The sequence below is a fragment of the Taudactylus pleione genome, unplaced genomic scaffold (genome assembly GCF_031769625.1).
Source record: "Taudactylus pleione unplaced genomic scaffold, aTauple2 ptg000181l, whole genome shotgun sequence".
Lineage (NCBI taxonomy): Eukaryota > Metazoa > Chordata > Amphibia > Anura > Myobatrachidae > Taudactylus > Taudactylus pleione.
The window spans coordinates 9,785,846-10,074,203 of record NW_028284583.1 but is presented as its reverse complement, the minus strand read 5'-3'; the positions used below and the strand labels follow the sequence as shown (position 1 = coordinate 10,074,203).

The 288,358-nt window shown below is 43.9% G+C and overlaps 3 protein-coding genes and 2 pseudogenes across 6 annotated transcripts; 2 read left to right on the top strand and 3 right to left on the bottom strand.

The window, feature by feature from the left end:
* Nucleotides 1-54,451: 54,451 nt before the first annotated feature.
* Nucleotides 54,452-85,375, bottom strand: BLVRA (biliverdin reductase A). The gene is made up of 7 exons (XM_088476074.1): nt 85,301-85,375; nt 63,897-64,024; nt 61,127-61,246; nt 59,013-59,110; nt 56,535-56,642; nt 56,171-56,342; nt 54,452-54,707 (listed from the first exon to the last, which is right to left on the bottom strand). The coding sequence occupies exons 2-7, from the start codon at nt 64,013-64,015 to the stop codon at nt 54,452-54,454; spliced, it is 873 nt and encodes a 290-aa protein (XP_088332200.1). The 5' UTR covers nt 64,016-64,024; nt 85,301-85,375.
* LOC148519843 (kinesin-like protein KIF19 pseudogene) lies at nt 79,903-81,209 on the bottom strand (annotated as a pseudogene).
* Nucleotides 85,376-85,514: 139 nt separating the features above from the next.
* Nucleotides 85,515-218,147, top strand: COA1 (cytochrome c oxidase assembly factor 1). Of its 3 annotated transcripts, none has more exons than XM_088476071.1 (6): nt 85,515-85,608; nt 90,430-90,511; nt 203,684-203,782; nt 208,333-208,484; nt 215,895-215,971; nt 217,912-218,147. In XM_088476071.1, the coding sequence occupies exons 3-6, from the start codon at nt 203,689-203,691 to the stop codon at nt 218,027-218,029; spliced, it is 441 nt and encodes a 146-aa protein (XP_088332197.1). In that variant the 5' UTR covers nt 85,515-85,608; nt 90,430-90,511; nt 203,684-203,688; the 3' UTR covers nt 218,030-218,147. The 3 variants fall into 3 exon arrangements, with proteins under 3 accessions (XP_088332197.1, XP_088332198.1, XP_088332199.1); XM_088476072.1 differs by having other exon boundaries at nt 85,525-85,621; XM_088476073.1 differs by lacking the exons at nt 85,515-85,608; nt 90,430-90,511 and adding an exon at nt 171,272-171,351.
* On the top strand, nt 168,642-170,875 carry LOC148519841 (uncharacterized; annotated as a pseudogene). Its single transcript, XR_015878903.1, has 2 exons — nt 168,642-169,543; nt 170,744-170,875. The product of XR_015878903.1 is annotated as an uncharacterized LOC148519841 (transcript).
* Nucleotides 218,148-243,242: 25,095 nt separating the features above from the next.
* Nucleotides 243,243-280,034, bottom strand: STK17A (serine/threonine kinase 17a). Its single transcript, XM_088476054.1, has 8 exons — nt 279,890-280,034; nt 279,201-279,406; nt 265,562-265,774; nt 252,419-252,563; nt 249,847-249,973; nt 249,660-249,708; nt 249,323-249,502; nt 243,243-247,629 (listed from the first exon to the last, which is right to left on the bottom strand). The coding sequence occupies exons 1-8, from the start codon at nt 279,998-280,000 to the stop codon at nt 247,284-247,286; spliced, it is 1,377 nt and encodes a 458-aa protein (XP_088332180.1). The 5' UTR covers nt 280,001-280,034; the 3' UTR covers nt 243,243-247,283.
* Nucleotides 280,035-288,358: the final 8,324 nt, after the last annotated feature.

Below are 288,358 nucleotides of genomic sequence, written 5' to 3'. Positions count from 1 at the left end.
TTATGTATATTTTTAAGTATTTATTAATGTACTAAACTTTGTTCCCATGGGCATATCTATAATGGGTACAGGGTGTGCGGAGCACACGGGTCCCTGGGTCCCGGGGGGCCCACACTGCACACCCTGCACCCATATTTTCTAATACTTATCTCTCCAAAGTCGCACGTCGGCTGGAGAGGCGGTACACAAACCACCTGGAAAATGGCCACCACAGCCATTTTCCAGGCGTTCTGCGCATGCGTGGTAGGGAAATCGCCAGGAAAATGGCTGCCGCGCCATTTTCCCGGTGTCCTGCACATGTGCAGTAGACTCCTGGCGCAGACTAGTGCACAGAGTCTACTGAACCTGTCAGTGCGTTGCGGCCACTGGAGAGAGAGAAGTGTCGCGACCCTGTCTTATTTTCACCCTTTGCCTGTAGACTTACTCCTACCAACTGTCTCATGGATCTGTGTGTGTAATCTGCCTGGGAGATCTGCTCTGATCATGCTGGCTGCAGCACATTTCTGTGTGCATTCCTTTCCACAGTGATTATTCACCTGGACCCTCCTCTGTCTGTGAACACTGCTAGCCTTGACTGGAATCGCAGGAGTAGTTCTGACTCAGTACTGCAGAGATGATTGCTTCCTCTGCATGTTGTGCCCTCCACCACTCAGAGTGCTACTACCAGACCACCTGTCCGTATCCACCAATTCCTGCGAGACCCAGTGTATAAACACTCTCCTCTGATAGCATTCTGGGCCTGAACATATCGCTACTTCCCGTGGTGTATAGTTCGTGCTGTATCTGTCTGCAAGTGCATCCTGAAATCCTGCTGGTTCCTAGACCAGTTCATCCGGTATCCTGCTAACAGCTCTACCTGGCGCATCCTGCAATCCTGCTGGTTCCTAGACTAGTTCATCTGGAAGTCCTGCTTACAGCAATACCTGGCAATCCAGAAATCCTGCTACAGCAATACCTGGCAAATCCAGAAGTCCTGCTTACAGCAATACCTGGCAATCCAGAAATCCTGCTACAGCAATACCTGGCAAATCCAGAAGTCCTGCTTACAGCAATACCTGGCAATCCAGAAATCCTGCTACAGCAATACCTGGCAAATCCAGAAGTCCTGCTTACAGCAATACCTGGAGCATCCAGAAATCCTGCTACAGCAATACCTGGCAAATCCAGAAGTCCTGCTTACAGCAATACCTGGAGCATCCAGAAACCCTGCTAGTTCCCAGGCCAGTGCAACTCGTGTTTCAGCATCAGCTATAAGTGAGTTCCTGCGCCCCTGACCTTAGACTTGTGCTCCGCTGCCTGCCCTACTCCTGGTCCTGGTTGGTCCCTGGCTCCCTGCAAACCTGCATCGTGTTACTCTGCCTTGCTTCATGCTGTGGATCAACTCCTGCTCCCTCTACCTACCCAGTCCTCCCTGAACCTTAAATTCCCAAACCTACCTATTCCTTCCTGAACCTGTTATTCCCAATTACCCAATCCAGCCTGCTCCTGACTTCCAGCCTTTGTCACAGCATTTCCGGATTACCCTGTTTAGCCCTAGTCTCAGCATTACCTGATTTCCCTTCAGCCATTGTCACATTATTCCAGTCCAGAGTCAAGTTCCAAGCCCGTTCCGTTTCCAGCCCGGATTCTGCACGTTCCGGTCCTAATCCGGATTCTGTTCAATTTCCGTCACTCCAGTCCGGAGTCAAAGCCCAGGTTCTTCAGTTCAATCCACGTCACTCCAGTATGGAGTCAAAGCCCAAGTTCTTCAGTTCAATCCACGTCACTCCAGTCCGGAGTCAAAGCCCAAGTTCTTCAGTTCACCAGTTCAACTCAACAAGTCTTCCTGCCGGTCCCAGTCCGGTTCCTCTGAGTTTGCTACTAGTTCCCAGTTCCTGTCATTTATCATCAAAGGCAATTCTCACTGCCACATAAGTCTTGCAATAGAGCTATCTACCTTATCTGTGATTCCTGTCATGCCGCTCTCCGCTGAATCCAGTTCATCACCTGAGTCAGGTAACTCTCTGACACCAAACGTGACAAGAAGGAGCCCCGGACGGTGAGTGAACACAGGCCTCCTCCTCTCTTAATACTTCCCTGTTTGTACCCCAATACATTGCAATTGCAACACTTTCATGTGTATTCATTCCTCAGAAACAGTCATATCTTTACTGAAAAAGTCTGCTACACATGATCCAAGTTTTGAGGACTCTAAAGAAGAGGAAGAGATGGTGAGTCGCCAATTGATGCCTGTGTCCCCACATGTGCAGGATGGCCAGGAAAAACTACTGATGCCACCCCTGCAGCACCACCGACACCGGGAGGAGATGCAGCTGCTGGGATTCTGGAGGGCATGGCAGCATTTGCCAGGTGGAGTTCATGGCCACACAAATTCAGCAGAACACCCAAATGAACAAACATTTAAGGCAAATTAATCATACATTAGCAAGTATTATTTCCAATTACCAGAGGTTGTCAACAGCCATAGAGGTACAAACTACTGTCATTATTCGGTTGCAAGAATCCCAAACCTTTGCATTTATTAGAACAATTAGCACAATTAAATGCCACATACACTCTGCTTGAGGCACATACTAATGCTATATGTGAGTTAAATAATTATTAGAGATGTGCGCCGACCCCTTGTTTTGGTTTTGGATCTGGATCTCCTCTGGTTTTGGATCTGGATTGGTTTTGCCAAAACCTCACCTCCGTGTTTTGTTTTCGTGTTTTGGTTTTGGATCTGGATTGTTTCTTAAAAAATTTAAAAAATCAGATAAAATGGGCCTTTTTTATTCCTACGGTATTAATAACCTCAATAACATTTATTTCCACTCGTTTCCAGTCAATTTTGACCACCTCACAGCTCACAATATTGATTTGTTCATCTAGTTTAGGCCCAAAATTTGCACCAAGATAGCTGGCTGACTAAGCTAAGCTGCAGCAGTGGGCAGCACAAACACATGGCAGTTCAACTTCAAACATGGCACATCAGGAAACACTTTTATTATTCAAGAGAGGCCTGAGGGAGTTGGAGTATGTATGTAGTTGAAGGTAGCGCAGGGACAGGAAGGGGTGATTGGTAGTAAATTTAATTTCATTTTTTGATTCCAAAGAAAATTTATGAGGGAGAAGGGGAGGGGAGGAGGTATTTACAAAAAAATGTGATAACAGTACATTTACATCGAATCCTCGAGCATGGCTGCTGCTGCTGGGAGTTGATTTTTTTCATCCCAGAAGGGACCAGGAAGAGTGCTTTCCAAAAACAAATAAACAATTGACTTAAATAATGCTTTCCAAATCTTCTATAAAGGCATTTCCCAACCTGTACAGGGACATAAACAAAAACAGTTGGTTAGTGGCCTTCAAACTGCCGTTGTTCCCACTGTCCACTTAACCATATGAGATATTGTGAACAAGCGGAACAGAGCAGCAAATGCAACATTTCAGACTTAAGGTTTAAGTATTACGGTGTGTCTTGGGAATTCTTTCTTGAGCACCATGCCTGCTTGCTGGGAGTCGATTTTTTTCAACCCAGCAGGGGACCAGGAAGCGTATTTTCCAAAAATAAATAAACAATTAACTTAAATAATCCTTTGCAAACCTTCTGTTCCGTAATGGAATTTCCCAACCTGTACAGGGACATTAAAAAAACAGAGTTAGTTAGTGGCCTTCAAATTGCCATTGTTCCCACTGTCCACTTCTTAGATATGTGAATGTTAGAATGTAGAAGGCCAAAAATTTGGTGGACCACACATGGCTGATTGATCAACCATTGCAACTGGATTAGTGTCATAAGGAAGAGGAGGCTGCAAACTGGGTTTCATGTTATGAGTTGGCCATATGGGGTATGTTGCTGTTAAGGGATCAGGCTGGTTATCATGAGTGGACACATTATTATAGCTGTTGTTATATTGGGTTGCCATCTCCTGAAGGGTGTTTACCATCAGACAGAGACTACCTACCTATCAGCTCAGGCATAGACACTTCCTGAGGAACAGAGCTCTGTTCTCTGGAGGGAAGCCAAATAGGTGGGAGCCCCTGTTCCAACATCTGAAGCTCTTATCTCTCCACATCATCTATTATAGAAGAAAAAAAATGTCATCGGGGACATCTAGCTCCTCTTTCTGTACCCTGCTCACGCTTTTTGGACAGGAGGTCCAGGATGGATGGTTTGGAAGAAGAAGGCCTAGCAACAGATGGGGATGATCATTATGAAGACCTGGTCCCCTCAGTGGGTGTAGTCTGGTAGGTATTGGTTGGCATGCAGGCAGTGGAATAACAAAGGCCTCCATGTTGTCTGTGCTTACTATTCTGTATTTCAGTTTGTGATTCAGCTAGGAATAAAGTCGGCTACAGAACACAGTGACAGAATCACTGGATGCCTTAGTGCATTCAGGCCAAATATGATCCATGAATTCCCAGACAGATTCCAGACAGATGAATCCTTTGCTAGTAATAATCTTTGGTAATTCCTGGCAAAGGTGGGTGTTATAGCCAGACACTTTGAAGGCTGTAACTTTGAACTCCTTTATAGAAAACGTGTGAATGAAACCTTTCCACACTGCAGAACATGATGGAAAAATCCCTTAAAGTTCAGCACCTAGAGCATCTTTTTTCATGTTCTCTGAGGCCTCTCCTGACTTCTGTTTACATTTTTGAATAGAACAGTTTTAGAATTTAGGATATCTATAGGTTTGTAAATAAATATAGGTTTTAGTTTTTTAGCGCATATAACTTTATAAGCTGTTAGGATAAAATTTTCTGCTATGTTTAAGATAAAAAAAACAACTTTTTGTCACCCAATAACTTAAAATAAAAAGTTTTCATTGCAATATTCATGCAGCCCCTTGACAGACAGCAGCACAGCACCCCTGCGCAGCTACGCCAATGACAGGTGTGGCTAACTTGCACACGATAAAAATAGTTTATTATTTGGGGCAGCAGCCCCTCGACAGACAGGAGCACAGCACCCCTGCCCACCTACACCGATGACAGTGACAGCCAGGTGTGGCTGACACGCACAAAAAAAAAATTAGAAAAAAAAAGACAATATATTTTCATTTTTTTTCAACTCCAGAACTTGGGCCCAGAGCACAGATTGATCATGACTGGAGTCGGGCAGCACTAGCTTGCAACTTGTGTTGCTGGCTGGATCTTGTGCGGTACTGCGGTTAAGCCTAACATACACGCACACACACACACAGAAAAATATAAAAGACACTTTGATTGATTTTTTTTTTTTTTAGCACAACTGGAGTTATCCAGCACTAGCTTGCAACTTGCGTTGCTGCCTGATTCTTGTGCGGTACTGCGGTTAAGCCTGACACGCACGCACACACAGAAAAATATAAAAGACACTGATTGATTTTTTTTTTAGCACAACTGGAGTCGGGCAGCACTAGCTTGCAACTTGCGTTACTGGCTGGATCATGTGCCGTACTGCGGTTAAGCCTAACATGCGCACACACACAAAAATATACAAGACACTTTCATTGATTTTTTTTTTTGACTATATATTTTTTTTTTATTCCAGAACTTGGGCCCAGGTGGACACAGCACCAGCCCAGATGAATCTACAGTTCTGAATCTGCACCAGCCCAGATGGACACAGCAGATATGAAAAACACCAGCCCAGGACACAGCAGACAGCACAGACAGCCTAGATGGATCAGCAATAGCCCACATAGACACAGCAGACAGCACAGTGACAGCTGTCACAGGCACCAGCCAAGAATGGATCAGCAGTCACCAGCCCAGGACACAGCAGACAGCACCTCTCCCAGCCCTACACTACCCACCCTCCCTGTTCAGTCTCCACAGCCGGAGTGAAATGGCGTCCGCCGCGTGGTCCCTTATATACTACATTGATCATAGAGACGAAAGCTTGTGAACTGCGAGATTTCAGACTCTATCGTTTTGCCTCAGTTTCGAGATCCGAGTCAAGCGGGAAACTCCGAGCCTGCTTGGATCCGACTCGGTTCTGCTAAATTCGGGTGGGTTTGGATCTCTGGAAACCGAACCCGCTCATCTCTAGCAATAATATAGCATCCATAGGTGGTCAAAATGTTGCTAACTTACCAAAAAGCAAACTTTCAACTTCAGTGAGCAGCACACCCCCACATGGCTCTGCACGACCAGCTTCACCAGGCGTGGACTCCGTACATGTTGGGGTCCCAAATGGAGAAAACCCAAGGACCCATACCCAGCATCATTTCTGAAAAGAAAAAGATAATGTGCAATTATTACCTTACATTAAGGTTTAATTTCAGCATACTTACCAGTAAAATGTTTGCTGGTTTCTTTAGTGGTTCTGTGACCAAAATGTTAATTTAACATCACAAACATGAATGTCAGAACAGGAAGGGGGGGGCAAGGGGGCGGCTCGCCCCCTCCAAAAATTTCAAAGGAGTGGTGGCCGCGGACTGTCAGGGCTGTGCAGCTTTATAGTAATAGGCTGCACAGTCCCTGCACTCATGGAGGAAGAGGTGTACTGTACGGTCTTTAAGTTAAAACACTGCACATTACACTTCCTGCTCCATGAGGTGCAGGGGCTGTGCCAGCCCCTGACAGTCTGCGTCCACCACTTAGGTAAGGTGGAAAGGAGAGGAGGGGATGAGAGGTTGGGGACCGGGGTGGTGCCAGAACAATTTTATGTTGCCACTCCAGTATAAAATCGTTCCCCCGCCCCTGATCACAAACAATTGTAAAGCTACACCAAATGTGGTATAGTGACTATGGGGGTCATTCAGACCCAGTCGTTAGCGCCGATACGCTCGGACCGGGTCGATGGCCCCCCACAGAGCATGCGCACGACGGCGCCGGCGTGTGTCTCTGTGTCGGTTAGTGTGAGTGTTTCACTTGCTAACAACCCCACACTTATTTCTCCCCTATTGTTTGTGTTTGTACGTGCTATACTTTGGCACTGTGATCACTCGGGTAGTGGTTTTCCACAGATCCCAGCTCTCATTTAAACATAGCCCCGTGAACATTAATTACATACGTCTAGTCACATCTTTTTATAGTGACCAGATCAGACGGTGCATGGTAGCAGTGTTAATGTCTTATAACATAAGATTGACCAGCGGCTACTCGGGGAAACGCTGATGCGCATTTCGCCTGTGGGCTGCTTCATCAAGGCAGTGCAACCCAAGCCTCATCCCTTCATTATCTGAGAATCAATGTAGGCACTGGCCAGATGGGAATGACCGTGAAGCGGTGGTCAATTTAACAAATTATTGCAATATTTTGGAACCAACTTTCCCTGTATTCAAAGGAGTTGCAGTTTAAAAAGCAAGTGAGTGCCGAGTTTGTATGATATTTTTTATGTAGATGGTGTGGTCACATACCAAGGGCACCCCAGATTGTTGAGTGCCATGGATTAAGCCTGTCATTTATTTAAATTTTGTTGTCACACTTGCTAGGGCACCCTGTTATTCAAATGTAAGACAAACTTTTTTCTTTTTCCAGGTGCTTTTTAACTGATATCCCTGGGTGTGGTCCTGTCTCTTTAAGCCAGGACCCATTTTCATGTTTAAAATGTATGCAAGCTTGAGCCAAAGGTATCAGACCAAGATCATTTATCTGAGAATCAGTGTAAGGACTGGCCAGATGAGAATGACCGTGAAGCGGTGGCCAGCTTAACAAATTATTCCAATATTTTGGAACCAACATTCCCTGTATTCAAAGGAGTTGCAGTTTGAAAAGCAAGTGAGTGCCGAGTTTGTATGATATTTTTTATGTAGATGGTGTGGTCACATACCAAGGGCATCCCAGATTGTTGAGTGCCATGGATTAAGCCTGTCATATACTGTATATACGTATATATATAACAAACCTATCCTTCCACCAACCCAACACCATTTATAAATAATTAATAAATAACCTATGTCTGAAAAATACATTATTTGAAGTGGAATAAAATAAGAAAACCATAAGGGGCTGTGGATATAAACATGGTGATATCTACCATGAGACTGAGACAACATTAATATAACTATGTATAATAATGTTATTAAGATATGAGTAGATATAACTGAATACACTAATCATATTCTGTCCTATAAAATTTATTGATAAGGGAGATTAGAGAATAAGTAATGATAAATAATTATAATATGTTATTGGATTATAAAATTCACAGATGTAAAATGGTTTTGGTATAGTGCACATTAATAGTATTCTGTATCAGATTATTTATAGATGGTGTTGGGTTGGTGGAAGGATAGGTTTGACATTTTCTGTATATATGCATCACTGCATCCCGTCACCCACCACATCGAGCGTGTGAACAGACCCCTACGAGTCTCCATCTGACCGGCAAGTAACCCTAAACTCATCACCAGCGGGTTGAGTCGAGTGACCGGCGGCAGCGATTGACGGCCGGAGACCACATGATCTATGAGAGTGGGGGATCCGGTTAGTCTCGCAGCTACTGGGGAATTAGTACAGGGATACCAAGGAGTGTGTAACACGGCACACACTACCCGGCAGAAAAAGGAGAAACCACCAAACGCACACAAATAACCGACGATATACTGCGGCAAGCGCCTGAAGCTACAAGTGGGTAAATAAACGAACCGGAGGGCACGGGACGCCGCCCCTCCAGAGCGTTACACCCGTACATCCATATATTTTTTCTGGACTGTTTTTTATACAGCTTTCTTTGTTAAAGACTACTTTTTACTGATTCTTTATTGACACCCATTCGATGAAACTGAGATTATAAAACAGACACTGGCTACAGTAAGTAGCATAGTGATCCTTTACCCTTAGGAGCATGACTATCAAAGTATCACCTGAATAGTTTAATTAAGAAATATATACTACTTGTGTGTTAGACTTACCATTTACAGATTCTTACAAGGAACATCAGTTTCTTTCCCAATAGAAGGATTATAGTTCATCATCATACTAAGTATTCTATTTACTCCATTGGACACTCACTAATATATCTAGATAGGGAGACACTAGCGAAGCGTAGACACGTTTTTCCCATATAAAAGAATAATATATATTACAGAGAAAACCTTATTTTTCTGCATATTGTATTAATCTAAATAAAGAACAAGGCTACTCTAGGGGAAATATTCATCACAGAAGGAAAAATAATTGCCTATCATTTCAAGTACTAACTTTGAAACCCCAAGCTTCAAACAGACAGCAGAGCTTTTGCAGATCGCCACAATTATGGCAAATGTTTACTATTGAACTTGCACAATGACAAAAAAAAGTGTATACAGTACTGTCAAAACAGATCATTTCCAGTAATATTTTATCATGAGATATCTGTCAACCTAAGCAATGAGACACAAATTATATTTTCAGAGACAAAGATTAAAGAGGAACGATCGTGAAACAACAGCTGAAATGGTTATTGTTACAAAGATGAATTTTCTAATTGGACATTATTATAAAAAGAATGCAGCATGTTTTCACTTTCCTATCACAGCAACTACAAGAGGACCAAAGTGACACATAACGCCTAGTCAGTTCATGGGCAAATAGCTTTAATCAACAACTGGGAAGGGGTAGCAGGAGAGGAAAGAAGCCACAGTAAATTTATCCTCAATCATTTTTTTTATTTTAGACTAACAAACATTTGTTGTACTGAATATATTTACTGTTAAGATATTCCTGTATTTTAGTATTTGGAATGTATTTTAGTATGTAGAATTTACAGAATAAAAATTTTCTGTGCCCCTTCAAGTTTTGCCATGGTGGGATATACTTATAAAAACAAGGATGTAACAGTCATATACAAAATTGGAATAAAAATAATTATAACCCACAGTCTGATCTAAGCTCCAGCCTAAACCGGTCACCCAATGTCTCTTTTTGCTTAAAAATCAATAATCCATTTAAATGCATTAGTACGTCATTACACATTAGTATGTCCCATCACCCTTTTAACATTTGTTTAGATTAATCCATACATCTCTTACTTTATGGATTTTTTGTACATTTTATTTCTCTGTATATAACTTAATTTGTTTAAAAGCAATTCTGTATTAACCATATTCTGCCAAATATTGGCTGAAGATAGTTCCCTTGACATTCATCTTGGTGTCATGCATTTCCTAGCACACAATAGAGCTACCTGAGGAAACAACTGATTAAATGAGCAATTTGCAGTATCACCGTACCAGAGGTATGTACTTACTTACAGCTTAAGACAAACATCCACTACGGGCAATATCAACCTCATAGCTCTTGTGCCTCATTTGGGAGAGGGGCAGAAGTAGATCTTAGGATGCCAAATACATTGGTCCTCAGCTTGTTTTCCATAAGCATTGTTATCACTTGAGTTATATATGCCATCACCCTGCCGCATAATGCATTGATTAAATGTTATGGAACTTACCGGATTGAGAGCTACTAAAGTAACCAGTCTAACGGGGGTCAGGTTTTCACCAGAGAACCCCTCTGGGGAGTTTTGGTGTTAGCTGCTGTCGAAGCTGGATAATTGGCTGAGACAGAATCAGTTTTAAAATTAGATCGGAGCGACGCCATCTTGCGAATGGCGACAAGACTCCATCTTAGAAATAGGTCACACAGCGCCATTTTGTCAAAACCACATAGTACACAAAACACAACGCTAAATTGCTAATAAATAGCACGGCCAGCTTTTTAACAATCTTCCCCAAACACATACCGACAGTGTTTAACATACATAAAAATTACTTTCCAACACATTAAAATCACCACAAACTTAAATAATGAATAGTGCAAATTAGTGGTGTTTTCCCTGCATTCACATTAACATATACACGTGATGTTAAACAGTGCACAACGCAAAATAGCTAATTATTAGCACGTTCAGCTTTTTAACGATCCCTACACAACCAATACCGACTTAGGGCCTGATTCAGAGCTGCTCGTAAGCGGCCGCTCGTTCGCTCTGAGCGATGTTCGCACATCTGCGCACACGTATGGGTCGTAATGCACATGCGCCATCCAGTCAGTGCGGTCGGAAAACGTGTGTTCGCAAATTTGCGAGTGCCTGCTAATTTGAATGACAGGATGAGGCATTTGTGGGTGGTAACAGGGGAAGGTGCTTGAAAACGGGGAGTGGAGATCCGAACGCAGGCGTGCCAAACGGTCAAAACGGGCATTTTAAGGGTGTGCATAATTAACAAAGCAGCGTCATCGACCACGTCGCTTGGTTGTTTCTTAGCCTGAACTGTTTGCATGATTGCGGTAGTAAAATCCAACCACAAGCACTGCGAGCAGTTCAGACGCCTTTTGATGTACTCGATTAATCTAATAAATAGCGGAGATGATGTATGATGCGAGCGGCCAGGGGGCGTCTTTACAAAATAGCAAGCGCATGTTTTGTTCGCTCGCTCAGACCTAGAGGCGTCAACAGAGCGCAAAGAGCGAGCGCTCAATTTAAATAGCCGGCCCCATTTTTCTGAACGAGCGAGCGCAAATAGCGTCCGGCTCTGAATCAGGCCCTTAGTCCCATACACTCAGAGATACCTATCCAGCTTAGTGCTGCTCGCTAAGTACCCCACAGGCCCCCAGATGCACAACGCTATTTAGTGTCGTTCTCCCTTGCATACATACACTTAAAGCAATAGTTCTGTAGCGCAAAAGGATTATTATTACATGATTCATTCACAATGACAGCGTGTAAAGAAATTACTGTTTTCTGCAACTAAGGTTTAATACATGGTAAGCAGATCGTGTCTGGTGTTGTACTGAACCACTGTACCATCGGTGAGAAGATCGGAACCAGCATCTGCAAACTATGGACTATAGAGAGTTAAAACATTAAAATGTACTCTGTAAATGTTAGCAGCTTAGATTTGCATGCAGCGGGAAAAAGGAGACAAAAGGCTGTCAGAGGCTGACCTATGTCCATTTCAATCAACCTGTTAAATGTCCTGTAACAGAAGCACCCTGACGGAGGACCAATGGAATCATACCAAATATGCCTATTGTGTTGCTTACCCCTGTAAGGGTATATATGTGCGTTCAGACCCCAATCTGGAGTCTTCTTGCTGATGCTGTTGATGGAGGTTTCTTGTTGATGCTGGTAACTGGTCCCAGTGCACGTGCGTATGTATAACTGTACCTTGGGTCTGTATGATTTCTTTGCGCTAAATTGTCTTTAGATCACAGTGTGTAACCTACTGTTTTTATGTTGAATAATAACCTTTGTGTGTTGGAAACACATTTCAAAGTCTGAAGGCATTTATTTACTATGTGACTCATTGCGCTAAATTGCAACAATTCTAGAAGGTATAGGCAGGAGCGTATAGAGGTTTAAATCCAGTATCGTTACTGCTGATACCCCACAGGTCACGACCCCATTGGTAAGATGTGGTTAGTTGGACTGAGCAGGAGACTGGTAAGAGTGCAAGATGGTGACCTGTGCAACTAAACACATCAGGGTGAGACTGAGGCAAGATCCATGGCAAAGTAAGTATTTGGGGCACTGAGTGTATATTTTTAATTTAGCTTTTTTATTTGTTAATTTAACTTAAAAATAAGAATTGCAAACACTTTGGAGCCAGCAACCACTCTTCGTTCATAGACATCATCATTATCTATGCGCACTTGCAGCAGCCCAATCCTGCAAAATACACATCTGAAAACTGGCGAAATTACGTGTACATACAATTCTGTACAGCCTGCAAATCCTTTAAACAGAGGATATCAAAATCCCCCCCCTTCTTCATCTCTTCTTATTCTCCACAGAGCTTCTTTTGTCACACATTTGCCCTCCTCTCACACCACATCATATGGACTGTTGCATAACATAGGATGAATTACCTTATAGCCTTATTATATCATTCACCCCACCATCTTCTGCCATTTGCTTCACTACTTCTCCTATCTCGCCTTCTTCATGATTTATGTGCTGATGGGATTTTGAAACACTGCTGGTCAGGGATTCGCTGCACTAAGAGACAGAATAATCAAAGAGCAAAAAGCCATATAATTGCCAGAAAAGGTAGGGTTTGATTTCATAGTATGGCTTTATTTGCCAGATATAGCTTTTCTATACACTGTATACTACACTACTGCATAATCCATGTCGTAATTAGGCTGTTCCTCTAGTGACTGGCATATGGCCATGCCCCTTCAGTAACATGCCACCACACACACTACTTTATCGGCCCCTACCATTTCATCTCCCTTGTGGGATCTTCATGAACCAATCTCACACTACATGAGCCTTCTGGCAATAAACCCCACCTGTCTCCCAATTAAATCCCTTCTATTTCTCCAATACAGCTCATTACTGATCTACAGTATCTCTGAAGAAATCCACACCTAGTGGATCAAATGCATTGGATATATATATACTGGTTGCCATAACTGCAGACAAACTATTCTACCACCCACAATAAGGTATCAAACTTTTATTTTTTAATTTTTTTAATTTGAGAACATAAATCATACTTGCTGACTTTCTGGCTGCCATGTCGGCTGACTTGTCACAGCAAAGGGCGTGGCATCGGCATAGATAGGCCGTGCGTGGGTATGGCAGAACGATTGCGTCATCGTGCCCTTCCAGTATACAGTGGCAACATTACAGGCATTGTAAAGGGGGGTGGGGCTAGGAGAGGTGTGTGGGCAGCAACGGGGGTTAGGGGAGTGTGGGCAGGTGGCGTCGGGCTCTGGAAGACTTGCATGCTCTTCCGGGTGGCCAGGTGTGCCACACGATTTCAGGAGCCTCCCGGCCAAGAGAGTAGGCAAGTATGGCATAAATGCAATGCAACACCAGCTTAATAAGAGAAACAGACAAACAGCATAGTTTGCATCGCCTAAGAGCTACAGACGTATAAGGCAAATAGAGATTACAAATGCCTGATTTCAGAGTCGCACGTAAAGTGGCTGCATCTCCACTTGCTTCCCATGCTGTGTGTCTCCCTGCCGTAGTGTTATCCCCCTGTCTGATTCAGCCTGGTGCTGGTTTTTGAAAAATAGGGGCAAACCCACACCATTTCCCTCCTTATTATTCCAATAACATCCATGGCTGAGAGGTCTGAGGCTGGTTATAGATTTGGAGAGGACCCCACCAATTGTTTTTTTGTTTTTGTTTTTTTTACCCTTCTAAACACAATTTATGCTAACAAAGTCTGCATAGATCATTGTGATCTGTACAATGCTTCATCCATATAAGGATTGAATCTAGGAATTTTGTCACACTGCCCCCCCCTCCACCATAAATATAAACTCTGTCCTTTCAGAACCCCCCCTCCCCCGATGTCTCTACAGCAGACGGTGCCCCTCCCCCTTCCAATAACACTGCAGCAGCCTGTGTCTTTCCCCCCCCAGTATCTCTGCAGCAGCAGCCTGTGTTTGTATTACTCCTCCCCCCACCACCACTTACCTGGATCTTCACCTTGCTCCACCCAAAGGCAGCGGCGGCAGCAGGCTCCTCACACACTGCTCTTCAGCTGTCATGCCTGCAGTGCAGATAGGGACATTTATTGTACTGGGTGATGCTGGTTCCTCTATGCCTGCGCTCTGCAGGCACCGCACTGGACATCAGTTAAAGATGGGTTGGGGGAGCTCTGGCCGGGGAGTCCCCTGGGAGAGGGGGGCCTGGAAGTACTTGCCCCCTGTGACCACCTTAAACTAGCCCTGGCCTACCCTCTGAAGCCTGACCCCACCATGGCATGCTTCTGACTCATCATAGGTCCCGCTTAGGCACCATCTCAGCACCCCCTCAAATCCAGCACCAGGGGCACGTGCCACACACACACACACCCCACCCCACTAGTTGTAGCCCTGCCTAAACTCACCTGCCACAGTCAGGTCTATTGTTGGTTGGTTTACCATAGTTTTACTTTTGGCTTTTGGTCAATTTTAATACCAACTATTAGTAAATGTGCAACTCCTTTACTTGTCTATGTGAAAATATCGATTGTTGGTCTGATGGTCTAAACTGTTCCAAAGTCCGGGTTTTGGTTGTTTTGCCATCAGTTTGACTTTAGTAAATGGTTGGTTTAGAAAACCGATGACAAAACGACCAATAAGCCTAAATTCACATTTCGTAAACATACCCCTAAGTGTGTGTTGTGGACATGTTGATGCAAATTGCGGCCAAGTTGGCCTGCAAAAATTCAAACCCTGGTGCAAGTTGCAAGCTCATGATGACGATGTTGATGTCCACAGGCCACGTCTGAATGGTTGAAAGCGTCTAAAATACACCCATTAATGCAAATAAAATGAAACTGCGGTGATTTAAAACTACAATTGTAAATGTGTTGAATACTTGTTTTCAACAAAATGTGGAATTTGATTAATATGCTGCTAAAATGTTTTCATAAGTTTACAACTCTCAAGCAAATGTGTATACACATTGGGTATGTGTAATGCTGGTGACACAATTGAGCATGCCTGCTATTGGTGAGTTATTGCTGGGCAGTACTGTAACTGATGTACTTTTAAATGAGCGTTCAGCTACTGCTGGTATAATACTGGGCCTCTACTTAAAATATTGCAACTATTTTTATGACAGAAGTGGTTTCTGACCAATTACAAGGAACACACCCTGGTTGTGGTTATTTAGTAGGAAGTCAGTCTTTAGGGAACCCAAGACCACTCATGGCTATGGTAACTGTCAGATTGTATGTGCAGAAACTGTGATGTCACGGCTCCTGTACAAACTGTTTCACAGTTCCATTATCAGAGCATCAGGAAATTAGAGGATAGGAGTTTTTGAACCTAAAACTTGTAAATAAATTAAAAAAAAAATAACATGTTCTGAATGTATACTGTGCTAATTTATATGCAGATGTGTGCCTATTTGCCATCCAGGGTGTTCAGCAACTTCTTGGTCCTTGGCAATATCCTTGGAAAAATCAGTCTGTGTCTAATTGTGCTGGTTTGCCAAGTCACCTAAGAATTTACTTTGTGAAAAAGAGATTATGTCACTTTGCATTAAAGAGTGGAAGGCTGGAATCGAGACGTAGAACTGGAACTGATATGCACTGGATGCCGGATTGGGCCGAGCATGCTCAATTACCGGCTAAGCTCAGGACAACGGGCTGGGACTGGTTATGCACAGGATTCTGGGCTGGTACTGGCTACACTCAGCATACCGGGCTGGGGCTGATTATGTACAGGACCGGCTATGCTCAATTACCGGGCTGGCACCAGCTATGCTCAGGATACCAGGCTGGTACCGGTTATGCACAAGATGCCGGGCTGGGACAGGCTAATACACTCAGGTAGTACTGCTGGAAGCTGGATGGGACCTACTGGGACTGCAAGCAGAATTGGTGGTAACAGCAGGTGTTGAATCAGGGTCTCTAAATACTGATGAGCAGCAGTGTCTAATATAGATATGGAACTGGGGGATTCAGGATCAGAGCCCAAAGAGATTATCTGAAGGTCTGGAGCCACAGGATACAGGATATAACTGACCTTGTACTGGCAAGTAACCAGTATTCCAGGAAGTCCTTTTATATCTGCTGCAGTGCTGGGATTGGAAAGTAAAGGCACCTAACTGGATCCAACTGTGCCATTGGATGTCCAGCGATCAGCTGACCAAAAGATGGCGGCGCCCAGAAGACGGAGCCGGTGGGACAGTAGCTACGTGACACTTTACTCATAACATGGGCTGATTTGGATTTGGGGGAAGACCCTCCCAAAAAATAACTTTTTTTTCCCATGCAAGGTAAATACTGGTTGTTTTTGCATGTAGCCGGAGGAAACTCAATCATTTATTGTTCGCACCCTATAGAGGTTCAAGCAAAAATGATGAGCAAGATTTTTCCTCCCATAATTACCTTCAAATGTGCACTGTTGGTACCTTGCGCTTCATTCCATTACCAACTATGTATATTTACATTATCCTGCCACAATTAATGAATTAAAAATGCAGAAACAGGAGCGATTTTACAGTAGTCTCACAGTACAATATTACTGATGGTTTCATTCATAGTAAAAAGTAATTTAAGCTAAGATTGTTTGTGAAATGACTCTGTATGCATAGTCCTCAGCCATACAGATTTCATTATCCTGTGTGTCTCATGCCAAGAAAAAGCTTTGTGTGCTAATGTTCTGGCTAGCAATGAATCCAAGTCAAGATTTAAGAGCTCAGAAAACTATAATGGTTAGGAGGCCTTAATCAGTAAAAGCCGCTTTTAGGATTACATCTAATGGTAAGAAGAGCTCAAAATAACAACAGCCTAGTTTGCAGTGAGAAAAGAGAACTGGTGAATGTCAGTAAAATAAGTGAATGCAATTCAGGAAACATTTGTATTTTATAGTTTTTGTTACTCAGTGACAAACACAAAGGAACCCAGAGTCACAGTTGTTATTCTGGATGCGACTAACTCGTAGCATTTTACACACTGTCCAGCTCTTACTAAACAAGAATACTGTAGTACATAATTTAAGGCTGCATTACTGCCTGGAGAGGGAGTGTTTTATAGCTCAACCCTCTCCTCATCCTCAGAGCTCTTGTATGTGTTTTAGAGGGGGATGTGAGAGGAACAAAGTAGTAGCTGCAATCGCAGACATTAAGTATCCATATTTGTCCTCGGGCCTGCACCAGGGATGGACAGGGCCGCCATCAGGGGGGGGGACTTCCAGGACTGGAGTCCCAGGCCTAGACAGAGAGGAAGGCTTGCCCCTAGCTCCTACCGCCCAGGAGCAGATTGGACCCAGGGGCGGATTTGCCACAAGGCAACATAAGCGGCTGCCTAAGACCCCACAAAACTAGACGTCATGTAGTCGGAATCACTGTTCCCAGAGGTGCACAGCGCTCACCGCGTGACGGCATGCGGACCTGCCCTGCACTCAATAGTGTCTGCACTCTGCACTGTAGTCTGCAGTGCATTGAATGGGGGTAGGGTGTGGCTTCCCGGCTCCAGCCAACTCCATGTGGCCCACTGGGGGGCCATGCACCCGCCAGCCGCTAGAATAATGCTGCTGGTTCTGTGTGCGGGGACCCACTCCAGGAGCCCCATCACCTGGACAGTCGGAGGAAAGAGATTAGTGGAGGAGGGTGCTGTCTACAAGGAGAGGTGAGCTGTGCTGGGTGCGTTGCTGTGCTGCAGTTCACCACCAACCTGCTATAGTCCGGGAGGGGCTTGATGTTTCAGAACCCACCTGCTATAGTCCAGGGGGGGAAAGGCTAGTTGATGTTTCAGCACCCACCTGCTATAGTCCAGGAGGGGGGGGTGTTTTCTTGTGCTGTGTGAATGCATAATAAATGACTGTTTGTGTCAGCAAGTGTGTCAGTAAGTGGTGTTAGTGTGTGTCAGTAAGGAGTATTGGTCAGTAAATGGTGTCTGTGTGAGTAAATGGTATTATTATTATTATCATTAGAATATATTTATATTGCGCCACAAGTGTTCCGCAGCGCCTTACAAAGTACATGAACAAATAAGTAACCAGTGACTTACAATACAATACAAAGCAGGACATGGACATGTATAATAATCATTGCTATATTAGCGACCTTTACACCCACATAAGCAGCAGAGTGTTGGTTGCCCTAGTGGGGAGTAAGATAAATTCTTGATTCTTGGAGAGTGTTCTTGATTTGGGCAACTGTTGTGAAGCGGTTTTTCTTCACCAGGGAAATAATTGTTCTGTCATTCACCACAGTTGTTTTCCGTGGTCTTCTGGGTCTTTTGGTGTTGCTGAGCTCGCCAGTGCGTTCTTTCTTTTTAAGAATGTTCCAAACAGTTGATTTGGCCACACCTAGGGCTCTATTTATCAACATTATTTTTACTAAAATAATGTGAAAAAGGGTGTTTTCACACCCTTTTCACATTAATTTAGTATCACCTATAGTTATTACAGGGCAATTGGAGTAGAATTCGTAAATCGCGTTCGCGGGGGGCGGGGCTTAGCGCTGGAGGGGGGGTAGCTGCGGCGAACTGTCGGCACATGCGCGAGCACTTAATCACGGTATTTTTTGCGAAAATACCGTGATAAGGCTCCGAAGGGGATTAGTAGGGACAGAGCTTTATCGCAAGCTCTGTCCCTGCAAGGGATTAGTATTAAATCCCTGTGATATTGCCTGAATTCGCAATGTGAATTCACTCGGTAATATCACACTACAATCTGCATTACCAATGCGGATTGTAGTAAATAGAGCCCCTAATGTTTTTGTTATCTCTCTGATGGGTTTGTTTAGATTTTTCAGCCTAATGATGGCTTGCTTCACTGATAGTGACAGCTCTTTGGATCTCATATTGAGAGTCGACAGCAACTGATTCCAAATGCAAATGTCACACCTAGAATCAACTCCAGACCTTTTACCTGCTTAATTGATAATGAAATAATGAGGGAATAGCCCACACCTGTCCATGAAATAGCTTTTGAGTTGATAGTTCCATTACTTTTGGCCCCTTAAAAAGTGGGAGGCACATATAGAAACCGTTGTAATTCCTACACCGTTCACCTGATTTGGATGTAATTACCCTCACATTAAATCTGAAAGTCTGCAGTTAAAGCACATCTTGTTTGTTTCATTTCAAAACCAAAATATGAAAATTCTGTCAATGTCCCAATATTTATGCACCTGACTGTATGTGTCAATAAGGTGTGCGTGCGTGCAGCTACTGTATGACAGTAGTGTTTGTGTATGGCTATGGGGCAGTGTGTGTGTGAGGCTAAGGGTGCAGTGTGTGGGTGCGGCTATAGGTGCCATGTGTGTGTGTGAGGCTATGGGGGCAGTGTGTGTGTGTGAGGCTATGGGGGCAGTGTGTGTGTGCGGCTATGGGGGCAGTGTGTGCGTGTGGCTATGGGTGCCGCACGTGTGTCTAAAATTGCATTCAGTTGATGGAGTGGGGCCACAAACTGATATCTTGCTGAGGGCCCCATGAGGTCTAAATCTGGCTCTGATTGGACCCTGGGACATCAGGACAGTTTCTGCTGGGTCAGGCCCCGAGTTCCCATCACTGGCTTACCCCTATGCTGGGCCGATTCATAGGCCTGGCGACAGGGGCATGACTATACAGTGCAATAAAGTTTTTTTTCTTTATTGCGGTGCAGTGCATCATGATGTAATGCCACACCGCTGATAGGAGCCACATGATGAAGAGCAGCAGCTGCCAGCTGGATGACAGAATAAGTTAATTGGGGAGACAAAAATGGTGCTGACTGGGGAGACAGAAGGTGTGCTGACTGGGGAGACAGAAGGGGTGCTGGCTGGGGAGACAGAAGGGGTGCTGGCTGGGGAGACACAAGGGGTGCTGGCTGAAGAGACAGAATGGGTGCTGGCTGGGGAGACATAAGTGGGTTGGCTGAAGCTGGAGAAATGCTGCAGGGCTAAAGTTGCAGAAACAGGGGAGGGGCTGCCTATTTTGTCAGTCCAAGGCCCCACAATTTCTGAATGCAGCCCTGGGGATGGACTTTGGAAGCCTGCCATCAACTAATGGCTGGGCTTAAAACATTGAAACTTTTGATGCAATGGTAACTAACCATCACATCAAAAAAAATAGATGCAAAAAACATTGCGATGGTTTGCGCATGCACCAAAAAAAAAACATGTTTGTGCATGCGCAATATCGACCCACGGCCGTTCTTCTGACGCAGATTTACTGGCCTCGGCCGCACAGATGTGGTGGCCAACCTGAGTAGCCTTAGGCTTACTCAAATGGCTGATGCTGCAAACATCACGATCGATGGTTGTGATGCTGATCCAATTGTGTCTTCAGACACAGGCATCGGATCTGAGATGCTGGCTGAAGGTGTCTGTTTCCTTAAACAGCCAATTATACTGCTTATATTCTAGCACCACGTCTGCCAGACAAGAATCTAGGGGTCACAGGGTAAGAAAATCTATACATTTGTTAAACATATTCAATGGAGATTATATATCATTTGTAGAGGACACAAATTAGGGTTTCCATTTCAGATATTTAAGGGTCTATTTATCAATTAATATTTGAGGGATATACCAAGAACTTCCATTGCAAATATTAAGTATCCGTCAGCATTTATGTACAGGTGATCGCAGTAAATATCTGCTGCGGACCCTAGTTTTCACTCGAAAAAGAAACCTATGGGAGCTGCTTTTTTGACGAATTTACCAAGCTTGGTTCCAGGAACTACCGCTATTTCTAAATGGTGCTAATTGTTGTAGCCTATGAGCTACATTCTGGGAAAGGCATTCCTCCCTGGCACTCACCACTTGCACATGCATATGCATAATCAGCAGAGCGCACATGCGCAGAAGTGAATGAGGCTCTCGAAAGAAAATGAAAGGGAATCACATTAGCGATCCCTTCACTTCTTACAAACCGCAGGGACAGGCTCTTTTCGGAAACCCTGTCCCTGCAGGTGTTTCTTCATACATCCCAGCGATAAAGAATTTCTTATTGATGGGAATAGCGGCTATAATAAATTAGAATTAACAGGTCTAGGATAAGCAATAAATATGCTACTTTATTTTTTAATTATAGTTTTCACGTAATACAAAAAATGTCCTTTACGCTGAATGTTGTCAGATGTCACAAAATCAAAGGATGCGACCAACTAATGCACAACATAAAATGACTACTCTTCAATTAATAAGTAAAGGTTTCTGTGTTCTACTCCCACCTAGTGGTGGGAAAAGCAGCACGTTCACATGTTTAACTTTAAACTATTTTACAGATTCAAATATTTATTATGACACATGATTAATATGACAGGAAGAGTAATTACTTTGCTGTTGGTGGAATTGAGCCAACTAATCTCTGGAAAGGCTTGTGTCTTCTATTTGCTTTTCTTAATTCTTGACCTGGCTTACATTTGCTACTTGTCACCTTATTTGTAAGGGAATCAGTAGCAGTGGAAATCCAGACAGGGGATTTAGGTAAGTATCACTAACCCTCCCTTAGTGGTGCCTTACCCTAATCTCCCCCCTAGTGCCTAACCCTAACCCCCCCCTTCCCCGCAGCCTAAACATAAGCCTTCCGGGGGGGGGTACCTAACCCTAACCTCCCCCCGGGGGTTCCTAACCATAACCCACCCTTCCCCTAACCCTCCTGGGGGTGCCTATCCCTAAGCTGTCCATGGCCGCCGCCCGGCTTACCTTCGATCGGTATGTTAGGCGTCAAGCTCCCAGCGTAGGTATAATGACAGGCGTCGGGATTCCAACGCCTGTCATTAGTGCCCTGTCGGGATTTGACAGTGGGGAACCCTGCGGTCGGCATTTCGACCGTCGGCTTCCTGACTGCATCCCATTGTAAGGTGCCACAAAGCTTCACAGCGCCGGGCAGTTAGCAAATGACAGGCTTGCCGACTATTTGGCTGCCTCTTCCAGGAGAGACAGCCAGCTCGGCACAGCTGGGGGGCGTTGCACAGTTTTGACGGTGGGTCGGGGGGTAGACTTTGCGATCGGGTCATTGCGACCCCGCCCCTGGCAACATAATGCCTATAATCTTGGCATTGTGTTGCCGGGGGCAGGGCCACGATGACGCGATTTAGCGCGAATCGCGTCATCAGTCCCCCCGCTGCAGGTATATTTTTTCTATTATATCCGGCGGGCGGGGGGAGGAAAATTTACCGGGACAAATGCCTACTTTTCCGGGAGGTCGGAAGCGGCACCTGATTTTCAGAAGGCTCCCGGCCAAACCGGTAAAGTAGACATGTATGGTAAATGATACACAATATAATTTATACATAAGAATGGAAAGAGTCCATGCCAGGTTGATGATAAAGATGTGAATGTTACACAGAGGGTAGAGAGCGTCCTACTCATAAGAGCATATAATCTAGCAGGAGAGGGGAATGAGGAGAGATGTGTATCAAACCTTTTAAAGAGGACAGGTGCAGAAGTATCCCAAAGCAAACAATTATCTTCTAGCTATCATTTTATAGAATGTACCACAGAAAAAAAGAAGATTCCCTCCAGCACACTGCAGCAATATTAGCAAAAATACTTGAATCCTACATGATAATAGAAATTCAGAGGTATTGGTTGCATACATTTGCAAATATATGATTAAGCGCCGGGCCAGCGTCAAGGCTCCCCTATACCGGCGTCCCTAACATTAAGGGGTTCACGTCCGAGGCGCAGAGCAGCCCAAAAGAACCCAGCCAAGGACCACTCCCAGGGCATCACACGAAAAATGGAAGAAAGGTAATACTGAAGTGTAAAGTATAGATGTGTCAAGATAATCAATAATGCTGGCCATACACGCTACAATTATCGGGGAGATCCGCCTGATATCGGCGGATCGCCCCGATAATTGTAGCGTGTGTGCGGGCGACCGAGGGTTAAATATTGCTCGGTCGGGCATGCTGGATTGTCCAGCATGCCCGTCCGATGCGATATTTACCCGGTAACTGTCGGCCGCATCGGGCAGTGTATGCCCAGCGCGGCCGACAGACAGACATTTCCTGTGTTCCTCCTCCGGGGGCGGAGCGCGGATGTTGGGCTATACACTGTGAGATTTCTCTCACAGTGTATGCCGGCGACATCTGCGGCTGGCAGCCGGCCAGATAACATGTCTGTCGGTCTGACAGACATTTTATCTGGCTGTGTATGCCCAACATTACTGTTAATATAATAAGAAAGAATTAACATTACATAAATAATAAACAAACAAATGGAATGGTGATGAAAAAATATCTACATGAATTAAGTGGTGATGCCCTGAAAAAGGCCGTAGATATTTTTTCATCACCTTTCCATTTGTTGTTTATTATTTATGTAATTTTAATTCTTTCTTATTATATTAACACTTATTGATTATCTTGACACAGCTATTATGATTATGAAAATATGTAAAGTTGTGAATTTTGTCTAACTGTCTTGTATGATAATTTACAGGCAGGTCCATAAATATTGGGACATTGACAGAATTTTCAGATTTTGGCCTCTATTCACCACCACAATAGTTTTGAAATGAAACAAACAAGATGTGCTTTAACTGCAGACTTTCAGATTTAATTTGAGGGTAATTACATCCAAATCGGGTGAACGGTGTAGGAATTACAACAGTTTCAATATGTGCCTCCCACTTTTTAAGGGGCCAAAAGTAATGGGACTATCAACTCAAAAGCTATTTCATGGACAGGTGTGAGCTATTCCCTCGTTATTTCATTATCAATTAAGCAGGTAAAAGGTCTGGAGTTGATTCTAGACGTTACATTTGCATTTGGAATCAGTTGCTGTCGACTCTCAATATGAGATCCAAAGAGCTGTCACTATCAGTGAAGCAAGCCATCATTAGGCTGAAAAATCAAAAACCCATCAGAGAGATAGCAAAAACATTAGGTGTGGCCAAATCAACTGTTTGAAGCATTCTTAAAAAGAAAGAACGCACCGGAGAGCTCAGCAACACCAAAAGACCCGGAAGACCACGGAAAACAACTGTGATGGATGACAAAAGAATTATTTCCCTGGTGGAGAAAAACCCCTTCACAACAGTTGCCCAAATCAGGAACACTCTCCAGGAGGTAGATGTATATGTGTCAAAGTCAACAATCAAGAGAAGACTTCACAAGAGTGAATATAGAGGGTTCACCACAAGATGCAAACCATTGGTGAGCCACAAAAACAGGAAGACCAGATTAGAGTTTGCCAAACAATATCTAAAAAAGCCATTACAGTTCTGGAACAACATCCTATTGACAGATGAGACAAAGATCAACTTGTACCAGAGTGATGGGAAGAGAAGAGAATGAAAGAAACTGCTCATGATCCAAAACATACCACCTCATCAGTGAAGCATGGTGGTGGTAGTGTCATGGCGTGGGCATGTATGGCTGCCAATGGAACTGGTTCCCTTGTATTTATTGATGATGTGACTGCTGACAAAACCAGCAGAATGAATTCTGAAGTGTTTCGGGCAATATTATATGCTCATATTAAGTGAAATGCTTCAGAACTCATTGGACAGCGCTTCACAGTGCAGATGGACAATGACCCGAAGCATACTGCAAAAGCAACCAAAGAGTTTTTTAAGGCTAAAAAGTGGAATGTTATGCAATGGCCAAGTCAATCCCCTGACCTGAATCCGATTGAGCATGTATTTCACTTGATGAAGACAAAACTGAAGGGAAAATGCCCCAAGAACAAGCAGGAACTGAAAACATTTGCAGTAGAGGCCTGGCAGAGCATCACCAGGGATGAAACCCAGTGTCTGGTGATGTCTATGCGTTCCAGACTTCAGGCTGTAATTGCCTGCAAAGGATTTGCAACAAAGTATTAAAAAGTGAAAGTTACATTTAGGATTGTTTAGTTTGTCCCATTACTTTTGGCCCCTTAAAAAGTGGGAGGCACATATAGAAACCATTGTAATTCCTACACCGTTCACCTGATTTGGATGTAATTACCCTCAAATTAAATCTGAAAGTCTGCAGTTAAATCACATCTTGTTTGTTTCATTTCAAAGCCATTTAAGGAATTGACTTATTTAGTGAAATTTGACACAGACATACCTTGGTCCATGAAAAGCATGAGGAAGATATAGCAAGTGTTGAAAGCAGTGGCGTAACTAAGGAGGGTCGAGCATGGCGTGTGCCCTGGGCGCCGTAGGACAGGTGGCACGGGGGGGCGCCGCTGGCAACGGTACCGACCCGGCCTAGTTAGCCAGTGTAGTGTCGTCCGCAGTGAGTGTGGTCAGCACTACACATTTACACAGGATCGGCGCTAGGCTTCCCTGCGCCCAGCGCCATCCTGTGCTGCACAGCCGAGCCCCTTCCCTGGCCCTGAGCGCTTACCGAATGACGCAGGCGGAGGGTGGGAGGCGGGCTCAGGCTGGTGCATTTTTACACACACATTACCGCCAGCGCGGCGGCGATGTGTATGTTAATCAGCAGCCAATGAGAGTCAGACAGACTCTCATTGGCTGGTGCGCCCACTGCAAGAGCCGGGCTGGAGCTCACTCATTAGCTCTGCCTTCCGGCTCCTGCAGTGGGTAATGGGAGAGACATCATGACGTCTCTCCCATAATGCAGAGCGCGCCAGCCCGGGAGGACTGACGTGTGAACAGCGGCAGGGGCAGTAGCCAGAGCTGAGATTCAGGTACGTTTTTTTTCTTTTTTTTACTTGTATTTATCTGCACTGTATCGGAGGGAGGGGTGGGACCTCTACTGGGGGGGACTACTACTGGGGGCACTACTGGGGGGGTGACTACTACTGGGGGCACTGCATCGGGAGGGGGGACCTCTACTGGGGACTAATACTGGGGAGGGAGACTACTACTAGGGCCACAAGGTGCACTGCACTGGGGGGACCACTACTGAGAGCATTACACAGGGAGGACCACTACAGGGGGCACTGTGTAAGGGGCACTGGATAGGGGGGATCACTACTGGGGGCACTATATAAAGGGCACTCCATGGGGGGAGGGGGAGTACTACTGGGGTACTATATAAGGGGGACCACCACTGTGGGCACTGTATAAGTTGAACTAATGGGGGCTGCATAAGGGGGACCACTGCTGGGGGCACTTTATTAGGGGAACTAATGGGGGGCTGCTTAAGGGGGACCACTACTAGGGGCCTGCATAAGAGGGACCACTACTTGGGACATTGCATACTGGGGGTACTATATAAGGGGCACTACTGGGGTTAATGTGCATATGGAAAGGAATGTTCAGAGTGACAAGAAAGGGGTCATGTTGACACGCCCCATTTTTAAATGACCATGCCCCTTGTGGCCACGCCCATTTTAGCAGCATGCGCACATTGGGGGGGGGCTCCATTTTTTTTATTTGCCCTGGGTTCCAAATACCCTAGTTACTCCACTGGTTGAAAGTGTTCGCCATTAACATCCAGGCCAGCTGTTCATATATCCGCGAAGTGAAGGCCAGCTGTTCACCATCCTAGTCAGCAGCGCAGGCCAAAATTCAAATAGGGGAGCCACACCAACTGCCAGTGAGGATGGCAGTTGGTGTGGTTCCCCTGTTTGAATTTTGGACTGTGCTGCAGCCCCACCTCTGCAGCTGCCACTGCTAGTCAGTAGGTATTCCAGCTTCTGACAGTGGTGATGTGTACTGAGGCATTCAATGGGTGGAATTCAATTGTTTTTGCGGTCCGGATCTCCCGTCTAAAGTGACGGGAGATCGTAGGGCCGCTATTCAATTGTGTCAGCTTTTCGCGCCCAAAGTGGTTGGTTTTAGCAGTGTAAATTGGCTAACCCCGACCAAAGTGCTGGGTGCAATCGCGAAAAGTGCAGTTTGGGCGCCCAAACAGGTCACTTTTCGACGATTTCAGCTCGCACCCCTCTGGGGCTGCAAGCTGAAATGGAGCGCTAGCAGCTGATCGCGCTCGACAGGAGCAACAATTGAATAACTGTCAGGCGCGATGGGGGCTGGAAACAATTGAATTCCACCCATTGTGTCTGTGTGTTACGTGCTGAAATGAACCTTTTTTGATTCATTATTCCAGTATGTCTGGACAATAAATACAAAATGTTTAGCTGTGTACCGGTTCATATCAGTAGGTAACACACAGACACGAGGTGGGGCTGTGTTCACTAAATTATGTAAATTATTTAAAAGTTAGATCAACTTTGAGGCAAATAGTGAGTGAAACACCCTGTACAAGCAAATGGAGTAGTATCAGCTGAGGGTAGAACATAGTGAAGAGGTGGTTCTTAATAAATGAAGGGTCCAATTCAATTACATGCGAACTTAGGCCCTGATTCAGAGCCGGACGCTCTGACAGAGCGCTCGCTCTGAATCAGGGCCGTCCTTATCTTTTTTACAGCTCCTCCTGGCCGCTCGCATAGCTGTGGGTGACCACCCACAGCTATAGCGAGCAGCCAAAATGATGGTCGCGATGGTCTTGCGACAGTTTTGCGACGAGACCCTTGCGGTAGGGTCTCGCTGCCGCAAGCCCTGGAGTGCTTTTGGCTCTATCAGAGCCAAAAGCACTCCCAATGACATCACTAGTGACATCACATGGGAACGCCTCCGTCTGGGCAGCCACGCCCCCGGCACGCCCACCAAAGGAGGCGTGCTGTCACTCACCATCGACAGCACGTCCCCTGTGGTGCGAGACCCATAACGATGGCTTGGCCGTCGTTATTCGGGTCTTGCGCATGCGCACGACAGAGCCGCCTCCATCGTGCGCATGCGCACTTGGGCAACATCGACCCGCTTGCGAGCGGGTCTGAATTAGGCCCTTAGATTGCATGTTGACAATGTAGTGTGCCATTGCCAGCATTCAGACCCCGTCCCAATGGCACATTGCTGGCATCATGCTTACATCAGAGATTAATTGAATTGCCCCTAAATGTTGGGGGAGACTCTTTTTAGACAAATAGGGAGGGAGCGCGTGCGGGGCAGCCGGGGAGAAGTATAAGTTGTCAGAATAAGAAGCAGTTATCAGACAGGAGGCGATATCTGTAAACAACTGTATACTCGGAATCGGTACGAAATACCACCGGCCGCATTCGATTCCCGGCAGCGGCAGCCCGACACCGGAACAGATCCCGGCAGCGGCAGTCCAACAGCACTGGAAATCCTGATCATCGTAAGGTAAGTAATGACTAACCTAACCTAACGCCCCTAACCCTTAACCCTCCTTAGGGGTGCCTATCCCTAACCTACCCCCAAGTGCCTAACCCTTATCCCCCCTGTAAGTGCCTAACCCTAACCCACCCCTTCCCCGCTGCCTAAACCTAAGTCCCCCGGGGGGTGCCTAACCCCCGGGGGACTAAACCTAAACCTAAGTCCCCACCGGGTGCGCTAAATCTAACCCTCCCCCCGCGGCTGTCAGCTCGCGGCGCCCGGCATCCCTTTGATCGGGATTCCAGGCGCCGGTCTCCCGGCGTCGGTGAAATGAACGGCGTCTACATCTAGACGCCGGGCATTTCACCCTCTCCAGGATATGACAGTCGGGAAGCCGGCTATCGGTATAATGTCAGCCGGCTTCCCGATTGCATCCCGTATACTCAGGGCCAGTGCTACTATTAGGCAGCTGTCTAGGGCGCCGAGGCCTGGAGGACGCCACCTAACAAAACAATGAAGGATGTCTCTGAAAGAGACATAGTTTTTCTACATGGCGCTAGTGACGGCCGTGGGTCTTACTAGACTTCAAGTCTTCATTTCACCGGGTTTTAATCAGCCAAAGAACATATGTAATTCACTTATGTCCCATATTAAAGGGATGATATGGAAACCTATATTTTGAAGATGTGGGATTACTGTCTGAGAGGTGTTACATGGAGGGGGGGTTGGATCACTGTGTGTTAGGGGTTATATGGGGGAGTGAGATAACTGTGTGTGGTGTGTTGTATGGGGGGGATACGAGATTACTGTCTGTCAAGTGTTATATGGGGGGTATGAGATTATCGTGTTTATGGTAGATATAAGATGGCCAGTTCCAGTCGATGGGCGTGCCGTGGGGCATGGCTGCCCAGACGGAGGCGTTCCCATGGGAACGCCTACTGTGTATGAGGTGTTATATGGGGGTTACAGTATTACGTTACTGTGTGTATAATGTAATTTGGGGCTATGAGGTTACTGTGCATGATGTATTATATGGTAGGGGTATAGTTTTTACTCTACAGTAATACAATTTCTATACTGTTTCCAATAGGCTTATGAAAGCAAGTTTTGTGATTAGTCAGATGCATTTGTTATTATATAACATGAACATGTCTTTTTTATATTTATTTTTAAACATAAGGGTTATTTTCAGAGGCAGATGTAAACAAAATGTGCAGATTTTTCCCAACTGCACCTTGCATATGCGAATCTTTTTATATTGCAATTACTGTCAAAATATTATAGCTATTTTAACAACTTCAATTCTAAAAAGTGTGTATGTGAGAGGCTGGGCAGAGGGTATTGGGGGGAGCAGGGGTGGGGTGGTATTGTGCAGCTTTGCCTAGGGCGCTTAGAAACCTTGCACCAGCCCTGTGTATACCGTTAATCGAAAAAAAGGGCCCGATTCAGACCCGCTCGCTAGGATGCGTTCGCTCGTAGCCAGCCGATTTTCGGATTGTTCGCAAGCATACGCATCGCAGTGCGTGAACCAGTGCGAGAGATCGGGAAGCGTTCTCTCACTGCACATAGACTGCCCAGTAGAGTGAGTGATAGGAGAAGCAGTTTGTGGGTGGTGATAGGGGCTAGCCATTAAAAATGGGGGAGTGAAGGTGCGAATGCAGGTGTGTCTGAGCATCTCAACGCCGTTTCAGAGGCATGCATAATTTAGAGACAGCATCATAGTACGTCACCTGGCTGGCTTTTACGCTGAAGTGCTCGCAGTGCTTGCGATAGGGTATCGTCAGCCACAAGCGCTGCAATCGCATCTGATGGTCGCATACACTTCGTGGAGATGACGTGTGCAAGTGGGCATGGTGGGCATCTGCATACACAAAGCGATCGCATGCCAAAACATAGAGGGTGTGCTAATGCCTTGCCGTGCGATCGGCTGCCTTCCCAAATTTGCATACGCATCGAGCGAACGTACGCATCTAGCGAGCGGGTCTGAATCGAGCCCAGAGATCCTTCACAACTTGGGCCTGATTCAGAAAAGATCGCAACTGCTAATATGCACGCAATCGGATGATTGTTGCGTATGCAACGCAGTGCACAAACCAGCCACTACAACCGGGAGTGGGTTCGCAGTGACTACGCAGACCCATCGCAGAGTTATTGACAGGAGGCGATGGGGGGTGGTCGGCGAAACAGAGGCTTGAACGCCATTGCATGGGCGTGCATAAATTATCTACTGCGATGCCTTACAAAGCTCATTGTGTGCGACGAGGCTAGCAATTCCTGAGTAAGGTCAGAGCTTGTGCAAGTGTGTGCAGCATTGTACTCGATGTTACCTATGGTTTTGCAGTCTTGCTAAGGATTACGGATGTGTGTAAGGTAAAGTGGGTGTCCTTATGTTGTGCTGCGATGGCATAGGGATCGCAGTGGATTAGTATACTATGGCAGTGAGACTGCGTGCGTAATCGTTATTACAATCCCAGCTGCTATCCTTACTGATGGCCACTTGTACGTACTTTACAACAATGTTTTACAAATATTAGAAAAGAACATGTAACACTTATTCCTAAACAAAGAAGGCAGTTTTTTCACATGAACACTGTGGATGTACAGCGTCTCCTTGTGAGAAGCACCATTGCACAGGAAGGCATGACATACTCTGGCACTCTACAAAATAGGGGTTGTGAAGATGACGACAGTATTATGACTGTATAAAGCCTAGTTATAATCAATAGGGCAGTACTAAGCCACTTGCAGCTTTAGTCTATGCAACTTTGTAACAATGACCATCTTATGTAGCGAAAACATTACCCATCCCCATGGAAACTGGACTGCACTATTACTATACACATAACAGGCACTCACAATTTTTAATTGCAGTTTGTTCTAAATGTGGGGAGGGAAACTGCCATTTATATAGTGTAGTACAAATATCATTGGTCTCCTGTGTTCAGGTAGTATTTAACATGAAAGATATGTACAGATGCCTTGTATTAGGTGCCAGAACAGTTGTAGTACTATAAAGATGGTAAAAATCCTCTCTGTGTAAAGATGACGGGTTCACTATGATCTCATTCTTGAGGAATAGATCATGTCTTTAATATGTTGTTGCTTATCTAACACACATCTAGCTTCATGTATTACAGTGTATCTATACCATTCCTGTAGAAATGATTACATTTTAGTGAAAGGAAAGTGCTTTTAAAAAAGTAATCCTTTCTCCCCTCTAGTAATCTTTAAATAATATGATTTACTTGCCTATAGGCACACCCTAGGGATCTTTTGTACAATGGTAAGAATATACAGCTCATGAAATATTGCATAATATGTTATGGAATATAGATCTCATGAAAGTTGAAAGTCAAAGGTTACTGATCTATTCCAGTCCAGCTACTGAACAGGGATACGTGTATTATGCAGCTAAAGGAAATAATGATATTGCGAGACTAGGTGGTAATATAGAACAAGTGGGGTAAAAACAAAAGTGGATAGTGAGGCAGATTGTAATTCAGAACTATGGGCCTGATTCAGAGCCGTTCGCTATTTGCGGTCGTTCGTTTAAAAACAAGGGGTGGCTATTCAAATGATCCGTACGCACATTGCAGTCTGTTCACACCTCTAAGTCTGAACGAGCGAGCAAAACATACGCTCGTTTATTTGTTAAAAACGCCCCCTGGCCGCTCGCACCATACGTCATGTCCGCTATTTATTAGATTAATCGAGTACATCGACCAGCGTATGAACTGCTCGCTATTCTTGTGGTTGGTGTTTGCTACCACAAATTTGCGTGCAGTTCTGGCTATAAAATAACCCAGTGACGTGGTCAATGACGCTGCTGTTTTAAATATACACACCCATAAAACGCCCGTTTTGACCTTTAAGCACGCCTGCGTTCGGATCTCCACTCCCCATTTTCAAGCACCTTCCCCTGTTACCACCCACATACGCCTCATTCTGTCACTCAAAATAGCAGGCACTCGCTATATAGCGTACAAAGGATTTTCGGCCGCACTGACTGGTTCGCGCATGCGTACTAAAAAGCGTACGCATGCGCAGATGTGCAAACATCGCTCGGAACGAGCGTACTGCCGCTAACGAGCGGCTCTGAATGAGGGCCTATGGTCCTGACTCACAGTTGTAAACTATGCCGATGTTTTTGCAGCTGAGCGATTATTGGCCATCTGCACTGCATATGTGTCGAGGCACATTACAATGGGCACTCGCGACTATTTGCAGTGTGATTGACAGTCAGGGAGAGTTTGGTGGAGGCAAGGGGGAGTGGCACTACCGTTTCAGGGGTGTGTCTCACCCTGCGCCTGTGAGCCAGTATGGAAGGAGTAGGCTCCATCGTCTCAATTCCCACGTCCATTCTACAGGACCCGCTCAGGACTGCAACAATAGAATGATCGGCAACCGATGCTGCGTCTTTGTACGCAGATGCATTTAATGTAGATCCTTGTATTTGCAAAATCACAGGTGGGCATCTCCAGCTACACCATTTGCGTATTTTTGCATTGTAGCTTCGTACAAATACGCAGTATTAGCATACAACTCTCATTCAGGCTCTATGACCAGTGGCATAGCCAAAATGCTACAAACGGTGCCTATTAGAGACATGGGGCCTGATTCAGAGCCGGACGCTCTGACCAGAGCGCTCGCTCTGAATCAGGGCCCTCCTCCATGAAAATGGAGCGGCCTCCTGGCCGCTCGTATAGCTGTGGGTGACCACCCACAGCATATGCGAGCGGCCAAAAAGATGGTCGCGATGGTCTTGACCATCGCGACCATCGGACTTGCGACGGAGACCCTGCGGTAGGGTCTCCCTGCAAGTCTATCAGAGCCAAAATCACTCCCACTGACATCACTAGTGATGTCAGTGGGGCCGGCTTCAGATGGTAGGCGTTCCCATGGGAACGCCTCCGTCTGGCAGGCACGCCCCCGGCATGCCCACCAAAGGGGGCGTGCTGTCAATCACCATCGACAGCACGCCCCCTTTGGTGCGAGACCCGGAGCGATGGAAAGCCCGTCGCTCCCCGGGTCTCGCGCATGCGCACGACGGAGCTCCCTCCATCGTGTGCAAGCCCAGTGGGGAACATCGACCCACTTGCGAACGTACTGCCGCTCGCGAGTGGGTCTGAATGACCCCCATGCTCCACATCAAGCCTCCCCTCTCACCGGACAATGTCAGGAGCCCGTCTCATGCTCACATTCACTTTCAAAATTTTAGATTTCGTGGTCTCTACCCATTTTTTCCCTGTCAATACTTATACTTAAAATGCTGTGGTAATTACATAGCACGAAAACAAAGAAAACTACATATAGAAAAAGAGAATTCTACACTGAAAAAGGTAATTTTATCATATTAAAAGGCATTTCAAGAATCACATTTCCATGTGACCAGGAAAAATAAAGCCAAAAGTGAAAACACTATACTCTCTAACAACCTCTTTGAAAAAGCCCCCCCATAAAAGGGGCGAAACGTGTTAGAAGAGGGACATCCCCAGTTGTGAGCACCCTTAATTGTACTAGGACTTACCTGGTGATTAAAGAGATCCAGCACCTATTGGAAATACTACTCCATGTATGGCGATACTACACCTGCCGACTTTTGATTATGGCCCATGTTACAGTCAAAGCCGTTTTACAGCCTGCAGGCAGAGGAACTAAAGACAGCGCTGACGGCAATTAAACTCAGTTCCAACTTTGGCGGGTCCCGTAGAAATAAACTCAGGCCCTGATTCAGAGCCGGACGCTCTGACAGAGCGCTCGCTCTGAATCAGGGCCGTCCCTGCTCCTTTTTGGAGCGGCCTCCTGGCCGTTCGCATAGCTGTGGGTTACCCCCACCGCTATAGCGAGCGGCCAAAATGATGGTCGCGATGGTCAAGACCATCGGGCTTGAGACGAGACCCTGCGGTAGGGTCTCGCTGCCGCAAGCCCAGGAGTGCTTTTGGCTCTTTCAGAGCCAAAAGCACTCTCACTGACATCACTAGTGATGTCAGTGGGGCCGGCCCCAGACGGTAGGCGTTCCCATGGGAACGCCTCCGTCTGGGCAGCCACGCCCCTGGCACGCCCACCAAAGGGGGCGTGCTGTCAATCATCATCGACAGCATGCCCCCTTTGGTGTGAGACCCATAACGACGGCTTGGCCGTCGTTATACGGGTCTCGCGCATGCGCACGACGGAGCCGCCTCCGTTGTGCGCATGCGCACTTGGGCACCATCGACCCACTTGCGAGCACTCAGCGCTCGCGAGCGGGTCTTAATCAGGCCCTCAGTTCCAACTTTGGCGGGACCTTTCATGGGAAGCAGGATTCACGATAGAACTGGGTTAATATTTGGACCATTCCCAGTGAATTTAACTATATATGCCGTATAAGCCTCATATGCACTATTGGCTGTGATTGCATTTTTTTCAATAAAGAGGACCACTTTACATTAATATCGAAGTCTCACGGACATATACTGAGCGAGTCAATACTGGCAAAAGGAACTTATTTCAGCAGTCGAATAGAGGCTGCAAATAATATTGAAAGTGATCAGATGCTGGAATAAGTCACCATTCAGTTAAATAATAAATGTGTTTTATCTATTGTTTTATGTGGAAGTGCAAAATATTGTTTAGAGAGAATTAATTTATATTGTTATTAACAAGCTATATGTAACTAAACAAATGTTTCATTTTAAATATTATTTACTGAGTCTGACTGATATATCTTCTGCCATCTCACAATCTTCATTAGGTAAAGCAACTAATGCAGTTTTGTAACCTATTTTTTATAACCTAACAATGCCAGCGTTCCCTGTAAACAAAATAAAACCTCTGTAAATGGAAACACTGCATACACTACTAGGATCATAGTAGAAGAATGGCACCCTGCAGTCTGTGGAGCTGCCAGGGGTGCTCTACTTCCTAGAGCCAGCTGCCCCGCCCCATATGTGTGACTTCAAGACATCACTGGTTTAGGGGATGGCGCCAGGGCCGCCAAGAGCCCAGGCGGGCCCCGGTAATAGGGGGCATGGCCTAATCTCGGGAGGTGTTGGCACGCCCCCTTGCCGAAAAAAAAATAAGTAAAAAAGATTTGCGCGCCAGGGAGGGGGGCGCTCTGAGCCTCCTCAGCCCGCCGCAAAGCCAGGGGGGGCGCGATCAGTGTGATCGCTCCCCCGCACAGGCATAGGAGACTGCTGTGGCTGCTGCTCAGCAGCCACGAGCAGTCTCCAACTGCAGCTCAGCACACGCTGTGTGCTGGGCTGCTGTGAGGGAGGGGGGGCGGCATCGGACGCGGCCCCCGCCGGGCCCCTCAGGAAGCCTGGGCCCGGGTAATCTGTACCCGCTCCCCTCTCCTCTCGGCGCCCCTGGATGGGGCTAACACAGAGCCCTGTTCCAGTCCTGTGTGTGTGGAAAGTATGTATAAGTATGTGTACGGATGTACTAAAGAGGGTATGTGTGTGTTTGTATATACACTATATCTAATCTGTATAAAAATAAAAAGTACAAATTGGGGTGCTCTATCGTGTATGAATCGTTTTATTTACTTAAAACATGACATAAAAGCATCCAGGTACTTTAGGACATTACCTGTTCATCAAAGCATACCCTTCCACCACAAAACCGTGTCACCAGGTCACTCTTCCCCCTGCCTCAGCCATCTCTATCTTGCCAACTTCTTGCACTCAGGTCCCCTTCTACACACTCATGGTGTCTGTTTCCCCTCTCCCCTAGATTGTAAGCTCCTACTGTCCCTAATGTCTCACAGCCCTCTTCTCAGCACTTCATTGGCGGCCTTCACCTTCAGAGCTGTACTGTGTATGGAGAATTGTGTTGCTATTTGTTACTTGTGCTCTGTTTATATTTTGGTTACTGTATTGTAATTTTCTGTGCACCCTGTACTGTATTTACAGCGCTGCGGACCACTTGTGGCACCCTATAACTAAAATGTAATAATAATACTCATACCATATTAAAAAACTGTGGACTGGGTACCACATGGTAAGATACTGCTCAACATAGACAACACTCCAACTTCTCCAGCTGTCTCCACCACGATCTTCACACCGGACCGCTGACAGATGCCAACAGACGCGGTGTGCTGGCACTGGAACCACGAGCAGGAAGCAAGGAAGACCTGGCAGCATCAGCCACACCCTAACACGTAATCAACTTAGTGAGCTCTCTGACGAAGTGGATTAGGAAACGCGTTAAGTCATGGTCTGACTGACACTCGCTGATGCTGTCAGGCCCTCCTTGCTTCCGGCTCGTGGTTCCAGTTCCCACCGCACCGCGTCTGTCAGTGGTCCGGTGTGAGGATCGTGGTAGAAACGGCTGGAGAGCTGCCGATGTTGTGCATTATCTTACCATGTGGTACCCAGTCCACAATGCTTTTTAATATGGTATGAGTAATGTCCTAAAGTACCAGCATGCTTTTATGTCATGTTTTCAGTAAATAAAACAATTCATGCACGATAGAGCACCCCCATTTGTACATTTTTCATACTGATTTCTACAACCCCGTAACTCCTGGGTACATTACAAAGGGGAGCTGCTGTCCATAATTTTCCCTAGGACCTGAGTGCACCTTTCTGACAGTTGTCAGACTGGGAACTGCTGTTTTGGACGCTGTAAAAAGCTGGTTCTTTTACCTAATAGTGGACAAGCCTGGTGATATAAGCGCACTGGTATTTTATGAGAGGGGGAGTGTATGTATGTGTGTATGTATGAGAGAGGGAGTATGTATGAGAAAGGAAGTGTATGTATGTGTGTATGTATGAGAGAGGGAGTGTATGTATGTATGTATGTATGTATGAGAGAGGGAGTGTATGTATGAGAAAGGAAGTGTATGTATGTGTGTATGTAAGAGAGGGAGTGTATGTATGAGAAAGGAAGTATGTATGTGTGTATGTATGAGAGAGGGAGTGTATGTACAGTATGAGAAAGGAAGTGTATGTATGTGTGTATGTCCATCACGAAGATGCACCTACAGCCAAGATGTACCTACAGCCAACGAACGATCGTTCAGTGCATTGGTTCGTATGTATGAGAAAGGAAGTGTATGTATGTGTGTATGTATGAGACAGGGAGTGTATGTATGAGAAAGGAAGTGTATGTATGTGTGTATGTATGAGAGAGGGAGTGTATGTATGTGTGTATGTATGAGAGGGGGAGTGTATGTATGTGTGTATGAGAGAGGGAGTATGTATGAGAAAGGAAGTGTATGTATGTGTGTATGTATGAGAGAGGGAGTGTATGTATGTATGTATGAGAGAGGGAGTGTATGTATGAGAAAGGAAGTGTATGTATGTGTGTATGTATGTATGAGAGAGGGAGTGTATGTATGTGTGTATGTATGAGAGGGGGAGTGTATGTATGAGTGTATGTATGAGAGGGGGAGTGTATGTATGTGTGTATGTATGAGAAAGGAAGTGTATGTATGTGTGTATGTATGAGAGAGGGAGTGTATGTATGTGTGTATGTATGAGAGGGGGAGTGTATGTATGTGTGTATGAGAGAGGGAGTATGTATGAGAAAGGAAGTGTATGTATGTGTGTATGTATGAGAGAGGGAGTGTATGTATGTATGTATGAGAGAGGGAGTGTATGTATGAGAAAGGAAGTGTATGTATGTGTGTATGTATGTATGAGAGAGGGAGTGTATGTATGTGTGTATGTATGAGAGGGGGAGTGTATGTATGTGTGTATGTATGAGAGGGGGAGTGTATGTATGTGTGTATGAGAGAGGGAGTATGTATGAGAAAGGAAGTGTATGTATGTGTGTATGTATGAGAGAGGGAGTGTATGTATGTATGTATGAGAGAGGGAGTGTATGTATGAGAAAGGAAGTGTATGTATGTGTGTATGTATGTATGAGAGAGGGAGTGTATGTATGTGTGTATGTATGAGAGGGGGAGTGTATGTATGAGTGTATGTATGAGAGGGGGAGTGTATGTATGTGTGTATGTATGAGAAAGGAAGTGTATGTATGTGTGTATGTATGAGAGGGGGAGTGTATGTATGTGTGTATGTATGAGAGAGGGAGTGTATGTATGTATGTATGTATGTATGAGAGAGGGAGTGTATGTATGAGAAAGGAAGTGTATGTATGTGTGTATGTATGAGAGAGGGAGTGTATGTACAGTATGAGAAAGGAAGTGTATGTATGTATGAGACAGGGAGTGTATGTATGAGAAAGGAAGTGTATGTATGAGAAACAGAGTGTGTGTATGTATGTATGTGAGAGTGTGTGTGTGTGTGTGTGTATGTATGTGAGAGGAAGTGTATGTATATATGTGTCTGTATGAGAAAGGCAGTGTATATATGTAGGAGTATGTATCAGAGGAGTGTATGATTTTATGTATGTATGCATGTATGAGAAAGGGACTGTATGGTATGCATGTAGAGGTGGAATGCAAATGGGCTACGCTGGAATCGTGCTGCTGGGGTGTACACCATTCAGAATTTTTTAACTCCCCATATTGGCTAATACTGAGCCAGCAAGGAAGCTGGTAAAGGCACCAGCCTCCAGCTATAGGCATCTTCGTGATGGACAGAGTTGGAAGAGCTACACGAATTAGGTACTACAGGCTACTAAAGTTATCTTATTGGTGCACCGAGGATCTTTATAGGGAAAGTACTTGCATCCTAATAGGTGTAATGCTGGGTACACACGTCACGATAAATTGTACCTACAGCCAACGAACGATCGTTCAGTGCATTGGCTCGTTTGTACACACGATACATCCGTGAATGATGTCTTTCACATACAGAACTGTGCAAAAGTATTAGGCAGGTGTGGAAAAAATGCTGCAAAGTAAAACCGGGTACACATTAGACCAGGGGTGGCCAACCCGCGGCTCTCGAGCCGCATGCGGCTTCTTTGTTTCTAGAATGCGGCTCCCCCCACTTGAACTGGGATCGCTGGTCTCTGAAGCGATCAGAGACTAAAGAAGCCTCTGATCGCTTCAGGGACCAGTGTTCCCAGTGATGCATTGCGCGGGTGATATCATGACATCACTCGCGATGGGAGGAGACTGCCCTGTGTGCATGCTGGCTCTAGTTAGATCCAGTCAGAGCGAGGCAGCGGGAGCCAAAGCCAGCGTTGTCAGGTAAGTACTGGGCTGGGGACACTGTTTAAGGGGCACAAAGACAGGGGTCACTGCTTAAAGGGCACTACTTTAGGGGACACAAATACAGGGGGCACTGCTTAAGGGGCACAACTTTAGGTGGCACAAATACAAGGGGACTTGCATAAAGGCGCACAAATACAAGGGCACTGCATATGGGCCAAAACTACAGGGGGCACTGCATAAGAGGCAAAAATACAGGGGGCACTGCATAAGGGGGCATTGCATAAGGGCCACAACTACTGGGGGCATTGCATAATGGGCACAGCTACAGGGGGCATTGCATATGGGGCACAACTACAGGGGCACAGCATAATGGGCACTGGCTTTCTCAATGTATTTTATGTGGTTCTGGATTTCAATGCGCTTTATGTGGATTTGTATTTTAAATGTATTTTATGTGGATCTGGCTTGTTTCTGTGTATTTTATGTGAACGTGGCTTTTTCAATGTTTTCTATATTGCTCTGGCTTTTTCTTTCACTTCAACAGTGAAAAATATGATATTGGGAAGTTTATGTAAATTGTGTATTTTCAATGTGCTGGTCTCGCCCCCAGTGTGACTAAAAACGGGGATGTGACACAAGGTCATGCTTCTACAAATGTCATGCCAAAGGCGTATGCACAAAATGGGGCGTGGCCTTGTGACAGCTAGACCACGCCCCATTTTTGCGTGCGCGCATGTGATTTGCTCTTCAGCTTGACCACAGATATTTTTGGGCTCTTTGTCTCTGACTGTTTGGCCATCCCTGCACTAGATGAATCGGACAACATATAGTCCACATCGGGCAGCGTGTACCCGCTATGTCACCGACGATGCGCGCTGCCGAATGCAGCATGGCCCCTGATGACGCTCCCAGCATCGGCAAGTGTGTACGCACTTGCTGATGCTGGCACCTGCCGCATGATACATCTTTAAGTGTGTACCCAGCAAAAGAATACTTTAAAAAATAGATGTGTTAATAGTTTATTTTTATCAGTGAACAAAATGCAAAGTGAATGAACAGAAGAGAAATCTAAATCAAATCAATATTTGGTGTGACCACCCTTTGCCTTCAAAACAGCATCAATTCTTCTCCCCTCCTATCAAAGCTGGCTACACCACTGACTATGACAGATTACACATCCAACCAAATGAAGACTCAACATTACACAATATGTCCAAGGAACAAAAAGTACATTTATTTACTGCATTTTGGTGCAGGATTTATGTGTTCTATGGCACATATAATATGAGACATTAATAGTACTAATCTACACGAATACATTAGTGTACAATAATTCAAAATAAGGCATTTTATCAATTAAAATTCAATCAAGTTCTTGGCTAATTTTATTGTGGTAATATCTGAACAGGATTAATAGGCAAATAGAAACAGTAGTCACATAAAAGGCTTTTATATATTGTAATGTTTAACTATTTAATGCATTGTTGTGGCAAGTGTGTAAAATAGTCTATATTGCACTGAAAATACATCCTGAGATATTGGTTGTTAGAAATAACGAACAAGATAATTAGCAGCTCACTTGCTGCTTGTGCACCAACATTTAGAAAGCCAGCGGCTTACAAAGTCTATATTTGTGTGTAAATATAAAGGCAGCTGCTTAATAAAGAAATACTGTTCCTAACCCCAAAACCATCTTTTAAACAGCATTTACCACCATTTCATAATCTTTATCAAATCTGACTAGTTTATCATCAAAATATGGAGTGTCCAACCAAGGAAAGGTGCATTTCTAACATAATAAAAGTGTGATTTCATGATCATGAAATAAAAAAAATGTGAAAAACTGTCAATGCTATAGTTTAAAAGACGCAAAAGGTAGTGAATTATTAATATGTAAATAATATATATCTGTTTCTGTGTAATTTGCTCATTTTATATAAAGCACTGCTAGTGCTTAACCTTTTTCTCACATCAACAATGTTTTATTATTTTATCTGATTAACAGAAGGCAAGCTGAGGAAAGCTTATCCACTGAGCCACAAACACTTCACTGAGAGCATGCTGGGAATCCTCGCCTCATTAGGCCATTACGTGTATTGCTGAAACATTTCCTCAATGCACTTTCATGAACCCTTTAATATACTTGAAAGATTACATTATTCTTTAACATCTGCAAACGCACTACAAGTCAGCATCAAAAGAAAGTGCAGTGCTGCATGAAGTCAGATCCTGAAAGGTAAAGAACCCCAGGCCACTTCACCACTGATATAAACCACTGTGCTTGAAGTGCCAAAGTATCAATTTACATGCACTGAAGTGTGCAGATGATGTAACGTGCTGTGTTTTTTTATGTGCTGCAGAAATTAAAAAGAGAGAGACTGAAGTACAAAAACAGTAGGCATCAGTACTAACGGAGGAAGTAAGCCTTGGCACCAAGATCAGATATAACATATGTGCTTGTTTTGTCATCTGATGGCATAAACTTTAGCGCACTCAAAACAAGGGTCTCAAAACATTCAACATCCATATTAAAAAAAACTGTAGCCGTGTTACAAGAGTTAAAGAACCAGAAAACTCACTCTAAACTATTGTAATCTAGTGCAATTGTTTTAAAGGAACATTCTTATAGAAGTGTGTGTGTGTAGTACAGCTTTAAATAAACTAAAATGTGTCACTATGTCCGAGAGGTGTTTTCTTATTGCTTGCAGAGCTAACAAATTTTTTCTTTGTGATAAACTGCTCCCTGTGGGCAATTTTACATTAGTGTGTACGGCACAAGGACCAAGGTTAATCATGCAACATTCTCTGTAAAGTGCTGAATAATCTGGTTGAACTACTGATGTAGCCAGCCTCATCGTTGCCGCAATGCGCCCGCACACATCGCACCAAAGCCCATCGAAGTCTATGGTGTGCGCATGTATACAAACGCGACAGACATGGGCGCACTAGTCACGCCATCCATGCCGCGTTGCGAGCGCATCGCGGCATAGATGAGCATGGCTACGTCTGTAAAAAGGGGGTGTCCAATTAGTCCCAATATATTTTCGGGGGCGAAAAACGAGGATTTTTCTCAGATGATCCCCATTGTTCGGCAATTTTTTTTTATCCCCCTATCCTATTTGTTCGGCCATAATCATAGGATCCATGGGTACTTGTGTACTTTACGGACTCATTGCAGAGAGATACAAAAAAATGTAAAGGCAACCAGCGCCCCACAAACTGCTGCTTAGTCCACTCTTAGGGGCACCACGCCTCCAAGTCAAATGCACAGAGAAAAATAGAGTGATCCAAAAGCGCGATCTTCTATTAATTGATTCTGTCGAAGTGGAAGGAGAGATATCTCTCCTTCCACTTCGACAGAATCAATTAATAGAAGATCGCGCTTTTGGATCACTCTATTTTTCTCATTGCAGAGAGAACCCAAGTGTCCTACACTCATTATTATTATCAATCATGGTAATGTCTAAATCCCCTTCATGGAAAGGACACTGACGTCATCAGCCAGTGTCATTCCCAGTGTCCAGGGTCCAGCATCATTCCCTACCATCCAAGTGGGCATAGATGGGGAATATAACCTTGTGGCGAGCCACCATGCCCGAAGTGTGGCGAGCGCAGCGAGCCCGCGAGGGGACAACTTTCTTCTTTAGGTGGGGACAACTTTCGGTACTTGTGTACGTAAAGTACACAAGTACCATTTAAAACATTCATTGGGTTCTCTCTGCAATGAGTCCGTAAAGTATTTATTTATTTTATTTATTTAACAGTTTCTTACATAGCGCAGCATATTCCGCTGCGCTTTACAATTGGAAACATTGATAGAACAAAACAGGGTAATAACAGACAGACATAGAGGTAAGAGGGCCCGGCTTGCAAGCTTATAATCTATAGGGAAATAGGCATTGATACACAAGGATAGGTGCTATATATTGCAATTTGGTCCAGCCAGAATGCAGAGTTTCTTGGTGGGCTGCATGATCCAGTCACAGAGGGATGTCAGCAAAATGTCAGGAGTATGTGAAAGAAAGACAATATGTGAGGTTATGTGTGGACTGTGAAAGGGGATGTAATAAGACATGGAAGCTATGAAGGTTATGTGGTCGGCTGTGGAATCTGTTAAGCTTGTCTGAAGAGGTGAGTTTTCAGGGAACGCTTGAAGGATTGAAGAGTAGAGGTAAGTCTTATTGTGTGTGGTAAGGCATTCCATAGAGTGGGTGCAGCTCAAAGAAAGCCCTGTAACCGTAAATGGGAGCAAGTAATGCGCGGGGATGAGAGACGCAGATCTTGTGCTGAGCGGAGAGGTCGGGTTGGGAGATATTTTGAGATGAGTGAAGAGATGTATGTTGGTGTAATTCGGTTAATGGCCTTATGTGTAAGTAACAGTATTTTGTATTGAATACGGTAGAAAACCGGCAACCAATGGAGGGACTGACAGAGCGGGGCAGCAGACTATGAACGTTTGGCAAGGAAGATAAGCCTTGCAGCTGCATTCATAATGGATTGTAATGGCGATAGCCTGTTTTTGGGAAGACCAGTAAGGAGACTATTGCAATAGTCAATGCGGGAAATAATGAGTGCATGGATTAGAGTTTTTGCAGTGTCTTTTGTGAGATATGGTCGAATTTTGTATATGTTTTTTAGATTTATGTAACATGATTTTGAGACAGATTGAATGTGGGGAACAAAGGACAGTTCAGAATCAAGGATGACACCAAGGCAGCAAGCTGGTGGGGTGGGGTGGATTGTTGAGTTATCAACAGTGATAAAGAGATCAGATTGGTAACTGTTATTGGCCGGTGGAAATATAATTAATTCTGTTTTAGAAATATTAAGTTTCAGGTAGCGAGATGACATCCAAGATGAAATGGCAGAAATACATTCAGTGACACGGACCAATACAGATGGTGATAAATCTGGAGAGGATAGGTAGATTTGAGTATCATCTGCATACAGATGGTACTGAAATCCAAAAGAGCGGATTAGTTTGCCAAGAGAGGTGGTATAGATTGAGAATAGCAAAGGACATAAGACAGAGCCTTGCGGTACTCCAACTGATAGAGGTAGCGAAGAGGAGGCAGAATCAGAAAAACAAACAGAAAAAGAGCGATCAGATAGGTAGGAAGAGAACCAAGAAAGAGCTGTGTCCTTAAGACCTAGGGATTGTAATGTTTGTACGAGAAGAGAGTGGTCAACAGTGTCAAAAGCAGCAGAGAGATCTAGAAGAATTAGAAGTGAGTAATGGCCTTTAGCCTTGGCAGTGACCAAATCATTTACTACCTTAGTCAGTGCTGTCTCTGTGGAGTGCTGGGAACGGAAGCCAGACTGAAATGGGTCCAATAAGTTGTGGGTGTTAAGAAAGTGTGTGAGGCGGGTGTAGACAAGTCTCTCCAGTAGCTTGGAGGGGCATGGAAGCTGGGAGATAGGACGGTAATTAGAGAGTGTTCGGGTCAGAATTTTGTTTTTTCAGAATGGGAGTAATCACTGCATGCTTGAACAGTGATGGAAAGATGCCAGTAGAAAGAGAGATTACAAATTTTAGTTAGGGTTGGGATGAGCACAGGAGACAGAGCTTTACTAATTTGTGAGGGTATAGGATCTAGAGGAGAGGTAATAGAGTAGGAGGATGAGAAGAGTGTAAATACTTCATCTTCATTTGTGGGGTCAAATGAAGAGAATGTGCCAGAGGGTTCAGGTAGGGAATTGAGTAGGTCACTAGCTGAGGAAGAGAATAACATTTCATTTCGGATATTATCAATCTTGTCCTTGAAATAGGAAGCAAGATCTTGTGCACAGATAGTAGCAGGTGGCTTGGGTGAGGGCGGGGTAAGAAGCAGTTTAAATGTATTAAAAAGTCGCTTGGGGTTAAAGGCTTGAGCAGAGATAAGAGATTGGAAATATATTTGCTTGGCAGTGTCCAGAGCAGTACGATAAGAGTTGTAGATAGACTTATATGTGAGGAAGTCACTTGGAGTGCGAGACTTTCGCCACTGACGTTCTACTTTACGTGAGAGTTTTTGTAGATACCTTGTTACGTTAGAATGCCACGGTTGACGTCTAAGTCTACGCGGAGTGTGATGGGTAGCTGGAGCTACTTCATCGAGGGCTTTTACTAGAATCTGGTTTAGGTGTGATGCAGCAGTCTCAGGAGAAGTGAGTGCAGAAATTGGTGAGAGTCGTTGCTGTAGAGAGGTAGATAGTTGTTGAAAGTTAATCACATTAATATTTCTGCGGGTTTTAGGAGGTTTGGTTGATTTCACTGACATTGAGGTTGATGTAAAGGAGGAAAGTGTGCAGGTGATAAGATTGTGATCTGAGAGAGGGAAAGGAGCATTAGTGAAATCAGAAACTGAGCATAGTCTGGTAAATATAAGATCAAGGCAGTGGCCCTCCTTATGAGTAGAGGAGTCAGTCCATTGGGAGAGGCCAAGAGAGGAGGTTAGAGAGAGTAGTTTGGAGGCATGAGGAGATTGTGGACTGTCAATGGGGATATTGAAATCACCCATAATGATGGTGGAGATGTCTGAGGATAGGAAGTGAGGGAGCCAGGCTGAAAAATGTTCCAGAAATTGTTGCGGTGGCCCAGGCGGGCGATAGATAGCTGCAACTCGCAGAGAGAAAGGGGTGAAAGTCCTGATAGAATGTACTTCAAATGATGTAAATGTGAGTGAAGGTACCTGTGGGAGAACTGTGAATGTGAAAGATTGGGAGTAATATTCCTACCCCACCTCCTTTACAATTGCTAGGCCTGGAGGTGTGTGAGAAGTGTAGGTTACCATGTGAAAGTGCAGCAGGGGAGACAGTGTCTGATTGTGTTAGCCATGTTTCTGTTATTGCCAGAAGGTTGAGGTTAGTTGAAATAAAGAGGTCATGGATGGATGTTAGTTTGTTGCAGACAGAGCGTGCATTCCATAAGTCACATTTTAGTGACTTGGATGGTGAACGGAGGCATGCAATGTTTATGAGGTTAGCTAGATTTATAGTTCGTTGTGGGTGTGGCATGTGGGTTGGGCCTGGATTTGGAGATATGTCACCAGCTAATAGAAGCAACAGGAGTGAGATATAAATATATTTGTTGGATTTGTCTGAATGTTTGTTATGGCGAGAGATTGTGGATGGTATTGTCAATGTGTATAGATAAGTTAAAAGCTCATATGTGTTTGTAAGAGAATAGGAAAGTAATGAGGCAGCAATATGTACAGAAGGATGAGCTGCAGGGAGAGTAAAGGATGTAGTAGTCTTAGAGATGATTCCATGGAGTGAGATCATTAATAGAAGTTTCTGATAAATGTTTTCAATACATTCAAAAATGTACAACACACAAACTACTGGTAAGGAATGATGTTGTAATTACCTTGTCGTAGATGTTGTTCAATGTTTGTTCAACTGTTTTTTTTAACTGTTATATAATTACACTTTGTGTTCTAACACACTTAGTGCTTATAATACGGCTGCCATCGTCATCCACGGCTGCCTCTATACTGATTCTAAACTTAAAGAAAGTCTGATTGAGACATGCTACCGCTGAGCACAAATGCTAACTAATCAATGCACAAGTACCGATCCATGATAAGTTCATGGACCTATGTGTTTTTGCCAGTGCAGCGGCAAAATTATGGCACTTTTCAGGGATTATTTTTCGGGACAAAATAGGTCTCGAAAAAAAATACACAATAAGTGCCGGCGTCGGGCCTGGTTTTGGGACTAATTGGATAACCCCGGGGATCCATTGGTGCTCTAATAATGTTTGGAGCTAATTGGATACCGCTCCAAGAATAAACGGTAATAATATAATATGGCTGATAACTTAATTTTAGCAGGGTGGCTTGTAAAGGTGAAATTTGGTGCTTTCCACTGAAAAACCTATACAGATGTGTCCTCATCCATCTAGCCTTAATACGCCATGCAGAGCGACTAGCTTGGAGTAAGTGAGCCGCCAGGTCCTGTGCTACTCTGCTAGCATCAGGTGTCTTTTTTCGCCGAAAATCTGTCTAAGTCGCAATGTGATGCAACTAGGAAGCATCAGCAGACTGTGCTGATCAATTTGATATGTGATACTAGTATAACTGTGCGACTGAGTCTGTATATGAACAACGGAACTTGGAATGGAAAAAGCTGCGGCCACTACATTGTATACAGAAACAGAGACTCAATAGCACACAGATATACAAGTGTTGCATATCATATTAATCAGTAGTCTGGTGGTGCGTCCTAGTCACATCGCATCTTAAACGCATCGTCAGCGGAAAAAAAAATGCAAAAAAGACGCCCGGCGCTAGCAGAATATCACAGGACCTGGCATGCAAAGAGGGGCTTTTTAGCGTGACTGCAGCAAAGATGTACAAGGACACATCTGTATTCATGTTTTATTGAGTATCTAGCACCTATAGTGACAGCTGAATCGGTTTGGGAATTTCTAAGACACAAAAATAGGAGAAAGACGATTGGTAAAACTGAAATGATGCTCATAGAAAGCAACTTACTTTACATGCAGTGTATTAACTGCATTCATCCACGAAAATATTTATCATAATAGTATTTCATGGACATAGGTAGCATAATTATGGCATAAGGCATAAGCTGTAGTTGTTTTAAGGGAGTAGTTATAATGTATGAAACTGCATCACTCACTTTTCTGTAATTTTTTACACGGTAGTAGATAACTTTTTGTGGTTTACAAAGTATATGGTGTAGAGAAGAACTAGATTAGACGTTCACAATCCAGCAGCCGTGGCTCTAACACCAGGTAATTGTTTCAATGTCCAAGATGGTTGGTTAGACATTAAACTAAATTAAACAATTCTTACATCACAGGAGTGAATTTACTGATGTTTACAATACATTTTTCTAAATATTTTCTGTGAAGTCAGTTCCCTCTCTATAATGTTAATGGGGAGATTATTTTTTGGCAACAAGGCACTATAAACATTTCTAATGTTCAGAAATGTAAACACGGGTGGGATATTAACATTATTACTAATATTAAAATGTCAATTTCCCAAACCAGGCCACAGGAATAATGTGCCATAATGGACAAACCTGGTCAATCATAAAAAATATGAGATATGGTAAGAACTTACCCTTGTTATCTCTATTTCTACGAAGTCCATAGGGTTCCACAGGATACCTTGGGGTATAGGTGTGACGTCAGTCGCAGGGCACCAAAGAGTTAAGCTTTCAGCCTCCCAGGATGCACTAGGTCCCCCTCCTATACCCCGCCCCCGGGCCAAGGCACCTCAGTTAGTTACCAAGCCATAGGCCGGAGGAGGAGAAGGAAGAGAGAGAACAAAGATCTGGACACATACAAGAATCACATTCTCACCAGAGGGAGACGGAAAACCGGTGACCAGAGCAAAGCCCATCTGCAGCACAGGTGCGACAGGGCGGGAGTCCTGTGGAACCCTATGGACTTCGTAGAAATAGAGATAACAAGGGTAAGTTCTTACCATATCTCATATTTTCTACTTCAGGGTCCATAGGGTATCCACAGGATACCTTGGGGATGTCCCAAAGCAGTATCCTTTAAGGGTGGGGACGCTCCTGTGCAGAAAGGAGAATCCGCCGCCCGAAGGAAGCATCCTGAGAGGCGAAGGTGTCAAACCTGTAATACCTCACGAAGGTATGGACAGAAGACCACGTAGCAGCCTTGCAGATCTGAACTGCCGAGGCACCACGTCGAGCTGCCCACGAAGGACCCACAGACCTAGTGGAATGAGCCTTCAGAGAAGGAGGGACCGGTAGGCCTTCATGAAGATAAGCTTCAGAATAGCCATACGGATCCAGGCTGCCAAAGTTTGCTTTGAAGCAGGCCAACCCTTTTTACGGAAGCCATAGAGGACAAACAAAGCGTCCGACTTCCTAAACGAAGAAGTGCGGTCAACATAAGTCCTTAAGGCCCGCACAACATCCAAAGAGGCCTCACCCACGGAAAGACCCGGTGAGTTAAAGGCCGGAACAACTATTTCCTCGTTAACATGAAACTGGGAAACAACTTTGGGAAGAAACTCGGGCCGAGTGCGGAGCACTGCCCTGTTCCCATAAAAAACCAAGAAAGGGGGTCTACAAGAAAGAGCCCCTAACTCAGAAACACGTCTGGCCGAAGCAATGGCCAGAAGGAAAACAGTCTTAGCTGTTAGCCATTTAAGATCCACTGAGCCCAGTGGTTCAAACGGCGGTCCTTGGAGAGCCCTCAGGACCACAGCCAAATCCCAAGGCGCCACAGGTGGAACAAAGGGCGGCTGAATGCGGAGAACACCCTGCATAAAGGTGCGCACATCCGGGATTGTAGCAATCCTACGGTGAAACCAGACAGATAGGGCCGAAACCTGTACCTTCAAAGAAGCAAGGCGAAGCCCATGATCTAGTCCCGCTTGCAGGAAGGCGAGAATCCGAGACAGACGAAACTCCCGCGGTGCATAACCTCTCGGTCGACACCACTGGAAGAACGTATGCCACACGCGATGGTATATCCTCGCGGAAGACGGTTTCCGAGCTCGTAACATGGTACGCACCACAGAGCTGGAAAACCCCCGGGACCTCAGCATGGCCGTCTCAACAGCCACGCCGTCAAAGACAGCCGAGTCAGGTCCGGGTGAAGGCAAGGACCCTGAGACAGAAGGTCCGGTCGTAGCGGCAACCGCAGAGGAATGTCCACGGACAGACCCTGAAGGTCTGAGAACCAGTGCCGTCTGGGCCACGCGGGAGCTATCAACAGGAGCGTCCCTCCTTCCTGTTTGAATTTCCGGATTACCCGTGGAAGAAGGGAGACCGGAGGGAACAGGTATGCGAACCGGAACGTCCACCGGACGGACAGAGCATCCACCAGAGACGCCCCTTCGTCTCTTGTGCGAGACCCGTACACCGGCAACTTGTTGTTGTGCCGGGACGCCATGAGGTCGATTTCTGGAAGACCCCACCTGTCCACCAGTAGTTGAAAAACGTCCGGGTGCAGGGACCATTCCCCCGGATGAACGTCCTGGCGACTTAGAAAGTCCGCCTCCCAATTGAGCACTCCCGGGATGAAGACCGCTGATATGGCCGGAAGATTGCGCTCCGCCCAAACCAGGATCCGAGAGACCTCTACGAGAGCCGCCCGACTGCGAGTTCCTCCTTGCCTGTTTATGTAGGCCACGGTGGTAGCGTTGTCCGACTGGACCTGCACCGGGCGACCCTGGAGAAACCGCTGTGCCTGCTGGAGAGCATTGAAGACCGCACGGAGTTCCAAGATATTTATTGGAAGCTCCGCTTCTGTCGGCGTCCACCTGCCCTGGAACAAGTGTGGACCCGAAACTGCTCCCCAGCCCCGAAGACTGGCGTCCGTTGTCAACAGGACCCAATTTGGAACCCAGAACGGACGTTCCTTGTTGAGGTGGGTCGTCTGTAACCACCACGTAAGGGACAGGCGAACCTCCTGGGTGAGCACAATCGTCTGGGACTTCAGAGACTGAGTCAGCTTGGACAGGATCAGGTGCTGCAGAGGTCTGGAGTGAAACTGGGCGTATTCCACCATGTCGAACACCGACACCATGGAGCCCAGTAACCTCATCACCGAGTGTAAGGACACCCGGCGGCTGTGCAGGCAACTGCGCACCCTTGACTGTAAAGCAGAGATCTTGTCCTCCGTCACGAAGATCCTTTGCTGTCCCGAGTCCAATAAGGCTCCAAGATGCAGAATCCTCCGAGACGGGATTAGAGTGGACTTCTGCCAGTTGATTAGCCAGCCGTGCCGTTGCAGCAGTGCAATGGTCAGGTCCAAGTGGCGTAACAGGAGCTCTGGAGATCCTGCCACCAATAACAGGTCGTCCAAATACGGCAACATGCGGACTCCCTGCAGCCGCAGAGAAGCCGCCATGACCGCCATCACCTTGGTGAAAACACGTGGTGCTGTTGCCAGGCCAAAAGGTAACGCCCGAAACTGGAAGTGGTCGCTGCGGATTGCAAACCTGAGGAACTGTTGATGGCGCCAAAGAATAGGGACATGCAGGTAAGCGTCCTGTATGTCCAATGACACCAAGTAGTCCCCAGGTTCCAGCGCCAGAATGATGGACCGTAGGGTCTCCATCCGAAACTTCGGGACCCGCAAAGACTTGTTGAGTGCTTTGAGGTTGAGAATCGGACGATATGACCCATTGGGTTTCTGTACCAAAAATAGATTTGAATAGAAACCCTGGCCCCTCTGGGAGAATGGAACCGCCACTATAACTCCAGCCTGGAGCATAGTGTGCAATACCTTCCGCAGCTCCGTAGCCTTGTTCCGGTCTGATGGGAGACCCGTGGTGAAGAAGCGAGCCGGGGGTCTGTGCCGGAAGGAGAGGGCGTATCCGTGGGAAACCACCTCCAGAACCCAAGTGTCTGTCGTAGTGGTCGACCAACACTGGGCGAACTGTAGCAGGCGGCCTCCCACCCTGGGATCCCCCAAAGGGAGGCCCGGACCGTCAGGCCGCAGGCTTGTCATCTGGCTTGGGGGCCGGACGTCTGGTACTCCATGCCTGCTTCCGGGGCTTGACCGATTTCTTAGGGCCAGCCTGTCGAGGAAACGACTGTGGTTTGGGCCTGCCCTGGGCCCTAGATGACCGAAAGGACGATGGTCCCGAACCAGAAGGAGCAGCGGCCGACGGGAGACAAGCAGATTTGGCTGCCGCCAACGTGGCCACAATCTTATCCAGATCCGGACCGAAGAGAACTTCTCCGGTAAACGGCAACGCTTCCAGACCTTTCTTGGAATCTGCGTCCGCCTTCCAGGATCGCAGCCACAAGGTGCGACGAGCAGCTACCGCTGCTGAAGAAATTCTAGACACCAGAGTACTAATGTCTAGAGCCGCCTCGTTGATGTAGGTGGCCGAATCACGGAGATTGCCAATCAACTCCGCCTGTTCGGCCGGACAGTCGGATTCAAAAGAAGCCTCTAATGAATCCGCCCAGCGCTCCATCGCTCTGGCAACCCAGCAAATGGCCATAGCCGGCCGTGCTGCCCCCCCCCTGCAAGGGAATAAGCGGACTTCAGGCAGATTTCTACCTTGCGGTCCGTAGCATCCTTAAGGGAGGACATGGATGGCATCGGCAATGTGGCACTACGGACAAGACGGGTCACGTGAGAATCCACCTGTGGAGGGGATTCCCACTTAGCAAAATAATTATCCGCGAACGGATAAGCCACCGCCAGGCGTCTCTGCGGCTGGTATCTTTTGCCAGGTTGTTTCCACGCCTCCTCTAAATGGTCCACCAACTGACCCGAAAGAGGAAAGACTGTGGCATCGCCCTTCACATCTTTGAAAAAGGCATACTTAGATTTAGCCGCTGGGGGAACTTCGTCCTCAATCACCAAGGCTGTGCGGACCGCCCGAATAAGTCCAGGAATATATACTTTGGACTTAGCATCAGCGTCCTTAGTATGGAGAGGTTCCTGATCGTAAGGATCAAGAATCTCCCCATCATCAGACGTCCCTTCGTCATCCTCATAAGGAGCGGACAGAGACGCCACCGGCCTTTTATGAGGCCGCATCACAGACTCCCCTTGCAACACATCCGACAAGTGCTGTACAGAACTCGTCAGGGAGTTAACCCACGCTGGCTCCTGAGAACCCGGGAGCGGGGAAATAGGGAGACTGTGGGGTACCACCAATTGTCGTGGGAACCCCTGCATGGGTGACGACACCACAGACTGCTGGGACAAACCCCTCGGAGTAAACGCGGGCTGTGGAGCTAACTGGCCCACTAAAGCTGTTAACGCCTGAGCGAAACAAGCCCAGGGCGGCTCCTGTACCGGTGCTGTAACCGTAATAGGCCGCGCCATGGACAAACACTGCCGGCAAAGGCCCTCCGCGCTACCCTCCCCCTCCGCTAACGGTACTTTGCACGTGGTACACTGTAGCCGGAGGGGAAAATCACTTTCAGACATGATGGCACCACGTATGTGACCTCTCTCACCAATTAAGTATTTAAATAGGCGAGAGACCACCCTGCAGCACCGCACCGCAAGGGCTTTAGCAGAAAAACAGGGACAGTAATAAAGCTGACAGTTTAGAGAAGAAAAGTTACAGGCAGCAGCGCTAGCACAGTCACATACAATGCAGAGAAATAACAATTCCTGCACTAACAGCGCTGATCACTCAACTACACAGACACAGGGCCTGGTAGGACACAGCGCTGCATACACAGACCTGAGCCACAGCGGAGGAGAGGTATGCGGGGGGACCCAGACCACGATGCTTCCTTCCAGACTTCCAGCAGCGTTCACCATGCGTTCTGGAGAAGATGGCCGCCGAGGAGCAGAGAGGAGGCTGGCCTGGGGGAGGAGCGCTGCCACAGGACCAGTCGGCAGCATGCAGAGAGGGCTGTGTGCAGCGGGGGAGGCGCCGGCTGTGAGACAGGGAAGGCGCGCTCCCCTGGCATGCATTTAACCCCTGGGACGCCGCAGCGCTACCGCTCTGCTGCGGTCCGCTGTCCCAGGGGGTAGTGGAAGCGCAGGTTGGTCGCCTGGCTCCACGCTGCAGCCAGTCCCCAGGGAGCCCCCTGCCTGGGGACTTAGGACCATGTGATCAGCGGGGACCCACCGCGGGACCCCGCTGCTTACCTCTGTCCCCCTTGAATCCGGCCATGGTCCGGAGCATCTGGGGTCACCGCTAGCTGTGACCCCAGACGCCCACCAGCATCCCCGGATCAGTACCGGCGTTCTGGTACCGGCGGGGTGTAGGGAAGACAGCATGGACGTCAGGACTGACTGTCCATGCTGTTCATCCAGATGTGCAGCCACAGCTGCATGAAGAATAAGCTTCAGGGGCTCTTCTAGCCCCCACTCCAACAGGTGCACCCGACTCCGGCCGGGCACCAAACTAAACTGAGGTGCCTTGGCCCGGGGGCGGGGTATAGGAGGGGGACCTAGTGCATCCTGGGAGGCTGAAAGCTTAACTCTTTGGTGCCCTGCGACTGACGTCACACCTATACCCCAAGGTATCCTGTGGATACCCTATGGACCCTGAAGTAGAAACAACCTAGATGTACAATCTCATTCAGCAGTATGAATCAGTGGCGAAGGATTGCAGCTGCAGCCTCAGTGCTCACAGGATTGCTTTATCATTTCAGCCAGGTGAATGCAGTGCAGGATGCGCCTCTTCTCCGTAGACAGCTCCTCCGTGGATACCTGTCCTAGGAGCTTACGAGCAAAGAGGTTTTGATCCTGCATAAAGGGCCCCACAGATGCACCAGGGGCTGCAGGTAAAACATCTAGGACCCCAGATGTAAACGTAAACTTTACTTTTTTGTCACGCTTAAGGCCTGGGGCCCTTTCTTCAATCCATGTTAGCGGTCTGATGAATACATAAAAGAAAAACATTTTATTATGTTAAATGATTTAATGTGTACAGAATAAGTTCACATTTACTGTATTAGTGCTCTAACACCACAATACTGTGATCAAGTATGATTTTCTACACAAAGGATACATGGGGGATGGGTACGGGATGCCGGTGCTTGGGATCCCCTCGGTCAGATCCCGATGTCGGCATCCCTACAGGGTTAGAATACCAACACTTGTTGGTCAGTATTCTTACCCTCCCCCCTCTCCCTAGCCGTCCCTCCCTGGTGCCTGACCCTAACCTCCCCCACGCTAACCCTCCCCCTACCTCCGCTACTTATTTTTGGGATTCCGGCAGTCAGGATGCCGGTGCCTGGATTCTGACAAGTGATGGGAATCCGGAGCCGGCATTCTTACTGCCGGAATCCCCACGGTCAGGATAATGACTGCATCCTGATGCATGGGACCTGCAGCTTTACATTTATAGCACCATTAATCTTCAAACTATGGAAACTTGGCATTGTGTACTGTATATAAATTAAAATGTGGCACAAATGCTGCTACTACAAATTCCTGTGTGGGGCATTACATTGTTCTCACCACAAATCATCTGATGAATTAGCTTGGATATTTTAGAACATCCTTTATATAAGCCAAATTGTGTGCATAGAATTACATCCATATTGTACTGCAATAATTACACTTTGTATGTAGCCAAGCACAAGCTATATACAGTTTCTAAAGTATCCAACAACAAAAACAAGCTCCTTACAGTGTCATTCAACAGGCTTATAGATCCGAAACAGACCATGTGAGGAAGGAATAATACTCACCTTCGATCAAACCTGTGTGTCAGATATCCCCAGGTCTGATATACACACTACAGTGATAAGCTACATTTACAGACAGAAGCATTTTCCCATCAGGCTAGTCTAATGCTGCATACACACGGTACAACCTGCACAACCAAAGATATCGCTGATAGATTTCCCTACAACTTTCTGTAGTGCAGGTCAAACTATTTTGGGTTTATACACTGATAGGTATCTATGATAGATATCTAGGATAGATATTTCAGTGAAGTTATGTATTTACAGGCAAAGCTTGACAAAATCGTCCAAGTTGGCGTGCATGTACGGGCGACCATAGATATTGCTATCGTTCATGCGGGAACGTGTATCGTTGGTCGATCGTTCACTGCATAAAAATTAACGATATGAACGATTTATCGTTGAACGATATCGTAATCATTCAGGAAAATCGTCCTATGTGTATGCGGCATAAGGCAAAGCCAATTTATACAGGAAATGTCCTGAATGCAGCAACTCTAGATAAGGAGATGCAAGTTACCAAATTGATCTCTTTCCACTTGGTTTCCAGTCCCCTAATGTACCTTAATGATAATTCATGAAAAAGTTGCAGTGGTCTTTTCTAGAAAAGAAAAATAAAATGATTCACCATTAAAATGACCCTGACCTGTTATCTGCAGTGGTGAGGTGTGCAGTGACCTTGGAGTATTGTTCTTCACTATTCTCTTCCAAAGTGGCTGAGGTAACAGTCAAATCTCCAAAAAGGTGAACCAGCCAACTGACTCGGGCGATACCACTGAAAGAAGGAAATCCTGATCGCTGTGGGTCCAGAGCTCCACCTACAGTAAACAGAATATAAAAAAGAAAAGTAAAATACAAAGAAAGTAAGCAATATTCTATTATTATATCCCATTAGCCCAAAAAGATGATTACACTCCATGTCCTTATACATATTAAGATATTCTAGGCTGAGTTTTAAGCACATAAATGTGAGAAGTGTAACGTACGTAGACTACAAAGCAGTTTATTACCAGTAAAATGGAGGACTCCTTCCACCAGCTGCTTCCCATCTACCTCCTTTTTCAGCTGTTTGTATTCCTCTGTGAGAAGCTCAATGTGCTCCACATGTAAGACTTTGCCTGCAAGACATTGCCAATAAAATGGGTGGATGTAATAAGCGTTCAATAGGACAACACACTGCAGACTTGCTGCTTATAGTGCACAGAGAAGTGCAGAGATTCCACGTTCCATTGCAGTACACAGTCAGCCACTCTAAAGGTGCGTACACATGTAACGATTTTTTGAACGATTTAACTATAACGACGTCGATATCATTTAAAAAATCGTTCATTTTTTTGGGGTGAACGATGAACGATAATCGTCCAAGCGTGCTCCCGTTTGTAGTTTGTCCGTTCTGACTGTCCAACATAACGATTTTCTTTCAGAAAATCGTTCATGTTGTACAGAATGAACGATGAACAATAAACGATGTCCATTCATTGTATGCTTGATTAAAACATCTTTCATCGTTCAAGAAAATAGTTGACAAAATCGTTCATTCATTTAGTAACCAACGATTTTTCTAAACGATTTTCGTTCACTTTTTCAAGGGAAAATCTGAACGAAAATTGTTATGTGTGTATGTAGCTTAACATGGAAGAGTACACAGACATTTGACACCTCCAACACTTGAACTAACTTGCACTAAGTGCATCTAGCAGAGTCTGTGATTGGAACAGAGCTTTTACATTCAACCTACGTATTACAAAATGTATCAGATCTTTGTCAGAAACCACAAGAACCTCTTATCTCTCGTTATTATAGAATGTCCATTAGGGAAAACTTGCTAGCAAAAAAAAAAAAAAGACAAATAACGAAAGGAGCAAGTAGCAGCATGTAGTGTAAATAGTAAGCAATATTCTACTAAAGGTGTCTTAATAAGCGGTTAATTAATGAATATATGCAATATGAAGGGCTTTTTAAGGACATTCTGCTTTGCTTGGCGTTCGATTTTAAATTTAATTTAGCCTAAATCTATTTTTTTACAAAATGTCTTTTTAAACCATTGCAGGATCTCTCCATAGCAACCACTGCTCATCACCATAAACCACCAGGTTTAAAGTAGCCACTGGCCACTCCCTAAGTGGACACCTACAACAGTGTGCAAAGGTTTGGGCTCCGCTCGACAAACAGCGTATTTAACTGAACCTCTGTGAAAAGAGGTCATCACAATCTTGGAAGACTACAAACATAACCATGACATAATTCTGCACACTTTAATGCCAATACTTATTTTCTGAATTTAACAGATTATAAAATAAATCAAACAGTGAATGTGGCATGTGCAACAGTCAGTACTTGGTAACTTTGGTTCTGTAAAAAAAAAACAAGCATAAAAACATTACTTGTAGCTCCAGGTAACATGGGTCTATCTATTCTTGCTTTAGGACTTGGTTCCGCACTTACCTGCCGAACACTTCTAGCTCAGAAATAATCTTAAATCTTCTTGCAAGCACTCAGGGTCGATGAGTGAATGTAGCAGGCCGGTGTGAAAGACCATCTCTCCACCCCCAGCCCTTCACTCCCAAGAACCAAAGCAACCCAGACAGTTGTGGGTGGGTGACTGCTGAGGTCATCCCTATTAATGTTTCAATGGATTGAGTAGAAGGAGGTGGAGCACAAACTACCAACTTTAAGCATAAAAGCATCTATCACCAATAAGTGGAACAGGCAACCACAAAGTCTTAAGTATTACCCCTGCATGCTTAGCTTTATTACTCTGTGTGCAGTGAGCCCACAAGCCACTCATAGACTGTTTGCATTGTAAAGCCCAGAGTATACGCTCGGAATGCTTCATATATCCCAACAGATTTTCAATAATATTAAAGTAAGGGGACATGAAGGTTATTCCAAATCCTTAATCTTTCATCCCTGCAAGTTACATCATGGTTCATTTTCAGGTACTGTATGCTTTGGATCTATGGGCCCGATTCAGATGTGGACAGTATTGCACAGCCACAAGGAAGCGGCTGTGCAATACCATCCAGCAAACCTTTACATGCTGCAGGAGGCATTTATAGGGAGCAGACGCCTCCTGACAGCAATTCATTTCCGAGTGCAGCATCTGTAGATGCTGCATTGGATCATAATCATCCCTTTTTGGCACTCCTGGAAAACGGGGGTGACGCCCCCATTTTTACGGAAACGCAGCCCAGGCACATCCAACTCCGCCCACTAAAATCTAACTCAGGCCCTAGGTCTTGTTGAAATAATCAACCTATATTCACCTACAATTTCTTCACTAACTCTGTAACATTAAGTTGAGTGTCTTTCTGAGTTGAATCCATTTTTTTATCTGTTGTATTGTGGATCACTACTGTGGTGTCAGCTAAACCTTTTTGTAGGTAATCAGCAGTGATTTGTGGGTTCTTCTTAGCAATTTTTCTAGGTGTACACAAACTTTCACATTTTCTTTTGACATTTAATATGAGACTATTTCGTGTCCTTACCCTTTTGCTCAGCCAACTGCCACAATTCATGTGCTGCCTGCTCAGATAGAGCCATTGGGTACTCCACAAGGACATGTTTATCAGCCTCAAGGAAACGCCTTTCAAAGGGTGTAAAAGACGAAAACATTGTTCACATTTTGAACCAAAATAGGGGTCATCGGAGAAACACAGAAAATGCTTTTGCTCCTATATAGCATAAATGAACCACATCACCAGCAACACTGTCAGTAATCAACAGGCACAACTTGTGTAATACAATATTATGTATACTTGTTTTTTCCAAAAACTGCTAGCACCATATCAGGCATACTGTATATAACACTCAAACCGAACTTTTAGATATCAACGGTGACCAAATAAAAAAGTTACAGGGGTGATGTAGAACAGCAAAGCATTTAGAGGGCGATTCAATTCAGCACGATATGAATAGCGTCGTAAAGGAGTACCTGGAGCTATTCAAATGTCCCCATCTCGCCCTACAATTAGTCAGGAGATGCCAGTTACAATTCCCTAAGCCAGGTGTTTAGTCGCGGTAACCAGCATTTTCCGAACTAAGTGCCGGCCACGATGCTGTTAGCGCACGCGCTAAGCAGGAAAACAGCATCGCTTCCCTAGTTAGTCGGAGGGTTCAAGCAGAAATTCTCTAGTTTGGAGTTTACAGCACGGTCAATTCAATAGCTCCAGGAACTCCTTCCCGACGTTATTCATATTGCGCTGAATTGAATCGCCCCCCTTAGAATATTATATTTTGACTATATCAACACTTGGGACGCATCTATTTTGGAATGCTGCCATTGTGCACTCTACCAATTCATTTTTCATTATTATTTTTTTTATATCTACCTCTTCCATAAAGAAGGTCTCTTGTTACCATAAAGTTACTGCTACAGGGCCATTTACTACTACACTGCACCAAGGTCTCATCATGCAATAAAAAACATAAATGATCCTGATTGTATGTTATTGAGTTTAGACGCTCACAAGGCTTTCGACACCGTAGCATGGCCCTACTTGTTTCAGGTTCTTGAGGAACAAGACTTCGACCCTTCGTTTATACTTCTAGTCCGTTACTTTTATTCTCTTCCAACCACATCCTTAATAGTTAATGGCTCGCAGGGCTCTCCAATAATTATGAATCGGGGTACACGACAAGGGTGACCCCTTTCACCCTTATTATTTAAATTAGCAATTGACCACCTCTTCAGGAGCTTACAATCCTCTACTCTCTGTAAGGGAATCACGATAGGTGGTACGGAGGTTCAACTCACGCCATTTGCTGACGACGTCTTATTGTATATATCTAATTCTAAAGATTCCCTTATCCACAGTTCTAAATATTTTGAGTGATTTTGGAAACGTCGCAGGTTTTGAAGTAAATGTCTAAATCTGTGGGTCTATGCTTGACGTCAGGAGTGGTCCAACCGTTTTGAGAAGACATATTCCCTTGTCTTGGGCTAAATTTCACAACACATATCTGGGTATCCAATTGCCGAGGTCGCCATCTACACTTTATCGGATAAATATCACCAGGGCCATTTCATCTATCGTGGCGGAGATGGAGGGGTGTTGCAGTCTCCTGTTGTCCTATTTAGGTAGGGCAAGATTAATAAAAATGGTGACCTTGCCACGTTTACTTTATTTTTTGCAGTCATTGCCACTCCTACTAATGCTTTATTTAGGAAATTCCTTTGGGAGGGCAAACGCCCTAGAATAGCCCTCCTAAAACTACAGCAGATGAGGCATAATGGAGGTATCAATCTGTTTTTCGGATTTCTATCTGTGGAAGCAGGTGGGATAATTACTGACCCAGCAAAATAGATGAACTCACCTGAGATCCACAAAACATGACCTGTTAGTGGTAGTTCAGGGAGGAGTTGGTGTAAAGCATATTTAATAAAATAAAAAGTGAGCACAACATATATCAATATTTGACTAACATTTGTTTTCCACTATGCCAGTAACAATGTGGCATAAATTGCTTTTCAAGAGATGGACCTTGTTTGGAAATGGTGAGGCTTTTTGTAGTAGCCAGAATATGCCCTTTAGCCTGCATCACCCCAGTCAGTTGTCCAATCTGAACTACGGTAAGCTAAATGTGCCATAATAATAATTACCTGATACTTTCCTTGTGGTTATGATTATCTGTGCAGATGAGAGCAGCATTAACTTCAGTACTCTGCAGTGCTTCTTCCAAACTGATTTGTTTCACACCATTATGCTGACCAACATCCCTCCTGAGAGACACAAGAACATTATTAGTTTGTGCTACAAGACAAAATGTTATGCTGACCACACACAGGGTGATATTCAGGTGACAATACATTTAGAATTTGGCAGACGTTTGGTACTTAAACTAAGCAGCAGGATCACAAGGTGACTGGTTAATGTGGTTGGGGGAGAGAGAGAGGGAGAGGGATATATATATATATATATATATATATATATATATAAAAGAAGGCAAAACATATACAAATGTATGTATTGGTACTGGACAAGTGGGCTATTTAGGTGTCCGTGCCCTATACCACTAGCAGACACATCCAGATATCATAAGTAAAACGTAGCCGATCATCATTATAAAATGTAGGACATAAATTCATAGGACATTATAAAGCATATACCAATATGTAAGTGATTGATTTGCAACAGCCAGTACTTTCCAGAAAACACTGGCTGATGTAAAACAAACGACGGCATATTAACCTATTTTTCTCCCTTGATAATAGAATTTTCTCTCTCTGTCAGCTGGTTTCTCGTCTATATCACCATAGTGCTTTTAATGGTTTTCTACAGATTTAGTACAGTCTCAGCATGTTATAATGGTGATTCTTTTTCCTGTGATATAACTGCAGGTTTGGCCCCTTAGTTCCTATTTGCTTTCTTTGACCAATTTCAGTAACTATTTAGTTATTTTTGGGAACCCTCCTCAGGAGCCTATGCACCACCCACCAGCAACAATTATATGGGGGTACCATCCATTAACGGTTATTTGGAAGCATAGGGTAAATAACAAAGGAATTATACTTGTAGGTTAAAATTCAAACCTGTATCAGGGAATGTACTGAATCGAGCCCTTTATTGGATGGTCACCAAAACTGTCCAATCAGGTGTCTTATTTAGGACACACTCACCAACCATGGCTCCTACTCAATTAGTTTCGCGTACGCGATAAAGTTTCGCCTGCCAGACTTTTCACCTATATCGCGCATTTTAGCCGCAGAAACTTATCGTAAGCGTACCCGCGATGCACCCTATTCAATTACAAAGGACACGAAAATGGGAGAAGCGAAGTCAGAACAGGCCAAAAGTGATGTCAGAATGGGGGAAATCAGCCAGAACCCCCCAAAAAGATGCCCGATTAGCACTAATAAAATGGTTTGGGGTACTTAAGTTCGCACAATTGCCTCTAATTAGCGTCTTTGCACAAGTGGTGAAGAATAGCATTAAGCTGTTTTTTTAGGAGAAAATAAGTATTCCTATCAAATTTGGGGTACATGAAAATGGGTGCAAGCATATTTAAAAGTCGTTAAAGTGGAGTTATAAGAAACGTAAAAAACGCACCTTCAGCAAACACCTGCAATTAAAAAAACACCTCACCCATACTTGTAGACCCCCAAAAAGTCTATTTCACTAGTTTTTAAGTTTGTACCCCCACTTTGCACTTTTTCGCCCCCATTTTCAAAGTGCTTTTTTGGGGTGTTCCTCACTTTTTTTTTATTTTCTTTTTATGCAGTTATCCTTTGGGGGGCTGTCCCAAGGGTGCTGAGTGGTTTCCCCACCATTGCACCCCAAAATAAAAAAAATGCAATTCTTTTCATAGAGAAATGTTTTTTGCCTATTACATTGCATTGGGTTTTCACATACGCGAAAAGCGGATGGAATTGAATACAGAGATAAGTTTCCGCCTAGCGAATAGTCGCAATCGGTGATACTTTTTCGCAGACTCCAACTTTTTGCAGCTAATTGAATACGGGCCCATGTCACAGTTTGGAATTTCAATTAGCATCTTATAGTCTTAAATGAATAATACTCAGGGTTTTCCAGCGGAATCGGTATGACATACCGCCAGACCTAAGCCCGGCAGATGAAATACCGACGCCGGAAGTCCGGCAGATAAAGATCCTGACAGTGCCTGGTAAGTACCCTAACCCTCCCCTCTCCCCCCTCTAACCCTAACCTCCCCCCTAGTGCCTACCCTTAACCTCCTCCCAGGGGTGCCTAAACCTAACCCTTCTGGGGGGTGCCTAACCCTAACCTTCCCCCCCGGGGCTGCCTGACCCTAGACCCCCTTTCCCCTAGCCTAATCCTAACCCTCCCGGGGAGGTGCATAACCCTAAATCCCCACGGGAGACCCTAAACCTAACCATCCCCCCCGCAGCTAATAGGTCCCGACGCCCAGCTTATCTACGTTCAGTATGCCGGGATTTCAGCGTTAATGATGATAGACATCGGTATTTAGACGCCTATTAGTCCCATGCCGGGATTTCACAGTCGGGAAGCCGGCGGTCGGCATTTCGACCGCCGGCTTCCTGACTACATACCCTTCCAGGATCCTCTCCCATGTTTCTAAATGGTAGTGATTGGTGACTAATTCAATCCTGCAGATTTTAAGTGAACATTTTGTGTTTTGTTGTTCATTTATACTACCAAACAATGTGTTTTCACTAGCTACCACTAAGGGCTATATTCAATTAGCGGCGAGCAGCTCACGAAAGCAATTCTGGCAGTTTCGCGTGACGTGTCTCCGAGCTAATTTCGGCTCGCAGCCCATGGAAGCTAAAATGTGTGCAATGCAAGCTGATAGCAGAAGCTCGCAGCAAACTGAACCGGACCATAACATTTCCATTTGAAGCATGATTTTATACTTTTCCCACAATAACAGACCTAGACACAAAGCCTATAAGTTTCAGACTCTCCGAAGGGCTGCCCTGCAGTGGGTTAAGAAGGTCTCTGATCCTCACAGAACCAGCAATGCCTATTCCCACTACCACCACACCGAACATTCTGCTGCTCTGCAAGACAGTAAGAAGAACAGGTTAGCGGTTAGAGAGGTTATTTCTGATTAAACATTTTATCATTGAAGCAGTCATACATTTTTTAATGAACTCATTTTAAGTACAGTGGGCGTGGGCCCTACTGGATTGCTTTGGTTGATCTGTTTCAGGGCACCGCGTTATAACACATTTTTCTTTTATAACACATTTTAACCCTTCACTGTTTATTATACATGTACTTCAATTTTTTATTTTCATTCTTTATAGGCAGATGTGGCTTCTCTTAACTATCTCTTTTACACTGCACTTTTCTTACTATGGTGGCGCCCTGGTGCGGCTTACCTGGGCTAGTTTGGGGGTGTCCTGCGTTCTGGATTTGAACCCTAGTACGTTACCCTGAAGAGGTTACCTGGATATGATGGGTAGGCCCATATCCTTGGCCTTGATTATGATAAAAACCTCTATTGATTGCATGTATATATTGTCAGTAATTTGGAGTTGTGCACCTGAGATTTGTCTGTTTCTGTGCCTGCAATTAGTCTCATCATATATATTCAGGATGTGCAGTCCAGGAATCTTTACTATATACTTCATTTTAAAGTAAACAACAAAAACAACCCAAACCAGCAAAATACTTTTACAACTCCATTTAAAAGGCCTTTATATTTATATAAGCAATCATTTCGTACCTTATACCTATTTACATATTCTCACTAGGGCAATGGGAAGCGCTCAAATCATAAAATTGAGGAAGAATTAGGCTGCCCTCCTGCATCCCCTCCACTTCCCTAATAAAGTTTGCAACTCGCACAAAGGACCCCACTCTCCCAGCAACCTGACAATTGTCCCCCAACACACACAGAAGGCCACTCAACAGCCTTCCATCTGTCCCTCCACCTGAACATAGAAACCGCCCCTTACCCCACTCACACAAAAGTCTAACCCCAACAGACAATCCTCTGTGTCCCAAACCTACACACAGGACCATTCGATCCAGAGTTCACCCTAACCCACAAAAGTAGCCTCCCCCACAATAGCCAGCCCTCTGTCCCTCAACCAACAAACATGATGCCCCCATAAATCAGCCTGCCCTCTGTCCACTCGACCCACGCAATAGAAGCCCCACCCAAACAACCTGCCTTTTGTCTGTACAATGTACTAGCGCCCCATAATTTCTGAAAGCTGCCCTGCACTTCAGTGATTGGGGGTGGTTTGTGGGAACATGCCAAAACTGTGTGCAATAGTATAGAGTTTAGATATACAGTGTTCTATAAAATCACTTAAGAACTGATGCTCCCAAATGTACTTTGCAGGCCACCTTAAATACAGAACTGATAAGATTTTTGATAATAGATCTGAAACGTCGATTTCAACCTACAGTTTTTCAGATACTGTTTTTATACACTTCAAGACCTGTCTCTCTCTTGCTTTGTATGGAAGTTTCTGTGCTGTGTGTACAACTTACATAGTACTAATTTTGGACTTGTCCAGCAGCTTACCTGGACATTATTGTTTTAGTGTATTGCCCATGCTTTATATAATGTAGATTTAGCGATTATAGAAACGTGAGAAAAGTAACACACTGTCACTCACATATGCAGTTCTTTTGCTTTGTTTGCATTCTCTTAAATCAATTATTCAGCAAATTGAGGGCTGACTAAGGCAATTTGTCTGGTAAAGATAAAGGAACTTTACACCCAGCAACATATGGTCATAAGATGTGCAGTCACTTCTCTACCATCTGGATTCAAAAGCATGAAATATTGTCTGTCCTTTCTGACACAGGGTGTGAGGGGAGAGGGTGGGGATATCCAATTATTATGTGTAATACTAACACTTTGCGATGTGTACCCGGACGCATAGGCGAAACTGGGGAGTGGTCCAGGGCATACTTGCCAACATTCAGCTCCCTCCTTCCGGGAGGGGGCTGAATGTCAGTTTACAGCGGGGGGCGTGGCCGCACGCTAATGTTGTTGCGGGGGCGTGACCAGTGTGGGCCAGGGACGTGGCCACGAGATCACGTCATCGCGGCTCCGCCCCCTCTTCATAATGCCGGTGTAAACGGCATTGTAAAGCGGGGGACGGGGCCACGATGACGCGATTCAGCGAGAATCACGTCACCAGGCCCACCCACTGCGGGGGATTTGCTAGTAGTAACTGCGGGGGGATAAGTGAGGGATGGAGGCTTGCGGGAGCCTTGCCTGCCTTCCCGGGGGGCCGGGAGCGGCACCCGATAATCTGGAGGCTCCTGGCCAAATCGGGAGGGTAGGCAAGCCTGGTCCAGGGGTGCACAGGAACACCCATTAGCCCAGTTTCGCGATTCCAGTATGGTAGTGTTATGCATGTACAGGTGTGTTACAATGGGAGGTAGTGTTCCCGCTAGGCTGTTTTAGCGGGGTGCGGCGCCCTGCCCTCCAGGAGGAGGGCAAGAAGCGCCCTGCCCTAACAGCCTGCGGGAGCCGTTCTCACCCGCGGGACGCAGTGTCCCGCGGGTGGACAAACATGCGGTGACCCGGTCACCGCCGGAGAATAGACACCGGGCGCATGCGCCCGGTGTCTATTCTCCCTTTCTGCAGCGCTTGGGGGCTGCCCGGCATGTCCGTAAGCGCCGGGCACGCCCCCAAGTATGACGAAAAGGGGACGCGTCTTATAGACACGCCCCTTTTTGTAACCACGCCCCCTTTCGGACGCACGAACATTGTCCTCTCTAGCTCCGGCGCCCTGCCTGCCGCCGGAGCTAGAGGGAACACTAGGGAGGGGAGGTCCTACATACTGCAACCCGCAGCCAGGCCACCACCAATACTTGCAGGGACATGACAGACCAGCTACCCCCATCAGCTGTCACTGCACGGTCACCAAATAGATGCCATCCAGCATCCCCGAGAGTGAAGACACCTTTCCAGATTGATGAATATGGGAGTGTACCCCGAGGTCACACCCATTTTTTGGGCTCTGTTTGGTGGCGTTTAGATTGTAAGTCAGGAACAGACGTTACCTTACTTCTTAGGAATATTTCCCTTATAGATCTCATTCAAGGCAGTTTTTATGCACTCTCTACATATGCCACTTTTTATGCAGCTGTATGGAGAAAACAAGAGATATGGTAAGAACTTATCTTTGTTATCTCTACGAGGTCCATAAGGTCCACAGGGTTGATCTTGAGGTATAGCTGGATCTGGATCCACGGGCACCATGCAGTTAGTTAAAGCTTTGCTGCTCCCAGGGTGCACTGGGTCCATCCTCCTCTATACCCCGCCCCAGCCACAGGCACGTCAGTTGGTCAGTAGCCAAGGCCGGAAGAGATTAAAACAGAGAGAAGGAAGAATGGAACACACAAGAACCATACTCACGGAAAGGGAGACGGAAAACCGGTGACCAGCCAAATAGGCCATATGAAGCAAGGTGCAACAGGGCGGGCACCCTGTGGACCCTATGGACCTCGTAGAAACAGATATCCTGAGAACACCCTGGAAAAAGGTGTGGGCATCAGGCAGAGTAGCAATTCTACCCTGGAACCACACAGAAAGTGCAGACACATGAACTTTCAACAAAGCGAGGCGTAAACCTAAGTCCAATCCAGACTGAAGGAACGGCAAAATCCTAGAAACACGAAACGCTTGAGGAACGTAGCTTGTGGACTCACACCATTGAAAATAAGTATGCCACACTCTGTGGTAAATTCTGGCGGAAGCAGGCTTGCGTGCCTGTAGCATTGTGCTGATGACTGAGCTGGAAAAACCCCGGGCTCTTAAGATGGATGTCTCAAGAGCCACGCCGTCAAAGGCAGACGACCCAGATCCGGGTAAAGGCAGGGCCCCTGAGACAACGGGGCCTGATGTTGAGGCAGAAGAAACGGAAGGTCGATGGATAGGCCCCGAAGATAGGAGTACCAGGGACGTCTGGACCAAGCCAGTGCCACCAGCAGAAGCGTGCCATCGTCCTGTTTGAATTTCCGAAGGACCCGAGGCAGCAAGGCTATTGGAGGGAAAAGATACGCCAGCTGAAATGTCCATTTCACTGACAGCGCGTCCACCAGGCTTGCGACGGTGCTCTTGTCCTGAACATAGGCAATTTGCGATTGTGACGAGAGGCCATGAGGTCCACCTCCGGCAGTCCCCACTTGTCCACGAGCAGTTGAAATACATCTGGATGAAGGGACCATTCCCCAGGATGCAAGTCGTTACGGCTGAGGAAGTCCGCTTCCCAGTTGAGAACTCATTTAATGAAGACTCCCGAGATGGCCGGAAGGTGGCACTCCGCCCAAGACAGGATGCGTGACACCTGCGACATTGCTGCTCGACTGCGAATCCCCCCTTGACAGTTGATGTACGCCACTGTGGTGGAGTTGTCGGATTGAACTTGCACTTCCGTGAAGAGCGTGACTGGAAAACTGGAAAGCCCTGTACACGGCCCAAAGTTCCACAATACTGATGGGAAGAACCGCTTCTTCCGCCGTCCAAAGTGAAAATGGACCCGACACTGCCCCCCAACCCCAGAGACTGGCATCCGTCGAGAGCAGGACCCAGTCCGGGATCCAAAAGGGGCGGCCCTTGGTGAGATGAGTTGTCTGAAGCCACCAAGCGATCGACAGGCGCACCTCCAGAGACAACACAAGCATCTGAGTCCTGATTCGGAGTGGTAACCCGTTCCATTTGGATAGAATCAGCTCCTGCAGAGGCCTGGAATGAAACTGGGCATACTCCACCATGTCGAACGTCGACACCATGGACCCCAGAACTCTCATTGCCAAGTGAACAGACACTTGGGGAGTCTTCAGACAACTGCTCACTCATAGTTGTAGGGAGGAAACCTTTTCCGGAGTCAGAAAGATCCTTTGCTGACTAGGGCTCCCAAATGAACTATCCTCGGTGACAGAATGAGGGAGGACTTTTTCCAGTTTATCAGCCACCCGTGCGTTTGGAGACAAGCAATTGTCAGGTGCAGATGTTGCACAAGGACCTCCAGAGAGCCTGGCAGCAATAGGAGGTAGTCCAGATATGGCAGAAGCCGTATACCCTGGCTGCGTAGATAGGCAGCCATGACTGCCATCACTTTGGTGAACACCCTCGGAGCCGTGGAAAGACCAAAGGGTAGATCCTGAAATTGGAAGTGAAGATGTTGTATAGCAAACCTCAGATACTGCTAGTGTGAAGGGGCTATAGGAACATTGAGGTAGGCGTCCTGGATGTCCAGGGAGACCATATAATCCCCCGGTTCCATAGCCAGAATGATGGAATGCAAAGTTTCCATCCTGAAAGAACTTGTTCAACGATTTCAGGTTGCGAATGGGCCGATGAGACCCATTGGGTTTTGAAACCAGAAATAGAGAAGAGTAGTAACCCGTCCCGCGTTGAGAAGGCGGAACGGGAACAACCACCCCTGCTTTCAGCAAGGACTCTACGGCTTCCTGGATCTGCAAGGTCTTGGTCTTGTCTTGGGAAAGACTCGTGCAGAAGAACTGTTGGGGGGGTCTGTACGGGAAGGACAGGGCGTACCCCTGAGAGACCACTTCTTGTACCCAAGCATCCGTGGTGATATTGCACCAGCACTGGGCGAATTGAAGAAGTCGGCCCCCCACTCTGGGATCCCCCAGAGAAAGGCCTGTCCCATCAGGCTGAAAGCTTATCTTCGGGCTTGGAAGCAGGGCGTTTTAGTGCTCCAGGCCTGCTTCTTTGTTTTAGGGGCAGTCTTGGTTGACGACTGCCTCGGGAAGGTTGACCCGTGGACTTACCCCTGAGTCCGAAAGGACCGAAAGGCTGAGGTCCTAGCTTTAGAAGGCACAGCTGCTGATGGCAGAAATGCCGATTTAGACTTTACCAAGGTATCAACAATTTTGTCCAGGTCAGGGCCGAACAAAATTTCCCCATTAAAGGGTAAGGCCCCCAGGCCTTTTTTGGAATCCGCATCCACTCTCCAAGAACGAAGCCACAAAGCCGAAACTCTAGAAGTTAGGAGACTGGCATCCAAAGACTCCTCCCCAATATAGGAAGTGGCATCCCTCATCTGACCAACCAAAGTTCTCTGAACCTCCGGAGCTTCTTCAGGAAGTATATCCTCCAGCACATTGGCCCAGCTCTCAATGGCTTTAGCCACCCAAGAGATGGCCATGGATAGACAGGCCACCGTCCCAGAGAGAGAATATATGGATTTCAAACAAGTCTCCACTTTCCTGCCTGTGGGATCCTTTAGGGATGAAATGGACGGCATTGGCAAGGTAGCACTCTTGATCAAGCGAGTAACGTGACAATCCACCGCAGCCAGTGTTTTTCACTTCTTGCAATGACTAGCAAGAAACGGATAACTACTGCTTAAACGTTTCTGCGGCTGGAACCTTTTATTAGGCGACTGCCAGGCCTCCACCATATGATCAGTCAGTTGGTCAGATAAAGGAAAAACAGCCAAAGTCACTTTTGCCTGTTTAAAATTTGGATATTTGGACTTAGGGGCCGGGGCGTCAGCCTCTATATCAAGAATGGACCGCACCAATGCCGGCACATTAATGGTAGATTTCGTCTCTACTTCCGGAGCAGGGGAATCTGAATCAGAATCCTCATGCAATTCACCCTCATCTGAGTCTGATAAATGCGCAGACTGGGATGACGTAACAGTGCGTTTTGACGCCTTGTGAGGCTTGTCACTACGCTACATGGTTTGAAAACCCGAAGAGGAGGCCGCCAAACTCTGGACAGAATTGGAGAACACATCCACCCACGGTGGGTTAGCTTGTGGTAGACCCTGGAATGGGATGACGGACTGCTGCGTCATCGGGGGAACTGTACATACATAGGGAACCCCGCGTATGGATGAACTATCTGAGGTCCAGAGTTGACTCATTTTGTTGACTTCACGCTCTGAAGAGTCAACAAAATAAAAATAAATAACTCTAAAAATAAGCTTAGGGGCTGCCAAGCAGCCCCCATGCGCTAAGGTGACCCGACTCCGGCCAGGCACCAACTAAAACTGATGTGGCTGGGTATAGAGGATGGACCCAGTGCATCCTGGGAGCAGTAAAGCTTTAACTGCGTGGTGCCCGTGGATCCAGATTCAGCTATACCTCAAGGTCAACCCTGTGGACCCCCTATGGAACCTGAAGTAGAAAGGACTGTTGTAATGATCTTGCAACAGGTGGTCACTTTATCTTCTCCTATGCTTTCCCCTGAGACACACGCTGGCACGCACACATGTAGAACGATGAGTGACTCAACTGTAAAATCCTATGAATGAATACTATATATTGTACTAAATAGCTCATGGCTGACATTACACTGGTTCTATGAGTGCTAGTAACTCCTTATGGTGTTCCCTTGTTTAAAAGTGAAATAAATTAATAAACTGTTCAAATTTAGATGCACAGTATAAATTTGTATAAGTACCAACACCATGAGTCCTTATGTGAAGTTCCTATATGAGTTGTCCCTAAAGAACTTTACATAAAGGGCTCAATGTGTTGTATGGTTCTTATACAAATATGTACATCTAAATTTTAACATTTTATTATTTTATCACTAGAACGAGTTGTTTAACTGAAGAGTATTTTTTGGCCTTGCACTTACTGCATTCATTTATCTAAGGTGTATATAATAATAGTGCACTCTTTATCTGATTCCCCCATACATTGACCACAATGATATCTGCTCCATATATGAAGAGCTCACCTCTGCCTTCCTAGTCAAGCTGAGCTACACAACTTTCAGGTGGGTCCTTCTGCCATGTTACAGACTAGCTCCTGCCTAGAGTTGGCCATCGACCACCGATGGCTTTGCCATCAATGGTGGAGGATCCAATGTTTCACCGCATTCAATGGCACAGAGCCTTGCAATGCTTTTTTTTTTCCTTTATGTGCCGGGACACTGAGGTTAGCTCCGCCCCCAACACGACCATTGAAGCCTTGCCCCCAATCCCTGATTGGCATGCTGCCCGGCCAGTATTAAAACAGGGAAGCCCATTGGTGGTTTAAACCATTGATGGTTCACATCCGATGGTTTCACAGAATCAATGTCAAACACCAATGGTACAATCGATAGTAATCATCAAGGGTTAACCTACTGATGGCCATCCCTACTACTGCCTGCATAGTAAAGGAAGCCCTGTATATGCATGGATCACTCATAGGACCAGGAAATGTAATGAGACACTCACTGGCGGCTTCGCAAATCCAAGCATCTGCGTACAAAGACGCAGCATCGGTTGTAGATCCTTTAATTATGGATCTTCTGAGTGATCCTATAATCGCAAAAAACTTCAGCGGGAACAGAGACGTCAGCCATTTTTCTTGCGTTCAGGATCACAGAACCAGGGTGTGACACGTCCCTGAAAAAGTGAGGACATGCCGACGTTTTTTGCCACCATTTCTCATTAGGTCCCCCATAACTTCCCTGTCTGTCAATCACACTGCGAGTAAACAGTTGATGTGAGCGACTACGGTAATGTACTTTTCCGCATGCACGTATGCGCAGTTTACCAATAAACGCTCAGCTCCATTAATATCAGCATAGCGTACCACTCTGAATCAGGCCCATAATCCCTAGTTGGGCTGTAAACATATCAGGCGTGTCACATTGCCAGCCTACTCCGAGAGGAGGGAGAGACATTTATCGCTGCAGTGTTACACAAATAATGACATTAAATATAGCTATTAGGGCGAAGGGATTTGGCTACAGCTGAGCATTCCTGGACAGAAGAGACAGAGGGCCTGATCCAGAGCCGGACGCTATTTGCGCTCGCTCGTTCAGAAAAAGGGGCCGGATATTTAAATAGAGCGCTCGCTCTTTGCGGTCTGTTGACGCCTCTATGTCTGAACGAGCGATCGAAACATGCGCTCGCTATTTTTTTTAAAGACGCCCCCTGGCCGCTCGCATCCTACGTCATCTCCGCTATTTATTAGATTAATCGAGTACATTTTCCTACCGCAATCATGCGAGCAGTTCAGGCTAAAAGACAACCAAGTGACGTGGTCGATGACGCTGCTTTGTTAATCCTGCGTTCGGATCTCCACTCCCCGTTTTCAAGCACCTTCCCCTGTTACCACCCACAAACGCCTCATTCTGTCACTCAAATTAGCAGGCATTCGCTATTTTGCGAGCACACAATTTCCGACCACAATGACTGGTTCGCGCATGCGTATTACAACCCATCGCTCGGAGCGAACGAGCGGCCGCTTACGAGCGGCTCTGAATCAGGCCCAGAGGCATACCATGTTAGGATGTGAGCAGATTACATCAATCCACTGGGATTCCCTTTCATCAAAAGGGCATAAAACTTTGTATTTGTGCAAGTGCCATCAATTGTCTGCCAAACACATTTCAAAGTATCCCCACCTAGGTGATAATGTCGCTCTATAGTATTATTTTGTATGCATTACAATTTTATGTTTCTGCAAATTTCATGCTTAGTCTTAGCCTCAATTTCAACAAGAATGTCACACACTGACCCGTCCATCATCAGCAGCAAATATCTTTCCTTTGCAAAAATACATTCACGGATAATTGGACTGACCCCATAGTCGTATGTTGGCACTTGTCACTAGGAGCGTAACTAGGTATTTGAAAACCCCAGGGCCGGACGGGCCATCTGGCAAATGCCAGATGGGCCGATCCAGTGCCGGGTCGCCAGCGCACCAGCATGCAGCTGAGCCGCAGCACCCCAGAGACAGCCACGGCGCAGACGCTGTCATTCAAATCTGATGGCAGATGTAAGCGAATCGGAGCTTGCCGACCGGCAGCCGTTGCCGGTCCGCAAGCACTGATTGGCCAGATTTGAATGACAGCGGATCTGTCTGACACTGCCCCGATGCAGCACGTCGTGTGGCTCTCAGTGGAACAGGCACTGGCACTACTGTAGCTCAGAAATGAGCCCGGGGTGAAGCGGAGGAAAAAAAAGCATGGCAGAGGCAGCAGCAGCATGTCCGGGGAGGCGAAGGTGACGGCGGCACTGCGGGGACAGCAAGATGCAGTGAGTGGAGGAAGCAATGCAGGAACAGGGAGCGGAGGAGATCTTCTGTCCAGCACCCCCAGCAGCTGCACTCCCACCCCTCCAGGGGCCGAGGTAAGCTGCCTCCCCTACGAGCAGGGCCACTGGCCTGGGTACCTGCAGGGAAATGAGACTGTCTGCACAGGAAGGTCTTGAAGGGCTCTCCTGGGTGCAGGGTCTAGGGCCCTTCTGGGTGCTGGGTCTAGGGGAGGGTGTCCTCTTGGATGCTGTGTCTAGTGGGCTAGGGGTGCTGCTGGGATAACACAAGCCCACTCCTTTTATGCTGTGACATGTGCCATGCAGTACACAGTGACCCTGTGTTAGATGGGCCCTTAATGTATGCATAATGGTATACATGGGTGCAGTCCAGTGCATGTCATGGCCTCCTCGAATATTATAGTATGGACATCCTATGAAACCTATTACTTTATCACTAACCACTAACTCTAATACCCTAGCACAAATACCCAAACAACCTTAACCCCTGACTATAACAAACCCCTAACCCTAATACTCTAACTTCCTAGCACTAAGCCCTAACTCGAATACCTTAACACACAAACAACCCTTAACCACTAACAACCTACCTTAACCCCCTGACGCTAACCCAAAAAGGGCAGACTAGATGGGCCATATGGTTCTTATCTGCCGTCAAATTCTAGGTTTCTATGACACTAGCAGGGTGAGTGCATCTACCTACAGCATTTGTTTATTGAATGCCTGCACTAACCACAAGCAGAACAAGTGTGGGTTACCATGTAAGAGCACACATGAGGATTAGTTCATTGGTCTTTTGTCTGTCTATCTTCATATTGCACTATATAATTGCTTTCACAGCAAGGAGGATCAGATCTCTGGACATTATAAGCACATTTATAGTCGCATGTTGCATCAATTTACAGGCTCTGGGCCAGATTCACAATTCTGCTTATACGCACGCACCACAGATGGCAATATCAACGGTGCTATTTAAGTGTTTGCAATTGCATTCACATTGGGAACGCAGTCTGACATAAGGACGCCCACTTCCCCTTACTCACATCTGCATACTAGGGCAACATAGCGAAACAATTGGTAACATCGGACCCATAAACACACTTGCACAAAATCTGACCTTACTCAGAAATTGCTAACAGCCACGCACGCTATCAGTGCTATGGCTGCTTATGGCCCCTGTAGCTGCGTTGCAACGCACTGGCATGCCTGCATTCGCCCGACCACCCGCCTGTCACCACCCACAAACGGCACTTCCTGTCAATCACTCTGCTCTGGGTCTGCGTAGCCTCTGTATTCGCAAATCTGTTTGCAATTGCTAGTTCGAGCACAGCGATACATACACATGTGCAGAACTCAACAATCAACTGATTGTGTGCGTCTTGGCAACTGTGATCCAAGATGAATCAGGCCCTCTATATCCACAGCCTGAACCTATATTGGTTAAGCTGTTTTTTCATGAAGATATTCTTTGCTGAACATCAATTTTTTACCAATTAGGTACTTTATGACTCAGGAAGGATCACATCATGGGACTTTTTTATATGTATTCATTACTGGTGTAAATTATATGTATTTATGCCGTCTAACTTTTTAAGCCAAATCTTGATTTTGATCATCTATACTAAAATGGAGAATCTTGCCATTTACAGTACATGTATTATGAGCTAAAATATATTTAATACTATTATCTGGTGAAATAAATATTTACTGTTTTTAAAACAATATTGTTGTGGCTGACAGTTTTTAGGGATCAATACTCGATCTACCCCATGTTGTCCCAACCCACCCCCCTTCAAACCCCTTTTTTCTCTACGAAGAGATAGAAGCGCTGTGAACTCTCACCTTAATATTTTCCCATAATCTAGGAGAGGCACCTAGGCAATTCGAAACTGCAACCCATTTCTTTTATAATCATTGGAATTTGCACTCATAGACAACACAAAACTCTCCATGGCTGCCTGCTGGAGACCTGCAACAAATTCACCTGCTGATGGTAATCAGGGGGAGGACAGAGGCTGCTGGATGGACACAGAGATTAGGGGGGGGAAGGCGGTTGCCGGTGGGACATAGGGGGGACGAGAGTTGCTGGTGGGGTCACATAATGTGTAAGAGGCATTACTATGTGGCATAATGTTATAAGGGGCATTACTGTGTGTGGCATAATGTGTAAAGGGGCATTACTGTGTGACAAAATGTATTGTATAAGGAGTACTACTGTGTGGCATAGCGTGAATGGGCTCAGTGTAGTGTAACGTGACTGAGGGACATCATTTAAATTGGAGGTACTATTGTGTGGTCAAACCCCATCCCAGCAAGGCCACATCTGTTTTTTTTTCAGCGTGCGTGAATACTTCAGTTGTGTATAACAGTTCCAATGCTCTTTATGTACACAGAGCACCAAATAGTGTAGTTATGGCTCTGCTTTGGTGTGCACAGATGTGTTGTCCTCTGCGTTCAGCACCCCTACCCTAAAACATTCCTACAGTGATCCCTATCTAATCCTCTACAACTGCTAAGCTAGGGCTTGGTCAATTGGGAAAATGCTTTCCATTTTCTGTGTGTGTCACCTAAACCAATGTAGTGCCAGCTTTACCTAACAGAGCCAACCAAATGTTTGACTATGGCATATGTATGAATCCCCTGCAGGATAAGCCCTGTACACTTGTATGTTGTTGTAATTAATTATATTTGAAAGAACATATACTAAAAGTGGGAGGAGTCAGGAATAGTAAGGGGGAGGAGTCTATGCCAGGAGCCAGGTGCTGAAGCAAGGGGAGCTTTAAATGCCAGGACCTATTTTTACTCCCAGTCCGGCCCTGGAAGGCCCATAGCAAAACGTTTGTAAGGGCCCTTATGTACCATCCAATGTTGAAAATTTATAACTTTGACAAAGGAGATGGGCCCCCCTCAACTCTGGGCCCCATAGCAGCTGCGCCCCTTGCACCTATGGTAGTTACACCCATCACCGATAAATATTTAAATGACTGTCCTAGAATTTTATATAGGTACTTCTAAAACTTATCTTCCGGTCCACACAGATACTGGTTTATACTCTGCTGGCTTCCTATAAAGATCCTCTATGTCACGTATTCTTCCAGCCTCCAGTCTAATCCAAACATCCCATTTTATTTTCTCTTCAATAGAAATGCTTATGTTTATTTTACATTGACACTTATGAATATTTATTGGATTTTGGTGAGCACTTATGTAAATACAGTGTGTGCGTGGGATGGGTATGAAGTCCAGATAAATTTGAAAGGACGAAACGTGTTGAGGAGATATGCTGTGAAAAAGGCCATCCACTGAGAAAGCCTCCCGGGGAAACGTGCATCTGGGCATCTCAGGGAACCCCTCTGACTTCCAGGGATTACCCTTATCGGCGGACTACCACGAGCAGCCACCTTCAATTACAGGTATCTTCTTCTGGGCACCGATTGCAATAGCGCACCCTGTCTCTGTCCCTGCACTGTACATACATCAGGGCATAGGGGGGATAGCCTATCGCACGGATGTGCCGATCTTCTATACTAATTCTGGTGACTAGGGACTCCCCAGAGTCGCTCACCCGTGGTTCAATATGTCACATACACACACCTCAGGAAGCAACACTGAGTAAAATACACCTTCTCTCCATTTTACTATAATTTTTCTCATATCTTTACTCACCTTGTGTCCCATATTTCTTCATACTCATTTTGCTACAGGCACTCTCATTGTGCAGGACATAGGAGAGAGATTCTGCACTTAATCGCTTCATCAGATCCGCACTGCACATTTCCTGTTCAACAGCAGATGTCTATGTCTTACTTCTATCTCCATGCATAGGAAGATTTCCGCTCACACGGTGTCCAATGCTTATGTATAACACCCTGCAGCAGCCATTTCTCCCAAGCGCAAGTGGAGAGACTCATATCTTTATTCTAACGATCCTGCTGTTTATCACACTTTGCTTTATTGTCAGTAAATTCAATATTCTTTTATGTCAGGACATTATATGCACTTGTTGATGAATATATATATGATCTATACTAAGATACTCATCTGATTTATCAACTATGACAAACCATCTAACTACGATCTATATGGTATTATTGTTTAATTAGATGCTCACACATCAATTTATTTATACATTTATTAGTTAATCACTTACTTAAACCGATCACCTGAACACAACTGTTTATTTTCAAGTGTATGCTCTTAGGACAGCCGAGAAGAATTTTGTTTATAATATGTTATACCTGCTCATAAATTTTACATACCAATACTCCATTGCTTCCCCACATGATGATGTCCCATATATACAAATGATCTGTAGGGACTACACAGTGGGAATCACCCTGAACCTCAGGGGATTAATACAGTAGCAGCCGACGTCTACATTGAAGGGTGTATATTTGTGTATCTGTTCATCCCTTCATTATATATTTCCGCCATTTGTTTGACCACAGTGTCTCAATTAGTGTGTCTGACCCATTAACTTTGGGTAATAGAGATTGGAGACACATTGTTGTCCCTATCTTTTCTCAGTCACCTATCTCTGGACCTATTTTGACCCAGATTATATGTTTTGTCTGTTCTGTTTTGTTCAGTGTTTTAGATATTTGTTTTTATATTTTATCAACATATGAATAAAAGTTACATTTTATTAGTATACTTGTAGTAGGTTGAGTGCCCCACAAAAGAGTACCTCTCTTTCTTTTTTGTTCCTTGTGATATATGCTGTGACAGATGTTATCCTCTACCAGTGGATGATGCGGTGATGCATATCTACAGATAAGCTTTTATATTTTTTTATGATGTACGGGCATTTTGTTTTGTCCTGAGTGTCTAAATAAATCTGTGTGTATAATATTACACTATGGTTTTTCTTTCTTCTCTCTAAATGCATTTATACCATGATTGGTGATATATGATGTAAGATACCTAGTTGGATCAAGAGAGTGGAGACTGAGGATCTATTTGGTTGTTTATGCTGTCAATTAAGTGGGGAATTCCACTTCATAAAAAAGGTACACCTCCACTACACAGAGGGTGATTATACTTGGTGAAGGATACCCTTTTCTATGATACTGCACTAGGAAGCGCTCTCTCTCCACCTTGTGTTTTTTGGGGGGAGGGGGGTGAGAGAGGGAGAGACACACTAATGTACAACGGCACTCCTGGTACAAACGGCAATAGACAGGCAGCGTGTAAAGTCAACGTTTCAAAGCCTTTATTTTTGGCTTTTTCATCATCAGGACTAGTACTTGTACCCTCTCTTTCCTTACATCCACACCCCCGGGACCGAAACCGGCTTTTCCAAAAGCCGACACTCTGGTCTGCTTACAAAACAGACTTCTCCTGGTTTTTTTTAGAACACATAGGCCAAAAACCTAGGACAAATGTACCTGCCATTGACCACTTTACCAGTGCTTCTATCAAAAAAAATAAAAAATTATATATATATTAGTGTGTGTATACACACAGACTTACGATGTAGGGGTGGCACTCCACGGCTTTCAATAAATGTACTATAACACCATCAGGTAGGTATCAACGTTTCCGGTGTGTTTATTTACACCTTTCGCCATCAGGTGAGTGCCGGCAGATGTTGGAGATAGATATATACATCTGCCGGCACTCACCTGATGGCGAAAGGTGTAAATAAAACACACCTGAAACGTTGATACCTACCTGATGGTGTTATAGTACATTGATAGACGTGGAGTGCCGCCCCTACATCGTATGTCTGTGTAAAATATATATATTTACAAACACACACACTTAAGGTCCATATATATTTGGACCCTGACATCATTTTTGTTATTTTAGCTGATTACCAAAAATATAGTCAAGTCGCAGTTGCATAATGAATATGGTTCTATGTAATTATTTTTTTTATAAGTACAGCAGTCCCGCGGTGTGTCTGATAAGGCTCTTGAGGAAGAGTTTCAGCTGCACGTTGATTTGTCTGCCGCCCTCAGGGTCTTGTGGAGGACACATACATGGTTACTCTCCACCTCAAATTCAGTTGGCTGTGTCTTTGGGATAGGGACCACGGGGGACAATTTATGCCGTGAACCTGTGGTGCGGCTCATAACATCACTGTCCCGGGCGCTGTGCGCGTTGTTCTTATGGTTGGGCTCTGGGTGATGAATGTCTTTTTTGTTTCCTCTGCTGCCCTCAGTGGTCTTGGAGAGGACACAGACATGGTTCCTCTCCACCTGTGTCTTGATGTTCTTGGCCTTGCTCCCATAGATCAGTGTGCTGCGAGAGTCTTTATACGCAGTGTCCGTAGGGCTGATGTGTGCGATCATCACCATTCTGGTATTGCCTCTCAGTGCGCCCTTTAACAGGCAGGTCAACTTGCTGTCACGATAGTTGATATGGCTGCCTGGTCTCTCACGTAGCGCCATGATGCAATTTCGAAGGGCGAGAAGGGAGCAGTTGATGTAACCACCTTCTTTCATGGTCTGACTGCTGTTCTTAGTCTGGCTTGCTCGTTCTGATCCTGCCAGGTCTACAATGTACAGCCTGCCTGCGCACACTCCATCATTGCACGTCTGCTTTACGGTGACCTGTAACACTGCATGGGAGCGGGATGAATTCTTATTGGCGGCCGTGGCTGCTTGAGAGCTCCGCTTAATTTCCTTTTTTCAGCAAAGCCATGGCCTCTTCAGGACGGCTAGGGGAGAATTCAGCAATACCTCCTATTTTGGTATTGCCTTAGGGATCTTCTGAGGGCCAAAGACCCAGAGGACGGTCTTAGCAGATCCCTGATAGTTTCATTGTAGATCTCAGCATAATACAATGACACAATGAAGTTCTCTCTCCTTCCAGTCTCTTCAATGGCCTTAAACATGTCCTTCAGGGTGCAAATTACTACTCCGGGCTCGCGATCCTTGCCCATCATAGTAAATGTCTTCTCCGTGCCTGTTGGACCGTAGGCAAATATGACAGCATTGTAGCCGGTAATTATATCACCCACTAAGTTCTTCAGTGTGGAATGATACACGTGCTCCTGGGTAGCTGCTTCATTGAACACTTCGTTAAACATAAATGTTCTTTCTCTTGCCCTTTTTGAGCGCAGGACATCATTAGGATCCTCACCAGGGTCCTGCAATAGCACTGTCTGCTGTCCGAGCTGGTGTGTTATGCATCGGGCGCTGTTCTTAATCTCTGTCCAATTAAATGGACGTATGCGCAGAGCGACAGTCATCTGATTTTCTGTGACATGGTTACTTTTCTTCTTCTTCATGTTATCTCCAGATCCTTAGCTTAGAAAAGAGGGAGATCCATATCTGTGTTGGCACTAGTCCAACAGTATCAGATATAACCCAGGAACCATCCAGCTGCCTGTTAATACCTATCACACCTCACAATTGTGGCGTCATCAGCTGCCTATGACATCACTAGGTGCCCTGTGGCAGAGGGACACTTATGTATTTTAGGCAGGGCAGTTGGGGATTATAGTAAATACAATGTGATGAATACAGGTCAGTAAATCGAAGCACATAATTGGGACTAGCAGAAATATGCAATGTTTGTTACACCGCACATACATCCCAATGCCGTTCGTACAGAGTCATAGGCGAAACTGGGGTTGGTCCGGGGGTGTACAGGACCACCCATTAGCCCTGTTGAGCGATATTCTATGAAGTCAGCCGTGCCACGGGCGTCGTTTCACTGTGCCAGCTTTTCCACAGCGCCGGCAGCATTTCCCCCGTGTGCACCCCCCCCCAGTCCAGCCAGCCCTGCCCTGCCGCCCCTGTCGAAGTCCAACCTTTTTCTGCCCCTGTGCCTCCTTATTTGTGGGAACATGCTAAAACTGTGTGCAATAGTACAGAGGTTAGATATACAGTGTTCTATGAAATCACTTAAGAACTGATGCTCCCAAATGTACTTTGCAGGCCACCTTAAATACAGAACTGATAAGATTTTTGATGATAGATCTGAAACATCGGTTTAAGACTACAGTTTTTCAGATACTGTTTTTATACACTTCAAGACCTGTCTCTCTCTTGCTTTGTATGGAAGTTTCTGTGCTGTGTGTACAACTTACATAGTACTAATTTTGGACTTACGAAATGTTGTTGCTGTTACAGGCTGATACTCACAGCAGCTTACCTGGACATTATTGTTTTAGTGTATTGCCCATGCTTTATATAAAGCAGATTTAGCGATTATAGAAACGTGAGAAAAGTAACACACTGTCACTCACATATGCAGTTCTTTTGCTTTGTTTGCACTCTCTTAAAATCAATTATTCAGCAAATTGAGGGCTGACTAAGCAAATTTGTCTGGTAAAGATAAAGGAACTTGAGTCACACCCAGCAGCAACATATGGTCATAAGATGTGCAGTCACTTCTCTGCCATCTAGATTCAAGAGCATGAAATATTGTCTGTCCTTTGTGACACAGGGTGTGAGGGGAGAGGGTGGGGATATCCAATTATTATGTGTAATGCTGGGTACACACTATGTGATGTGTACCCGGACGCATAGGCGAAACTGGGAGGTGATCCAGGGGTGCACAGGACCACCCATTAGCCCAGTTCCACGATATTCCATGAAGTCAGCAGTGCTCCAGCGCATTTCAAAAATGGCGCCAGCCCTGTGCCAATCACAGCTTGCAAAATGGCAGCCAATCAGGAGTGGCCGCTCCTGATAGCCTGCTGCCGGCGCCATGTTTGAAATGTCTCCGGCGCTGCACCGCTATTTCATGTCGTGCTGGCAGGAGCAGGTACCCAGGCTGCAGACATTGCCTGTTCTCCCAGTGCAGGTGGCGGAAGAGAAAGTGGTGCTAGCATTGCTGGAGACAGCTCATTGTGTGGCTGGGGAGGGAGGAGTATCCATCACTGAGCAGAGCACTGAGGGGCTTGTGCTGTGCCTGTTGCAAAGGAGGAAAATGTGTGAGGTGGTAAAAGTCCCAGAGGGAACCAGTGAGAGAACTGAGGGCTGGCTCCTTATTTTATATAGGTTGTATATTTTCTCACACAAACTCATGGAATAGAGCCTCATCACTCATGCTGCTCTGTCTGGTTGTTTCCAAAGAGGTTCTGCAACAGTCGTCACTGGGCAATATACTGAAATAATCCATAACATCACAGTTAAGGCAAGTCAGACCTCACTCAGGAATTACTAACTTCAGCACACGCTATGAGACCTCAAGCTGGATCATTTATGCACACCCCCTGCAATATCGTTGCAACGCACGCCTGACCACACTGCCCCCCCCCCCCCCCAAACGGCGCTTCAGGTCAATCAATGTGCTTTGGGTCTGCGTAGCCCTCTGTAAACGCATTTCCCATCACAATTGCTAGTTTGTGCACACGCACAATGCCAGAATGCCGGCTAAGGATTTATAACTGGCGTCGAGATACAGACGCCTGTCATAATGCCGACGCCGGAATCCATGTCAACGCGGGACCAAACAAGGTAAGTCAGTGTGCCCGTACTCTTAGCCACGGGGGTTTGGAGGGTTAGGTTAGGGGTTCCCGGGGGGACTTAGGGTTAGAGACCCCCACGGGAGGGTTAGGCACCCCCGGGTGGTGGTTAGGTTTAGGGAAGGGGGGGTTAGGTTTAGGCACCCCTGGGGGGGAGGTTAGACACTAGCGGGGGAGGTTAGAGTTAGGCACCCCTAAAGGAGGATTGGGGGAAGAGGGGAGGGTTAGCGTTACTTACCTCTGCTGTCGGGATTTCCTCCTTTCAGCCTCACGTCGTGATTTGAACCGTTGGCTAAACAATCCCATTCCATATTTGAACGTGCAATTTTTCAATGTTGCTATGTATGTGTATTAATTATTTTTAGATTTTAATTGTTTGTTTCAATTATTTAACCATTGAATGGTATTTTCTAAACAAAGCCTCCTGTTTAGTAATAGAGAGCAAACAGTTTTTTATTTAACTACCAAATATCAATACCAAGCGCAGTAATCATTGTTTCCTATCGTTTGTTTGAGATATATATCTCTAGGGTCTCAACTAGACCTTAATTTCTTGCAGCAGGCATTGACAGTTATCAATATATAGTAACAGCACCGGGAACTGTGCTCAAGTTTGACCTAAATTAGGGCTCTAAAATGTGTTGCTATCCATTTCTGCAAAGGGTTTATCTCTGTCACTAGAAAGGGTGAATATTTTACACCCTTAAATTATGGTCTGGAGTAATGTGTCTGTTACATAAAAGCTATCTAAACCAACACTGTTTAACTATTGCAAACATTCTGATAGATACTTTTTTTTCAGTGTCAATCAATCCTTATGAATCCATTATACATAGCAACTATTTAGTACACAACCATTAACATAATGATGCCCAATAAAGTAAATCAAATGTCATTCTAATACACGGCTAACTAACCATCAGCTACAGTAAGAGAAAATTACTTTAGAAAAACAGATGCAGTAACATGCAGTTATGATGGGATTTAAATGCTAACATTATTGAATTGGTTAGTGGATATAGTGCTGTGGCTAGGGAATGTACTGTAATGCTGTGGCTAGGGGATGTAGTGATATGGGGAGGGGATGTACTAAGTAGCTAGGGAATGCAGTGCTATAGATTAGGTAAAATTCTGTGTATCACAGCATATATCAGAGTGGCACAGCTTAGGGCCATAACTAGGGTGGTGTGACCAGTGCCATAGCACAGGGCACCGCAGGGAAAGGGTGCTGTTACGCCTGTCAGTTTTCCAGGTTATTATCAATCTCACTTGTAGCTTCCTCTTCTATTATCCCCAACATCTCCTGTGCTCCCCTATCTCTTCCCTGGCCCTTCCCCATGGGGCCAGTGCACCTGAAAAAGGGCCATATCTTATGTCCCTATTTAAAAAAAGTGTGGGGGGGGGGGGGCTAATGCTTTATATATGGCAACGGGTACCAAAAAGTCTAGTTACGACTCAGGCACACCTAATGGGGTCCCATCAGAACATATCTAGTAACATAATTTAGAGATGGACGGTTAACATCTAGTAAATTAAACGCATGCATTAAACATGCAAAACTTATGTGACATAAGAGTGCTATGCATACATGCCCGAGACACGCAACAGGTGCTCACTAGATGTATCTCCCGCATCTCCCTCGTTACATTTGCAGTTCCCTGCAACAACCCTACCCTCCTACATGACCCGTTCCACCCGGTACAAAATGCTCTGCTCCTGGACTTCCCACCTATTGTATGATTGCCGTCACCTGTGTTGAACTAGGTAATTGATGAGACAGGTGTTTCACACAGGTGACGGCAATCATACATTAGGTGGGAAGTCCAGGAGCAGAGCATTTTGTACCTAATGGAACGGGTCATGTCGGAGGGTCTGCAACAACCCATGATATGGCTGTCCAGTACCGGGAATAAGATGCAGAGAGCTAGCGCTCAGCCCTCCTCCGCTCGCTGGGAATGGCAGTGACTGGTAGCAGCAGGAGGCAACCACTGTCCAGCAGCTCCAATAGAGACTGACTACGATGAGCGCTCCTGGCGTGTAGTAACCCAGGCAGTCACTATGCTGCGCGCTCCCGCGGGATCTCCGTCCTTACAGCTGCGCGACAGAAACCAGCTCTGATTGGTCGCTGCTTCGTCTTGTCATAGACCAGCGCCGGCCCGCAGGCTGTCACGTGATTTTCACTGCACCGCTCCGAGGCTGGCAGAAGTACGGGGTATGTGTGTCATGTACGTGCATTGGTTCCTTCATCACACGCTGAGCCTGTCACTCTGCCTCCAGCTTACAGAACAAATGTGCCAGGGTTCCCAGTAGTGAGATATGATGTATTTAGTATGTTGTCAGGCGCGAGATATAGACGTATACATGATGCCGCCAGGATCAAATATGGCCGCCTTTCGAGTACACTATATATAAAACTGGCACCTTCAAAGATAAGCTTGGACATTTATACTTATACTAACTGGGCGGGTGGGCATGATGAGGCCGCTTACAAACACCGTTCTTGCTGGTTTCACTACTATGTGGTTTTCGTCTGCTGTAGAACTACAGGTCCCAGTATACAATGTCTATTAAGACTTGTTTCACACTTGTGGAGTCACCGATTGGCTAAGCATGGTGATGTTAGCGAATACAACGCAACACATTACTGCTAATCATGTCTCTTGTATAAACACCAGGGACTGAGGCGTGACTCTTTAATACAATAGACCTATGTGTCATTGAAAGATGTTTTTTTTTCCCAGATCCATCCATCCAGTGTATGTGTGTGTATATGTATATAATATATATATATATATATATATACACATACACACACACACACAGACACACTAGTGCCCCCCCCCCCTTGTCTCTCCTTTCTGTCCTCTCACATCTCTGTCCCCCATCTACATATCTTTATCTCACTTCTATCTCCTTCCCATTCATCCCTCTCCCTCTCTCTCTCTCTCTCTCATCAGTGTCCCCCCTCACGACTTGTCTCACAATTATGTGTCTCCATCTCAACTCTGCCGCTCACATATCTCTTAACCTTTGTCTTGCCTCATCTCTGTCCCCCCATCTGTATATCTCCTCAATTCCTCTCCCCTCTCATCTTTCACTCTCATCTCTATCCCCCATCTGGGTCTCTCTCTCATCCCTGTCCCATTCCCCATGTCTCTCTCATTTCTGTCCCCCATCTGTATATCTCACAGATCTCTCTTCCCGCTTGTCCTCAAGGCGTGAGAGTGGGGTGCAGGACCTCTCTTCTGCTATCCCTAGCAGCCACGGACAGCTGGAGAGAAGGGGGGGGAGGCTACAGAGATTATAATATACTAGTATTGGAACTTGCATATGCTGGGTCACCTTGGTCTGGCTTTGCACGTTACTGCAGCAGAATTTTGTAACAAAAGTGCTCGCTGCCCTTAGTGTAGCAAGCACTTTTTTGTCCGAATCGGCATTCGGCCAGGCGAAGGGTGCGAGATGGGCTGCTGTTGCCGGCGTTGAAACGCAGCAGCATTTCGCACTCTTCACCGACAATTGAATTCCTCCCTAAATCACACAGACAAATTACCCACCTGTACAACTTTTGCAACTAGCAACTCTACAGACCTCTGGTGGCTGGCAAGTACCAGCAGATGTCTACTCGTTCTCCCTCCTATACATTGGAGGCCAGAAGCTACTAATACCCTTTTTCCACCTAAATTCCGGGTCTGACCCGGAGTTGGAACAAAGTTCCTATCTGGATCAGACCCGGAATTTTGCCGGCACCGACTCGGGATATTCCCGAGTCAGCGCCGCTCACACCGCAGTCGGGTCTGCATAGACCCGGCTTTTGCGGAGTGAAACTGGTCGCTTGGAGATGACGTCATCTCCAAGCGCCACTGAAGCCGGACCAATCGGCTGGCTAGCAGCGCACTCCAGGTCATCGTGACCCGGAGTGCGCTGTTCTCACAGCAGGGTTTCACGGGCTACGCCCGTGTTAAACCCTGCTAGTTGCCTGGGTTGGATTGCCGGGTCACTCGACCCGGCGATCCAACTCTCTCCCCTTTTACACCAGGGAGCTGCCCGGGTTAACCCTTCAAAAACCCGGGTTTTAGCTCCGGTGTAAAAGGGGTATAACTGTGGCCGCTGTTTTTCAGTTCAAGGCAGTCACAGTTAGGGGCTTTGTACAGAAACATAATTTGGTGTTAGTGTCTGCTGGCAGGGCTGAATTAACATTGGGCATGTGGATCTGCAGCTCCAAGCCCCCCCATCAAAATAGGCCCACAGGATGTGCTGCTCTGCTGGAGAAAGGAATTATTATTTTCCTATTACAGCTAGGGGCTTTGTACATACCTATCTGCATCTCCACTGTTGTTTGCGGCTTTTGTTGTATCTGTGTATGCTCCTTTTTCATCCTGCTTGTGCACTGTGGGCCTGATTCAGAGCCGGACGCTCTGACCAGTGCGCTCGCTCTGAATCAGCCAAAATCACTCCCACTGACATCACTAGTTATGTCAGTGGGGCCGGACCCAGGCGGTAGGCGTTCCCATGGGAACGCCTCCGTCTGGCAGCCATGCCCCCGGCACGCCCACCAAAAGGGGCGTGCTGTCAGTCACCATCGACAGCATGCCCCCTTTGGTGCGAGACCCGGAGCGACAGCTTGGCTGTCGCTGTCCGGGTCTCGCGCATGCGCACGACGGAGCTCCCTCCGTCGTGCGCATGCGCATTGGGGTAACATATTTGCGAACGTCCTGCGCTCGCGAGCGGGTCTGCATGACCCCCTGTGTCCCGACCTGGCATTGAAGATACAGACTGAGTCGGACACACATGAATGGAGCAATTGCACATGAAACTAGTATATATTTTGTTAGCAAGATATATATTGGATATTTTTAAACAGTACAACAGTAATCGGCTATACTTTTTTATTATTAGTAACTGCAGTTGTTTAGCAATTGTTTAGTAACAATCATTTTGGTGTCTTATATACACTTATGACAGTTACATTTATGACAGTTGCCTGATAATTAAAAATAATTAACTGTAGCAGTAACCTACAAAGTACTGTGAGCTTGCTTGTAAATCCCAGTGCAGCGATAGATGACTGAAACTGCTTCAGCCAGTTGGGTGCCGTGTAAGGAAGGAGGGGCAGAGGAGCTGGTACATCAGCGTAGAGTTATCTGAAAAGATCCCTCTCCTTCGCAAGGTGCAATGTAGATATAATTGGGGCCAGTACGCCATCCTTAAATGGTGTACAGTTATATAGACAAGACGGCAGCCAGGATCGGAACTGAAATGTAACCAGTAGATATCAGTCATATCACTATATATACAATATAATTTTACATAATTAGAGGAATTGATGATAAAATACATAGTTATCTGATGGTAAATGTGCCCCTTGGTTACAGTATTTTATTGAACTCCAGTGTAGATGCTTGAAATGTAAACATGCTTAGGAAAAATCCAGGTTAGAAATTAGTTATTTGAGGAGTAGACAGTGTAGAATGTCGGAGAAGGTGGCATTTGCATGGATCGTGTGTGTATTCACAGTGTAAGGTCCAGTGATGTGTGTAGGGTAATTGCATTATGTGAGTAGAACTGCATGATTATTAGCATTGACTTGAAAGTAATATAAGAATACATTGAGACTTGCTTTAGAGATTGTGTCCTGTCTACAATGGTAGTTAAAATGGATTAGAAGAAATATTAATTTAAAAAATAAACATGCAAAATTGTAACAGGAAAACTTTATTTAAACTCTTCAGTAGCTGATAATGGCTGAACAGTTCACATCGCTCCTGTGCTTCCTGCTCTTACACAACAAGCAGGAGCACTACTAATCAACTCCGTTTTTACACAGATATTTAGAATTGAGCTACACTTCATAAAAGTTCCCGGTAGAGGGTTCCTCCGCACATGCACAGGAGAGAAGAGACTGTTGATGCGGTCTCTTCACTCTGAGCACATCGCAATGGAGCCTCTGTCCCTGCATGTGATATTTAATAAATCTGGGTGGTATAATAACATCCTGTAATGCGATTTTGGGTGCTAATATCGCTTCCACATCACTTTGCAAATGTGATTGATAAATGCGCCCCTAAATCTGTATGCTCATTATAAATGTGCCCCCCTGCAGTGCACCATGGTTTACACGGGATGCAGTCGGAATGCCGACGGTCTAAATGCCAACCGTCTGCATCTCGACTGTCTAATTCCGGCAAGTGTCTAGTGACCGGCGTCGAAATCCCGACGCCTGTCATTAGACCTACACTGGGAGCCCGACACCCGGCTTACCGATCGAAGGCAAGCCGGGTGCAGACAGCCGTGGGGGGGGGAGGGGGGTTAGGTTAGGAGCTCCCAGGGGGACTTTGGGTTAGGCAGCCCCCCCGGAGGTTAGGCTAGGGGAAGGGGGGTTAGGCACCCTCGGGAGAAGGTTAGGATTAGGCACTTAGAGGGGGGTTAGGGTTAGGCACTTGGGGGGGAGGTTATCTTAGTAAATAGAAAAAATATTCACCTGTCGGGATCTTCACTGCCGGGCTTCCGCTGTCGGGATTTGAGCCATGCGGCCGACAGTAAATAATACTGATTCCGTTTACACAAGGTGCCAATTTGCTCCTCTTTACTTTGCAGTGCATTATGGGCCTCATGCAGAATTGGGAGCATAGAACAGTTTACTTGCTAGACTAGTAAACGCAATACATGTATTTACGTGAATGGTAATATTGGATTCATTTAGTATTGATTAAAAAGAATGATCAAAATCCATTTGGATGATGTTTCTCCTGTCCTGCCCATGGGGAAAAACAGAGTGATCAGGGAATTCTGAGGCCTTAACTCAAGTGGGAAAAGCAATAATGTAGTAATTGGATCATTTGTGTGTATCTGCTCACTAAACGCTGCATACTAGACTGGCATTTTTGCTTTGTCATTGTGAGCAGCACCGAATAACCGATTAGCCAGTCTAGTGGGTTCTGTTTAGAAAATTCTAAAATATTGTATTTAATATGTAAATAGTTTTGATTATTTGCATATGAAAGTACTGCTTTTTCACACTCATCTGTGCCCGCAGGTGTCCAGTCTATATGATCGCAACTTCTTAGGGGATCCCCCCATCCTGTGGGCATTCATAACCCGGAGATACCTACTGAACTGTGAGTGTAATTATTTGTACATAATGGGTATTACTCTTGCTCCATTTTTTTCATGGTATAATAATCCAGAGCTCAACACGCTGCGGTCCGCAAGGGGACTAGAGAATACACCCTGATGATGGGGCAGTGCATTACCGAGCTGCTTGCTGGTCCCATGGTGACCTCTGGCCTTTAGTAGGGCCATGTGTCATGTACACTGTATCTTTCTTTTTGTTCACAAAACTGTGTTGGTGCAGATCTTTCCCTGCCCTGGGTGGTGTGTACATATGTATAATCTGTTTGTATAGATATAGTTTTTCTACAATGCGCTTAAGCCATATAGAATATGTATACTGTAGCAGATAAGAATATGAGTCTCTAAGCAGAGAATAAGTAAAGCATAAAGTCATGGTAAAAAAAAACAACACCCCTTTTCACATCTTTGTTTTTGCATATAAAGACATAATTCAAAATCTAGTCCTCACAAATCCTACAATTTGGGAAATCTAATATTATAACAAATGACAGCAATTAATTGACCAGTCATTTTGGTCTACGTTTTTGTAAGTTCAGTGACAAAGGCATTTGTTTATATTCAGCTCTCTGAAGGTCTTCCGTCATCATCTCAGTGAGACCTTGATTATTTTCTTTTTCAGCTATAGGCTTGCTGGTGTGCTTAGGATAATTTGTCTTGTTGCACGATCCGATTTGTAATGAACTGCAGGTGTGGGACAGATGGCCACACTGTTTCCTATAGAATCCTTTGATATGACGGTGGTGGCCTCTGGGATTACAAGACTACCAGGTCCTGTTGCTGCAATACTGCTTCGAATCATCACCATGCTTGACTGCTGGTACAAGGTGTTTGTGGTAGCACATTGTGTTTAGTCTTCACAAAATCATATTTTGGTCTCTTCTGTCCAGAGGTCAAAAAATCTTGTGTTTCATTGATTCTAAACTTTGCGAACCTAAAGCCGGGCACACACTATATGATATATATCGTCCCGATGCGGATCAGAATGATATATTGTACACTTGTAATGGTGTGTAAGCATGACAGATGAGAGTATGCAATGAACGCCACAGTGCAGTCACATGCAGCATGTAGCGACACATTGCGCTGTAGTATACTGGGTCGTGCAGTTTGTACGGAGCGTTACATAGCATTGCACTGTTGCTGGGTCACTCATCGTATAGTGTGTACCCAGCTTTAGGCATTCTGTGGTGTTTGTTTTATGTTTGTATTTATTTTGATTTTGCTTCCATGGAGGCCCTACTTGTCCAGTATTTTCCTGATGGTAGAGTCGTGAACTTTAATATATGCAGTGTAGATCCTAATGTGTAGCTTCCGGGTTCTTTGCAGTTTCTAATAAATGATAATGATCCGTGCTGGGTATCTATGTAGAAATTGTATGATATCTAACATATATTATAGAGCCATATTAGGAGGTCATACATATTTAATATCCAAAATTACTTAAACAGTAAAATACACCGTGTTATCCCTAATCTAAAACTTCTAGAATAAACATGGTATGAAAGGAAGGAAGGGTAGAAGAAAACCATAAATGATACATATATATGAACAGTACAATAAAAGACTTAGAAGGCCCTCTAATGTAAAAAAATTATAACAAATTGAAAGCTAAAAAAGAAAAACAAATCAATCCAAGATGTTGCAATACGTAGCAGTCAATTCTAATTGATACTTTTAAACAGGTTTTTTCAATGTGACCCCACAATGAAGGATTCACTGTAAAAATATAGCAGTCAGCACATAAAGTCATAGAGTGTAGCTTGGGTAATCCTGAAAACATGCAGTGTATGCCAATAAATGGATTATGCAAGCAGGACTTAACTGAATCATTGTTTAATAGGGAAATTCCCAACAGTCAGTACCAAGGACTTGGATATCCAATATGAGTATGCCAGCATGCATATATATAGCCCTTCTTACGGTATAAACCGCTTGGTTAATGTGCCTGCTTCTAATGAAAATAAGGCAAGCGTGCACCACCTGGCGTTAGCCATGTGCTAACTTGTATTACTGCGGTCTTGAAATGTCTGGACCCTCCATCCGAGCGTCCTCGGAATCTGCAATAGAGGTCCTACTGATGGATGGTTGCTAGTCCCCGGCCGGGTGAAAGCACGATGGGAGAGTTAATGCCGCTTAGTTCTTGCCGTGATCAGATGAATAGATGTGGGATCCTTAACGCGTTTCGTCACTACCCACGTGACTTTTTCAAAAGGTGTGATCCCTCAGTGTCCAGGGAGCTTATTTAAGCTCAGGCCAGATTTAATCACAGGTGAAGTTGATAGAGTAATCGTCATTAAAGGTAATCTTAATCAGCCACACTCTCTCTGTTGGACTGCTTGCAATAGTATAAATAAAAAAGAACACTCGCTCATCAACTAGAGTATATTTCCTGCTTGATATACGGATTTCCTTGTATCCTCTGTTAATAAAAAATATATGACTAAATGTAAAAATATAAATCTGAAAAAAAGAACAGGAGGAAATAAAAACAACCATATTATCATATAAATCTAAGAGCATAAATATAATCTAATCTGTTTTAACAATAACAAAAAATAAATAAAAAATAAACTTTAGGTTTATATAGACATTATTTAATATGTATGTAAAGTGATATATACCTAGGCATAATATTATATACATGTACAATAGGCTCATCTTTATCAATGCACAGCGGTATAAATACACTTGAAATAAAGATGATCATAATATGCATAAAGCACTGGATCATATAAAGTGCAAAGAAAAATGCACTATACAACAAATGTTTAGTATTTATATAAGAAATAAAGGAGAATAATAAAATAATAATTCTGTTTAAGACGGTGTCCCATCCAAACATTGGCCAGGCCTGACCCTGCACAGCTTCAAGAGTTGAACAAGTCTAGTGTGATGTGGTTGTGAATGTTAAACAGAACTATGCATATAATCATAGGGATGCAAACGGAATGGGTATGAAACGGAATGGGTTTCGATTCCCGTCAGCGGCAGCCCGACAGGAGCAGAGTTCGAAGCAGCGGAAACCCGACAGCGCTGGAAATCCCGATCGTGGATAGGTAAGTATAGACTAACCTAACCCCCCTAACCCTCCTTAGGGGTGCCTAACCCTAACTTCCCCCCCAAGTGTCTAACCCTAATCACTCCTCTAAGTGCCTAACCGTAACCACCCCCTTCACCGCTGCCTAACCCTAAGTCCCCCCCCGGTAGCCCTAAACCTAACCTCCCCCCCCGCAGCTGTCCGCTCGCGGCGCCCGGCATCACTACGATTGTGATTCCGGCCGCCGGTCTCCCGGCGTCGGGGAAATGCGGGCGTCTACATCTAGACGCCCGGCATTTCACCCTTGCCGGGATAAGACAGTCGGCTTCCCGATGCAAACTGCATACCTTTAAATTGGTCCTATAAACCTTAATGAATAGGTACAATGTTCAGTTGGAACATAGATAACAATGGCATACACATCTATATATAGATGATAAAATAATCATTCTATTTAAGACATGCTGCCTAGGATTTCTAGATTGTCTCCCATCCAGGCACCAGCCTAGTCTGACACTGCTTAGCTTCCAGAGCCAGACAAAGTTAGGGAGGTATAGTGTAAGTGGCTATGAGTGTTATGCAGAGCTATACATATAGCAATAGGGATACAGACTGCATACTTTTGTGTTGTATTTATTCATTAATGGTTGACATTCAAAGGACTAATGTTCAATTGGAACATATATATTATGATATATGTGTATTTAAGAATACAAGTAAAACATAATAATAAAATACAAGTCCAGTATATTCCACAATGACAGTTAGTGTATAGAAAAGGTATATAGTCACAGATTCTCATAAGGGAATGAGGGGTATGGAATAGTAGAAATTAGAGATGAAAAAATTCTAGGGATCGAGTGCATCGGGGCCGAGGGTTCCCAGTTTGTGTATCCAATAATTTTCCCTGATGCATAACTTCCTATTTCTATCCACCCCTCTTGGCGTGGGTTTGACCCATTCTATCCCTGTAAGAGAGAGTGCATGTGGATTCTTTTTATGTTGTTCTAAAAAATGTCTGGAGAGTCCATGCATGGCGTAGCCTTTCAGGATGTGACGCCTATGCTCAAGGAATTTCACCTTTAAACTCCGATTAGTTCTACCTACATACATAAGGATACAATCACAGATAATAACATAAACAACATAAATTTTTTGCAATTAATATAAGATTTAATAGCAAAGGATTCATCACCTTGGGATGATAAGAATGATTGCATTTTATTTTTAATAAAGGAACAAGTGATACAAGAAGAAGAGACACATTTATAGCACCCCTTTGGTTTATTTGTAAGCAATACCAGAGAAGGATTCGCAGAGATGACTTCTCCTCTACTTTTGTCTATGAAAAGGCTAGGAGCCAGCCGATCTTTCAGCGGGTCTGATTTTCTAAATATTACTGTAGATTTATCAGATATAACTGTCTTCAGGGTATTATCGGTCTGAAGATTATGAAAATTCTGATTGATAATGTTTCTCATTTTCTTTGAAGCTATATTGTATTTGGAAATGAAACACGGTTTTCCTTGTATCCTCTATCAAGCAGGAAATATACTCTAGTTGATGAGCGAGTGTTCTTTTTTATTTATATTATTGCAAGCAGTCCAACAGAGAGAATGTGGCTGATTAAGATTACCTTTAATGACAATTAGTCTATCAACTTCACCTGTGATTAAATCTGTCCTGAGCTTAAATAAGCTCCCTGGACACTGAGGGATCACACCTTTTGAAAAAGTCACATGGGTTGTGACGAAACGCGTTAAGGATCCCACATTGGTTCATCTTATCACGGCAAGAACTAAGCGGCATTAACTCTCCCATCGTGCTTTCACCCGGCCAGGGACTAGCAACCATCCATCAGTAGGACCTCTATTGCAGATTCCAAGGACGCTCGGACGTAGGGTCCAGACATTTCAAGACCGCAGTAACGTGAGTGAGCACACGGCTAACGCCAGGTGGTGCACGCTTGCCTTATTTTCATTAGAAGCAGGCACATTTACCAAGCGGTTTATACCGTAAGAAGGACTAATATATATATATATATATATATATATATATACATATATATATATATTATAATATAATTTATATATATACACATAAATGCTGGCGTACTCATATTGGATATCCAGGTCCTTGGTACTGGCTGTTGGAATTTTCCCTATTAAACAACGATTCAGTTAAGTCCTGCTTGCATAATCCATTTTTTGGCATACACTGCATGTTTTCAGGATTACTCGGGCTACACTCTGACTTTATGTACTGACTGCTATATTTCTACAGTGAATCCTTCATTGTGGGGATCACATTGATACTTTTAAACAGAAAGCTTTTTCAGTTAGAATTGACCGCTACGTATTGCAACATCTTGGATTGATTTCTTTTTTAGCTTTCAATTTGCTACAATTTTTTTTACGTTAGAAGGTTTTCTAAAGCTGGCCATACACGCTACAATTATCGGGCCGATCCGCCCGATATCCGCGGAACGCCCCGATAATTGTAGCGTGTGGGGAGGCGACCGAGGGTTAAATATTGCTCGCTCGGGCATGCCGGATTGTCCACCATGCCCATCTGATGCGATATTTAGAGGTAATCTGTCGGCCGCATCGGGCAGTGTATGCCCAGCCGCGGCCGACAGACAGACATTTCCTGTGTTCCTTCCCATGGAAAGAACAGGGAAATATCTTCTCCCCCAGGGGCGGAGCGCAGATGTAGGGGCTTATACACTGTGAGAGAAATTTCAGTGTATGTCGCAGACATCTGCGGCTGGCAGCCGGCCAGATAAAATGTCTGTTGATCTGACAGGCATTTTTATCTGGCCGTGTATGCCCAGCTTAAGTCTTTTTATTTTACTGTTCATATATGTATCATTTATGGTTTTCTTCTACCCTTCCTTCCTTTCATACCATGTTTATTCTATAAGTTTAGATTACGGATAACACTGTGTATTTTACTGTGTAAGTAATTTTGGATATTAAATATGTGTGACCTCCTAATATGGCTCTATAATATATGTTAGATATCATACAATTTCTACATAGATATCCAGCGCGGATCATTATCATTTATTATTATTTGTACCTTTAAACCTGCACAGGAGGTTTTTTCGGATCTGCTGCAGGGTCTCTTGGACCTGACAGGTGTTTACATTGCTCCTTGGATTTAATTTATCTAGTTTCTTTGCAGTTTCTGTGAACATCATATGGATTGGTCTTTGATTTAATTGTTGGGATCCCCACTCCTAGGAATATTGACTTTTGTCTCCTGTGTTCTCCATTTATAAATAATCTTTGTAATCACTGTTCAATGATAGTTCATATTGTTTAGAAGTTTGCCTGTAATCCTTCCCAGACAGTGAGCAGTGACAATGGCTTTTCTGAGATTAGTGCAGATGTTTTTTCTCGTAGACATCATGTTATCTCGTCCTGCTATTATATAGAAGTGATAGCACAAAATTACGATAAATATGTTCCGCTGATTAGAAGGGTCTTGGTTAAATGACCATAAATAATATTGATATCTGTTGTCCGCTATTTGCCAGATGACCTTACATTCATAATAGTTTAGGACATGGTAAGGACAAGATAATTGTTAATTATGTCTCAATATGTAAAGGCACAGATTTGGAAAAGGTGGTGTGAATCCATGGACCACACTCCACCTTTGCTGCACACGTATCCTATGGGAGTGCTCTCCCATAAACATCTGCCCTCGCCCCAAAGATGTTGCTCCACACATTCAAGTTCCTCCACCCCATTGGCCTCTACCAGAGAAGCCACCATACTTCTATCCCTCTCCCCATCTCATCTCCCTTGTGTAGATCATTGTCTTTTGTGTACTTCAATTTTTATTTGAAATTCTCCTGTTTTTGGACTGTTCTTGCGCATATATATATATATATATATATATATATATATATATATATAAATATATATATATATATATATAATTTTTTTTTAATAATGTCTTATATAGTGCATCATATTCTGTTGCGCTTTACAAATGAAGGTAACATCAATAGAACAACACTGGGTAATAAAAGACAGCCATAGGCCCGTATTCAATTTGAGGTGAAAAGTCAGTTGTCGGACTTTTTGCCGTCATTGGAGGTTTTGCCGGCGAAAAAGTATCACGCGCTTCCCCCCGTTTTCAATTTGAAATCGTCGAAAACGGGACCCGGCGAAACTGAAATCAGTGAAAAGTCCTGTAATTTTTGGGGAAATCAGCCTGACACCCGCCCAAAAGATGCTCTGACATGAGGGATCACTCTTGATACCCCAGAATAGCCCTGCTGAAGGTATTTGGGGTTTTTAAACTGTCTCAATCGGAGCTATATATTGTTTTTAAGAAGGTGGTGAAGAATAGCATTTAGGAGGGTTTTTTTGGCAAAATAAGTAGTCCTTTCAAATTTGGGGTACATGAAAATGGGTACTAGCATATTTTAAAGTTGCTAATATGAAGTTTTAAAAAACGTGAAAAATCCACCTGCCGAAACTACTTGCAATAAAAAAAACGTGTGGGGCATACTTGGGGACCTCCCTGGAGTCTATTTCGCTAGTTTTTAAGTTTGTCCCCCAACTTTGGTTTTTTTCGCCCCCAACACGAAAGTACTTTTTTGGGACGTCCTGAAGTCTTATTTTTTTGATGCAGTTATTCTTAGGGGGGCTTTCCCATGGGTGCTGGGTGTTTTTTTTTTTTTTTTTCATTTGTACCCCAAAATCCCAATTCTGCACTTTTTTTCGCCACCTTTGCTAGGTGATACTTTTTCGCTGGGTCTTTTGCTTTGACTTTTCGCCAGTGCGAAAAGTCAGGCAAATTGAATACGGCGACAAGAGGAATCGGTGAGAACGGCTTTTTGCTTCAAATTGAATTCGGCCCATAGAGGTAAGAGGATCCTGCTCGCAAGCTTACAATCTATAGGGAAATAGGCATTGATACACAAGGATAGGTGATACATATTGGTCCAGCCAGACTGCAGAGGTTCTTAGTGGGCTGTCTGATCCAGTCACACAGGAATGTTGGCCTAGGGTTAGGAGGATGTGATGTTATGTGTGGTCTGTAAGAAGGGACGTAATATCTGACTTGTACTGTAACTGTCAGAGCATGCTTGAACATGTACTTGAAGCTGAAGAGGAGCAAGGTGCTTCTACTTAAAAATGTGATGATCCATGGCAGACTCTACTCATAACCAAAATGAATCCTTTACTGGTTTTCACTTTTCCAACCTCTTTCCACTACTGTAACTTTCTTACATTGTGCACTAGGTGGCAGTAGAAATCACTTCTTTGAGTTTCTACCCTTCTAGTTTGGTTGCCATGTACTGTACAACTTCACAGAAGAGTTAAATGGGTTTCTGTATGAATTAACAATGACATGCAGCTTAATTGCACTAGTGTAATTCTATAAACAAAAATTTCATACTGAAGGTTTCACAAGACAATTGAACTTAGTGTAATTAATTGCTAAAAAAAATGTAGACTTTATGTAGAGTTTAGGGTTGTATAACAATATGTTTACATTTAAGTTTATAAACTTAGCAGTATTTCACTGGTTCACAAAGCATGGCTGTCATGACTGGAGAACAGTTTTCACACAACATAGATATTTCAATTATACTTTAATATACTGTACTTAGTTGTTTTTTTTTTAAATCTAGGCCACAGCAGAGATTGGGCGCATGCACTTCTTATGGCCTCATAGTTTCAAAATATTTTCATTTAATATGAAGGAAGTTTAGAATTTAATTAATTTAGATATACAAAGTCAAATATTTGAATAAGTCATGTACATGAGTGGATTTTAATCAGTTTATGCTACACATAAAGCTAAAAGTGCCTCCCTATTTTCTTATCTATAGTAAGAAGTACTTAGGATAGAAGACCCTGACCCATCTTAGGTGGCTAGCCACCCTAAATTTGAATTAGGAAAGCTTGGCCTCAGGGCCTGATTCAGAGCCGCTTGCTATTTGCGAGCGCACACTCTGAATCAGGGCAGGGAGTTTTTTTTTTTTTTTTCCTGTCCGCTCGCTAAGCTGTGGGTGCCCAACCACAGCTAGTGCGAGCGGGCAGGAGATGGTCGTGATTATCGCGACCATCGGCATTGCGTGGAGACGCTAAGGTAGGGTCTCAGCACTCACAATGCCGAGTGGACTTCCAGCTCTAATAGAGCCGGCAGTCCACTACTGACAGTAGGGACGCCCACAAACGGAAGGCGTTCCTTTGGGAACACCTCCTTTTGTTCAGCCACCCCCCCCTACCCGCCTACAAAACAGGGCGAGCTGTCGATCAACATCTACAGCCTTCCCGTTTTGCTGCGAGCTCCGGAGCGAGTGAAGGTCTCACTCGCTACGGGGCTCGGGCCACCTTCGACCCGCTTGCAAGCGGGTCTGAATCAGGCCCTCAGCTTTTTATATTGTACTACCTGTTACCCGTAGCTTCGTCCATGATGAAACAAAGTGCAGGTTATTTCTAGGAGTGTCCACTACAAAACACTGCATTTTTTTATGAAAATCGGTTTAGTAGTCTTTGCGCCAACTTGGAACAAACAGAGAGACACAGCGTTCTTATTATATTAGTATATATAAGCTTATATTATATAGCATTGCAGTACTTGGTTAATATGCTAGTAAAATCAGAAATGGGTAAGACCACTATGGGCAAGATCCAATTCAACGGCAATTGAATAGCGCCGGGAACGAGCTCCCAGAGCTATTCAATTCAGCACGCTGTTATGTCGGCGGATGCCGGTTCTTGCACCTAAACATGGTGTTTAGTCACGAGAACCAGCATTCTCCAACTTAACTGCCTGCTGCGATGCTGTTTCTGCCGCGCTAAGGGCAGAAAACAGCATTGCGCTAGGAATTTTGTCAGATTTCTGCTTGCACCCCAGGAGGGTGCGAGAAATCCTTAGTCTGGCTTAACAGTGCGCTGAATTGAATAGCTCCCAGAGCTCCCTCCCAGAGCTATTCAATTTGCGTTGAATTGAATCGTGACCTATATTTGCTCGGCCACATTTTTACTCTGCATAATTGTTTTGCTGTGTAAACATGTGATGCGTCTCTCATTTTACCTCCTTTATGCTGTGCTAGGTACATGATAGGGCAATTACAGAAGGCCAGGTAAAGCCGGCAACTGGTTCAATATGTTCTTTTGCTGAAGGATTAGATAACCAGAGACTTGATGATCTTGTGATCTTCTAAAGACATCAAGAGGTACTTGTTGAAATGAACATGGTATAGGCCTATCTGTACATTGTTACTTTGTAGAGTACAGAATAACTGTATGTGCTCACTATATGGTTGGCAGGAAAAAAGTTGCCTAAAGTAGGCCTCCAATCAATAATAAATATAAAAGTAAAGTTGCTTTTTTATTTAGAAAAGTAGTACTTGTCTAGCACCCTTTGGTGTGTTATAACAGTATGATGATGTGTCGCGCTGAAGCCATTAGATGGTGCAGATTACACAACATCTCTGAGCAGGATGTGCCATTAGGGGCAGAGGGAACCACTTTCAGATTCTGTAGAGTCTTCTTTTACTGTACCCCAGCATGGTGACACCATTTGCCATTAAGGCCCTAGGTAGAATTTAACTACTATAGGCTTGCTTGAGCTATCACAGGGAAGTATATTGAAATACATTATTTTTTAAAACCATTATTGGTGATGATTTTTTATTTTTTATTTTTTTTAACCCTTCACATGTATACCAGCCAATACCAGAGCAGCATTTGTCACATGCAATGACATATATTTCAACATGTGCATTTACATGTAGGTGGCATTTGAGGAATATCTTTACTATAGGGCAGTGGTCTCCAATGTTAATTGAGGTGTGAGCTACTTTAGAAAAATTCAATCTCCTGAAGAGTACTAAAATTGTAGAAAAAAAATCTGGCTAATAATTGAACAATTGAAGGTAATTTGATGAAAATAAAAAAAAAAAAATGTTTCATTGAAAATAAAAATGCATTAATTATTACAGTGATATTCTTGTAGTATATAAATAAAATTTAAGCACAGACACATTTCACTGTTAATTACCGTCTCCAAGGAGTTACGTGCAGTAGAGGAGCAAAAGATATAGGCAGTGCTGCTGTGTTATTTTTCTAGCAGGGCTGAGTGGGAGTCACTCGCTATTCCATAGCATAGACGCCGTGGGTGGAACTACGGGGAAGCGGCAATCACCTGACATGCTTCGCTGTGGCTCCACGTCAATGATACGGGAGAGAACAGGTCACTTCCTCCTAGTTGACTCGGCAGTACTCAGCTAGGTGAGCTTTCAAATTTAAGACAGCGGGCTACCGGTAGCTCACGAGCTACAGGTTGGAGATCACTGCTATAGGGAATAAGTAGAGATGCAGTCATTTAGTACACACAAGGAGCAGAAATTTATTTATTTTGCACGCTAACACCAGAAGTAATTTCTACTGGCTGGTATCCTGGCTCTAATATTTTCTTTAATTATAGTAATGGCTGCTTCCTTCCTATAGCTTGTTGTAGATTCTCACATCTTTAATTACCGTCATCTACAATGATTATTATCATATGTTTCAATTACACTATTTGGCACTGTTAATTATAATGATGTGAGCTAAAAAAGACGGTAGACTTTTCTATGCCTGAAAACAAAGTAAAATGTTTTCTGAAGTTAAAGTGTTATCTTATAATTACCTGTTATTTATAAAAGGATGAAATGTATTTTTCAGCGCTATAAAGTGCCTATCTACCATCCATGCTGGTAAAAGCTTGTAATTCCGTCTGAAGTAGAATGGATAGTAATGTATTGAAATATTATAAAAGGGTCTATATCAGTCACAGATATTTGGTGGATGTTACCAGAAGTAGCTGGGTGGGGGCAGTTTAATATATTGCAATAATAAAAAATGTTGAATTTCTTACATTGATTTGAGCTTGAAATTAACTATTTTAAATTAACTAATTCAATAATTTTTACAGACTCTTGAGGATATTGCACTCTTGCTGGCCAGACACAAATATAATTGTGCCCAGCTACGCTGAGACACAGCATACGTCTGCACTCTTCAATCACCCTTTCTGCAATATTCCCACCACCCAAACCGCGCCCTACGTTTTAGACATTGGGGGTTCACTGTTACTGTGCCTGGCATAGAAACATAAGCGCAGCGGAAATCTGATTTTGACCATCAGACCTCTGGAGCAGGATAGTGCTGGGTGGCATGTAAAATAAGCCTGGTGGAGCACCCGTGAAATTGATCCTCGGGAAAACACTGTGTTACAATACAAGACCCATTACACCAGCCGCCAGAATCATATTTCAGGAACTTGTGCATATATATAATGCTCATGTATACTTTACATTGAATATTACTAGTACACAGCGCTGGACAACTGCATTTGCAATTGTAATCAGAAACATGGAGCTCTTTGGCACATGGGCGCAGCCAAGTCTGCCTGAGGACAGAAACCTGTATCAACATGCGCAAGTCAATATTACACATTTTACCCAACCAACCATTGGTTACAGTACAGGCTTTCTGTACCTGGTGAATGCTAATCCTAAAAATATACTGTATGAATATGAACATTGATTCACCACAGAAACTCTTACAGCATCTTATTTTTAATAACCCATTACTTACATAGAAAGTTTTCTGGAACAAGCCCTTGTGAAAAGGAAATAAACTGATTAAGTTAAGAGCTCATAAGTTATAGATGCTATTTCAATTAAGAAGACATTCTCTTGATTAGAGCTGAAAGCACAGCTCTCATCAGATATGAGCAATATGTTGACAGAAGTTGTGCTAAAGTCTAGCTGTAGGTGGAGACATCCCACATGAGATGTTCAGAGCACAAGAAAACAACCCATGGCCTGTGAGAGCATTACAAAACCATTTTAGGGCCATATTCAATTTGAGGCAAAAACCCGTTATTTTCGCCTATTGTCTTTTTCCCCATATTCAATTACATTGACTTTTCGCCAGTGCGAAAAATGGGGATAATTTTTCGCCAGCCTCTAGCTGGCGAAAAAAAGTGCAGAACTGGAGTTTTGGGGTGCATGCTTAATAAAAATAGCCAGCTCCCTTGGGAATGCCCCCTAAAAACAATCTGTGTTGAAAAAAATGTAAAAAAATAAAAATAAAATGGGAACACATTCTAAAGTAAATAAATAGATTCCAGAGGGGTTTGGAAGTGTGCAGCAGGTGTTTTCTTCATTGCGGGGAGTAGTGGCAGGTGCATTTTTGAAGAATTTTAAAAATCCTTTTAGGGCCTTACAAATATGCTTGCACCCATTTTCATGTACCTCAAATTTGATGGGCAGAGTTATTTTTACCAAAAAATATTGCTAAATGCTCTTCTGCATCACCTTCTTCAAAGACGCATTTATGCACCTGCCGCGGCTATTTAAAAACCCAAATTCCCTTTTGCATGCAAAACGGGGGTACCCATAGTGATCCCACATGTCTGGACATCTTTAGGGGGGTCCCGAGATGATTTCCCGAAAAATCCTGTTTTTTTGGCTAATCCAAGTTTCATCATTAGCGTTAGCCGCAGGGGGGAAGGGTTAGGTTTAAGGAGTGTAGCGGGCATAGGGTTAGGTTTTGAGGGGGGAGGTTAGGGTTAGGCACCCCTAGGGGGGTAGGTTAGGTTTAGGGTGTGAGAACTTGGGAAGGGGGGGATTGGTTTAGGCAGGGACACATTACTTGCTGATATGAATAGATAAATATATATAATATTGCAAAGCATGAAATAAACATTGAGCTGTATAAATAAAATCATGAACACCACAGAGACCTGTTAGATAGTAACTCATATGTCATCTGCTGACTCAGACTTCTGTTTTTATATCTGTTTATCCCTTAGGGAACACTATGGGCCATTTTATATAAAGCCAAGTAACAGCCTCCTACAAATCTGTACCACTTTTATACTGCAGAACATGGCATGGTGATATATGGAGCAGGGGGAGCGAAGTATATATCACTGTAATGTGACTAAAATGGAAGGGACATTATCAGGCAGGCTCAGGGGGATATATTTACTAAAGCTCCTATTATGGCTATCATTTCTAGAATGAAAAAAATAAATCCTAGCTAAAATCTGGTTGGTTGCTATGGGTAACACCACTACTCTGTTTTAGAAGCTTTAGTAAATCTACCTCTGGGTGTCAGGTATAGTAGTGTTATTTTAGGACAGGATGCTGATCACCAAGGAGGACACTTTTTAATTTTGAAGAGCACGTTTTACTTGTGCGTGCGCCCAGAAAGGGGCATGGTCTGGTGGGGAGGGGTGTGATCTCGTTAAACACGCCCCCATTTCCAACAATCTGGGGGTGTGCCCAGCTTTTCACCATCCCACAGGCCCAATCAAGGCCCATCAGACAACTCCACATGCCCCTGAAGCCACTCCACATGCCCCACAATGCCACTGAAACCACCTCTCATGCCCCTTCAAAGAGTTAGATACCTGCAAGAGAAATGATCGCCAATCAGTGTGTCCCCAGGAAGATGAGCTGGTCCGCAGAGCTGGTATATTTATGAATGCTCTTCTCTGGCATCTATTGCTATCTGGAGACACAGTAGGGACCTGTTCCCCATATGTCCGCAGAGCCTGTTCACTTAGCCACTTCCAGTGCCAACAAATATGAGCTAGTCATCGCCTCGCTATCTGGAGACAGACAGAGGGCTGGTTTTGCCTCGACTGGCAGAGGCAAACCCAGCGCTCCTATCTGTCTGTGATTGGATGCATAATGCAGAAGTATCTGCAGACAAACTTCAGGCAGAGGGGGAGCGTGCTTCGTAAAGCAGCAGGAGCAGGGAGGAACCACATTCATTGGGGTGTTGGGGCTCATTTTGACAGTTTAAAATCGGGCAGGGTGTGATGCCCGCTAAAACAGCCTAGCGGGAACGCTATATATGGAACATACTTGAACATACTGAGGGAGCGCTGAAGGCTGCTTGTTGCGTCTCACCCTCTAACCCTGCAATGATTGATTGGCTAGAGAGGTGTTAGGTACCATGCAGCACTGCAAGACGAAGATGAGGGGCAACCCATAATGTCTGCATTGGTAATACAGGGCATACTCCAGAGCCTGACCTATGAAGACGACAGCTCACCTCCAGACACTACAGGAGGATACCCCTCAGACTATGATATGATGGTTTGTCTGTCAGCCTCCACTGGTTGTTATTGTGTAGATAACAATCCTGGTGTGTGTTGACATGTTAAAACCTGGACTGTAGAAAATGTATGATACACCACATGTTAGAAGGGGATGTAGATATGAGACCGGTGGCCACGATACTGCCGGTCTAAAACCCAACGGGGGGAGCCCGACAAGGGACTTAAGATAGGCGTAGACATACCGACGCCAGAATCCAGGAGGACGACAGCCAGACGAAGGTAAGGCGGATGCACTCAGTGTTAGCTGCGGGGGGGGGGGTTAGGTTTAGGTAGCATAGCAGGGTTAGGGTTAGATTTTTGGGGGGGAGATTAGGGTTAGGCACCCCTAGGGGGAGGGTTAGGACCAGGCACCACTGGGGGAGGAGGAGGGGGGTTAGGTTTAGGCACTAATGGGGAGGGACAGAGTGCGGGGTGGGTTAGGGTTAGACTACAAAAAAGGGAGGGTTAGGGGGAGAAGGGGGGAGGGTAAGTACCAACCACCGGGATGCCGCTGTCTGTATTTTGACAGGAGGCATCCCGACAGCCGGCATTACATACCGATTCCGTTAGAAGGTTCCTGAAATCATCAGCCACTTTTAGTTTAGAGCAATAGACTCTAGGCCTGATTTAGATATGTACGCTAATTCAATAGCATCTGTGATCTGAAAATATGTTAATGCATGCAGCCTACTGGAAATGTATTGAGACGCCCACCAGTGGCTTCGTAGATCCAAGCAACTGCGTACAGACGTGCAGCGATGATCACAGATCATTCAATAATCGACCAATCGAGTAATCTTCTGGGCTCACAGAATGGCCATGGGAACTGAGATGCAGGTGCCAAGTTTTCTGCATATGGAATTGCAGTAGTATGCTGAGACACGCCCCAAAGCCTTTATTTCTGCCACCACTCCCTGTAACCACCCCCAAATGATCCCTGAATGTCAATCATTTTGCTAAGAAATCCTCACTACGAGCGGCATTGCTAAGGTATCTTGGTGTGTGCACAGTATGACAGCGATGCATGTGTAATTGGCCGATAACGCTCATCTATGTACTTATGAGCATTGCTTCCACATCTGAATTAGGCCCTCTGTTCTGATAGCTTTTTCTTTTGGTAGAATGTTTCAGAGAAAATTCCAATCAGTATCCTCCCACAAATATGTTCACTATATTTTTAGCTAGTACAATGAGAGCTGTATATGGAAAAGCTGATCCATGAACAGAATATGTCACACCGAACCAGACTGTTGACATGTTTGCTTTTATACCTTCTGCATTTCAAAGCTTTCATGCGATTGATCACAGTAACAAATGAATAGACGTTAAGCAAATAAAATCTTGTTAATTATAGTCAGTGTATTTTACAGCACAGAGAAATACAAAGCATTAAATGTACACTCTATTGAATTTAAAAAGGGCAGTGACTGAATTCCAAGTATCTTTGTGCAACATGCAAATAACACAAGGCCTGTAAATACCCCCCACGTAAGCATCCCTTGTGTGTATTGTGTTGAACAGTAGCTGATTTAAAATGTGTGCATTAAACCTACTGATCATTTTACCTCTGTCATAAGGGAAGGAGCACCAAGTTTATAAAGAATATGAATGCTAAAGGTGCATACACACGGTCAGATTTGTCAGATGAACGATTTGAACTATGAACGATTTTTGACTGCATTAAAATGAATGGAATCGTCCAAATCTGACTGCAAACACATCAGATGTCAGATATCATTATCTGACCATCGGGAACGCACATCGTTCAGACATGTCAGATATGTCAGATTTTCCTTCAGATATGAACGATTTTTTAAATTGTTATCGTTCAGATCTAAAGAAAAATCTGACCGTGTGTATGCACCATTAGTTTGCCAAAGGCACTTTAGCTAAATTCTCTTAAGGGGCCCATAGATCAGCAATCAATTGGGGCAATTCTGCGTTTTGCAGATGATTGTTTAAAAAAATTGGCAATGTATGGGCTTCACCATTTGCCGATGTTGACGAAAAAGTGATCGGAATTGGTGAATCAGATTGTCCGGCATGTTGGAGTTCACAAACTAATCAGGGATGTAGCTTGCTACTGTACGGTAACAATCAGCTGAATTGTAGACCATTACTAGTATTTTACTAGTAAAATTGGCACTTTCATGTTTCTCAGATCTGCATTTCACTGAAAAAATCAGCAATGTATGGGCGCATATTATTAAATAGGAGAAAACATGCAAAATCATTTTTGGTGATTGCTGCTATATGGGCCCCACTAGAAAAACAAGTTACAATGCTAATTGCAAGATCATCCAACCTTCATCCTTTATTTTTTTAATTACAAAAGAGGAAATTGTTTTACTGTTGTAAATTCTGACTAAAATGTGCCAAAAAAAAGGTGGAGCCGTGACAACGGACCCCATCTGGAAATGTGATCATTAAAGGTGGTAAGCCTAGATGGATGATCAGTTAGGTGTAGTGCTGGATACCCACTAGGTAACCAGTGGGGCCACCAGTTTGTGGATTACAGTAGGTTACATAACAGGTGTCTGTTTAGTTATTTTGTTTGCTCCAATTCGAAGCTTCCGGTTGCCTAGAAACCAGGACAGTGAACACACACCCTATAATATCACCGCCCCCTTTTTATATAATTGTTTTAAACCCTGCGACCAACTATTAAAGCTCTCCCTCATGCATAGAGGCCCCCATGTTTTTAGTGCCACTTGCACTCCAAGGTCTTAATCCAGCTCAGACCTCTGTGGTTCTCTTCCACAATAATATTAAGGTGTGTGAGTGGTAACTATTATCATTTTAGATTAGGAAATGATGCCAAAGAGATATTCCACTGATACAGCCAGACTGTATTACAAGGCTAAAGCTAGGTACACACTTGTACAATTATACGTTTATTGCGATTTTACTTCGAATTTCACATACGTACGGAAGTCCCGATCAAAGTGCCGATTCATGTGTATACATCTTTACAATCTAACTTGCGATCCAGGAAACTCATCTGTCTAAAATATCTCCTTAAAAGACAGAAAGACGACGCTGCTGCTGGAGTATGGGCAGAAGCATCGGACAGAACGGTCACTTTTTGTCTGGTATTGTACAGTCGAATCTGATGAAATTTAAACTGTACATAAAACCTGATCTATTTCGATGCAACCAGTGTTCGATGCAAACAGGATGGAACAGGTCAGAAATTGAAGGAACGGCCCGACAATTGTATAGGTGTGTATCCAGTTTTAAGTCCTAGAAACAGAAAATACAAAATCAATTTGAAAAAACACAGAAATATATTATACTCCTAATTCCTCATTACTGCTCCTTATCCTATGTCTGTACCAAACATCTACTAGTGGATTTCAGGCCTATATGCAGTACTTATTTAGCGTCCTATTTATCAGGTAATATTTGCAGGATAACGCTAGTTTCAGGGGGGACCTGCATATATTAAGTATTCCCTGAATATCCCATGGAGTGGCCACAGCAGATATCTCCATATCTGCCACAGTCCCTCTATTTCCGCCAGCAGCTGCAGCTATGGGTTTCTATGAGTACTGTGAAGCTGTCAGATTTACCAAGCTTGAATTTGGCCCAAGCAGCTAACGCCATCTAATGATTGTGTCGGCCCATTGTAGCCTATAGGCCGCATTTCGCAAAAATGACAGAAAGGGTTCCTCCGCACATGCGTGGTCTGTAGACAGCGCATGCGCAGGAGTCCCAATAGAGGGATGAAGAGACCGCTGGTACGGTTATTTCATTCCGAACACACTGCAGGGACGACCTCCTTTCAGAGCCCATGTCCCTGCATGAGCATATTAATACATCCGAGCGATCTATAATGTGTTAGTGGCAATAATAAATTAAATTAATACATCCGAGCGATCTATAATTTGTTAGCGGCAATAACAAATTTGATTATCGGGTCTGAAACCCGATAATTGATAAATATGCCCCTGACACAAGTTCATGGTTTCCTTTAAGCTGTTCTCAAACTACAGAGCCTGATAGCACACCAATCTCTCATGAATAAAGGTAGTAATATTTTTCTGCCGTTGCACTGTTACTAATTGAGTTATGGATCATTTCCATATTCGTCACTGGACAGACATGTGAGACGGATGTGCTTATTCATAGCTATAAAATTAAATAAGTGAATGAAGGCGTCTTCCCTGCACGCCTATACCCGCATGTTACCATCTGTTTACGTTTATGAATACTAATTTTGTCTTTATTGTAGTACACAACAATAATCTATTGCTTCTAATGCCTACATTTTTAATAGCTGTCCTTTGGATGAGAAACCCTGGCATGCAGGATATACGTTTAAATTGCCAGAAGATCGGATACCAGATATCGATATACCCGGCAAAATGCCGACGCTGCTATCCCGAATGAGACCAGAATACCGGCGTCGGCATCCTGAATGCCGGAATCCTGAACGAAGGATCCAGGTAAGTATTAGAATTTCTCTGGGGATGGGGGGGTTAGGTTTAGGGACCACAGGGAAGATCAGGGTTAGGCTATGGGCTGGGGTCATTGTTAGCCACCCCACCCCAGGGAGGGTTAGCTTTATGGTGCGCGAAGTGGGGTGGGTTAGAGAGAGGGGGAGGGTTTGGGTACTTACCACCCCTGTCGGGATCCTGGACGATCGGGCTTCCGGCGAGTCGGGATTTGAACTGCCGGCATATCATACCGATTCCGCATGCAGTTATGAAAGTGCAATCTTTTACTCATACTGTTTGCTATTTTTGTAAAAAATGTGAGCATTCCTTTTTGTACAGACTAAGGCACACTGGCAAATGGTTTAGTATTCCTGCCACAAATTTGCTGCATTCTGTAGGTGTAAAGCATCCTCGAAGGGACACAATAATGAATGGTAGACCCTGTTTTTCTGTTAAATTTGGAGCTGGTGCTCAGTAAAAATTAAGTCATTCCAAAGCACATCTATAATATGGCTGTTGCACTTACAGGCAGGCGATTCTTTTAACCAGTTAGGAGGGAATACATAGTCCGGACATAAGTCCGGCGGTTCAAATCCCGACAGCGGCTGGCCGACACGGCTGAAAACACTGATCGTCCCCAGGTAAGTATGAAGTAACCTAACCCTCCTTAGAGGTGCCTAACCCTAACCTTCCCCCCCAGTGCCTAAACCTAACCCCCCCCTTCCCCGCCGCCTAAACCTAAATCCCCCGGGGAGGTGCTTAACCCTAAGTCCCCTCCGGCGGGTGCCTAACCCTAACCCTCCCTCCTCCTAGCCTAGCCCTAAACCTAACCCTCCCCCCCCCTGCGGCTGTCCGCAGCGTCGCCCGGCATCACTTCGATCGGGATGCTGGGCTCCGGTCTCCCGGCGTCGGTAAAACGCTGTATTAATTATGCACACCCATAAAACGCCCGTTTTGACCTTTAAGCACGCCTGCGTTCTGATCTCCACTTCCCGTTTTCAAGCACCTTCTCCTGTTACCACCCACATACGCCTCCTCCTGTCACTCAAATTAGCAGGCATTCGCTATTTAGCGAACAAACGATTTTCGACCGCACTGACTGGTTCGCGCATGCGTATTACGATCCGTATGCATGCGCAGTTGGGCAAACAACGCTCGGAACGAACGAGCGGCCGACACGGCTGAAAACACTGATCGTCCCCAGGTAAGTATGAAGTAACCTAACCCTCCTTAGAGGTGCCTAACCCTAACCTTCCCCCCCAGTGCCTAAACCTAACCCCCCCCTTCCCCGCCGCCTAAACCTAAATCCCCCGGGGAGGTGCTTAACCCTAAGTCCCCTCCGGCGGGTGCCTAACCCTAACCCTCCCTCCTCCTAGCCTAGCCCTAACCCTCCCCCCCCCCTGCGGCTGTCCGCAGCGTCGCCCGGCATCACTTCGATCGGGATGCTGGGCTCCGGTCTCCCGGCGTCGGTAAAACGACCGGCGTCTACATCTAGACGCCGGTCATTTCACACTCGCCGGGATATGACAGTCGGGAAGCCCACTGTTGGTATAATGTCAGCCGGCTTCCCGATTGCATACCGTTAGGAGTTAGCACTGGCATTGTCAAGGGGTGGAGTTTAGTGGACACCCCGGTCTTCACAACGGCTACTAGGTGGCATGGAGATTGCTGACATAAGCCCATAGGTTGCAGCCTTGTAACTACCCTCTTAACGTGACTAGATGGGAGCAAAGTAGTGTGCTACTAATAGCATGGTACAGAGGTATACGTTTAATATGCCGGCGGACGGGATCACGGGCGCCGATATACCGAAGACATCAGGATACTGACATCGGCATCCCGACCCCCGCCATCCTGAAAGTAAGTATGCGGGTAAGTATTACACTTAGTCCAGGGTTGAGGAGGTTAGGTTTAGGGACCCCCAGGGGAAGATTAGTGTTAGAGTACAGGGGGAGGGTTAGGGTGCTTACCGCCCCTGTCGGGATTCTGCACCTTCGGGCTTGAAGCCGCCAGCTATTCATACCCAACCCGGTACAGATATATTATCCGACATGGCAAGAGGCCAGGGATACAGGCATTGGTTCAGAATGGTAAACAAGTTGCCATGGTCAGAGGTTCAGGTTCACTAACTAGAAGGAGTCATGGGCACAGGTACTAATTTCAACAAGCAGTAGACATGTACATGAAAATGCTAGGGTAATGGACCTAATGTTCAGGTACGGGTTGTGCACAGAGCAGCAATTTATATCTGTCCCTAAGGGGGAGGTGCCGGCAGACATACAGAACAGAGGAACCAAAGGTGGATGAAGAGGTAAAGCCGTAAATTCCGTACGTCAACGTGGAGCGGTCGGGCATCTGACTGTGACAGTGGCCATACTAACAGCCAGAAGAGTAATTATAATACACAAATATTTAATGTGATTCAATAAATAACCACATTTATAGTGGAAATGCTCAACACCCAACATGTTTTTGTCTCATTAGAGCATTGTTAGGGTCCATTCATTGCTATGCAGTATAATTTATTAATCACTTTGTTAATCATCAAAAGGTTATCTTCACTAAAACAGTTAGAACAGTTAAGGACATTCGAAGCTACACTCACCAAGGACAATATGCATATAATACATTCCAAAGAAGCATAGACATCTTAGTAATGATCATAATGGTGTTCCTCCACAGAATCTGTGAACCCTATTGTTACATAATTTCACACTGCGTTCTCTCTGCAGTACACCAGAGCCCAGACTTAAAGCAAAGCAATCCTCTGGTTCTTGTCTAAATGGTACTTTGGGCCTGATTTAGAGCCGGACGCTATTTGCGGTCGTTCGTTCTGAAAATAGGGGTGGCTATTCAAATGAACCGTTCGCTCTTTGCGGTCTGTTCACGCCTCTATGTCTGAACGAGCGAACAAAACTTGCGGTCGTTTTTTTGGAAACTACGCCCCCTGGCCGCTCGCATCCTACGTCATGTCCACTATTTATTAGATTAATTGAGTACATCGACCAGCGTATGAACTGCTCGCTATTCTTGTGGTTGTTTTTTCCTACCGCAATCATGCGAGCAGTTCTGACTATAAAATAACCCAGTGACGTGGTCAATGACGCTGCTGTATTAATTATGCACACCCATAAAACGCCCGTTTTGACCTTTAAGCACGCCTGCGTTCTGATCTCCACTTCCCGTTTTCAAGCACCTTCTCCTGTTACCACCCACATACGCCTCCTCCTGTCACTCAAATTAGCAGGCATTCGCTATTTAGCGAACAAACGATTTTCGACCGCACTGACTGGTTCGCGCATGCGTATTACGATCCGTATGCATGCGCAGTTGGGCAAACAACGCTCGGAACGAACGAGCGGCCGCTTACGAGCGGCTCTGAATCAGGCCCTTTGTCCCTATCGGAAAAGCAATTAAGCTTGTCCAGCTGGGTTTGCTATACTAGGATATAGATTTGTGATCGGACAGGTTACTTCACTGCGACCTGTTAGTGTTGTCGAAGATATCCAAACACAAGGCTCTTAGCAGTCATCATCTGAATGCATTTTCTGCAATGTCTGGTATTGATCCTGGCCAACTGTCAGTTATATAACACTGCTATTAATAGTTGTTAGGATCTACTGTATGTGCATATGCATTAGCGGACATCTACATTATCTCAGGTGATAACAAATGGGATTGAATAGCCAGCGGTTCAAATCCTGACAGCGTATGCCCCGACAGGATCAAGATCCCGACAGAGACAGGTAAGTACCCTAACCTCCCGTCACCCCCTAACCCTCCCTTAGTGGTGCCTAACCCTAACCTCCCACCCTAGTGCCTAACCCTAAACCTCCCTTAGCGCTCCCTAACGCTCCCGGGGGGGGGGCCTAACTCTAACCTCTCTCTGGGGGTGCCTAACCTTCCCCCCCCCTAGGGGTGCCTAACCCATACCCCCCCAAACCTAAACACGCTACCCCACTAAACTCCCTACCCCCCCCCCCCCCCTCCCCCCCAGCGGCTAATGCTAAGGGCGCCCCGGACTTACCTTTGTTCGGGATGTCGTCCTAGGCGTTCCAGCGTCGGGATTATGATCGGCGTCGGTATTTCGATGCCTATCATAAATCTATAGCTGCCATTCCGCTGTCAGGATTCCGACATCCTAATAGCATCGATCTATATAAGACCAGTCCAGCTGTTTTGGATTCTGGGGTTTGACATATGGTATCTTCCTTGATCTCTTGTTTTGTGTAGTTGGAGTACTTCTGATAATGAGTACTTCTATAATGAGGAAAGTTGTCTAGTTGGGGGTGGTATAATTATGTTGACATTCATTAGGACAACATAAGAATGTTGACATAATCATGGTCTACTTTCTGCTGTTGACATTGCGACATCGTTCACAGACATATCGCTGGCTGACAGGCACCCGATACATTGGGCGATCAAATAATCAGCCAATATATCTGTCGATGTGTACCCATCTTAAGATTGCTTGGCTTCATAACAATCTGATTGCAGGCCTAGCACTGAAACAGGGTCGGCGGCCCGCCAGTTTGACTGCATCAATGTTGCCTAAAAATGTGATAACCAAATTTGTAACCATCACAATGTTTTAATAAAATTCTAAGCAAAAGATATTTTCAACGTTTGGCTTCACTGGGTACTGTATATTTGCTGGCATGCCTCCCTGCGTGCAAGTCTCATTTTGTCTTAAGTGGAGATCAAATTCTGTTTTTACTAGTAGCAAGATTGTTAGGGATAGATCATAGATATGTTTTATCAGTACATACATGGGCTATGTATACTGTATCACAGTTAGACAGAATCAGCCTGTGCAGACAGGGAAAGGAAGTGGTCTGCTTGTGACTCACCGACTGTCATGTCTGAAATATTTTATACCCAGTATCAAAGAAATCTGTTTGTTTGGGCATCTACATTCTCACATAAGTACTTGTTAGCATGGTTCTGACTCTGAAACTATGCTGTGGTTAAACCTTCATTTTAAGCACCATTCTAGAGTTCCTTGGAGACTGTAGACCACAGCTATGAGCTTCGAAATGCAGAGCTTGGTGTCCATAAAGTGCTGTTATTTTTATCAGTAGCATGAAATCTTAACTTGCATTTCTCAACACTGTTGTCCTTTGTTGAAAAAAAATGTTTCTTAACAAAAATAATAAAATGATAGCGATCATGACCAGGGGTTATATTGGGGCGGAACTGCATTTTGTCACTTCTATTTGGAGACGGAATGAGTTCCACCTCCTCCAACCCATCTAACCACGGCACCGCAGGGAGGCTCCATTTGCGGGCGCCCGCTGAGATTTTGTTACCAGCATGTGCCCAGATCCCTCCGCGCAGCCCCAGCCGGAGGCTGGAGCTCACTCCGGCTTCCGGATCCTGCTGTGCGCAGTGCACTATGGTAGAGGCGTCATGACGTCTCTCCCATAGTTCAGACTGAGAAGCAGCCAGGCGGACCAGACGGCAGCAGACGCCGGAGCGGGGCTTAAGGTAAGTATTAGTTTGTTTTGTTTTTGTTGTGTAAGCGCTTCATAATAGGGGACATTACTTCAGGGGGCACTACTACTGGGGGCATTACTCAGGGGGCACTAATACTGGGAGCATTACTCGGGGGGCACTACTACTGGGGGCATTAATCAGGGGGCACAACTACAGGGGGCATTACTCGGGGCACTACTACTGGCGGCATTACTCAGGGTACATTACTATTGGGGGCATTACCAGGGGCACTACTATTGGGGGCATTTCGCAGACTGCACTTATAGGGGCATTACTATTGGTGGCACTACTACAGGGGCACTATTACAGGGGGATTACTAATGGGGGCACTGCATAAGGGACACCACTCCTGTGTGCACTGCATACGGGGATCTCTATAATGGGCACCACTACTGTGGGCTCTGCATAAGGGGCACAACCACTGTGGGCACTGCATAAGGGGCACTACCACTGTGGGCACTGCATTAGGGGCACTACTACTGAGGGCACTGCATAAGGAGCACTACAACTACTGTGGGCTCTGCATAAGGGGCACTACCACTACTGGGGGCACTCCATAAGGGGCACTACCACTACTGGGGGCTCTGCATAAGGGGCACTATCCACTACTGTGGGCACTGCATAAGGGGCACTACCACTACTGTGGACACTGCATAAGGGACACTACCACTACTGTGGGCACTGCATAAGGGACTCTACCACTACTGTGGGCTCTGCATAAGAGGCACTACCTCTACTGTGGGCACTGCATAAGGGGCACTACCACTACTGTGGGCTCTGCATAAGGGGCACTACCACTACTGTGGGCACTGCATAAGGGGCACTACCACTACTGTGGACACTGCATAAGGGACACTACCACTACTGTGGGCACTGCATAAGGGACTCTACCACTACTGTGGGCTCTGCATAAGAGGCACCACTACAGTGGGCATTATGTGTAAGGGGCACCACTACAGTGGGCATTATATGTAAAAGGCACTACTGCTGTGGGCATTGTATAAGGAGAACTACTGTGGGCATTGTGTAAAAGGGACACTACTGTGTGTCAAACATGAATAAGAGACACTACTATGTTGTTTAATGTGAATCAAGAATGTGCTACTGTGTGGCGTAATTTGTATCAGGAATACTATTATGTGACCACACCCCTTTCTTTTGAGACCACGCCACTTTTTTCGGCGCGTGCTGTACCTTTATTGACATTGCACTGAGGGGGAGCAGTGAGTTCCACCACTTCTCTAGAACCACTGATCATGAAAACTGTCAAAAGCATTTAACTTAAATTCATGTAGAAAGAGTCGACTCCGCCAGTGCAGTGATTAAGGCGAGCAAGTGAAGATGACTGAGTGTTTATGATTACTGAGAAATCTTTTATTTTTAACTTGAATTTTATCTTCGACATTTACTTTTTTTTTTTGTTAAGTCATGCTCCTGTATTTTTACTGTAGCATGCATGTTAGAACATCAAGGCGGTGTGTAGCAGGGAAGAGGTGACTGGATTTGGATGAATAAAAGATATTTCTATGAAGTTTAAGGGGTAGGTCTGCATGTGATGTAAGTGTCCTTGATTAAGCAAATCTTCTTTGAGTTTGCAAATCTATCGGATTGGATACATACATGAATCTGAGGCCGCTTTAATCAGCCACCAGCCAGCACTAGAAAAAGATACTATTAAGGCTATGTAAGCACAGTTTAGGCTGGGGAGAGCATTGATACCGTATATGTACACATAAAACAGTGTAAATTATATATTATAGTATAGGATTGTGACATTTGAAAAGACAGCGCAGATGTCTTCTTGCTCTCATAACTTAATTGAGACATAAACTAGGTGCAAATGAGTAGTATTTTCGGAGATAAAAAATAAAAGTTCTAATAAAGTGGGTGGCCGAAAAGTAATAGTAGATAGCACTTTACACTGCCCACATGTGCTTTCCTGCAAAATTAATCGTCTCCTCTAGTTACTTCATTAATAACTTATTTACGCAGCACCAGCATATTCAGCGCACAGCACTTAAGTTTTTTGTTACCTGCCCTTACCCTAGAAAAGGGATGGGGAACCTCCTGCCCGGAAGGCCTTATAAGGCCCTCGGTATCATTTGTTCGGGCCCTCAGAGCTTTTTTCTGCTAGCCTCATTTGGCTAGCAGGGTGCCTAGAATGGCACCCTGTAGCCAGAATATATGCAGCAGTGCTACCTGTCACACCGCTGCCCTTACAGCTCCCCGGAGCATCCTCAGGATCACTGGCGATTGTAGCCCCGCCCCCATGTGATGTCATGCAGAGGGGGGAATGGCCTAAACTAGGCCCGCAAATAATGTTATATACATCAAAATGGCCCTCGGCAGAAAAAAGGTTTTCCACCCCTGCCCTAGAAAGTTCTATTCACAGCATAATCCCTCCTTTGACCAGTTCAGTATGCTCATGCTAGATCCTGCCAGATCTTCCTCCCCTCTTACCAAGTACACTTTCCTTCCTCTGTCCACGCTCCTTCCACCTGCACTAACTCAGATATGAGTGGGCTTTATTAAAAGGGGAACTGCTGTTTGGAACTCTGTGATATGTGTTTTTCTGTTTTCTGAGATTCTCAGTTTGCTTTGTATTTTTTGATGGCTTTGTGGCATTTAAGCTGTGCCTGTGCAATTTCAGCATTTGTAAATGACTTTTGTCATATAGTAAGTAGCTGTATATTGAAGGAAAATTTGCAATTCCAGCTTCCATTATGTGGCAAAAGACCAAAGCTAACCAGAAAACAAAAGGTATATTAATTTAATACAAATATATGCAGTCAGTCTATCTATATATAAAATTAATTGGTCTGTTTGTTCAGTTATGCATTCGGACTCTCCTGCACCGATTGGGATGGAACCAACGCTAGGTGGTCACGTTGGATCCTGGCCAAGTTTTAGGGGGTTATGGTCCTGATCGGACCTCCCGTTGGTGTACGTTGCGCAGTACTTTGACACGGGGAGCCTTTTCTGAGCCTTCCACTGGGTGCATTTGGACAAAAACTTCACAGAGTGGTAACATTGGATTTGAGAGGACATACTAGCAGGTTGAGGTCACTGTCGGACCTCCTGTTGGCGTATGCTGGGCAGAACTTTGACCCAGGGATGCTGGGCAGAACTTTGAGTCAGGGCTGTTTTGGGCCTTCCATTTGACGGATTTGGATGAAAACTTTACAGATGGGTGGCAATTGGTCTGGGATGCCTAATTCAGTAGTTGAGGTCCTGGTTGGACCTCACAGTGGAGTGCGCCAGCCAGAACTTTGACCCAGGGAGCCTATTCTGGGCCATTCACTCAATGGATTTGGGCGACAGCACATAATTTCTGAAGAAAACTTCAGAGTGGTAACATTGGATCCCAGAAGACATACTAGGGAGTTGAGGTCCTGGTTGGACCTCCCATTGGTGTACTCTGGGCAGAACTTTGACTCGGGATGCTGGGCAGAACTTATCCAGGGAGCCTGTTTTGGGCCTTCCACTGGAGGGATTTGGATGAAAAGTTCACAGAGAGGTGGTAATTGGCCTGGGATGCCTATCTTAATAACTTGAAGTACCCGGCGTTGCCCGGGTTTAAATCTTCAGCTAGTTTTTACATAAATTGTAATCAAATGTATAAATAGGATGATGAAAGTTAGCATGTACCATTTAGCAATACTGTTTTTCTGCGTCAGTAATCCACCTGAGTGTATAGATCATTGCATGCAAACACTGTGACCACAAGTTCCTGAAAACTGCATTTACAGGATGTGGCACAATATAACAGTTAAAGTGTTCTAAAAAGAAACTCCGAGAAACCATATACAACCACTGTATCTGAAATATAATTACCATATTATTCATTGTATATGTTAAGTGAACCTGTCATTATAGCACTAAACTGTGACCATATGCCATAAGACGTACTTCCCTATTTACAGTGCATACCTCACGCGGCTCTTTTAGATGTCCCATGATGTTCAACCAGGTTCCACACTGGAAGTAGTCGTCAGTGACAAATATTCTGACACTAGTTGGACAGGTATACACCCCCATGTCTCCTGCGGTTCATTTTCTAGTTCCCAGATTCGCAGCCAGTTTGCTGTGCTGCGGCCTGTTCACAATACTCCCCACCGCTGAGTTCCAGAGCAACTCTGCTCAACAACAAGTTTATTTTAGTCAATGTGAGTAGTTACTCAGTTAGTACAGTGACATTGTATGAAGTGGGCGCCAAAGATGGGCATTGTTGCTGGCTCTGATGGGCATTGAAGGGTCATGTGTGGTGGTTTAATGGTATTTAGGGAAGTCTGAGGGGCATTAAAGGGGCATGTGTGGGGTCCTGATGACATATGGGGAAGTCGAAGGGTATTGAAGGGGCTTGTGTAGTTTACCGGGCATTCACTTTTTTACTCTTTTTTTTTTTCCATTTGGAATCTGTTAGATTGAGACAAGATAGTAATAAAAATGATTATGTAGCACAGTGCTACTTGGCATTGGGCTGGGGTTTTCTCGGTGCTGTGACCAATTGTTTGTCTGGGCTCTCCCTCTAGAGGAGCTGGCTGATGCCCTTTCACAGCCTGTTATAAAACGGGAGAGAGGATTTTGGAGGTTTTTGTTATTTAATATTTTTTCTTTATTGTAAAGTAGGTTAAAACCAGATGTTTAGCATCCAGTTTTATGAAACATTTTGCCCTGAACTTCATGCATGTTAGTATTCCTGAAATCACCAAACATCTCCTATGGTTTGGGTTATCACCCTTCTAATTGCTAGACAGTATATTTGGTAGTAAAGACATCTGTCAATATGTGTGGTGATTTGAAAACCACTAAATAAAGCATATTTATAGAGAATATCCACTGTAGGCTCACAAGTATTATGACCAGTTATTTTCTACACCTGCACTTCTAAAAGCTGATAGTTATGCATTTAACCACAAAACATATGTTTTGTCTATTACTCCCATGCAACTCTTACCTCTCTTCTGCCCAGCTCCCTTTCCTCCTTCTTGCTGTGTGGCGTTTTCCAGCGTTGCTGTCCAGCGTTTTCCCCAACACACCCTCCTTCCCAATTCTTTTCCCTCCATCCACATTCCTGACCACTTTATTGCCTCATGCATTTTATTCTCTATACTGTGTGAGAACATCCACACACCATAATACCCCTTTCACACCGCATTGCTGGGTTGCACCAGAGATTTTGTAAAAGAGCCCATCCTGAGTGCGATCCGGCTGAGACCCCTTTCAGACTGGCGACCCGACCGGCTTATTACCCCTTTCACACTGCCAGCAGTAACCCGAGTTATTTCACGTGAACGCGCAGCAGCCTGGGATATTGATCAGTGTGAAAGGGCCTGGTTGAAATAACCCAGGTCGAGCGACCCGGCATTTCAACCCTGGTTAACGAGCAAGGTTGAACAAGGATTCATCCCGGCTCGTGGTGCAGTGTGAATGGGCAACCCAGGTCGATGCGACCTGGGACCCATTAACAGTATAGGAAGAGCCAGCGCTTGGAGATGATCTTATGCCCTCTCGCCAGTTCTGCACGTGACGGCGGTGACATCATCGACCCGGCAATAAGCCAGGTTGGGCTGCCAATCTGAAAGGGGTTGCATCTGGGATGGACCCATGTACAAAATTCCGGGTGTGACCCGGGCAATACGGTGTGAAAAGGGTATTAACTTCGCAATGCTGTCGCTGCCACCAGAGATGAGTAATTCACCTGCAGATGCCCCCATAAACTTGCCTTAAATGCTCTTGGTTAAGAACTCTGTAATTTCTTAATACGGTCTGCAATGCTTCTTGCCACAGCATCATGCTGTGTACTATTTAGTGCTGCTAATGAATGCAATGGATAGTGAGAGTTGTAGTGTACAGTCATTGCTGTCAAAGCAGGTCGCTCTTCATCCATCGTGGCAACTTTTTGAAAAGCTAAAAAGCCGGCATACGGATACGCTCTTAAAAACATACATTATGCAACATTTGAGGCGCTGGGCTTCTACCAACTCCCCTCCCCTAAAAGAACCCTTGAAATCATTCACACACTGAAGGTACCCACTTAAAGGGTTTTGGGGGACATACCTCCCAACTACTGCAAATTGATACAAATGGGCTGACCAAAGGGTGATGAGACCGTTCCATCAAATTGGGACTTCCCTGCTGAAATTGGGTCATTTGGGACGTATAACTAAAAATGTATTTAAGGAGTCATGAGAAAATAAAAAAAACCTTTCTTGATTAAATATTAGATTTATATTCGATATTATACTAAATTGGAATTACTCTTATTTTGCGCAGTGCCTGTTATCCACTACTAATCAATAAAAGAATATTAATGTAGACATAAAAGAGGAAACCAGGATAAATTAATCTGAATACTAAAGCATTTTAGCTAGTCACATGATTAGGAATGCAGAACACACTTTTTGGAACATTCTGTTTCCAATATGACAATGTCACCTTATTCAGCTTCACATAAACCTCATTCAGCACTTCAAGCGAACACATTCTTTCATCAGCACTTGTTATGTTACTCACTAATGTCCTTTTCCGGTGAATAAGTTTGCACTTCTCATTTAGAAATATCCAGATTTCCAGGAGACGATGTACAAGCATTATCTGAGGCTCTTATCCTCTTTAACAAATAATCTGATATATTTTCTCTCCAGTTAAGATTCATGTCTCACAAGTCCCTCTTAAATGCTGCCGTTAAGTGTTCTAGTGCTTCTGTCGTTCCATTCTTTCTTAGTGAGTTGTATCCGTTCATCTAAGAAGCTGGCAAAAATATTTTGGAATAGTTTGTACTTTGTACATAATACCTGTATCACTATTAAGGTTGATATATCAACATGTTAAACATGTTATTTTACTCGCAGACCAGCATTTTAAGATGTGCTAAAATATCTTTATTACAAATGGATGTCTCGCATTTATCCTTCAGCATATGTCCTCTCGTTGCACAGCTCTATATGTGAAAAAATCATATGGAATAATGGCCCTCATTCAGAGCCGCTCGCTAGCGGCAGTACGCTCATTCCGAGCGATGTTCGCACATCTGCGCATGCGTACGGTTTTTAGTACGCATGCGCGAACCAGCCAGTGCGGCCGAAAATCGTTTGTACGCTATATAGCGAGTGCCTGCTATTTTGAGTGACAGAATGAGGCGTATGTGGGTGGTAACAGGGGAAGGTGCTTGAAAACGGGGGAGTGGAATTCGAACGCAGGCGTGCTTAAAGGTCAAAACGGGTGTTTTAAGGGAGTGCATAATTAATACAGCAGCGTCATTGACCACGTCACTTGGGTTTTTTTATCTCAGAACTGCTCGCAAAATAGCGGTTGAAAAAACCCACCACAAGAATAGCGAGCAGTTCATACGCTGTACGATGTACTCGATTAATCTAATAAATAGCGGACATGACGTATGGTGCGAGCGGCCATGGGGCGTTTATATCAAATAAACGAGCGTATGTTTTGCTCGCTCGTTCAGACTTAGAGGTGTGAACAGACTGCAATTTGCGAACGGATCATTTGAATAGCCACCCCTTGTTTTTGAACGAACGACCGCAAATAGCGAACGGCTCTGAATCAGGCCCAATATGTTGACGAGAGAAAAGGGGTATATGTGTTCTGCGCTCTAAGTGTAAATATGAGCTGCTCAGTATACATTAGATATGACAATAAGAAAGGAGGGGAACTAAGCGCTATTGTGGAAAACACTGACTGGAACAGAAAGGAAAAGTAAACAATAAAAATAAATAAAAATAAAAATATAAAATAAAATTGAAAAATTTAAATGAGTTAAAAACAGGAAAAAATAGAATAGAATGTAATTAGTAAGAAAGAAGAAGAAGAGAGATATGAAAGGGAAAAAAGGGAAGAAGGTAATTAGATGTTTAAAATCCCTTCCGGGGTAAGGTGCAGATGAGCAGTATCGTTTTTAGTGGAAGCCGTCCGTCGAATCTGATTTTCCGGGCTAGCCCTAGCTGACCCTACCTTAGACTTGCTTGTAGTCTCTGAGGTGAATCACTTTAGATTCTTGTGTTTCCGGGTAACTTCGCCGGGTCCGTGCATCCCATATGTATTACCCGCGGCGCTATGTGATGACATCAGATGCCCACTGCCGTACACGATGTTGGCTTCCAGACTTCTCTTAGATACCGCTCTCTGGGCCTGATTCAGAGCCGGACGCTATTTGCGCTCGCTCGTTCAGAAAAAGGGGCCGGCTATTTAAATTGAGCGCTCGCTCTTTGCGGTCTGTTGACGCCTCTATGTCTGAGCGAGCGAACGAAACATGCGCTCGCTATTTTGTAAAGACGCCCCCTGGCCGTTCGCATCATACGTCATCTCCGCTATTTATTAGATTAATCGAGTACATCGAAAGGCGTCTGAACTGCTCGCAGTGCTTGTGGTTGGATTTTCCCACCGCAATCATGCGAACAGTTCAGGCTAAGAGACAACCAAGTGACGTGGCCGATGACGCTGCTTTGTTAATTATGCACACCCTTAAAACGCCCGTTTTGACCGTTTGGCACGCCTGCATTCGGATCTCCACTCCCCGTTTTCAAGCACATTCCCCTGTTACCACCCACAAACGCCTCATCCTGTCACTCAAATTACCAGGCACTCGCTATTTTGCGAACACACGATTTCCGTCCGCACTGACTGGTTGGCGCATTACAACCCATACGCATGCGCAGATGTACTAACATTGCTTGGAGCGAACGAGCGGCCGCTTACGAGCGGCTCTGAATCAGGCCCTCTGTGCCACCAACGCGTTTTCGAACCTTAACAGGTTCTTTATCAAGGATAAGTCTGTTTGTCTTTTGACTGCCTTAAATACACAAACCTTTATTCTCCAACAGGAAGTGATAAAACAGGAAGTCCCCAAAAAAGGCAGTATCCACATTTTTTCTTGAGGCTCCATTTTAAAAGGGAATAATTCCATCAAATTTATTAGAAATAAGCATAAATAAAGAAATAGTAGTAAACTCAGAGATAAAGACAGTAAGAAAAAAAGAGGCTTGAAGATGAAAAATAAAGTAAATAAGTATAAGCGGAAATAGGAAAAAATAATAAAATAAAACAAAAAAAACAACAAAACAAAAATTATAATAAAATAAATAAACAAATCAACAACAAACAGAGTGTTTCTGTCCCTTTGGTGCCTTCCTAGTGAAACCATGTATAAGAGTAAATTATAAAGTGATCATTATAGAAAGGCTTTTAGCTCAATATCTATCTATATTGAGACCATTTGGTTGAAGTGTATCTAAAAGGCAAATCCACTCGCTTTCCTCTTCTTTTTTTTTTTTTTTTTTTTTAGTTTTTTTATGTGGTCGTCTCCTCTCCAGTCTGGAGAGATTTTTTGAATGGCTAAGAATCTCAGGCCTTTTGGGTTCTTCTGATGATGTTCTGCATAATTAGCTGATACACTATGTGTCATTAGACCCTTTTTAATATTGTAAACGTGCTCTGCAATTCTTGTTTTGACCTTTCTTTTAGTTTGACCAATGTATTGCATACCGCATGGAAATTCCAGCAAATAAATTGCTCCTCATAAATAAAACTAAAAAAAGAGGAAACCTAGTGGATTTTCCTTTTAGATACACTTGAACCAAATGGTCTCAATATAGATATTGAGCTAAAAGCCTTTCTATAATGATCATTTTATAATTTACTCTTATACATGGTTTCACTAGGAAGGCACCAAAGGGACAGAAACTCTGTTTATTGTTGATTTGTTTATATATTTTCATTCATTTTATTATAATTTTTGTTTTGTTGTTTTTTTTGTTTTATTTTATTATTTTTTCCTATTTCCGCTTATACTTATTAACTTTATTTTTCATCTTCAAGCCTCTTTTTTTCTTACTGTCTTTATCTCTGAGTTTACTACTATTTCTTTATTTATGCTTATTTTTTATAAATTTGATGGAATTATTCCCTTTTAAAATGGAGCCTCAAGAAAAAATGTGGATACCGCCTTTTTTGGGGACTTCCTGTTTTATCACTTCCTGTTGGAGAATAAAGTTTTGTGTATTTAAGTCAGTCAAAAGACAAATAGACTTATCCTTGATAAAGAACCTGTTAAGGTTAGAAACGCGTTGGAGCACAGAGAACGGTATCTAAGAGAAGTCTGGAAGCCAACATTGTGTACGCAGTGGGCATCTGACGTCATCACATAGCGCCGCGGGTAATACACGTGGGATGCACAGACCCAGCGAAATTACCCGGACACAGAATCTTAAGTGATTCACCTCAGCGACTACAAGCAAGTCTAAGGTATGGTCAGCTAGGGCTAGCCCAGAATATCAGATTCCACAGACTGCTTCCACTAAAAACGATACTGCTCATCTACACCTTATCCCGGAAGGGCTTTTAAACCTCTAATTACCTTCTTCCCTTTTTTCCCTTTCATATCTCTCTTCTTCTTTCTGACTAATTACGTTCTATTCTATTTTTTTCTGTTTTTCTGTTTTTAACTCCTTTATTTAAATTTTTCAATTTTAATTTTTATTTTATATTTTTTTATATATTTATTTTTATTTTTTACTTTTCCTTTCTGTTCCAGTCGGTGCTTTCCACAGTAGTGCTTAGTTCCCCTTGCTATTTGCAAGCGCACGCTCTGAATCAGGGCGGGGAGGATTTTTTTTTTTTCCTGTCCGCTCGCAAAGCGCTAGTGCGAGCGTGCAGGAGATGGTCACGATTATCTTGACCAATGGGCTTGCGAGCAGACCCTGTAGTAGGGTCTCAGGTCTCGCAAGCCCAAGTGGACTTCCTGCTCTAATAAAGCAGGAAGTCCACTACTGACATCACTCGTGATGTCAGTAGGGCCACCCACAAACAGCAGGCGTTCCTTCGGGAACGACTCCGTTTCGTCAGCCACCCCCCCTCCACGCCTACAAAACGGGGCGTGCTGTCGATCAACATCGACAGCCGCCCCGTTTTGTTGCGAGCCCCGGAGTGAGTGATTTCTCACTCGCTACAGTGCTTGCGCACGCCGCGCGTGTGCACTGGCCCACCATCGACCCACTTGCGAGCGGGTCTGAATCAGGCCCTTATTTTAAAAATTTTTATGGATATGGGGAATTAAAAAAGAATTATGTGATCAAATAAAAGCACAAAACTGTATGCTAAATTCTGTTATGCAGGTTACAGCAAACAGAGGTGACTGCATATAATAACATGTTGTTTATTATAAAGGCATAATTATGAGCTTGAAAACAGGAGGGGAAAATAAATTGCGATACCTGTTTAGAAAATTATCACTTTTTGTCCTGTATTCAATTTCCGGGAATGAATGGTTGCGATGTTCTACTGCGCTCCTCCCAGACAATTAAAATTGTAGATTTTCCTGCACAGTTCTTTGAGGTGAAAGATCTGCGATGTTGGTGTCAGGTAGGCGCCAGATAGAAAATCGGAATGCTGGCAATTTGTGGCTGTTGCCACTAATTGAATTGCACCCATAGGGTTTGTACTGGATTCGTTTGAAATGCCCAAACTACATAGGTATATGTAAACTTGCAGCATACATCTGTTCTACTTACAGTGCAACAATGAAGCCTGTTTATTTTATATGTCTTGTGCTGAATTCTTTGCAAATAAATAACCCAACATATGCATGTTACTTAAAATCATGGAATAGACACTTTAGGCCTGGATATCGTTTCTCACAATTCCTAATGTGGGCAATACATCTAGCGGGCGATTCCCAATGCAGATTCGATCTACGAGTTTTCAAGGGATCTGCAAATTACTACATGTTAAAAATTCCTGATTCGCAATTTTTGTGTTGGAATCGGCGAATGAGGAATTGCCCCAATCACCCAGTCATCAGCAGAATGAGGAATTGCCCCAATCACCCAGTCATCAGCAGAATGAGGAATTGCCCCAATCACCCAGTCATCAGCAGAATGAGGAATTGCCCCAATCACCCAGTCATCAGCAGAATGAGGAATTGCCCCAATCACCCAGTCATCAGCAGAATGAGGAATTGCCCCAGCTGTCCCTCAAGTCTGCTGCTTGCGAGACATCCTCAAATCCTATCTCTTCCTCACTGTTCACATTCAGGGGTAATTTTACTAAACTGTGTGTTTTTAGAAGTGGAGATGTTGACTATAGCAATTAGATTCTAGCTATTATAGCTAGATAAATGTTAATATTCCGTCAAAGCGTTGCAGAGTATGTGTGCTCTATATAAATAACTGGTAATAAAAAAAATAACAGAATTATGCTGTTTTTTTACCTAGTTTACACATACAGTAAAACTACCTGTTTTCCTTACTTAAATAAGCATTGTCAGCAAAACCTTACTTGTTTACTAAGATTTAATTCAGCATCTAGTGTTTTTATAGCTTATTTACTGTATGAGCTTCACTTACCTATAATAAGATTAATGAGACTGAGTGCCCAGAAGAATGAAAGTAACCCTTCAGTCTCATTCTCCTGCAGCGCTCTATACTGAACACAACACAAACAACAGTTTATTACACAGAACAAATGTAATATACACTGAATACACTGAATTCAGGTGGTGAAAGTAAACATAAGTTCTCCCTTTGTTGCCTTTTCTTCTCAGCCTGTTTTGGTATAAGATGAACATTTTGCTTTTCCCATCTATGGGCCATATTCAATTAGACACGAAAAGCCGTAATCGGTGAAAAAGTTTTGCCTATTTTCGCTTTTTGCCTGTTTGCCTCTTATCTTATCTCCAAACTCAATTCCAGGACGTTTTTGCCTAAGTGGAAACTCAATGCACTAAAATAGGCTGAAAAGTTTCTCCAACGAATGGCAGGTGGAAATAAGTGCAAAATCTCTATTTTGGGGTGCAAATGTGGGGAAATGATTCAGAACCTCTTGGACACCCCCCAAAAGGACAAATCACCCCCCCAAAAATTACCTCAGAACACCACAAAAAATAATTTTTGGGGCAAAAAAGTTGGGGGACAAGGATAAAAACTAGCAAAATAGGTTTCTTGGGGGGCTGTATGGATGGGGCAGGTGCGTGCAGTAGGTGGATATTTCACATTTTTTAAAAGTGCACTTTGAGACACAAAAATATGCTAGCACCCCAAATTTGAATGGACTATTTATTTTCAGAAAAAAATACTGTTTTCTATCATTCTTCACCACTTACAAATATGCTTCTAGAAAGCATTTAATACAACTTAAGGACACAAAGTACATTTATTAGGGCTAATAGTACACATCTGTAATGATTTTCAGTGTCAGTGCCCCTTATTTTGGGGTATAGACTGATTCACCCATTCTATTCAGTACTTTCCAATTGCCTAAAGGTTCAGTTGCATTATTGGATACATGAATACCCAGAGCTGCAAAGGTTAACATTGTTACCTATAAAACCTTTTTTATGGGATGTGATTCACACACATATATTATATAATGGGAACTACTAATATATATCACATGTCGTGGCAACCCATTAATACTAGGTGTGTTGACCAACTATATACTAACATAATAGTGTTCACTCTAGCTCCGGCGCGAGGCAGGGCGCCGGAGCTAGAGATGGCACGTTCGTGCGCGCGTCCGAGAAGGGGGCGTGATCATTGAAAAGGGGGCGTGTCTATAAGACACGTCCTCTTTTCGTCACTCTTGGGGGCGTGCCCGGCACTTACGGACACGCCGGGCAGCCCTCAAGCCCTGCAGACAGGGAGAATAGATGCCGGGCGCATGCGCCCGGTGTCTATTCTCCGGCGGTGACCGGGTCACCGCACATTTCTTCACCCGCGGGACACTGCGACCTGCGGGTGAAGACAGTTCCCGCAGGCTGTTAGGGCAGGGCGCTTTTTGCCCTCCTTCTGGAGGGCAGGGCGCTTTTTGCCTTCCAGAAAGAGGGCAGGGCGCCGCGCCCCGCTAAAACAGCCCAGCGGGAACGCTATATAATATACCTGCTGTGTGGGATTAAACCGTATAGCTAAGAGACTCAGAACTACAACATATATTTGTATATACTGCATAGCTAAGAAATATTTACTATAAGCATTGCATGGCAATACATAAGGATAAGACATCATAGGCAAACGCAGAGGGGGCTTCCGTCTGCCTGGAAACCCCCCTCCCCAGCCCACACCATGACCACAATAGAAATAGTAATATAATAGAATTTTACTAGTGCTGCATGTTCTTCTCAGTATCACAAATTAAATAATTAGCACCACCTGTGGATCTTTTAACACATATCACCCAGTAATAAATAACCTGTGCACCAACTAGGAGATCTGAAAAACATTCACTGTTAGGGATGTGCTGCTATAGAGCCCAATATGTACATACAGTCAGGTGCATCAATACTGGGACATTGACAGAATTTTCATATTTTGGCCTCTATTCACCACCACAATGGCTTTGAAATGAAACAAACAAGATGTGCTTTAACTGCAGACTTTCTGATTTAATTTGAGGGTAATACTGCAAAAGCAACCAAAGAGTTTTTTAAGGCTAAAAAGTGGAATGTTATGCAATGGCCAAGTCAATCCCCTGACTTGAATCCAATTGAGCATGCATTTCACTTGATGAAGGGAAAATGCCCCAAGAACAAGCAGGAACTGAACTATTTGCAGTAGAGGCCTGGCAGAGCATCACCAGGGATGAAACCCAGCGTCTGGTGATGTCTATGCATCCAGACTTCAGGCTGTAATTGCCTGCAAAGGATTTGCAACGAAGTATTAAAATGTTTGATTTAGATTGTTTAGTTTGTCCCATTACTTTTGGCCCCTTAAAACGTGGGAGGCACATATAGAAACCATTGTAATTCCTACACCGTTCACCTGATTTGGATGTAATTACCCTCGAATTAATCTGAAAGTCTGCAGTTAAAGCACATCTTGTTTGTTTCATTTCAAAGCCATTGTGGTGGTGAATAGAGGCCAAAATATGAAAATGTTGTCAATGTCCCAATATTTATGCACCTGACTGTATATGTCCAGGGCAGTGCTAGGTTATTCTGCTGATCCCCCAGACTCCCAGAATTGCTCTAATACTCTAGAATGGTGCTTACATCTAAAATAAAAACATTCAGCTCAGGCAGGATGGCCCTACTGCCGCGTCTAATGGCTCACTGTGATCCCTGGTCCTCTTTATGCTGGAATTATGACACACAATATACTTTGTATGACTCATATTAAAGCTGGTTAAGTGCTAATTCTACCCTACTTATGGACTGGCCACACACACACACTCTAAAATCTAGCATTTGGAAACCCCCCCCTCTAGAAACCTGTGTTTGCCACTGAACATCTAAGCATAGGAAGAGAAGACATTGTATGTATCAGTTTGGAATACTGGCTATACACATTATTAGTCACTGCATAGCATGATACAATTTGCTACTCCCTTCTCGGAGCTGATGAAGGCATTTAGCTTTAAGAAATAATTATTTGAAACATAAATAACAGAATAAACTATAATAAGTAATGAACCACTGTTCCTAAACACTGATCATATTGAAAGCAAACTTGAGCCTTGTGGAGTAGTGAAGTCGGAGCAGGGTTAAGCCCTGTAAGACGATGAGATTCCAGGACAGGGTTGAGCCCTGCGGCGCGGCTAAAGTTCGGAGCGGGTTTGAGCCCTGTGATGCGGAGAAGATTGTAGCGGGGTAGAGCCCCGTGACGAGGGGAAGATTGTAGCGGGGTTGAGCCCCGTGATGCGGAGTAGATTGTAGCGGGGTAGAGCCCCGTGACGAGGGGAAGATTGTAGCGGGGTTGAGCCCCGTGACGCGGAGAAGATTGTAGCGGGGTTGAGCCCTATGACGTGGAGAAGATTGCAGCGGGGTTGAGCCCGGGGATGCGGAGAAGATTGTAGCGGGGTTGAGCCCCGGGATGCGGAGAAGATTGTAGCAGGGTTGGGCCATGTAGTGTGGCTTGTGTTCGGAGCGGGGTTGAGCCCCGTGATGCAGAGATGACACTGTAATGGTGCAGTTGACAACTGTAACAAGGATGAGTTCAATATCCACAGGAACGGAAAGACAACAGGCAAAGTAAATAGTGTTGCAAAATGGTGAAAGTGCAGTGATGGAGCAATCAGCAATACTTAGGCAATAGGAATGCTGGGTCCTGTAGTGCAGCGGGTGACTGACATCAGAAGTTCATCTGGAATACAACAAAGTCCACAGCAATCCACAGGCACAGCGGCGATCTGGCAGGAGTCCAAGAAAAGACCTGAAAGCAACGTTGCACAGACACTAAGACACAGTTAGTAACAGGCTTTATACTAGAGGTCTATGATCCATAGGAAGTTTCAGAACATGTGACCCAAATGGAATAAGGTTTGAAATAACAAGCAATCTAGGAATCCCACAACCTGACGACACCTTGGAAACATATGATCACTTTAACACTCTATCCCCTGAATGAGAAGCATGCCAGCAAGCAGGATAGCTCCTCCAACGACCACAATGGAACTTTGGCAAAAGTAGTCTATCTTTATGTACTGAACTAGTTGCAGTCCTGACACCAATGTGGGTCCCAGTGCACCCATTAAAACTACTTACTTTTCTTCGTTGTATATATGATTTCTATTTAGTACATCCCGCCTGTTATGCATTCGCCTATTTGCGTTTTCGCCTGTTCTGTAATTGAATAGGGCAAATCGTGTGGACGCGCATGCCGCAAATTCGTGCCCCAAACAGGCGAATGCGGCGGAAAGTACAACAGGCGAAAAGTCTCCGACTTTTCCCGGCTAATTGAATACGGGGCTATGTACTCAAATTTCCCAACTCATAAACTGTACTAAACCCTCCCATAGCTATCCCCCGGAGTATATGTAGTACAGCCAGCACTGCTAAATCGGCATGCTTAAGTGGTGTGAGATGTGAAACACATCGTGCTGTTACATCAATAATGTATGTGTGAAGGCTAAATAAATATGTTTGTAGCTCATATGCGGGTTGCATATATATCGCAGAAATAATGTAACTACAGTTTGCTCTATGGTACAGAGTTTATATTCTTATTTACTGTGCACGATATGGTAAAATAAAAACAATGTTGTCACCGTCTTGGCCACCATATAACACCTATACCTAATACAGCGTTACATGCCACTAGATAACCATTGTAGTCTGATATAGTCCTACATAGCTTCATAGGCCTCAATATAGTCAGAGGCGTCACTGGGTCTGGTGACACCCAAAGCACACTCTGGATACCACACCTGGGTGAAAAGGGGCGTGGACTAAATAAAGGGGCTGTGGCCTCGCGGCTGCTCACGATAATATCACTCCGGTGGAAGCCGAGCATCGCCGGAGATGCTGGGCTGCCCCTGGGGACTGGGCAGTCTGCACTGTCGGCTCCTCTTCTGTGACAGGTGCCGGGTGCTGCAGGAGAATGTCACACTGCAGCACTCGGCTCCTGTCACTTCAGAGGAGCTGGCATTTTGGTGTCACTCCCTCCGACGGTGACACACAGGTGTGGCCTACACCCCCCCGCATGGCGCCACTGAATATAGTGTTAAGTAAGATATAAGCTCATATATTCCTATATTGGCTTCATAGAGTATATGTGGGAATATGAGACTCTATAATACAACCTCATGCTGTACCATATGCCCCAGGGTATTAACCATTCAGCTACACAACAGACTAAAGCAACCATTCAACAATTAGGTTTTATCTGACAAGTAAAGCTGGCCACACACCTAAAGATTATCTGTCCAACCAGCCAACTAGTTGATTGTATTCCTTACCAGATTTTCATTCCAACCAATCAGCAATTTGCTCCCAAACGCTGGAAAATGGACCAAAACTGTTGTTTGAACAAATAGTTTAGATTAAACATTAAACAAACTTGTCTGAACAACCATTTTCATCTGTTTTCTGGCATTTAGGAGCAAATTGCTGATCATCAGTTACTCCCATTCCTTACCAGATTTTCATTCCAACCAATCAACAAGTTGGCTGGTTGGATGTAAGTTGGTCTAGTGTGTGGCCAGCTTTAGGCAGTGTCCGGTTTCTATGGTTTAACCAAAATTGTGCACCTAGATGTAGGGTTTGCAAATGAGTTCTAATTTGAGGAAATCACCATACATGTTTACTATTTCATTATTAGGTTAGTGTACAGTAAACAGACTTCTAAAATCAATTATGCTGAAAATAATATATATTAATTTGCCATACATACAATTGGTATTCATAAATTTGTTTCATATACAGTATGTACATTTGCCACCATAATAATGCTGCAGCACAGTGTCACATCATTACTCTATGCTGCCAGGGAGCATGCTTCTTCTACTAATAACTCTGTAGCTTGGTGCTTGCATCTTTTCCCTTCCTCCCATTATGACACTGCCTCTGTCACCTGTAGCCCTGTTCTCACTAATACTCATGAACGTGTACAGGTGATCAGAACACTCCAATTATCTGACAGGCCATGTTGTGAGCATTCTGATGATCTAATCTGATCTGGCTAATAAGCAGAGCACATATTGTGTTTACTGTGTGGATAATAGACCAGTGGCCGGTATCTGGCCAGACAAGAGCAGGATGTGGTCCACAACAAGCCTGGCTCAGAAAAAGAGAAGTTAAGCACTTAAACAGGCAACTTGTGGTACTATGCAGGAGTCAGAGCACAAGGCTGGAGAGAAGCTGTATTTGTACTAGTATACAGACAAGAATAAGTACCAAAGGAAAAAAAGAGGCTGAAGCTGGTTTGAGGCAAACGGAACATGGACAATGAGGCCATGATAGGATGGTTCCTCCAAGATGGGAACTCAGCTGGAGAATGATTCATATGGATGCTGGGTACACACTGACAGATACAGTATATTGGCCGATCAATTGATCGCCCAATATATCTTGTGTGTGTCGGCCAGTGTGTACTAGCGATATGTCTGTGAACAACGTCATTTTCAGACATATGGTGTCGGCTGTGCTGCACAGCCGATGCCCAATATATCTGCTGCAGAGGCCGCGGGGAGGGGGGTGCGACAAGGCCCCGGGCCAGCTGGACCCACGGCCAGATGACAGATATATCTGCAGACCATGGTTGTCAAACATCATCTGTTAGGTGTGTATCCAGCATTACCGTTTCATCAGTCAGTCTCAGGGGCTTTTGCACTCGCGATTGTGCAGTGGAACTAGAAGCCTGGACTTGTGCTTCCAGTTCTATTATCATGGAATATGTATTATTTAATAAAAAACATATTAATACTGTAGTTGTAAAAAATTGTATTTATATTTTTTTTTAAAAAACTGTTACTTTAGGAAACTGCTTTATTTAAATAATAAATCACTTTTTTACTCCTTCTGTGAAAGATTTGGTTATGGCAGATCAAGAGCTTATCTCTCTATAGTATATAGATTCCTCAATACATTTCACTGATTTTATTGAAAATAAAAATCCCAAGCCACCAGATTGCCTTACATTTGACTGACCATACTGACTTCTTGGACTTGCCCATTTTTATACCCTCATTGGCAGTGTGACTAACTTTATTGCTAAATGTTATATTGGTTACATGTAACGCAGCTCATTAGGAACATAATTAGGCATGACAATGGTATATTATCTAGGGTAACTTCCATTGTACACTTTGCGCTATCCACGAATTTAGTTTGAGTCATCTTCATTGCTTATAATATCTGTAAATCTATGTCATATTTTTCTTGAGGGACAACCACTATGTCTGTATGTCATCATGGAGGCACATGCCACTAACAGAGTGCGCATGGCCACCAATGTCGAGCTGTGACTGGGGGTATCGAGCTGTAGAGACCGTAAGAGGTGTTGCCTGACTGTACTACACTAGGATGCAGAGACCTTAGTGATTTGTGACCCGGTAACTCATGGTGATCTCTGGGGATCCAAGTGCCACTGAAGGCGAAGTAGAAACCAACATCTGTCTTCTCTGTCAGACACTCAGGTAATGATTACAACATATCAGAACTGGGGGAAAACTCACTGTTCACATCTGGGCCACACAGCTCCTCTGCTCCTGATTCGCCAGGATACTGGTGCAGAGTAAAAAATTGCTGCAGGGACAGGAGCCAGTGGGGGACAAACTGAGAGGACAGTACAAATATCTTCAAATCTCTCATACATTATTACTTTCATGTTTTCTTGCTTGTATAATGCTAAATCGTTGCATGTGAAAAACTGGGGCATTTGCCTGTTGTCTGCATCTGTGAACAGTGTGTAAGAGGCTTATTGGAGGATGCAACAGCTGATAAGTGAATCTTTTAAATCTACTGAAAATCCCCATGCTTTTATCTAATGTGCTCAGGGTCCTCTTCATTGCTTTGGAATTCATCTAGTTTGCAGCAATATTTCCTTAAAGTGGAATGTGCTCTGTTTATCTGCACATTATAAGCAGCTACAGACTGCTTTATGTCTTAACACACTATTCTACCTTTCACATTTGTTGTCTCAATATTGTTTAGTTAAAGTCATATATTACAGAGTTAGTATAGCTTCCATGTTCCATTAGCACAACTAGTATAATTGTTATTATTTTAAACACTTGGAAAAGCGGAATATTTCCATACAACCACTAAAACTAGACCCTGAATGTGCCAGCTGGATTTGATTAGGATGTTTTTGGAAAGACCTGCAGCACGGGGTCTCTATAATCATGGCAACAAGACCCTGGACTGATGTTGGTTGATTGTGTTCAACCCCTTTTTTCCTTTGCCTTCCTCTTCCTTTTTTGTTTTGTTCATTTCCTTCTGTCTGTCTTCATGGTCTCTCTTCTGTACTCATTTTACTGGCTGGGCTCGTTACAATCTTCTTTATATCAACAGAGCTGACATCTGTGATACACAGGCCTGATACAAGGAAATGGTATAAAAGTGTCCCCCTATTACTGCTATTGTTTTTAAATCATCTAGTTTTCCCTTTTTGTAACATACTTTGGATAAACCACCAGTCACTTGTAGGGCATCAGAGGCTCCTGAATGAATCATGTTCCAGTACATAGATGTACACATCACAAAACTGATGCGCACTCAGTACTTAGCTGGTTACTTCTAAGTTGCTGCTCTGTTCCAGGAATGTGAAGCCTGGGTTTACATGCTGTATTGGTTACCTGGTTAAAGTTTAGAAATACATACGAGGGTTGTTCAAAAAGTAATGCCTAAATGCTCACAACTCAAATTTTATTATAGATACAGATTTGAAAATTTGCAGTAAAATACTTTGAAGTCTTAGTAACAGAATGACTCTACTCAAAATATTCACCATCTGCCCTCAAGCATTTTCTCCACCTCTCAACCCAAGCTGTGAATGCACTTTGGTTGGTGTGTGACCCAGGAACGTATGGCGTTTTTAACAACCCCTATGTCTTCAATATGTTGACCCCATAGACAGTATTTGAGAGGGCCAAACAGATGAAAGTCAGAAGGGGCCAAATCAGGAGTGTATGGTGGATGTGGCATTATTGCCCACCCCATTTTGGCAATGACCGCAGATGTTGCCATCGAAGTGTGGGGTCTGGCATTGTTGTGGTGTAAGATGACATTTGACAGTGGAATTGTTGACCTTTTTTTGCGGATGGCTTCTTAAGTGTAATAATGTATCGATCACTGTTGATTGGTTTGGTTCCTAGTAATTGATGAGAATAACACCTCGGCAATCCCAGAAGAATGTAGCCATGACTTCGTTAGCGGATCGCTGTGATTTAAACTTTTTTGGCCTAGGTGCACTTGGGTGTTTCCATTGCTTTGATTGGGCCCTTTGTTTCTGGTTCATAAAGGAATACCCAGGTCTCATCTCCTTTAATGACATTTTCCAAAAATATCTCAGGGTTGTATCGATTCCTACCTATCTATACACTCTAAAATTGTCTCTATTATTATCGTTATGAGTTGAACAAGAAATAATTGCTTTCAGACTTTGATTGTGGTTACAAAGCACAAAAAGTTATTATTCACCATAAAAACAGATAGTTACACGCTGTTATCTAAATACAATTAGCGCAACAAATTATACAGACACAAGTTAGTCGTTACATACGCACGCGCTCTGAATCCAGATCCCAGCATCAAAGATGAAACCTCCGTCAACAGCAAAGCAAGAAGACTAGCATCTAGTTTCAGAGAGCCTGCATATATACTCTTACAGAGATAAGCAATACAATAGAACATTTTGGCATGATTCCATTGGTTCTTCTTCCTCGTTCTTCTGTTACAGTAAAGTTCATAGGTCAATTCGTATGGTCACATTCCAGCCTCCAACAGCTCTTTGTGTCCATTTTCCCGCTGCATAACAAATTAGACTGGCTGCATTAGAGGATACATTTTAATGCCTAACTCTCTATGATCCATAACTTGCAGACACATGTTGCGATTTCTTCCCCGATGGAACCGGAAATCTGCAAAGACACAGTGGTTTAGAATGACACCAAACACGGTCTGCTTATCATGCACTAAACTTTAGATATCAAATAACATGTATTTCACAACATTACTGATAATGAATAAAACCTTAAATATTAACCTTAATGCTAGGGAACCTTTTTTATGTTAGTGTGCAGAGTGTAAGTGGAGGACTTTTAACATCTTTCTATTTCGTGGGAATCGCACAACGCTAAATAATAGCATCGCCGTATGTACTTATGTGTGAGATTCGCTTTAATGGCGCTGGGCGGCCAGTCGCAAAATGGCGTCTTGTTGCCATTCGCAAAATGGAGTCGTGCAGATTTAATTTTAAACAGATTCTGTCTCAGCCAAGTATCCGGCTTCAACAGTCCACCCTTCGATAGCAAACAACATGCTATCACACTCTGATTTTACAATTAATTTAATTTAGGCTTACATTATGACATTATTTAAAGTTATATTATGGGATGGCACAAGATGGTTCTTAAATCATCAATAATGTGTCTCTAGGGAGGGACATAAAACTACCCTTACACGCACACCGCGGACCTTGGGAGATCATGGGAAAGATGTGGGGATGCACTAATCCTATAAAGGAAGTCTTGAAGGGGAATAGGGGAATAGGGACTTACATTATTTAAGATGTTTTAAAATAACATTTTAATAACACATTTCATGCGTGTCTAAATCCTATACATCATCTGATGGTACCTTCTATAGTTCAGGGTTGTAATGCAGTCCAACATGTACCTCAGTATTCATATTGTTACTTCTAACCACCATCAAAATTTCATTCTTTCGGTTTACCTCATCTTTACATTTTCCATATTTCAACACAGTAGGAATACACCTGACAAAGAAGCCAATTACTATGATGACAACCAATATGAGGATCAGGAGTTTACCTATACTCGCAACCATTTCCTGGACCCACTCTCCTAGACCGGAGAACCATTTCACTGGGTTCAACCATGAAACCCATTCCTCTACCTTCTCCTCTACTTCAGCCACTGTAGCATTATGGTTCTTCCAGAATTCCCATTTCAGCTGCAGAATTTCATCCTTCTTCCGGTGTATCACCTCCTTGGGGTCACTAGTATTATTTGTAATATATGTGCAACACTTTACACCAAATTGGGTGGCCAAAGTTACGCAATACCCTCCAGTGACAGCTGTTAAATAATTTAACACTAGTCTATGTTGTACAAGTTCTTTCTTGTAAGCTTGAAACTCCCTACCTGTATATCTAAACGGGTCGTCATACATCTTGGTGATATTATCTATTAATTTAGCAAGATCTTGGCTATATCTGAAATTTAGTGTACCCTGAGCGATCCTGGTGGGATCCAATGCTACTAAAACTTGAAAGCCAGTCGTTTCACTAATTAACTGCGTGGCTTTATGTACATCACCAGATATCATATTTCTTTTGTCTCTGTGTTCATACTGTGTGTGAAGATATGGTGATGGTGTGTTTTTATGAATACCAAGCATTTCACCATGTGTAAGGGTCATAAGAGAGAGAGCCACTTGTATGCTTTCCTTCCACATATAAAATATACATCATCGGGGAGAACATAAGGGATAGTAAGCATCAGTAACCCACACATTTCTCTAGCAAGTGATCCTACTTCAGGTTCTCCCATTTGACTCATACAAGTTTCCCGTTGTAATATCTTGGCACAATACCCTTCTGGTACCCTACCAATCATTTCTTTGGTGTTACTTAGTGTATATTTATACCGGAAATGTCTTCCACCCGACCTAATTGTGCATAACAGTTCATAATTCATAGGCTCATGATCAGCTCTTAGTGAGAAGGTCATTGTCTGGTTATTCCCTGTCACCTCCCAACTTCCTGGGTCATTGGAGTTGGTGATGTTCAAACATAAAAGTGATTTATCTACTTGGTACTGGTGGAGTTTGAAATGAGGTGGTGTAGACGTAAGAAATTTCCATCCAATGCATACCCTTTTTGCGATTCGAAAATTTCAGAGACATTAAATGGGAATGGCACTAACCCTACATTATGCTGTCCTTGAGGCACGTTGGAGCACACCCAACAGTCGGTTTGGTTGAAAACTTTGTCCACCATGGTATGATAATCCTCTAAAGGATACCCACCCCAATACTGGTTATACTTAGGATGGCACTACTGGATGCAATTCTCATCAACTGAGGACCCACAAAACTCACACGTATAATAATCTTCAGACGATAGACCTTCACACTGTCTCCGAGTTTCTACAATAGCAGATCTCTTAACAATTTCTGTACTGAGTTTGGTCAGATACTCCCCCGGTTGGTTTACCACTCCTTCTCCCGACTCCACTCCATTGATATCACCATCAGCTCCCCTCTCTGTCCTCTGTCCTCCATCACAGGAACCAGAGATCCCGAAACAACCCAAGATAATGAGAACTCTGGGAGAAAACACAAAGATAACCACAGCAGACCAATCCATTGCTGAAAACAAGGATCTACAAATTTCTTTAGCTCAGGTATCTCACTGTAACCTTTAACCCTCCTGGAACAGGCTTGCAATTGACATGTCTACGTTATTTGCCTCGATTCCGCCTTGTCTCTCCATCGGTTGGTTGACCTTCTTACAGTGAGTGGAATGGACCCAGGTATCTCTCTCCGCCACCTTCAATGAAGTTGTACTCGTCAGCAACACCTGATACGGACCTTCCCACGGGTCTGTCAAACAACCTGAATGCAAGTAATTTCTGATCATAACAAATTCTCCAGGTTCAAAATCATGACAGTTTGTTTCTGGTATATCATGTGACAACAATTTCAGTTTCTGCTGTTTTAACTGTTTACTCATCGTTTATAAGATACCTTACAGTTACCTATTTGTTACTTTTCAAATCTTCCTGCGGATTTATAATCAAATAAGGTTGTCTACCAAACAGTATTTCAAAGGGGGACAGATTGAGAGGGGGTCTAGGAGTTGTCCTGATACTATGAAGGACAAGTGGTAGTGCTTCTGGCCAACCCAGTCCAGTTTCCGCCATGATTTTACTTAATTTATTTTTAATAGTACTGCTCATCCTCTCCACCTTGGCACTGGCTTGCGGTCGGTAGGGGGTGTGAAGTCTACTATTAATACCCATCAACTTTCACATGTTTTAGAAGGCATCACCTGTGAAATGAGTACCCCTATCACTTTCAATAATTCTAGGGATGCCGTATCTGCATACAAACTCCTGAACAATTTTCTTAGCAGTAAACGTAGCAGTATTAGTGGCAGCTGGGTATGTCTCAACCCAATTAGAAAACACATCAGTGCACACTAATATGTACTTGAGATTCCTGCAGGGTGGTAATTGGATGCAATTAATTTGTATTACCTGAAAAGGTCCGTCGGTCGGAGGAATGTGGGATGGTTCGGTAGGGATCATTTTCCCAATGTTTTTCCTCAAGCAGGTCAGACAGGACATTGCTCTCTTTTCCGCTTGAGAAGAAAAACCCGGTGCACACCAGTATGCTCTCACCAATTTGCACATACCTTGCTTTCCCAAGTGAGTCAGACCGTGCGCTGCCTCAGCCAGGATTGGGTAGTACGCCTTGGGAGCCACTGGCTTACCTTGTCCATCTCTCCAGAGTCCAGAGGACTCTTGCCCACATCCCTTGGACTTCCAGACTGCCTTTTCCTGGATGGAACACAAATTTTGCATCTCAATTAATTTCAGCATGTCAATCGTTTGAAACATCATTTGGTTAATTGGCACATTTACTTTTAACCCTGCCGCCCATTTGGCAGCTTCGTCCGCCCTGTTATTGCCCAGTGACACAGGATCATCCTCACATGAATGGGCTTTACACTTAATTACTGCCACTGTCTAAGGCAACTGGATTGCTGTCAGTAGTGCTTTTATATGTCTGGAATGTGCGATTGGTGTGCCTGCTGCTGTCATAAAATTTCTCAGACGCCCCGAAATCATGTACCACCCCGAAGGCGTACCTAGAGTCAGTGTAGATATTAGCAGATTTACCTTCTGCTAATTCACACGCTCTCCTTAATGCCACCAGCTACGCCACTTGGGCTGAATGAGGTGGACCTAAAGGTTTGGCCTCTATGATATCTTCGTCATTTACCACAGCATAATCTGTACATAACTCTCCAGTGTCAGTTTGTCTATGACAACTCTCATCCATGTAAAATGTCACATCTACATTTTCTAAAGGTGTATCCCATATGTCAGGTCTTGCAGTAAATGTCTGATTCAGATATTCCGTACAATCATGTGCATCAATATACATGCAGAACTCACCTTCTGCCAGCGACTCTCCTCTCTCCACCCTTTGTGCATCCTTTTGCACATAAGGTAAATACGTTGCTGGATTTAACGTACTACACCGTTTGATGGTGATGTTTGCAGGTGCTATTAGAGCTAGTTCCCATTTTGTGAATCTAGCTGAGGAGACATGTCTGGTTTGGGCAGAGTTTAGCAAAGCAGATACAGCATGGGGAGTATAGACAATCATATCATGGTCTAATACAACATCCTCACTATTACTGATCAATAGAACAGTAGCTGCTACACTTCTTAAACACGTTGGGAGTGATCTTGCCACAGTGTCCAATTGTGCACTGTAGTATGCTACGGGGCCCACTGGCATCACCATGTGTTTGTGTGAGGACACCTGCTGCACAACCAAATACAAATCAAAAGGTTTTTCGTAATCAGGTATTCCCAATGCAGGTGCTCTTGTCAGACTATCCTTAAGGTTAAGAAAAACCTGCTCTGTTTCCTCTGTGTGTATGAGATTAAGTCCTGTAATGGCAAGGCCAAATTAGAAAAACCCGGGATCCACATGCTGCAGTATCCACACATTCCCAAGAAGGTACGGATTTGCTGTTGGTTCTGCGGCAGTGTTATGATCTGTATGGCTTGCATTCTGTCATTTGTCAGATGTCGTAACCCCTGAATTAGGCAATGTCCCAAGTATTTTACCCTGGTCTGGCATGGCTGTAGTTTGTCATTAGCAACCTTGTGTCCTGTTTGCGAGAGATGAAGCAACAAAAGTTTAGTATAATTTAAACATGACATAAACGAATCATAACATAACAACAAATTGTCCACATATTGTATTAGAACAGATCCATTGGCAGGTTGAAAAGATTGTAAACAGTCGTGTAAGGCCTGGGAGAAGATACTGGGGCTGTCTATGAAGCCCATGGGCAATAGTGTCCATGTGTATTGTACACCCCTGTATGTAAAAGCGAATAGGTACTGACAGTCAGGATGAAGAGGTACAGAGAAGAAAGCAGAACAGAGATCAATGACAGTGAAATGGGTTGCATTGGGTGGGATCTGCATAAGAATGACAGCTGGATTTGGCACTACGGGAAATTGGCTCTCTACTACCTTATTAACCCCTCTAAGGTCTTGTACCAGCCTGTAACCCCTCCCACCACTTTTCTTCACAGGGAAGATGGGACTGTTAGCTACACTTGCTGTACGGACTAAAATTCCCTGCTGTAATAACCGCTCAATTATGGGATAAACCCCTATCTCTACCTCCTGTTTTAATGGGTACTGGGGAATTTTTGCAGCTTGCATACCACTTTTTAGATTTACCATTACGGGAGCTACATTTGCCATTAAGCCAGTGTCCTGTCCATCCTTGGTCCAAAGTGAATCTGGAATTTGGGATAACATTTGATCTACCTGAGATGGATTTTTACGTGAACCGGTAGAGTGATACATTAACCTTTGGGGAGTGTCCAATATATCCCTCACCTCGTGCGCAACTCTCTGGGATATCTAGAAATATACCATCAGGGGTACAATATATGACACATCCCATCTTACATAACAAATCCCTTCCCAGTAGGTTAGTAGGAGCCGCTGCTGCCAGGAGAAAAGAATGCCTGGTATGCAATGGCCCGATAGTAACCTCTGTGGATTTGGTTAAAGGATAATGTTGCACTTTACCCGTTACACCCATTGCTGGTATTGTCTCGCTGGTCACCTGTAACTTAGCTGGAGATTTTATCACTGATCTGGTCTCCCCTGTGTCTACAAGAAAAGTATATTTAGTACCAGCTACATCAACCATCATCACCGGTTCTTCCCTAGTACTTCCCGTTAACCTGACTATCTGTAGACTACAGGCATGACCTGACCCCTAGCGTTGACTCTCACTCTCCAATACAACATTTAAGGCCACAATTGGAGCTGGTGACTGTGGGAAATTTCCTGCATTCTGTGTATATCCCTTATATGGATATACAGGTACTCCCTGGTTGGGGGTCCTACCTTCTTCACCTTACAGTTCCTACTTACATGTCCCACTTGGTTGTAGTTAAAGCACCTTCGTGAGTGGGGTGGGTGAAAAGGTTGCTGTGTGGGTTGAGCGGTAGGGAATTATTGTGGGTGTGGATAGGGATTTTGAGGGTAATATGGTTGTTGTGGATAGTATGGGTTTTGTGACTGTGTGTGATAAGTGGGGAAGGGCTGTGGCTGAACAGTATTTGTGAGGGCGTTTAGCTGTGCAGGTGCAGCTTAACACCACTCGCCAATCCTTAATGGTTGGCTCGTGAGCATTACCCAAATTTTTCAAAAATCTTTGGCATTTTGCTAATTTGTTTTTAGGGTCAGGGAAATCATTCATTATGGAATTTAGCTCAGCTCTTGTCCAAGGATAATGCATTGCTACCTCCCTTGTGGGCACTACACCATTCGCATCCGGGTTCCCATTGGGAACAGTTATTGTGCAGATGGGATGGAGACCGGCCACACTGTTACCTTTGACCTTGTTACCTGGCTGGAGATTTAGCCTATTACTGCTACGTATAGGGTTAACAAATTCATCTACAGGTGCAGTGGAAGTTAACTGTTAACACTTCCTGTACTACCACTGATGAAGATGGGGCCACCACTCGTGCTTGTTGTGATGGAGCATCTAACATGTGTACAGCATGGGAAATGGCAGACGTAACAACAGGTTCATCATCCGCATCAGAAACATTCTCCTTGTGATTACTCGAGAGGGTACAAGTTACATGTTACATTTTTATGAGTTTTTACATTGACTGACTGTACCTACACCCCCATCCGCATAGGGCGGTGGTGGTGCGTGTGATTAGTGTTGATTAGTTTTTCTATAGTGCCATGGCTACATACAAGTTCATCACTGATATCTCTGATGGTCACACGACGGTCTTTCTGAATCATGGCATCGACTTTGTGTCGGTACTCTGCTGTCACTGCATTTGATAGTCTGCCACCACGAGGTTTGTCGCACATGGACGATTCTCCCAATTGAAAAAGCTTCATCCACCTTCTGACATTACTATAGTCATTTGTACGCTCACCATACACTTTTTTCAGTCTTCTGTGGATTTCTGTAGCACTGCAGCCTTCTTTTTCCAGAAATACAATGACTGCTCTTTGTTTCATCTTGGATTCCATGGTATTTCTTGAACTACATAAACAAAACTACATATATAGTTAGCAGACATATTAAACTACAAAGTTTCAAATAAATGTTGCTTATTATTTCAGAGTTATGAGCATTTAGGCATTACTTTTTAGACAAACCTCATATATAGTGTATTTTAGCTTTCAGGTTTAAAGGGTTGTACATAAAATTATATAATCTATATTAATTTGGTTTGTAAGAATTGTATACCGGAGTCCATAGTCTTTTAAGATATGAATCCTGCTCTAATAGTTTCCATATGAAACTATTGTGCATGGTGGTGTGGAAAGTGATGCTTGATCTACCATAATGCTATTATATGAAAAGCATTAAACTCACTTTTGTTATATTAAATGTCAATCAGGTCCCATTCAATTGCAAAGTGCCTCTTTGAAATCCATGTTTGGAATTGTCTTTGGAGGCAACTCTCACTTTGACTGATAGTCTACCTCATTCTTTTTGTTTATGATGGTTATTGTGGTTATAGAAATCTAGGATGATGTAATGGTTTAACCAAGCTAGCTCGTTCTTTGTTAAGTGAAATATCAGCTCTAAAGCCTGTTATGTATGGGTAGCAAATGAAAATGCGTTTTAGAAGTCCAAGTGATACTACAGAGAAGCTGAAATTCATTGAATGGCTGAAGTTCTCCAGGTTGATCCATGTTGGGTGTATTAGTGTTAGAATCTGGAAGAAGTACAGTTCAGCAGCTCCTGGTGAGGTTAGCTCTGGTGGCTTTAATCAGTCTCCTGGCAACCGTCAGACGTGCAGACCAGTAGTCATCCTGCTGGGCTGTGTTCTTGCTGCAGCTGAGTTCCGAGCCTTGCTGGTTTCTGGAACTGTGATGATTAGGGATTTCCCACTGACTCTCCTGGGTGAAGGAGGGGTGTGGCGTAATAATGAGGTGTGACCACGCCCCCTTAAGGAAAAAAAGGAAAAAATACTAAAGTGGTGCTGGGGAGGGGAGCGCTGTGAGCCCCTCAGCCCTGTGCATATCCAGGGGGCGGCATGATCAGGATAATCTCTCCCCGCCCCCCACAGACAGAGGAGCCAGCAAGCAGTCTCCCTTTGCAGCCCAGCACACAGTAGCGTGTGCTGGGCTGCTCAGCTGTCAGGGAGAAAGGAGGATTGGCATCTGACCCAGGCCCCCACCAGACCGCTCTAGCAAGCCCCAGGCCTGGGTAATGAGTACCCACCCCCTCTTGGCGCCCCTGCATACAGGAGGGAATCAGTTGCATGTTTCTTCAGTGGAAAATGTGCAGAAAAGAACATCAGTGACATCTCTCCAGGGCTATGTCATCAGCACTATTAGAAAAGAAAAGCATTGTGTCTCCAGTTGTGGCTTGGTCTGCAGATATACTTTTAAAGAACTGTCACAATACCCTTCCTTTCAGATGAACTAACTCTTTGGAGGGAGGCTGAACGTCATGACCCAGAAACTGTCAGGAGATAAGTCGCATCTGCTGCCTTAAGGTAGTGGGAGCTTAATAAAAGCAAAGTCTTCTAAGTTCGGCAAAGAATACAACAGTCAGTATCAGAAAAGCAGAATTGTTGTGCCTATAATACAGAGGACTCCAAGATGGAACAGAAGTACTTCTAACAATCATACAGGTTGGTCCAGAGCATTGTTCAAGGAAACCTGGAAGATGTCATTAACAGTGCTCCGAAAAAGATACAAAAAAACCCAATGTATCTTTAGTCTGTCAGCCCGCAAAAGTTGCAAGGACTCATGGCCTGATTCAGACCCGCTCGCAAGCGGGTCAATGGTCCCCCACTGCGCACGCCGGAGCCGGCTCCGGCGTGCGCATGCGCGAGCCCCAGCGAGCGGCTGCAGCTCCGTCGCTCCTGGGCTCACTACAAGATGGGGCGGCTGTCGATATTGATTGACAGCTCGCCCCGTTTTGTAGGCAGTTTGGGGGGGGTGGCTGTGGTCACCCACAGCTTAGCGAGCGGCCAGGAGACCGGCTCCAATTAAAAAAAAAAAACGACCCGATTCAGAGCGAGCGCTCTGAAATAGCGCCCGGCTCTGAATCAGGGCCTCAATACAGTATTTACAGGTTGCTAATTAACAAAGTAATCGCAGAAGTCCTTCCATAAGATAATATCCTGGGGTGGGGTGTACCTTTGGTATAATATCCTTGTTAAAAATCATTTTATATTGTCAGTGGAAATAGATGACCAGGTGGTATTTGTGAGACATTTGTGCAAACAAATAAACAAATAAATCAAACAAACTCACTTTTTACAAATGTACTTGAAAAGTGTGATGTACAGTAGCACATGTCTGTTACACAAGTTTATTTTTATTGCTATGCTTATGGCTGTAAGTATGTTCTATGCTGCCCTCCCCTCTAATAAAGCAAATTTGCAACATTATTTATTAGATTTGTTTTCCTAAAATTAGCTCTCAGTACTTGATACCTGTTCATTACTAGCATATTCCTTTTTTTATTACAGCAACTTTCATACCAGTGGGGTAGGAGTGACATTCATTAGTTCTATTAATTTGTTTATTTTACTCCACATACTAGACTGTATTAGTGCTGATCTCACTGGCCTCTTATAGCAAAGTCAATCCTTATATCCTGCCGTTTAGCAAGTTAGATTTGGATCTAAGCATCAATACTATTTATTTATTCATTTTCTGGTTATGTAAAGTATATATTTTCAGATTATTGCTTAATAATATCATTATTAGATCATACTTATTTTCTATGGAGATTTTGCAAAACCTGACTGCAGGGCTCTCTTCCGTAGGCTACCGTTCTTTTTCTCTCTGTAGCATAATCCCCTTTTCTCTTTTCCAATCCCTCCAGTTAATTTTATTAGTTTGCGATAATTTTCACACAACTACAATAGCGTGGGTGGTGACGGGATAGCTATGCTATAAATGAGGTGGATATAATGTCATTGAATGGGTGACAGTAACCTGAAGCTCTAGAAATACTAAAGGTAAACTATGCCCGTGCAGCCCCCCTCCACTGGAATGAGCTCCCTCGCTCGATCAGGCTCTCCCGGACCTTGCAGAGCTTCAAACGTGCACTGAAAACCCACCTGTTCATCAAAGCATACCCTTCCACCACATAACCATGTTACCAGGTCTCTGTCCCTCCCGCCTCAGCCATCTCTACCTTGCTTCCTGCACTCAGGTCCCCCTCTACACACTCACGCCTCATGTCATCTGTCCGTCTCCCCTCTCCCCTAGATTGTAAGCTCCTAGGAGCAGTGTCCTTCTCCCCTATGTCTCACAGCCTTCTTCTCTAGCACTTCTATGACAGCCTTCACCTTCAGAGCTGTACTGTGTATGGAGAATTGTGTTGCTAATTGTTACTTGTGTTCTGTTTATATTTTGGTTACTGTATTGTAATGTAATGTTCTGTGCACCTTTTACTGTATGTACGGCGCTGCGGACCACTTGTGGCGCCCTATAAATAAAATGTAATAATAATAATAAATAATAATAATATGAAAACACTGCTCTCTAAGAGAACTGTAAAATAATGTGCTTAGCATCAGGTTCACCATGTATTAGGCACTATAAAGTAAGAAAGAAATACTGTATTATGTTACAACCAATATACCTAAAGGACACTACGGGAAGCATATCATACACAACATGGATACAACCTGCAGTTCTCACTGATATTGGAAACTATACATGTTGCATCAATAAACCAGTGACTCTCATCAATGGAATCTGAAATTATGGATGGTTACCTGCATGTCATACCTCCTCTCTGGTGGAGGCTACCTGGGCTTTCTGGAGTAAGCTGCATCACTAATTGTTTGTTGATCTGCACGGGCTAATAACTTGCAGTGTAGACAATGGAATGCGTGGGCCAGCAGAGGCGTCTGAGATATGGATGCAGGAAGAGGAGTGGTAAGAAGACTGTATCAGGGAATGAATGGGACATGAGTGTATGAAGGATGAGAAGGAGCTGGGAATTGTCGGGGGATGATGAGGGTAGCTTGTCTATACAAAAAATCAGTCTGCATTTATTAAGTCTATTAGAGATTTTTGCGCAGGAGGAATTAAAATGTTTACAAGTATGTATATAAAATTATGTTTTGTAGTTTAATGTGGGCCTGATTCAGATGTGGACGCTAATGCAATCCCAGCTGTGATTCTGTACGCAGACGCTGTGTGAAAACCTGCTAATGCTACAGCCGCCTGGAAATGGTTTCAGACACCCACCAGTGGTGTCGCAAATACATACAAATATGCAGCGGTGGTTACTTATTCTTCGATAATCGACCATCGAGTATCCTGTGATCATACAGAATAGACGCGGGAACTCAGACGCTGGTACCATGTTTCTTTGTATGGGATCGCAGATGTAGTCAGATCCATGCCCCGAAAACAGTCATGACACGACTGCGTTTTTGCCGCCAACAAAATGGCCCCTGTCTGTCAATCACTAGCGTATAAATCTTCACCACAACCGTAGTCCCTTTTAATCACAATTTAATCACCACGTATGCACATTGCGGCTGAGATGCATGCGCAGTCTACCAATAATCCTTCACCTGTGGAAATATTGGCATTGTGTCCACATCTGAATCAGGCCCCGTGTGCTTAAGTGCTTTACTAGCAGCTCTTTTAGTACTGTAGAAAATAAGTGTTAGTAAAACTCATAGAGCCTGATTCAGGTAGAATCGCAGTTGCTAATACGCACGCAATCGGCCGATTTTTGCATACTAAGCATTCATATGCATCACAGTGTGCATGCACCAAATAGCCACTGAGATCGGGACTGCGATCGCAGAGGCCTCGCAGACCCATTGTAGAGTGATTGACAGGAAGTGCCGTTTGTGGGTACTGATGGGAAGATGGTCGGAGAAATGCAGACGTGCTAGTGAATGAATTAGCCACTGCAATGCCATACGCAGCCTGAGTTGTCATAGCGTGCGCTGAAGTAAGCAATTCCTGAGTAAGGTCTGAGCTTGTTTGAATGTGTGCATGAGGCTGCGATTGTACTGATGGTGTGTAAGAAAAAGTGGGCGTCCCTATGTAGTGCTGCGACGGCATAGCGATCTCACTGGATTAGCATACTATCGCAGTTGAACTGCGTGCGTAATCGCTATTGCATTCGCAGATGCGATCCGTAATTAATTATGCCCATAGTCCATGGATTTAAAAAAAGAAGAAAAAAGTGTGTTTGGGGGACATAATAATGAAAAAGATTGAGAACCCGTTTCTTTAAACAACATATTTGAACATTATTAGAAGTCCAGATTACTCATATGCTGGTGATCTAAATTTCTTATATAGCTGAGCATAATACTTTAAGGAAGTAGCCTAAGTGTTATAATGTGCAGAAGTATTTTAAGATATGTGCCACATCATAATACATGCTACACTGTAATACATGCTACACCATAATACATGCTACACTGTAATACTACACTATAATACATGCTACACTATAATACATGCTACTCCAAAACATATGCTACACCAGAATAGATGCTAGTACGTCTTTTTTGAAAGAAACAAAACAGAGAGGCGGTCATAGTGTAGTAATTAGAAATCGTTCAGTATGTGTCAATACGTAATCTGCCTACTTTGACGAAACTAAGTAAGGCTTATATGTTATCTTTAATGCCACAATCACTTAGGGGATACATTGGATGAGAATTCACCTTAATTGTTTTCAATAAATCTGGAATTAAAGCACAGCACAAAAAACACCAATAGATACCATAGTGTAGTAAATTTGTACATAAATAAAATATTATTGCACATATGACAAATGTTCATCCAATTACTAAAGGATGGAAACCAACCACGTCCAACAACTTACTCAGAGTATGAGCTTCTAGCCGCAAGTAACTTCAGGATGACAGCACACGGAACTAAACAATTATGAGAGACTCTTCACATCCAGAAGGAGGTCAGTGTAGTGATGGGGTATGGTAAACGGAATCGGTATGTAACACCAACGGACCTAAGGCCAGCGGATGAAATCCCGACGCCGGAAGGCCGATAGATGAAGATCCCGACTAGAGTAAGTACCCTAACCCTTGCCCCCCCCTAACCCTAACCCTTGCCCCCCCCTAACCCTAACCCTCTCTTAGTGGTGCCTAACCATATCCTCCCCTAGGGGTGCCTAAACCCAACCCCACCTCCCCGCACCCTAAACCTAACCCTCCCAGGGGTTGGTGCCTAACCCCCCCTGGTGGTGCCTAACCCTCCCAGGGGGTGCCTGACCCTAAGTCCCCCCGGGAGTCCCTAACCCTCGCTCCCCCTCCCCCCCCCCTCCCCACCGCGGCTAAGAGCTTCCGATACCCGGCTTACCTACGTTCCATATGCCGGGCGTCGGGATTTTGGCGTGGGGCTAATGGTAGGCGTCGGTATTTAGACACCTATCATTAGTCCCATGCCGGGATTTCACTGTCGGGATTTCCGTGGTCGGCATTTCCACCGCCGGCTTCCTCATTACATCCCACGGTAAACAATATCATTCATTTGTTTATGCAGTAGTCGCACAAATTATACCTTATTTTTTATCAGAAGACTGATTTTTCAGAAACATTAGTCCCCCTAGTCTTTCTAATATAGCAAATGAAATCTACTCCAAAAAGACAAAAAAGTTTTTTTTTTAATTGATTTTGAAGACAGTGAACTTAAGGCAAATGTGTGAATGTTTTTTTCATAACGAGCACCATTTCCTACTAAAATCTGCACATGAAAACTGAATTTGGCGCTTACAATGTGTAGGAATAAAATGGTATTCCAACAAGGCACACCATTTTAAAAACTAGAAAAATCACTGCATTAAATGAGGGAACCCTTCTTTTTATTTGCCCCCAGATAGGGGGAGATCTGCGCATTAGAAACCCCCATCTCTGTCCCTCTGCAATTGGTGGCTGCTGGAGGATTATCTTCTGGCAGCCACCCAGTGTGAGTTTCTGACTGGTCGCATTGTTTGCTACCATGGCAGGTAATGCAGCCTGGCGACATCACAAGCAGTGCGACTATACCAGGCTAATGGTTAAGTATTAATAGACTGCAGAACACTAAGCATTTGGGTTGTATTGTCTTTCTTTTTTTTTTTTGTAGAAACTAGAGTATTAATGAAATTCAATAAAACAGGTTTAAGTCTTTCTAGAGTGGAGGCCTCTTGTAGTGTGCGAGGAAGCGTATTCCATGGAGCCGACTTACTAAAGTGAGAAATTTAGGCAGCAGGATTTAGACCTACCTCTTCCATACTTCTTCATAGAGACACACTCCATCTTTGATCTATGAAATATAAGAGTGCTAAAAGGTTTTTATTTTCTTCGTTTTCTGTACGGCTTTTTAAAAATAGGAGCCACAATATGTTTCTCACTTTATTGCAGACCTCTTTGCCAGGACAGGCTGCTGTCCGAGATGCTGTCCCAGCGAGGGTTTTGTGTTAAATGCCAATGGACAATCCTTATTGTTGCTGTGTGGGCTGATAAATGCCATTTCCAAGGCCCCACTGTATCCAGTAATAAATAGGCCTTGTAGAATTTTTTATTTTTTTGCCTTCCAAACAGTCCCAAGTTTTGTTTGTATGCTCAGGCAAAAATAATCTACTTGTTTAGTGGTCTCATAACGTTGGCAGTGTCATTTTGCTTATCCATTTAGTGAATTTAGGCATCAGGAAATACAGAACAGAAATTGTGCAGCTCATTACATAAGATAAATCCTTAGCTCTGCTCAGAAAGGTTGATTTCATACCATAATGTCATTGCTTGTGAATGATAAACACAAGACTGTTTTGGCTGGCGTTGTCCATATATAATACTCAGATACATTCTAGTAAATCAAATAACATGTTGTAACAGGCCTTAACTCATTTTACTAATATACTGATATGATTAAGCGATAAAGCCTACAGTATGAACCTGTGATTTTATTTTAGAAACTGAGATAAGATGGATTTGTCGGATAGGTTGTAGTTTACCATGTCAATGTTTCGAATGTCAGCATGTCATCATTCAGGATGCCGACTTGGTTACCATACATACTTGCCTACCCTCCCGATTCGGCCGAGAGTCGCTCCCGGCCCCCCGGAAAGGCAAGCAAGCACCAGCCCCCCCCTCCCCCCTCCCCCCACTCCCCACTGCGGTTACAAGAGAAATCCCCGCAGCGGGGAGGGATGGCCAATGACACGATTCAAGCTGAATTGCATCATTTTGGCCCCACCCCCTGCTACACAATTGACATTGCGGAGCGGGGCCAAAATAACGTGATTGTGTTGCCACGTCCCAGCTCCGCCCACAGATGCCTTGTAAGATGTCTGGCCGCACCCCCCTATGCCGGTGAACTCTCCCTGTTATGCCGATCTGGCTGCTTCCTCCATGAAGGGGCAGCCAGGATGTTGGCAGGCATGTTACAGTATTCACATTTGACATGTTGACAGTGAGGATGTTCTACTATTTTATCCTAACAGCAGCCAAACCTTAACCACAGCTTAACCCTAGCACTAACTACAACCTAACCCTAATGCTTGTATGTTTATGTAGACATGCATAATGTCGACATATTGAACATGTAAGCATTTTGTCAATGTTGACATATTGCATGTTGACATTTGGAACCTGTTGGCTTTATAGTGTAAACATTCTGAATGTTAATATAGTAAATACATACTAGACCAGTGTTTCCCAACCTTGGTCCTCAAGGCACACTAACAGTCCAGGTGACAGTGGTGGTACTAGCCGCCAGTGTCCCCCATGCCTTACAGTATTTTAGAGAAGTGCAGACTGCAGTGAGAGCAGTCCGCACTACACAGTAACAAACTCAGCGGCGGCTTGGTGTTTGTTACAGCAGCCAATGAGAGTCAGACAGACTCTCATTGGCTGCTGAGTCCATGGAGGGAGCCGGTTGGAGCTCACTCATGAGCTCTCTCCGCAGCGGGTGATGGGAGAGATGTCATGACGTCTCTCCCATAGTGCAGAGCAGGCTGGGAGGAGCAGACAGCAGCGGTCGCAGCAGGAAAGGGGAATCAGGTAAGTTGTGTGGTGTTTTTTTTTTGTGTGTAAGGGGCACGAGCACTGCATAGGGGGGCGCTACTGGGGCACTGTATAAGGAGGTGGCCGCTACTAGGGGCACTGTATGGGGGGGCACTGTATAGAGGGGGTGGCCGCTAGTGGGGCACTGTATAGGGGGAACTACTACTGGAGGCAATGCATAGGGGGGGACTACTACTGGGGGCAGTGCATAGGAGGTCTACTACTGGGAGCAATGCACAGGGGGGACCACTACTGGGGGCGCTGCATAGAGGGCCCAAAGCATATTCTTGCACCTGGGTTCATGACTCTCTAGTTCGCCACTGATTAGTGATATCCATGCTTGAGCACAGATGGTCAAATCAGAATAACTGAGGTACTAATTAAGACACTTGTGCAAGTATGGCTATCCTTAAAACCTGGAGTGTTAGTGAGCCTTGAGGGCTGTGGTTGGGAACCACTGCACTAGACCTAGATTTGCTTTACAATCACAGAACCACTCATAACCAATGATTTTTATTTGAGTTCATATTCATTGAGTCCATGGTATTATTAACCACTTACTGTAACTGGCTAATATTTTTTCCAAAAATGTCCCCAATTCAGTCTAATTTTATTGACAAATATGCAGATCTGTTAATAAAATAATATTGAATAAGGGCTAAATAGCTATTATTTAAATATTTGATCAATTAAAATAATCTGCAATTTTTGGAAAAAATTGCTTCATACACGACTGTTGGCTTGGAGAGGGTGGGGGCATGGGAGGGTGGGGCTCGTGATGTGCAGTCAGCAGCCAAAGCTGGTGAGCGATTCTGATAGGACTGTGGCCGGGGAGAGAAGTAAAGCCGCATCTTCCTTGATCCCCCTTGAGCTTGGGCTGCAGGTAGTCTGTTTTCCTACAGCCACCGGTGAGTGATGCGACCATGCCAGGCAAGTGGTTAATACAAGTGACACAACATATACAATGATGCTGGTTTTTTACAAAGAAACATTCAGATTATTCAATGAAATTAAATTACCAACTCTTGCCCAAAAGCCAGAATCTTTACCTGTGATTGCTTTTTTTGGGGGTTGATACTGTTTACTGCTGGATTATGTCAAATTTGCCCTAAAGCTGAGTGATGTGTACCCAGCAGATATGTCAGTCCGACTGGCTAACAAATCGGATCATGGGTACACATCAGAACGAGGTGATGAAGGACTGAACGATACCTTGTTCCATCCTTAATTACCTGCAACGGGGCCACTTGCGATATCTTCTGGTTGGATGTACAACACAGCCGACCAGACAATGTTGCAAGCGGCCGCAGGAGTGCGCATATTGCCCGTACACACTGAGCGATACGGCTGATATGTTATTCCAATTCGGCTGGAAATTACATATCGTGCCGACATAGGGCCAGGTTCAATTAGACACGAAAAGCTGTAATCAGCGAAAAAGTTTTGCTTATTGCCGCTTTTAGCCTGTTCAAACTTCTCTCCGAATTCACTTCCAGGCGGAATTCGCCTAAGTGGAAACTCAAAGCAATGTAATATGCGAAAAAGTTTCTCCAATGAATAGCAGATATTTTTATGATTGCAGGTGCTTGCCGCAGGTACGTTTTTGATGGTTTTTTTTTAAAGTTCACTTTAGAGACATAAAAATATGCTAGCACCCATTTTCAAGTACCCCAAATTTGACTGGAGTACTTGTTTTCACCAAAAAATACTGCGTTTTGCCATTCTTCACCACTTATGCAAAGACGCTAATAAGAAGCAATTTAAAAAATTAAGTACACCAAACACTTTTATTATGGCTATTAGTACACATCTACATTGATTCCCTATGTTAGTGCATCTTTTATTTGGGGTACAGACTGATTTCCCCACTTCTGACAGTACTTTCCGAATGTTCCGCATTCGTCACTTTCTGTTTTCGCCCGATTAGGAATTGAATAGGGCGAAAAGTGGGGACACGTGCGTAAAGTGGATGTGGAAAGCCAGACAAGCTAAACTTTTCCGACTTTTCGCCACTAATTGAATACGGGCCATAGTCTCAGTGTTTACCCAGCTTAATTTATTTACTGTAACATTTTACCTGTGACACCTTTTGTGCATTTAATAAATAAAATTGTGGTACAAAAAGTACTAACTTATCATCATATGTCCACTTGCTACAATGTGGCAGAAAGGTTTGAAGTACTATGACCCCACCAAATACCCTTCACTAAAAGAAGTTTCCCTTTTCTGTACATAAGCTACAGGTTGAGAACCAGACATAACATGATGGGAAACACTAGTAGACATACCAGATAGGAAGTAGATTTGATCTCACTTTTATGGTGCATACACACGGAGCGATCAGACAACGATAACGATATCGCTGTCTGATCGTCCTGCACCCTCCTGGTGTGCTGGATGATCGATATCAATCATCCAGCACACCACCAATTCACCAACGACTATAGTAACCTGGTCGACATGGACCAGGTTTGGCCTGCATGTACAGGCAATGGACGATATCGTTATCGTTCATGCGTGCCTGCACATCGAAGGTCATTGGCCACCGAAAAATGCACGATATGAACTATAACTATATGATCGATATCGTTCATATCGTCCATTTTAATCGTACCGTGTGTACGCACCTTTAACATCTATTTGTGACACCAGTTTTCTGTTTATAAATAATGTGCAAACCCAGCTCTCTACAGCTCGAGTGTGTAAATTTGCTTTCTGTACACTGCAAATCATTCACATATCTACTGCTGTTTTATTTCTGTCAGGAAATGCTTTACATAAACCACAATTCTGCACTTGTCCAAAACTGAGTGCTACAATAAAATTGTAATTTATTCATAAATTTGCTGTAACATATGTAAAATTAATAATTGTATTACACTCTTTTAATGCTGATTTAATTGGAAGTGCTAAGCACTAGAAAGGAATTTTGATGTTTATAGAGTTATAGTGTACCTGATTTGCCTCCATATGGGTATCTCAGCATGTTATAGTGAAATGAGAAGTTGCAACCACATTCAACAGAAGATGCTCTCACAGCAGAACTAGGATGAAATGCAAATGAATCATGACTAGGAGCTGTGGAGTTATACCAAAATTCTCACGTATGGTAAGGTGCAGTGCCTTCAACCATCAAAAGGCACTGCTTTACCAAATAGCTGCCTGTCTGGAGTATGTATATATATATATATATATATATATATATATATAACGCCGGCACTCCACAGTGGCACGACATTTCAAGAATCTACACCACTCCTTATCTACCTTGGTCTATAAAATAATTGACCACATCCCTCCAAACAAGAGGGGCGGGGACAGAGAGAAAAGACTTCTCCAATTAGAAACCTATTGGATCCACAGAATGAACACTGTGTCCCCTTTCGGACTCAACGAACAATTGTCCTTTTCATGCTTTTACTAAAGTAACAGTTGTATTTTTCTACAGTTGAACATCCACAATACACACTGGGTATAATTTACCCTTATATTGTTTTATATGATCATATATGATTATTCTAAGCATTATCCTTTTGTTCTCCATATTCTCATGTTTTTCCTCGTGTTTACGTTGTTTCTCCATCATCCTTTTGTTATTCCTATCCCTTTGTTCCCATTCCCAGTGAAAGTTTTTTGTCTCAACTGGCCCTTATGGGCTTGACCTATATTCTGGATAACATATACCGTGACTACAGTCATTCTACACTGGAAACGCCTTATACCGTCTGATCTTTGAAGCTAAGCAGTGTAGGCCAGGTCAGTACAGGGATGGGAGACCTCCTTGGACTACCTGGTACTGTAACAAGGTAATATCCATGGTTTCAATTTGAGACAGCACATCCACACTCCCTCATTTCTGTTCCTTATATTTTTCCCCATTTGACTTATTCTTTATTCATTTTTCGATTGGTTACCTGTATAGCTCTGCATTGTTGAACTGTACAGCAGCTAGCTTACTTACTCTGTGACCTCACTATCGGCTCTGTTTATGTAGTCACACGGATGTCTCTATTACTGACAGATGTTCAACCTATATACCGATATGTGTTTAGTTATAGTGATACATCCACCATTGAAGAGTTTCAATAGTAATTTAACACGCCAACAAGCATGTATTTAACTAAAGGATTGTTCCAGTATCACTCATCTCCAATGGTTGTTTCGTGGATTGTATCAATAGTGACATTAATCTCTCATCCTGTCTCTCCACAGCTCTTGTTTGTTTACTGAATGAGTTATCTTTTATTCTTTATTTTTTATTTTTTACTTTCATTTATTTGTTTCTATTTTCATGTTTACATATGCAGTATACACTGCACATTTGTCTCGCGTTTCTGCACCAGATTGATTTCACTTATATGTATTATGTATATGTTTATCACATCTTGTCCTGCCCATATTACCTGCATGGCATCTCCGCGCACCTTGGAGCTTTTACCCTATTTTCTGTCATTTTCTATTGCCCATATAGCTTTTACAGCTTAAACATTGTTACCCACCAGATACTATCTTTTCACTTAGCCTGCATTTCATCTTTTTACCCCACGCAGTACTCAGACGCCCCAGGGTTGCCATGGTAACCCGTGGAGACGTCTGACGCAGGCGCGTTACACGATAGTCACGCGACAGCTCCACTAGCCGGGTTGCCACGGCAACCTATATGCAGCGCCTGGAGCTCCAGACGGCCGCGTCATCATGGTAGCGCCGGCCCCGCCCCTATGACGTAGTTTCACGGGGGGCGGCAGATGAGATGGGCACGGACATTATGGGATGTCACTGGGTATTTAGGTAAGATGTGTTGTACTTCACTGCCGTTCTTGATAAAAGTCACACCGACTGAAACGTTGGACGCTGATCTCTTGGAGTCGTGAGTCTCATTTATTTTTCAAGTCCTGAGAGTGCCGCTGTTTTTCCCTATATATATATATATATATATATATATATATATTTACTTCAGGGTCCATAGGGTATCCACAGGATGCCTTGGGGTATAGGTGATGACGTCAGGCACGGACACCACAGAGTTAAATTTTCAGCCTCCCAGGATGCACCAGGGTCCCTCTCCTATACCCCAACCCCAAGCCAAGGCAATTCAGTTTCATGGGTGTCCGGCCAGAGGTCGGATCACATTCACAGTGGGGGCTGTAATAGCCCCAGAAGATTTCTTCAGAGTGCAGCTGTGGCTGCGAAAGATGAGCCTTACAGCATGGACAGTCAGTACTGACGTCCATGCTCTTGTTCCTACACCCCGCCGGTACCAGAACGCCGGTACCGAACCGGGGATGCTGATAGGTAGCTGGGGTCACAGCTAGCGGTGACCCTGGCTACCTGGACTGTGGCCGGATGTACGGGGGGACAAGGTAAGCGGCGGGGTCCCTCGGTGGGCACCCGCCGGTAACACAGTACTTTTTGGTCCCCAGGCAGGGGGCTCCCTGGGGACCGGCTGCACGTGGGGCCAGGTACTGATCCTGCGCCTTCCACTAGACCACCAGGGACAGCAGACCGCAGCATGTGTGGTACAGCGCGGCGTCCCAGGGGTTAATAGCAGGCCAGGGGAGAACGCCTTCCCTGTCTCACAGCCGGTGTCTCCCCCGCTGCAAAGTGCCATTCCACAGCGGTCTGACCGGGCTGTGTCAGCGCTACTCCCCCGGGCCCGCCTCCTCTCTGCGCCTCGGTGGCCATTTTCTCTCTGCATGTGCTGGCGATGGCAAACGCTGCTGGAAGCTGATACAGGTGCCATTGCGGTCCGGGTCCCCCACATACCTCTCCTTCAATTAAGGTCAGTGTATGCAGCACTGTTTCCTACTAGGCTCTGCTCTGTAGTTGATCGCAGTGCTTGTAATGCATGATGTTATCTGCATTGTATGTGACTTAAATGCTACCGCTGTTTGCCTGTACTTTCATTTCTGACTGTCAGCCATTTTCCTATCCCTGTTCTTTTTCTGCTACAGCCCTTGCGGTGCGGTGTTGCGGGGTGTTTATTACCTCACAGTAAACGTGGTTTTTCTGTGTGGGAAGTCACATACGCTCCGTTCACACTCCTCATTTCGGAAAGTGAATGAGGATATCCTCTTCCAGCTATAATGTACTGATATAATGTGCAGTTAGCGGAGGGATATGTAGACGCTGAGGGTTTATGGAGGGCATGTTGTATTATATATCACGCCCCATTTCTGTCACTGTGCCTGCACAAAAAGGGACCACCCTCGGCTGGCTAAGATGCTTACAGCCCTTGTGGGCAACGCTCCCTGTGTTTCCCCATAGGGGTTATCGCAGCGAGTGGTGGTCTCATCACATGCAGGGGTCCCTGGGCAGTTGATGGTACCACAGTGTATCCTGTTTTTCGCCCCCCTCCCCCAGGTCTCGCAGGAGCTTGTGTGGGTGAATTTATTGTCCAAATGGTATAGCACCTGATGGACGTTTTACAGGGGGAGTCACCATTTCAGCCTTCTAAACGGCCTTTCGGGTCTCAGACGGCTAAGGATCATGACGTCTGATGAAGGTGACATTATTGACTTTTTCAGACACGAGCCCCTTAGTGCAGAGGAGGCGTAGTCTGAGTCTAAAGTTTATATACCTGGCCTTATACGGGCAGTCCGTGCGGCTTTGGTTATTACATATCCCCCGTGGCTAAATCCAAATATGCCTTCTTTAAGGATAAGGGTTTTGCCACTGTAATTCCTCTATCTGGTCAGATGGATCATTTAGAGGAGGCGTGGAAAAACCGGGTGAGCGGTTCCAGCCTCAAAAACGGTTGACCTTTTGCATACCCCTTTGTGGATAATTATTTTTCCGAATGGGAGTTACCTTTACGGGTAGATTCACATGTTACACGCCTAGTGAGGAGTGCTACGTTGCCCATGCCCTCCAGGTCCTCCTTGAAGGAGGTTACAGATTGCAAGGTGCAAATATATACAATTATTCCCTTGCTGGAGGGGCGTCCAGGCCGGCTATGGCGTGTGCTGGGGGGCCAGAGCCATGGAGCGCTGGGTAGGTAACTGGATCTCTGCACACTGACTCTCCAGCAGAGCAGGTGGATAGTGGCAAATTCTCAGAGACTTAGCCACGTTCATAATGAGACAGTCTTACATATAGCCTGCTCCTTTCCAGAATCTCCTCGGCAGCAGTAGCGGCTCGGTAGCAGTTCGCCGCTCCCTGTGGTTGCGCTCTTGGAAAGCAGACGCAGATTCCATTTGGAATGCTTTGCCTTTTATGGTACAGGTCCTGTTTGGCCCTCATCTGGACACAATTGTGGCCCCGCAGGCAGCAGCTACGTCTGCGTGTCTGCCATCGGCTACAGTCCCATCGGGGTCTGGGGCTTCGTCTTTTCGGCCCTGTAAGGCCAGGGTAAGTCTAAAATACAGCTTTCCATGACAGTCAGTAGCCAGGAAATCTGCTCAGCCATTAGAACAGGCTTGGAGTACAAGACGTCCTACTCCCAAGTTGGACTATAAGCCTTCAGCCTCACAGGACGGGCCTACTCTTGGGGGACCCCAGAGTTGGAGGCCAGCTTCTCCAGTTCGCCCAGTGCTGGTGTCTGACCACCACGGACACTGGGGTAAGAGAAGTATTTTCTTGAAGGTATGTCCTCTCCTCCCGGTAAAGGCCTCCCAGATGGTTTTTCGTTACAGGTCTTCTGTCAATTCAAGACAAGGCCCTGTAATTTTTGAGGGTGTTACACTCTATGCTCCAGGCAGGAGAAATAGTACCTATTCCGTTGCCCCAAAGGGGAACGGGGTATTACTCCATCCTCTTTCTGGTACAGAAACCCAATGGGTCTTTCCAGGACATCCTCAACCTCGAATCCTTCAACTAATTCTTAAGGGTTCCTCGGTTCAGGAGGGGGACCCTGCATTCCATCATTCAAGGGAGTCTGGGAATTTTGTGGTGTCGTTTGATATATTCAGGATGACTACCTGAATATCCCTATTTTCTTAGCACACCAGTGTTTTCCTCAGGTTTGCAGTGGTCGATAAGCATTTCCAGTTTCTGGCATTGCCCCTTGGTCTGGCCTCCGCGCCTCACGGTTTACCAGGGTCATGGCAGTTATGGCAGCCCACCTGCAGATGCAGGGGGTCCGTTTGTTACCCTGTCCGGGTGACCTCCTGTTGTTACCAGGGTCTCCAGAGATTCTTCAGTGCCATCTGCAACGGACAATATCTGTGTTGCTACGTTATGGCTGACTAATAAACTGGAAATGGTCCTCTCTGATTCCTCACAGAGGATGCTCCATATCTCAACATCTGAGGATCTTTGTGATTGAGGAAAAGATCTCTGCATTACAGGCAAAGGTACGCAGTTGCGTGCAGAGTCGCCGAGTGTCTATTCACTCGGCAATGTGGTTCCTGGGTTCCAGGGTGTCACTGTTCGACATGGTGGAGAGTACCCAGTTTCACTCTGAACCTCAAAAAAAAAAAATTGATCCTCTCCGGATGGGATGGGTTGCCCCATAGGATAAAGTCAGTAGTGCTTTCCCCGGAGGTCTCTCTCTGGCCTGGTGGCTGCGGAAAACTCACCTAAACAAGGGGCACCCCCTTTGGGATTGCGGACAGGGTCCTTCTGACGACGGACGCCAGTATCCGTGGCTGGGAAGCAGTTACGGGTCCACACTTGTTCCAGGGCAGGTGGACACCAGCAGATTATTCGCTTCCCATAAACATCTGAGAACTCTGAGCAGTATTCAAGGTTCTCCAGCATGCAGGACAGGTCCTCCATGGAAATACCGTGCAGGTACAGTCTGACAACGCCATCATGATGGCTTATGTAAACCACCTAGGAGGTTCCCGAAGTCAGGCGACACTAACAGTGGTGTCCCAAATTCTGGCTTGGGTGGAAGGCTTTATCCCTGCCATCATCGGCAGTGTTCATTCAGGAATCCTCGGATGGAAAGCAGGCTTTCTTAGCCGTCAAGATGTGCATTCAGGGAAATTTCCGCTTCATCCGGAGGTGTTCAATCTTCTGGTGAACAAGTGGAGCCTTTCAGAGATGAGACTCTTCTGGTAGACGTGTGTAGGTCCAGTGGACCTTCCAAGATGTGTACCTCGTCCCTCCATTATCCCTTCTTCCTCCAGTAATAGCAAGATGAAGGCACGCTCCTGCTGATAGCTCCAGCGTGGGCCAAACGGCACTATTACTCAGATCTTCGGAGCCTCTCAGTTAACACTCCGAAGCTGTTGCCTCTACGCCTGGACCTGTTGATAGCCAGACCTGGGTTGTCTGTCCTTGATGGTGTGGCGGTGGAGACTGCCCTCTTAAGGTCTAGGGGTTTTCCAGCTCTATAGTTAACAGGGGCTCTGTCCATGCTAAGAGCTCGGAAGCTTTTATCTGCAAGAATTTACCATCAGGTATGGCATACTTTCTTTCAGTTGTGTCGCCCTAGAGGCTATGCTCCTCGGGTATTCCGGATATCCAGAGTGTTGGCTTTCCTACAGGTGGGCTTAGATAACGGTCTTCGCCTTGCTTACCTGAGGGTGCAGGTTTCTGCCCTGTTTAGTATGGTTTCATCGTAGGATTGCTACTCTTCCTGAGGTCCACACCTTTGTGCAAGGTGTACGTTACATTCAGCATCCCTTTGTTCCACCGGTGGCTCCTTGGGATTTGGCTGTGGTCCTTAGGGCTCTCCGAGGACCGCCATTTGATCCACTGGGCTCAGTGGATTTCAAATCACTTACGGCTAGGACTGTATTCCTTCGCACTTGCCCTGGTTTTTTACCTACAGTGGTGTCCAGTTTCCTCATCAATGAGGAAATTATAGTACCGGCCTTTACTTCCCCAGTCCTGTCTGCTGGTGTGGCCTCCTTGGATGTGGTACGGTCTCTATGAATTTAAGTTGACCGTACCAGTCCATTTAGGAAATCAGACTCTCAGTTTTGTCCTTTCTGGTTTCCATAAAAAGGGTTGGCCTGCCACTACGCTAACTTTGGCAGGATGGATTCACAGGTCTTCCTATTCCACTAGGTCTGTGGGTCCTTCGTGGGCAGCTCGACGTGGCGCCTAAGTGGTTCAGCGGTGATTGGCAGCAACGTGGTCATCTGTCCATATTTTTGTAAGGTATGCTTTTGATACCTTCGCCTCTCAGGATGCTTCCTTCGGGCGGCGTATTCTCCTTACAGCACAAGAGCGTCCCCATCCTTAAAGGATACTGCTTTGGGACATCCCCAAGGTATCCTGTGGATACCCTATGGACCCTGAAGTACAAAATATGAGATATGGTAAGACCTTACCCTTGTTATCTCTATTTCTACGAAGTCCATAGGGTTCCACAGGACTCCCGCCCTGTCGCACCTGTACTGCAGATGGGCTTTGATCTGGTCACCGCTTTCTCCGTCTCCTTCTGGTGAGAATGTGATTCTTGTGTGTTCCAGACTTTCTTCTCTCTCTTTGTTCTCCTCCTCTGGCCTATGGCTTGTTACAAAACTGAATTGCCTTGGCTTGGGGGTGGGGTATAGGAGAGGGACCCTGGTGCATCATGGGAGGCTGAAAATTTTACTCTGTGGTGTCCGTGCCTGACGTCATCACCTATACCCCAAGGTATCCTGTGGAACCCTATGGACTTGGTAGAAATAGAGATAACAAGGGTAAGTTCTTAACATATCTCATATTATATATATATTGTATCCTTTATTTGGCACTCCTGTAGTAACCCTTCAGCAACCTGGGCATAGGGATAATGATAGGCATCAGGATTTTGATGCCTATCATTAGTCCCCTGTCGGCATTGCACAGTCGGGAGCCAGCGGTTTGCATTTCGACCGTCGGCTTCCTGACTGCATACCTAAAGGCCCCCATGCACGGTGCAATTCAAAGTTGGTAAGATGTGTTGTACGATTGCCCTTGAAATTTTTACCTTGAAATTTTTCATAAGATGTGGTCAAATGGTGTATGATTGATCGTTTTGTTACACTTCTATGCATTTTATCCTATGATCGTATCACATTGTACTCAAAAGATCGTAGATCTCTCTGCAAAACCATATGATCGGTGATCCAACTAGAGGACGACGGGGACGCGGATCGGGGTCACAGAACACACAAAAAACACATTTTCATATGATTGGTCTGTACAACCCATCGAAACTGTCCATCTCGGGTAAAAAAAAAATCTTACCGTGTATGGGCACCTTAAGATGTATGAGGACACATCTGTAAGCCAGTATTTACCATGCACGACAATAATAAATAAATGTATTTGCACCCCGTGCATTGCAGCATGGTTTGTTCCAGATACAAAGTTACTTGCTTTTCTATTTTTTTTTTTTGCTTTGCTCCCAACTCCGAATCAGACCACTTAAATTTCCTTTTGTGCTTTTAAATATAATTGAATACATTTTAGTATACTGTGTCCAGTGCTCAGTGCTGGGCCTTATTACCGCTCTGCAGTCCGGGACTTTCCCAGGGCTGCAGGGTAATACACACAGGAGCTCATTCAGACCCGCTCGCAAGATGCGATCGCTCGCTGGCAAAAAGGGGCTGGATATTTAAATTAAGCGCTCGCACTGCATCACATAAGGACGCCCACTGTGTTTTAGCGAGCTACAGCAAAGTGCGCTCGCAAATGCCTGAAGACGCCCCCTTGCCACTCGCAACACACGTCATCTCTGGGAAATGTAGGATTAATCGGGACCATCGTGAGCCATCGGAGCTGCTCGCAGCCCTTGGGGTTGCCTTAGCCTGCCGCAAGCACAGCGTTGGCTGAAATACATGCAGGTGACGTGTACAATGACGCTACTTTCCTAATTATGCATGCCCTTTAAACGCCTTTTTGGAGGCCTGACACGCCTGTGTTCGCACATCACCTCCCCCGTTCCCAAGCACCTTCCCCTGTTACCACCCACAAACTGCACTATCTGTCACTCAAAGCAGCGACCTGATAGTGGCTTACGAGCAACCAAAATCAGATAAATCAGATCGCAACGAATGGCTTGCGCACGCGCACTGCGAATTATACACATGCGTAGATTGCCAAAAATCGCGCAGAGCGAGCGAACGCACCTTAGCGAGCGGGTCTGAATCAGGTCCACAGTGTTAAAATATCTTTATTTCTATATACATTGTTACCTGCAGAGCCCTAGCACATTGCAGTGAAACTTATGCCAGTGCCAGGAGCTGACTTCCCAGTCCCCAACCCTCTGCAGTATGCACAGTACATACACGGCTTTGCAGTACAGCTGCTGTGCCATAAACACATTTGGTTACAGTAACATACATTTTTATACGCTGTGGTGCATCGCTTTGTTGGTTAACCTATTCATTGCCACTGGACTCTACCAGGCAGGGATCTTCACTCTCAGGGTCATTATGTGTTGTGATAATGCTTCCAAGTATGTATATCCCATTAAGGATCAATGATCTCTTTATTCCCCTCCTTGTTTCCTCCCCCTATGGAAAATACAATAAGCAGAAATCAAGACAAGTGTAACATAACTATAACTTGTTAAAACCCAATATTTCAGCATATCAGTCTACAGCTATATTTTCATTTTTGTTAAGAATCATACTTTACATATACAAGTAATGGGTTACAGTTTCAGTCTCTTTTTGCCTCATAGAAATAATCAGTTAATCTCATCCGGAAGTAAATGGAATAAACTCAAGAAAAGCAGGCTCATGTTATCATTTTGGTGCTGAGACCTAAAATCTGATTCATGGGCTCCACCTTTTTTGACTCTATCAGTGCCGTTTCAGGCTTTGAGAGCGTGTCTAGACTAGCTTGCTGTTTGCTACATTAGTACTTGCTAACAATATAACGTAATGGATTTTGGGGTGGTTCAAGTAAATTATATCTCTTACAAGTATTGAACAAACAAGACAGCACAGACTGTATTGTACTGTACGGCCTCTACTGTTAATATGAATAGCTGATATTCTACTATTATTGTAGAGATATTCCTAGTACTCACTGTTAGGCTGGTGCACATTGATAATGAACAGCTGACGTCGCCGATTGTTATTCATGTATCAGAGTTTAGTTAGCTTTGTTGATGTCTTATTGGAACTAATAATTTCCATAGACACATCAAGCCTATAAAACACTACCGGGAATGGAACCTTTTTTATCCCTTATTAGACTTCAGTGTAGCTTTTACTTGTTGTTAGTTGTGACATTATGAATGAAGTCTCTTTATATCCTATTGCTTGGAGTATACTTGTAAGTATCACAGAAGTATATGCAAGGGATGTAGTTAGGAAACCGACGGTGGAAATGTCGACCGCTGGCTTCCTGACAAATCCCGACAGGGGTCTAATGATAGGCGTCAAAATCCTGACGAAGGTAAGCCGGGCAGAGGGCGCGGCTTAGGTTAGGGGCTCCTGGGTGGGACTTAGGGTTAGGCACCCCCCGTGAGGGTTAGGGTTAGGCACTAGGGAGGGAGGTCAGGGTTAGGCACCCCTAAAGGAGGGTTAGGGGAGGGGAGGGTTAATTTAATGTATTTTCTAAGAGTTCAGCTCCCTCAGGGACCAATCATAGGGTCTGAAAGATGTATATTGGCTAATGTGAGTACTATGGGGTTGCTGGCCTCTTGGTTCAGATTGCCACATAATCCTTCTTTCTTCCAGGCAGGGCTAGACCAGGTTTTTAGCCTTTCAGAGGCAATTGGCATTGCTGCCAGAGGTGCAGACTTTTATGCAGGGGGTTGTTAGGAATCAGCCTTCCTATATTCCGCTTGTTCCACCATGGGATCTGAATATGGTTTTGGAGGTATTACAGCAAGCTCCATTCAAACTTCTTGCGGCGGTAGAAGTAGTAGAGTTATCTATAACCTCTGCGTGGAGTGTCTCTGAGCTGGCAGCTCTTTCTTGTAAATCTTAATTTTTAATTTTACACCACGATTGAATGGTTTAGCATGGTTTCAGCTAAAGGTGGTTTTGATTATTCATATTGGGAGATTGTTTTGCCAGCATTCGAATTCTGCAGAGTGGAATTTTTCCAATTGTTTCCAGTGTCCCCTAGATAGTACGTAGAGGAAAATAAGATTTTATACTCACCTTAAAATGAATTCCTCTGAGTCCATCTGGGTCTCTCTCCCTGTTGTTAATTTTGTTGTGCATGGTGCACGATTGTGTTCTCCATCAGGCTTTGGAAGAGTAAACACTGCGTTGCAGGTAAAGATGGGAGGATTTAAGAGGGAGGGGAGTTTCAGCCTCAATAGAATTAACTATTTACTCCTCAGCCTTCCCACTTATAGCCGTTTCAGACATACTGAGATTCCTGGGAATTTGGCCTGCCTCAGCCAAATTCCCAGGATGTCACATATGTCTGAAAGGTGTTCCCGGGTAGCTGACCCTCCAATCGACCAGGGAATTTCCCAGGACATAAGTCGCGGGAAATTACCCTGTTTATGTCTGAATGGTGCTACCCTGGAATTTACTCCCGGGCTTCACCAAACAGCTTTTGATTGGCCAGACACGGCTGCCAGTTGATGATGACATCAGCGGCAGCTGGAGAGGGGAGGACAGACGCCACACATGGCGCTACAAGGCTGATTTTGGTGCCAGAACAGCAGCCATACATGCTGCAGAGAGGCCGGCACCACAAGAGTGAATTTGGTGCTGACAGGGGACAGAGTGCAGTACCAGGTGTTCGGAGAGCTGAGGAGTGGAGTGCCAGGTGGCAGGTGTGAACTGGTGGTTGCAGATCATGTCACATTGGAAGGAGGAGGAGGTCCGTGAGCTCTTACATGTGAGGGGAGTGGTGGAAATAAAAGCTTAAATCACAGGCACTGTTAAGGATGCCATGATCTATGGCAACATTTAAAAAATCCTGGCCAGCCGGGATATTGTGAAGACACAGCAGCAAGACCTTAATAAACTAAAGAGCCTAAAGAAGCAATATACAAAGGTTCATGACCACAATCGTAATCACAGTGGTGTGGGAAGGATGGAGTGGCCCTTACATGATTATGCAGTTCCGCTTTTGGGCACACAGCACTGTGCAACCCCATTGCCCTATCTTCATAAAGTGATACTGGCACACTGTCCGCAACAACAACAGGCATGCCTTCAACAACTCCTGAGAGCAGCCAGCAGGTCCTATTTAATGATGACCCAGATGAGGACTCCTCTAACACCATGATCATGGAACCAAGCACTGCCACAGATGTGACCGCTCCATCGCAAAGCCAAGAGTCAGAGTCTGAGCCACAGACCCAGGGAGAAAAGCCCACCCTACGCAGTAACAGTAAGTTCAATTCAATTAACTCTATGAGCCGTATTCAATCTGATTCGCACCCGCGATATTTTTTCGACTCCTGGACTTTGCACCTACTTCGACTATTTTGCATGCGGAGAACTATCTTGCGCCCGCGTATCCCCGTATTCAATTTGAAAGTACACGAAAATGGGACCCAGCGAAACTGAAACAAGCGGAAAGACCTGTCAGATTTGGGGAAAAAAGCCTGACACCCCCCAAAAGATGCTCTGACATGGGGGTTAGCTATGGTTACCCCCGATTTGGCTTGCTGAAGGTATTTGGTGTTTTTAAACGGGCTCAATAGCTGCTAAATAGCGTTTCTGTACAAGTGGTGAAGAATAGTATTCAGGATTTTTTTTTGCAGAAGATAACTTATCCCAGCAAATTTGGGGTACTTGAAAATGGGGGCCAGCATATTTGAAAGTTGCTAAAGTTAAGTTTAAAAAATCCACCTACAGCAAGCACCTGCAATGAAAAAAAACACATGGACCATACTTGGGGCCCCCCCTAGAGTCTAGGTCGCTAGTTTTTAACTTTGTCCTCCAACATTTTTTTTTCGCCCCCAAAATGAAAGTGATTTTTTTGGGGGGTGTTCTAACGTGTTTTTTAAACATTTTTTGACACAGTTTACCTTTGGGGGACTGTCTGAAGGCTGCACGGAGGTTCCCGCAATGTTGCACCCCAAAACCCCAATTCTGCACTTTTTTCCGCCTGATATTCATAAGCGAAACTTTTTCGCCTTTTACATTGCATTGACTTTCCGCCTAGGCGGAAAGTCTTTCAAATTGAATACGGCGATATTTTTCTGCCTGGCAAAATGACATCATTGGCGAAACTTTTTGCCAATTCCGGCTTTTCACTCCAAATTGAATACGGGCCAAAGTTTGCTGCGTTAATCTATGTAATGTTCTATTTCAATTTCTAGTATATTTTCTCTGGTAAAAATAAATTAATATTTTGGCTATTGGGTAAATTAAATCATTACTTTAATGCTTCTATATTATGCAGGTACCAGGGTGTTTGAATTAAACCGTATTGTTTCTGCGTTCAGCTTGTAGTCGAGGATGATCACCGCATGCAACGAGACGTGCTGCTTTTCGAATTTGGCCCATTTATTATTTTGTGTTTCTTGTGTTTTTAAATATTTTTGTCATCTGTTGCTTAATATTTTCTCTCTTGTACTTTCAGTTTTCACAGTGCCAACACGTAAAAAGAATAAGAGCAAAGTAGAGGTTGCTACCAAAGCCATGACAAATATTCTATGTGAACAGCTACGCGACCTAGATTCAGAATGGCAGACACAAGGCCATTGATAAACCCAACGCGAGGTGGTTCAGTTGAATCCTGGCCAGGTTTTAGGGGGCTTCGGTTCCCGGTGGACATCCTGTTGGTGTATGCTGGCCAGAACTTGACCCGGAGAGCCTGATCTGAGCCTTTTGGTGGATGGATTTGGATGAAAACTTCACAGAGTGGTAACATTGGATTCAAGAAAACATACTAGGGGGTTGAGATCTCGGTCGGACCTCCCTTTGGTGTACGCTGGGCTGAACTTTGACTCAGGGAGCCTGTTCTGTGCCTTCCACTTGATGGATTTGGATGAAAACTTCACAAAGGTGTAGCAATTGGTCTGAGATGTCTAATGGAGTGATTGGGGTCTCGGTCGGACCTCACGGCGGAGTGCACCGGGCAGATCTTTGATCCGGGGACCCTGTTCTGGGGCCTTGCGCTGGATGGATTTGGATGACATCACATAATAAAACTTAATGACTTGAAGAATTAAACTCTGGCAACACCAGGTACTTCAGCTAGTATAATTATATACAGTGTGTATAGAAATATGTATTGTGTGTGAATTGTCCAGTGAATAAACAGTTATCGAAATTATCTTATTTCAGGATGTATGTATAAGATATAGCATAAAAACAAAGGGCCTAATTCAGAGCTGGGAATAGCGTAAGAAAGAGCAAGTAACTGTGCATCTTGGTAAAACCATGCTGCACTGCATGTGGGACAGATGCAGGGGCGGATTGGGATGGGAAACCAGCCCGGGAAATTTCTGGAAGCAGCCCTAATGGGGGAGGGCCTGTGTAGGGACGGGATCTTTCCTAATGGGGCCCAACTCTTATGTTGCCCATCCACTAGGCGATTAAACCTAGCGACGGTCGTTATCGCTCCATCGCTTGGTAATCGCCCGCAGATCGGGCAGTAAAATGTTAAAAACAACCAGCGATGCACACGCCAGCTGGTCATTTTTAACATCAGTCATCGCCCGGACATGATGGTCAACCTGATGACCGGCGTCAGGTTGCCATGTTCGGGGATGATTGATCTGCATACACAATGTCTGAACGTTCAGTTTATGCACTTCATCCCGCGCATCGTGTAGTGGATGGGCAGCATAAGTCAGTGGCAGTTGCAGCTTTCCTCTTTTGCATCTTTTGCTGCAGTTGCATCTGAGACTTTATGCTAATGCTGCTCCAAAGCTCTTCCCTAGTGTCCATGTGTCTGAATTTTAAGTACTAAGACGCTCACTGTCAGTGTGTACAGATGCTACAATCGTGCTTTGTGCATCTTTAGATGCCTCCATAGGTCGCACCATTGAAACTTTCACGAGCCCTATGCTGGGTGCAGATCATCCGTCTATGTACGGCCTCCTATGTGAGTTATTCAGCGTCTCTATACACAACCACAATCATCAACAAGCCTGTGTCACTCCAATAACACTCCCATACTACCCTACATCTGTGTCCGATTAGCCAAGCGCTGTAACCGCCCAGGAACGTCCCCCACATTTGTAATACACTTCTCCGTACATGCATCTGAATATGCGCTGCAACTCTGTACGAACACCATTACGATGCATGGGCAGTGCAACTCAGACATATGAGCAGACAAGTATATACTATTATAAATGTTCACAACATGCCTGCATTTTCTTTTACCTTCTACCCCCTATAACCTACGCTCCCTGTCAATCACTCTGTCCATGTCCTTACTGCAGCCTCGGTCGGTAAGTTGGCTTGTCTGCACTACGACTGACGCATGCTCAGTCCAAAACTATTTACTCAGCCGCACAAAACATCAGCATTGTATCCACTTCTGAATCATGCCCTTATTTCCTCAGCAGTTATTCATTTTATGCCCCCGAGCTCCATTATGGTTACGTCCCTGATCAGATCAGTACCCCAGACTGTGAATAATAGGGTTGCCTAATGCCCTCTAATTTTGCCCTCTTATAGCCTCATCTTTTAATTATACACATCACCCTCTAATTACGCTGCAGTGTACACAGTGCTTCCATATTACCCCTTAGTACGACACACAGCACCCTCCATAATACCACTCAGTATACACAACAACCCCATGATATACCTTTCATTATACACAGTGACCTCCACCATAATATCCCTCACTACATACAGTGCCCCATATTACCCCCCAGTACACAGAGCACCTCCATAATAGCCCTCAGTACACACAGTACCCTCATATTACCCCCCAGTACATAGTGGCCCATAGTACCCCCAGTACACAGAACACCTCCATATTAGCCCCCCATTACACTGTGGCCCATATTACCCGCCAGTACAAAGAGCACCTCCATATTATCCCCCAGTACACACAGCACATGCATATTACCCCCCAGTACACACAGCACCTATATATTAACCCCCAGTACACAGTGCCCCCATATTAGCCCCAAGTACACAGAGCACCTCCATATTAGGCCACAGTACACAGAGCACCTCCACATTACCTGCCCCCAGTACACACAGCACAACCATATTATCCCCTCCAGTACACACAGCACCTATATAGTAACCCCCAGTACATAAAATGCCCCCATATTAGCCCCCAGTATACACAGTGCCACTGCCCCATAGCACCTCCATATTAACCCCCAGTACTCACAGCACCCCCATATTAACCCCCAGTACATCCATATTACCCCCCCAGTACACACAGCACCCCATATTAACCCCCAGTACTCAAAGTACATCCATATTACCCCCCCAGTACACACAGAACCCATATATTAACCCCCAGTACACACAGCAACCCATATTAACCCCCAGTACTCACAGCACCTATATATTACCCCCCAGTACACACCGCACCCCATATTAACCCACAGTAAACACAGCACCTATATTAACCCCCAGTACACACAGAACCTATATATTAACCCACAGTACACACAGCACCCCATATTAATCCACAGTGAACACAGCACCTATATATTACCCCCCAGTACACACAGCACCCATATATTTACCCACAGTACACACAGCACCCATATATTAACCCACAGTACACACAGCACCCCCATATTAACCCACAGTGAACACAGCACATCCATATTACCCCCCCAGTACACACAGCACCCATATATTAACCCCCAGTACACACAGCACAACCATATTACACCCTCCAGTACACACAGCCCCTATATATTAACCCCCAGTACATAAAGTGCCTGCATATTAGCTCCCAGTATACACAGTGCCACTGTCCCCATAGTACCTGCTTTTTATTCCTCCTGTACAAAGGGAGCAGTGAGCCAGGGCAGTGTTGTGAGGGGAGGCGGCACATGCAGTGACTCAAACGAGGAGCAGGTCAGCCGGAAGTAGAAGGCTGATATGTGCAGCCCACGTTGAGCCCAGTACTAGGCTGGCTGGTCTCTTGGGAGAGGCCAGCCAATGTGAAGCAATGTCATACAGCCAGCCCTGATATGTGTGCTGCTCTGTGCTGGCATTTGCTTCAGTCTGTGAAGGCACATGCTCACAGCCGTCTACCCGCATGGAGGAGGAGCGGCCAGCGGGTCCCTGAGCACTTCTGCTAAACTCTGTGAATGATAAGCCCCAGGCCCAGGGAGGAAAGATAGGGGGCGGGGCCATGCACTTTGGTCATAGAGGCAGCGGCGCGGCGCTGCGCTGCACAGGCCGGCCCAGACACCAGACTGAGACTGACAGCCCCGGCCCGCTGTCAGTCTGGTGACAGTGGATGCTGACCAGAGAGGAGGTCGGCCCAGCGGGAAGTGGCCCAGTCTCCCGGCGGCCCAATCCGCCCCTGGACAGATGTAACATGTGCAGAGAGAGTTAGATTTGGGAGGGGTGTGTTTTAAATTGACATCTAAATTTCAGTGTAAAAATAAAGCTGTCCAGCATTTGTGGGCTACAATCAGAAGCAGCCAGTATTTACCCTGCATGCAAAATAAATTTATGTATTTGCACCCCCTTGCATTACAACATGGTTTGTCCAGGTGCACAGTTACTTGCTATATCTAATGGTGCATACACACGGTCAGATTTTTCTTCAGATCTGAACGATAACAATTTAAAAAATCGTTCAATCGTTCATATCTGAAGGAAAATCTGACACATCTGTCAGATGACTGATTTGAATGCAGCGCGTTCCCGATGGTCAGATAACGATATCTGGCATCTGATGTGTTTGCAGTCAGACTTGGACGATTCCATTCATTTTAATGCAGTCAAAAATCATTCAAATCGTTCATCTGACAGATCTAACAATCTGACCGTGTGTATGCTCCTTTACTCTGTTTCCAACTCTGAATCTTACCCAAAGTTCCATATACTGCAGTCAGGGACCCTGACTGTTTGTAAGATGATGAGATGAATGTTTGGTTATGTAAGTTTTTAATTATTCATGGCACTGATAGCAAGTCATGTATTTTTAACAAACAATGAAATTACTGATGAGCAATTTCTAGACAGGAAGCCAAAATAGCCTAAGAGACAAATTTCCTGTAAGGGTGATTCAGTTATGAGGCAGCTATGTAATCTCAGTTATCAGGCAGCTATGTAATCTAATAGAATAGATGTTCGTTAAAGCAAACAACTGTTAACATAAAATCACCATGGAGTGTCATTGCTTTGAAAGACGTATAGTAATTGAATTAACTGCATATGCAACTAATAAAAATAAAAAAGTTTAAAATGGACCCCCTCCTTTGCTCCAGCAACATGTAATAACGTTTTATAATTGTATTTTCTTAAAACAATACTGTTTGTGTGGCCCTTACTGATTAGCTTTTAAATGCTTTGTCTTGTTTGCTTTTCGAACTCAAGTGCAAAGCAAGCAATCACATGTAGAATTAATTTCCAGTCTGTTCTGTGGTCCACACCTGTTGGAATCGGTTATTTTGTAGCAGCACATATTTTGTTTGTTTAATGTTGTTTATTCCATTTGATTGTGTTCAATGCATTTTACCACACTTGAGTATAATCATTAATTTCTATGAAAGCCCACTAGGAGTTAACCAGAGCAGTTACATCAGGATTGTACTAAATTTGTACACTTTATCCCGATGGACCATTCCTTTCGTTGGGTTGTGGCAATAAAATAAATTGAAAAGATTAGGCCATTGACGAGAATGAAGCAACCCACCATTCTTAAATTTTCCCTCCATAGATGTTTTATATCGATAGATATTTAGGTAGTATCTACTGACGTAATCAAAGCATGAAGACAAGGGAGTCAATTCACCTAGCGGGCTAATATATTGCAGGATATCTGGCCTGGGAAATCTCGCTTGTTTTAGATCTTAACCCTAGAGGTGTAAGCAAAAACAAGCAAGATTTCACTACTGAAATGGCTGAATATCTGCTCAGCTCCAGATTGCATATCTCACGCTGAATTGAATCAGCAGGTGGAAATCTCCAGTCACTGCCAGACAATGACACCATGACTAGCGCAGGTAAGCCATTCTGACTGAGCGGCTCTGTTATTTCCAGCCAGTTTGGTTCCGTCAATCTGTGGCAGGGCTCCTATCAGAGCAGTTTGCATTATATGTTGTGGTGGCAGTGGGGAGGGAAAGGGGTAATTTGTCTTACAAGACAATTTGCCAATGAATTACTGTAAGAATTCTGTTACATTTCAAATGTAAAAAACTGTTTAATTGAAAATTAGGATGAATTCCCAGGGCTCACCAGAAGAAGACCCCAATGTATTACAAATTAAGAACATTTGCCTTTGGATTACAATAAAGAAATATTTTGAAAAGATTTGATTGGATTGTAAAATGATATTCCAATTATAAATTGGTGAACTCTGGTTTAGGGAGTTTATATTTCAATAAATGTTAACATTTTATTTACTGTTTTCAGTATAATGAAATAATAAGTCACAGCCCAGAGGGGCATGGCTGGTAGTCTGTAAGGGAAGGATGTGTTTGTTTTTTTTGCACCCTCCCCCATCCAGAGAACCTCCAGTGCTAATTGAACAGCCTTGTATTGATTTCAATTGATTGGATGACTCCATGCTTTGGTTTCCCTATTAATTGGGAGAGGCAGCCCAGACTGTCCAACCTGTACTGGTTTCCATTCTAGCAGGGGGATCCCACTCTCATTGCCTCTCTGTTTTAATGGGAACCGACTATGGTTTAACACTAGCTCAACATCATTAGGTAAAGGCTCTTAAAATGAGCACACTATCAGCATTGCACATAAATTATACTTACGCAACATTATATTGCAAATGAGAGGTTATTATTTCTTGGCACCTGCTTTATGTTTTACTACCATGATGTTTTTGCTTTCTCTTGTTCAGAAAAGAAAAAAAAAAAAAAGCAAATTGTGATTACTATGAAGGTGTCAACAGTTGTTGCAATTTATGCTGGATAAGTAAACATCCTTTGTACTCAAGGCTTAATAGCCCTACCTGATCGTCTGGCTTCATCATAACACCACCTCTGCCCAATGTTCTCTGACAGTGTTATGTCTGGGGTGTGGTTAATACATAATCCTTTGCCTTTCTCCCACTCTGTCAGTTGCCATGCTTGTTGATGTCTCCCTTCTGCTCCTTACATAAGTGTCTGCACCTGTCAGGCTTATGTCATCACAAAACAGCATAACTAGCACTAAATGAAAGTGGCCAGCTTTGCACCAACATTTACGTAACTTAAAAATTTAGTCCATTTAAAAAATTGTTTATATGACTTGTTTTATATAAAAAAAAGAAAGTATATCAAATAAAGATTAAAACAAATTGTCTTTGGTGTGTTTTGCCAAAGATAAAAAAAAAACATATTGTATATTTGTGCAGTTTTATAGCTAACAATGAATGTAAACAGTTTATCCCACTTCATAACAACAGCTCCCAAATTTAGCTTACCGCCAGTATGTACTGTATTCATTACATTATATAGATCACTAATTGTAACACAACTCTCCATAATCCATTAATGAATAACATTAACATGCAATGATTTTTTTTCTCTCTACGTGCCTGCCAGTGAGTTTTCAGGCTCCTGATCCCTAGGCTGCTGAAACCACCTTAGGTGCTGCATAGTAGATTTCCCATGGAACGGAATCATTTTTGCTCAGTTGGAGTGGTTCAATAGTGTACCTTTAGCCATGCCCATTAAGTGATAGGTAGATTTTGTATTATATTTTAGAAGGTATAAAATGTATTTAATAGAGGAATCTCAACCACTTTGAAGTTTTCCATTATAGAATATATAAAAGTAAACACATCTCGATAACAAGATCACCCATACAAAAAATGAATTTAATTATTTTAACATACTGAACAATTAACAAGTGTGGCCAGAGACCCGGCCCACGTGGCCAAGATGGCAGTCGCCTTGTGCTGCGGCACCACCTAATCGGGCCAATCTCGGCTATGTGACATTTTATCTATATAATAGCAGCGCTAGGTGCTGATTTCAAACACAGGTGCACACCTGGCACCTTGTATTGAATTGATGTCTGCCGCAGCCCTAGCACACTCCAGTGACTATGACTAGGTAATGATGATTAAAGTCCCGACGTGAAAGAAATTCAGCGAGGTGCCCGGGACCTGTTAAAATGTTGTGCATCACCACATCCTCACCTTAGGTCTGGTGGCTTCAGCGATACACACCTGCTGCAGCCGTGACAGTTGTACCGGACTGCAGGGCTATGAGTGCCGCACGCTGTTGGATTGGGAAAGCCGGCTTCCAGTGCGGTGATGCGGAGAAGGGGACAGCAGCTGAGTGCTGCAGCCTGGACTGAGTCCGACAGAGAACCCCCTTTATGGGATGCAGTCAATATCCCGACCGCGGGGATTCCGGCGCTCCGAATGCCGGCGCCACAATTCTAACACTTGTCAGAATCCCAGTGCCAGCACCCCAACCGCCGGAATCCTAAAGGTAAGTAGCAGGGTTGGGTGGGGAAGATTAGGGTTACGGGTTAGAACTAGGCACTAGGGGGAGGGTTAGAGTTAGGCACTAAGGTGGGAGGGTTAAGTTTAGAGTGAGGGGAGGGGGACTTTAGGGTTAGGCTTCGGGGAGGGAAGGGTAGGGTTAGAATACTGACCGACAAGTGTCTGTATTCTAACCATCAGGATGTTGGTGTTGGGATTCTGATCGCCAGGATCCCGAACACCGGCATCCCGTACCTATTCCACCTTTAGTATTGTGTGCAAGAACAGGATAAAAGTAGGGCCTGCATGCTCTGATTTTGTGATTCTTTTGAACATCAAGAAGGACTGTACTTCTGTAACATCTGTATGCTGTGATTGCCCCAAGCACCCTCAACAAGGGGAATTGTCTTTTTCAAGACATTGAGCAATAAACATCTTGCCTTAGGATGCCGCATCTGCTTGTATCCTGTGACAAATAGAATAACGCAAAACACTTTTCTGTTCTCTGGCTTTTCTGGATTGAACCCATTGTCTCCAAGCTCAAGCACTCTGCCGGCTAACCCTTGCAGACTGGAACCAGTGATAATCAGCTGCCACTACCCAGTGAGGATTGCAACAGCACCCACACATAGCTAGAAGTAAGCGGTTCCAGGTGCCAGTGTAGGAGCCTGGGAGAAGTGGTACCAGGTGCCAGTGTAGGAGCCTGGTGGTGGCAGTGAAGTACCCGTCAACTACGCAGTGGTAGGAGTCAGTAACAAGCAGTTACTGACAGTGAGAGGCAATCTCTAGGAGTGGTGATGTAAGCCATTCAGGTTACTCATGGACGAGTAACCACCCTCTATTCCAAGTCAGTGGACAAATATCTGTGATCGCCTGGCTAAGCAAAGTCATCCTGTCACAACAACCCTTATTGGCTTACTACAATAGTAATCCTGGATAGATGTTTAAAAATGCATTAAAAAAATCCTAAAATGACATAACCGAATGGGAATTTTTTAATAGATTGATACCAATCTTGTTAATTACTGTAGGTTCACTGAAATAAAGGCTTCTGCCTATAATCTTCATGCTGCATACATATGACATTACTCACATAATCAGGCATGTCATTAATTTAATATACAGATAAATTCTAACTAGCAATGTGGAAGGAGCCTGACAACACTACTTTGCTATGGTGAGCCTTGCTCCTACCACTATTTAAACCACAGTCCTTTCTACATGTTCTGCCTTGCCATATGAAAAGCTGGATGTACAGGGTTTTTTCTTCATTTTTAATTTATTTATATAGACCTTTGTAATTTGACCTAAAAAGGGACGTCGAAACAATGGCACAAAGTAGTAAAAGGACTACATTCTATACTTAGGCCGGGTACACATTAGACCATGTGTGTACCTAGCCAACGAACGATGTGACGGATGCCATATTACCGCATGATATGTCGTTCACCAGCCGCCTCCGCAAGCATGGGGTCGTTCATCAAATTGGCAGATTGAGCTACATGTAGGCTCAATTTGTCGATGTGATGAACGACCCCGCGGGAGCTCGCAGGTTCCTTCATAGTTGGTACACACTGGCCGATGTGGACGATATGTTGGCTGAATCTGATGGATCGGGGTGACATATTGTCTAATGTGTACCCACCATTAGACACTGAAGTCATCTCAGGGTCTGACTGAGGGGTTTCATTGAGATTGCTTCATAGTCACTCTTTTTCATTTTACAATCTCATTTCAATCGCCGTACTACTTTTCTTGTTCTGTATGCAAATATCCTAAACTATATTGGATACTACATTCTTGTCCATACTGGTGGGCATATTTGCCTGTGCCTGCATGTTTAGTGCCATTTTGCTAGTGTTAAGTGCAATAATGCAGATTAAATGTAACAAATTGTTCCTAACATTTCCGTAGAAATGTTGGCACATTAATAAATAAGTTTAATGTATATACAGTTCATCCGGAATGTATTCACAGCGCTTCAGTTTTTCCACATTTTGTTATGGTACAGCCTTATTCCAAAATGGAATAAATTCAGTTTTGTCCTCAAAATTCTACACACAATACCCCATAATGACAACGTGTAAAGTTTTTTTGGAGATTTTTACAAATTTAATTAAAAAAAAAAAAGAAATCACATGTATATAAGTATTCGCGGCGTTTGCTCAATACTTTGTTGATGCACCTTTGGTAGCAATTACAGCCTCAAGTATTTTTGAATATAATGCCACAAGCTTGGCACACCTATCTTTGGGCAGTTTCGCCCATTCCTCTTTGCAGCACTTCTCAAGCTCCATCAGGTTGGATGGGAAGTATCGGTGCACAGCCATTTTTAGATGTCTCCAGAGATGTTCAACCGGATTCAAGTCTGGGCTCTGGCTTGGCCACTCAAGGACATTCACAGAGTTGTCCTGAAGCCACTCCTTTGATATCTTGGCTGTGTGCTTAGGGTCGTTGTCTTGCGGAAAGATGAACCGTAGCCCAGTCTCAGGTCTAGAGCGCTCTGGAGCAGGTTTTCATCCAGGATGTCTCTGTACATTGCTGCATTCATCTTTCCCTCTCTCCTGACTAGTCTCCCAGTTCCTGCCGTTGAAAAACATCCCCACAGCATGATGCTGCCACCACCATGCTTCACTGTAGGGATGGTATTGGCCTAGTGATGAACTGTGCCTGGTTTCCTCCAAACAACGCCTGGCATTCATGCCAAAGAGTTCAATCTTTGTCTCATCAGACCAGAGAATTTTGTTTCTCATGGTCTGAGAGTCCTTCAGGTGCATTTTGGCAAACTCCAGGCAAGCTGCATGTGCTTTTTACTAAGGAGTGGCTTCCTTCTGGCCACTCTACCATACAGGCCTGATTGGTGGATTGCTGCAGAGATGGTTGTCCTTCTGGAAGGTTCTCCTCTCTCCACAGAGGAATGCTGTAGCTCTGACAGAGTGACCATCGGGTTCTTGGTCACCTCCCTGACTAGGGCCCTTCTCCCACGATCGCTCAGTTTAGATGGCCGGCCAACTCTAGGAAGAGTCCTGGTGGTTCCAAACTTCTTCCATTTATGGATGATCCTGGAGGCCACTGTGCTCATTGGGACCTACAAAGCAGCAGATATTTTTTTGTACCCTTCCCCAGATTAGAGCCTCGAGACTTCATGCTTGGTTTGTGCTCTGACATGCACTGTTAAGTGTGGGACCTTATATAGACAGGTGTATGCCTTTCAAAATCATGTCCAAACAACTGCATTTACCACAGGCAGACTCCAATTAAGCTGTAGCAACATCTCAAGGATGATCAGTGGAAACAGGATGCACCTGAGCTCAATTTTGAGCTTCATGGCAAAGGATGTGAATACTTATGTACATGTGATTTTTAGTTTTTTTTTTATTATTATTATTTATTAAATTTGCAAAAATCTCAAAAAAAAGTTTTTACACGTTGTTATTATGGGGTATTGTGTGTAGAATTTTGAGGACAAAAATGAATTTATTCCATTTTGGAATAAGACTGTAACATAACAAAATGTGGAAAAAGTGAAGCACTGTGAATACTTTCCGGATGCACTGTACATTAATCCTATTTATAGTGTACAGTAGAAAATATTATTTATGATACTGTACACGCACTACTTCAATGACACTCCCTATGTATTGTAAATACTTGTTGTGTATAAAGGTGGCCAAACACGGTGCGATGCACCGTGTAGGGTGACCGGCGATCCGACGGCAAACGGATCGTGCTGTCACCGCCGCCAATCGTGCGGTCCCCCTCCTTCATCTGAATGGGATCGTACATCGCATCCCAGATCAGATGGTTTTGCAGGAAGACCTGGGGATGCGATGTACAACCCCGCAGGAGCGTGCAGCACGATATCGGGTACGATATCGTGCCCATACACGGCACAATATAGCACCTATATCGTGCTGATCTGTCGGATCGGCACATATATTGTCCCGTGTATGGGGGCCTTAAAGCTTTGTTTTTTTTATTGTCTTCTTCCATGGAGGGACTTTAGATGTCCCTGTCAATTTAGTAATTACATGTCTGTTCTGGTATAAACATAATAAGGAAGAGTGTGTTCTTTGTTACTAAACCTGTTGCATCATTAGTCATCTTCTCTTGTACATAATCACTAAAATAAATCCCATTATAATGTGTTGGGGATTAATAGAACTGTCTGGCACTGTAACCGTGTGACCCTCATTGTTATAAGATATAACCCGTAAAGTTAAAAGCACTCCCTGTATAATTTCCCAGATTCATTCTGCCATTCAGTCTCTTTAATGTATAAAGCACATAAAAGACCGTCCACACAATTATAAAGAAGTATACCTCCATTTATAAAGTAATTTGAAATGTGTTACTGTTAGCAATTACACTGTCTATTAGTGCAGAGGTTCCCAAACTTCTCTATAACAGTCCAGGTTTTAAGGATATGTATGCTTGAGCACAGGTGATTTAAATAGTAGCTCAGTCAATATGATTTAACCGTCTGGACTTAAGCATGGATAGCCTTAAAACCTGGACTGTTATGGCGGAGTTTGGAAAGCTCTGTACTAGTGCATAAAGCTGGGTACTCACTGACAGATATTTTGGCTGATCAATTGATCGGCCAATATATCTGTTGCCTGTCGGCCAGTGTGTACCAGCGATATATCTGTGAACAACGTTGTTCAGTCATTTCGTGTCTGCTGTGCTGCAGAGCCGATGGCAGATATATTTGTCCATCGGGCAGTGTGTACGGGCAATCAGCTGCCTGGAAGATGATGGTCGTTCATTGTATATGAATGACCATCATCTGCAGATACATCTGCAGATCATTCAATCTGCAGATATATCTTTGCAGTGTGTACCCACCTTAAGAGGCTTGTACTTAAGTTATGTAGTTGTTTAGGTGCTGGCGATTTCAATTTACATCCATGAGCCACTTTGACACAATAGTAGTGTGAGCGCTCTCATCCCTATCACTTTGCTACATGCACTTCAATAGAATTGGACAGTAATCCACAACTAATGTTTATCCATAACATAGGTGCAAGTGTGACCATGTTGTGTAGGGAATAAGACAGGTGCTACTTTGAAAGGCTGTGTGCAGGTGAGCCTCAACCCAAATGAAAAGCATATAAAAATTATCTTCTGTATATTTACAGTATGTATCTGACATTTGCACCTTGTATGGCTGAGTACACACTGTGATATGTTGTTCAATCAGCCGACAAATATATTGTACATATCGCATAAGTCCGGCAGTTCAAATCCCGACGCCGGAAGACCAGCACTAGAAGATCCCAACAGTAAGTATTTCTACTATCCCTAACCCTCTAAACCTAACCCCCCCCCCTCCCCGCACCCTAAACCTAACCCTCCCGGGGGGGTGCCTAACCCTATCCCACCCCCCCCTAGTGCCTACCCTAACCTCACCCCGTAAGTGCCTAAACCTAACTCCCCCTCCCTGCACCCTAAACCTAACCCTCCCGGGGGGGCCTAATCCTGAGCTCACCCCGGGGGTGCCTGACCCTAACTCCCCTTCCCCTAGCCTGACCCTAACCCTCCCGGGGGGTGCCAGCCCTAAGTCCCCCCCAGGATCCCGTAACCTAAAATGGGATTTCGACGCCTATCATTAATCCCGTGTCGGGATATGACAGTCGTGAAGCCAGCAGTCGGCATTTCGACTGTCAGCTTCCTAACTACGGTACATACCGGCGGGCATATACAGACAATATGTATGTGAACTATGTCGTTCACAGACATATCGCATTTTTCCTGCAGCACAGCCAATGCTGATATATCTTGCAAAAATATCAGCATATCTGGCTGTGTGTACGGGCAACCCGCCGACCACCCATACACTCGCTGCAGGCACTGACATCTCAATAGGGCGGGCAAATTTAAATACAGTTACATTTGTTAAATTGTGATGTCAGCACAGACACACTGAGTGGCAAATTGGTAAGTGTGTATTGACCTACCAGTTGGCTGCTCAGTCTGCAGATCCCTGGGTCGGCGGATATGTCACCCAGCCAGGTGTGCATCCAGCTTAAGGAGGCTCAGGTGCCAGATGCGCACAAGACTGCATTGACCTTTATACCTACATTTTCTTTATGGCATGGGCAATGCAAATTTGCTCAAATTGCACTACACAGTTCTGTGTAAGTTCTATTCCGCATCAGGCCCAGATAGAAAGAGAATGCATGAGCATATGTAATTCATTTCCAAACACTGTCTGTTTCTGTGTTCCAGCCAGTGGTAAGAGACTGTTCATATGCAGATTTCTGTGGATGTCAGAGTTCCATGTGCTTTCTAATTGCATTGCATTTTGTACCCACTTGTAACAATTGGCTTTAGATATTTAGGGCTTGAGGGCACCAAGCTTAACGAATGGTTGTGCACATGATCAGTAGCTGAAATAAATATTGTTTGTTCCTCAGTTTATGACCATACAGGGGACCTCTTTTAGAGAAACCAACTTCTTTTTCTCCCTAAGATTGTTCCCGTACCCCACCCAGCCCTTGCTCCCAATCCATGGATCCAAAAGATATATTGACCGCCATCTGGTCACAGAGGAGGTGACGGACACAATTACTATCCCCTCCACTGCCACTATACTGTGTCGTGATAATCTATACCTATGAGCACTATGTGCTTACAAATACCTTCACAGCCACATACCTCTACAACCTTAATTGCACTTCTGGTACCTTCATGTTGTTTTCTGGGCCAATTACTGCTGATTCAGAGCTCTGAATGGCACTAGAAAAACTACAGAGAGCGATGTAAAGGCTGTATATGAATCAGAGGACTAAAAGTAACTAGAAGTATATACAGTCAGGTGCATAAATATTGGGACATTGACCGAATTTTCATATTTTGGCCTGTATTCACCACCACAATAGCTTTGAAATGAAACAAACAAGATGTGCTTTAACTGGAGACTTTCAGATTTAATTTGAGGGTAATTACATACAAATCAGGTGAACAGTGTAGGAATTACAACAGTTTCTATATGTGCCTCCCACTTTTTAAGGGGCCAAAAGTAATGGGACTATCAACTCAAAAGCTATTTCATGGACAGATGTGGGCTATTCCCTCATTATTTCATTATCAATTAAGCAGGTAAAAGGTCTGGAGTTGATTCTAGGTGTGACATTTGCATTTGGAATCACTTGCCGTCGACTCTCAATATGAGATCCAAAGAGCTGTCACTATCAGTGAAGCAAGCCATCATTAAGCTGAAAAATCAAAACAAACCCATCAGAGAGATAGCAAAAGCATTAAGTGTGGCCAAATCAACTGTTTGAAACATTCTTAAAAAGAAAGAACGCATCAGAGAGCTCAGCAACACCAAAAGACACGGAAGACCACGGAAAACAACTGTGGTGGATGACAGAAGAATTATTTCCCTGGTGAAGAAAACAGAAAAACAGTTGGCCAAATCAAGAACACTCTCCAGGAGGTAGGTGTATATGTGTCAAAGTCAACAATCAGGAGAAGACTTCACAAGAGTGAATATAGAGGGTTCACCACAAGATGTAAACCATTGGTGAGCCTCAAAAACAGGAAGACCAGATTAGAGTTTGCCAAACAACATCTAAAAAAGCCATTACAGTTCTGGAACAACATCCTATGGACAGATGAAACAAAGATCAACTTGTACCAGAGTGACGGGAAGAGAAGAGTATGGAGAAGGAAAGTAACTGCTCATGATCCAAAACATACCTCATCAGTGAAGCATGGTGGTGGTAGTGTCATGGCGTGGGCATGTATGGCTGCCAATGGAACTGATTCCCTTGTATTTATTGATGATGTGCTGCTGACAAAAGCAGCAGAATGAATTCTGAAGTTTTTCGGGCAATATTATATGCTCATATTCAGTCAAATGCTTCAGAACTCATTGGACGGCGCTTCACAGTGCAGATGAACAATGACCCGAAGCATACTGCAAAAGCAACTAGAGAGTTTTTTAAGGCTAAAAAGTGGAATGTTATGCAATGGCCAAGTCAATCCCCTGACCTGAATCCAATTGAGCATGCATTTCACTTGATGAAGACAAAATTGAAGGGAAAATGCCCCAAGAACAAGCAGGAACTGAAGACATTTGCAGTAGAGGCCTGGCAAAGCATCACCAGGGATGAAACCCAGCGTCTGGTGATGTCTATGCGTTCCAGACTTCAGGCTGTAATTGCCTGCAAAGGATTTGCAACACAGTATTAAAAAGTGAAAGTTAGATTTAGGATTGTTTAGTTTGTCCCATTACTTTTGGCCCCTTAAAAAGTGGGAGGCACATATAGAAACCGTTGTAATTCCTACACCGTTCACCTGATTTGGATGTAATTACTCTCAAATTAAATCTGAAAGTCTGCGGTTAAAGCACATGTTGTTTGTTTAATTTCAAAGCCATTGTGGTGGTGAATAGAGGCCAAAATATGAAAATTCTGTCAATGTCCCAATATTTATGCACCTGACTGTAGTCAGTGCAGCGGTGGCTGTCAAGGTATCTTTCTCTGTGGGCTTTATTTATAAAGGTAGAAAAAAGTCCCATCTTTCATCAAAACCAGGTATTTTCACCAGAGACAGGGCTTCACCTTATCTATCTTTGGGTAGTCCAAGCCAGTGAAGAGATTTGCTGAGCATCTTCGGCCTAAGGTTCCCTATCATCAGTACCTTCTATCTGCTTCTGATTGATTGTATATTGACCCCTCCAGCTGATAGTATAGAAATTATTAGCATCACAGGATTATCCTATAATTTCATACTACTTAACTGACTTTTCTATTTGGACTACTGAAAGAACTAAGATTCAGTTTTATTGATGACCTCATTTTGAGATGTATCCAACTGTACATAGGCATGCTAATACTCTTTTTCTTGCATGTATTTTCCTAAGTATGTTCGATTCATAGACTGGTACACCTCTATAAATAACTATTAAAGGAAAAGAAAAATAGCAGCTTCCTGGTGACAGTTTGAAAATGAAAGAATGATTGGTATCACAGGTGTGAAATGCCCCTTGTTGTTTCCATGTAGTAAGTGACAGAACTGGATTTATTACTAATGCAGACCCCACCTTCGTGACAGTACAGTGCAGTGGTTTTGAAAACTTCTTTATACCCACTGGATAAAACATATAGCAGACTTGCATGCAATACAGGTAAGACATCAAGTAGAACGATGAAACTGTTTCAGTCATGTTGATAAACTTGAGCAATTGTGTTCACTCCACCCTGTTGCAAAATGACTTTCTCAGGTTAATTAAACATGACTAATAATAGTTTGCAACTTATTTGTGATAGTGAGCGTCTAACCATCTTGTGAATCTAGATCTTTACCAGTAATTACAATGGACGTTTCTGTGGTTTCAGTGTAAGGAAAGAAGTTCTCAGGAAAGCTGCTACTAACTGAAATATTTTCAGGGATGTCATCAGAATTGTGGGGCTCAGAAAAGATGAATCATGCAGCGCCCCATCATCCTCCCACCAGCCTCCAACCCATTGGTACAAAGGTGTAGAATGGAACCCTGGCGCCCAGAGCAAGCACATGTTATGATACCTCACCCCCCACACACACACACACACACAGTACTAACATGTGCCTCATGCACTCAGAACTCTCTTTTCCATCAGACCTTCCCACATTATATACACCGATCAGCTATAACATTAAAACCACTAGACTGCTATTGTATAGGTCCCCCTCGTGCTGCCAAAACAGCTCTGACTCATCTAGGCATGGACTCCAGAAGACCTCTGAGGGTTCCCTGTGGTATCTGGCTCCAAGAGGTTAGCAGCAGATACTTTAAGTCTTGTAGGTTACGAGGAAGGGTTTTCATGGCTCAGTCTTGCTTTTCCAGCAGATGCTCAATCGGATTGAGATTTGGGGAATTTGGAGGCCAAGTCAACACCTTGAACTGTCATGTTCCTCAGACAATTAATGAGCATTTTTTGCAGTGTGGCAGGGCTCATTATACTGACCACTTTTGGTAGGTATTAACCACAGCATACCTGGAACACACCACAAGACCTGCAGTTTCAGAGATGCTCTGACCCAGTCAACTTGTCATCACAATTTGGCCCTTGTCAAAGTCACTCAGAGCCTTACGCTTGCCAATTTTTCCTGCTTCCAACACATACATTTCAAGAATTAAGTGTCCACTTAATCTATCCCACCCCTTGACAGTTGCCATTGTAAAAGATTATCAAAGTTATTAACTACACCTGTCAGTGGTTTTAATGTTATGGCTGATTGTATGTGTCTATGTATGTGTGTATATATATATATATATATGTTGCATAAGTGCGGCACTCGGATATAGAAAAAATACAGATACCAAAGCTCATCAACGTTTCAGTTTATAAAGGCAAACTCTTCAGGATATAAAAACAGTACAATCACTCACCGATATAGACACCATCACCATGTGTAGATCGCGGCGTCCTGATTTCACCGTCTGCACCATGCGGCGGTGGCGGATGACGTCATCGGCGCACACCAGTGACACGCACACACACTGTCACCTAGCAACCGTATACAATGTAACAAAGCCATCACAATTGCAATAGATCATTCACAAGTCATAATGATTGCTATATATTAAACAACTCAGCTACATAGTATATAAATAATTATGCCAGTCCGAGACTAGTGACATGCTATTCGTTTTAAATGTGGCAAAAGGACAAACATACAAAAAACACAAACCCAACAGACATGAAAAGAGCCATATTGACATTACACACATCCATAATGTGCTGACATCTAATATGGTATTACAGTCATCATCCTCAAGTATATCCATTAAACTATATATATATATTCGCAATATGATCAAAAAAATGGGATATGGGCCCTCATTCAGAGCCGTACGCTATTTGCGGTCGTTCGTTTAAAAACAAGGGGTGGCTATTCAAATGATCCGTACGCACATTGCAGTCTGTTCACGCCTCTAAGTCTGAACGAGCGAGCAAAACATACGCTCGTTTATTTGTTAAAAACGCCCCCTGGCCGCACGCATCCTACGTCATGTCCGCTATTTATTAGATTAATCGAGTACATCGACCAGCGTATGAACTGCTCGCTATTCTTGTGGTTGGTGTTTGCTACCACAAATTTGCGTGCAGTTCGGGCTATAAAATAACCCAGTGACGTGGTCAATGACGCTGCTGTTTTAAATATACACACCCATAAAACGCCCGTTTTGACCTTTAAGCACGCCTGCGTTCGGATCTCCACTCCCCATTTTCAAGCACCTTCCCCTGTTACCACCCACATACGCCTCATTCTGTCACTCAAAATAGCCGGCACTCGCTATATAGCGTACAAAGGATTTTCGGCCGCACTGACTGGTTCGCGCATGCGTACTAAAAAGCGTACGCATGCGCAGATGTGCAAACATCGCTCGGAACGAGCGTACTGTTGTTAACGTGCGGCTCTGAATGAGGGCCATGGTTCCATATATCGCAATTAATGTGAACAAACATTTTTTTTAAAAACAAGAAAGAAAGAAAAAACGGAAAAAACAAGCAATCACCAGGAGATGAAACAACCAGGAATCCGGAGGGAACTCAGGTCTACCTAGCTACCCTGGTGTCACATGTCACAAAACCTAATCTATGACAAACCAGAATAAGTGATGTCTTCATTAAGACCTTTAGGATGTAAAACACCCAATCTAACAATCCATGCAGCTTCACGTTTGAGCAGAGCCTTACCACGATCACCACCCCGAAGGAAAGGAGGGATGTGATCAATCATTCTATACTTAAGGGTAGCCAATGTATGTTTATGTTCCAAAAAATGTCGGGCTACCGGTTGGTCACTTAGCCCACTGGCTGAGGCAATCCTAATAGAAGAACGATGAACCGCCATCCTCTCTTTGAATTTCCTTTGCGTTTTACCCACATATGATAGGCCACAAGGGCATAAAAGCTGGTATATAATAAAACAGCTGTTACATGTGAGATGATGGCGGATCATAAACTTCCTTCCCATATGGGGATGATTAAATGAATTCCCTGTTATTAAAAAACTACATGTTACACATGAACACCTGAAACAGCCTAATTGTTTAGTGCCCAAATAATGCTGTGGGCCTGTTAGATGTTTAGAATTATAGTGTGTTTTGACCAAGATGTCACGGAGATTGCGTCCCCTAGAGTAGCATGGCATCACATCTATATTAGATAGACCTAATTCTGTATCAGATTTAATCAATGGCCATAGTTGTTTAGAGACCTGATTTGATCTCCGGGGACAAGTTGTTATACTGAGTTACCCAGGGTAGTTTATCTGTCTTATTGTTTTTGGGTTTCCTTACATAGAAGGGAATTTCTGTCCATATCAAGAACTCTCCATTTAGTCTCCTCCAAATGTTATTTAAAATAACCCCTTTCTTGAAATTTTTCAATCATTGCGTCAATTTGACAGATTGACATACTCCTGTCACTATTGGCTCCATGTACCCTGATCATTTGGGAAAACGGTAAACCTAACTTCGAAGTCTTAGGATGACAGCTTTGGTACTGTAGGAGTGTGTTACGGTCAGTATGTTTGGAAAAAAGTGTCATTGTCAACATATTACCATCTCTACCAATTCTAATATCCAAAAAATGTATGTATTCCTTGCTCATATCACATGTAAATTTAACAGGACATGAACTTAGATTGTGAGCATCAATGAAACTCATAAATTTATCCTTTGAACCCTTCCAAAGAATCAAAAGGTCATCTATATATCTCGTATAGAATAATATATCTGTTGCAAACTCAACATTATCAAAGAATAACATGTCTTCAATTGTAAACATGTAAGTATTAACATATGACGGGGCCACCGATGAACCAATCGCACACCCCGTCATTTGCTGATAGAATATTCCATCGAACATGAAATAATTCTTTGTCAAGATCAATTCCAACACTTGCAGATAAATGTCAATATGGCTCAAATCAAACACATCACTTGCTAACAACAATTTTTTAACAGCCAATAAACCATCAACATGAGGAATAACTGTATATAAATTAATGACATCTACAGTGATAAACCACAAATCATCTGGAATAGTCTCAATAACCCTCAATTTATTGAGTAATGTCGTGCTATCCAATAGATAGTGAGGCTGAATCTGAATTAGAGGTTGCAAAATAGAATCGAGCCAAATGGCAGAGGGCTGAAATAATGATCCCCTAGCCGAAATAATCTGTCTGCCTGGGGGAGGTAAAATACCCTTATGAATTTTTGGTAATGTGTAAATAATCGGAACAACCGGAAACTCAGGGAGCAACACTGAGAGCATATCGTCATCAATTAAATTAGCATCTTTAGCATTAATCAATATTTCCCTAAATTCATTCCTAAAAACGGATTTCGGGTCGCCAATTAATCTACAGTAAATATTTTCATCACTTGATTGTCGCTGTATCTCATTCACATAATCAATAGTATCTTGTAAAACGATTCCACGCCCTTGTCCACTGAGCGGATTGTCAGATTTTTATTATTAGACAAAGCTTTGAGAGCTTGTCTTTTAAGAACAGATAAATTAGGGTGGACTGGTGAGTCCTTTGCTATTCACTCTGTTACATCTTTGTCTATTAGCCGCATATAAGTTTTGATCGAGGCATTGTTGGATATAGGATCAAAAGTAAATTTTTTTGCATGAAGGTTTTAAATTATCCGGCATAATGCAGTGTCTCTGTGGAGTGTGCTTATGTTTATTGAAATGTTCTTTAATACCCCTTTTACACCGGAGCTAGAACCCGGGTTTTTGAAGGGTTAACCCGGGCAGCTCCCTGGTGTAAAAGGGGAGAGAGTTGGATCTCAGGGTCGAGTGACCCGGCAATCCAACCCAGGTAACTAGCAGGGTTTAACACGGGCATAGCCCGTGAAACCCTGCTGTGAGAACAGCGCACTTCGGGTCACGATGACCTGGAGTGCGCTGCTAGCCGGCCGATTGGTCCGGCTTCAGTGGCGCTTGGAGATGACGTAATCTCCAAGCGACCACTTTCACTCCGCAAAAGCCGGGTCCATGCAGACCCGACTGCGGTGTGAACGGCGCTGACTCGGGAATATCCCGAGTCGGCGCCGGCAAAATTCCGGGTCTGATCCGGATAGGAACTTTGTTCCAACTCCGGGTCAGACCCGGAATTTAGGTGAAAAAGGGGTATTAGTTTCAAGCGCCTATGTAATTGAAATTTTTCCATCTGCCAATCGAATTGTTTGAAAGGATTAGAGGGCACAAATGATAATCCCTTTTTTAAGCAAACTGGACTCACTGTTAGTGAGTATATGTGACGAAAGGTTGAAAATTACTTCTTCAGGGGGAGTGGACGCTTTCTTCCATGATTTGCGCCTTTGGTTCTGCCCACCCCTTCGAGTACATTTTCTTGTAGCACAAGGTTTCGTGTGCGTATAGTAACCCTTAAAGGATGTGAGGGTTGTCTTCTTGGTACCTGCCTAGATCTTTCAGTATCACTTGCTGTACTGGAGAATTCCTGAGATGATTCTGAGTCATTGTACAAATTGGGGCTATTTTGCCTCCTAAAGAAGGGGCGCCTCCTTTTAAAATCAGAAGGTCCCCCGAAAGCCATCGATAGACTTGATGCCTCTCGTAATCCAGCTCCACATTTCTCAATTTCTCCTTTTTAAATTTAATAAGATCTTTTTTATAAGTACTCAATTGGTTGCTCAATTTATCACACCAATTAGTATATCAGTTTGGAGAACAGGTAAATGGATTTTCTCAAACTTATTTATCAACAATTAAAGAGTTCTTTATTTGATTGATCAATAACCAATAGTAGTAAGTCATATGAGCACTTATTTAAGATACCAATCCACCTCTTACAAAAACTGTGGTCATTACGCCCGATAGTCGGGCAGTTTCTGACCCTAAAACCACGAGGGATCATCTTACTCTTGAAATAATCACTTAGTGAAATACCGTGTAATTTAAAGTCAATCTCCTTTTTCTTTAAGCAGAGCAAATCACGGTATATGGTATCCGTGGACATAGACGCTGCTTGATCATCTAATACTTCTTTATAAACAATGTCATCTGCCTCGGATTCCGATTAGGTGAAAGCGTCACCAATAGGGTTATTAGCTGGATTGAATAAACACTCAGAATCATCATTGAGTGATTCAGCCATGTTACTATTGTCAAAATAAATTTGTTGGTATTTAAATGTGCTTGCATTCACAGTGATGGAAAAAAGTCTCTTTAGAAAAAAGTCTCTTAGAGATGATGAAAAAAAAGTCTCTTAGAAAAATTCCAAATAGTAGAAAAACACAGCTACAGTTCAAATGTCAGCAGTTCATAAATCTTGTGTCACAAAAATTTGAAGGTTTAAACCAGATGGTTATAATCCAACTCCACAATCAGGACAGTCCAGAAAAAGTGCACAGTGCAATCATCATATACAAAAATGAAAAATTTAAAAACAATCACAGGATGGCCATGAAGACATATAAGTCCAGAATCAAAAAGATTTTAGAAGTCAATTAGGTGCCCTGACAAATATATCCTTATAAAAGCACACATATATATACACCCCATCACCATCACCATGTGGTGATCACGGCGTCCATGGTGCAGACGGTGAAATCAAGATGCCGCGATCTACACATGGTGATGGTGATGGGGTATATAGGTGAGTGATTGTACTGTTTTTATATCCTGAAGACAGTTTGCCTTTATAAACTGAAACATTGATGAGCTTTGGTATCTGTATTTTTTCTATATCTGAGTGCCGCACTTATGCAACATATACATGAACTTTCTGTGGAAGCATCGGATTAAGGTAACAACATTTTTTTGTGAGTGCCGGACTGTGGAGCTGATTATATATATATATAGAGAGAGATTATAGAACGTCGCACTGGTTCAAGTCTCAAAGTGTGAAGAAGTCACCCCTGAAGAAGTCCAACTGGATGAAACGTGTTGGAACCCGTTCCTGCCTCTCTCCATATTGCTGACCATTCTGCAGATAAGCACTTTATTACTATATTTATTTTTAAAGCTTTGTTGTTAGTCTTTGTTGTACTCCATATCCCTTTGTATTATATGTTAATAAACCCCATGTTTTGAGAAAAAAAGCATCTCTGAATAGGGTAATTTTTTGCTTATTTGAAGCTGACCTGAATCTACCTGCATACATTCTACTGGGGCCAAAAAGGGATCTTGAAGGAGTGAACAGGATATATGGCATTATATGCAGTTACTCAAGTATTGTTGTGGTACGCAATATACTTAAATCACGCTACTATCTATTTGAAGGAATACTACACTATATTTGTGTTTTCCTCTGGCTCTGGTTGAGCCCTTCCCATTAAAGGTTTTCCGGCTGTTTGGAACTCCTGGTCTACCCCACCACGTGGATTCCCTGTAAAGTACTACAGATAAGCCTAAAAGTTTTCTTATTTGGTACGCACATATTATATCTTGAGCACGTGCACTTCACTTAAAAACTACTACACTATCAAGCGCATGTTTTTTCCAACCCATATATATATATATATATATATATATATATATATATATAAAATTAGTGTGTGTGCATGTTCAAATAAAATAAAGCATTTTCAAAATTGTTTAAGTGCAAAAAGTTTTTTTAGTTAAATGACAGGTACTGATTGTGGTAAGGCTTCCCAATACAAAGCAGTAGCAGGTTTATAGACGATGGTAACCCTATAAAGTGAGAAAAAGTCCAAAAAGATTTAGAAAAGAAAAAGTGCTTACCTGCCATCTTTAGGTAGAGATATAGAGCTTTTAACACAGTATTGCCTCTGTTTGTCCACACTAATTCTAATTGGAAGCACCCAACCAAGGAGAGTGGAATCAAAGTCACAGTTGGAGATGGAGGCAGTGGTAGGTTCAACGATATGGAAGGAGGAGGGGGTCAGAGGAACACATGGGGAGGGATTGGGGCAGAGGTATACACAGGGGCCCGGGCCTCCTCAGGGGCCTGGTGGGGGCCCAAGTCTGACTCCGCCCCCCCTCCCTCACAGCAGCCCAGCACGCAGCGTGTGCTGAGCTGCAGTGGGAGACTGCTCGTGGCTGCTGAGCAGCATCCACAGCAGTCTCCTATATCTGTGGGGGGGGAGCGATCACACTGATCGCGCCCCCTCTGGCTTTACGCCAGGCTGAGGGGGCTCAGAGCTGGGAGCAGGGGTCAGAGGAACCTTTGGGGACGTGGGGGTCATAGGCAATCTTGTGGAAGGATGGGACAGAGGCACATTTGGGGAGGGGGATCAGAAGCACACTTGGGGAGGAAGGAGAGTGACAGGCACACATGGGGAGTAAAGGAACAAAAGCACCCTTGGGGAGGGAGCATAAGAGGCATACTTGGGGAGGGATGGGAACAAAGGCACACGATTCGAAACACTTGGGGAGGAAGGAGAGTGAGAGGCACAAATGGGGAGGGATGGGAACAGAGGCATTCTTGGGGAGAAAGGAGAGTGACAGGTGGGCTTGAGAGGGATGGGAACAGTGGTATACGTAGGAAACTTCTGTGTGCCTCTACTGTGGGAGCAGTATGGCAGACATGGCAGTGATTAAATCTTAAAGCAGGAGAGTTTAGGAATGGAAGCGCAGTTTGGAGATGGCAACACAAATTTTCAGGTGCACAGTCCCGCATCTACTAAGGTGTGGGCAATGGTTAAGAAAGGCTCCGCCCAGGAGCTGAAACACGTTAGAGGTGGGCACACAAATGTACTGAACATGATTCAAAACATTGGATTTACAGTTTTATGGACACCTTTTTGAAATGGATTAAGGCAAATTGATAGTCTCCTAAGAATACAGCTAGCGGGCATACCACAGACCTCTATTGAGGTGATATGGATGTCAGACTGCAAGTGAGAAGTCTGTACACCATCAACAGCAGCCCACACCTTAGTGGATGTGTGATCGTGCAACCGAAGAGTTCCATCAAAGGTGATCTATTACCTCTCATTGACTCTGTACTATATTTGCCTTTCCAACATAGAGCAGAAGCTGCTCACATTTCCCACTTATTAATGGTGGTAGAATTATCTACAGCTGGTGTGAGGGGATGTACAGATGTGTCATCATACAGCTAGCCTTCTTGCGCATTAAACAGCCCTTCTAGTTGCGCCAAGCCGTGGCGTGACTTGGTACTGCAGAGCATCTTTTCCTGCAACTTTTTTCTGTTGAATGTGTATTATATGCACAATGATGCGAATAGGACGCACAAGCAGCTTCTGTTGATTAAAATGGTATCAGGCATGCCTATATTCTGTGTGCAACTGTGGGTGTACATGCTACATTACAGTGCCACAGTCGCTGACAATGTAATGTAGCATTTTGCATGCAGATACACCCACAGTTGCACACAGAATATAGCCATGCCAGATACCATTTTAATCAACAGAAGCTGCTTGTGTGTCCTATTCGCATATAATACACATTTGAAAGGAAAAAGTGCTCACGCGTTATGTGTAGCATGACTTATAGCACACAGAGGATAGATGTATGTGGACACATCTGTAGTCATAATCCCGGCATGCGCCGGAATCCTGGCGCCGGCATCCCGATTGTGAGTAGTGGGGTTAGGGGGAGGGTTAGAGTTGGGCACTAGGGGGGTGGGTTAGGTTTAGGCTGCAGGGAAAGAGGTTAGGTTTAAGGTGCAGGGAGGGAGGGGTAGGGGTAGAGTTAGGAAACCTAAGAACAGATGTGGGTATGCTAATCCTGTCAGGATGCCGGAGTCGAGATTTTGACCGCCGGGATCCTGTACCCAACCTGGTGTGAAAGCTTTGTGTAATATAAGGGCGCATTTACCAATGAGTTTTATCACCAAAACGAGTGATAAATGTCACTGTGTATGATAAATGGTGCTCCAGCCAATCAGCTCCCAACTGTCAACTGTTAGAAAAAGGACAGGTGGGAGCTGATTGGCTGGAGCACCATTATCATACACAGTGACATTTATCACTCATTTTGGTGATAAAACTCGTTACTAAATGGGGGCCATACTCTTTTTATCTAGAACATTGTACCCTGATAGAGACAACTATTACAACTTGGAAAGGAGATGTTATCACTGCCAGATGAGCTCATACTGTATGTTAGGATATAAAATCCATTCCAAGTTTAATACACTTCTTAGGGGGATTACAACCACTATTTCAACAACCAGCGTGTCACCTTCCTTCCGATTTTAAAAATGTTGTAATAAAGATTTATACCAAAGCTAATTATTATAAGGATATATTATGCTAAAACCTGATATCATTATTTTGATTCCCTTTTTTTTAAGTGGCCACTTTTTCTCCTTTTTTTATATATTATCAGTTATTGTGTCTAATAGCATTTAATTACTCATATACACCTGTGGTAATATATTGCTTTGTAATACATTGTTGCATATTAGATGTGATATTAAATATAGATCTTTTTAATCTATTTTAGAAGAGTGCTCAGCTCTCTTCGGCCATATATATTCACTAGGCATATTTATTAGTGCAGATCCCTTTAGTTTGTTGTGTTTATTGTTGAATAGTGGGGGGATTTTTATAAACAGTCCCCCTGGGATTTTTTGCAGCTATTTATTACAGAGATATTACATGTTTTATTTTTATTACATATTGCTATTCAGTCCCTGGTTCTTTTTTGGATTTTTATACTATAGAGAATGTAGGGCCTGATTAAGTAGTGTACGCATTATCGGGAATCTGCACGTGCGCAGGACCCATTCTGCGAGTGTACAGAATGAATCCTGCTAAGACTCACGCAAGCCCTTGCATGCCTCTGCCTAATTGACAGGCAGAGGCATTTAAGGAGTGGTGCAGGGTCAGCAGGAGTTCCCGGAAATGGGGCGTGTCACCCCGTTTTCTGGGAGTGGCCAGCCCAGGGACTGTGTGGACGTACGCAGTCTGCTGGGCTTGCAATCCAGCCAGCCTGAGTAAGCTGAGGCTTACTTAGCTGGCCAGCCGTCCGGCGCCATCCACCATCGGGACCACCGATGGTCGCGACCTCCGTTGCAGTGCTGGGATTGCAAATGCAGCAGGGGGTGTCATGCACCTCCTGCTGCATTTGCATTATTGCAAGGATCGCAATTGCAAAGCTGCCTGCATGCAGCTTTGTAATTGCGATACTTGCTGAATCAGGCCCTTAGACTGTAAGTTTCATGGGTTCAGCGATCAATATGAATGATACAGTGTTCTCTGGAAAGTGTTGTGTAATATGGTGGGACTATGAAAATAAACAATAGTAGAATTCACTCATTGGCTTTTTTCTAGTGTGTGGAAATTCTTGTTATCATCATAGCAATCATACCTCCTGTGCCACATACAAAAAATGGGAGATATTTGTTGTGCAAGATACGGGACAATCTGTCACCAACAAAATTCAACTGTGTATTGCGGGGGTTCTCAACTCCAGTGCTGAAGTACCACCAACAGGTCATGTTTTGTGGATTTATTTAACTACATACAGGCTTTCATTCAGAGGCGGCCATACGGTCTACGACCGCACGGCCGCCTCGATGTTTGTCAAGTGCGCATGCGCACGAGGGAGCCGGCTCTTCGTGCGCATGCGTGAGACCCGCTACGACCGACAGCGCCGGTCGTAGCGGGTCTCTTTCCAAAGGGGGCGAGTTGTCGATGTTGATTGACATCATTTGGAAGGCGGGCCGGGGGGGGGTGGCAGCCCAAACGGAGGCGTTCCCATGGAGGCCCCACTGACATCACTACTGATGTCAGTGAAGAGTTTCCGGTCTCTGACCATCGCGACCATCACCCTAGCGGTCGTTAGGCTGTGGGTTTACACCCACAGCTCTAACGACCGAAACAGAGGCGGGCGGTCAGGATGCAAGCGGCCGCCCAGTTTCTGAGCGACCGCTTGCATCCTCCGACCGCCTCTGAATGAGGCCCACAGTACCTGGCTGTAATGCATGGGATGTGACTGCAGCCAGCTGGGTTTTACCTGACAAAGCCAAATCACCTGCGTTTATGCCATCCGCTGTATCCCCCGTCTGTTATGAAGGAAATCCTTTCTGCGTATGTGCAGAATGCAGGGCTGTAGCTAGGGTAGTGCGGCCGGTGCCATCGCACAGGGCACCACAGGGCAGGGGGCGCTGTTTGGGCCTGTCAAATTTCTGTTTATTATCATTCTTGCTTGTAGCTTCCTCTTATTTCATCCCCAGCATCTCCTGGCCTCTCCTATCTCTTACCTGGCCCTTCCCCATGAAGCCATGGCCCTTTTTTGGGTGCATTATGTCCCTTTGCAAAATGAGGGGGGCGCCAATGCTCTGGCACAGGGCACCAAAAAGTCTAGTTACGGCTCTGGCAGAATGTCCAGCGGTTCAAATCCCGACAGCGGCAGGCCGACACGGCTGAAAATCCAGATCGTCTGCAGGTAAGTATGAACTAACCTAACCTATCCCTCCTTAGGGGTGCCTAACCCTAACCTCCCCAGTGCCTAACCCTAATCCCTCCTCTATAAGTGCCTAAACCTAACCCCCCCCTTCTCCGGTGCCTAAGCCTAAATCCCTCCCGGGGGTGCCTAACCCTCCCTCCCCCTAGCCTAACCCTAACCTCCCGGGGGGATGCCTAACCCTAAGTCCCCCCCGGGAGCCCTAAACCTAACCCTCAAAGCGGCTGTCCGCAGCAGCACCCAGCATCACTTCGATCGGGATGCCAGGCGCCGGTCTCCCGGCGTCGGTAAAATGACAGGAGTCTAGAATTAGACGCCTGTTATTTAACCCTCGCCGGGATAAAGCAGTCGGGAAGTCGGATGTCGGGCTTACGTTGCATACCGTGCAGAATAAACCTCCTGCTCCGGCCCCCTGGAGTGATGTTGCATTCTGTGACTGATGAAATCCTGCCTCAGAATGCTGTGCAAATGGCACATGTGCTGTAACAAAAGTGTGAGGAGGGAAACCTCCCCTACCAGCACAAATATGCTGATTTCTAAATATAAAAAAATGATAATTTCTGACTGGTTTTTAGGGGGGAAAAATTGTCAGTTAAGTGCATAATCATGCATAGTGTAGTAAATCTATTTTGATGGATCACTTAAAAGGCAAAGAAGAGGAGGAGGGCCTTATATATATATATATATATATATATATATATATATAATTTTTCCTTTATTACAATTACATAATGGCAATGTGTTGGTGTAGAATTCTACCTTCCCATGAAACTAAAAATAGGTCAGATTGCAGACACTAAAGATCAGTTAAAGGTTATATTGTGATTGCAGATATCTTTCATTCTTTCCACTTTTCCTCTTCCTTGTAGTCTGGCATGAATAGCCTGTAGTTGTTATCTGTTACTTTTCCTTGAGTGTACTGTATCTTAGATGATTGACTGCAACGTACAAAGTAGCAGATCTGTCTGTTTACTTTATCACCAGAAGAAGCAGCCTGGTGGTTTCCCCACGTCACTAACAACACTGCACTGCAAGGAATCTGTTATTAACATGTGTAAGGTTTTGCTTCCTTACTACCTATTTATGGACATAACAATGACTGGGGCAGGCAGAACATTATCATTGGGCTCCTCTGTCATGGGAGTCTTATTGACCAATGCAGTTTTGCGGTTCTTGGTAATAAATAGTAATAAGATTTGTTTGGTTTGCAGCATATTTCCATTTTTTTCTTCTACATTCTGTATATTGCTCTGAGATTTTTTGGTTGTGCTGCTATGATAGTCCAATGACCTGTACAGGACAGTTGTGCTATTGGAAGTCTGTTAAGTTGTACAATATTATGTATGGATGTATGGTCACCTTCATACATTGAAAGCTACAGTCTTATTGCTTGTCTGTGAAGGCTTGCGAATGCCAATGCATTTAAATACGTGTGTACCATCTTCCATTTATTGTATCTGCTTCTGTCAGAGACTGCAGATGGAAGGAGTTCTAGAAAGGTCAGGTCCTTATTATCTTTTAGTGCAACTACTGATAAAGACCTGTAAATTAGTGTAGATTTTGCTAATCCCATCAAGGCTTTAAGATTCTGCAAACCAACATGTGTTGGAGAGAAAATCCTGCACACAGGACTAGAAGGCAATATAGATCTGCCACTGCTAGCGTTTGCCAGAGGGACTTTGCCAATAGCAAGAAAGAATTGTGCATAGCTGAAACCTGCAGTTTTATGCTATATGTGTGTTTTTTTTATTATTTCACTGATATTATTTTTCTGTAATTATGTTGTATCACATTTAAGCTATTTTAAAATAAAACACTGTCAGATCCCCCATCTTGTGTCGTGCCCTCTACCTGTGTCGTAATTGCAGGCATCCCCTGAGGTGCCACTTATACTACTCGCCACTCAACCTCAGCACCTGGAAGCCTCCAAGGTGACCAGTGAGAACCGTTTGTGATTTGAAGGTAAAGGTGTGAAACCAGCAGAGGGATCGTCATCTGACTGCTCAATGAGAGGAACTGCTTAGTGTGTGGGCATGTGTGAATATTGGCATCCCATTGTAAAGCATGATTCATTGTTCTTCACTGCCTAGCTGTTATCCACTAGTAGCTTTTATTTCTCATTCATTGCAGTAGCTGGAAAAAAAGAATTGTTTAACCAGCTATAATCAAGACAAGTGTGCTGCATTGCAGACAAGGTGGGCCAAAATAACAGCCTATGTGAGCCCAGGAAAGGATTCAGTAGGGTAGTGTGGCATATGGGCGATTTGTGTGCCTGCATATTGAAGTGTGTGTGTGTGTGTGTGTGTGTGTGTGTGTGTGTGTGTGTGTGTGTGTGTGTGTGTGTGTTTCTGTCATTCTAGCACTGATGCCCTCTATGAATGGTGCAGGCAACAGTCATATACATATCAGCCCTGGTCTGTCAAGTGCACTGGGCTGTCTGCTGTAGTATAAGGTTTCTGGATTACTTTGTTTTAGGTGCTGCACTTACAGTATACTAAAGTACAAGTCTATCAAATATATAAAAACATGTAAATACATAATATATAATCCCCCTTATTATCTTCCTCTTTGCATGTATTGTCCTGTAATACTAGCATTTCTTTAGAATTTCCATCAGAAAGCCCATTGAAAGACTAAAGTGCACTGTGATTAAACCTACCTACACTAATTTTCATCTGATAATCCCCTGACTTTTTACATTTATATTTATAACTATTATTGCTAGCTCTCGTGTAGGGATTTATAAACATGGCACAGAACCCCGCCAACTCCTGTACCATATTTATTTTATCACTATTCTACTTGCATTGCCATTTAAAAAAATTTAATAAAACTGTATATTTAAAAAATAAATATATAGCTATAAATTATAGTAAAATAGAATAGTAGAAAATATTTACAGATAGAAAACCGTATGAAATGGGTTCACAGAAGTAGCCATTCCTGTAATCTGTAACAGTTGAAAACATTATAGACTTGGGTAATTGGAAAATGTGTTATGCTGCATACCCACAGTCAGATTTTCTGTCAGATCTGAACGATAACGATTGTAAAAATCGTTCAATCGTTCATATCTGTAAGAAAATCTGACATGTGTCCCTGCAACGATGAATGATGCGCGTTCCCGATTGTCAGATAACGATATCTGACATCGTCTGTGTTTGCAGTCAGATTTGGACGATTCCATTCATACTGTCTGAAATTGTTCAAATTGTTGGTAAAATCGTTCAATCGTTCATCTGACAGATCTGACCGTGTGTATGTACCATTAGCGTTTCAGCATATCACAGGAGGGAAAAAGTGCTATGCGGCTGTAAATATAGAATGTAGAAGAGAGGACTAAACAAATCTTCCCACCTACATACAGGTGTCCCTTTGTATAGATGGTGACAGTCAACCCTGTGTGACCTATGAACGTGTCATTATTCTGGTCCAGTTTGGTGACTTCACTTGTGAAATATCCATGTAGATAAGTGCTGTTAAAAACAAGTTATTTAAACACAAAGTAAAAATGTGAACACAACCAAATCTTTCACCCAAGACACCTTCAAAATGGCTGACAATGGAGGAATGAACAGCTGTGCTTTTGTTTCTGCAGGAAGGATGCCAGTGCCTTTGAGAAATTTGCAACAAATGGCTCTTTATTTAGGTGTGGTGTCTGGAGGAGGATGTGCCATGATGTATTATTTAATTCAGAGTAAGTACACAGGAATGTGTAGAGCATACTGTATGGTTGGTTTCCTTTCTCACATACTCTAGGCAGATTAGTATCTGTCTGCGCTAAGATGAATTTGTGTAATACTAACGTTAGCAGGATCTTTCCTTCCGGAAAGCTCCTCTGCTGTTTACTATTTTATTCTTACTGACTAAATAACTCATAAGAAACACCAGTTTCTACATTAAAATGTAGGTTTTTTTTATGCTGTTTCTAGGGGGTATATTTACTAAAGTGCTGGTTTTTAGAAGTGGAAATGTTGCCCATAGCAACCAATCAGATTCTACTTAACATTTATCTAGCACCTTCTAGAAGATAATAGCTAGAATGTGATTGATTGGTATGGGTAACATCTCCATTTTTAAAAACCCGCACTATACCCCTGGGTCTTAATGACTGATCATGTATTACATGCTATACCCCCGGGGGTATTTAGAGTTGTACTCATTACCTTCATATACTCACACACATGCACCACTCTGAGCCACTCTCCTGTTGATTCATGGATTGCACCAGTCGGACAGGATTATGTGTGTCTCTCCCTCTCACCTCCCTTCTTCATTAGTTACTATAATTTACTTTTAATCTTGTTTAGTATGTTTTAGAATGCTTTATAAACTGTTATTGTGCATTGTAAATACTTTATAGATTTTACTGCTTTTCTTTTTGATGAAACTGTATCAAGATGACCTCCATACCCCATCTGAGGGGGGCTGTTCTGGGACCTAATTAAAATTGTAAGAGGGAGCAGTTATGGGACATACTTGTGTGAGGAGGGGGCAGAGTCTAAATATCGCAGTATAGCTTAGTAGCCCTCGGGCTTCGTTGAATTTTTTAATGTGGCCCACACTGTCTTAAAGGTTGGAGACCCCTGACAATATACACTGATATAACAATTGCATATACTCAGAATGTAATCCATCGGGCCAGAGGAACCCGTCTTGGCATCCTAGACTGGGCCCTGCCTATGAGCGTTAGGCAGCACCCCACTGCTTCCATCGCTGAAATTACGGCACTGGGCATTGACACTTACTACAGGCCGGCGCCATTATCCCAACCAATCATTGGCTTCAACTGCTTCACTAATAAGATGCTAACCTTGAGGTACTAAGAGCCTGATTCAGAGATGTACGCTAATGCATTCGCAAATCTGTTATGGATCGCACTTGCTAAAATATGCTAATGCCTTTCAAAGCTTAACCGAACATAAGGATGCCCACTGCTTCCTCTTCATATCCGTATGACGACATGCAACAGAGTAAACATCAGTAACATAGACGCACATCGGGCAGTCACGCAGCGTGTAAGTCAGGTCTGACCAGCCGCAAACACTGCAGCTCTCCTGGCATGCAGAGAGCTCTCATACTGCGATGGCAATCGCAATGGCTAATTTATGCACTACCATAATACAGCGTGGTCAGACACCACCCATGTTACCACCCCTAAACGCTGACTACCCGTCACTCACTTTGCGAGTGGTTCCTATGTGCAAAAGTAATCGCAATGCAATTGCTGTGCGTGCGCAGCGCAGCTCTCACGCATGCGCATTTGCAAACAAACACTGTCGGCTTGGTGTAAATCTCTGAATCAGGCCCTAATGCAATTCACCATTGTAATATGACATTTGGTTTGTGTATACTGATTTCTCAGTATGATTTCTAGTTTGCTATGTGACTATGGTATTTTTAACTCAAGATGTTTTGCTGCTCTTCAGGAGTGTTTTCTTAAGCCTATCTTGTATTTCTTGGGCAGATGTATTATAGTGGCACTTAGCAGGAAGCACTAACAATTAGATGTATGAACATCTCATTGGCTGGAGTGGGGGAGTTATAACTCCCCCCACTGGTGCTCCCCGCTAGAGCTCACAGCGCATCAGCCTAGTGCTGATGCGCTGTGTCTTACTCCCGGCCGGCTCCACTGAGCATGCACGGGATCTCGCAAGCATCGTGGCCGCTGCTGCAGGGATAGGGTAACACCAATTGCAGCTGTCGATATCGATAGCTGCAGCTGGTGGAACGGTCAGGCGAACTGATTAATCATACATAGCCCAGCACACCGGCACTGCTATCTTCTATAGCAGTGCCAATACAGACAGGGGCGCATAGCAACCTGTCATTTACCGCGCAGCCTCCAATCATACATGGGGAGAAGCGGTATCAGCGCACATTACGTGCGCTGATGCCGCTTCGGCGGTAAATAAATCTGCCCCACTGTTTTTTATTGCAGTGTACAATAAAGAGTTTAAAAAAAACAACAACATTGAATGACTGACAACATGTCACTAATTCCGTACTTTTGGTGCCCCCTTACCAAGGATATTCTAAACAACCATCTAGTTTCACCTAATTCTAGCGCCATACCTGATCCAACCATAGACATATGCTGGTTTTGTGTACTGTGAGTTCTGACCCATGAGGATGGTGAAGCATTAAGTTGGCCTACTGAAAGTTTCACAATCTTGGATCATTTGTATGGTCATGCAATATGCAGTTAGGTGCTTATCTTTTTGACTGTGCTCATGGCCATTTGCTCTTTGTTGAGTATTCAGTGACGAGTAATAGCTTGGAGGAATTTTATAAAGCAACAGAAATACATAAATATAGTAAATTAATTAACCCATAATTTTATTGCCCAAATGAATGTACGCTTTTCTAGCTTCCCACCCAGGATATATATGCATTTTCGGTTGTTTTAAACATAAACTAGAAACTAACTATTGCAATGGTAATTATTTTTATTGCTAGTTTTTTATTTTAAATCTGTTTATTGTATTTTAAATAATCTAACAATATACAATAGAGGATGCGGGAAAGATGGGAAGGGGTGGTGCATGTATAGTATAAGAAAAAGACTTTAATTGGGTATCCATTAGAGCAAGGCACTATCATGATATCTGCAATAAACATTGTGAGAAAGAGATTACGTGAGAGGAGTTTAGGATTTGACAACTGAAAGACTGCAGGAAGGAGATGTAGGAGAATTTATTAGTGTGTATATATGTTTGTAGGGGATTTTTTTTGGAGGGAGGAAGAGTAGGAGACAAATCTCTAATGTGGTATTCGGGAATGGAGAGTCATTAATTAGTATGAAATGGCGTTGGGTCCATACAATTTGCTACATGATCTCCAAACTTAATAGTTTGTGAATAACACTTGTCATGTTCTTTAGGCGATACATTTGATATGTGCTATTGAAAATGGTAAGAGTAAAGTTTTCCACATGGCTGTCACTTTGCATCCTATGTATATGCAGGAGCCCTCAGTAGCCATGAAAGTGTTTTAGGATTGAGCGCAGAAGCAAGATATAAGAGGGGCACATATGTAGTTGCACTTCAGTAACAGTTTTCATTGGGATTTGGACTTCTTTCCACAATCAAGTCCACAATCTAACCATATAAGGGACTCTATGTCCACTACCCTGACAAAAAAAGCTGATTCAATGTATATGAGAGCTACAGTATGTACCACTTAGTAAAGATTTTATAAGTGCTTTCATTCGGACACAAATAAATGCCTTTGAGATATTTTCTGTCATAGTTGACCAAGAGATCTGCTATGTCTGCTTACAGTCACCCGCTAGGACGTCCGTGATTTTGCCTTACCGATCCTAATGCCAGCGCTCCCGTACGCAACAGCATAACACCAACATCAAATACTCAGTACATTCACCGCTGTATCAAGCCCTGTATTGATATGGGTACGGGATTCCGATGCTCGGGATCCCAGCGGTCAGAATCCAGTTGCCAGCAACCGGACAGCGTTAGGATACCTGACGGTAGGTATCCTAACCCTCCCTACCCTAAACCTCCCTCCCTCACCTAACCCTACTTCCCTGGTGCCTGGTCCTAACCTCCCCCCTAGTGCCTAAACCTCCCCCCAGCCCTGCTACTTATATTTGGGATGCCGGAGGCGGGTTTCTGACAGGTGTTGGGATTCCGGCGCCGGTATTCTAAGCACCAGCATACCCTGTGTCGGTATACTGAACGTATCCCCCTGTATCTGCTATTCGGGTCTGTTTAGAAAAAAAATATATAGTACATGTGCAGTAATATTGTTTAAATGAAACATCTCATACTTGTGAATATCATACAGAAGTTCTGCAGCATACTATATATATATATATATATATATATATATATATCTATGGTATCACTGCTGGCTGCCCTTCCGCCACTGATCTGCAATCTGTTAATGGATTCCACAGAACCTCCCACAGCACGCATTTCCATCATCACAATAATACGCAAACAAGAGAGACTTGTTTTTGCAAATATTAACTACAGGTTCTATTTACGCTTGAACAATGATATTTTGTTTTTATTTATTATTTATTTATTTTTTTATAAACTTTATTCAAGGCTTGCTACTTCCATAGAAAAAAACATTCAATTATTTTAACAAACAATACTTCTAATATATTAAAATTCCAATGTTTTAGAATATACCGCGTCTTACAAATCATTACATTTTCTTTTTTTTTGCCCTTTTCTATATTTTGTTTTTAAAGTATATATTTTTTTTACTATATTCTAGAGTCTTTTGCCAGTAAGGAATATTACTTGGATGCTCTCGAGAAACTTAACTCTCAGTCCAAAGTTCTAGAGATGATAGGAGCACCACCACTTAAAGTCCATTATCTTCGACTGTTGGACAAATACAACCATGTTGACAAATCAACAGCTCAGGTAACAAAGTGAAATTTACTTGCCTATATTTCATCATTGTAATGAGACCTTTCTTGCATTTTTGTCATGTTCTGTTTACACCAAGTCCATTCCACGATATTCCAGTCCGGAGTGATATTCCAAGCCCATTCCCTCTGCTCCAGTCGGGAGTCAAGTTCCAAGCTCACCAGTTCAATTCTCATTACTCCAGTCTGGAGTCAAGTTCCAAATTCACCAGCTCAGTCCACGTTACTCCAGTCCGGAGTCCAAGTCCAAGTTCTTCATTCCGATCCACATTATTCCAGTCCAGAGTCAAGTTCCAAATCCTTCAATTTCAAACCTCGTTACTCCTGTCTGGAGATCCAGTACCAGTTCACTTAAGTTTCAAGTATACAATTTCTTTTCCAGGTTCAGCGATTATTGGAAGACTCTTTCCTTCAGTCTATTCAGCTAATCTTCCTGCCGGTCCCAGTCCGGTTCCTCCAAGTTACCTACTAATATCCTGCCCAGTTCAGCAAGTCTTCCTGCCGGTCCTGGTCCGGTTCCTCCAAGTCTTCTACTGGTTCCACTGCAACGTTACAAGTTTCCTGTTCCTGTCATTTATCACCAAAGGCAGTTCTCAGTGCTATACAATTCTTTTTCAAATAGAGCTATTTACCTCAACCATGGTTCCAGTCAAGCCGGTCTTTGCTGAATCCACTTCAACACCTGAGTCTGGTAATTCTCAAACTCCAACCGTGACAGTATGTTCAGGCCTAACTATGGTGGCGGATCAAGCGTATAATACTGGACCAACTGCTTTCCGTAACCTGCTCGCTCGCTTGGATTCACAGGAGGCGGTACAGAATCACATGCTACAGTTTCTGCAATTTCTGACTAATCGGCTAGATGATACTCAAATCATACCTGAACCCCTAACTACCTTCCATCAACTGCTAGAACAGCTACAAGCTCTACTCCTCAAAATTTTTCAGATCATTCCTGAATTTCTTGTTACTACCCCAGACTCAACTAAAATCTCTGCCTTGGAATCCCTAAGAACCAAAGATCCTACCATACCAAGTAATGTGAGACGTCGAAGTTACCCGCGCCCCATGCTCTCTGTGGCTGAACTCCAGCGGCCCAAAGATTTACAGCTCTGTCTCTATTGTGGGGGTTCTGACCACTTTATTAAAGACTGTTCCCTTTGCAATTCCAACAGTAATTCCAAGTGTCAACGTCTCCGCACCCGTTCCGGTCCCAGCCTGGATTCTGCCCGTTCCGGTCCCAGCCTGGATTCTGCCCGTTCCGGTCCCAGCCTGGATTCTGCCCGTTCCGGTCCCAGCCTGGATTCTGCCCGTTCCGGTCCCAGCCTGGATTCTGCCCGTTCCGGTCCCAGCCTGGATTCTGCCCGTTCCGGTCCCAGCCTGGATTCTGCCCGTTCCGGTCCCAGCCCGGATTCTGCCCGTTCTGGTCTCAGCCCGGATTCTGCCCGTTCCGGGCCCAGCCCGGATTCTGCCTGTTCCGGTCTCGTTGTGGATTCGGTTTGTCCCATCAAGGGACTCCAGTTGGCAACCCCACGAGGGGTGTCCAAATCACCAATTCCAGGAGGGGTCTCCAGAGGCTCAGCCCCAGGGGGGCCTCAAGTCTCACACCCCAGGAGGGGGCCGCAAGTCTCGCACCCCAGGAGGGGGTTGCAAGTCTCGTACCCCAGGAGGGGGTCTCAAGTCTCACACCCCAGGAAGGGGTTTCAATTCTCATACCCCAGCAGCGGGCCTCGAGTCTCATACCTCAAGAGGGGGTTTTTTAGTCACTCACCCTAGGAGGAAGTCTCTGTTCTCGCATCCCAAAAGGGGGGTTCATGTTCCATACCCCGAAAAGGAAAAGCTGTCAGCTTCCCCAGAAGGGGATTTTAGGTCCCATACTCCAACAGGGAGTGTCAGGTTCTGTACTCCCGGAGGGGACCTTGAGTCTCTCACCACAGGAGGGGTTTACAAGTTTCGTGCCCTAGGAGGGGGCGTTAATTTCAAGTCTTTTACCCCAGGAGGGGGTTACAAGTATTGTACCCCTGGAGAAGACTGTAGTTTCAAGTTCTACGCCCCAGGAGAGGGCCTTCATTTCAAGTGTTACACCCCAGGAAGGGGTCTCAAGTCTCATACCCCAGGATGGGGTTCCTAGTGCTATTCCCCAGGAGGGGAATTCAAGTGCTTCACTCCAGGATGGAGCTTCAAGTGCTATTCCCCAGAAAGGGATTTCAAGTATCCTACCCCAGGACGGGGTTCCAAGATTCTTACCCCAGGATGGGGTTCCCAATGTTATACCCCAGGAGGGGAATTCAAATGTCTCACCCCAGGATGGGGTTCATAGTTCTGTTCCCAACAGAGGGTCTCAAGTCTCGTACCCCAGGAGCGGGTTTCAGATTCCAGTCCCAGGGAGGAGTGTCTTGTACTACTAATTCTGATCATGGTTCCTGATCAGCATCTCCTGAGAATATTGTTCCAGTGGACGACAATCTCTGTAGTCTGTTTTCTGCTTTGGTTGTTGATTCTACTGTCTCTAGCTCCTCTGGATCTCTTGCAGTTCAATCAATTGATCCAAATACAGAGCACCTGTTAGCTTCAGTTATCCCGACCCTCCATCAATCGGAGCATCCTCAAATTTCTTCCAGTCCTGCACCTGAATGTGCTCCACAATCCTCGAACACACAGGATACGTCGGCTACTCCAGGGTACATTTATTTTGGTGGTGACTTATCACAATACTATGCATTAATGAAGCAATATTCTGCCATCATGGAAGCAGATCCAACTTGTGGTATCACTCCTACCAACATAACTAAGTTCCTTTTCTCTTCCTTTAGAGGAAGGGCGTTGGATTGGGCCAATCCTATCATCGAGTCTAATGATCCAGTGCTTCTAAATATAAAGACTTTCAGTGAAGCTGTTATTAAAGAATTTGGTCCTAAATCTGTCAAACAAAATTCAAGCGAAGTTCTCACTTCCAAAATTTTGTCCAAGCAATCTGTTGGTTCTACCAAGGAAGCACCCTCTGCTGAGTCTTCCACTTCCCTGAAGTCCAAACAAGGTCATGTTGTCAAGGGCCATCGTGCTGAGTTCCAGGTATCCAAGGAAAGCAACACTATAGAATCTGTATCCCTGAACATGAGATGTGTGCACACCTCCTTGTCCCCTTCGTATTACTGTACCTTCCAAAGTAATGACTCTGACAAAGTTTCTAGTGAGAAGGGGTCACCCTCTGATGTTATGCTCCTATATACCACTTGTATGGTACATTGTATGTGCTTCGTCCATGTACAAGTGTATTCCAGGATGTCTTCTGATTGCTATACCTGGCGCGTCCAGAAATCCTGCTGGTTCCTGATCAGTTCATTTGGCAATCCGGCCAATAGCTATATCTGGCGTGTCCGGAAATTCTGCTGGTTCCCAGACTAGTTCTATCAGTAATCCTGCTACACGAATATACCTGGAGCTTCCAGAAATCCTACTAGTTCCCATGCCAGTGCATAATGTCCATGGCTGTTGCATGAATTATGATCCTGAGTTCCTTGTGTGTTACCAGTGCTTCCCAGCACAGCGAACGATACTCCAGTCCGGAGTGATATTCCAAGTCCATTCCACGATACTCCGGTCCGGAGTGATATTCCAAGTCAAATCACACTACTCCAGTCCGGAGTCAAGTTCCAAGCTCACCAGTTCAGTCCACGTTACTCAAGTCCGGAGTCCAAGTCCAAGTCCAAGTTCTTCAGTCCGATCCACATTATTCCAGTCCAGAGTCAAGTTCCAAATCCTTCAAGTTCAAACCTCGTTACTCCTGTCCGGAGATCCAGTACCAGTTCACTTAAGTTTCAAGTCTACTGTTTCTTTTCCAGGTTCAGCGATTATTGGAAGACTCTTTCCTTCAGTCTATTCAGCTAATCTTCCTGCCGGTCCCAGTCCAGTTCCTCCAAGTTACCTACTGATATCCTGTCCAGTTCAGCTAGTCTTCCTGCCGCTCCCGGTCCGGTTCCTCCAAGTCTTCTGGTTCCACTGCAACGTTACAAGTTTCCTGTTCCTGTCATTTATCACCAAAGGCAGTTCTCACTGCTATACAATTATTTTGCAAATAGAGCTATTTACCTCAACCATGGTTCCAGTCAAGCCGGTCTCTGCTGAATCCACTTCAACACCTAAGTCAGGTAATTCTCAGACTCCAACCGTGACAAACATATTTGTCCAACCTATTTTTGATTCATCTTTAAATTGATAAAGGTGGATATATGTCACTATATGGGTCTATCAATTGGTATATAGATCCACCCAGATAATATCTATTGTTTCTTGTTCATCAGAGCTAACAGGAATCCGTCTACTTAATGTGCCTGTGGAGTAGTCACCATCTTTGGCTTGCTGCAGATGTTATTGTTCCAGTGCCAGAGGAACAGAAAGGCCTGAGCTTTTATTCAAATTTGTTCCTGGTTCAGAAGCCAGATTTGTCTTTTTGAACTATTCTTAATCTAAAGTCACTGAATCCAATAGATGCGAATATTAACATTCCGCTTGGAAACCCTTCGGTCAGTGATTGCTGCAATAAAGAGGGACCCATTTCTGGCATCTATAGATGTCAAAGACGTTTACTTGCTTGTCTCCATTTGGGAAGGTCATCACAGCCTGCTCAGATTTGTAGTAGGGGAGAACCAGTTTTGGGTTAAAGCACTGCCCTTCAGGTTGGCCACAGCTTTACCAAGATCATGGCGGTAATGCCAGCTCTTCTGCGGTCAAAAGAGGTAACAGTAAATCCATACCTGTATGACCTACTGATCAAGACATAGGGCCTGATTCAGACCCACTCGCTAGCGGCTGTCTGCTCGCAAGTGGGTCGATGGTGTGCACTGCGCATGAGCACGACGGAGGGAGCTCCGTCGTGCGCATGCGCGAGACGCGACGAGCGAAGGACTTTCCTTCGCTTGTTGTGTCTGATCAAAGGGGGCGGGCTGTCGATGTTGATTGACAGCACGCCCCCTTTGGTGGGCGTGCCGGGGGCGTGACTGCCAGACGGAGGCGTTCCCAAGGGAACGCCTACCATCAGAAGCCGGCCCCACTGACATCACTAGTGATGTCAGTGGGAGTGATTTTGGCTCTGATAGAGCCAAACTCACTCCTGGCCTTGCGGTTGAAAAACTCAACCGCAGGCTTCAGCTCGCACTGGCGATGGTCGCGATGGTCAAGACCATCGCGACCATCATCTTGCACGCTCATATAGGCTGTGGGTGGTGACCCACAGCTATACGAGCGTCCAGGAGGACGCTCCATATTTATTGAGGTGGGCCCTGATTCAGAGCGAGCACTCTGGTCAGAGCATCCGGCTCTGAATCAGGGCCATAGTTCGCTTCACTTCTTAGAACTGACTTCTTTTGACAATGGAGACATTGGAGGCTCATCAATGGATGATCAATTATTCCAAATCTCATCTGGTTCCTTCACATTGTCTTTTGTGTCTGTGCCTTCTGTTTGAAACCTGGGTCTTCCTTATGGAAGACAAGATTTTGACCATGTGCAAACAGGTGTTGACAATACTGGCTTGCAGACAGAAGTAAGTGCTCCTGCGCATGCGCTTGCTATGGATTATGGTGTACTGTTTTGAGGTGGTTCCCTACACAATTTCAATTCTTTGACTATTTAGGCTCAGTTGCTGGCACCGTAGTTCAGGTTAAATCCCAGTTTTAGTACTCAATAGACTGTTCCCAGCGGCTCATCAGTCCCTCTGGGTGAGGAGCAGTCACATTGCGTATTCGGTTTCAGGGTCTTTGGTCCAGAACCAAGGCAGGACTTCCCATTGTCCTTGAGCTCTGGGAAATTCGCCAAGCTCTGTTCCAGCAATATTGGTGGTGTTCATGCCAAGAGTAGATGCCTGGGTTGCTGTTTTCCTCAGCAGACATGCCGTTCACATAGGGGAATGGTCTCTGTATCCCAATGTGCTCACCCAGCTATTGCAGTGCTGTGGACAGCCAGAAGTGAAATGAATGGCTTCTTGTCTAAATCACAAAGCGCAGCACTATGGGGCTGAGACCAGGTATACTAAGGTAGATCTGGTGGACACCTTAAAATCACCTTGCCCGTTCTGGCTGGCGTATCTCCTCCGGCCAATTCCTCTGATTCCCCGGTTTCTTATGAAAATCAAGGCAGAGTAGACTGTCATCATCCTGGTGGTTCTGGATTGGCCTCGGAATGCTTGGTATGCCGAAACCCTCCTATTGGGAGCAGAATCTCCGTGGCAACTTCCTGCACACAGAGACCTGCTCAGCCAAGGTTCTGTCCTGCACACAGGCTTAGGTCACTTGACTTTAACGGCATGGCTGTTAAGGCCATGATCCTTCAGGCTAAGGGGTTTTCGGACCGGATCATCCAGATGATGATCAGGGCCATAAACTATCATGGGATCAAGATATGAAAGATACGTGTTGCTTAGTGCGAAGTGAAGTAGGCAATTCATTTATCACAGCTTTTATCAGTTTTGCAGGATGGACTGGCCTGCATCCAAGATGTCTGTATCACGATGGATAACAGTAGCCATACGTCAGGAGCGTAAGTTTAGGGACATGTTCCTCTTCCGGAACGTATTGTGGCTCATTCTACCAGATCAATAAGAGCAAAGCTATGCATGCTGTGGAGGATGGGGGCATGCTGTGCCCATAGGGGCAGCTTTGAAGTGTCCCTATTGTGAGCAGTGTCTCCCAGTTTGTATGGAAGAGAAAATAGGATTTTTGTTACTCACAGTTAATTTGTTCCTATTGATCCATCTGGGGAACACTGTATTCCCTCCCCCAGTTGCTGTTGTCTACAACATTTCTTAACTCTTTGACTATGTGTAGTATGCTTGTCTGTTTGTTTAGTGGCCTGATATAGCTCCTGTGGGGCTTATGGGATGTAGAGGGGAGAGGTTAACTTACAAACAAGTATAGCGCCCCCTGAACCCCATGGTGAGCAGTGTCCCCCAGATAGAGCAAGAGAAACTGATTTAACAGAGAATACCAAAAATTCTATTTTTAGGAGAAATTTGTAAAGTAGGAATGAGAGGATGACGGATATATAGAAATAGGTCCTACTATAGTTTCTACATATGACAAATGGGTAAAATTACATATTTTCAAATAATGGGAATGCAGACAATATTACATTATGGTGACAATAATGACTGGTGAGTGAAATTATATTTAAGTTAACACTGATCATAGTTTTATATGATCACTTTATGAAGAAATACTAAACACATAAATTAGGAGTTCACAGCGCAGCTGTAATATCCTGGTGTGAGCCACCTCAAGCACATGTCTTTTCATTTCCATAAAGACAACTATTTCCATTTTAGCTTTTTAGTCATGTGATGGGAATCTGTAAATAGCTTTGAAGCCTTCTCTATAAATAAATAAATGAAAAACTTCTTCTGTGTTTTCAGATCAAGATACCAGTGTCTGGCACCATACTAGCTGGGTACCTCTATACTACTGCTGTCAGAGACAACTTTAACAAAAGGTGTGTAGCATTAGTGCATGCTTGCAAAGAGACCAAGGGCTATTGTGGTCTATGACACGTGAAGAAGAAAGTGCACCTCCTCCCAAACCTGTCCTAAAGTTTGATAAATCTAATACAGTGGTCGGGGAACAGGGGTAAATTACCCCACATGGGGTAAAAATGAAATTCCTGGGGGTAATGGACGGACAGCCGGCAAGCATATGAATCATTGCATGCCCGGCCGTCCGTCCATTACCCCCAGGAATGGAGGTCACTGGCGTCAGTGACCTCCAGCCCGGCGCCGCAGGGAGACTCTAAGCCACACCCCCGCTGAGATGTTATTACCAGTGGGCACCCGGCTCCTTCCCTGCAGCGCCGCGTTAGCTGGAGGCTGGAGTTCTTTTCTGAACTCCAGCTTCCGGCTCTCTCCATGCGCACTATGGGAGAGACGTCATGACGTCTCTCCCATAGTTCTGAGGAGCAGCTGGGCGGACAGGATGGCGGCGGGAGTGGGAATTAAGGCAAGTGGGTTTTTTTTTTGTACAAGCGGCACTACAGGGGCATAACTATGGGGTCACTGCTACAGGGGCATAACTATGGGGGCACTACTACAGGGGCATAACTATGGGGGCACTACTATAGGATTTCCTTTCTTTCAAATCAAAGGGGTAACGTTAGAGTATCTAAATATATTTTGGGGTAAAAAAGTTCCCTGACCCCTGATCTAATATGACCAAAACTTTTTTTTTTTTTAATTATTACTTATTCAACAATAAGTAATCCATCAACAAAGCTATGTTTGGAAAAGTAAGTACACCCCATGATTCAGTGACTTGTAAAACCACGTTTAGTAGCAATAACTGGAAGTGATGGTTTTCTGTATGAGTTTCTGTCACTTATGAGGAGATTTAGCAGAGATCTCCTTACAAAACGCTTTATCTGTGGGTGAATTTGCTGGGTCATCCACTGCAGAGGAGAGTGACAACTGTCTTCAGTGCCATCTACAGTAACCACTGATTTCCAAAATCATCAGTAGATGTCTTTTCTCCTTGGTATGGTGTTATCACATTCCTGAATGCTGTAGAGAAGAGGATCCCAAACTCTGCCATTACAGTCCAGGTTTTAAGGATAGCTTGAGTCCAGATGCTTAAATCAAATTGACTGAGGCACTAATTACATCACCTGTGCTCGAGCATGGACTGTAATGACGGAGTTTGGGAACCTCTGCTCTAGAGTCTAGACCAGGGATGGGGAACCTCCTGCCCGGGGGCCGTATAAGGCCCTCGGAATCATTTGGTCTGGCCCTCTGAGCTTTTTTTCTGCTAGCCTCATCTGGCTAGCATGGTGCCTAGAATGGCACTCTGCAGCCAGAATCTATGCAGCAGTGCTGCCTGGCGCATCCTTAGGGCGCTTCAGACGGTCACATCGCTGCCTTACAGCTCCCCGGGATGCTCCGTGATGTCATGCGGAGGGGGCGTGGCCTGCACCGGGCCCACGAATAATGTTATATATAGCAAATTGGCCCTCGGCAGAAAAAAGGTTCCCCACCCCTGGTCTAGACAAACAGCCATAGGTTCTTCTTTTATATGTATTTGGTAGCACTTCTTGATAATCAAATAATGAAGTGCACTTGATTAGCAGTATGTGGCTCCAATAACCTGTTTTATGTATATAGATACATGCCTTGTCATGTTCACTAATTTTTTGTGGAAATAATAACGACTAAGTAACTGTGTTACAGTTTATTTTGCATATGAGATTAGATTTATATAATTTTCTAACTTGGTGGGTAGTAGATGATTGTTTATTATTATTTAATATGGAAGATGATGTTTATTTATTTAGTAATGGTAACCCAAGCACTGAAACAGTATTCACTACATTATTACAATCTGCTAAATATTCTGTCTTCTAGGTATAATTTCAGAGGGGAAATCTGAATATATTTGTTTACTTCTTAGGTGGAACCTTCAAGATGTCATTCTAAAACTGAACAATGGGCATAGTGTCCCAATTTACCATTCCAATGTATCTGGTGAAAATGAGGAAATGATAGCAGAAAATCCTGATGCTTTTTAAAATCTATTAATTGCAATCACAAATACCACCTATTATGCAACAGGTGGAATCCCACAATGCCTGTATTCTTGTTATAAACTTCTATTCCTGCGTAAGAAAATAAATCCTTCTTAGAAAACGTGTTTTCAATATACTTAATTACTAAATTACAACATTGCAATTTTTTTAAGTTGAAATACTCTAAAAGGCACGTAATGTATATTTTAGTAGGGTTGCTTATTTTCAGAGCACTGAATAGGTTTGTATGCAAATATCTGATTCAATTACTGTGAAATCACTGAAATCAGTTCACCAAATTTCTCAGAGCAGATCCTCTGCTTGTTTCAGATTATTAGACTACATTGTGACAGCAGGTTACCAAGCTGGACCATCCACAGGATGGCAGAGAATTTCTTTACTGCAATATGATTGTCTTGATTTCTCGATCTCGTTTGAGAATGCTGTCCTCCGGGTGGAGGCAGCCTGGTCGGCCAAGTGGGGGGGGCGGGCGTGGCCCGGGATATTACCTAGCAATAGGGGAGGAGCAGGGGTGTGGCTTTTTTCCCCAGCCCCCGCTACACAATGCCGAGATTACCTGCATTGCGAAGCAGGGGGCGAGGTAATGATGATGCAATTCAGCGTGAATCACGTCATCCCCCCTGCTGCTGGAGTTTGTCTGCGAATTACGGAGGGGTCTGAGGGGGTCGGCGGCCAACCGGGAGGCTTGCCTACTTTTCAAGGGTGCCAGGAGCGCCACCCGATTTTCGGGAGGTTCCTGGCCAAATCGGAAGAGTGGGCAAGTTTGCGCGGCAACAGAGTATCTCTGACAAATATTTTTTAGCATGTTCCAATATAAAACAGGGTTGATCCAGCTTGGTAGCCTGATATTGTATATACTATTTAATGTAGTATGACTTCTTAATTAATAGTCTTGTGTGCAAAAATGTACTCTTGACTGCACTTTATTCAATTGCACTATCTCTGTGAAGCAAGCTGAAAGTTGTTTGCAATTGTTACCTAAAATTGTAAGAGATCACACATGGAAGGCAAAAACAAACTTCTCTACTTAGATCATCTTCACCCAAGCAACTTGTGATATATGAGACAGCCAACATGGGGGGAATTCAATTCAACGCGAATTGAATAGCTCCAGGAGCTCGCTTTTAAAGATAAAGTGCGCTGTGTGGTCGGAGAAGGGTGTTAGGGCACAGTAACTGGCATTCTCTGACCAAAGTGCCGGGCGTACGGCTGTTAGCGCCGCGCTATGCAGATAAACAGCTGCACGCCTGGCACTTTGGTTGGATTTCTCCTCGCATCCCCATGGTGTATTGAATAGCTTCCTCCCGTCGCTATTCAACATCGCACTAGATTATTTCCCCACACTAATACTGAGAGCTATTGAATGAAACCTCATTTGCAAGAATCACATTGAAACCGTTCCTTCAAGTGCCTCCAGCAACACAGTAGACACTTACATTGCAATATGCAGATACCAGGGGCGTCATACTCCCTCCCCTATCATACTCCCTGTCATGCTCCAGAGTTTTGATATAAAAACTGTGTTTTTATACATGTGTGCTTCTCCAGCTCTCCAGCCTTTGATGGGATGTAGATATGAGACCGGCAGCCGCAAGGCCGCTGGTCTCAATCCCGACATTGGAATCCCGGCAAGGGATTTAAGATAGGTGTTGAAATACCGACGCCTATCTTCATCCTGACGCTGGAACGCCGAGGACACCAGCTCGAACGAAGGTAAGTCTGGGGCCAACTTAGCGTTAGGTTTGAGCGGGGGGGAGATTAGGTCCAGGCACCCCTAGGGGAAGATTTAGGGTTAGGCACCCCGCCAGGGAGGGTTAGGTTTAGGGAGCGGTAAGAGGGGGTTAGGGTTAGGCACCACTAAGGGAGGGTCAGGGGGGTCAGGGGAAGTATAGGGTACTTGCCTGCCCCAGTTGGGATCTTCATCCTGTCGCGCATCCGCTGTCGGGATTTGAACCGGCGGCTAAACAGAGGCCGGTATTTCAGTCCCATTCCCCTTTGACCTCACCACACGTCACTGGCAGATACCTGGCTGCTGCTCAGATGCCTTCCACTGGCATCTCTCCAAGAGCTGGCTTTCACCTTGGTAAGGCTTTAGGTAGCATTTGGCTTTTTGAAGAACATGCCAGGAAGATATGCATTGCTGCAAACAGTTCTTTATAGGCTTTATCTCATTTCAATGTATGTGACTAATTTACAGAAGCCCTATGATCTTTCTCAGTTATGGACTTTAAAGCACATAAAGTTTTTAAAGAGGTTTTAAAAAAGATGGGCTAAATTTATCTTTTCAAAGCCACCGTATCTTTGGCGGTTTCAGTCACTGTATTTATAGGAACAATTATATCCAATCCAAAACTGAGCGTAGTTGAAGAATAATTTAAAGAATTGTTATATGTGGCAGTATGAAGGTCAGGAAGCCCTAGTAGCCATAAACTCTTTGGGTATGCTGGGACTTTGTAATTTTGAAACATACAAAAGCATACAGATTGTAGAACTACAAATGCCATTGCATTTAGGACCAGCTTTAACACTATTAAAAAAATCCTTTAATTAAAATATATACTACACCCATCCCCCATTTTCAATTTACTTACACTCACTCCTTCTTTTCGAAGAAGAAAAAAAGGACTCGGATACATAACACGAAGCTGTGAAATGAATGACTGTCCGGGATCTCTCTGCAATGCTTCTCTATGTTGGTTACGCTGTAATTACTTAGTTAAGTTTAGACCACACGTGGCATATCATTGAACTGCCTTTGGTCAAGGAGGTTCATTGATACTACTCATAATTTATTCTGATTATCTCATTTTTGAATTACTGTACTTCTCAAGCTTCATCAGGTTGGATGGGGATTATTGGTGAACAGCAAATTTTAAAATATTCCAACAATTCTCATAGGATATAGGCTTTGACTGGTGTCCTTCAGCACATTATTTGTATTTTATTTGATTAAAGCCAGTCCAATGTGGCTTTTGTTCTATGTTTTATGTCTTGCTGTGATGGAATGTTAATCTCACAAGGGAGATTTCAATGGTCATAATATCAGCAGTACAATGTCGACAGTTATGTTGTCGACAGCTAACACGTAAAATGCAGACATTAAGTTAGGTATAGGGACATACCGTCACAATAACAGTTTTGCTAAAGTCACAGCCACCAGAACATTAGCCACAGTCTTCGGGTTAGGCTTAGGGATAGGATATTTATCTCCACAACCACCAGAACAGCCGAATCGTTGCACTACTAGTTGTTGCTGTCATCAGTGATGACCTGGTCAATGTGAGTCTAAGCATCGATAAAATATATACCGAACCCTCCCAAGTACCCTGGTCTCTTGTCTGTATATTGCTCCATCATATTTGGCCTTTGGAGCTCATTCAGACCCGGACGCTAAGCTGCGCTCTCAATCAGCCAAAAGGGGCCGGGTATGCAAATTCCGCAATCGCACTGTATGGTGGAAGGACGCCCGCTAGACCTTAGAGAGTGACGGAAGAGCGAACGCACTCCAGTATAAAGACGCCCACCTTTCTCTCTTAGCACACGTCATCTCCAGGAAGTGTGAGATTAATCGGTGACATCGAGAGCCATCGGAGCTGCACGCAGCTCTTGAGGTAGACCCTACCCCACCGCAAGCACTGTGATCACTGCAGGCTGAAATATAAGCAAGTGACATGTACAATGACGCTTCTTTGCTAATTATGCACACCCATAAAACTCCGTTTTGACGCCCAGACACGCCTGCGTTCGCAGCACCACTCCCCTGTTCACAAGGGGGAGGGGGGGCACGTGGTTTTTTTTTGTTTGTTTGTTTTTTTTAACACAGATGCATAGACAGATTTCACTGATCCCCATCCATGTATCTATGTCTAACTTGATTTTTTTTTTTTAACACAGATGCTTGCAGCACGGATCTCACTGATCCATGCAAGCATCTGTGCTCCTTTTTTTTTTTTTTTTTTTTTTAAATACACAGATGCATGCATCACAGATCTCCCTGATCCGTGCAAGCATCTGTCTCTCTGCTATCGCGCACGATCTAAAGCTCGGCAAATTGTTAGATCGTGCACGATAGATCACATTGCTGCATATCGTGTCCTGCAGTGCCGTGGAACTGCCGGGGAGAGTTCAAGGGAAATGGCTCACGATATCGCATCATGAGCACATCATCTAGTGTGTAGGCACCTTAAGTGTTGGCAGATTAGTGATGGAAAAATGTCACTTCCCTAACTCAGCAGAGAATCAGGATGCTTGCTGCCCAAGCCCACCAGCTGTTTTCTAGGTGACAATCCTATTTGCTATAACAAAGAAAGTTTGCAGGTCATAGATTCCTGCAATGTACAGTTTCGCCTGCAGACCAAGCATCTACAGACTCCCCTCCCAGAGCTGTGGGCTGTATGCCTCCTGATGACATACAGGAGACTCTCAGCACATGATCTGCCTGCTCTGCTACTTATTCTTGAACAACAATTCCTAGGCCTGATTCAGAGCCGCTCGTATGCGTCCGCTTGTTTGCTCCGAGCGATGTTTGCACAACTGCGCATGCATATGGGTTGTAATACGCATGCGTGAACCAGTCATTGCGGTCGGAAATTGTGTGTTCGCAAAATAGCGAATGCCTGCTAATTTGAGTGACAGAATGAGGCGTTTGTGGGTGGTAACAGGGAAAGGTGCTTAAAAACGGGGAGTGGTGATCCGAACGCAGGCGTGCCAAACGGTCAAGACGGGCGTTTTAAGGGTGTGAATAATTAACAAAGCAGCGTCATCTACCACGTCACTTGGTTCTCTTTTAGCCTGAACTGCTCGCATGATTGCGGTAGGAAAATCCAACCACAAGCACTGCGAGCAGTTCATACGCCTTTCGATGTACTCGATTAATCTAATAAATAGCGGAGATGACGTAGGATGCGAGCGGCCAGGGTGCGTTTTTTACAAAATAGCGAGCGCATGTTTCATTCGCTCGTTCAGACATAGAGGCGTCAACAGACCGCAAAGGGCGAGCACTCTATTTAAATATCCGGACCCTTTTTCTGAATGAGCGAGCGCAAATAGCGTCCGGCTCTGAATCAGGTCCCCTGTCCCTCTTCTCTGGTCATAACCAAAAATATTTTACAATATTGGCATGGTAAATCTGGGCTGATCAAATTTCCAATTAGAGGTATGGGAAATGCGATCAACATCCTAAATGGATGAGAATTTTAGGGCATGGAGGAGATATTTGTAAAATCTTCTCCAAAAGCCGTGATACATTTAAGTGAAACTACAATAATGTAAAAATGGTGTGAAATTATTTTTGTAAAAAAAATGATTGATAAATATGCCCCTTAAGCTCTTAAACATTATGCATTTAATGAATCCAACTCCTCGATGATTTGAAGCTGCAAGCAATATAATCAGGGGCTTCACAGACTGCACGCCTTTGTCCTACCCGTTGAACAGCACTGATAATTCTGTTCTCTCCGGGGTGTCCATGCTAATGGCACAGTCTATAGTGTAACATACATTTTCCTGTGGACTATTAACAACTTGGTGGTGCCAGTTTATTTTTGTACACAGAGATAGGTAGATTGATCAGATAACTGGATGGAAATGCCGAAAAATGGGCTAGGTTAATTTCATAAATTCAGTTAAAACATCTAGGGCCTGATTCAGAGCCACTCGTAAGCGGCCTCTCGTTCGCTCCGAGCGATGTTTGCCCAACTGCGCATGCGTACGGATCGTTATACGCATGCGCGAACCAGTCAGTGCGGTCGAAATTCATGTGCTCGCAAAATAGCGAATGCCTGCTAATTTGAGTGACAGAATGAGGCGTATGTGGGTGGTAACAGGGGAAGGTGCTTGAAAACGGGGAGTGGAAATCAGAACGCAGGCGTGCTTAAAGGTCAAAACGGGCGTTTTATGGGTGTGCATAATTAAAACAGCAGCGTCATTAACCACGTCACTGGGTTATTTTATAGCCAGAACTGCTCGCAAAATTGTGGTAGCAAAAACCGACCACAAGAATAGCGAGCAGTTCATACCCTGTTCGATGTACTCGATTAATCTAATAAATAGCTGACATGACGTAGGATGCGAGCGGCCAGGGGACGTAGTTTCCCAAAAAACTACTGCAAGTTTTGTTCGCTCGTTCAGACCTAGAGGCGTGAACAGACCGCAAACAGCGAACGGTTCATTTGAATATCCACCCCTATTTTCTGGACAAGCGAGCGCTAATTGCTTCCGGCTCTGAATCAGGCCCCTAGTGGGCATAAATGCCGACCAGTGGCTATTAATGATCCGTCGGGGGATTGTTGCTGTATTTCACCGATCCTTGGCATCCAGGGATCAGCTGTCACTAGTGTATGGGGGCCATTACATTTATATAAACCTTTCCACATGTTATATATTTTTCATTATGTGCCATTTAAATGAGAATGTTGAAGAAAGTAATCTGTGCCCTCTAACTGGCAATTGGTAATATTTGCTGCTTTAAAATAGGAAAAGAGGGATCCAGACCCTCCCAGTAATTACATATTATCACCTTAGACCAGAGGTTCCCAAATGCAGTCCTCAAGGCTCCTCAACAGTTCAGGTTTTAGATAGATCCATGGTTGAGCACAGGTGACTTAATTAGTACCTCGGTCAATTCCATTTAACCACCTGTGATCAACCATGGATAGCTCTAAAACCTGAACTGTTAGGTAGCCTTGAAGGCCGTGTTTTGGAACCTCTGCCTTAGACACTACAGCTTGTAAAAACATCAGCAAATTCAAACAACTCTATAGAGCAGTGCTTATCAACTCAAGTGCCACCAACAAGTCATGTTTTGCAGATTTCTTTAATCATGCACAGGTGAGTTAATTACTGATCCAGCAAAATAGATTATCCCACCTGCTCCCACAGACAGAAATCCTCATAATATTGTCACAAGCCTCTGCGTTGCTAGGAGATGCGACCGCCGGGCAATCAATCATTGAACTCCTCCTACCTCCTGCCTGTCATTCCTGAACTCACTGGATTGGCTCCTGTGGCTTTTTCTATCTTGTCTCTAGGTTGCTCGGATGCCGGTGATAGCGTTTTCACGTGTTTCCGGTTCTGGTGGTTAGTTTTCTGTTCAGTCGAGTGTCCAGTACCTCTGCCTGTCTTGAATTTCTCCTGCCGTTTCTGTCATCTAGGCGGCACAGGCCGCACCCGAGCGTCCTGTCGCTTGTGTCAAACTAGGGGCACAAGGCGCACACCAGCGTCACCCGTACACGCAATCAAGTGTACTGCCGCTTGTGTCAACCCGCGGGACACAAGTCGCACACTAGCGTCTCCTGTACCCGCTCTCCTGCTTACTGCCATTTGTGTCAACCCGGCGGTACAAGTCGCACACCAACGTCTCCTGTACCCACTATCCTGTGTACTGCCATTTGTGTCAACCCGGCGGCACAAGTCGCACTCCAGCGTCATCCTGCCAAGCATTACCAGCTCTCAAGGCTACTACACGGCTCAAGGGCCGCATCTTACTAAACATCACCAGCCTTCAAGGCTGCTACATGGCTCAATGGGCGCATCTTGTTAAACATCAGCAGCCCCCAAGGCTGCTACACGGCTCAAGGGCCGCATCTTGCTAAACAACGCCAGCCCTCAAGGCTGCTACACGGCCCAAAGTCTGTATCTTGTTGAAAACATCATCGGCCCTCAAGGCTGTTACATGGCCCTAAGGCCACATCTTGCCAAGCATTACCAGCCCTCAAGGCTGTTACACGGCCGCATCTAATCAAGCATCACCAGCCCTCAAGGCTGTTACACGGCCGCATCTAATCAAGCATCACCAGCCCTCAAGGCTGTTACACGGCCGCATCTAATCAAGTATCTCCAGCCCTCAAGGCTGTTACACAGCCGCATCTAATCAAGCATCACCAGCCCTCAAGGCTGTTAAACGGCCCAAGGGCCGCATCTTGTTGAACCAAGCGTAACCAGCCCCCAAGGCTGTTGCTGGAATCTGCTCTTAAGAGATACCCCTGCATCATAACAAGTATGACCTGTTGGGAAAACGTGATGGTTGAAGTGGGGAAACCCTGCCAGAGTTTAAAACTAAAAAAAAAAAAAAAAAAAAAAAAAAAAAAAAAAACCTCCTGGCTCTAAGAATGTTGTGCCTACTTAACAGCTGTTGACATGTCTAAGCATCTGCCTAAGGCTTTGAATATAAGCAACAACAGTCAACACAGATAATTGATTGTCACAAGGTAAGACTATAAACATATCCAAACACATCCATGGGGAAAATTCTCCAGAATCCAGGATAGTTCTGGAAGACCAAAACCAATATCATTCGTTAAGCTGTTCAAATGCAAAGCAGAACCCACATACTGTATCACTGCAAAGGACTTGCAGTCGGCCTAAGCGGTCACTAAAAGTAATGGGCCACAGTCCAGCATTGCCTTCGTAAAGGTGATCTGCATGGAAACATTTCCTACAAAAGAACGTCTGATATATGCAAAGCAATACACATATAAGCCAGAAGCAAAGTGCTGTGAGCTGATGAAAGACAAATACACATTACTAGGCCAAGAGGGTGAAGCATATGAAGAAAAGTACTGTATGTCTGTATAACCATTAAGAATGAGGTGGATCTATTATTCTTTGGGGTTGCCTGGCAGCCTGTAGCACAGGGAAATATTGTCCCAGTGGAGGGATGACTGTGCTCAACCAAATATCAACAAATCTCAGTAACACTAATGTCCCAGAGAGTTAAGGAATTACCATTGAAAACAGGTTAGATATTTTCAAGTCAACAATCCAAAATATACCTGAAAATATACCGTTACATACTTACAGAAATTAGTTATCAAGGCTTTAGAATGGGCAGAAAAGGTGGAAATTCTGAAAGATTTTTTTCATTTATTTTTTTAAAAGCTAGGGATGTGTCATTTAAGCCCCGTACACACTGGACGATGTGTGTACGGAGCGACCTCATCATCGACGGACCTGGCGGGGGTACCGGCATTGGCAAGTGCATACACATACCAGCAACGACGAACAACGGTGTGGGGGGGGGGAGCGTAGCATCATTAACGATATCACCAGATAGAGCTGCATGTTCAGACGACTGGGGATAACGTTAACGACCCACGGGAGCACGCATTGTTAATCACCTAGTGCATACACGCTGGACAATATGAACGATATATGGATATCGTCCAGTGTGTATGGGGCATCAGACCCATAATGTACTGCTTAATCCTCTGTAGAGTCGTATTTGGAGACATATTCAGCCTGTAATATCTACACATTTGGGTTACATAATTAACAAGTTACCTGACATTAAACTTGCTGAAGTATTGTAATGTCTAAAGATTTTCCATACCTCACTAGGATCTTCATTTGGAAACTGATTTTTTTGATATTATGAATTGAAACCTCTCCAATTATAAAGGGCAACCCAATTCTGAATAATGGCATGGGCATAGCAGATATATAGATGCATATTAGTCTTGAAATAGACACAGCACACTTCTATAATCACAGTATACTCAAAATGAGTAGAGAAGTCACTAAAGAAGATCCAGTTTAACATAATAGATGCAGATGAGGCCTTAATACTCATGCTAGATAAAGCAGAGCATAGAAACGCAGAGGCCAGGATGTAGTAATAAAGTAATAAACGGCACTCCAGGATTAGATTCCAAACACCAAAAGTGTTTATTGAGGCATACAGCATAGTTAATACAGCAACATTTTAAGATTTGACAAAGGGCACAAGCTGTACAAAACGTTGCTGTATTAAATATGCTGTATGCTCAATAAACACTTTTGGTGTTTGGATTCTGACTCTGGAGTGTTTTCTTCTTGTGAAAAAGTGGAGAAAGATAAGTTCTATGGGAGATGCAGCTGCTGTCACGTCATTTGCGAAGTACCATCCTTAGAGGAAAGTACTATGTCCGATGTCTCCAGGCTTGCAGTTTTTTTAAATTTTATGAAGACTGTGGATGCCTACACTGACCGAAGAGGACCCAATCTAGTTTTTACTTGACAAGGGGACAGAATCTACACCAGGGACAAGCGAGTATGTGTGAGTGTAAAAAAAAATGACACTATCACAGTGTGCAAGTCTCATCTTTATTTTAATATTTCTTTTTCAGGAGAACTAGAGGTACCAGCAAGCCCATAATGCGTCACATACTGGTACTTGTGGTTCTCCAAGTACTGGCATGCAGAGGAGGCTTGCTGGGACCTCTAGTACTCCTGTAAAGGACAATATTATTTATTCTATTACACTAATAACCAGGCACCTACCGGCCAGGGGTGCTGGGGATAGCCCTGGGCTATCAGCCCAGGCATGAATGCCCTGGAGAGGGGGAACCCCTTTATTGGAGAGTCCCCACCTCCCCAGGGATCCCCCTTGAAGCGGGTACAATGGCATTACTCCCCCACTAGAAAGAGTGCAGTGCTAATACGCCGGACCCCTACTGATTTTGTCCCCAATATTTCCAAAACCAGGACTGGCTCACTGAGCCTGGTGATGGTTGTGAAAATATGGGGGGAAAAAGACGTAGGGGTCCCCTGTATTTTCAACAACCAGGACCAGCTCAGAAAATCCGGGTGCTGGTTATGTAATGTTTCATACAGAAGCATGCATGGATCTCACAAATCTGTGAAGGCTTCTGTGTAACTCGCACCTTGTAATGAAAGTTGTATTACAAGGTGCGAGTTTACCCACAATTTAACTCGCTTGTGAGTGAAACTGGGACCCTTAAACTCGCATGCTATTACATTTGCGAGTTTAGTGACAAACTCGTACCTTCAAAATGTGTGAGAAGGTGCGATTTTGATCCCGCAAAAAACCCTATTACATCACGCCCTATATTTACCCTCTTCTTTTTTTTGTTCCCAAACCAGATGAAACCATTCAACCAATACTCAACATTTATTCTCTACAGTAAGCATACATGTAATTTTCACATCATTATGTAGTCAGCAAAAATTTACTAACTTTGATGATGCATTATGATCACTTACAAGTTGGATACTAAGCTAGTAAAAACAAAAAAAACACATGGTCATGTTAATTGTTTCATTAGTCCAGGAAATATGTTAACCAGTCTGAAATCAGAAGTGCTGTAAGTTGAATTTTGGTTTGATGAAATGCTCTGCAAAATGAAGAGTTATGGTAGACTTACCTTTGTTAACTCTATTACTTCAAAGTCCATAGGATCCACAGGGATACCATGGGGCGTGTGTGGTTGGAGTGATCCAGGCACCAAACAGTTAAGCTTTAGCTCCCAGGATGCCTTGGTCCTCCTCCACATATAACCCGGCCCCTAGCCACATGCAGACAGTTTTGTAAACAAGCCCAAGGCAGAAGTAGGAAAGAGGCGAAGGAAGAACATTACTCGGTGTCAGTGATCAAGAGTGAAAAAAAACCATTGAGGCTAGGTGTGCGTCAGGGTGGGCGCCCTGTGGATCCTATGGACTTTGAAGAAATAGAGTTAACAAGGTAGGTCTTACCATAACTCTTAATTTCTTCTTCCGGGTCCATAGGGGGATCCACAGGGAAACCATGGGGATGTTCCATAGCAGTTTCCCTAAAGGTGGAGACACTCCTGAGCAGAAAGGAGAATCCAACGCCCAAAGGAAGCATCCTGAGAGGCAAAGGTATCAAAGGTGTAGAAGCTGAGAAAGGTGTGGACGGAAGACCACGTGGCCATCTTGCACAATTGTTCAGCAGAAGTGCCACGACGAACTGCCCATGAGGGTCCCACAGACCGAGTAGAATGAGCTGTAACCCTGTTTGGAACAGAAAGATCAGCTTCCGTGTAGGCCTGAGAGATTGTTATGTGAAGCCATTGAGCCAGAGTCTGTTTGTTAGCCGGCCAGCCTCACTTGTGAAAGCCATACACCACAAAAAGAGAACTTGATTTCCTCAAGGAATTAGTGCGATCCACGTAAATCCGAAGACCAAGAACCACATTGAAGGAAGCTTCACCTGCAGAAAGATCCGACGACTGGAAGGCTGAAACTACAATCTCTTCATTCAAATGGAACTGGCATACCACTTAAGGGAGGTACCTAGCCCTGATACAGAGGACATCTCTGTCCGGATTAAAGATCAAGAATGGGGAGCGACAGGAGAGCGCTGCTAAATCAGATACCCTGCGGGCACAGGAAATAGGAGAAAGAGCATCTTTGCTGTCAGCCACTTGAGGTCTACTGAGTCCAGAGGTTCAAACAGAGGAGCCTGTAGAGCTTTGAGAACCAAGGACAAATCTCACGGAGCCACTGGAGGGACAAAAGGAGGTTGAATGCGGAGGACACCCTGTAAGAATGTTCTGACATCAGGAAGGGGAGCAATCCTTCACTGGAACCAGATTGACAGAGCAGAAACCTGACATGTAAGGGAAGCCAGGTGGAGACTAAGGTCTAACCCAGCCTGGAGAAACCAAGCACCCAGGAGACACTAAAAACTGTAGGTTCATAGCCTCTGGGGGAGCAACATTGAAAGTAAGAGTGCCAAACTCTGTAATAGATGTGTGCTGAGGCAGCTTATGCGCCCTGAGCATTGTCTGGAGTGAGATAAACCCTTGGCTCTTAAGAGGGAAGACTAAAGAGCCACGCTATCAAAGACAGACAAGGGAGGTCTGGGTGCAGGCAAGGGCCATGCATCAACAGGTCCAGCCGTATAGGAAGTGGAAACGGAGTGTCTATGGAGAGACTCTGTAGGTTGGTGAACCAATGTCACCTGGGCCAGGCCGGGGCTATTAGTATCACCATGCCGCCTTCTTGCTTGAACTTTCGAAGCACCCTCGGGAGGAGGGAGATTGGAGGAAAGAGGTATGCCAGATTGAAGTCCCACCTCACTGCCAGAGCATCCATGAAGGCAGCTGAGGGGTCTCTGGTCCTGGACCCATACCTGGGGACCTTGTGGTTGTGACGTGAGGTCATGAGGTTTACATCTGGCAGGCCCCATTTGTCCACCAGGACTTGAAAGACATCCGGACGGAGAGCCCATTCTCCATCTTGTATGTCCTGACGGCTTAGGAAGTCCGCTTCCCAGAATGTTTGCCACTTCCCACATGGTTGCCCGACATCGCGTGCCTCCCTGCTGGTTGAGGTACGCTACCACATTTGCGTTGTCGGACTAGATCTGGACCGGCCTGCCGACCCTTGTCGAGATGGAACAGCTGTAGCCACCATGAGAGGGAAAGCCGAACCTCTGCAGAGAGGAGGATCGTCTGGGATAGGATCATATTATACTGTCTGTTCCACCAGGAGAGAATCAGTTGCTGCAGAGGCCTGGAGTGGAACTGGGCATATTCCACCATATCGAAGGTGGACACCATGGACCCCAGGATCTGCATTGCTGAGTGAATGAATACCCTCCGATTGTGGAGCAAGCTGCGCACATGCAAATGTAGTGTCAAAATCTTGCCTGCTGGCAGAGAGATCCTCTGTATTTGAGAATAAAGGAGTACCCCCAGATGTATCATGTACTGTGTCGGAGATAGGGAAGACTTTTTCCAATTGATGATCCAGCCGTGTATTTGCAGACAGTCCACGGTCAGCAGATGATGGCGTTGTAACACAAGCGGTGAGTCTGCCAAGATTAAGAGGTCATCTTGGTATGGCAGAATTCTGACTCCCTGGCGTCTGAGGTGTGCCACCATAATCACCATTATTTTGGTAAAGATCTGAGGGGCTGATGCCAGACCGAAGGGTAGTGCCTGAAACTGGTAATGTTGCTGCAGCATCGTAGGAACCACTGGTGGGTTGGAGTAATAGGCACATGCAGATATGCATCCTGAATGTCCAGAGAAACCATGAAATCCCCAGCCTCCATTGCCAGGACAATTGATTGTAAAGTTTCTATACGGAACTTGGGCACTCCGATAAACCTGTTGAGGGATGAGTTTCAGAATAGGCCAATGAGACCCATTCAGCTTCTGAATCAAAGAGAGAATTGAATAAAAACCTATTCCTCTCTGAGCCGGTATTATCACCCCTGAACGCAACAGGGAGTGAATGGCCTCCTGGAAGGCCAGGGCCTTAATAGGGTCTGATGGGGGACCTGTAGAAAAAAAATTGCTGGGGAGGACGCCTCAAAAAAGTGAGCACGTATCCCTGAAAGACCACTTCTCGGACCCAGGCGTCAGTTGTTGTTTGATGACAAGAGTCGGCATATTGAAAAAGTCAGCCTCTCACCATGGGATCCCCCAGGAGGAGGCCCGCCCCATCAGGCGGAGGGTTTGTTGTCAGGTTTAGAAGCTGGACGTCTGGCCGACCAAGGCTGCTTGACTCGCGGCTTGGTGGTCTTAGAGTGTCTGGGAAAAGACTGTCCTCTGGCTTCTGGAATGTAAAAAATGCAGTCAAATCCCTGAATAGTATGGTGTATATATAGTATTTTTATTATAATTCTTGTATGAACCAAACCATTCTCCAAGCTCATTCCTTGATTGACATACCAGGCAGCCAGTCTGCAATCAATATAAGCACTAAACCAATTACACTGAGATCTGTGATGACCAACCATTAGTGGGTTTTGAATTGTAATGTAATGTGTTGTGATGGCAGTTTTGGCCTTGGTAAATCTGCAGATAGCAAAACCGCCACCAAACCACAGTCAAAACACATTTTAGAAAAGAATAGAACAGGGCTGTCATTTAGAAACAGCTGCAAAACTGCCACAAAACCCCCGGGGTTTAGAACAGAATAGAACCCGCCGTCAAACCACCGCTTAGTAAATTTGCCCAACAACTTGACACCGTCATTATATACATTTTTAAACTGTATTTTAGAATTAAATACCACACTTTTTGCAAACCATCATTCTTGTAATTTATTTCATACATACAAAGGGGTTTCTTGGAGCGCATTTATTATTTAATTTGTTTTGTATTATTATCGGGAGGATAGACACCCTCCCCCATAGGTGCAGCTCACCCCGCCCACAGAGTTACTGGTAAGTCTCAGTCCAGTGCGCAAAAGATTCATCTGTTTTCTTAATATATTGGACTTTTTAAAGAGAACAAAAAGATCCACCTCCTTTTATGAGCGGAGCCTTATTAATTATTCAATTCAATTTTTTTTTATTTTTTTTTAAATCATATGTTTATATATATATATGCAAAAAAATGGCAGCACTCACATGTCATGCAATAAGGTGGAAAAGGAACCAATTCCAAATTCAACGTTTCGGTTTATTCAACCTTTGTCAAGAATACCAACCACAATGTTGAATTTGGAATTGGTTCCTTTTCTACCTTATTGCATAACCCGTGAGTGCCACTGTTGTTTGCATACAGATTTGGGCTTTTAACATGAACCCTGGAGGGCACCTGGGCAAGTATCATGTTATGCTTGGAGTGCCGGCCTGTCTCTCTGGTTTGTTTGTTTATTCATTATATATATATATATATATATATATATATATATATATATATATATATATACACACACACACACATAAATAATGTTATATAAGCATTGAATATGGAGAATTGTGTGATGTTTTGAAGCATCTTGCTGACCGGTCAAAGAATTTATAATATTAAATAGGTTTGCAGATAAATGTGTGATTTCGTCCATACTCACCTTCTCCTTTAATATTACCAGCGCAGAGGTTATTAAATATTCATTGTTACACCTGATTTTCAGGTGTTTTTCTATGTGCAACCACAAGAACATTATTCCTTTGCTGCTTGATTGATAAATTGTTGTAACAACTGTGGTATAATATATAATTATGAAAGAATTAGCGCCAGGCAACTTGTGTAGAGTTGGATCTCAGGTCCGTAGCGCGACCAACGAAGCCACAGATTCCCGAGAGGCAAGAAGCCCAGTATCCAACGCAGCTTCTCCCAAATAAGAGGCCGCTTCCTGAATATGGGAGATACAGGCCAGTTGTTCCCTGGTAGCGATTGATGGCAGGCTCTCTTCCAGTGCCCCTGCCCATCCTTCGATAGCCTTAGCCACCCAGGCAGCAGCCATAGCTGGCCTAGTGATAGCGCCAGAAAGAGTCGACTGACACTAAACAAGTTTCTAGCTTTCTATCCGTGGTTTCCTTAAGGGAAGATGTAGACAGTAAAGGCAGCGTACAGTTTCTAACTAAGCGTGCCACATGCTAATCAACAGTGGGAGGCACTTCCTACTTAGTACACTCCTTAGTAGGGAGAGGGTAAAAAGGCACTAGTCTCTTTGGAACCTGGAACCGCTTGCCAGGAGTACCCCAGCCCCATGAGCACAGCGAGCTGTTGGGATTGAGGGAATTCAGCCTTAACCACCTTCTGACCTTTAAACAACAGGGTTTTAGGTTTAGGGGATGGCTCATCATACTCTATATTCAAAATGGCTTTAACCGCCCTCACTACAGCAGGAACATCTACTGTTGATTGACTGTGCTCCTCACCAGAGTGTGACTCGGAGAGAGAACCTTGTGCGTCATCTGCCTCCTCAGATGATGTATCCGAATCCGAAAGCTGGGTGGACTGAGAGGATAATACAGTCCACTTATGTGCTTTGGTGGCTAATGGTCTGCTAGTCTAACTTTTGCCAAGTATCAGCAGACGTTTGAACCATATTCTGATGGGCATAAACATCCATCCAAGGAGACTGCATAGGAGGTACATACATTGTAGGTTGTAACAGCTCTGGGTACTCCATGGTAGGAGGAAGCATGGGAGTTGATAAATGATCCACTAGCCAATTCATAACCTGGGATAAGGAGGACACCCAGGGTGGCTCATATACCTGGGCTGGTAATGTGTACTGGTGAGTAAATCTAACAATTAGCACACAAACTATCCTGAAGGGACAAGCCCGCAAGAGAGGATTTACATATAATCAGCATAGGGGCCTCAGCCTCCTGTTTATCCTTATCTACAGAAGGCTAAAGGTGCCCATCACTAGCAGATCAGGTAAAGACAGTACGAATAAGACATCGTAATCGTTCCCCTAGAGGGTGCAGTGCCTACATCCATCCCCGAACATGGTCGTTATCAGCAGATTGGCCAGCATGTTCGGCCGATGCTTGATGACAGAAACGACCAGCGGGAGCACACATCGCTGGTAGACATTTGGATGCACGATTTGTGGTCGATTACTGAGCGATTGCATGATTACGATGTCATAATCGTGCAGTCCACAAGTGGATGGCCACCTTATGGCAGTAAATCGCACACAATAAGTGTAAAGCTAACAATGCAAAGTGACAGCCTTCACAAGTACAAGTAAATGTGAAGTACTATAGAACCCCTACACAACTGGCAGTTGAGGGTTAAGTAGAAAACAGCAGTGATGGGAATAACTGACAGAAAATTAAAGTGTATCACCACAGCAGAGCTGGCACAAGTCACATACAATGCATAAAATAAAAGATATGGTAAGAACTTACCCTTGTTATCTCTATTTCTACAAAGTTCATAGGGTTCCACAGGATACCTTGGGCATCGGGCACCACAGAGTTAAGTTTTTTCATCCTCCCAGGATGCACTGGGGTCCCTCTCCTATACCCCGCCCCCGAGCCTCAGGCAATCAGTTACGTCACAAGCCATAGGCTGGAGGAGGAGAAAAGAGAGAAGAAAGTCTGGAACACACAAGAAATCACATTCTCAAAAGAAGGAGACAGAAAAACGGGTGACCAGAGCAAAAAGCCCATCTGCAGTACAGGTGCGACACAGCAGGAGTCCTGTGCAACCCTATGGACTTCGTAGAAACAGAGATAACAAGGGTAAGTTCTTACCAACTCTCTTATTTTCTACTTCAGGGTCCATAGGGTATCCACATGATACCCCAAAGCAGTATCCTTTAAGGTTGGGGACGCTCCTGTGCTGAAAGGAGAATCCGCCGCCCGAAGGAAGCATCCTGAGAGGCGTAGGTATCAAAGGCATAATACCGTACGAAAGTATGGGCAGATGACAATGTGGCTGACTTGCAAAGCTGGACCGCTGAGGCGCCATGTCGAGCTGCCTACGAAGGATCCACAAACGTAGTGAAATGAGCCCTAACAGAAGATGGAACAGGAAGGCCTTCATGAACATATGCTTCAGAAATAGACAGGCGAAGCCATCCTGCCAACGTTTGCTTAGTGGCAGGCCCAACCCTTCTTCCGGAAGCCATAAAGGGCAAACAAAGAGTCCGACTTCCTAAAAGAAGCAGTGCGGTCAACAAAGTTTTAAGGCCCACACCACATCCAAGGTGGTCTCACCAACCGAAGGTCTGGTGAATTAAAGGCTGGCACAATAATTTCCTCGTTGATATGGAAACTAGATACCACCTTCGGGAGAAAACCAGGGCGAGTGCGAAGCACAGCCCTGTTTCTATGAAAAATGAGAAATGGAGGTCGACATGATAGAGCCCCCAATTCTGCGACCCTTCTGGCTGAAGCAATGGCCAGAAGAAACACCGTTTTAAGGGTAAGCCATTTCAAATCCACTGAGCCCAGTGGTTCAAATGGCGGTCCTTGAAGAGCTCTTAGGACCACAGCCAAATCCCAAGGTGCCACAGGTGGAACAAAGGGAGGCTGAATACGCAGTACACCTTGCATAAAAGTACGGACATCAGGAAGTGTAGCAATCATACGATGAAACCATATACATAGGGCAGTCACCTGCACTTTCAGAGAAGCAAGGAAAAGACCTTGATCTAAACCTTCCTGTAGGAAAGCCAGTACCCTGGATAACTAAAAGACCCGAGGAGCATAGCCCCTTGGGCGACACCACTGAAAGAAAGCCCGCCATGCCCGATGTAAATTCTGGCAGATGAAGGTTTCCCAGCTCGTAATATGGTGTTAACCACAGAGCTGGAAAACCCTCTGGACCTCAAGAGGGCAGTCTCAATAGCTACGCCATCAAAGACAGCCGATGATGATGACAAGGACCCTGAGATAACAGGTCTGGACGTTGAGGCAACAGTATCGGAGTGTCCACTGAGAGACTCCGAAGGTCTGAGTACCAGTGCCGTCTGGGCCACACTGGAGCCATCAGTAGGAACATGTCGCTTTCTTGCTTGAATTTGCGTATCACCCGAGGAAGAAGGGAGAACGGAGGGAAGAGGTACGCATACTGGAAGCCCCAACTGACCGACAGGGCGTCCACTAGATAAGCTTTTGCATCTCTTGTTCTTGACCCGAACACCGGCAGTTTGTTGTTGTGTCGGGAGGCCATGAGATCTATCTCCGGTAGGCCCCACTTGTTTACCAGTAGCTGAAACACCTCCTGGTGAAGAGACCACTCTCCTGGAAGCACGTCTTGACGGCTGAGATAGTCTGCTTCCCAGTTGAGGACTCCTGGTATGAACACTGCCGATATTGCAGTTAGATGTCTTTCCACCCAAGCTAGAATGCGGGACACTTCTGTCAGAGCCGCCTGACAGCAGGTCCCTCCTTGGTGGTTTATATAAGCCACCGTGGTGGCATTGTCTGACAACCTGCATGGCCCTCCCGTGCAGGACCTGTCTTGCCTGCTGGAAAGCCTTGAACACTGCCCGAAGTTCTAATATGTTTATTGGAAGAGCAGCTTCTGACAGCATCCACCTTCCCTGGAAGAAGTGAGGACCAGTCACTACTCCCCAGCCTCGGAGACTGGCGTCCGTTGTCAGAAGGACACAGTCTGCAATCCAAAAGGGGTGCCCCCTGTTCAGGTGAGTAGTCTGCAGCCACCAGGCCAGAGACAGACGTACCTCCGGGGGAAGCACCATTGTCTGTGACTTTATCCACTGGGCAACCCATTCCATCTGGAGAGAATCAACTTCTGCAGAGGTGTGGAGTGGAACTGGGCAAACTCAACCATGTCGAACATCGACACCATGGAACCCAGTAACCTCATCGCCGAGTGAACTGTTGCCTGGAATGCAGAGATCTTGTCCTTCATCACAAAGATTCCCTGATGTTGGGAGTCCAATAGAGCTCCGAGATGGAGCATTCCTCTGTGATGGCACCAGGGAGGACTTCTTCCAATTTATCAGCCAGTCGTGAGTCTGCAACACAGAGACAGTCAATTGCAGATGGTGCTGAAGTTTCTCTGGAGACTCCGCCAACAAGAGGTCGTCCAGATACGGCAACAAGCGAACCCCATGCATCCGCAGGTGAGCTGCCATAACTTTGGTAAACACCCGAGGTGCTGTCGCCAGACCAAAAGGCAGCGCCTGAAACTGGAAATGGCAGTTGACCGCTGCAAACCTGATGGAACGCTGGTGCTCTGAGACAATAGGGATATGCAGGTAAGCATCCTGAATATCCAGCGACACCACGAAGTCCCCAGGCTCCATTGCTAGGGTGATGGTACGCAGAGTCTCCATTCTGAACAGAGGAACCCTCAAAAATTTGTGGAGGGATTTGAGGTTGAATATTGGCTGGTAGGACCCATTGGGTTTCTGTACCAGAAAAAGATTGGAGTAATACCCCAATCCCCTCTGAGACAAGGAACTGACACTATGACCCCATCCTGGAGCATAGAGTGCAATACCTTCTTGAACTCCAGGGCCTTGTCCTGATTGGACTGAATACCCGTGGTGAAAAACCGTCTGGGAGGCCTCCGCCGGAAGGAAAGTAACACTGCGAAACTACTTCTCTTACCCTGGTGTCTGAAGTGGTCAGAAACCAGCTTTGGGCGAATTGAAGAAGTCGGCCTCCCACTTTGGAGTCCCCCAAAGAGAGGCCCACCCAGTCAGGTCGCAGGCGTGTCATCGAACTTGGAAGCTGGACGTCTGATACTCCAAGCCTGCTTCTTTGATTTTGTAGGTTTCTTAGCAGCCGTCCGCCTCGGAAAGGACTGTACTCTGGGTTCTATAGGGCTGAAAGGACAAAGAGCCCGACCCTGATTGGACAGTAGCCAATGGCAGGCACGCAGACTATGCTGCCGCCAGAGTAGCCACAATTTTGTACAGATCAGGGCCAAAAAGGACTTCTCCATTTAAGGGTAAACCCTCCAAACCCTTCTTGGAATCAGCATCCACCTTCCAAGAAGTCAACGAGCTGCCACTGCTGCTGAGAAGATCCTAGAAGCAAGAAGGCCTATATCCAAGGCCACCTCATTAATGTAGGTGGCTGAGTCCCTGAGATTACCCACCAACTCCACCTGTTGAGGTGCTGAGTCAGTGTCCAGAGACGCCTCCAAAGTATCAGCCCAGCGCTCCATGGCTCTAGCCACGCAGCACACGGCCATAGCCGGTCTGCACACCCCTCCTGCAAGGGAATACATGGATTTGAGACATTTCAACCTTGCGATTCGTAGGATCTTTTAAGGAGGACATAGGTAATGTAGCACTCTTTACTAGACGTGTGACATGAGAATCCACTTGTGCAGGGGTTTCACACTTGGAGAAATAATTTTCCGCAAAGGGATATGCCACCGCCAAGCGCCTTTGAGGCTGGTAACGTTTACCCCGAGTTTTCCACGCTTCCTCCAGATGATCCACTAGCTGACCAGATAGGGGAAATACCATAGCGTCACTTTTGATATCCTTGAAAAAGGCATATTTTGATTTGGCCATGGGGGGTTCGTCATCTTCAATAACCAAGGCCGTGCGGACCGCAAGTAGAAGGCCCGGTATATATGCCTTGGACTCAGTCTCCTTAGTACGGAAAGGCTCCTGGTCAGAAAGGTGAAACATTTCTCAGTCATCGGATGACACATCATCCTGATCATAGTGATCAGTTTGAGATTGCAGCGGTCGCTTAATGACGACTCCCCCTGTAATACGTCCAACAGATGTTGCACCGTAGTGGACAGGGAGCTAACCCACGCAGGCTCTTGAGTGACCTGGGGGTGGGCGAAAGTGGAAGACTCTGAGGTACCACTGTCTAGGAAAACCCTGTATGGGGGGGGGATGACACCATAGACTGCTGTGAAAACTCCATCTGGGGCAAAGCAGGGGGCGTCGCTAGTTGTCCCACCAGGGTTGTAAGCGCCTTAGCGAAACAAGCCCAGGGAGGTTCCTGCACAGGTGCAGAGACAGTCATAGGGCGAGAGAGGAGAAAACACACCTTACATAATCCCTCAGAATGTCCATCACCCTCCTCCAATTGTACATGACATACAGTACATTTTGGATGCAGGGGAAAAATCACTATCACTGTCAGACATGAGTAACACTTAAAAATATATGTGACACACCTCAATACAACAAAGTAGTAGTGAGGTATAATCCCCCTGCGACACCGCACCGCAAGGGCTTTAGTAGTGAAGAACAGGGATAGGTAAAAAGGCTGACAGACAGAAATACAGTACAGGCAGCAGTGCTAGCATAAAGTCACATACAATGCAGAATTCAACCCTGCACTATTAGCATTGAGCTCAACTACCCAGACACAGAGTCTGGTAGGAAACAGCGCTACATACTCTGACCTGCTACTGCGGAGGGGAACCCGGACCACAATGCCAGCGTTAGACTCCAGCAGCTTTTGCCACATGTAAAAAGATGGCCGCCTAGGAGCAGACAGGAGGCGGAGTCCGGGGGAGGAGCGTCTGCACTGGCTCAGACCGCTGTGGAGAGGCAGTGTGCAGCAGGAGAGGTGCCAGCTGCTGTGCAGAGAAGGCGCGCATTTAACCCCCGGGATGCCAGAACGTTTCTGCACTGCCGGGGGGGGGGGGGGGGTAGTGGAAGCGTAGGTGTAGTACCTGGCTCCACGCTGCGGCCAGTCCCCAGGGAGCCCCCTGCCTGGGGACTCAGGACTGTGCTGTTCGTCGGGGATTCACCGCGGGACCTCGCCGCTTACCTGTCCCCCGAAAACCCGGCCATAGTCCAGGTAACCGGGGTCACCGCCAGCTGTGACCCCGTTTACCTACCAGGATCCCCGGATCAGTACCGGCGTTCTGGTACCAGCTGGGTGGGGGAGTGACGGTCTGGACGTCAGCACTGACTGTCCATGCTGTACACTCTAGATGTACAGCCACAGCTGTCTTGATAGACTTCAGTGGACACATTTTTAGCCCCCCTCTGTAAAGGTGCTCCGACTCAAGCCGAGCACTGACTAAACTGATTGCCTGAGGCTCGGGGGCAGGGTATAGGAGAGGGACCCCAGTGCATCCTGGGAGGATGAAAAACTTAACTCTGTGGTGCCTGATGCCTGACGTCATCACCTATACCCCCAAGGTATCCTGTGGATACCCTATGGACCCTGAAGTAGAAAAATATAATTACAATGGGCTCTGAATCAACTACACAAGGACATAGGTTGGTAGGATTTGAGTGCTGTATAAGCTGGCCCCAGGGGAAGGGGAGATGTATACAGGGAGAGTGGACCCAAACCACCTTAGACCAGCAGAGCACTGAATAGTGGTTACCAAGCATCTCATATAGTGAGGAGGGGCAGCCCAGAAGCAGGAAGGCTCTTAATGTGGGATTGCCTTCTGGGCTGGGGAGGGGCTGCTAGGGGATAGCCTACCTCCGCTGCGCTGCATTAACTCCCAGATGCACTGGCCTCGTAAAAAATGGCCACCATCACAGTCTCCAGCACCAGTCTAACTTGCCCCGGTGGTCTAGTGGGGGAGCGGACAAACTGGTTGACCCACTGCAGGGCACTCTGGCAGGTCTCCACCGCCAGAGGTAAGGACTGCCACTTACCTTAGTCTCCGCTGCCTGACTGCAGTCACGAGTCCCCAGTGGAACAGCCAGCCAAGTCTCACTGGCACCCGCCGAAATCACCGGACCAGTTACGTGGTGCCGGCGGAGGTAGATGGAACAGCAGCACAGGCATCCATTAGGACGCCTTGCGCTGCTTGCTCTGTAAGAAAATAAACTACCTCCTAAAATTAGAATCAAAGGTGCGACTGATCCTGTCCAGCACCAAACGAAAAACTGTCTGCCTGTGTCTGGGGGTGGGGTATATGTGGAGGAGGACCGAGGCATCCTGGGAGCTAAAGCTTAACTGTTTGGTGTCTGGATCACTCCAACCACACCCCCCATGTGGATCCCCTTATTTACCCTGAAGACATGGCAACTTAACATCACAGGTTTTGTTTAGTCAGTAAATAACTGCCCCATTCTCAATCTCACCTTCACATATTTTCTACAGACAGTGGAGTACTTGATAAAAAATTACTTATAAAAACAGTGCAACAGCGACGCATAGTAGAAGCTGAACCAATATTCACATGAATGTAACCTATGACTGAGCTAAAGAACGGAGTGATGCCATTTGTTTTGCTGCCAGAAGTTAGCTGTGCCCTGAGAGATTAATGTTCCTCATATGTATATAAAATTGTGACCTCATTAATGATCTGATGGAGGCTATTAACGGTTTCTGTCATAACTCTCAATGAGGGGACATATTGATATAATCTCTGCAAGAGCTCACACATGATCATTGATGTGCACCAGGAGTGGATAGTCTCAAGATTTAGACCTAGTATTATTGGGACTATTTAATAGTATACTAGTAGGTTCTCTTACACTGCCCACAGTATTCTCACCCCCCCCCTTTTTTTTTTTGCATATCTATATAGACTCTGTGTATCTGGGGTCCCAATCCCAGGGGGATCAGATGTGAATATGAACACAAACCCACCGCAGCTACATAAGCTATGTATAATGGAAGAGCCTCAACAATTTTTTACAAGTAAAGAATCACTGTGACTCATGACAGTCAACTTTATTCTTGTTATTTAAAATAGATCTATGTTTTAATTCATACGACCAATTTCATTAAGAGTGCCCCCCCCCCCCAAAAAAAACAAACAAACAAAGTCTCTATTCTCTCTCTCAAAACAAATTTTTACTCTACAGAGCACCACCAATTTGAGAGAATTAGCCGGCTTTGTTATGAAGGTATAACACAAATGCTGGGCAGCTTTATTTTTACACTGCAAATTACATGTCAGTTTGGACTCATATCCAATTCTCTATGCACATTTTACATCTGCCCCACCTGCAGTGTAACATGGTTGTACTCTTGCTTTATTCCCAACTCAGAATCAGCCCCAAATCTCCAACTTCTTAGTCCATTCAAAGGACAGTAATCCCACCATCAGTCTACATCAGTGGTTCTCAACTCCAGTCTCCCCTAAACAGGTCATGTTTTCAAGATTTGTCTATGGAACATGATTATTCCCTACCTGATCGAGCAAAATAGACCAACTTACAGTACCTGTGCATGATTAAAGATATCCAGAAAACATGGTATGTTGGGAGTATTTGAGGACTGGAGTTGAGAACCACTGATCTACATTTCTCAAATGCTTTATAAAAAAAAAAAAAAAAAAAAGTCTTCAACACAATAGAAAGACACTGATAAATTAATATCTACAAGTGGAAAATATCTTTATTATAAACAGCTTCAGAACTGCATGGATTGGCTTTCATGCCTGAAAAATACATCTTTATAAACACATCTTATTTATTCAGTAATAAAGAGTATACAGCATTTATTATTAACAGGCTGCTTATAACTTACACATTTTAATAGAACTATACAAAAACAGCTGGTTTATTTAAAATTACTGTACAAAAAAAAAGGCACGACAAACAGAAAAAATGAAGACATTGCAGATCTCAGAGCAGCCAAATGAATCAAATATTGGCTTTGTAATAAATCGCATTAGATAGAAGTAATACCAGACTTGTGTATCTCTTGCAGTGGAGTAAAGAGCAGCCTCATGTATGTTGTTAGAGCTTCTATACAGCAAGCATTTGGAGCTAGCTAGGGTACATTCTTTGCTTACGTGCCTAGTGAGCGTAGGTAGCCTGCACATACTGTGTTCTTTGTAGACCAGCCTATCACCAGCAAAACATGATCCCAGTTTCCCATTGATGCATGGGGGAACCTAGGGATAACAGATACAGTCTGCACTAGGTTGGCAATTTTAGATGAAGCAATAATTAAAACTTGCGTATCATGGCCCTAATCATTGGTACAGAAGAAAATCTACAACATAAGAAAGGATTGTTTAATATTGGAAGAAAAAGGCACTTTGTTGCTACTACAATGTTACAAAAACTTGTGGTAGCAACGTTGTTGCTGTTTACTCCAACTCAAAGAGAACTCAAAAGTTGTGTCATTTACAAGAGACTAGTGGTTTATAATAGTGTCCAAACTCTGCAAAACTGGGGCATTAGAAAACATGAAAAAAGGTTTTGCTTTTGTGTTTAGGGATACAAATAGAAATATACAAAGTTGTTTTGTTGTTGGAGAAGAAAAAGGTGATAAACAAACAGAAACATACATAAAGCAGCACAAGACACAGTGTGTGTTTAGTGAACACAGGAATAGTTGTGTTTGCCTATAACTGCCAGGTGAAAAATAATGATTGTTAAGTTGATATTCATATACACTCTCCAAAAGGGTTTGCAATCAAAATTAGTTATGCACACTCATTGCTTGTGAAGCAGTCATTCTATGAGCTGGAGCAGCCAATCCACTCCCTGGAACTAGTGACATCGCCAGTCTGCATGACAATGACTTTAGATGCTATTTCTGCATGAATATTCAGCCTGCAAAATGGCTGCCACCACTAAGATCATGGGCACACTAAGTTTTCTTACAATCATACAGTAAGTTGTAGTTGCAGTTACAGAAAGGATGTGGACATTACCGCCATTTTAGAGAGAACAAATGAAATCTAAGTTTAGGGTGTGATGATAAAGTACTTTGGTAAACAAAATGTCTTTTTAGAGTTAAGCTACATCATGTCTGTACCTTTAATGTGCCTCGAATGCTAGGTGACACCTAATATATTAGGTCAGTAAAATTAACTGTCTTAAAAAAAATATATATGCCAATATGCATGTTTAAAAAAAAAATAAAAAAAAATATTCTGATAAAATCACACAGCCAAATGGTGGGATATAAACCCCACACACAAACACCTAAAGGCTGCTGTCTAGAATTCCACTCCACTAAGACTGTGCAGTTGTATACCCCGACACGCATAGTGCAAGATCTTGTTAGATACACATCTATGAACAAATTTTTCCTGTGTTCAGTTTCTCTAAACTCAGCTTATGGTGACCAGCAGGCAAAATTGACACTATAAACAGATCATTGATACCAAAGTTAAATTGGATATGCATAACCATTGGTTTTTCAATGTATACAAAGATATGAATACCAATCACACAGAACAAGTGTTCACAGTTCAGCATGGGAAAAGACCGCAGGCATGCATTTTCTCCTTTACATAAAAAAAAAAATGTCCATTTAATAATCCATTCTCCATGCTGAAGACAGTATAGGGAAGCACAAGTCAAAGGAAAAACAAAATCCTGTGCATCTACCCTTGTATCAGAGCAGAGTGTGCATATAACATGGGGATTTATATCAATAAAAGATGAGATGCGAGACCCTGACAGACAACAATGCATCCGAGTTAACAGTATGGACAGGGGCACACTAGGCATCAGATATAGCAGTGCTTTATGCATTACCTGCCAAGCACAGAGCCTGGGGGTAAATTTACTACAGTGAGAGTTTTTAGAAGTGGAGATATTGCCCATAGCAACCAATCAGATTCTAGCTATTATCTTCTAGAAGGTGATTGTTGTAGAACCTGATTGGTTGCTATGGGAAACCTCTCCACTTCTAAAAACTTTTTAGTAAATATACCCCTGGCAGGGTGTTTTTAGAGACTATTTTGAGCTGCTCACACTTCTGGATATATTGTTACAGGAGACCGGTTATAATAATCCCATGTCAGAACAGAACTAATCCAATTCTAGGGAAGCACTTCTCAAATACCGATAACACATCCCGCACTTGGATTTTTCTCTTTTTTTGAAAACTTCTCTCTGTCTGCGTGTAACAGTGTTATGCTCAAACACCTATAAAATGTTTCTAATCAACAATGACCAATCAGAATTGTGTTCTAGCTACATGTAATCTTTACAATACACAGGAAAGACCATCTCAGTTGAGAATGCCATACACCAGGCAAACGGACTCCAATTGCTACTACTAATCATCATACAACAGATCATAATTGTGGTTCAGTAACCGCCCAAGTGGCAAAAAATCTGTACTGTAAAGACCCCATACCACATAAGATCAACAAACCCCAGCTAAAATAGTGCTAATTTTGTTCCTCTTTTTGCCAGGCAGCTGGAGCTGTGCTTGTAACAAGGAACATACAGAGGAGCAAGTGAAAGTATTGTTCTAATCTGTAACCATTACAGACACTGTTATACAATTACAAGTGGAAGAAACACCTGAAACTATTTACACAACAACTGCACCCCAAACTAGAAAATGGGAACCATGCAATTATTGGTTAAAAAGCAAAACACGTGACCCTAATGTGTATGGAATGTGCATTCCGGCTCTGAGAATACTTGGGGTTATGGAGTAACCAATGTATCACCTTGCTTTTAGAAAAATAGATGCATCTATTGTATGGCTGCTATGGAATTAAGCAGTTAAACACATTTTGGCACCTGCTCACTTGGCATTGAATAGGATACACTGAAATGTTATCATGGTCAATAAATTACTAAAATGATGTTATAAATGTTCTGCAAGAATAATTATTTGCTTTATTTTAATTGTATTGGGTCCCACACTTAGATTTGCCTCATCTAATGACCAACAAACACTATTTACATGATTATAGTCACTAGTTTTGTTTTCTTTAATCACAATAATTGGCAAATGGAATCTTTGTGATGCACCAGGTTCTATTTACCATAATCCTAACTGAAGTGTGGGCAGCTCTTGTGAACTGTACCAAGAGCCATGAAACTGCAAACTATTAGCTCATTAGGAACATGCGACATTACTGGAGCAAAGACCATGTGAAATCACTACTTCCTAGTGAATGGACAGCACGCATTCTCATGATCATCAGTTCAGCCCACAAGATGGCTGCTTCACTTCCTGGAAGTGACAAGTACATCTTAAGAGCTTTGAGAAGCTTGACATCACAATTTGCATCATACAATATACATATTTGCTTAATTTTCTCTTTCAGAAAATTATATATTTCAACAAGGTTACTCAAAGAATTCCAACACTGACCAGGTTTGGACTAACTCTGGCTAAGTATTCCAATATGGACCCTATGAGAATAAATCCTGCTGCCATTTCAAGAAATCCACAATAGCACAGGATAATTGTGTTTAGGCACAAGCCAAAAAAATAATCATAAAATATATAAATAAAAAAAAAATAATAATTTCAACATGTAGTCAGATCTTGGCCAGCCTGAGTTTTAACATGGCATGGTCGAATTAAATTCATATTGCCATGACAGCCAGTTGCTCTCAGAAATCTGACTGAAGTCTTGTTCGTCAAGAAGTTCAATGAAAGAAAAACACCTCCAAGCTCTAAAATTCACACAGTTCCAAGTGTAAGAGCTTAATAAATAAAATCTCCTGGTATATCTTGTAACATCGGCTCCTCAAACTTAAATCTCTTGGTAATGGCTTTAGATTCAGTTTGCTTTTCCATCTCAGTCTGTCTGCACTGTCCCAAAGTATAAGAAGCCATTAATATCAACTCCTCTGTCACAGTCTGTCCATCTGTGTCTGGTTGGGCTGGGCTGGCTTCAAGGGAATTTGCTGCTTTGTGCTCATCTTCCTCTTCTACCTCCAAAACATGGTTGCCATCTAGTATGGTGTTCATGGCACTAGCATAAGGATCTGGAAGATCACCTTGGGCGATCCATGGGTGATGGAGACAGTCCTCTGCCGTTGCTCGATCTCTGTCAAATAAAAGATGGTTTTAATACTTTGAGAACGGTAGACCTGTTCATTTGCAATAATGTAATCGGTTTTAGAATAGGTCAATAAAATACAAACTCAAACATAAAACATTGAGAATAAACTGTAAAATAGGTCACCACCATAGAAACACTCAGGATCAACTGGTGAGTCTTTAGATCGCAAAATCCTATTTGAACTTGGAGGGTGGAGGTCTGTAGGAATTTTTAAAGGACCAACAAAATATAATAAGGGGCCTAAAGTATCAGAGAACATCTGATTGGTTGGGAATAACCTCTCTATTTACATCTGATCCCTCAAGCAATGATCAACCTCCCCTTTCATACTTTACAATATAGGGGAAGTGTTGTCTACTACAAAGTGTGGTGGTGATGTGAAAACCTGAGAAGATGATGAAGTAATGACAATATAATGCAATGACAGCATGTAATTATTAGGTTTACTGAAAGCACCATCAACAGCATCTGGTCTCCTGTATTTAAAGCCAAACCTAATCAATTGTTAGGTTATCCTGCATTTGCATATGCCTGAAAAGCTGGTCCAACATTTTCATGTACTTTTTTGGACATATAAGGTAATGAACAGTCTGTCATTACAAATGAGGAGTAACGTAAATTTGATGCCATAAACAGATTTATTTATATAGCACACACTAAAGTTACACACCGCTTCCCAGAGAATATTTCAGTAATTCACATCAGCCCCTGTCCCAGTGGAGCATTTAACCTATATTCCCTACCACATGTACGTACACACACACAGTTTTGGAATGAGAGGGGGAACTAGAGTACCTGAAAGAAACACATGCAAACACGGGGAGAACATACAAACTCCATGCAGACAGGGCCATGGCTAGGATTTGAGATCATGACCTCAGGGCTATGAAGCAGTAATGCCAAATACTACACCTAGAGATGGTCTTGTATGGATTCTATGAAATGGTAATTATATATCATCTTACTGCCAACATAATAGACTTGTTTGTGTTCGGTAACAAACATAGGGGCCTATTTATCGAGTTTTATCTTATGCAACAAGTGATAAAACGTCTTGCATATGATAATGGTGCTCCAGCCAATCAGTTTCTGTCATTTTTCAAATAGATAACAGTTGGGAGCTGATTGGCTGGAGCACCATTATCATACGCAACGAGTTTCATCACTCGTGAATGATAAAACTTGTTGATAAATGAGGCCCCTAGAAACTTAAAGTGATCACTTTGTAATACAAAAAAAGGACTTGATATAGGACATTCTGAGAAGTGTGTACAGATGACAATGATTACATGAATTTGGACAGAAGAAGAGGGACTCAAAACTATTGTGGTTAATGTGTAATAGAAATGAAGCATTACTGTAATAGTAGGATAGTTTTTTCCTAATGCAACTAAATTGTTAAATCGGTACAGAGCCGGTTCCCTAGCCCTGAATAACCAGGCTATCCGGTCCAGCAAACAAAATGTTGTCATGGATTTCAGGAACCAACACCCCTCAAGCCTGAATGAAACATGCACTGCCAGCAATAATTCAAACCATCAAAAGGTGTACACTCAGCAGTTACTAAGTGATCCTGTAGGAGGAAGGGAGCTGTGAGAACAGAGAGCCTGGATGCAGTAGATAAGGTGAGGAAATAGAAGTGCACAAACACCTCTTATTTAAATTGACAACTACTTACTCAGGCTCCCGGACTAGGAGTGCTCTGATGAAATCAACTGCAGATTCTGATATTCCTTCAAAGTCACCATCTGTATAACTGACATTCAACTGGGAAATGTTGAGGAAAGTGCACTGCTTGTCATCTCCCAGGAAAGGGGAGATTCCCGTCAGCATAACATACGCCAAAACACCAATACTCCTATTAGAGAAACCATATACAGGTTACACCTTATTACAATACTACTTTGTCGTTTTTACATCATGCAACCAGCAGAGTCAGTCAGCATCTTAAAATGCACGTGACACGTTAGTACTACCTGCCTACAGCCCACATGTTCAGGAGATAATACACTTACCACATATCTGTGGACGTGCTGATAGGCTCATAGCTCAGGATTTCAGGTGCTGAAAAAGGAAGAAGAGCTGTTACACCACTCAGAGGGTGAAGTGAGCTATTAAAGACAAACCTACAAAAGTTAGACCTTTACAGCCAACCACCTGATTTATAGAAACGGATAATTTTTTTTTTTAAGGAATACTTACCTACATATTCTGGTGTCCCCATGATTTCTCTTAATTCTTCATTGTTATTCACTATTCTAGAAAGGCCGAAGTCCACTATCTTTATATCCCCTAATGGATGGTCACTGGTAAGTAGGATGTTTTGTGGCTACACATGAAGGGAACAGAGAAAAATGCATTTAATACATTCTTACGGACTATAAAATTGCTGCCAATCTGTACAATGTGTGCGCTCAGCAGAGGGGTATTAATGAATCGATTGCTTCATATATAAAAAAACATTTTGCCTTAATGATTAGGACAATTTGTTTACAGACATCTCTACACGTACGTAGATCTTTTTTTCTTTAAATTCCTATCACTAGCCAACTGTCTCAATAATGTACTTTAGAGATTGAGTTATTTGTGTTAACGAGGGAAGCACAAAGTGGGGTCTGCAATTAGGGCCCATCATGCATCACTACTTAATATGAACAGTGCTAAACAAGTATATTTGATAAAGGTAAGTAAAAGTAAAACATTTTGTTTATTAGTTTACTTTTATTTGAAGGTGTCATAATAAAAAAAATATATAACAGTGTTTTTGATGGCTCTGATCTCTCCGATTATCTTTAGTAAAACAGTTTCACAAAGAACAGGTCCCATTCAGGGTGTTTTTTAACAGACAGACTTGCATAGTACTGTGGAAAAGCACCATATGTCAGTAGGAGCTCTGGGATTTCTGGGGAACAGCACATTAAAAGGAAAGTATAAAAAGATAAAATATGCTTTTGGGTTTTTTTACATATTCTATTCTATATGTTTAATTGCTGGCTTACTAGTTTCACCATGGGATGTTTACTGATGGCACTCTGGTGCCCATTGCTGGCAATGCATCCTTAGGATGTCCTGTACCAAACACACACATGAATCATCTGTACAGAGTTGTCTTCATCACTAAAGGCTGCACCCAGCAATTACAGCATTGCCCAAGTGTCTGTGGTTGTTTCACTGGTGAAGTGTTTATACATGACTAAGCATCCTGACTTTATGATGATTTATGGCTTTCCATCATATAGCTTGCCAAATAAAATCGCACCTTTGTAAAATGGGCAGCAAACTAACATTTCTACACACAGATGTAGATTTTTTTTTTTCCTTCAACATAGGCAAAAAAAGTTATTAGCCTGAAATACTGTATGACTTATCACTATGAATAATGCAACGCCCAGTGATTCAGCGATGTAACTGTAGTCTGTTAAACAGGGACAGCAGCTTCCTGCAAGATCTTTACTGGGGAAAGGAACTGAATCAATCTTTGCTTTACCAACTGTACATTGTGGACAAATGGACACAATATATTTAGTCTCAACATTAAGTATGCAATTAAGATTTTACTTGTTTTGATTACAAAGAACTATAAATTGCCTAATGTTCCTCAAGTAACCATTTGTCCAGCACAAAATATTAATGCATTTAGTGCTGCAGGTAAAACAATTAGGAAGATTGCCCATCTCACTAGAACGAGCTTTGCAGCTATTAGATCAATTATTGAAGCACTTTTTTCCTCCTTAACCATACTGGGCCTGTTTGGTAGACTGTTTACCAGTCCATACGGGTGTTCATTTCTCAGATTATACAACACACATGCTTAGAAGGGAGCTGGACAAATGATGAGAACACCAACCATTTACATAGAACAATAAACAGTTGTCAGTTCATTCCCAGGTGCTCATTAATGGATATGGAATGGGTATGAAGTCCCCATATGCCCACGCCGGCAGCCCAAAGAGGAGATCCCGACAGGGCAGGTAAGTACTCTATCCCTACCCCTCACCCCCCTTAACCCTTCCTTAGTGATGTCTAACCCCAACTTCCCCCTGGGGTTGCCTAGCACCCCCCCCCTTTATCTCCCACTAAACCTAACCCTCCGGGTGGGGGTGCCTAAAAAAAAAAAAACCTAACCCAGCTACGCTCCCTAAATCTAACCTTATTCCCCCGCAGCTAACGCTAAGGCGCCCGGACTTACCTTGTTCGGACATTCCACTGATATGCCTGGGTGTGGTTTGTCTCTAAGCCAGGACCCATACTCATGGATGGAGCATTTGTATTTAAAATCGGTTAGCTGGAGCGCAATGCTCATATTTCTCAGAGTCAGTGCAGGGACTGGCCAGATGGGAAGACATTGATGTGGTTGGCCAGCTGGACAAATGATTGCAATATTTTGGAACAAACATTCCCTGGGCGGAATTCAATTGTTTTAGCACACCCGATCTCCTGTCTAAAGTGACGGGAGATCGCGCGGCGCTATTCAATTAATGACTATTTTTTTTTTATTTAATTATTTATTTATTTTAAATAGTTTTTTTTCCCCCTTTGTAAACTGCATTGTTCTATTTGTATATTATAGACATTTAGGTCTTATTCCACAGAGACGGAGGACACACTTGTATAGGATACAAGACAAAGCTGTCCATATAGTTCATAATAGTCATTGATATACAGCCCCAGCAGCAATTACAAACTGCCTACGGAATATTAACTGAAACCTCAGAAGGACTACTGAGAGGAGGAACCAGCACACACACAAAGGCTTCTATTGAGCTGTACTTACCTTCAGGTCAAGATGGACCAAATTGTGTCTGTGTAAAAAGGAAACTCCTTTTAAAATCTGTCTCATAAGCCTCTGGACATCCATCTCTTTGAAAGCCTCTTCCCTTTCTGCTACACACTGGTTGAAGATTTCACCGCCAGCAGCACTGTGACAGAAATAATGGTTACACCACCATACAAAAAAAAAAAAGAAGAAGGATTGTACAGACTGCATTACAAGGATATGGGGGGGAACCACATTTTACCTGAACACACACACAAAAAACAATGTATAATGTGAGGTTAGACTTTGGGTCAGATTCAATGAAGCATGACATTCCCGTGATGTGTGGCGGTGCACACTGCAAGTACAGTAGGGAAACATTGCTTGTGTCACTGTGGGAGTGTGAGCAAAAAGTAATGTGGTTTCCTTTCTGGATAACTTCTATTAGTGCACAAAGTTCTGACAGGACCTACATGACTACTGCATGACAGAGAATGCATGCTTTAGAAGTGCTTTAACAGACTATTGTACTGGTAGCACGCATAACACATGGGAGAGGTGTTTGAATATGTAAAATCGGGGGAAACCTAGCATTAAGAGCCTATAAGAAACCATTCATCCTATTTTTAATGCGCTTTCCAGGCATTAAATGGATGAAAATGCATGAACATGAGCACTCAATTTATGAAAGTCCTAGGACAAGGGTGGGCAAAAAGCTGCCTCCAAACTGTGGTGGAAATACAAATACCAGCATGCTCTGCCACAGCAGCTGGGAGAGTCGCTTATGGCCCAACCCTGTCCTAGACGCTGAAAGTATTATATATGATGGTCATTCCTGTACAGAAGCTATGACTAAAGGTATTTGTACACATCAGGATGTAAGAATCCATAATGCATAAATACAGTTTATTTTGCATGTCACATGTACAAGTAGTAATTCATTTGTAGCTAGCCATATTTCTGTACATGTCTATTCATGATAATCCTCTTTTCATAAACTTGGGATTTTTGGCATTCTACTGTAATTAGGACATTTAAACTTTTGTCCAATAGTCTTTTAAAACCATCATAAAAGATCATTGCAATTATGTTCCGCATTATACTAGTAGAACTTGTATTCAACAATTGCCTGGAGGTTGCTATATAATGAAGGTGAATACAGAATACATTTTGCTTGGGATCTTATTTATGAATTGGGCTGAACAGAAGCCTGAACGCTGAGATTTGCTCAGAGATACACAATGGAGGAGGCCTACAGCAATGTCAGACAATGAGAACAGCTTGTGTAACCGCTTACATCATCATTTGGCTGCTTTTACAAGGGAACTAAATTAAGGGCTGGAGCTGGCGGAGAAAAAAAAAAAAAAAAAAAAAGAAGATGTACACGCTTCCCGAATTACAATAGACTGCAGGTAGTACAAATCCGCACATTACACTACTTAAAAACATTTGAAAATAAGTATCCTTACAATAGTGTCTGTCCGGCTTATAGATTAATTTTATTATGGGATCCAGCTTATGCAGCAATGTGCTGTGGCAGGACCATGCTTTTATCTTTTCTTCAATAGGGCAAATATGGACAGGTTCCAACAGTCGTCTTTATCTGAGGTAGGGAGGAGACTACATCCTCTGCCCACATTAATTATGCTTTAGTCTTGCTAGCAACAAGAAAGTATATGTAAAAAAGGGTTGGGTATGGGATACCTGCAGTCAAAATCCCGGCGTCGGCATCCTGACAGGGTTAGGATACAGACACCGGTAGGCATCCTAACCCTCCCTCTCCAGTGCTTAAACCTAACCCCGCCCCCTTTCCAGCACCCTAACCCTCCCCCCTTAGAGCCTAACCCTGATACTTACTGGATGCCGCTGCCTGGATTCTGCCACTGGTATTCTAAGCGCCAGCATCCCATTTGCCAGGATATTGACCGTATCCCGTAAGAAAAAATAAATAGATGCAAATAAACAGAGAATGTATGTGGTTTATGCATCGTCCTGCCAGCCATACAGGCTGTATTATATTGCTTACATGGGTCTCTGCAGCCTGGTCTGCCAAAGTCTGCATTAAGCAGGGGAATCTGTGTCACCAACACAGAGCTAGAACAACATACAGGAAGGAATACTTTTGTTGAATTCACTTCGCCTATTGTGTGGATGGATACAAAAGCTAACACATACATAAAAGACCATATCATTTAGACTTGTTACCCAACAGTTTCACAAAAGAGGCTGAATAGTTTTACAAACAAACAATGTACTATTTTCAGTTTCTAGTCAAGCGATACAAAAAAAATAAAATAAATAAATAATAATAAATGACCGCGACTTTGTATTTAGAAACACGTTACCTTTTACTTTCCAAGTTGTGAAGCCTGTTTCTACCTTGTGCTAACACCTATTGTGCAGACAGCACCTGAGCATTCCAAGAATTGCCACAAAGCACCAGGATTCTCTCATTAGTTAGCTCCTGCATGGTCAAGAGTAGCATGGCAAGGATTCAGAAATAACAAAAGACTGCCACCACGGCTGGATTTAGTGTTCAAAGGCACTTCCACTTAAGACAGGGGGGTCCCAACCCCCCCAATCTAGTCAGCACCATCCCCACCCAGCCCTTAGAAAATGCATAGAATTGCACAGTGCAGCAGGGTTCTTTGACCAGTTGGTGGCCTGAGAGAGGGGAACTTGGGGCACAGTGCCCTCCACCACTCTGACCACCATGAACAACAAAAAATTATACAAAGTAATGCGAATTAAATAAAGAATTAACGCGATTTAGATGTTACAGTAAAACTATAAACTAAAATAGTATAAGTTGTTAGGAATTGAAAACTGGATGGAAAAATTTATGCAAGAAAAAAAAGAACATTAAAAATGGTAATTATGAAGGTGAGAAAGCATGTATCCCAGCAACAGCATTGCTGTGAGAAGCCAAACTTTACCCTGCACAGGATTGTGGACGTGCTTGTAAGAAATTTCCCATTGCTGATGAAGCCAGCTTTATTTTTTTAGATGACGTGTAGAAAACTAGTGTGTGTAAAGGCAAGCACATGATATCCATCTCTAGATTTGTGCTCAATAAACTTACCCGTTCCAAAAATATACCTGGAAGAATGCCATAGTGGAAATCATCACAAACAGATAAAGGATCATTCTATCTTCATATTCAAGATGTTGAACAATTGCTACCCACTCTCTGCACGTCCTTACCACCACGCAAGGTTGGGGTCGATGATTACATTGAACGACCACAATTTATTTATTTTTTATTTTTTTTTATATTAAAAAGGCCTTATACACAAATGGGTCCCACCTCCTGCATCACAACTATGGCCCTCAAAGTGGCAGCGCTGGGACTATTGTGTGCTATGATGAGATCAGGAGATATGCATATCACCTGAATTGGGGCTCTTGGTTATTTGGCCTTAAGTTATGAGGGCTTGTTATAATCATCAATCCCCAACATAGAAGAGGGTAAAGAATACAGATCCTGTAACGCAGGAGTTGGCTAGCCAATTACCCTTTTACAGTTTTCAACAGAAAGGTGGAATGATGTGCAGTTAGATTAGAATAGCACAACTAAATAACCTGAGAAGCAGGTGTACAAACTCAATATAACTATCGCAGCATTGGTGGGCTACATGTAAAATCAGCCAGTATTTACCCTACACGCATGCATAAATATATTAGTATTTGCACCCTATTTACTGAAACATGGCTTGTCCCGGTGCAAAGTTACTTTTTTTTTTTTAGTGCTTTGCTCCCAATTCTGAATCAGTCCCTAAGAATGTATAGTACACACATGTGGATGAGCTTGGCTGGGACTGGGCAACATAAATGAGCTTTCACTACCATTTCAGCCTTTATTTTCTTCAGGAAGAGTGGCTGACCGTTCCAAGAGGTGAACTGACAGACAATGGATGTGCAAGCCTGTCACATGGAGCAGACTGCACAATATTAAGCTAATACCTCTTAGAGTGAAGAATGGCTTAGCATGTCAGCTGACAAAGACAGGTGTTACTGGAGACAGATACCTGAAAGTTAATTAAGTAGTATTTATACTTCATGACTAAGAACAAGTCTTACCAAGAGAAACAGGGGAAAGACCCTGTGTGACAGAAGAGAACCAGAGCCCCAATACACTAACCACCACACACTGTGGTATCTAATAAAAGATAACAGTAAATATCTTGCTTCCCCATGCCCATATTTGCCTACTGTTCCAGAGTGCCCAGGAGACTCCCGAATGTTGGGGAGTGTGGACAAACCATCTGCATCCAGTCCACTTCTGCAGTAAAATGGTTTTATAGTAGTGGTCCCTGGGATATGCCTCCAGGACAGGATTTCTGCGGTAAAAGTTCGCAGCCATGACTATAAATACGGCACCTCCCCTATTTGCAGCAAATCACAATATAGCCCATACTAGGTCATGTTTAGAGACACATTGGGGTAAAACATACTGGATTAGTTTATTCAGTTTTACTTATCCTTACTGCTTTCCAGGCTATATCCACTGGGGCCCGAAGGATGCCAGAGTCAGACAACGCTGTGTGGAGGCTTTATATTCTCTTTCCTTTCCCTATGCACCCTCCACCATCCCCCCATCTCTCCAACTGCAACCCCTCTCCCCTTATCCATCCCTTAAGGCGGGTATCCACTTGCCACTTAAAATGAGTGATTGAACGATACAGTTAAATCGCTCATTAATCGTGCACTAAAATGTCAGAAACGACCAGCGATGCGCGCTCCCGTTGGTTGTTTCCGAAATCAACCATCCCCTGAACACGCCAATCAATCTGCCGATAACTACATATTGGCCATGTTCAGGGATGAGGGAGGGTGCCTGCACTGTATGACATATCGTTCAGTGTAGGCACTACAGGGAAAGAGGAACGACTGTACGATTACAATGTTGCAATCGTACTGACATTCCACTATCTGCTGCTAGTGGATACAGCATGCCTCACTCCCCTGTCCAATTCCACTATCTCTTCTTAAAATTAAAACTGCTGCTGCAACTGCTCCCCAAAACGCCATTCACCACTTCCATACTGTAATATGTATATGCGTTTTTTAGAAGAAAAAAATAAATAAAAAAAAAATAAAAAAATTATATAATATATATATATATATATATATATATATATATATACACACACACACACACACACATACATACACACATACACACACACACATATATATACACACACACGAAGCACTAATCCATGGCACTGACCATTCCTAGATTTGGGGTGCAACATGGTGTATGTGACCACATTGTTTAAATAGCAAATCACAGGGGCTATGCACTCACCATAATAACCAGTGGGGTTTTGGTTCATGAATTGATCAATGCATTTAAGCTTGCAGCCCCCCATCACGGGACCCCACTTTACTGCAAGTCCCTACTCTATTGCTCAGAATTATAACATGGACATAGCCATCATACATCAGTGTTAAACTCAGGCTATGCTATCAAGGTTTAAAGCTCACATCAACTTTGCTTTTAAACGTGAGACAGTTAACAAACACCTGGAAAACAGCTGACAAGTTAATTAACTAGTTAAAAGGGGTGCATGAGAAAATGTGAACACAAAAATTATTATGGTGAGTGCAGAGCGAGCAAATATATATATATATATTATATATATATATATATATATATATATATATATATATATATATATATATATATATATATATATATATATATATACATACACACACATACATATATACACACACACTTCTGCTTTGGGCTAATGGTCCATTCTCCCACCGGTGATTGAGAATAAATTGCACATTGTACCACTGCCGTCACATACTGTACATCACAAATTCCTATAGGCAGTTTTGTGCACTATGCAGATTACATGCATTTAAAGAGCTATGAAATGCATGTCATCAATTTGCATTACAAGAATACTTATTATGTATGTGTATATACAACCAGTCTTCTCAAATACGGACCTCTATTATGTGGTTTATTAACACTAATGTGGAGAGGAAATGTGAACCATTTCCTCTTATATTTTGAAATACAATATATTTCTCACCAGAGGCTCTATCTTTAGCCTGGGAAACAGTGCAGAATAGAGACAGCGTGTGAAAGTATAAACTACAAAAAGTTTAAGGAGGGGAAAGAGGTCTTCTCAAAGCAAGGCAGAAGTGTAAGCTACACTAGCCTGACCTTTACATCCATATATTCAGATAAGTAGGCAGCATTTATATATCAGAATAATAGGGAAGGTTAAAATTGGTTTTCTATTTATTGAGAGGCCACTGAAAGGAGAAATATTCACACCATAGCAACAGAAACCAGGGGGGTTCATCAGATATAGCGAAACGTGACCCAGTACGTGCAAGTTAGCAGGAGAGGAGCAGCAGTGGTCAGATGGCGTGTGAAGCACACAGGGACTAGCCCATACTGAAAGTAGTTTTGTTTTACAAATTGTTTGTGTTTGGTGGGTGAGCACTGGGCACAAAGCCAAGGCACCAACACAGCCCACAATGCAGCCATTCTTCTAATCTGGGCACATGGGGAACAGAAGCTAATTGCAAGCTACAGCAAATAAGACTAACATACAAGGCTTTGGTAGCTATACTATAGGACAGTCGATCATTAACAAAGAAAACAACCATTAAATTTTGCTAACCTGGTTCCTGCAACCATTTATATAAGTAATGGTAAAGTTTCTCTTGTTCAATCACTATGAAGTGTGAGTTGGTCCAACTCCATATACGACAATCGGCATTGCACTTCTGTCAGCGACACAAACCATAGGTGTACTAATATACAGATGACCATTCAAGCACCTTTAAAGGATTCAATGGGGCAATCAAGTGATTAAGGAGTAAATTTACTAACAAACCAGATGACAATCTCAGCAGAGTTTAGGCATGTTTTTTCAACTCGCAAATTTACTGAAGGCAAAGTCGGGTGAGTTAGAGAAATTTCTCTTCTCACTCGTAAAACTCAAGACGAGATAGCAAACTCGAATCTTATCACCATCGGGCAAACTCAGAAGTACTTCTCACCTAAAAGATACAGCTCGCAAATTTACCAAGATTCGAGATGACAAACTCGGGTGAGATGCCTGCAAACCCTTTGCCAAATTGAAGTTTTAAACACTCACCTCCTGAGCTGAGAGTTAGCCTGAAACATACACAAATCATTGTGATGTGTATGTTTCGGCCTTTAATTAGTTAAAAACAGGTTAAATAATTTTTATTTATTTATTTCATTTTTAAATGACGTGAGGTCACCACCCCCCCCAAAAAGTATAACCAAGCCTGCCCTGGTAAGTAAAATTACAGGAAACATAATGAGTAGGGTTTCACCGTAACTTAGGTACCAGCACTAGGCTGCAGGGCCAGTCCTGGTTTCAAATATAGGGAGGGGGGGGGGGAATTGCATAGGAGTTCCCCTATATTTAAAACCAGCACCGGACTAAAACGACCGGGGTGTAATGCCACAGCCAGGAGACCTTATTACCGGGTCTACAGGACCAAAGCATTCCCGGCCCCAAGCCGGAGATCTCAGGGGAGGTGGGGACCCCGGTCTTCCGAAACCACAGGCTTGGTCTTAAGCCCGGGCTCATCCCCGCACTTTCCATGAGTAAAGTCAATTGGGGGTGAAAGGGATATCAAACCATAACGTGAAGTGGTTATTGATTTAAAAAAATATTATATTATATTATATTATATTATATATATATATATATATATATATATATCTCAGAACATACATTATAAAATCACAAGTGTATCCCATTTGGCTTCATCTATAAAACAGTAGGCAAGAGAGTCTGGAAGCAAACCAAGGGTCAAACACACATCGGATTATAAAGGTTAAGTTACTGAAAGAACAATAGTCGTGCCGCAGTCAACTTTAAGGTCTGCATGTCAGACACCAATTACCCTTCTACTTACCAAATTAAAAGACAAGTAAAACCAGTATATAGGAGCATGCTGTCACATCCACAAGTGTGTGTGGAAGGTTACAGCTCTAGAAAATGCAAGATACTTATAGGGGTATTCAATATGGGAGCGAAAACTCATGTTTTCGCACCTATGACGTCATTATCGCAGGTTTTGCTTTTACACTGTATTCAATTTCAAAGACTTTTCGCAGGTTCGAAAAGTCTTTGAAAAAAAACGGGAATAACCTTTCACCACTGAATAGGTGGCGAAAAAAAGTGTAGAATTGGGGTTTAGGGGTGCAGGCTTAAAACAAAGCCTGCACCCCTGGGAATTACATTTTAAAAAGAACGGTCAAAAAAAAAAAAAAAAAAAAGGGTTTAAAAATAGGGAAATAGGTTCAGGGCTATTCTGCAAATATGCGGCAGGTGTATTCTAGAATAGGCTATTAGCGGCAGGTGCATAGTTGCAGAATTTTTTAAAACTTACTTTAGGGACATAAAAATATGCTAGTACCCATTTTCATGTACCCCAAATTTGATAGGACAACTTAAAAAAAAACGAAGAAAAAAACCCAAGTGCTCTTCTGCATCACTTCTTCAGTGTCGGGAAAGAACACCTGCTGTGGCTATTTAAATCCCCGACTTTCATTTGCAGGCTAAAACGGGGGTACCCATAGTGATCCCCCATGCTTTTACAACTTTAGGGGGGTCCTACAATTTATTCATGGAAAAATTTGTTTTTTTACGCAGATCACACTTCGCAGCTCCCAGTTTTCGTAGCTTTTATATTGAATATTGGGATAAAGCAGGCGCGTGCCCAATACTTTATCCCAGAAAAATCTCCGATGTGGAGCAAAAAGTCCAGCACGGACTTTTCCCTCCAATATTGAATACCCCTCTTAATATGGTGTGCACAGTTCAGACAGAGCCAAATTCAAAGAATTTACCTTTATGCTGCAAACTTCGGGCCTGTGTACATGGATGTTTCATATGTTCACACATCACTAATATGGCCACATAGTAAAAGCAGCATAACAACCAAACTAGATCAAATTGATAAGTTGCAGGTAAATTTCATTTTTTAGCTCTCAAATCAGAGGCGCAATAATCAAACGAAAAATGTATCAATAGAAACATAACTGAATATAAACTTGTTTGAAATGGGTGTGCTGATGTTAAATGAGCACCACGGGAATCATCTTCTGTCCCTAAACTTTAATTATGCTTAGATGAGTAAGGGGGTGGTCACTGACTGAGCTGTCCTACAGCCTACTCCATATAAAGGGCCCCCCCTTGTTTTGAAAATAATAACGGAAAAATAGGAGTGATGGCATTGAATAAGACATTTACTAAATATCTTTAAATAAAATGTAGTTAATTTCTAGAATGTTAATAAGAACACAAGAGATTTCTCACAGTGCATCAGCCCAACATTCTCGCTCCGCCCCCAGGGGAGTAGACATTTTCCTGTGAAGGAACACAGGAAATGTCTGTCGGCCGCGGCTTGGCATACACTGCCCGATGCGGCCGACAGTTTCCCGGTAAATATCGCATCGGACGGGCATGCTGGACAATCCGGCAAGCCCGACCGAGCAATATCTAACCCTCGGTCGCCCCCCCACACGCTACAATTATCGGGGCAATCCGCCGATATCAGGCGGATCGCCCCGATAATTGTAGCGTGTATGGCCAGCAATAGACATTGTACTGCACAGCTGACACATTGTTGCAGTTAAGGTTGAGGCTGGGCACAAAACGTGAGTTACAGGACTGTACTTATCTGACAGAAAGTTGATGCCTGGTACCTCCGTTTGGAGAAGTGCCTCCCTTTGTCTCCCCCTGTCCATATATTGTGTGCACAGCATATGATTATACCTCAAAGCCAGCATTACTATTACGGATGTCCACAGAACCTTGATTGAGTTCTATTGAACTAGCTACGGGACTTCAAATATATTGCATCAACTGATGTAAAATTACATTCTTCGAGTATCACACAATACAATCCTTATACAGGTAAGGGAAGCAATCGGGAAGCCGACTGCCTAAATACCGGAAGCCGGCTTCCCGGCTGTCATTTCCCGGCAAGGGTGACACCCGCATTTCCCCGACGCCGGGAGACCGGCATCCTGATCGTATGGATGCCGGGCGCTGCAAGCGGACAGCCGCGGGGAGGGGGGGCGCATGGTTTTTAGGTTTAGGGCTCCCGGGGGGGGGACTTAGGGTTAGGCACCCCCCCCCCGGAAGGGTTAGGGTTAGGCTAGGGGGAGGGAGGGTTAGGCACCCCCCCCCCGGGGGACTTAGGTTAGGTTTAGGCAGCTGGAAAGGGTGTGGTTAGGGTTAGGCATTTGGGGGGGACGTTAGGGTTAGGTTAGTATATACTCACCTATCCACGATCGGGTTTCCAGCGCTGTCGGGCTTCCGCTGCTTCTAACTCTGCTTTTGTCGGGCTGCCGCTGACGGGAATCGAGCCATGCGGCCGGCGGTATTTTATACCCATTCCACTGGTAATACCAGGTTTTTTAGGATCCACCTCCTTTAGGTTTTATTATACATTATAGTGTATTATTTATTTATTTAACTTACAATAATTTTCTGTAGTTAATATTATTGTCTTATATGTGATATTCTGTGACCGGTCATATTGTTTTTTCAGGATATTAAATTTAATTTTATATTTTGATAAATTATATTGTGTATTATTTTCGGTCAGGTCTTCTTTTCATCCCAATTAGCACAGATAATACAATTATTAGTTTAAGAACATAAAGTTTACCATGTATATATAAAAACTTATACTTCAAATACAAGTGAAATTTCATATGCAATACTCAGCATAGCCAAATGTCACATCATATAGTGCCCATTTTTGTTATAAAGTTCAGGGACATATAGCTGTACACCCAGCGCAGTGAGGATGGAATCGCCAAGCGCACATCTTGCCAGTAAGACAACAGCATGCCAGCAGAATGCCGCTCCCATGCAGCCTGACTGCTGTTTTAATTCACACTAGTCTGTATATGATGATCAGGAACTGCTCTCAATATCCTGTGAGGCACAGGCAGCGCCTCTGAAGACCTTGTATACTACAAGCACTGAATTCTGCCTAACATCTATTTAGCATTAATGTCACCCATTAACTAGAAACAGAGTAAGTGGGTATCACTATATTCTGCCGAATATTTTTTATGAATCAGTATCACCCACATGCTGATTGGGTCCTATCTTAACGGATGCTGCTCAAATTACCCTGGGAGGCACATAGTGCCCTTGAAAAATATATACAGCAGCACTGCTATCTGCCTAATATCCATTAAGAATCAGTGTCACCCACTAAGTATAAAGTGAGTAACACTGTAAAACCATGTGAGTATCCACAGAGTACAGCTAGGATTCCAAACTTTAGAAGGAAAAAGTGCACTATATGATGCAACATTTTGATATGCTGAGTATTGCATATGAAATATCATTGACATTCTAAGTACAGGGTTTCAGTTTTTAAAGACATTCTTATTAACAATATAGAAAACTACTACATAGCTTATTTATTTTCCATTATACATAGAATTAGACTTCAAGGACCACTTTGCTTACAGTTCTCATTTGACATTACTAGCTCCCCAGCAGAGACAACTTTCCATTCAGTTTATTTAGAATACAATGGCACAAAGTGAATGGTGCTGTGGAACGGGATATAAGGGCACATGCACTGGCCGCATTGGCAACAAATGAAAAAGTTAAAGGTGTAGAAAACTGCTGCATATGCTTCAAAGAGCGCATCTACTTAACTAAAGGAGACAGGCAGCATTCACTCTCACACTTATATTTATGCCATAAGATTACAAAAAAGAAAATGCTACATATGCTACAAAAGAAAAAAAAAAAAGGTCAGGCGTGAAATGAACATTAAAGTAAAAATGCCAAGTGTACAATGCTTAAAACGTACAATAGCTCGACAGCCCTAAGTGTACAAAAGGTGCAAGAGGCCTAACTTACTACATTAACCCCTATGGCAATGGAATGCTATTGTCATAGGCAATAAGGCCGCCATTGTGTGCATCATATTCCTGGTCACATCTACCAAGCTTGAGAATGTGTTAATGTTTAACCTCGATTGTTGTGTGTGCCAAACAAAACACAGGGATTACAGGACAAATGCTATTTGCACAAAGGACATGTACGGCTATTTAGCATTCGTTTCACAAGCAAACTATAAAGTTGCAGAGGAAAAAAAATAAAATAAAAGCATTTACTACAAAACTAAAAACAAGACGACATACATAATATGCCCAAATATAATAATTTTCGTCAGCTTGCCTTAATCTAGAGAACTCAAAAGCATACTAAACTAAACCATATTCTGTTTCCAGTATGACCCTGGAGGGGGATGCAGTCAAAGTCGACATTCACAATTTCAACACCACAATGTTGACATTGTTGAAATGTCGACAGCCTTTTACAATGACGGCATGTTCACAGTTCTCCGAGTGTCGGCATTAGGTTTAGGCACTAGTGGGAGGGTAACAGGAATATTGCCCGGAACTACCCCTCTGTCCGAGGTCTGCCCCAAAACTGCTCCACACGTGACCGCTGGAGACTCCACTGCCGCCAGGAGCAGGCAAGTCACTATTAGACCACCAGGGATGGTTTGTCAACATTATCAGGTTAACATTTCAGCAAGGTCCGTATAGTGAATGTCGACATGCTGCAGGTCAACATTTCGTTCAAGTCGACATTTTCATGGTCATGATTATGAATGCAGAGTCTTAAATACCATACCCCTGGGGTATCCCAACAACTGCCTTGCATGCTTTGGTGCCAATGGTTAGAGAGAAACTCACCCTGCTGCAAGCAACAAGCCCCAAAATGCTCCAATACTTTGCTTGGAATATCAATAAACTCTGCTAGAGATCGCAGCTCCCCACATAGCTTATCCCATCAAATGCATAAGCTGCAGGTATCTGCAGAAGGTCAACCCTCAATCAGATCCTGTGGGTCTAATTACTGACTCGTTCAGATTGTTTCCTGTACATTCTGTGTGAATTATCCCCCCAAATACTGCAGCATTCCATGGTCACTAGTCAGCACAGACTTATTCTGGCATCATTACAGTGCACCTGTTTCACTCAGAAGACTTAAATCAGCGCATTTAATGGTTGCCCAGCACTATAAAACATAAGCAGAGATCACAACATTTCTTGTAATATGTAAATGGTAGAAGTCACACAGAAACTTTACTTACTATTCTAACACAAGGATAATTTCAGTAGCTGTTTCGTACACTTCGTGTAGCTTGATGACCCAAGGGTTGTCTCTTGCCAGCTCCAACACTGCAATCTCATGCAGGATCTCCACTCTGCAATCCTGACCCTTTCTTCGTTTTCTCATGATCTTTGCAGCAAACTCTTTTTCGGTGTCTTTTTCTGTACACTTCCGGACCACAGCAAATTTTCCCCTGCAGAAAAGAAAAAAAAAAAAAAAACAAGTTTTAAATAAGTTAGATGCTCCATTTTGTCTAAATTACAGGCAAAGCAGATATAGCCTGAAAGGAAGCTGCCATGTTTCAACCTCACAAACACAGCATTGGAAACATGGCGTGGCATGCCACCCAGTGCACAGGACACACGGCACGGCAGGAATGTTCACTAAGTACTCAGGGATGTTAAGTCTCGGAAAAGCTTTTTAGTGCAATAAATTACATATTAAAAAATAAATAAAAATAGGCTCCCAAACTCTGACAACATACAGTCAGGTGCATAAATATTGGGACATTGACAGAATTTTCATATTTTGGCCTCTATTCACCACCACAATGGCTTTGAAATGAAACAAACAAGATGTGCTTTAACTGGAGACTTTCAGATTTAATTTGAGGGTAATTACATCCAAATCAGGTGAACGGTGTAGGAATTACAACGGTTTCTATATGTGCCTCCCACTTTTTAAGGGGCCAAAAGTAATGGGACAAACTAAACAATCCTAAATCTAACTTTCACTTTTTAATACTTTGTTGCAAATCCTTTGCAGGCAATTACAGCCTGAAGTCTGGAACGCATAGACATCACCAGACGCTGGGTTTCATCCCTGGTGATGCTCTGCCAGGCCTCTACTGCAAAGGTCTTCAGTTCCTGCTTGTTCTTGGGGCATTTTCCCTTCAGTTTTGTCTTCATCAAGTGAAATGCATGCTCAATCGGATTCAGGTCAGGGGATTGACTTGGCCATTGCATAACATTCCACTTTTTAGCCTTAAAAAACTCTTTGGTTGCTTTTGCAGTATGCTTCGGGTCATTGTCCATATGCAGATCTAAGAACTGCTTATTTTTCTTGGACGTTGAACAGAGTTATAAAAACTGTTATCCAAGATGCTTGAATATTTTGGAAAAACCGCTCATCGGAAATTTTGAATACCTTGTCTAAATGCATATTTAAACAAACCCAAAGTCACACTACGAATAACTATTCCCCTCATTATCTTGTACGACAGTGCTCCTCTCAGTGATCGGAACAGACTGCATATAGGACATGATCACTACACGTCTCTTCACTATTGGAGTCTCCAGATAAAAAATCCTGTACATTTAAATCACCTCGAAAGTGGCGACATTAACACTTCTCTTTATTGAAAGTGATGACTTAATATCAAAAAAATAAAAATGCAGAGTGTAATAAAAATAACAATGCTAAATCTGCGACAGATCAAAGGACATGAAGATGAATATACAATCACCCATGGAAACAGCAATGTAAACATCCTTTTGTCTTGCACATTTCTGAAGCATGAAGTCATGCTCTGACATAAAGAGCTGGGCTTCAACAGACTAAAATGCATTGTATGCTGACCTACTTCTATGCAAGTAGATATGCAAACACTGATTAACACAATCAGATTGCATGCTTGAAAGGATGGAAGCACACTGGCAAAGTCTAAAGCCGTATGGTTGCCAAGTCCTCACTAGTGAAGCTTTTGATTTTTAAATGCTGGAGTCAAGGATTACAAAGTACATTCATATATACACATGATTAATGCTTCTAATTACATGCAGGCTGTATTCTGTATATGAAGGGAAGGGTTTGTTCCCTTTCAGGTTTGGGGGTTTCAAGGCTATTATTAAACATGCACGGATTTGCAAGAGACTTTTTTTTACCTGTAATGCTAAAGACAGACAAATACACCTCCAAAATGACAGAATTGTAGGAGGTGTATGATTATCTACACAAGGGTCAAACATGGCATTCCAGCTGCAGTGGAACTATACATTCCAGCATGCACTGCCAGAGTTCTGCTATTAGGGCATGCTAAAATTGTGGCAAAGCGTGCTTGGATATGTAGTTCCACAGCAGCTGGTAGGCTGCATGTTTGACACCCCTGATCTACACAGTAATGGAGGCAAGCAAAGGATACTGAGCCTATACCACTGTTTGCCAACTCCAGTCCTCAAGTACCCCTAACAGTGCACGCTTTACAGACACCCTCTGTATCACTATACAGTCTCATTGCACTAAAGTCATGAACACACTGGCAATGCTTAATGTTTCTCAGTTATCTGCACACAGGGATGACTATCCTTGCAAAACCTCAGCAAAAAAAAAAAAAAAAAAAGTTTCAACATGTCACAAACTGCACCTGGCTTGCATGGATTTGTGGGAATAGCAGCACCCAGATAGGATACAAGACTATACAGAATCTGATTGGAGGAATTCCTTTCCAAAAATGTAGATTAGGATTGGAAGACTTGATTTACAACATTTAAATGAGAAAGGAATGAAAGAACCACATATACCGGGGATGTGCCAGGCTTTATCCATGAAGAGAGTTGAAATTTATAGGTTTTTAAATACTAGCAGGATTTGGTATGGTTTAATGCAAAGAATACATAATTGCCAGTAGACAGGTCAATACGTTCAGCAAAAAAATAAAGTTGCTTTAGAGAGGTTGCTAAACCAACCAATAGGTCACCACAGAATATCTCAATGTTCGACCAATGAGTAAAAAATACCTTGTGACAAACCACCTCAACTACCCCCGATGCAGAACCCAATCAATTTTGCCCGAGCAGAGCTGCTGTATATCATTTCAGGGCAAGGAGGGTTCACAAAACAAACCATCCTTGGGATTCAAGCTGCTAGGACATGACCAGTGGGCCGTGCTGTCCAATCACGTGATATCAATCAGGCAAATAAAGATTACCTGCCCATTCCGATTTTGTTTAGAAGTCATCAGAGCCTAATACAGGGCAGCCTAATAGCGGATTTGAATAGTTGAGGGGGTAGGGTGGGCTGTAACTAACTGTGGTATGGTTGAATGGCATTTTTTGTTGTGAGTTTTATGGGAGTGTGTTATACCGGAACAAATTCCTTGTATATTTTTGTATTTATGTATACTTGGCCAAATAAAGCTGAATTGAATTGACAGCAACAAAAGAGGAAACCAAATGAAAACCCTGACATCCATTCTGCAAGTGCACAGACAATGTGCAGGCAGGGACACTGGTTTCTATACTTCTCATTTACCTGCATTTCTTTTATGTGTGTAAAACTATTCTGACATCAGTGTTTCCGAACACAAAATATCGAGCTCTAAAATCAACACGCTCAGATAAATGACATAGTATATTATGTAATGGAGAACAGCTTAATGAAGACACTGCTTGACAGCTCTAATTACAAGTGGATGAGCTTACAGCAAGCCCTGTGCCAGCCTGAACAAATGGGAAGTAATGTTCAGGCACTCATTACAAATTGTTACAATGCTTCACTACCATCTGTTCATTAAGAACTAAAGAGGAGTCATTAATATTAATACTAGGAGAAAATAGCTTCCTTCCTTTTCCAAACAACCCTTCTTTTGTAACTTCAGTCATCACTTACATGTATCTTGGACACAGTAAGTATAATTCAGCAAATTTATGTTTAATTCAGTAAGTAATAGAAAAGTAATAAACACACATTATACCAGCAAGTGTGATCTCAAATGAGGATTGGCGTACACAAGGAATAGCCAATTAAAATCAGTTGATTTCCAAAATAACGGAAAATATGAGGAAGTTTATCAAACCTTCTAAAGAGGGAAGAAGTGGACAAGTAGAGGTATATTTACTAAAGTGAGAGTTTTTAGAAATTGAGATGTTGCCTATAGAAACCAATCATATTCTACTTAACATTTAACTAGCACCTTCTAGAAGATAATAGCTAGAATCTGATTAGTTGCTATGGGCAACATCTCCACTCTAAAAACTCTCACTTTAGTAAATATAGCCTGTAGAGTCCCATAGCAACCAATCAGCATCTAGCTAGCATTTACCACGTACATTCTATAAAATTATAGGTTGAAACTGATTGATTGCTATGGGAAACTACTCCACTGTTTATAACGTTTCATATATTTGCCCCCTAGTCACCAGATAATGGCAGTGTGTTGGGATCTGACAGGGTCAGCTTGTCCGTATTAAAATCAAATATTGAATGCAGGGTATTTTCCTTATATGCTGGCTCCTGAAGCCTTCTCTCCAAGTGCATCGTAGAGGCATTTGTACCATATAGGTAGCCCTGCTCTACAGAAACTGCCTGACGTGTAAAAGTTTAGTAATAGAGGGTTAGATTGTCACTCATGGTGCATACACGGTCAGATTTCCCTGGTCGATTTGAACGATAATGGACCAGTTTCTGGCCCCTTCAAATGACAGTCGCACGGATGGGCAATATCGATAGAGCATCGCCCGTGCATAAAGGCCAACCTGGTTGATATCGACCAGGTTGGCCTGGTTACTATAGGCACCCGCGATAGTTAATCGTGGGTCGTTAGTGCATGTGCTGGATGTTCGATGACGATCAGACAACGATCGTTATCTGATTGACCAGAAGTCTGACCGTGTGTATGCACAATTAGTTTGTGGAAAGATTAGTCCTTACCTTGCAATAATTTATGGAGGATTGTTGTGTAGACATATTAACCAAACACTTAAAGTGTAAAATAGCCCAAATTGTACAGAAGGCCATTCTGTATGGTCTTTTATTTCCTTCAGTATGAGAGTAGCCCTGGTTAACCCAAAGATTAAAAGAGTTGCTAATGGCATATTACCATAAATCTGTTAAGGTATGTCCCACAATCCCAGTCAGACTACCCCAATGACCTTTACATATTTGTATTTTTTTACATTTTGGTATTTAAATAGAAAAAAATCAGTACAATATTTATATTATCATAAAATGTTATTTGCTCTCAATAGGTAACACAAATTTCTGCAGGACTTCTCTGCATGAGCCCTGCTACCACCAACTTTTTGAACGGGACTCTACAAACGTATGTAAGAATTATAGCTCAGTGATATTTTAACTAAAAGCTACATTGCTTGAGCTAAGGCTTTCTATGCTGACAGGTATCTGCATCATCCCCAATAATGACCGCCCAAAAAAAAAAAAAAAAGAAGACTTCTGGAAATATTAGAGAAAATAAAGTGAGCAGTATATTATACACTGTACCTAACACAACACTACACATAACCTGTCTTTGTAACATAGATGACCACTTGTGTAGCCAACAAATTTAGACACCATCCAGTACCACCAAATAAATGGGGAAGAAGAAAAGAAAAAACAGCACACTTCATGTGTCCCACACATAGCAGCCAGTTACCCCACTGATCACCACAACTTCCCCTGCACTCACATCAACCTTTGGGGGCGATTAAAATGTTTTGCTGGTGGGGTTTTTGTTTTGTTTTTTTTCTAAGACGCCAAACTGAGCAATGCAATAGCTGCTCCTCCAGGGTGCGATAGCCGCCGGCGTCTGCATTTCCACTCGACCCTAAGGAGGGTGCGAGCATAAATGTGAGAACCCCCAGGTTAGGGCGCACTGACCTCAGTTAGCACACCCTAACCAGAACTTTAGATGGGTTTAGCAGTTTTACACGGCTAAACCTGGGGCAAAGAGGGTGATTAGTGAGCACACGGAACAATTGAATTGCAACACTGGGCACTCATTAATTATCACGCCTAAAAGAAAAATAAAAGTTTGAATCGCCCCCTTTGAGTAATTTCTTAGGATTTACATGTTCACACAGCTTTCAACATAATAAATAGTACTAAATGTATTAATCCTGCAGAGATAAACTAAACTTGTGAGTGTTCTCTGGAATTTCTGGTGAGATTTTATTATAAATTATGGCATAACATAGTAATAATGCTCAATGCTTAGCAGTGCTGAACCCTGGGTGGGGAGGGGGGGGGGGGGGAGGAGGAGCTAAATGCATGAACCAGCTATAACAGTTCCCAGAAGTTTCACTGTGATGAGGCTGCCATGTGGAGGCTACCACCGATGCTGGAAAAGTACAAAACAAAGGGAGGCATTACATTTTGGATCGCTAAGATAATGATTTGTTTAGAACGGCTTTAAAGTAACACTACCTTTTAACATAAAACAATTTACACCCCCCCCCCCCCATAAATCCATCACTTATCTCAAAATAGCTCCAACTCGAACCCTCCACTCTGCACCTCCCATTAAACTGTTACCATTCACAGCTGCAGGACTTTTTTTTGGTCTACACCCAGACAACCTTGTCTGAAGAGGAGTTTTCAGAATCCACTTAGAAATTCTTATCAATCTCCAGAACCACCCACGTAACCTCCACAAGCTAATCTACTAACTTCACTACAGAAGGGAACACAAACCTTGCATATGTTGTACACTCAACCCTCTGACCCAAGACCAACATTACTGCATCACCAAGCAAATTTTACCCTTATGATATGCTGGGCAAATATGCTGCACTTAACCCTATGTATTAAACTCCTTTTATCCGATTGATTGAAAGCTTGTGAGCAGGGCCCTTTTACCTTGGTCTGTTAATACCCAGTGTTGTCTTACGGTTTTGTTCCCAATTGTACAGTATAACTGAATATGTAGCCATTAGGCTATATAAATAAATCTATTTATGAATATCATTAGAAGTTCAACATGCAATCAACTAGAATATGAAGTTTAATGAGTGATAGAGGTTTTTATAAATATTTCACAACATTAGAAGATTACGAAAAGAAAATTTGGTAAGTGAAATACAATATTTAAGCAAGGCTTATGGTTCTGTAAGTATTCTTTATATTAAATCCACATATTTCACAGACATATGTAGTGTAATACACAGATGTTACTTAAACACGGCTATAAAAATAAACAGTAAAGTATTGTCAGTTTTTACCTGCAGTAAATTATTTCTACTTCTAGAAGAATCTCTTGCTTGTATATTCAGTAATAATTGACCCCTAGTAAACCTCTATATAACAAACAAAATTGGCATGCCTGGAAACTAACGTGGGCATTCAGAGCAGGGCACCCCGCAGGCTCCCACCCAGGGGGAAAGAGATGGGAACCGTGGTTAGTAGAGGTGTAGGGGTTGACAGTCAGAAGGGAGAGGGACCCCTTTGACACAGCACTCACTGGGCCCAATATACTAGTACTTTATATAGAGGAATAAATAAAAAAAAAAAAAAAAAGTTAAACTGAAGAAATGAAAAAAAAAAAAAAAAAAAATCAAGATGTTTCCATGAAAAGAAAAACATTCAGCCAGTTTTGTAAAACCGTTGGCAACACGATTTAAAAAAAAAAACAAAAAAAAAAAAACACGTTTTAAATACAAGCACATTTGCACAAGCCTAAGGATTAGTAATACTCTTGCAGAACAAGAATGACCGGTTTTACTGCTTGTCTAATGAACGTCAATTACATTTTTTTTCTGGTCTCCAAGGAGAGAAAATAAAATAATAAAATAAATAAATGAAATATGATCCACTGAGGGGTTTGGGGACATCAAAGTGACACTGCAATCAAGAAGGGACCAATTCTTGGCTTTATGTGGGCGCTTGCTTGTAAATATTATGGAGTGTACCTTTTACTCCTGGCTCACAGGCCTTAGACACCATGCAGGTTATCTATCAGCAAGTCCATACACAGGGGTGCATCTTGCAAAAAAACAATTCAAACAGACAGCTGCTAGGGAAGCTATTGCTTCCCTATTGGCCAGAGATGGAAAATCAGAGACCAGGAAGGCTCAGAGTAGTAAGCATGTTACAATTAAGAACAGGTAACCACACACCTTTAAAAAATATCCGCAACATAGAGAACCCAAATTCTTCCAACAAACCTTTGCATGATTTAAATCTTACATTGAATACTTTTTTTTATTTATTTATTTATTAAAAACCATGTGTTGTGTATCCCAAAAATATGCACAAAACTAGTTAGCAGTTGATCAAACCATTATTGGAGATGCCCATATTAGTCTGTGTGTATGGTCATGTACCAATTGCAGCAAGGTAACGCAAATTGCATGCAATTTAAAAGAGAATAATAAAAAAATATATATATTTTAGGCTTTGGCAATCCCGATTTAGATTATAGTCTAGGCATACCCTAACCTGGGCCCGATTCAGAGTTGGGAATAAAGATAGCGCAAGTAATTGAACCTGGATGAATCATGTAGCAATGTAAGGGGCACAAATGCATGTGGGATAAATACTGGCTGCTGTTGCATGTAGCCCACTAATGCTGGACTGCTTTATTTTTACACTGCAATACAGATGTCAGCTTGGACACACCTCTCGCAAACCTAAATCTCTCTGCACATTTTACCTCTGCCCCACCTGAGGAGTAACAGGATTTTACCAAGGAGCAGTTACTTGTTCCTTCTTGCTTTGTTCCCAACTTCGAATCAGGCTCTATGTAACATGAAGTCCCCATATAGCTGTTGCAACAGACTTGGCAATTACAATGAGCAATAAGTGTCTTTTTTCCAAAATCGTGATCACGACGGCAAGGGAGCTCCCGTGAAAGTTCATGAGGAAATTGGCCAAAAAAAAAAAATGAAAATCTGGTAACGTATGGGAGTAAATGATGATCAGCAATTTGCTCCTAAATTCCAGAAAACAGATGAAAATTGTCGTTCAGACAAGTTTGTTAAATGTTTGAGCTAAACAGTTTGTTCAAACAGTTTTTGTTCATTTTCTGGCATTTGGGAGCAAATTGTTGATTGTCATTTGCTTTCATACCTTACCAAATTTTCATTCCAACCAATCAACTAGTTGGCTGGTTGGATGTAAGCTGGTCTAGTGTGTGGCCAGCTTTATGCTTCATGTCACAGAAGAAGTTTTTTCTCTTTCCAAATTACAGCATCTTGGTGGATGATGGACACTTAAAGCAGACATCCAAAAGATTTATATTTTTAGTTTAAATAGCAAGTTATATGTTTTAAAGCATGCATCTGATAGTAATGTTTTTAGCTATCCTTCTACATTAGTTTCGGCTTTCAAAATCTCTCTGCACAAACAAAATGGCTGCCAGACAGACAGCATGTCATACAATAGCAGAGGTGAAGGAAGATTTCACAGCACAGACTGACCTCAGAGGGGCGTTCCAAAGCCTCTCTACTCACAACACATGCCATGTGAATCACATGTGACCATGGTTGCCAGAATACTAGATCACTAACTGCAGCATGAAGAAAAAAGAAAGATTAAAAACAGTAAATACACATATTACAGCCAGTGATCTAGAATATTTAAAAAAAAAAAAAGTCATACATTCTTTCATGGGATTGCAGTTTTAAATGCAACCATGTTAAAAAGGTATTATGGTATTTCAAACATTGAAGAGAAGGAGTCCAGGAGCAGTATGGATGAATACTATTTGGCTTGCCAACGAAACAAGTTTTTTGCGACTCAACTAATATTTTAGCCACTGAATTTTTCCACCCTCAAGGTCCAACCAAATTTTGCTTTAACTGCAGTTAACTACATTATCTTTCTTAAGACTTTTGAACCTAGCTTCAAATAAACCTTTTACTGAAAAGTTGGCAAGTACAGTCTCTAATGAACCCAAGCTCCTTTTGATGTCCTATCCCTGTTTCCGCTGCCCTTCATCCATTGACCTGTTTTGCCCTTGTTGCTTAGAGGCCTCTGATTGGCTTAGGTGATTGTTCAGCATCAATGATTTATTTCTAAAGATATAATTTTAGTGTCTTTAAATTGTACACTGCCGTGTGAAACATCCTATACATTTTGTACTTCTAATAAGCTACAATATGTAAAAATGTTTCACATAGAATACCCGAGCCAATAAATTATTAAGCATTAGCCCAATAACATGTTTTATTAGCATCAAAAGATAATTCAATATAGGTAATTCAGATCTGAACACTTAAAATAAAAAAACAACAACATATGTACACAGAATTATGGAGCATAATAGCTTCTTATTTACTTGTCAATTGGTGCTTTTGATCCAAAAGAGTCTGTCTAGGGAAACCCAACACATAACACAGGCGTGACTGACAGGAAATTATCAGCAAGAAAAACCTTGCAAATCACAGTCATTGTCCTCATTAACCTACTCATTCCCCACTGCTTGCCTCTGAGTTTCCCAATTCATTCAAGGACTAAACAAACTAAACAAGACTGTTCCTTGCAGAGCTGTTTGATGGTGTGAGATTAGTCTGGATAAATCCATTATACCAAGCATGTTTCCTTGCAGCAGCCTGATCAAAGGCTTGGCATAAAATTGAAAAGCATGTGCTCATTGAGCATCCATTGATTGGTTAGATCCCCAGATGCAGCCCTGTTATCAATGACAGCTCCCTGCAAGGGGAAACGATAACTCGGGAATATTTGTAAAAGGCGGAATTTTTCTCTCTCAGAGCAAACAGCTCATTGCTTTCTGCATGTGCGCTAGATATTTTACAGTCTTTGTATAATGATTCAGACACTATACCACGCACATATTTCACATACCAGCATTGAACATGCCCTATCTACACTTACCAACCACAAACAATTGAAATTATTTATACATTTATCACACCCTGAACAGGATTTTTATTTGAAACTGTAAATGTAAACACATATAGGTAAAAAGGACTAGAGGAAAATACACAGCCGAGTCACGCATGTTTGATCTTGTAATTCAACAGTGGATGAGTGCACTGCTGGCGCCCAATCTCAGCTCCTAACCGCACTTGCTGTACTCAGCAAGCTGTAAAACTAGGGCAAAGCGGGTCCCAGTTCCATGATGCTGTCACTATTCAGCAAAATCTAGTTTTATTTTTACAGAGCAGAGGTGGAATGTAAGGTAAGGTAGTGATGGGTTATTGCCCCCATTGGCTGCTCTTGTTTAGATGATAGTCATGGATGAGAACAGCTGCTGGCTGATTTGAGTCACTTCCATTGCATAGCTTCTTAATGTAAATAGGACCGAGCACCACTGCACAATGGGTTCTTACTTGTGCCCATCTCCTGACCAAATATTGATAAGCCCAGCTCTGGTCCTCTCTCTGGACAAGGGAGGGAGGGAGCAAGGGTTCAAAAATAGTCCAATCACTACATTTAATAATTTCACGAGTAGTGATAGTAAAATATATATAAAAAAAAAAAGAAACACAAAAATATCAAAAAAAATAAAAAAAATCACCCATGTGATGCAAGCTGTCTTGAGCTTTTAGAAATAGGTATTTAAATTTTAGAGTCCCAGCATGCAGGCACAAAATTAACTGTTCTGCAAGAACAAATTACAAAAAAGGACAGTACGGGATGAATTACATTCTGAGTCATTACCACATCCATGTAATATTTACCACCTCCATCTAGCTTGCAATAAACTGAAAAGTAATATAAAGCTGTGGAATGTACTTAGTCAACAGCTCCGCCAGCTAGAGGGGAAATATGTTCCCTTGTTAGGGAGCTATTTCAGACTTAAAGCAATACAATAGTTAAAAAACTACATTTCATAAATTCTAAAAATGACAGGTACTTTAATTCAGCCATGTACAGAAGGAAAGGAAAAAAAACAAACAAAAAAAAAAACTAAAAGAAATCTATGGATGTTCAGGTAAGTGTGAGTAAAACAGCATCTGTATATCACAACCCAATGTACAGCAGAATTATTTGCAATCTAATTTCCCCAATTACACAACATCTGTTGCGACTGTAAAAATTTCACAAAGTAAGCACAGTCCTTTGTTAGATGCAGAACACCAGTCTGGGACAGATGCCCAACAGCAGAGCTAGCACACAGGCCTAACTACCAGCTATCAGAGCCTGAACCAAGTATTGACTCTTTAAAGACATGACCCCCTGTACAAAAGCCTAACTGCACCACATACACCTTCTGAAAAAGATCATTTATCTTGAGCTTTACAAAAAAACTTGCAAGTTAATGTACTTAAACAGGCATAATCTGCGATAAATACAGTTTTAATACAAGAACAGAAAAAGGTGTATACAGTATGTCGCAAGTTAAAAAGGGTAACAGTCTGTTACTGGGGCACAACATCCTAATACCACTTTCAGACAGAAAATTGCAAAAAACTCAGCTTTTAACCGACATTTTGCCATTTTCTGTCCGAGACCCCTTTCACACGGTCCTACTGGGCACTATATGTTTAGTACTGCCCAGCACATAAAATACTGTACCTTCTTACAACTTTTTCAAAAGTACTTTGTTGCCTGTGTGCCTCTGCAATTACAGACTTTCGCAGAATGCTAATTGGTAGTTATTATAACTAGGCTGTGTTTATACTTACTTACCCCTTTCACACTGAAAATGAAAATCCTGGGTAATTCACTTTTACCCGGTAATTTGCTAAACAACCTGGGATTTTTCCCTATGTGAAAGGGTCATCCCGGGACTAACTTCCCAGGTCTCCGACCCTGGTTTTTTGCAGGGTTGTAGACCTGGAAATTAAGTCCCAGGTTGTCTTTCACACTGGAGAAAAAACCCAGGTTGTTCTGCAAATTACCAGGTAAAAGTGAATTACCCAGGATTTTCATTTTCCCGCAATCCTATGCAGTATCTCTACACCCCTACTTCACTTTCTCAGCTGCCGATAATTAGGAAATTCTCTATTAGTCACAAGAAAAGCAGAAGTACTAATGACATTTGAGGAAGATTAATATTTCACATTACATACTTTGTTTACAGTAAAAGAAAAAAAATACACCTTTTTTTGAACCATGTTAAATTAGTACAGTCTCCAAGCAAATATATTTCAGTTGGACACATTTAAAGATTAGAATAAAACTTGTACAGGTATGGAATCTAGCATGGATAATTGATGGGGCTAGGAGTAAACAGGAAAAGTGGGATCATGGTTTTATTACACACTGTCGAGGACACAGTTTATAAAAAGCACAGCCTTTCATCTGTCATTAGCAGTCCCGCCTTAATCATTTGTTTGGCATCACTCATCATAGTGACTGTAGAAGACACATTGCTGGTGTCTGTGTATATAACCAAGTCAATGAACAGCAGGAGTTACCCCTACTTATTAGGTGGTGTTAGAACTTTTTGAATAATGAGTAACAAGATAAAAGCTCTCATATTTGTAAACGACTGAGCAGCAAATATATCTACAACAACACATTAAACGGGATACAAGAAGCTGGTAGGGAGTCCACAATTTTGAATTAATTTTCTAAACAACCACAATTTGGCACAGGTCTATGGGACAGAAGGGAGATTACCATCTCTCAGTAGTAATCACCATCATTGACATTTCAACAGCTCTTGTTTGCCTTGTTAAGGCCAGTGGCTGCTGCTGGCAGAGTTGGGCATTTAAATTCACATATTACAAAACACATATAGAAATTTGTATCCCAAATCCTCTGCAACCAAGCAGAAGAAAGCAGACAGATCAGAAAAGCACCACGGCTACAAACCGATGGCTGAGGATACAGAAAGGCTGCTTCCAATCATGGGGGGATTCTCCAAATTTCCAAAACTCACACCTATAACAACCAATTCTGGAAACACCGACATGAACTCCATAAACCTGGGGTTGGTCTAAAAGGGTGTCCATGTACAGTACACAGTAGGCAACACAAAAAGCGGGATTTACCTGCCCAGCTCATGCCCTGGGGACATAGTGTAACGACTTGTGAAAGGCTGGCTCTGGATAGGGGTAATAGGATCTCCAAGTAGCCCTGGCCTTCCATAACCCTTTTTCTCCTCCTCCTGCTGCCGCCGTACAGTCCGTGGCGTCCTACAACACTTATCCATTATTCCGTAACTTTCCTCCGGTATCATCCTGGTCACAGCCCACACCTGTATTAATAGAAAAAAAGGAGACAGGGTCAGTAATCAGAATTAAAAAGGGGAATTGTTTTTTTAATTAAGCAGTTGGGTATTGCAAAGAGAAAATTACAGTATATGGAATCCCTGCCCAATTATTTCTCATCTAGTTACCCATCTTATCTCTTATTAGGACAATACAGATCTTTATTAATAAATTATCACATATTACAGCAGTTTACATAAATATTTTCCCTACCAATGCTGAATAATGCTGCTGCCTTGCTAATGGTCAGGTCGCAGGGTCTGTAGCTGTGAACCCCATACACACACTGTGGTAACATGACATTTATACGTTATACTTAAAGTTTGCAGCTGCTAAGACCTGTCTAGCACTATAACCATCACATTATACTAGATTACACGCCTAGTGTCCGGGCACTGGCTTGCAACGCTCTTATCTCCTATACACTATAGTGGGAGAACTTTGCTATGTATGTATGTATAGAGACGTACCGCTGTCCGTTCGCCGGCTGCTCGGTTGTTCGGCGTAACTGCTGCACTGGATGCCGGGGTCTTGCACGGAGAGCCGGGAGGCGGAGGGGGGAACACACCGCTCACAGACATACACAAAACCTGCAACAGCGGCCACTGACTACAGTGCGGGAGACAGAAGAGAGCCGGGACCTGGCGTCGCAGATCGGGCTTTAAAGTAGATACGCCCACAATGTAAGCTGCGCCCCGCCCCGTAAGGCTTTCAACAGACAGGCTAGTAGAAGGAGGAGGGGTCTAGCTGTCAGTCACATAGAAAGGATGACTCCCTCAGACAATACGGATGTTGGGCTGCGGTGTGCGCGCTAGAGGGCGCTGTAGGACACCATCGCACCGGGCTAAACCACAGGAGACATCAAGGCAGCCAGCAGCATGGGGCAACACACTTCCTGGGGCACAGTGCAAAGGGTTCTGTCTTTTAAATTTTTTTTAGTTATTATTATTATTATTATTATTATTATTATTATACTGTTATTATTATAATAATAGTTGTACACATTTGAAAAGAATTGTCAAAAACACTTTGTTGCCCTTCAGCATCCTCTGCACATATCCCGTATAATTATTATGGTACTTCCTCATCTTTGCGTCCCCCTGCTGGAGGCGCTGGTTACGCTACTTACGTATCTTCACTAGTCAGTGAAGATATGTAAGTAGCGTAAAGATCAGCCAGTGTCCAACGTCATTCCCTACCATCCAAGTGGGCATGGAGGAGGAATATATCCTTGTGGCAAGCGAAGCGAGCCATCGTGCCTGCAGTGTGGCAAGCGCGAGCCCGCAAGGGGCCGAATGGTATTTCCTCATCTTTACGCTACTTACATAGGCAAATGCAGGGGGGTTTCCGTCTACCTGGAAACCCCCCTCCCCAGCACACACCATGACCACAATAGAAATAGTAATATAATAGAATGTTACTAGCGCTGCATGTTCTTCTCAGTATCACAAATGAAATGATTAGCACCACCTGCGGATCTTTTAAAATGTGTCAGCTAGTAAAAAAATATACCTGTGCACCAACTGGGACATGTGGAAAATATGCACTGTAATGGGTGCACTGCTATAGACCATAAATAGGGTAAATTATTAATACTGTATAATAACACACTATCCAGTACATAAGGAGACCAATATGTACATATATATGTCCAGGGCAGTGCTAGGCTCTTCTGCTGCTCCCCCAGACTCCCAGACTTGCTCCAATGCTCTGGAATGATGCCTACATCTGAAGAAAAACATTCTGCTCAGACAGGATGGACCTACTGCCGCATCTAATGGCTTACTGTGATTGCTGGCCCTGTATATGCTGGAATTATGCAACACAATATACTTTGTATGTAACATATTAAAGCTGGTGAAGTGCTAATTATGCCCTCTTCATGGACTGGCCACACTCGCTCTAAAATCAAACATTTGGAAACCCCCCTCTAGAAATCCTGCGTTTGCCACTGACTTACATATCTTCACTGACTAGTGAAGATACGTAAATAGCGTAACCAGCACCTCCAGCAGTCGGGGCCGCAAAGATGAGGAAGTACCATTATTATTGTTTATTTATGCGGGGCCACTATCTACGCTGCACTGTACAGAGAATATTTGTCACATAAGACCTTGCCCTATTGGAGTTTACAGTCTAAATTCAAGTGTGCACAGGAAACCAATGCAAAAATGGGGAGAACATACAAACTTCATGACAGGGCCCTGGTCATGAATTAAACTCATAACTACAGTATTGTGAGGTAGTAGTGCTAACCACTGTGCCACTGTGCTGTCCATAGTTGCAGGCATAAGAATATATTTTCAGGGACAAGGAGTGGAGTTACACAATATCTACCAATCCCAAATAGCAATTTTATATATTACAGTCCCTTGTATGGATATAGTTGTGTAATTGATTGCATTCCTCTCTTGAGCGAAGGAAACAGTGAGAGCCTGGAGCGGAACAAGACTTTTGACGCTTACTCCAGTGGTGGAGAATGTTGCACCCCCTTGCATAAATGTGCTTCAGTGACTGCCCAGAGTAATGTGGGAGAATAGTATCTTTGGGGAGGGATAGTAGTGTACTAGTGGGACAGAAGAATTTTAAATGTCCACTCTCTGACTTCATTGGCTAAAAACTCCCAAAACTATGTTTTTTCAATAACCCTCTAAGTTGCGGTGAGAGGTTGGAGGTGCAGCCAGGCCAGTTGCTTTCCAACAAGATTGGAAAGTTGCATGAGTTAGGGCCTGATTCAGAGATGTACACAAATGACACAGCAGCTGTGTTATAATATGCTAATGCTCCAGGAGGTGTCTTCTGCCAGCTTCTCTGATCCGCTGCTATATCCAAATATGCAGTATCGGATCATCATCGTGAACATCGCTCATCAGGGTAACCCTCAGGTTTCTCAGGATGACCAGGAAATTCACACTTCTGGGGCCAGTGAAGCTCCATCCAAAAACGCAGCCACTAGCTTCAGCATGTTAAGAAAACTGGGCCAACACGCCTACACTTTTTGTAACACTGGCTGTTGTTGAAAACGGGGATTGGAGATCCGAACGCAGGCGTGCCAAAAGGTCAAAACGGGCGTTTTAAGGGTGTGCATAATTAACAAAGCAGCGTCATCTACCACGTCACTTGGTTGTCTCTTAGCCTGAACTGTTCACATGATTGCGGTAGGAAAATCCAACCACAAGCACTGCGAGCAGTTCAGATACCTTTCGATGTACTCGAGTAATCAAATAAATAGCGGAGATGACGTAGGATGTGAGCGGCCAGGGGGCGTCTTTTCAAAATCAGGCCCACTGTAAGTAAGTGTACAAACATAGGGCCTGATTCAGAGCCGTTCGCTATTTGCGGTCGTTCATTCAAAAACAAGGGGTGGCTATTCAAATGATCCGTTCGCAAATTGCAGTCTGTTCACACCTCTAAGTCTGAACGAGCGAGCAAAACATACGCTCGTTTATTTGTTAAAAACGCCCCCTGGCCGCTCGCACCATACGTCATGTCCGCTATTTATTAGATTAATCGAGTACATCGACCAGCGTATGAACTGCTCGCTATTCTTGTGGTTGGTTTTTGCTACCACAATCTTGCGAGCAGTTCTGGCTATAAAATAACCCAGTGACGTGGTCAATGACGCTGCTGTATTAATTATGCACACCCATAAAACGCCCGTTTTGACCTATAAGCACGCCTGCGTTCGGATCTCCACTCCCCATTTTCAAGCACCTTCCCCTGTTACCACCCTCATACGCCTCATTCTGTCACTCAAAATAGCAGGCATTCGCTATATTGCGAGCACATGAATTTCGGCCGCACTGACTGGTTCGCACATGCGTATAACGATCCGTACGCATGCGCAGATGTGCGAACATCGCTCGGAACGAGCGTACTGCCACTAGCGAGTGGCTCTGAATGAGGGCCATAGTGGTTACTTAGTATAAACAAACACACTTTATGTGGTACTTGGGAAATAAATATTTCCATTTACACATTACGCAGTAGCACGCATTAAAACATTTGAGAATCCCTGCTATAGTTTATTCTGATTCACCACATGTACCCATGTCTATCCTAGTCCTTCTATCACAGGTTCCTCTCTGGAAAATTCCACAATATTCACAGGGAGTCATTTATACTTTTGCCAAAATATTGGCAGAGAACAGAATAAAAAATCAGGACAGGATCTGAGAGAGGAAAGTTTAGACCTCAGACTTAGAAGTAGGCACAGTGCTACTGACACAGGGAACCGTACAGTGTATGTTACTGAGCAGGAAAATACTGTACGAAGGTTTGCTTCCTGTAACAGATAGTCTGTATATTGGCTATCTGCATTTCACACTATAGATTTTAAATCTGTACTGTCAGCATGATTACGCTGCAGGGAGAGAGGGTAAATGCTGACACCTCATGTTCAGGACATCTAGTGATATTGGGTACCATAGTTCTTGGAGGCCAAACATTGAGGTTGCACATCGGTGAGAATTGAATTCCCCTTTTGTTTATCTTACATTTACCATGTTAAAAAATGTCAGCAAAGATGAACATCTCCTTTAAGAACATATCTACAAGCATAGGGCGTTATTCAGACTTGCATGCAAACCCGCCGGTTTGCACTGAGGTCCGATGGTGGGTGGTCTGCACATGCACTGATGCCGCAGTGTGCATATGCTGTGATGCCACCCCGGGACGCCACAGCCTGATTGACAGGCTGTAGCCATTTGAAGGTGGTGAATGGGCGGCAATGAGGACTGTTCCCCAAAACGGAGGTGTGCTGCCTCCGTTTTGTGGGAGTGGAGGGCAGGGGCGCCGAGAGGGCGGGGGGGACGGGCACTAATTACCCGGGCTTGCTGGAGGGGCCCGGCGGGGGCCCGGGTCCGGCGACGCCCCCCCCTCCCTCTTACATCAAAGCAGCCCAACACACGCTACTGTGTACTTGACTGCACTGGGAGACTGCTCGTGGCTGCTAAGCAGCAGCCAGAGCTGTCTCCAATGCCTATGGGGAGAGCGATCACACTGATCGCATCCCCCTCTGGCTATGCGCCGGGCTGAGAGGCTCACAGCGCCCCCCTCCGCGGCGCTGCAAAAATGTTTTTTGACCACGCCTCCCACGATTAGGCCATGCTCCCTTCTTCTCCCGGGACTCGGCGCCCCTGGTGGCGGGGCCAGGGTCTGCAGTCCCAGCAGGAGTTCCGTCGCCCATTCTGAGTAAGCTTAGACTTTTTCAGATGGGCGATGACTGTGGCCATGTTGATTCAATGCTGTGTCTTCGGACGCAGCACTGGGATCTTCGGACACCTCCTGCAGAATTAGCATATTTTAGCATTGCTGCATCCAAAGACACAGTAGTGATGTCACAACTCTGAATCAGGCCTATAGAAAGATACAAATGAATTTCTGTACCTGCATCTAACTGTTAGCTAAATGTGTTATGTGCAATCCAATGCTATTATTCTCTGCCCCTCTTAATATTGCTCTTTGTGGCAACAGCATTTGTAGACTGGGATAGAGACAGTGTAATCTGTGCTCGGCCCCTTCCTGCAGCGTGATTGATTAACTGAGAGTTGAGGATGTCTGTCCATCAATTGATCACTCTGTGGGAGGGAGGCCAAATACAATTTAATCTGTCCCAGTATCTATCTACTGTTTCTCCTGATAACTAGGATAACATGAAGAAATGAAAAATCTGGTAAGAGCGATGGATCAGCACAGGACCTAACACAAGGAAATTATGTGATTTTATGTCTAATTATTTTATGCTCCGTGCATTACATATGTTATAAGTTGTGTAGAGGGTTGTCCACTTTTGGGCAGGATCACCTCTGTATCTCCCTGCCCCTTCTATACAGCACATAGGATTGCAGCTGTCACAGCGAGAAACAAGACCTCACTGTGGGCCTGATTTAGAGGTGGACACAGTGTTAAAGTCGGATGTTAGCTGCCAATGTTTTATGTTTGCTCATGTGTCCGAGTAGCACTGAGCATGCTTCTTGATGGTTACCACTGGCGGACGCAGAGCGAATTTGGATGCAGGGAGGTTGAATTTCAGTGGGTGTTACTGAGTGGTAACGGGATGGGTGGCTAGTCAGACACGGGCATGTCGCAGTCAGCGACTGTGGCTTTATACGCAGTTGCACTGATTTACTGCCCATATTCAGACAGACATTCTTGCCTTCATAGGGTAGGTGCAATGTTCAATGGTTCAACTTATGGTGCAAATGTTTTAGGCAAAGCGGCAGATTATTGCTGCAGCTGGTGGGCAGCTCTGTACAAATTCCATCGGCTGCGGCATTAGCATAAAGACACAGTCGCTCCGCGTAACAAGTCTCAATTGCTGCGACATTAGCATCCCCTTGTGAATTAGGCCCAGTAGGTGCGAAAAGCCACTGTAGCTCTCAGTGCAGAAGGAATCAGGTAATCCCATCCAATCAATAGAATGGAATAGTACATTTATATTCTGCTACATGGGGGGAGTAACTACATAATGTGTCAGATTTCGAAAAGTGAATGAAAGATAGCTTTTACAAAATATAGGCCTTCTTAGTCTTACCTGACCAGCTCATAATGCAACAGTGCAGCCTGACAAATACTGCAAAATGAAAAGAGACATTGGACTTTGGACACCTTGAAAAAGACCACCGGATTGGGTCGAAACGCGTCGGGGATAAGACGGAGGATATCTAATGCTGACGGAGGTTGTGCATACCCGGAAGGCTGAGGAAACAAACGCATACCACTGGAGTGCCTGGGACCTACACTGATGTATAACATCACTCGCTCACTGAGGGCGGCCTGCTGACAGCCCTCCTGGCCACCTGGTAATTGCATACCTATGCCTTCTGAGATACCCTGCCTAGGGAATATTTTATGTGATTTTAATTGCTGATGTTAAATAAACTGTGCTTCACTGTATGTACTTTTTCTCTCTATGTCTGAGCATTGCAGTCTCTTTTGAGATGGGTCATCTGTAAGAATAATATCCAGTTCCTATAAAGTGATTGGATTGAACTAAGGGGACTTGCCCTTTGGTGGATCAATACTGAGCGCAAGTTATGTGATTTCTGCTTATCTTTTTCTATGTTATTGGTGGAGGTGTGGAGATTCCTTCTTAAGAAATCTTTCAACCTGCTGCAGAAGTATCTGTGCGCATATATTCACTTTCTTCACTCACTTGCACATACTATAGTCCGTTTTAAATGATGTCCAAGATAAGTAAATATCTATAACAGAGACGATCATGTGATTTTAAACCTGTAATAAATTTAGGAATATTTACTGCAGTTTTACATTGTACTGAGGGCAGGGGCAAACTCAGGATTTTTATAGGGGGGTTTCTACACATATATAGTCAGGTCCATAAATATTGGGACATTGACAGAATTTTCAGATTTTGTCCTCTATTCACCACCACAATGGCTTTGAAATGAAACAAACAAGATGTGATTTAACTGCAGACTTTCAGATTTAATTTGAGGGTAATTACATTCAAATCAGGTGAACGGTGTAGGAATTACAACGGTTTCTATATGTGCCTCCCATTTTTTCAGGGGCCAAAAGTAATGGGACAAACTAAACAATCCTAAATCTAACTTTCACTTTTTCATTTTTTGTTGCAAATCCTTTGCAGGCAATTACAGCCTGAAGTCTGGAACGCATAGACATCACCAGACGCTGGGTTTCATCTCTGGTGATGCTCTGCCAGGCCTCTACTGCAAATGTCTTCAGTTCCTGCTTGTTCATGGGGCATTTTCCCTTCAGTTTTGTCTTCATCAAGTGAAATGCATGCTCAATCGGATTCAGGTCAGGGGATTGACTTGGCCATTGCATAACATTACACTTCTTAGCCTTAAAAAACTCTTTGGTTGGTTTTGCAGTATGCTTCAGGTCATTGTCCATCTGCACTGTGAAGCGCCGTCCAATGAGTTCTGAAGCATTTGACTGAATATGAGCATATAATATTGCCCGAAACACTTCAGAACTCATTCTGCTGCTTTTGTCAGCAGTCACATCATCAATAAATACAAGGGAACCAGTTCCATTGGCAGCCATACATGCCCACGCCATGACACTACCACCACCATGCTTCACTGATGAGGTGGAATGTTTTGGATCATGAGCAGTTCCTTTCCTTCTCTTCTCTTCCAATCACTCTGGTACAAGTTGATCTTTGTCTCATCTGTCAATAGGATGTTGTTCCAGAACTGTAATGGCTTTTTTAGATGTTGTTTGGCAAACTCTAATCTGGTCTTCCTGTTTTTGTGGCTCACCAATGGTTTGCATCTTGTGGTGAACCCTCTATATTCACTCTTATGAAGTCTTCTCTTGATTGTTGACTTTGACACATATACATCTACCTCCTGGAGAGTGTTCCTGATTTGGGCAACTGTTGTGAAGGGGTTTTTCTCCACCAGGGAAATAATTCTTTTGTCATCCACCACAGTTGTTTTCCGTGGTCTTCCGGGTCTTTTGGTGTTGCTGAGCTCTCCGGTGCGTTCTTTCTTTTTAAGAATGCTCCAAACAGTTGATTTGGCCACAACTAATGTTTTTGCTATCTCTCTGATGGGTTTGTTTTGATTTTTCAGCCTAATGATGGCTTGCTTCACTGATAGTGACAGCTCTTTGGATCTCATATTGAGAGTTGACAGCAACTGATTTCAAATGCAAATGTCACACCTAGAATCAACTCCAGTACTTTTACCTGCTTAATTGATAATGAAATAATGAGGGAATAGCCCACACCTGTCAATGAAATAGCTGTTGAGTTGACAGTCCCATTACTTTTGGCCCCTTAAAAAGTGGGAGGCACATATTGAAACTGTTGTAATTCCTACACCGTTCACCCGATTTGGATGTAATTACCCTCAAATTAAATCTGAAAGTCTGCAGCTAAAGCGCATCTTGTTTGTTTCATTTCAAAACCATTATGGTGGTGAATAGTGGCCAAAATCTGAAAA

What these genes read in the sequence shown, in the direction of transcription:
- COA1 (XM_088476071.1), top strand. Translation starts at nt 203,689, where the DNA reads ATGCCAGTGCCTTTGAGAAATTTGCAACAAATGGCTCTTTATTTAGGT. An exon ending in TTGACAAATCAACAGCTCAG is followed by an intron (nt 208,485 to 215,894) that starts GTAACAAAGTGA and finishes CTGTGTTTTCAG; the next exon opens with ATCAAGATACCAGTGTCTGG. An exon ending in AGAGACAACTTTAACAAAAG is followed by an intron (nt 215,972 to 217,911) that starts GTGTGTAGCATT and finishes TTTACTTCTTAG; the next exon opens with GTGGAACCTTCAAGATGTCA.
- BLVRA (XM_088476074.1), bottom strand. Translation starts at nt 64,015, where the DNA reads ATGTTCGGTGTGGTGGTAGTGGGAATAGGCATTGCTGGTTCTGTGAGG. An exon ending in CTTATAGGCTTTGTGTCTAG is followed by an intron (nt 61,247 to 63,896) that starts GTCTGTTATTGT and finishes TGTGTCTCTCAG; the next exon opens with GAGGGATGTTGGTCAGCATA. An exon ending in AACCACAAGGAAAGTATCAG is followed by an intron (nt 59,111 to 61,126) that starts GTAATTATTATT and finishes ACCCTTTGAAAG; the next exon opens with GCGTTTCCTTGAGGCTGATA.
- STK17A (XM_088476054.1), bottom strand. Translation starts at nt 280,000, where the DNA reads ATGTCTGTGAGCGGTGTGTTCCCCCCTCCGCCTCCCGGCTCTCCGTGC. An exon ending in CCAGGGCATGAGCTGGGCAG is followed by an intron (nt 265,775 to 279,200) that starts GTAAATCCCGCT and finishes TCTTTTCTGCAG; the next exon opens with GGGAAAATTTGCTGTGGTCC. An exon ending in TGGTCCATCTTGACCTGAAG is followed by an intron (nt 249,974 to 252,418) that starts GTAAGTACAGCT and finishes CTTCATGTGTAG; the next exon opens with CCACAAAACATCCTACTTAC.